At 38.1% G+C, this 288,358-nt stretch overlaps 1 long non-coding RNA gene across 1 annotated transcript; it reads left to right on the forward strand.

Moving 5' to 3' along the window:
• Nucleotides 1–16,941: 16,941 nt before the first annotated feature.
• Nucleotides 16,942–239,918, forward strand: LOC309809650. Its single transcript, XR_014294886.1, has 3 exons — nucleotides 16,942–17,037; nucleotides 182,883–182,941; nucleotides 239,733–239,918. It is a non-coding gene; the product is annotated as an uncharacterized lncRNA (long non-coding RNA).
• The last annotated feature ends 48,440 nt before the right edge of the window (nucleotides 239,919–288,358 follow it).

Below are 288,358 nucleotides of genomic sequence, written 5' to 3' on the forward strand. Positions count from 1 at the left end.
TGTTATTTCTGTGTTGAATAATTTATTAAAGTAATGAGTAACATGAATCACTGGGACAGTTTTCTATATTTTATCAAAATAAATTATTGGTTGAAAAATGGAGCAAGGTTTAGAGAGGAGGTATGAATATTAGTGAATGTTACTAAGAACAAACATTAGGTAGTGAGCAATAATCTTTGCTATGCTCCATCCCTCAAGTGTGATCGGTTCAAGCAAAACCCAGTTCGAGTATCATTAGATGACCAGTTGACATGATAGTAGAGATGGTAGCAAAAATACAAGAGAACAGGGTCCCACTGCATTAAACACGACTTTTAAAAATGTCACTAAAAGGAGTTAGAATCTTTGAGCAAATAGTAGCCGCACAAAGTACTAAATTATCTTAATTATTCCAGAATTGGGCCATGAAATTGTGAAAGTAAATCTTCAAGTCTGGATAGCAGATTTCCCCCTTTTTATATAAATGAAATGGTAGAAAACATAGTATTTGGAAAACGTAAATAAACAATTTGCATAGTAGTATCAAGGGTATTTTAGAAGTGAAATTCAATGCATTTGTTTTCTACTTCCTATGTATATCCATTGTGTTTTTTTTCTTTTTTTAATTAATTTTTATTGGAGTAGAGTTGCTTTACAATGTTGTGTTAGTTTCTACTGTACAGCAAAGTGAATCAGCTATACATATACATATGGCCCCTCTTTTTCGGATTTTCTTCCCATTTAGGTCACCACAGAGCAATAAGTAGAGTTCCCTGTGCTATACAGTAGGTTCTCGATAGTTATCTCTTTTATACATATTATAAATAGTGTATATAGGTCAATCACAATCTCCTAATTCATCCCACACCCCTTTCCCCCATGGTATCCATATATTTGTTCTCTACATTTGTGTCTCTGTTTCTGCTTTGCAAATAAGATCATCTATACCATTTTTCTAGATTCCGTATGTATGCGTTAATGTACAATATTTGTTTTTCTCTTTCTGACTTCACTCCGTATGACAGTCTGTAGGTCCATCCACATCTCTATCACCCTATATACATATACATATATATATATATATTTTTTAACATTTAACATCTTTATTGGAGTATAATTGCTTTAGAATGTTGTGTTAGTTTCTGCTGTATAAAAAAGTGACTCAGCTATACGTATACATATATCCCCATATCCCCTCCCTCTTGAGTCTCCCTCCCACCCTCCCTATCCCACTCCTCTAGGTGGTCACAAAGCACTGAGCTGAGCTCTCTGTGCTATGCGGCTGCTTCCCACTAGCTATCTATTTTACATTTGATAGTGTATATCTCTCCAGGCCACTATCTCACTTCGCCCCAGCTTACCCTTTCCCCTCCCCGTGTCCTCAAGTCCATTCTCTATGTCTGCGTTTTTATTCCTGTCCTGCCCCTAGGTTCTTCAGAACCATTTTTTTCTTTTAGATTCCATATATATGTGTTAGCATAGGGTATTTGTTTTTCTCTTTCTGACTTACTTCACTGTGTATGACAGACTCTAGGTCCATCCACCTCACTACAAATAACTCAGTTTCATTTCTTTTTATGGCTGAGTAATATTCCATTGTATATATGTGCCATATCTTCTTTATCCATTCATCTGTCGATGGACACTTAGGTTGCTTCCATGTCCTGGCTATTGTAAATAGTGCTGCAATGAACATTGTGGTACATGACTCTTTTTTTTTTTTTTTTTTTTTGCGGTACACGGGCCTCTCACTGCTGTGGCCTCTCCCGCTGCGGAGCACAGGCTCCGGAAGCGCAGGCCCAGCGGCCACGGCGCACGGACCCAGCCGCTCCGCGGCATGCGGGATCCTCCCAGACCGGAGAACGAACCCGCGTCCCCTGCATCGGCAGGCGGACTCTCACCCACTGCGCCACCAGGGAAGCCCTACATGACTCTTTTGAATTAAGGTTTTCTCAGGGTATATGCCCAGTAGTGGGATTGCTGTGTTGTATGGTAGTTCTATTTTTCGTTTTTTAAGGAATCTCCATACTGTTCTCCATAGTGGCTGTATTAATTTACATTCCCAACAGTGCAAGAGGGTTCCCTTTCCTCCACACCCTCTCCAGCATTTATTGTTTGTAGATTTTTTGATGATGGCCATTCTGACCGGTGTGAGGGCATACCTCATTGTAGTTTTGATTTGCATTTTTCTAATGATTAGTGATGTCAAGCATCCTTTCATGTGTTTGTTGGCAGTCTGTATATCTTCTCCGGAGAAATGTCCATTTAGATCTTCTGCCCATTTCTGGATTGGGTTGTTTGCTTTTTTGATATTGAGCTGCATAAGCTGCTTTTATATTTTGGAGATTAACCCTTGGTCAGTTGCTTCGTTTGCAAATATTTTCTCCCATTCTGAGGGTTGACTTTTCATCTTGTTATGGTTTCCTTTGCTGTGCAGAAGCTTTTAAGTTTCATTAGTTCCCATTTGTTAATTTTTCTTTTTATTTCCATTTCTCTAGGAGGTGGGTCAAAAAGGATCTTTCTGTGATTTATGTCATAGAGTGTTCTGCCTATGTTTTCCACTAAGAGTTTGATAGTGTCTGGCCTTACATTTAGGTCTTTAATCCATTTTGAGTTTATTTTTGTGTATGATGTTAGGGAGTGTTCTAATTTCATTCTTTTACATGTAGCTCTCTAGTTTCCCCAGCAACACTTATTGAAGAGGCTGGCTTTTCTCCATTGTATATTCCTGCCTGCATTATCAAAGATAAGGTGGCCATATGTGCATGGGTTTAACTCTGGGCTTTCTATCCTGTTCCATTGACCTATATTTCTGTTTTTGTGCCAGTACCATACTGTCTTGATTACAGTAGCTTTGTAGTATAGTCTGAAATCAGGGAGCCTGATTCTTCCAGCACCATTTTTCTTTCTCAAGACCGCTTCGGCTATTTGGGATCTTCTGTGTTTCCATGCAAATTGTGAAATTTTTGTTCTAGTTCTGTGAAAAATGCCATTGGTAGTTTGATAGGGATTGCATTGAATCTGTAGATGGCTTTGGGTAGTGTAGTCATTTTCACAATGTTGATTCTTCCAATCCAAGAACATGGTATATCTCTCCATCTGTTTATATCATCTTTAATTTCTTTCATCAGTGTCTTATAGTTTTCTGCATACAGGTCTTTTGTCTCCTTAGATAGGTTTATACCTAGGTATTTTATTCATTTTGTTGCAGTGGTAAATGGGAGTGTTTCCTTAATTACTCTTTCAGATTTTTCACCATTAGTATATAGGAATGCCAGAGATTTCTGTGCATTAATGTTGTATCCTGGTACTTTACCAAATTCATTGATTAGTTCTAGTAGTTTTCTGGTAGCATCTTTAGGATTCTCTATGTATAGTATCACGTCATCTGCAAACAAGGATAGTTTAACTTCCTCTTTTCCAATTTGGATTCCTTTTATTTCTTTTTCTTCTCTGACTGCTGTGGCTAGCACTTCCAAAACTATGTTGAATAATAGCTATGAGAGTGGGTAACCTTGTCTTGTTCCTGATGTTAGTGGAAATGGTTTCAGTTTTTCACCATTGAGAATGATGTTGGCTGTGGATTTTTCATATATGGCCTTTATTATGTTGAGGTAAGTTCCCTCTATGCCTACTTTCTGGAGGGTTTTTATCATAAATGGGTGTTGAATTTTGTCAAAAGCTTTTTCTGCATCTACTGAGATGATCATATGGTTTTTCTCCTTCAATTTGTTAATATGGTTTATCACATAGATTGGTTTGCATATACTGAAGAATCCTTGCATTCCTGGGCTAAACCCCACTAGATCATAGTGTATGATCCTTTTAATGTGCTGTTGGATTCTGTTTGCTAATATTATGTTGAGGATTTTTGCATCTATGTTCATCAGTGATATTCACCTGTAGTTTTTTTTCTTTGTGACATCTTCGTCTGGTTTTGGTATCAGGGTGATGGTGGCCTCATAGAGTGAGTTTGGGAGTGTTCCTCCCTCTGCTATATTTTGGAAGAGTTTGAGAAGGATAGGTGTTGGCTCTTCTCTAAATGTTTGATAGAATTCGCCTGTGAAGCCATCTGGTCCTGGGCGTGCGTTTGTTGGAAGATTTTTTTTTTTTTTTTTTTTGCGGTGTGCGGGCCTATCACTGTTGTGGCCTCTCCCATTGCAGAGCACAGGCTCCGGATGCACAGGCTGAGCAGCCCTGGCTCACGGGCCTACCTGCTCCATGGCATGTGGGATCCTCCTGGACCGGGGCATGAACCCGTGTCTCCTGCATTGGCAGGTGGACTCTCAACCAATGCGCCACCAGAGAAGCCCTGTTGGAAGATTTTTAATCACAGTTTCCATTTCAGTGCTTGTGATTGGTCTGTTTATACTTTCTATTTCTTCCTGATTCAGTCTCAGAAGGTTGTGCTTTTCCAAGAGCTTGTCCATTTCTTCCAGGTTGTCCATTTTATTGGCATATAGTTGCTTGTAGTAATATCTCATGATCCTCTGTATTTCTGCAGTGTCAGTTGTTACTTGTCCTTTTTCATTTTTAATTCTGTTGGTTTGAGTATTCTCCCTTTTTTTCTTGATGAGTCTGGCTAATGGTTTATCAATTTTGTTTATCTTCTCAAAGAACCAGCTTTTAGTTTTATTGATCTTTGATATTATTTTCCTTCATTTATTTTTCATTTATTTCTGATCTGACTTTTATTATTTCTTTCCTTCTGCTAACTTTTGGTTTCTTTGTTTTTCTTTCTCTAATTTCTTTAGGTGTAAGTTTAGGTTGTTTATTTGAGTTGTTTCTTGTTTCTTGAGGTAGGATTGTATTGCTATAAACTTCCCTCTTAGAACTGCTTTTGCTGCATCCCATAGGTTTTGGGTCATTGTGTTTTCATTGTCATTTGTTTCTAGGTATTTTTTGATATCCTCTTTTATTTATTCAGTCATCTCTTGGTTATTTAGTAGCATATTGTTTAGCCTCCACATATTTGTATTTTTTACAGTTTTTTTCCTGTAATTGATATCTAGTCTCATAGTGTTGTGGTCGGAAAAGATACTTGATACAGTTTCAATTCTCTTAAATTTACTAAGGCTTGATTTGTGACCCAAGATATGACGTATCCTGGAAAATGTTCCATGAGCGCTTAAGAAGGAAGTGTATTCTGTAATTTTTGGATGGAATATCCTATAAATATCAGTTAAGTCCATCTTGTTTAATATGTCATCTAAAGCTTGTGTTTCTTTATTTATTGTCATTTTGGATGCTTTGTGCATTGGTGAAAGTGGGGTGTTAAAGTCCCCTACTATTATTGTGTTACTGTCAATTTCCCCTTTTATGGTTGTTTGCATTTGCCTTATGTATTGAGGTGGTCCTATGTTGGGTGCATAAATGTTTACAATTATTATATCTTCTTCTTGGATTGAATCCTTGATCATTATGTAGTGTCCTTTGTCTCTTGTAACAGTCTTTATTTTAAAGCCTATTTTGTCTGATATGAGTATTGCTACTCCAGCTTTCTTTTGATTTCCATTGGCATGGAATATCTTTTTTCATCCCCTCACTTTCAGTCTTATGTGTCCCTAGGTGTGAGGTGGGTCTGTTGTAGACAGCATATATACGGGTGTTGTTTTTGTATCCATTCAGCTAGTCTATGTCTTTTGGTTGGAGCATTTAATCCATTTACATTTAAAGGTAATTATCGATATGTATGTTCCTAATTCCATTTTCCTAAGAGTTTTGGGTTTATTTTTGTAAGTCTTTTCCCTCTCTTGTGTTTCCTTCCTAGAGAAGTTCCTTTAGCATCTGTTGTAAAGCTGGCTTGGTGGTGCTGAATTTTCCTAGCTTTTGCTTGTCTGTAAAGGTTTTAATTTCTTTGTCGAATCTGAATAAGATCCTTGCTCTGTAGAGTAATCTTGGTTGTAGGTTTTTCCCTTTCATCACTTTAAATATGTCCTGCCAGTCCTTTCTGGCTTGCAGAGTTTCAGCTGAAAGATCAGCTGTTAAACTCATGGGGATTCCCTTGTATGTTATTTGTTGCTTTTCCCTTGCTGCTTTTGATACTTTTTTCTTTGTATTTAATTTTTTTTTTTTTTTTGCAGTACGTGGTCCTCTCACTGTTGTGGCCTCTCCCATTGCGGACCACAGGCTCCAGACGCGCAGGCTCAGTGACAATGGCTCACGGGCCTAGCCACTCCGTGGCATGTGGGATCTTCCCAAACCAGGGCTCGAACCTGTGTCTCCTGCATTGGCAGGCAGATTCTTAACCACTGCCCCACCAGGGAAACCCGGAATCAAACTTTTTTAAAAAATTATTATAGTGTCCCACATCTAATAGGATTTTGTTTATTTTATTATTATTTTTTTATAAGGGCATAACATTTTGCCATAAAATGGAATTGTTTGGACTGGTTCTTTTTTTTTTTTTTTTTTTTGCGGTATGCGGGCCTCTCACTGTTGTGGCCTCTCCTGTTGTGGAGCACAGGCTCCGGATGCGCAGGCTCAGCGGCCATGGCTCACGGGCCCAGCCGCTCCGTGGCATGTGGGATCCTCCTGGACTGGGGCATGAACCTGTGTCCCCTGCATCGGCAGGCGGACTCTCAACCACCGCGCCACCAGAGAAGCCCCTGGAGTGGTTCTTTGGTTTAGAATGATAGGTAATACTATTTCTCTCTCTCTCTCTTTTTTTTTTCTCTCTTTACTGTGAGAAGCTGTATCTGATGTTTTATCTGTTTTATCTTTATCTGTTTTATCTTGCTATAAAAAGATTCAGTCTTTCCAATTAGTTAATTTTTTGAAGCTGGTATTATGGCAGCCCATTCATTTGAGTCTCACCCTGTAGCTTAAGCAATCAATTCAGTTTGCATGGAAAGGGCATAAGGACAGAGAAGTTTGTGAAAATTCTCACTGAAGGAAGAATAGTGAAGCTGGAATCATCATTTGTCCTGATTTATCTCAGTTTCCTTTAATATGGGAATATTAATGCTCTCTTTCTGTGTTCACTCCAAAATTATGTTTTAAGTTTAAATCCAAATCTAGATTTAGGATTATTTTTTAGTTTTGAAGAGCAGGTCAGCATTTTCCATCTCAGACATCATGTTTATTAGAAATCTAGGCTGTGCCACTTGAGTAGAGGAATTTCTTAACTCCAAAATTTATGAGACTTCTGTCTATTAGGAGAAAAATATGGGATTTTCTTTCCTTAAAGCATGTTTTTATTGGGACAGCCTGTTTGCCGTTGCAGCTTAAAACTGATCCCCAAAGAGTAAAACCTCAATGAATCATTGGGTTGCTTGCCTTGGAGCAAGGCCAGGAGCAGTACGTTTTCAAGATAAACAGTGCTGGGGCTGAAAGAATGGCACAGATTTCTCAGGTGGAGTGTTCTCACTCCCCTTCCGACATGTACTATATTACAGTGTCTTACAGATAAGCCTTGAGGGAAAGCCAGCCTGAAATAACTTTATTTCATGATAGTTATTTCCTGGATGTTTTAGCCAAATGTTTCTTGAATAGTCCAGAGAACATGGCTTTGAATTCATTGACACTCACTGGTTGACGCCTGTTTTTATGTTCATCTCCACATTTTAATAAAGCAGGGGCCCTGATACCTGTTTTATTCATTGCTGTGTCCTGACTCCTAGCACAGAGCCTTGCCCAGACCAGGTGCTCAGTACACATTGACTGAATGCATGTTGAATGAATGAATTCAGGTTCACATCAATTGAAATTTGATTATAAACATAAGTCTAGGCTGCTGTAAATGCAGCCAAATTATACCAGACTGGAACTTTTGGTCTTTATAATTGACCATGTTTATGCCTTCTGAATAACTATACTATGGTAGTTATGAGTCAACTCATTCTTGTTTATTTGTCCCTTCATTCATCCAAAAGATATTTATTTATTACTTTGTCCATGGTTGGGCATTTTGCTAGAAGTTAAGATATAGCAATGAGATATATCAGGCCTCTCGGATATATCAGGATACATGAGGCATTTGCCTGCTCTCCTTGGTCTTGCCATTCTGTATTTGGTTTGTTTAAGGTAAGCACAAAAATATTTACAAAATAAGGTCAATAAGGTGGAGACTGAAATGGTCAGAGTAGGGGGAAATCATGCATTGCTAAGGGATAGAAGAGGTTTACTGAAGAAGCTAGGACTCAAGGATACATAGGATTTCAGAAGGTAAAATTGGTGACAGAGAGCTTCCCAGTGCTGCATGAGTAGTGTGCATGAGTGTGTGTGTGTGTGTGTGTACATATGAACATTTCACTGGAGAGAAGAGGAATGGGGCAGAAAAAGAGGAATATGTTCCAAGACAAATTAATTATTTTACCTATGTTAGTACGCTCTCTTACTCTATTCCTGTATCTGAGGAGATTGGAGACCCCTGGGGTTAGTGCTTTCGTCTTTGCATTCTCCATGATCCTTTGTCAGTACGTGCTCATGGTCAGGTTTCTGGAACTTACAGTGGCTTGTTTGGATTGAGAGTGCCGCTGACTGGTATAATAATGCATTGTTTGGGAGACCAAGATTAGAGACATTTAGTTGTTTCTGCTTGCTCATCTCACCAAAATCAACTATTAATCACAACCTAGTTCAGTTTTTCTAAGTAAGAATGTTACACCTGGGGATTATTTGTGGACATTTTCTTAGAGTAAAGTATCTCTTTAAAGCATTGAGCAGATTTTAACAGAAGATAATGCTTGTGATACAGCATTATCAGTACAGTAACAAGCAAACCTCATACATTCCCTGAACTTTCATATGAATAAAGTTTAATTTATTTGCTCATTTTATTTTTTCAAATCAATTTTACTAATGTGTATTCATGGAATCTTGTTGACATTTTCTTTATTATCCAAAACTATACCTTGTTTTCATGCTAAAGTCCCATATTCAGGGACCGATATGTACAGTGAGTTGTTCTAGATCAGGCATTTATAAAAAGATGATGTGTGTACTTGGTGCAGTCCTATATCCTGTGGAATTATATGAAATCCTACATGCACACAGTCAATCCTCATTATTCATGGATTCTGTATATGAAAATTTGCCTACTTAATAAAAATTTTTGTAACCTCCAAATCAATACTCATAGTGCTTCTGCAGTCATTAGCAGACATGCACAGAGCAGCAAAAATTTGAAGTTGCCCAGCATACACTCCCAGCTGACGTCCATCAAGGCAACCCTTACCTTCCTGTTTCAGTGCTCAGACTGTAAACGTGTCTTTTTCATAGTCTGTTTGGTGCCATGTTTTTCATAATTTTGTGCTTTCTATGGGTGATTTTCCTGTTTGAAATGACCCCCAAGCATACTGCTAAAGTGTTGTCTCATGTTTCTAAGAGCAAGAAGGCTATGCTGTGCCTTATGGAGAAAATATATGTGCCAGATAAGCTTCATTCTGGCATGAGTTATGGTGCTCTAACTGTGGGTTCAATGTTAATGAATCAACAGTATATATTAAGTAAGGTGTCTTTAAACAGAAACACACATAAAACAAAGTTATGTATTGATTGGTTGATGAAAATGTTGTGTCCAGACGCTCATAGGAACCTAACCCTGCGTTTCCCCTAGTGATGGTTTAGTATTCGCTAATTCAGTGTTCCTGGTGACTGTATAGGACATAACTCCAGTGAATAACAAGAACTGAGGTGCACATGTCTTTCTGAGGCGAGAGACCGTAATACTCATCAGATTCTCCACGGGGACTGTGACTCCCTCGAAGCCTAAGAACCTTTGTTTCTCTTTGGGAGTTTTTCCCATTCTGGTATTCTCGGACTACTAGGCCTGCTATGTAGAAACTGGAGCTAGTGTGCTGGTACTGAAGTGTTAAAGAAAGAGAGCAACACAGAGATCCGGAAACTATAGATCCACATCTCCACGTCTCCACTGACTGAGTAATCTCACCATTACTGACTTTTGCAGTCAGATGGAGCTGGTTTGAATCCTAATTTTTCAGCTTACTAGCTTTGTGATCCTTGGCAAAAATGTTTAACCACTTTGAGTTTTCTTCTATGTCAAGTAGACACAATAATACCTACCTTGGAAGGTTATTTTAAAGATTAAATTAGAGGATGAGTTTAAAGAACCATGTAAAGTCCCTGGGAACAGTCAAAACCATTATTATAAATGTCATTATGGTACAGTATACACTTAATAGATCATTGTTAGTATCTCTCTTTTTCTCCTTCCCACTTGGGAATAGCATGAGATCCATTTTCTAATAACCCGGATGAATTAAATTAACTCTGGAATTGCCTCTTTCCCGCAATAACTAGTGGAGAAAGCAGGATGTGCTCTCAGGGATCTGGTTTTCTTCCTGCTGATTTCTCTGGTCCGGAGAGCCACTGCAGTGATGATGGATGACTGGAGCTCTGAGTGGCACTGATGGGGAGCACTGTTTTGGTTACAAGGGGGATAACCATCCCCAACTCCTGACCAAGAATGGAGGGCTCATGCTTCAGTGCTCTCCCAGGTGCCTGTCTCCCAAAGGGAAGATGGGGTGACTGTAGCAGTTCAGAGGCCTGTGAATGACGCTCAGATGCCCTCTTCACATCCACCTGAAGGGGACTCTTAGGATTTCACTTTCCTAATTTGAGAACCTGAAACCCCATTTCTCCTTAAGAATGTCTTAGGCTAATTATTTCCCGTAGCATTTCAGAATTCCTCTGCCATCTTAAATATGTAAGACAACGTAAGTATGATGACACATCATTGAAGAATGAGGTTTTCTACATTAATGGATTTTCCAGGTGAAACTGGTCCCTTGCTGTGTTTTGCTTTAATAATTTCATAGAACTGGTCATAAGTTGTATTACACACTTTTTTGACATCTTATATGTGATTAATTAAAGTGGATAATTTAAACTTTTCTTGATTACTTATGAGTGAACTGCTGTACTATGTTATAGAACATAGCAACTCCCTCAGAGCCTGCTAAAGCTAGTAGATGAATTGTCCACATATATTAATAACCTTAGTTTGCTTACTTTGAGTTTTTTTTTAAATGTTGTTGGATTTTTGTTACTAGGTGACATAAGTAGGTGAGGAATGCCAATGTAGTTCACATTCTTGAATGAGTTATGGTAAAAATGATAAAGTAAGTTCTGATTATTTGCATATCAACACAATCCCAACCATTTGCATCCATATTTGTTTACTAAATATATTGACATCATATTTATGAATATAAAGTACTGTAGCATTATAGTAATACATTTGATATTTATATTTAATATATTAATATAACATATTTGAATGGATTAAAATATACACAGGACTTTAATATATATTTTTCCCTCATTCCTATGAATTCTTGCTCCACATAAGCCAATGAAATAGGCCTAGGATATTTTGTGGCCCGGGATGAAGCTGGTTACTGAGGAGTTTGAAACCTCAAGATAGCCCCACAATATTACTATGAATTGGATGCGTTAGTCATAAATATGTTTCCTCAGAGTGCAGTGTTTATATACCAATTCCTGTCTAGTTCTAGGCCTCTGAAGTTGACCCTTAGGCACCACCATTTTCTGTCTAGAGGTGACATTATACCCAAGGGCTCATAGAATGACCTCACTCCTTTTAGGTCTGGCAAAATTAACCTTTTGTCTGCAATATAATCTCACTCAATTAAAAAAAACAACAATGGCCAGAATATAAATAAAACCAACAGCAGGCTTTACTCTCCGGTATGTCTCTTTTGCCCTGGATGGAAATGACCCAACTCAAAGCCCCTGTGCCGATTTACTTACTTTGGTGCTAGCTGAGTGATGCTGGACCTGGCAGGCAAACTTTCAGTTTCTCTCTGTCCACAACAGCCAAAATGGCCGTCTCTGCATAATTTGAAAACTACATAGTCAGTGAAATACAGACAAAGAAATGTGGTTGCTGTGAAATAAAATGCCTATCACAAAGGGAGAGATCAAATGTGAGAGAAGGTGCATTTAATGTAAAAAACACAACTGGGTGTCATTCTATTTCAAAGCAACCTAAGTGGAGAGTACAAATATAATGCATGATAATGAGGGTGCCCAATTTTGGAAAGTGGTTTTTAAAATGCTGCCGCAGAATGCTATCTAGAGTCTCTTAGGAAAAAGCAAAATCTCATCAGGGACCTTTTCAAGCATCATTTTCTCCTGTTTTAAATGATCTCACGTGAACTGGCTATTAGTCGACTTGGCATAACACTCTATTATTCATTATTTTGACCACTTGCAAAAGGAACAAAAGGCCTGTTATTAGTAATTTGCCAATTGTTGGGAGACTTAATCTAGGTACTTACAGAGCTCTTTGCCTCATGCTTATTTTGTTGTATGAAGTTGTATGATCTGAGGGTATTCACGGCCCCCTTGTGCTCAGCTCATATAATCTCTTCTCAAGTGATTAGTGTGGAAGAAATGATTGACTCTGGATACCAGGCCTCTGAGCATATTGAAGAAGCCTTTTCTCCTAATACAGGAGATTCTGGCTTTGGGGGTAAAGAAGGCTTTTCCCTTTATTTGTGTACAGATTTCTTTCTTCTTCTAAGGGTACAATGAAGATGATTGCATTATTAACAAGGTCATTTGTGACCCACTGAGCACCTCACTGCTTGCTGAATGTGCTGTGTCATATATGGTCCATGCTATGGTATTACTTTTCAGAAGTCCTCAAATTTCCCTCTAAGGGATTGTAGTCCTATAGGGCAAGTACAGTGCAAGTGACACAAGAGATAAGTTGCTACATGGGTGCAGAGGAGGAAGAAATCTCTTTCACAAGGCAACAGGACAGGTTCCATGAAAGAAATGCCATGTGCAAAGATGATGAGTATAATTTCAATATGCGGAAATTGTAAGGGACTTTAGGATGGGGTTTATAGATAACATAAAGAATGTGAGTAAAGTAGCAGAAGAATAGAACATATTTCTCCAGAAGCCTAGCTATCAGAAGCAACCTAATACAGAGTGTTCTAAAAGGATTTTAATTGCTCCTTTTTATGATAATGCATATTGCTGTGGTTCGTGTGATGGTGGGGCTTGCGGTCTGGGAACTGTTTGATAGCATCATGTTGACTGATGAATTCTTATAGGTCTTATGCAATGGCTTTGATCTTAATGTACTACCACAGTAATGTCACAGCTGTATTTCATGGTACGTGCTAGCTGTGATTGTGCTTGGCCATTTGTCTGATACGTAACAACCCTTTTGAAGCTCTGAATCATGATTATGCATATACTTATTTACATACAGTTTATAATGAAAATAAAAAATTGATAGACTACATACAGAATATTTGGGTCTGAATCAAATCTTTTATTTTAATTCATGTTATTTTGGAGTTAAGATTTCTATATTCTAGAAGTAGCATTATTTTTGAACAGATTGGAGATAAAAAAAAGTATTCCACTGTAAAAAAGCACAGGCTGAGTTGAAAAAGAAAACAACACAAGAAAAACCAGAAAGTTATCCTTTTGGACTGTATTAGAGAATATTTGTAGGGAAATACAGTAGGTATTTGGGTATCAGGATCAGATTAAATTTGCAATGAAAAATAAAACACATAAAAATTAACTTCAGAAAGGGAAGTTTATACAGACTATATAAGAAACAGCATGTATTGTCTTTCAGCTATCTTTCCTCTGGGCTTGAATGTTTTCAAGACTAGCTTGTAGGATGAAATGAGTTTTATGAAGAATTTGAACAACTCAACATTTTTAAGGATACAAATTTGAGTTTAAGTGATCTGCTTTTCTCTTTTTTGGAGAGAGGGCGTGTGGGAGTAGGAGAGGAAGAGGGGGATGGGTGGAGGGACTGAGGACCTGGTTTTTTACTATCTAATATGGAGCTTCCATTTTGGGCAGTTTCATGCCAATCCCCATCTCTCTTTCCAGCTCTCTGGCTTTGGGCAAGTTTCTTAAATTCCCTACAACTCTATTTCCTCATCTGCAAAATGGAGATAAAATGCCTGTGTGATAGGGTTGTTGTGACATATTATTACAAACGTAATAATGTACATAAAGTATGTAACTCTGTGTCCAGTATATATTACCCACTCACTCTAGGTATTTATCACATACCCTTTTTGAGCAAGACACTTTGATTTATACCTCTTACTTAATCCTCATAACAGTCCTGTGAATATTATTGACTCTCAATTTACAGATAAAAATCTTGAAACTTAAGGGACTAAAGTGGTTTTTACAAGTTTAAACAAACCTAAGGGTAATAGCCAGGAGTTCAATTTAGATTTGACAGTTTAAAGCCTGCAAAAGCACCATTGTATTAAATTCAATCATTCCCTCCCCATCTCTCTCTCCTCTCCTCTCCATTCCCTTTTCTTCTCTCTGTAGTTCTGATTTCTCCAAGTAGAGTCTTTTTAAAAAATTGTTCCTCATGATAACACGCAAATCATATGGAATGAAACAATATTTTCATTCCAGTAAGTTGAAATAAATATGATGACATCATTATATCTCCAAACACCATTAATTCCCTTCAAAAATATATCCCATTCTTTATTTTTTATACTCAAGTAATGCATATTAATTGTAGAGACATTAGGAAATATAAATGAAAAATAAATACTCAATATCCAAAGACAATCATAGATAACATTTTAGTGCATATCTTCAATTCATACCTATCCCTATACTACTTTTCCCTCTTATAGCAGTATCATATTAGAGTTTGGTTTATAATGGGCTGTTTTTACTTAATGATCATTCAAAACTATCTTTCCAAATTGGTAAATGTATGTCTACGTAATCATGTCTATCAGCTACATAGCATTCCATCGTATAAAGGTACCTGTTTAAATAATCCCTGTTATTGGATACTCTTTTTTTCCCGGTTTTCTACTTTTATAAGCTGTAGACTCTTGCATATACATTTTTGTGCCATTGGCCAATTATATCCTTAGGATAATTCCCTAGAAGTGGGACATATGGGTTGGTGTTTATACGCTTCTCTGGCTCTTAATGTATATTGCCAAATTCCTTCCCTTAAAGAAAGGATCAAATTATACTCCTCCTAGCAATGTATGAGAATGACCATTTTACATGCCCACACTAATGGTTATCAGGCCTTTTAATCTTTGAGAACTCCATTAGGCAAAAAAATAATGTGACTTTATTGCTTTTCTTTGCATTCCAGTGTCTATCCATTCTATAACAATCACATTTCTAAGACTACTATCTAAACAAAACGTAAATTCATTAGGTCAAAGACAAAATCTCTATATACTTAAATATTTATATCTGACATCCTTCTAAAGTAGAATAAATCCCTAAAGAAGTATTTGAGACACTACTTGGCAGAAAACCATGGATTAACAGTATACAACCTTATTAAGAACATCCTTGAATTTTATTTTAAACCTCAAGCTCATTGTTCTTAGAGCTCATTTGCTAAAGTAATCTCCTCCTCAAAATGACAAACCCTCCCCTAGGAAGAATCTCAAATGAGAGGAAAGGAGAAGGTTATAGAAGCTAAGCCTTGGCATCACCTGACTTTTGTGACCAGGTGGGACTTCAGTCTCCTTCAGTCTTTGTCCCTCTGTGGTCAGTGCCAGAGTGGCCAGGGGTATAATGCCGATGTCTCCTCAGGCCTCAGTGGGAAAAAGGGAAACCTATGCAAAATATGCTTGATAGGTTTGTTTCGGGGAATATTGAACAGAACTGATAGTCTGACCCTCCATGAATGTGTGTCCCCATTCAAAAAAAGAAAGAAAAAACTTACTAAACAATACATACCTACTGCTTTGTTTTAAACAAAATTCTTATATTGCCCCACAAAGAAAACACTGGAGTAGTATTGTCTTTCCATATACTCTACATCAGTTTGACAAATGATTATTTATGCTGTGCAGTTGGGTTACACCATTTAAACACACACACACACACTCACACACATCTTACTAGGTGCCGAAAAATAACGGCCAGCTACCACTAAGAAGATAATGTCTTTAGGGTCCTTAAACAATTAACCTCAATTTGAAAACTGAGCAAGTCTAAGCTATGTTTTGCTAAACATGATTTTTCCACTTAATTTTACCCTTCCTCCATATTATTTAAACCATCATGTAATTTCAAATTTCATACCAAAAATTAATTTATATTTGAATCAGCAGCACTTTATTTATTAAGAGGCACATATCGTTTAAAGAGACTTCCTTAGAATAGGAAGTTTCATTTAGCTAAATCTAAGGAAACAAAGATAGTCAACTCTTTGTTTGATTATAGCCTGGGATCTCATATTATCCATGCGCATTCCTTGACCAGACACATTTAATGATTGGTCAAACCAGGTTCAAGAGAAAAGTACTGCTCTGTTATTAAAAGGAAACTTAATGATTGCATCTCCATTGGGAACATCATAAAATCCATAATAAAGTTTACTTTGTGCACTGACCACAGGGTACTTGATCTTGGCATTCCATGGTGCTTCTCACACTTCAAAGGTTGAAAGCACAGTGAAATTTCAGTCAGCAAACATTTCCTGGGAATGAGATAGCTTAAGTCTGTGAATTACTCAAAAAGAATCAAAATGTGAGTGCAATGATAGATGTTGGTGTTTTTTTTTTTCCAATGTATATAAAAAGGCACCTTTTCCAAATGCCCCCTGTTTGTGTTCAAAATGAGCTAGAGGAACTCTACAGTATATTCACTATGAAGGAATCAAGAATTATAAAACAGAGAATTTATGAAGGAACAAAATATCACAAAACTGTGGAGTGATACCCCAGATTCACTGAATAATCTGAGAAAGGAATGGAAGGAATAATATGAGCTAACACTTATGTGGTGCTTATTATGTGCTAGATACTGTTTTTAGTGCTTAGTAGGTATTAATTCTTTCAACCCTCCAGACAGCCCTGTGAGGTATTTTATTTGTCCAAGAGATGAGTAAGACACAGAGAGGTTAAATATCTTGCCAAAGATCACAGAGCTGGTAAATGGCAGTACTGTAATATGAATTTTCTTCTGATTTAAGATGGTACGTCTAGATGGCCAGGTGAAAACCGAGCACTGCTGAGCAAGCCCCAAGGAAAAGTGCAGCCTCCACACGAAGTTTTATTATTGGCTTCTGAGGAAGTGGTAAGTTTGCAAATATCATCACACATTTAAATGCTTTAAGAACGAATGTGACAGCTTGACATTTGGGGAAGAAACTCTGCTGGTTTCTAAGGTCTGAGTCTACCACTAAATATCTGGGGAATCTGGGTTAAAACATGTCATTTTCTGGGACTCAGTTTCTTCTGTGTAAAACAAAAGGGATGGATGATGTGCAAAAAGAGATTCTACAGTTCTTTTATGAGACAGGCACTTAAGCACATTGTGGTCTGGTGGGGAAACCTTTCTGTCTACAGAGACCTCACAGAGGACACAACAGTAGTGTTCTCTGCCATGAAGTGGATTCAGTGAAAGGACTTGATCGTATTCTGAGATACTTCTCGGTCTTTGCCTTCTCTATAAATTCTTCACCTATGAAACAGGTTAAAGCAGAAAGGATAGTGGCAATTGTAGGTTCAGGACATAGTGGAGCAAACCCTTCTTGTTTCTCTCTTGGGGATAAGCTTCAGTGATGGGGTATTGATACTGGCAACAGACACATATTCTTATCTGAAATTCAGATCAAATGATTCCACCCTTGAGAGCATTCCCTGACAATGGCCTTTCCAGCAGCATGAATCTGCCAACAGAGGCCAGTAGTTAATTTTAATCAGCCGGCTTTGCTGGTATTGCTGCTCCCATTTTAGATTTACAAAGCCATTCTTGATGAAGACAAAAAAGCCCCCTTTTCCTCTTGTGCTGTGTTATGCTCTGACACTTTATCAAAGCACACAGACAGAGGGTTGTTCTTAACCATATATAAAACAGAGCAAGCTCACAAATCATGCTTTGATATTGCACTGTGGAAACACCAAGGTTAAAAGGTAAATCTGTGGTGAAACAGTATTGATTAATTGATGTAAGAAAGGTCAGGCTCATCTTTATCTTGCTTGAAAGACTAGTTCTACATGGCAGGTCTGTTGAAATGGTTCCTATGTAAAAAGATTAAAAAAAAGGAAACCTAATGCAAAGACAATGGGGAAATCTCATCAAACAATCACTCAGGAAGTTAAAGCACTAAAACAGGAACTGGAAGGTGGATGTTATTTAGATTTCTGTGTATTTTGAATAGGCTTTCTTGGAAATACCTTCACCAGTGAAGCAGTTGTAGGAGAAGTAAAGGCAGTGATGTAAAGCCTTAGCCCTGCCCCAAGAAGACCGGAAAAGGGGGCTTCATACTCCTCTTTCCAACAAGGCTGAAATCTGTTGAAGCAGAAGACCTAACTTGTCTGACCTTCAGGTCCTGCCCAGGTTAAAGACTGTTGCATAGTGTTTCTCACAAGAAGGCTTCCGTATCGTATCGTATCACCAGGGTCTGGTGGGAAGAGGAAGAGGAAGAGGGAGTTATCCCCTCCATACCTTGAGATGCACAGGCAACTAAGAACAGCTTGCCCAACCCACTTCTGGCCCAAGAGAGAGAGAATGAGGTTTCAGAGGTAAAATTTAGGATTCGGAGAAAACAAAGAAACAAAGGAGGAAGGACTAGTGGCTGGGGGAGAAAGAAAAATATAGGGACCACGAGGACAGGATGCCAATCCTGAATTACAACACTGTTGAATGAAAAGAAGGGCCAGGGGATGGTAGTGGGCGGGGTTGGAAATGGGAATGAATGCTGGAAGTTTTGTCTCATTATGCTCGAATCTGAAAAGACCTTCAGTAAGTGTCTGAACCTGAATAGGCTAGCCTATGATGTAATCTTAAGCAAACCCAGAAACCTCAGAGGCTCACTATAAGTTTATTTTTGGCCCTGGGTGATACTCCTGCCTCTTACAGCTATGGCATTTGGAACATGTAGCCTTACCACAGCAATGAGGAGATGCCTGAGATTTTTTTCCCAGTGTTATTGAAAAATAATTGACATACATCACTATATAAGTTTAAGGCATACAGCATGATGATTTGATTTACATATATTGTGAAATGATGACCACAGTAGGTTCAGCTAACATCCATCTTCACATGAAATGTTTTGGAGGACAGATCTGGAAGTAGATTACATCATCTTTCTTGCATCCTACTGTCCTGGATACAGTCACAAAACCTTCAGCTAACTGCAAGGGAGAATGGGAAATATGCCATAAAATGTTACTTGTCTAGGTTTACCTTAGAACACCAGGGATTTAGGTTTTCATAAAGAAAAGTTTCCAAAGACTGCATTGTTAAATTTTGGAAGGAGCTACCATGGGATGTTTAGAGAACTTTGTTGCTGTTCTCTCAGATACTCAAGGTAGGAGATTGGACTCATTTTTCTATAAGTTCTATTCTTTATACAATTTTATGCTCCTATAACTATATAGGCTTTTTGTTTGCAAGGGAAAACATGAGAAGTAAGCTAGATATTTGGAATTATTTTCTTATCAAACTGATTTAATTATCCATGGCTACTTCCTACAAGTAAGTAGGGAAATTTTATGTTAAGAAAGCAGAGACACACACACACAAAAATGGAATCAGAAATTATATGTGTTTTATTCACAGATTTACCCATTTTGTGGCTTAAGGCCAGCATCTTTAATAATAAACACTTAAAGACATAAATCATAATTTGGTACAAATCCATATGTAAAATATAAGATCTAACCTTAGCATCATAGTCACTGGAATTCTGATAGTCTGTATGTGACACATTTTGCATTTTTGTGTTATTTGCTTCAATATATGTTAATAGATGGTAATTATATGCTTTTCATTTGGACAGCCCTTATCCAAAAACGATTTATTATTCGTTCATCTAATGGGTCGTGCACAGCTATTGATCATTTGGATCAGAGTTCAGTTTGAACTGCTGCTGGTTAGATTAGAAATTGTAATCATGGTAAAAGGTAAATTACAAGGTCTCTGAAGATCAGTTCTGTTTTCAGGTTAGATGTACTTTTAGATATGAAACATCAAATAGGGGAGGTTAGAGAAGGTCTGTGATGGTGTCATTTTGTGGGTTTTCTAAGGAATATATCCAGAGATCCTTGCTACCCTTTCCCCCACTGTATCAGGAATGTGAAATTTATAGGGAATGACACTTTATTACAATAAAGATGATGAAAAAATACATAAATTATTTGTGAATTAGAAAAGGATGCTTATTTATATTTTGTAAATATAAATTTTGGTATAATAAATCAAATGCTCTACAATTAAAGTTATGCAATTTTTAATATATAGAGATTTGGTTTGGATTAGAGGAATCTAAATGAAGATTAATTTAGATGAAGCAAACCTCTGGTGACTTCAATATTAAAAGGATTTTATCTTTGCTTTAAAATATTATTTTTGTCTAATTATAAAAAAAAATACATTCTCGTTGTAGAAAATTTGGAAAATTCAGAAAAATCTATTCCAGAAAACAAAGAACATTCACATTCAAAAACCCAAATGTGTTGCAATTAACATCTTGAAACATCTCGTTCCAATCCTTTTCTTTGAAATTTTTAATGAAATATTTCAAACATATACAAATATAGAAAATGATATAACAAAGCCAGACACACATCTACCTCCTAGATTTAAATATGTTACCTTTTTGCTATATTTACTTCAGATATCTCTTACTGATAAATACATATATTATAGATATAGATAGAGATACTCCACTTCTTTCTCCTCCCTCCTTTTTCCAGACTTAACTATTATTGTGACATTTCCATTTTGTAATTTTGCTATTATCATCCATAAGCAACATATGAAATTGTTTTTACACTTAGAAAGTATATGTCTTAGCAGCAGCAGCAACATCATAGTGAACACTTATGAAGTACTTATTGTCTTTCAGGCACTGTCCTGAGGCATAGTACACGAACTAACTATAGAAGGTGGGTGCTATTATTATCATCCTCATTTTATAAACAAGGAAACTGAGTTACAGAGAGGTTAATTAACTTGCTCAAGATCATACCCCTACTCTTTTCTAACTTGCTTTTTTATGCAACACTGTGTTTTTAGATCTATCCAGGTTGATACATATGACCCTAGTTCATTTATTGTAACTGCTGTATAGTATTCTATTATATGAATGTCACAGTTGATTCCCCTACGGATAGAACTTTGAAAATCCTTTATGTATCCCTTATGCATATCTGTGAGAGTTTCTTTAGGGGAGTTATATAGAAATTGAATTACTAGGTTATAAATAATGTACTTTTTAGATTCTACATAATTATAGAAAAATTTATATATTGATCTTATAGCCATCTCATTGCTTTGCTAAACTTTGTTATTAATTCTAGTTATCTGTTTTTTCTATGCTGACAGTTATATTTTCTGTGAATAGTGACAGTTTTTTCCTTCTGTTTCAATTTTACATATTTTCTTCTTTCCTTCTTCCTCCCTCCCTCCCCTGCCCTCCCCTCCCCTCCCTCCCTCCCTCCCTTCCTTCCTTCCTTCCTCTCTGTCTCTGTCTCTCTTTTCTTTCTTCTCTTACTAGACCAAGGCACCTAGTTCAATGTGGAGGAGGGGTGGTGACAGAGATAATAGTTGTCTGTTTCCTAATTGTAAAGAGAATGCCTTATTAAGAGTGTGTTTGTTGCTGGTTTGCAGTAAGTACTCCTTAGATCGAGGAAGCTTCCTCTGTTTTTAGCTTGTTAAGAGATTGGTTAGATTTTATTGAATGCTTCTCTGTGCCTTTTGAGAGGATTATATGGTTTTTCTCCTTTAATCTCTTAGTGTGGAAATTATATTAGTACAATTTCTAAATTTTAATAATCTATGTGTTCCTAGAACAATATTTAGTCATGATATATTACTTGTCATGACATTGTTGATATCATTTTCTAACATTCCATTTAGGGTTTTTACATCTGTATTAAAAATGAGATTTGTCTATGATTTACCTTTTATGAATTATCTTATACATTGTTGATATCAAGGTTTTTAGCTTTATAAAATGAGTTGGAACTTTGTTATTTTTAAAAAATTTCTTCGGAACAGTGTGCGTAATGTTAAAATTATATGTCCCTTTAAGTTGTGGTAGAACTTGCCTATAAAACTGTTAGGGTAAGGTTTTGAGGGAGATAATAGTGGAGATTTTTAATTACTGATTCTATTTGTTAAATGGTTATAAAGTTATTAAGTTTTTCTATTTATTTTTGAGTTCACCATGGTAAGTTATATAGTTTTCTAGTTAATTTGCTATTTTGTCTGAGTTTTCCAATTTATTGGCAGGAAATTTTTCATAGCATCCCCTTTGTGATTTGAAAAAGCTTTACCATCCTTTTCCTCCCTTTTTATTCCTAACGTTGATATGTCTTTTTTCTTTTATTCTTAATTAATTTTGCCAAAGGATTGTCTGTTTTTTTTATTCTTAGATATGGCAATCCTCTAAGAACCTCTTTGTAGGATTAAAAAACCTCTTTAGATATGGTGAACAGAAGCTTGACTTAAGCTTCCAAAAGAGTCATAGCTGCTGTCCATTCACATTACTGAGGAAGTTCACAAACCTAGAGCCCTTAGAGTGAAGGAGGGGCTTCATACTACAAACATCTCAGGGTGGCAGATCTCCCAATCCGCATACCCTCTGCAATGTGGCCTCCCCCATCTAAGGGACACTCCCTCATCAAGAAATGTAGTTTATTTCTTGGTTCCCTTGAACCAGGGTGGGCTCTGTGAATGCTTTAACCAATAGAATATGCTAGAAGTGTCCTTGTGCCAGTTCTGGGTATACCTTTTAACTAGCCTAGCAGCTTCTTTCTGGCTTCTTGGAAGCTAGTGAAGGGGTGAGAAATGTGACTATCCTAAGACCACTATACTATGAAAACTAAAAAACAGAAAGAGAGAGGAAGACCAGGGAGTACCACGGAGCCATGCCTGTGAATGAAAAGCCATCGTGGATGTCCAACCCAGTCAAGCTTTTAGATGACTCCAGCCCTAGCTCTATCTGACTACAAAGCATGGTAGACTCTAAGCAAGAACTACCCATTGGAGCCCATTCAGTTATAGAAATGTGAGCGATAATAATTATGTGTTCTTTTAAACTTCTTAATTTAGGGGTTGTTTGTTACATAGCCATAGATACCTGGAAAAAGTATCAATTGTGAGAATCTTCTCTCTCAGCCTTCCATCAAAAAATCTCCCATCTTTAACAGGATAAATATGCATATAATAAATAGAGATACACAAATCGTTAAGAGATTATTGTATATCAGCTCCGAGGTAATACTGTTCTCCAAAGGGCCCAGAATGCCACTGTGGTACCCTTCTCAAAGTTGGACCATATGGACATTGGGTGATAAATGGAGTGTCCACCTCACAGTGGGCCCAGTGAGTCTGAAATTATCCCATACATATTTTCTGAGTTTCTTTTGTATCTGAAGTCAATATGTATTGTTTAAAGCTGATAAATCAACTAATAGATGTAAATATATTACCTAGTGCTATAAAAGTGTCTTATTTAAATGTGTAAAGAATGTAGTAACTAAGATCAAAGGGAAAAGAGGGCGGCTGCAAGGAAATAGAATGATAGGAATTTCTTCATCATTTACAACAGGAAGTAAATAATAATTAAAGAAAGAGAAGATTAAGCTAGTTATATGTTGTTAGATTAAGAATAAGAGCTAATATTCTCATAGTGCTTACCTGGCTCTGTTATAACTGCCTTGTGAAAATTAACTCATTTAATCTTTACAACAATCCTTTGATGTAGGTATTATTACTTGTCCTCATTTTATAGATGAGGAAACAGTCAGAGAAAGGTTAAATATAATTAGCCCAAAGTCACATAGAAAGGATACAAATAGTTGTAATGGTAGCCACTAAAAGAAGCCAAAACAGACTACAAATCTCAAATCAGGTTGTTGGTTTCTGGGTGCAGTAATTCTGGCAGTCAGACAGTTTCGTCTGGAGACTCTTGAGTCTGCATAGTCTCCAGCCTTACTCTTCCTTTCCTGATAATTTGAAGCCAACATCTGAGACGTAACGCACAGATTACTGTTCATTTCTTATGGGAGAGGACATGTGTCTCTCTCTGCATTTTCAGACTGCTCCATGTTGTAGGATGGACAATTTGTTAGGGCTGAAGAGCGGGAGTCCTGATGTCCATTCTGGAAGAGGAGACTGGAGAAATAACTCCTTTGGTGTGTGGGGCAGCAAAATAAAGCAATGGTGATATCAAACTGTGTTGAATTTGTAGCCACAGATTCATCACCACCCTGTGGGGAATTTTTCTCTTTCCTCCTAGAGTTTAAAAAAAAAAACTTTATAGTTATAGTGAAGTAAATTCTTTGATCCCTGTCCCTGACATTAAAACAGTAAAAAATAATATGCTCAGGTGCTAATCCATGAGTTGATCTTTTAAATGTCTCTCTAATTGAAGTAAGAAGGATATTAACCCTGGGAAAAGTGTCATGGGCAGCAAAACATTCTTGGCTTTGCAGTTCACAGGATGAGTTGTACCAATCGTAGCTTTTTTTTTTTTCTCAATATTGTTTAATGTAACGGAAACCAAAGGAACCTACCAACTCAGTGTGCTTTTTCAACACATTAACTCAGCCAGTAGAATTAATTTCAAGTTCATTTCTGCATGGATCATTTACAGTGTTAATTTGTGAGTTTGCACGGTGACTGCTTTTTTTTTTCCTTTTTTTGCATAACAGGTGTTGGTCACAAAGTGAGTTAATTAATTTTGCCAATTAGTTGTTGCTATACTTCTCTTTCTCTCTTTTTTTTTTTTTCTAAAGCAGTGGCTGTTTTTTGTCATCACTTGTTGGACTAGATCAGGTGCTCCTCTGTGGTTTTTTAAACACCTCTGTGCACACAGCTACTTTGGCAAGTCAGGAATCAAACTGACAGCCTGTTGGAAAGGCATATCCTATCAAAAGTCTAAAGAGACACAGAGTGACAGTTCCCAGGCTCAACTGCAAGGCGTGCCTCTCAGTCTTCTTTGGCTGGCTAGGAGCTTGGCTGATGCAGGGCTCCAGTGCCAGATAGCAGAGGGCCTGAAGTAACAAAAACAAGGCCCAGAGAGGTAATTGGGACTGACAGCACATTTACTTATCCCACAGGCATCTCTGCAAGCTGCAGCCACATTTAATACAGCCTATGAGAGTCTGAGCACACACACACTTTTTGCTCTCTCCCTGCTACTTTCATTATTCTTATTTTGTATTTTTGTCATAGGTTTCTTAATCCACTCTTTCTCTAGATTATCTAATGTAATCTGAAGAGTGGTATAGAAATTTTTTTCCCTCTTGTGTTATAACTCATCATGAACCATCAAGGCAGGAAACACACCTAGAAATCCAAATTCAGTTAGATCTGAAGAAGTGAAAGTCCTACTGTGTATCTTTGGGGATCATTCACAATCCATGTTTTCAGCTGCTGTTACTGGTGTACCTGCTGCTAAATGAGAAGGGCAGACTTGAAACTTTGGTTCAGGTTCTTCAAACTTTGGAGTTAACTGAGGACTTATAATCTCCTCAAAGGTGAAGATATCAGATCTCAAAAATAAAGGGTAAGAATGATCTTTCAGAGGGAGTGGTCTGGATAAAGAACAGTGTTATTTATACCAGTAGTAGCAAGTAGGTCACACAGGATTGACTCTCCATATACTCCCCCTAAACCCTTCTCTGTGGAGGTAGTTTAGAATTCAGTAAATTTCCAGAAAGACAGATGTATTAGTCCATTCTTGCTGCTATAACAAAATACCACAGGCTGGGTAACTTATAAACAACAGAAATGTATTTCTCACTTTGCTGGTGGCTGGGAAGTCCAAGATCAAGGCTTTGGCAGATTCAGTGTCTGGTGAGAGCCTGCTTCTTTAGACAGCTGCCTTCTCTTTTTTAAATTTATTTTTATTTATTTATTTTTGGCTGTGTTGGGTCTTCGTTTCTGTGCGAGGGCCTTCTCTAGATGCAGCGAGCGGGGGCCATTCCTCATCGCAGTGGGCGGGCCTCTCACTGTCGCGGCCTCTCTTGTTGCGGAGCACAGGCTCTGGACGTGCAGGCTGAGTAGTTGTGGCTCACGGGCCCAGTTGCCCCGCGGCATGTGAGATCTTCCCGGACCAGGGCTCGAACCCGTGTCCCCTGCATTGGCAGGCGGATTCCCAACCACTGCGCCACCAGGGAAGCCCCAGACAGCTGCCTTTTTAATGTAACCTCACATGGGAGAGAGGGGAAGGATCTCTCTGGGGTTTCTTTTATAAGGATACTAATTTCATCCATTAAGGCTCTGCCTAATTCCTAATACCATCACTTTGTGGGTTAGGATTTCAGCATATGAATTATGGGGTGACGTAAACATTCAGTCCATTGCAACAGGTTTCCTGGATCACCCAGATTTGTTTTGGTAAGTTAAGGCTTATTTTTACCCATCAAAATATATGATGAGTCAGAATCCAGGACTGGGTCTTAAACAGAAATATGGAGCCCCAGGAATGTTGGAATCTGATTTTTTTAAAAGGAGAGTAGCCTAGAGTAGTGGGAATCACAGATTCCTAGTTCTGTTGAGGACAAAATTAATGCCAGAAAAAAGAAGCTATCTGCCACAAACATGGCTGCCGACCTTTAGAATGGTGAAGGAAAATTTGGGGAATCTACTTGGCATTTAGATGCCTATGCCAAAAGAGGGCCATCTAGACTTTTTCTTGCCTGAATCTGGAACTCTTGTAGCAATTTATTCAACAGCCATTTCCTTTACTTCTTCCTTGCCACAGTAAGTTTATTTGGCCTAGTAACCAGATGACTGTGGCCAGTAGGAGAGTCTGAGCCCTTTCCAGTTCTCAGGGAGTGAATCTTGATAAGTCTAATTTTTGTCATGGTAAGTCCAGCCACCTTGATGGTGATTAGCTTCAGAATGAGACATGCAATGTAATTCTGGCCACTGAGGGTACTTCAGTTGATAGCGCTTGAGAGAAAGATTTTTTTGATCCTTAGAATAGATGCAAAAGAAAGTTCAGTTGCTTATTGTCTCTGGTTGAAGCTGGGTGAGGAGGTGACACTGGATCTTCTGAATCTATCCTATAAGTATGAGAGGAGCTAGCCAAAGGACCGGGCAGCATGTTGAAGATGGCATAGGGCACAAGCAGAAAGAAGCCATTACCTTGAGAATTTCACTGAAGAGCCAAATAACCAGCTCCTTAACCGCTCTGCCTCCCAGCCTACTGTGACAGCAGATAAAAAATTTTTTGACTTTTACTGGGATTTTCTTTATCTTTTGATCAAAACTGATACAGTATCATTGTAGATAAATTTTATGTTCCATTGTTAGAATCAAATCAGAAACCTACACATGTAATCACTGGTCTGTTGTCTTGCTAATTAATCCTCTGGATACTGGTCTAGAGATAATTCACTCATTTATGGATTCATTTAGTAAATGGTTATTGAGCCTTTGCCCTGGACCAAGCACTGGGGATGAAGCCACGGACCAAATCAATATTGTTCCTACTTTCATGGAATTTATAATAGAGCAGGAAGTAGAGATGCTGAATGCATATAGTTAGAACAAAATTGTAGATTCAATGATGCCTTTACCTGAAGATCAGCATCTACCTTTGCAAGATGTATGTATGCTTAGTCACATCTGGAGGCCATGACAACCTGGTCTCCCTGTGATCAAACTGCAGTGGTTACGGGGCTTCACAGACAGAGCTGCAGGATTATAAGGGGAGACTGGCCAGTAGGCACTCTGGGCTGTACACTTTTTCCTAGATATTTTAGTAAGTCACATCATGTTCCATCTTTGCCCTTTAGATTGGTTCATTGGTAGTAAAAAATGAAAATTAGAATATATTAATATAAGCATATAAATGTAGTTCCCAGTAAATAGTATGTAAGTATGGGAATATTTACCTCTCATTATTCCTATTTAGTATTTGGGAGAGATGGTGAGCCAGATTTTAAGGAGGTGGTATCCTTCACGAGTCAGACTTTTCTTTGTGAGATTTTCCCACTCATGGTCTCTTTTCTTCTATTCTGCAAATATTTATTCTTTACTTTGCCCTGGGGATGCAGTGAATAAACCAATGAATAAACATTGGTTTCATTTCATCCTTGAAGAGCTTTGTTGTAAGTTAAGAGTACAGGCTTGGGAGACAAACAGCAGGTCTTGAATACTGGCTGTGCCACTTATTAATTGTGAGGCCTTCAGTAAGTTGTGAGATCTGTTTGACTTCAGACCCTTTGTATACAAAATTGTCAATAATTATAGTACCCATCACATAGGCATTTACGGGGATTAAATGAGATAATGCAGGTAAATCATCTGGTTGAATGTCTGACACAGGGTATTATTCAGTAAATCATAACCACACTCAGAGATTAGGCATATGCATAAGCAACTCTAACACAAGCTGGAAAGCAGTAAGGCCATAAGAGCTAGAGGGAAAATGCTGCATGAACTCAGAGGAAGGAGTCTCTGGGAAGAGGAAAGGGAGCCACTTCAAGGAGGAGGTGCCATTTGACCTGGGTTATCTCAGTGCTGCCTTAAAATTTGGCCTGAAATTTCCCTCTCTGTTTTAATTAACCTTCAGTTAGAGTGCACTCTAGCTTTTCCAGGGGCAGACTCCATCTCATTGAGGGCTGGATAACTTTCCTTTATTCTCTGATAGTATGACTGACTCCAAGCAGTTACTCCCTGAAAGCAGGAGCAGAGACAGGAATAAGACAGGGCAGTCCATTCCCACTGCTAGAAAAATATCACTTATTTGTCTCAGAGATTGCTTTACCAATAGTGCCAGAACAAAATCCTGTGATTTCAAAGAGCTGTATGACATTAAATAGATATTTTTGTTTTCCTGACCTTAATTCACTGATATTTAAAAAGAGACAGTTGGATTACACAATCTGCAGAGGAGATCCAGTGGTGAGGGCTGAATTGGACACGGTTCATAATGTACTCAGCACAGTGCTTTGAATAGAGGGGACACTCAAAAGGCATCATTTAAATATTTATAATCATAGATCCTGTAAGTCTTACTTATTAGTTTGCTGTTGCTGCTATAACAAATTACCATAAACTTAGTGGCCTTAAACAACTCAAATTTAACATCCTGCATTTCTGAAGATCAGAAGTCCTACATGGGTCTCACCAGGCTGAAATCACTGTGTTGACAGGCTCCTGTGTTCATTTCTGGAGATTCTAGAGGTAGATCTGTTTTCTCCTCATTCAAGTTATTGGCAGGATTCAGTCCCTTGTGGTTGTGGGAGTGAAATCCCCTTGTCCTGTTGGCTGTCAGTTGAGGGCTGTTCACAGCTTCCAGAGGCCACCCGTATTCCTTGGCTCTTGGCTCCCCTCCTATGTCTTCAAAGCCAGCAGTGGTGGGTTGAGTCCTTCCCCTGCTTGGAATCTCTCTTCCTTCTGTCTCGTCTTCAACTCAGCCTAGAAAAGTTCTCTGTTTGTGAGTACTGATGAGATTATATTGGAGCCACCCGGATAATCCAGGATATTCTCTCTATCTCAAGGTGTGTACTCTTAATGATACTTACAAGGTCCCTTGGTCACAAAGGTAACATTCACAGGTTTTGAGTGATTAGGGAGTGGATATCTTTGTGGGGGGGCATTATTCTGGCTCCCACACTTATCTTTCACATTCAGGAAAATACATTATAATCAGGCCTTTTAATTTTTTATCTTAGAGTTCTTATTCTCTGATTCATTTTCTATCCCCAACTCATCCAACATTTCAACAGATCTCTGTTTCCATGAAGCAATCTTGAGAGCCACTCCTCTTTTCATGCATGAATACTTTCTTTATTGTAATTTTTTTCTCTCCTCTCCCTTCAAACCAATGATTTTCACACTTACCCAATCTGTTATTACAACCATCATTTTCATATGTTATGTTTAGTTTTTGTCCCTACTTTTCTATCAATTGACTTTGTTACCATCCAAATTTTCTCTCTTTTCGTCAGTGTATGGCTTCTGCATCCTGGGTTCTTAGAGACAATGATAACTTTAAGGCTTTAGAGAAGTGGATTGAAAGGAAGAAGAGAAATGCAATAATTTGGGAAAATTTCTGTTTTCCAGCAATATATTTTATTACTGAAGTTTTCATTTTAATTTTTATTAGATTTTTAATTATAAAATTAATACCTGGGACTTCCCTGGTGGCGCAGTGGTTAAGAATCCGCCTGCCAACGCAGGGGACACGGGTTTGAGCCCTGGTCCAGAAAGATCCCACATGCCACGGAGGAACTAAGCCCACGTGCCACAACTACTGAAGCCCACACACTCCCAGAGCCTGTGCTCCTCAACAAGAGAAGCCACCGCAATGAGAAGCTCGCACACCGCAACGAAGAGTAGCCCCCGTTCTCTGCAACTAGAGGAAGCCTGCGTGCAGCAACAAAGACCCAACACAGCCAAAAATAAATTTAAATTTTTTAAAAAATAAATACCTATTCATTCTAACAGTTGATACAATATTAAATGTATAATAAGATAGGTAATAACTAGTCCTTAACCCCAGTAATCCCATGCCTGGTTAATGAAAGTTAAGTTTGTGTATCCCATGTATCTTTCCATCCCTTTCTCTATGCTTATATTACATGTACAAATAAATAGAAACTTTTCATTTTCATTTGCTGTAATGGGTTGAATTGTATCCCTTCAAAATCCATATGTTGAAGTCCTAACCCATAGTACCTCAGAATGTGACCTTATTTGGAAATAGAGTCATTGCAGATGTAATTAGTTAAGATGAGGTCATTAGAGAGGGCCCTAATCCAATATGGCTGGTGTCCTTATAAAAAGGGGAAATTTGAACACAGAAACATGCATACAGAGAGAATGCCACATGAAGTTCAAGGCAGAGAGTAGGGTGATGCTTCTACAAGCCAAGGAACACCAAAGATTGCCAGGAAAGAACCAGAAGCTAGGGAAGAGGCCTAGAATAGATTTTCTCTCACACAGTTCACAGAAGGAACCAACCCTGCCAATACGCTGCTCTTGGACTTGCAGTCTCCAGAGCAATGAGACAATACATTTCTGTTGTTTAAGCTACTCTGTTTGTGATACTTGGTTACAGCAGCCCTAGCAAACTAATACATCTGCTTCATGAATGTGGGATCATATTTTACAAGTAATTTTGTGATGTGCTTTGTTCACTTAACAACACATCATGAACATCTCTTTAGGTGGCATATTTTAAAACAAGGATATTTTCATGCTCTGGACAGGAATGTCGAATGGGCCTGGAGCTGCTCAAGGCTCCTTTTCTCAATCAGGATTGGATCTGGTAAGCAGTATAAGTCATGGAATAGTTTCATTTGTGGGAAATGGACCAACCTGGGTGCTGGCATAGCAGGCGGGGACTCAGAGTAGCCCCTTAAAATCTAACTCCTGCAGTCCCCTCATGCACCAGCACAGAACTGGACTCAAAAAGGAAAAAAAAAATTTCCCTCATACTCGTTGTGCATATGTGATACCACAACATAAGCACTGGCTGAACCGATAGGTCCCTGTTAAATTTTTAGGGAAAACAATATCAAACAAATAATGAAACACATGTGACGACTTTAGTAGCTTTGATACTCTAGGAATTCCTCTGACTTTTTGCTACTTCAAGTAAAACCAACCCACCATGATGAGAATGCAGGACTCCAATGGTTAAGATGCAGTAGTCTCTTTAGCTGAGGGATTCTTAACCTGGGGGAATTAAAACCTCATGTAAGTAAGTGGCTGAGGAATTTATCCTTATGTATGTTTTTAAGATGAGTGCGGGTGTGCAGGGAGTGTAGTGAGGATGGTTTGTATTCCCAGGGGAAACGGTAATGTCTATAGCCAGTTTCTACTAACCATAATTTCCATGGTGTCTAAATAATGATCAAATTTTGAGTGAATTCTAGGCCACAGCAAATAGAACACTGCTCTCAGGGCATTTTATATGCCTTCTAGGGCCAGCCTTCCAGAAATTTTAAAAGTGTGTATGGCAAGTAGCATGCCAGGAATTCTCTACATATTCATGCCATTCTTGGAGTGATTTATCCATGAAATGAAGCAGCAATGGAAAGCTAGGCAGATATTGCTTCCTTTTAAGGTCACTGGTTCGTAGCAAAGCACACTGTGTATGGAGATTGAAATAGGAGGGTTTATTTAGGGAGAAGACATTATGCTTATTTTGCTAATCTATCAGGTAATATTTTGTTTTGCCCAAAAATGGTAGGAATTTTGTCCTACTGAGTTGTCAGCAAAATATGAGAATATCTAAGAATATTCTCACCTTGAGTTATATTTCTTAAGTTGATGTTTAATTATTTTGACATTTCTGTTTACATTTCAGCTTTAAATTTATTTTATCTTTCAGACTTTTCTAAATCCCAAGTATAGCTTTAGGCCATAATAATCACTTCATTAACAGAATGGGCTCATTACTGGTCAATGTTTTGTTTAAGATATTAAAGGATATCTTTTAAATAGTAGCATACAGCTCCTGTGATAATACATACTTGGCCACATGAGCAGAATAAAATGAAATTAGATGATTGTATTTCATTAAATCAAGCTGTAGGCCCAAACCAAACAAACAAAAAGTGATAACTTTATTTCTCTATTTTAATTTCCTTGGGGTCTTGTATGTGGGAGATACTTTATTATATGGGGCCTTCAGACTGATGCTTGTGGCTTCTGAACCATAGTTCTGGTTTCCTATAGGGAAAGGGAGAAGGGTGATTACCTTATAAGGAGAATAGTGCCAAGGGGCTAAGAGAACACAGGTGCATCTATGCCTGAGCCAAACTGAATCTTTTTCAGCCTGAAGATTTTCAAAACCTGGGTTTATGTTGATTTTCTTTCTTATATCATCAACCTATAATGATGGGAAAACAAAAGATACATAATAATTTGTGCAGTGGTAGTCCTTATTTGTCTCCAAAATTATATAACTGTATAATTTTTACTTCTTAGCTCACTTAGCCTATGGAGATATTATTTCACGAACAGTGCTAAGAAAATTTAAGAGAAATTTTGGCATAAGGACAATTACAAGGAACCAGTTCAACTATTTTGCATGGTGCTTAGAATTCGAGAGTGGCACATGAGCCACAAATGCAACTTTGGGTTGATTAAAAATTTGCCAAACCCTGAAAGAAAAGAAAATTCTTTCCATAGATAACTATAGATATGAAGGCATGTATATGAATGCAGTGGTATGAAAGAAACTTTTAAGGAAAGGAATTCTATTTTGCCTTAGAAGATAATGAGAGAACCCTGTGGTATAAATCTGTAGTCAGAAAATTTGAGACTGTCGCATTATTCATCTTTCCATTTCCCAGAATATTTTATTCCCTTTACTTATTCCTTAAAAGTAGAATGAGGACGAAATAGGGGCAAGTGCCAAGGAAGAGAGATACTTGGATTTCGTCTTTTCCAAGATTACTTATAATATTCTCTGCTTTCTGCTTTATACTAAAATAATTAATTTTAAAAAATAATATTTGGGAGAATGTAACATCCCAGTAAATAATAACTTTCTCTTCCTAATCCATGAATATTAGTTAATATAAGCTAATGGCTATACAATATATATAAAATATATAATAGAAGTTTATTTTTCTCTTGTTTCATAGTCTGGTATGGTTCAACGTGGGGCTCTGCTCCATGTGGTCACTCAGGAAACCAGGCTCATTCCCTTGTGTGGCTCCACTATCTTCTAGGACCTTGTTGTCCTCTGCATTCAGCTACACATGTGGGGAAAGGAAGAGAATGTGGAGAAAGCATATCCACTCTCAACTGCATTGCCCCAGTGGTGATGCATGTCACTTCTACCTACATTTCATTGTCTGGAATCAGTCCAGTGATGCTGTCTAATTACAGGGGGGCTGGGAAATATAGTCTGGTGGTGGAGCCAGAAGAAGAAGAAGAGAACTCTCTGCCACAATATGCAATAATTTTCAAATAAATATAAGGAAATAAGATAGGTTTGATGCTAAAAGCAGTATAAAACATATTAATATTTACATTTGTACAGTGCTTATTATCATGCATACCTAGTTTCTTTGTACCATAGATTCATTTATTTATTTATGCAACAAATGTTTATTGAGTGCCTACTATGTGCCACTTTGCTAGACACTCGTAATATGGTGGTGAGCCAGATAGCCATAGTCCCTGAATTTATCAAGTTATCATTTTAGTGGTAGAGACATATATGCTAATTAATGTTTCATTTCAAAATATCCAGAGGCAATTTTGCAGTACTTCTGGGTAGTACAATGCCACATAAAGAATGTTTATTGTTTCCCTTCAAGTCTGTCTTCGTCATGTCTCATAATGATTTCTTAGTTATTTAATTAACATGCCTTTATCTGTCAGGTATAATAATTTTCAGAGTATCTAGTGAATCCTAGTATCTATTCCCTAGAGATGGTTAGTGGAAATGGAGGGATGTCTTTATTCAGGTTTGGGTTTGAGCCAATTCTATCATTTTATAACCCTTGATAAATGTTTTTAAATGAAACTCCTTTTATTCCATTCCTTTTGTACTTTTACCATGAAGATATTTTTTTAAAATTCCTATTTTGCAACTTGGGCCTCTCCTCCAACAGAACTACCTCGAGAGGTGAGTAACTTGAATTGCTGGAACAGCCCAGTAGAAGTTCTGACAGAGAGGTGGTGAGAACAGAGTCTGTCTGGGAATGGGCTGACTAGCCTCTCACCCCAGGACAGGCTCTCAGAAACCTCACGTTGCTGACTCTGCCCCGGACACAACCAGCCATAACGCCCTTAGGTAAGATCTTCTCAAGGAATGCCCCAGCATGAGAAGGGATTCAGTGCATTTTTCCACAGCCTTTGATTATTCTACATTTCACTGATTACACTATCAGAACAGGGAAGGCTATATTAGGCCAGTTAGAAACACAAGTTCGGGAATGTCCTAGTGGTTCAAGTATCTGGTGCCTTTTATTTTTGGAGGCACACAGATACGAAAAGGCATCCTTATGTAACTATGCCATATGAGAAAGATTGCAGTTTCTCACAGACTCTTCCTGAATGTGTCCTGGCTCCCCAGGGCTGAGAGGCTTGGGGATGGCAGTGGGGGCAGCTGTAATCTTGAGTTCAAGATTAATTGAAGAGCCACTGGTCTCATTTGAGGCTATTTGATCTCCCTGGAGGCCCCAGCAAGGGGGTGAAATTGAAATCTATGGAGATTGCTAGAGAATGTTCTCTCCAGGACCAAAAAGGAATCTAAATTTACAGTAATTCTTTCAGAAGAAAAATAATCCCAAGGGCCTTTGATCTTTCCCTGTGTACAATTGTAACCCCCATGAAATTAAAAAAAATCTTGATTATTAAGAATTCAGTGACCCCAGACTTTGCTGATGTTCACAGCTGACACTGAGTTCAAGCAAAATAACCAAACCTTAGAAAAAAGAAGGGACAAATGACCTCAGCATGGAGCTGACCCCCCTTTTTCCAGAAAAGAAGCCAGAAATGATTGAAACTCTAGTCTAACTATTAACATTTCATTATGAGCTTTCCTCTCTGACATATGGGAAATATCATTTATGAGTAGATGCCAGTCCATAAGGAATGAAACAGACTGTCTGTGGAATATTAAAGGGATAAGACTATGTCTGGTATTAATTGACATATTTTTGAGATACATCTCAGCTCCAGAGAAATAATTTCTTTCTGTAGCTTCTAGAGTTGCAGTCACTTTTATTATACTATGGGTATATGGGTATACACACACACACACACACACACACACACACACACACACACACACACACTACAATTTATTTAAATTATGGAAATGGAAAATTCAGTATTTGGGTGTTTAAAAGGTGCTTCTGGTGAAAAAGTTAAATTTCTTAGATATTTCTTAGGTATTTTGGGGAAAATCAATCACATGATAAATTGTTTCATACAGCTTGCCAACTTGCAACTACTTCTGTCAGAAATTAAACGATAACACTTTTCAATTGGAATTTTTGTCTTGCTGAAAAGGATTCCCCATTTTCTATTTGTGAACAGCAGCCCTTTTTCAAATCTAAAGTAAAATTCAGAATAAAGCCCTCTGAGAGTGAAGAGACTAAATATTATTTGGCATAAATATAGTTGCTGTTCTTGTTCAAATATAGAATATTAAAACAAATATTTGTCCAATATTTCTGGGCCCCTAAAGTTGTGAGTTTTTCTCAGGCTATAGATTATCACAATCATCAGCAGCAATTGGGGCATAAAGGAGAAAAAATAGAGGGGGCAAACAGATGGTTTGTTATTTTTTGTGTTCTTAACTTTAGCAGAATTGACTATTCTTTGACTTCTTGAGTGATTTCTCTTTTTTGGAGGCACACATTACATGATTCTAATCTTAGTTAGAAATTTTATTACTTAAGATAGTTTTTAGGAATTTGTTTGCTGTAACCATTCTTCTTAGTAGATGAGTACTATACATAGTTCTTTAGAAGATACTTCATAGAAAAATAATTCTGATATGTTCTATGGTGTGTGATGTATGTATGTGAAGTGTGTGTGTGTATTGCATGTGTGTGCAGTTTCCATGGGCTGAAACCCAGAAGTGGAACATATAATTTTTATTTACTGATGTTTAATGTCTGCCAGGGGGATGACCAAATCTTCTAAATTATGAACTCTTGTCTGTAAGTTAAAAACATTTGTCAAAGATTGTAGAGCTTTTTATCAAATGCTCCAATGTGTAGGCTTTTTGCTTAGCTGATTAGTCATCTGAAAATCTAGTCAGGAAGGTCATCTATCATAATCTCTGCTGGTGGGCCTGAATATGAAACTTGTCCCTCCATCTGGCACTCTCTTGCCCCCAGATTCAGGTAGGGTTATCCATTTTCAACAAGCTTCTTGAAGGAGGCAGTAGAGTAGGGTCTGGATTTAGAGCTGAAGACTTGGTTTTGAGAATTGCAACAACATTTTTATTATTTGTATATTTTAAAAAGCATATTTACTTTTTGTCATTTAACAGCTTCTAATCTTTTTATAAATCATGGATAATGATAACCTACTATATACAATTTTATCAGGAGTAAATAAAAAAAGGGGCAAACTACTTTCTTATAAAGTTCTCAAGAGATGCTAGGTGTTATTTTTTGTTTCAGAATTTAAAATCACATGTTCCACTTGCCCTGTTCTTCAGTTCCTATTTATCCAGTGAACAGAGATATATTGAATCTCTACTAAGTGTCAGATCCTGGGCAGGTACTAGGGTGGGGTGATCACACCTGGAGGTCCTACCTGGAGCTAATAGCTCAATGGGAAATCTGACTTTAAAGAAATACATTAACAACTGTGTAATCATGCCTGGTGATAAAAGCTGAGGTGGAAGAGTACTCATTTCTAGAATAAAGTATAATGGAGATTGAATTTGGACTATAGGTCAGGCAGGGCCTGCTTGAAGAATTGACAGCCACTTGATGTTGGATTTTAAGGAAAAGCTGTGTAGGTGAAGAGGGGGTCAATATGTCTTCTCAGCAGGGAGTAGCTGTAGGGCTGGAGTAGAGCTGTTACTCTGGGGTGGCAAACAAGGCAAGTGTGCTGAAGGAGTGGAGTGATGGCCAGTGTGACTGGAGGGTAGAGAACTGGGGATGGGGGTGGGATGAATGATGGAGGATAAGGCTGGAAAGGCAGGCATGGGCTACACCTTATAAAGATTTGTGTTTTATTGTGAATTTGGTTGGATGCCATTACAGTGTTTGGAGCAGGTGAGTGGCATGAGTTGATTTATGTTTTAAAGAGTGTAAACCCAAAGTAATAAGCCATATCATCAGCCATGCCTTTAATAACTCTTGATGACTTATAAAAATATACTCATCGGTGGTGGCGCAGTGGTTGAGAGTCCGCCTGCCGATGCAGGGGACATGGGTTCGTGCCCTGGTCCGGGAAGATCCCACATGCCACAGAGCGGCTGGGCCCGTGAGCCATGGCCGCTGAGCCTGCACGTCCGGAGCCTGTGCTCCGCAACGGGAGAGGCCACGGCAGTGAGAGGCCTGCGTACCGCAAAAAAGAAAAATACTCATCATAAACATTCAAACAATTTACAAAAGTACATAAAGGAAGGCAAAATTCATTGTAGTCAGTTACACTAATTGGCTCAATCAGTTCCCTATTATGACTTTTAGCTGTTTCTGATTTTTTACTAACATACTGATGTGGTGGGCGCCCTTGTACATAGATATATTTCATATATGTGATTATCTCATTAAAGCAAATGTTGAAAAGGGAAAATGCTGGATTAAAGAATTTGCACATTTTATATTTTCATGCATATTGCCAGTCATTTGGAATTCACTTTAGAGAATCATGTGAAGAAGAATCAGATTTTTTTTTTTTCTAAATGAATAGCCAGTTGTCTTATTCACTGCAAAAATAGGCTGGGATTTTAAAGCAGCACAAACACTAATTTTACTCTTTGCAAACTTAAGGCTGGTTTCTCTCATTCCTTTGTTTTATTTGTGTACATGTCAGTTTCTCTTACTGGACCATAAACTCCTTTTAGTGATAGAAATGGTTGTATTGGGCCACACGAAGCTTCTGTTCCAGCTGGGCTGTTTACTAGCTGCAGGACCAAAGACAATGGGCTATTACAGTGGCTGTAACTTAGCTTTAAAATACTCTAGCATGGATGATAATATGTGTGAGCGAGTGAGTGTAAATTAGTTTTAATTCATGCCTAGTTAATATTTGAAGTAACTTAATCCAGAGTACACATCAGAAGGCTGCTTAGTTAGCATTTGAAAGACTGTAATCAGGACTTCACTTTCTGAAGGCCATAGGTATAAACCTTCAACTACTGCTATCTCAATCTACATTAGAGGGTTTTCAATGAACATAAGAACTGCTGGAGATTTTATTTCATTGGTGAAGCATGTAGTATGCCAGATATGTGGGTTAGTTAGAAAACTTGTGTAGACGCTTGGCATCTCCACCCTTGCTGCACAATTAGAGGCACCGTGGCTCCAAATATCTTCTGTTCTGTTCAAACCTGGTGCACCTGATCCAAACAGAAACTCAGCTGAATTCTGCTTCTGTGTGATTGTGTCACCACTTGCTCCACGTGGCTGTTTATTTGGTGGGTGTAAGTTGCATGGAGCTGGGACAGGACCAAGCTTCCAAGGATAGGTTTACATTGCTGAATTCGGTCTGAGATTTGCTTTCTTTGTACCATACAGTAACCTGGAACAAGACTATGGGGGGAGAAGCCCTGCTGTCTTCCAGATATCCACCGAAGGGAATTTGCTAGATGTGCGGGCCAGTTCACATCACTAGGAATGCCTCAGAAGTCACTTTTTTCCCCTCTTTTTACAAAAATGTTCAGCCAAGGGACTTTCAGTGATTCCTCCTAACTGCTGGGTCCCCTTGAGCAGCCTCTGGGCTGAATTGAGGTTGGTCACAAACTTTCCCCGTGCTCATACCTTTCTCAAGATAAAAAGCTCATACCCAAAATAGTGGCAGATAGTGCAAATATTACTACAGTTTTTCATGGGGAGATGAGGAGACTGTCAAATTACAGGCAAAGCTTAAGAAAACCTCCCTTTAGATTTCTTTGTTCTCTCTCCCCAGTCTCATCTCTCCTCCCCCACCTTCCAGTTTTCCATGTACTGTTTCTTTTCTTTCCATTTCCCCACTTTTATAAAGCCTCTAGAATCTCATTTGTTTATAGTCCACGCCCTTGCAGCAAAACAAAATTGTTGTTCATCTATGCTCTTGGCACTACTGAGGTCTCCGAGTTATACACAAGGAGGGCTGGATCCATTCCCTTTATAAACCCTCCATCAAGAAGTCTCCAGCAAGAAGGATGGTGCATTCCTCAATCAGGGCATGTTTTCCCCAGAATTCTGCTTCATGACTGCTTGGCCCTCCACGATGCACTCATGTTGCCTCTATCCATCTTAGGGTAGCTAATGCCTTTTAAACAATGTTGAAACAGAATAAGACAAATACTGCAGGGGTGTGTCCCGGGGAAAGGAAGCGTTCCCCAGAGCACATTCAGTCTGCATTCCATTTCCTTCAGAGTGGTGTCAGCAAACGATACCGAGTGTGAAAAAGACATTTTGGACCATGTTTACAGGGCCCTTGGATGCACTTCTTGTTTTAGAGGTATGAGCTTAAGTGTTGTTAAAATCTTACGATTAGCACATGGAGGACATGGTGCTTCAGGCCTGCCCTAGTGTAGGTCTGTAGGGGAATGACCCAGCTCTGAATCTTCTCTCCTTGAAAACTGTGTGATGTGCTTTCAACACTTTAACCCCCCAAGCCTCAGACACTCACTATTCACAGAAAGATCTTATGCTTCTCATGAAGTGCTTTAAGGTTTGCACTTTGATTATAGGTGCTACCTTTCTTGACCACTTCGGTTACTTTTGATCCTCTTAACCCTGTAAGGTGGATAGTATGTAATATGGAAAGGGAATATGGTCTAGTGGTTAAGGGAAAAGGGTTATAGTCCTTATTCTGTTACTAGCCAGCTCTGTACCTTTTGGTAATTATAAACTTCTCTAGATCTTAGTTGCTCATCTGGTAAATGGGTATAATAACAACACTTACCTTATAGCATGTTAGTGAAATACAAATGAGATAACATACATAAACTGTCTGGTATATAGTTTAATAAATATTAGTTATCATCCTCCCCATCATCCAAGATTATAGAGTTTGAAAGTGGGGCGGCTGGGATTCAAACCCAGACTTAACCTTCCAAGCTCCTGAATGATCATGTTTTATAACAAAGATAACAGGTAACCAGAGTTAACATTCTATATTGACCTCTAAAAGTACTTGCTAGAGGGACTTCCCTGTCCGTCCAGTGGTTAAAGACTTTGCCTTCCAATGCGGGGGGTGCAGGTTCGATCGCCGGTTGGGGAGATGAGATCCCACATGCCGCATGGCCAAAAACAAAACATAGAACAGAAGCAATATTGTAACAAGTTCAATAAAGACTTTAAAAATGGTCCACATCAAAAAAAAATCTTAAAAAAAATACTTGCTAGGAACTATTCTAAGCACTATACGTATTAACCTCTTTTATAGTCATGCTTAACCCTATGGGATTGGTACAGTTATTACCATTATCCACATTTGAAGATGGAGAAACTGAGAGGTTAAGTGACTTGCTCAAGATTCCTGGTGACAGTAGTGAGCCTGCCATCTGACCCAAGAGTGCAGGCTCTTAACCACTATGCAGTGCTCTCAATCACTGTGTGCATATGACCTGACACTATTTTTCAGAAGTCCTTCCTAAGTATTTATGGCCTCAATCAGTGTATTGAGGGTTCCAGTGCCTGAGCCAAGTAAGCACACCTGCAAAGCTGGCTGACAGGGTGCACCAGAGTTCTGTTAGCAAACAGAATGAATTTATCCTCCTATTGAAAGAAGGAATGCTGGGAAATTAATAGAACATAAGTTCAGTCCAGAGGTGGTGACTGTCAGGGAAGGACAATTTTGAGTAAAGTTACTGAGTCAAGTAACCAGATTGCTCCCTGACTCAGCTGCTTCATGGCTGATGCCTGACTGGAGGCCATAAAAAACAATGATATTAATAGTTTTTATTTATCACAGCTCCATATGAATTATCTATCATGACAGTCATTTGAAGTAGGTATTATGTGAATATCCATTTTTCAGATGAGAAATCTGAGGTACAAAAAAGCTTAAAAATGTGCCTATGACCATCACAATGCTGGTAATGATGAAGTGATGGTATAAATCTCAGCACACAGACTCCAGGGCCTACCCCACTTCTGTGGATGTGACTTTGTCACAGTGAAGCCACACGGACTGGCAGGAGGCATCGGAGAAGCCACGCCACAAGGGATGCTGCTTTTCCTAGCAGGGGCCCCAGGGAATTTTCTGAGAGAACCAGGATTTGACATGGAGGTTGGGAAGATTTGTATACTCTGAGGTCTTATCAGTAAGAGAAGTAACTAAATAGGGCTGAATAAAGTGATCCCGTTGGTCCTCTTCTGTCCCAAGAAGGTGTGGCTTGAGGAAACTCTCAGAGAACAATTGAGTCAGAGGCTCTGCAAGAAAGGTTACTGTTGTCTTCCTGGAGAAGACCATGCCATTTGTAAATGAAACGCTTTAAAGAAGTGTTTTGTAATTGGTTTTGTAATTTGCTCTAGTTTGAGTGAAAACAGTTTTCTGAGAATAGAAGAGTCATAATGGAGGTTCTGATATCTTTTGTAAGTGGGAAATGGTAATAATTGAGTGATGTGGCTGGATGGTTATGTTTCTTTTCTCTGGGTCTTCATTCTGACTTAAGCGAGGGTTGTTTTCAATTATTAAGATAATGCCAGACCAAGTGGGCTAGCCCTAGCATGGTCATTAATAATTCTATCAGAAAAACTTGGAATCATTTGCTCCTTGTGATTTCATGTCAAATAAACCTTTACCCACAGGTGTTTTAAATAATATAGTTTAGCTCCAAGACCTACATATAGTGTTTTCTTTATGCTAAATTAGTTTGCTTAAGAAAGGCCTCTAAGATAGGTAAAGTGAAAAGCATTGCTCCCAAGAATCAAACCAACACAGCCATTTAAAACCTAATAAAAGTGTATTTGGCTAAAAGAATGAACAGGATCTCATTATTCCAGCGAAAATATAGTTTGTGTTTTATTTCACTTAGCTCTGCCTTTCTATGAGTCATAAATAAGAAATGCCAAGTAATAAATACAGTGTACAAAATGCGTTTTAATAATCCTAAAGTGTTTCATTACTGTGGCTATAATCTGGAAATGTAAATTATAGCTGATACTCTAGCCCTCATTTATCGACTTCAGAGGTTCTGGTTTTGCTGCTAAAATACTATAGGATCATGCTAACTGTTTACAGAATAAATTAACTTAGTATGCCTAAATGGAATTTCCTTTTTGAATATCTAAAAGATAATATTGAAATCTTCAAGGAATATATCATGATATCTAATGTTGTGTGGTTTTGAATTTTCTTTTTTTTTGGAAAATGAAAACAATCTGTACTTCAAGGTATTAAATTGGAAATTTACCCAAGAGAAACCAAACAGCTGTTTTCAATAATGCAGGTAAATTCCAGTCATGGGAAAATCTCTGTGACTGCCTGAGCTGTTGGAAAAGTCTTGTGCATTCAACAGGCCTTGGGACTAACAGAAAAACCTCTTATACAACCTGTACCCAACCCATTGTTCTTATTTTGTTTTGTTTTCTGTTCTGCATATTTACCTTCAATTCCAATGAGCCTGGAATTTAGGATATTTAGTGCTCTGGGAATAAACTATATTGCCCTGTGTGTTTGTACTACTGCCTTGCTGTTGATCTGCAATGCCCTTTCTAAAACTCCACGCAGCCATCCCCTCCTTCAAGTCCTAGACCAAAGGCCACCTTTTCCATGAAGTACTTTAGCTCAGTGGTTGACCCCTTCTCTGAAAGTCCTTTCTAAGTGGTTTACTTATATTTACATGTAACAGACATTACATCAATCTTTATTTTTGATTTATGAAATTTTATTTTTGATTTATGATTTATTTTTGATTTATCACACAATTCTGATCTTTCAAACTAGACTGTAATTTCTGTGAAGACAAGGATCTTAAACTTATATACGTGTCCCAAATTGCTTAGCAAGTGCTTTATGTGCACTTGGGATTCAATGAATATTTGAATAAATTAACATTGAATATATAAATGAGTGGGTTTCTAACAAACTGGTCTAGTCCAGTAGATCATTTGTTCACACCTGAGCAGCTTCTTGTTTTGCTGCTATAAATGACCTAGGTTTCTGCCAGCTGTTAATGGAATTAAATTAACATGAGAAATGGATTGTTTTACTTTTGAAAGGACATCATATAATTTTCTTGGAATTTGCTTAATAATGTTTGTGCCTTATGTTTTCAGTATATGTTTCACTCCTATCATTAAAAAGGTTATGAATGTATATGTATGTGTATTTTTTTTTCCAGGGCAGATTAGTAACTTTTATTATTCCTCATCCTCATCCCACAGTACTCTGCTTTAACTCAAGAGGACTAGAGCCTCATTTTCCCTCTTACTGGGAAAAAAGTGGGGATAACTGTAAATCCATAGCTACATCCTTGGATCATGGTGGCCAATGCTTTTTCTAATAATACTGCTCTTCTCTCCTAGAATCATGATCCACATTGATCCAAGTCTACCATTTTATCTATGAACCAGCTCAAAAGTTACCTCTACCTAAATGCCTTTCCTGACCAGTTCAACTCCAACCTGTTTACCTGTTTACACAAAGTTCCTTCGCTACTTATGTGTGATGTGTACTATGTTATTTCAACATTCAGAAATTTACTTATTCATTCAGCAAATATTTACTACATTCAAGCCCAGTGTTATGCAATGTGAAGTTGCAAAGATGCCTCAGACACATCATGTCTTCAAGAAATGTATAGTATTCAGAAGGAAAGCATACACATATCTGGTAGTATTAGTGAGTACCACAGGTAGTAGTAGTAAGTACCACAAAAAAGGTACAGACAGAATAATACAGGAGCTCAGAGGAAAGAGAACCTATTTTAAGCTGAGGCTTCTTGGATTAGGTTGCCGTTTGATTGGGGCCTTAATGGGCAGATAGAATTTGAACACCTGTTAACTTATTGCTTTGTGATATTTCCATTGTAGACTACATAGCATATCTGCACGAATAGCATCGGCTTTTTCCTCACTGAAGACTTCAGTGAGGAATCAGCAAGGCTTTGCAGTGCCCTCAAAGAAAATATACTCCACAGAGCATGTCTGAGAAATAAAGATTATACCTGCAGTCACATAGGGAAGAAGAAGGTGGGTTTTACATCACACATTCAAAGAGCATCTTTTAACCCCTCCACTCCCCCACTCCATTTATCTGTTTCCCCTGTCTCCCTCCTCAGCCTGGAGATGGGAGGTCCCTTCTCTGAAAGTGCTCCCCTCTGATGTGAGAGCTTTGCCCGCTCTAGCCTCCCACCCCTGCATCTGCTGGGTGGTTTTCCCCGCTGCTTTCCCGTCTCCCCTTCTCATGAAGCACTGTTGATCTCCTTTGAATGCTCCCACCCACTACTTAATGCTAATAAACAAAGGCCATTATTATAAGGACAGGATTTTACTGCTCTCAGTGTTTATCAACATACACCCTCCTTCAAGTTCAATGAGACATTATAAATGACAAAATTTTTGGTCATACTATAATTACTTTATGTGCCTGTTCCATCTCTCGGTTGCATTCTAACTCCCTCAGGGGTGGGCCACATCTTCTGATTCTTTGACTGCCCTCTCTTCCTTCTTTCCTGCACCTGGTATGGTGCTGTCTGCACCGTAGGCTAAGCAGGAGAAGCAAAGTTTCTTCCCTCACCGGGCAGGGCCCTGGGCTCAGCCACCACCCTGCCAAGTGAAGCAGAAGCTGCAACTAAGTGGTGTTTCTGCCACTGACATAATAGCTGAGGCCTCAGTCCCCAGGAGTAGGGTTTGCTTCTGTTGACACAAGAGACCATTGGAAGCAGAAGCTTTTTCTGGCACCTCAGAGAGTGGAACAAGGCTTGAGTGTGATGTGACCCTCTGCATCCCCTGGGAATTATCATGAAAGGACTAAAGACTAAGGAAGGTGAGATAAGGACACATTCTTCTCTGTCCCTACGGTGTCATCCAGTGTTAGCCACAGCTAACATTTATTATGGCAATTTGACCCTGCCAGATCCAAAAAGAAAGCATTGTGACAAATCTTATTCATTAATTCCAGTGGTACACGCTGACACGTGACATGCAAATGGTTCCACCATCACTGTCAAAATTTATTTCTATATGTTATATTTTATGGACATAATAAATGTACATATGGTTTGTTTCCCTCTTTATGGTCTAATTGCTATAAATAGCCTGGAGCTCTTTTAACTGTATTGAACCATCATGTATTACAAGATTGTTTATTCCTGTCTTCTGAAGAAACACATGGAATTAAAAAAATTCTGGACATGAGAGTCCAGCGTTTGATGAAATGAATACTGTAAATATATCCTAGGCACAACATTAGCAACATATAAAAAACATATATCTTGGACTCTAGCCACATAGGGAAAAGAAAATGTTTACCAGTTGATGATTACTCCTGGATTAAAACGTATTTGAATGTTAAGGACGAAATTAAAACCATTGAAACTAGTTTTACCATGCAGCGTTAGAGAAAACTATAGGAAATACTCTTTAAAAACTATTTATTTTTACACTTTTTTAAGAATACAGATATGGGAGGGCCAAGGGCAGCTCTAGACCTTTAGCTCCCATCAACAAACAAACAAACAAACAAAAGAAAAGTGAGCAAGGGGACAGTGGTTTGAGGGTAGAAGTATTTAGGAGTCTAGTTTTTCACAAAACAAGCAAAAACAAAATGAAAAATCCTACTCCTGGGGACTGAGGCCTCAGCTATTATGTCAGTTAGTTAAAAGTCTGACTGAGCTGTGTGTCAGGCGCATCTTAGATGCACAGCAATGCAATACAGAGCCAAAGGGTTCTCAGTGGTCATAGAGCATAAGGGCCACCAAACACTAGACATGATATGATTCACAAAGCTAATTCTTGGCAAAGTGACAGCTAATATTTATGCCTTCCAGCTATTAACCTGGTGCTCTGTTGGTCCTTGTTCTCTAACATCCATTTGAGCATTTCTGTTATTCAGAAGCCATTTTTAGAATGATAATTTTTGGAATAAAAGTTGTGCCTTTTGGAAAGTTTTGCTTCATTGTTAGTAAATTTTACCTGCCTATGAGAACTCAAATATTGTTTTTCTGCCTGTAAAAGAATTATACTGTGTTTTCTCCCTCTTTTATACAATTAGCATTCAGATATTTGTGTTGAAAGCAATGACAGGATTGAGGTATCATTAGGTAGACTTTGGCTTGGGGATTCAGAAATACCCAGATTCAGTCAGCGCTCCTCCTGTGTGTGGAGTCTCTGAGGAGATAAACATACAGGAAGAGAGAGCAGAGAACTACTTTATTATTAGCTTTTGGCTTTTTGCCAAAACGCCATTGCAAGCCCTAATAATTTGGTCCAAAGGCCTAATAGGAACTTCATTGTCTCTCAAGCCCTAAATCCAAATTCTACAACTGGTGAACAAGAGATGGAGGAGATGAGGGCACCAGAGTGTAAAAAGGAAGGAGAATTGGCGTGGGGCAGTGCTGGGGAGCAAGATGGCGCTGTTTTTTCTTACCACTCAGACTGCTCTGGAAATACCGTGTTGCTAAGTTGTGTTATGTCGCTGTCTTTACTCCTTCTCTTTCCTCTTCCTGGAATGCACTCCTCACCTCTCTTTACCTGCCCAATATGGGCATGTTCTTTAAGACCATGCTCAGGCATCATCTCTACTGAGAATTCTCCCCTGAACCCTCGGACTGAAGTAACCGTTCTGTCTCCATCTCCAGTATTAGCCTTTTTGTACTAAAAGTTCAGAAATTTGTACATTATATGAAATTTATCTACTTTTATGTTTGTAGATATACTTTCAGTTTCTTGAAAGCAGGGACCATATTTTATGCATCTGTATCTAGCATGGTATTTGGCACCCAGGAAGACTTTAATAAATATTTAAAGGACCTAGTTGGTAAGTGAGATAAGCAATGAAAATACTCAAATTTGCAGTTTCTCATACCTTTTCCACATACTATTGTCAAGTTGGCTCCCATAAATTTATGGACTCTAAATGTAGATTTTTTTTTTTTTTTTTTTTTTTTTTTTTTTTTTTTTTTTTGCTGTACGCGGGCCTCTCACTGCTGTGGCCTCTCCCGTTGCGGAGCACAGGCTCCGGACACACAGGCTCCGCGGCCATGGCTCGCGGGCCCAGCCGCTCCGCGGCATGTGGGATCTTCCGGGATCGGGGCACGAACCCGTGTCCCCTGCATCGGCAGGCGGACTCTCAACCACTGCGCCACCAGGGAAGCCCCTCTAAATGTAGATTTTTATATTTACTCTCCTCTTATTTTATCATTCAAGATTTTTAAAAAGAATTCTGTCATTATTCCTCCAGTTATGATCTAAGCAAGTTGAGAAGGCATGCCTTCTTGACTTGATATAAGCTGTTGCTGTAGAAATATTGATTAGTACAGGGTCAGGAAAAGATAGAGGCTAGTTATTTCTATGGGGGGGGGGCTTTCCTTATGTTAGTGTGACTCTATTTATGAACACTCTCTGCATCCACCTTTCTGTACTATCTCCTCATTCACATTTACAACTTCATTTATAAGGATTCCATTCATTCTTTTATTAATTCATTCAATAACCATTTATTAAACACCTACTAAGTGCCAGGCGCTATTCTAGGACCTATGGCTACAGCGAGGAGCAAAAACAAGTCACTGCTTTCATGGGGTTATATTCTAGGAGCAGGGAGATAATAATGTGTTTATTAAATAAGAAAAATTAAGCAAGATAATTAGAATAAGAAAGGAGGGAGAGGTGGAAAACTGCTCTTTTATATGACAGTCAGGGAAAACTTCTTTTAAGTAAAGATGTGAAGGAGATGAGGAACCAGCCATCTGAATCTCTCCAGGAAGCATTTTCTGCATAAGGGCCCTGGGAAGGTAGTGTGTTGGTATATTCAGGGACTCACAAAGAGGCTTGAAAGTTTGTAAAAATCCAGACAAACCATATCTAGGATCTTCTTCATTTTTCACTTAGCAACTTTATCAAAGAAGAAATACAATGAGTGGTTGGTGTGTGCTTATGGAGCTGATACTGGCTCTCTCGGTTTTCTCTGGGGCTCTCCTTGTAGCTGGTGTCTCTGCCATCTATCACCTAGTCCCCAGGCTGAAAGATTCAGCCTCAGTCCATCCCTTCTCTTGATCTCTTCCATCCAATAGTTGCAAAACTGACCATGAAGCCTTCCATCTGTCCCCGGTTATGACTGTTGTAGCAGCAGCTTTTATCATTTCTCACGTGGGGCACCACAGTGATTTCCTAACCAGTCCTCTGCTTCATGATAGAGTGGCTCATCTAAAAGGAAGTCTGAGTGTTTCACTTTTCTGCTGGAAACCCCTCAGTTGTTCCCCACTGTGGACAGGACACAGTCCAGGTTCCTTTTGCATTTCCTTCCAGGATGTCATCCAGCCTCGCGGCTGATCCCACCTGTATTGGGCTTGTCACATTCAGAACACTGAACAGCTTGTCACTCCCAGTACCTGCTACCTTTTTTTGTCCCCCACCTCCATGTCTTTCCTTAATGTTGTCCTTTGACTGGAATGTCATCTCAGCTGCCGTGAGAATTAAATGAGATAATACATATAGAGCACGTGGGAGAGAGCTGGCGCATCATCCATGCTCAGCAGTTGTTGGCTCTGAGGGAATATTGCTCAGTGGTTAAAGGGGCAGATCCTGAAGCCAAAACTACCTGCATTTAGAATGTTATAGAAGCCACAACATCCTTGTCTTAGTTTCCTCTTCTGTCAAAAGGAGATAATCGTAGTGCCTATCTCATAGATTGTTATGAAGATTAAATGCAAAATGCTTAGAGTCATGCTCGAGAACAGTAAGTTCTCAATAGTATGCATTAGTTATTATTATGGTTAATCTTTGAGATTTGCATCAGGTATTGACTGCTCTACTTATCTCTTTTTAAGCTGAATTATTTTAAGCTGAATTATTGTTGGCTGTTCTTCTTTGCTTACATAGCACCAACTTCTTTCATGCATTTATTCCTTCACTCACCCTATAAACCTTTTCAGAGCTCCTATCAGAAGTCATGGCTCCTCAGAGAAGTGGAGACGCAAATAAGACTAACTTCAAGGAAATCCCAGTCTAGTGGAGAAGACTAACCTACTGATGTGATACAAGCAATGTGACAAGTACAGTGATGGAATGCATGCCCAGAAATGTAAACAATAACAAGACCTGATCATTACACATGGGCACCAAAATTCCCACCCCTACTTTATTTTGCTTGTCTTCTAGTCTGACAGTGGGAATTAAGAAAAGGTCCTTCATTTTCTGTTTGGCTGTACTTTTCCAAACAACCCTTTTAGATTTTGACTCTCCTTTTAGTTTTACCATACCTTCACCTTTCCTTTTCTCATCACGTTCATGCTATGTACTGAGGGGTCACAAACTCAACTATGTATGGGGGCCAGTAGTGTACTGTAAATGAGGGAAGCAGGTGTGGTGGGGACAGAGGGGCATGTTTATGCCAGGTGTACGAGGACAAGCAGTTGAACCCCTTTCAGCTAGCTGTTATCATGAGGAAAGGCAGAAAAATTATCCAATATTTTAAAATAACCCGGAAGTCCAGATTTTAGGTGAAAGCTCCTAGTTCTTAAAATGAATTTCATTCATTAAAACAAAACCAAAAACACTATATGGGTCAAACAAAACAAGTTTATGAGCTGGGAATTGTCTTTAGGGTTTCAAGTTGGTAAGTTCAGATGAATATTTTCTTTTTCCTCCCAATTTTTATTATGAAAAATTTCAAACCTACAAAAACAGTTGAAAGACTTGTATAATGAATGTGCATTATACAAGTACCTATTGATATATCTATATTCAACAACTGTCCACATTTAAGTCTTTTTCTCTCTTCCTCCAAGACCTTTCTTGGGTATCAGTTTTTAATGAACCATCTGAAATGCTTTGCAGACATTCTGACACTTCACACCTAAGTAGTTCAGAATACATCTCTCAAGAATAAGACGTTCTTTTACTTAATGACAGTATATTAACATTAACATTAATTTGATTATACACTTAGTATGTAATTCTTATAGTGAATGCTTACTTAACATGCACAGTGGTCTTTCTCCTTCTCAACTGACGTGTTTCCTTGAACCAGGTGTACCCTTCTATTGCCACTAAGGTAAAATCCTCATTCCTCCTAATTTATGGGGAAGTAATATCTATTTGAGTCTTGATGTCATGATCTACCTCTATTTTTTTTTCCTCTTCCCAATTGTTTCCTCCAGAGAATCACTAGCTTCCTTGTCCATTATTAGTTTTTCTTTTAGTGACCTTTCTTTTCTTCCATAGTACTTGGTTTTACCATTTTATTTGAACTTTTTTTCTCCGTGTTCTTTTCAGATTTCACTGTAAAGCTTCTTGAACAGGTCCATTAAAATATTTTGCTTGTTTATGTGCTTGGTTTTTCTTTGTTTAAATGTCAACATCTTAAGGAAAGAAATACAACTTAGATGAATGTTTCAAAGGATGCATGTAAAGAGAAAACTCTTGGCTAATTTCATTGTGTCAGTACTGATTAGAGTGAGAATACTTGAGAAGGTCTAAATGGCCATAAAAACGTTACTATCAGTGAACAAATAGAAATGTATCCATTTCAGAAGAGGAGGCTTGTTGACTCATTACTTGCACATCCCCACATGTATTAGATGAAGTGCCTAAATAATGTCTTTCCCCGAACTGTTATAATTATATGTCTATTGGTGCTTGAATAACAGGCTCTTCAGTTAGATTATAGAAGAATGCCGATGTTACCAGAAAGGGCCTTGCTCATTGGGTTGTTATGCTGTGGACCACATGTAGAGAGAGCTGAACGAAAAAGAATTAGAAGTTGACTGGTATCAGATAATGCTTATGAAAGCACTGGTACTATATCTAACACATGGCAAGCATTCCATAACTGTTAGTTTCTTCAGCTCCCAAAAGAAGTTTTTTTTATTGCTTTGACAATGCAATAATAATTAATATTCATAATGAAGACTGAGGAGCTGCCTGATTCTTCTGAATCATTAAAAAAGCTTTAGTTATATTTTGTTATGTGTATTATATTGTAATTTTTGAAGACTAGAAATACTTGTTTAGGGAATTTTCTAATGTGTATTACTTTCACTATGTGATTCGTAAAAATGTGCTTTTCCCTGTCCTGTATGGTCAATATCCTCATTATTATCATCATCATCATTGTTATCATCATCATTATAATAGCTTTTATGATGTGGTATTTTACAGTTCTCAAAGACCTGTCCTGTATAAATATCTCATTTAATATTCATACTATCCTTTCAAGGTAAACAGGAGGAGTAAATTCTCTGAGACTTCATTTTCTTTCTTGTAAAATGGAAACATGCATACTTATGTGCATGTTAAGGTAAACTGCAAGTGGCACCTGCCAGCCCTTTGATGGTCAGTTCTTATAGTACTAGTTGCATTAGTTTCCTGTAATTACTGTAACAAATTGCCATAGACCAGGTGACTCAAAATAACAGAAATGTATTCTCTCGTAGTTCTGGAGGCCAGAAGTCTGAAATCATGGTGTTGGCAGGTGTGCTTCTTCCAGAAGCTCTAAGGGAGATTCTGTTCCTTGCCTCTTCCAGTGTCTGGTGGTTTTCAGCATTCCTTGATTTATGGCTGCATCACTCCAATCTCTGCCTCTGTGGTCGCACTGCTTCCTTCTCTTCTATCTGCATCCTCTGTGTGTCTCTTATAAGAAAAATTGCCATTGGATTTGGCCCATCCAAATAATCCAGGATGGTCTCCTCATCTGGAGGTCCTTAACTTAGTTATATCTACAAAAACCTTTTTTCCAAATAAGATTACATTCACAGCTTCCAGGGATTAGAACGTGGACATATATATTGGGGAGCCATTTTTCAGCCCATCATACAGACCTTAGAGAATTAGCATTGAGATTATGTGCTTAACAGACCTCTGACTCATAATCTGCTCTCAGCAAATTTTGGGTTCTTCTCTTTAGCAATCCCTCTCCGCTTCACAACTGTGCCCTTAATTTTTCTGACTTTATGTCTGTTCAGCTTTCTTGGTATGTGTAAATGATTTTCCAAGGTCACAAGTCAATGGAATGAGATCCTTGTTTTAATTTTTAGTCTAGTGTTCTTTCTAATGACCATACTATTTTTTAAAATCTTTTAAAAAAATTTATTTATTTTATTTTTGGCTGTGTTGGGTCTTCATTGCTGCGTGTGGGCTTTCTCTAGTTGCAGTGGGCAGGGGCTATTCTTCATTGTGGTGTGTGGGCTTCTCATTGTGGTGGCTTCTCTTGTTGCGAAGCACGGGCTCTAGGTACGTGGGCTTCAGTAGTTGTGGCATGCAGGCTCAGTAGTTGTGGCACATGGGCTTAGTTTCTCCGTGGCATGTGGGATCTTCCCAGACCCGGGATTGAACCTGTGTCCCCTGCCTTAGCAGGCAGATTCTTTTTTTTATAAATTTATTTATTTATTTATTTTTGGCTGTGTTAGGTCTTTGTTGCTGCACATGGGCTTTTTCTAGTTGTGGCAAATGGGGGCTGCTCTTTGGTGAGGTGTGCGGGCTTCTCATTGCAGTGGCTTCTCTTGTTGCAGAGCATAGGCTCTAGGCATGTGGGCTTCAATAGTTGTGGCACGTGGGCTCAGTAGTTGTGGCTCACAGGCTCTAGAGCACAGGCTCAGTAGTTGTGGTGCACGGGCTTAGTTGCTCCAAGGCATGTGGAATCTTCCCGGACCAGGGCTCGAACCCGTGTCCCCTGCATTGGCAGACAGATTCTTAACCACTGTGCCATCAGGGAAGGCCCTCTAATAACCATACTGTTAACACAATTTACTCTAAAAGACAAAATGGGACTCAACAATAAGAAAACAATAAACCTGTTCAAAAAACGGGCCAGAGACCTTAACAAACACCTCACCAAAGAAAATATACAGATGGCAAATGAGCATATGAAGAGATCTTCCACATCATATGTCATCAGAGAAATGCCAATTTAAACAAGAATGAGCTGTCACTGCATACCAATCAGAATGGCCAAAATCGGGAATACTGACAGCATCAAATGCTGATGAGGACGTGGAGCAATAGAAACTCTCACACATTGCTGGTGGGAGTGCAAAATGATACAACCACTTTGGGAGACAGTTTGGTGGTTTCTTACAAAATTAAACATATATATATATTTTTTCCTGCGTTACGCGGGCCTCTCACTGTTGTGGCCCCTCCCGCCGTGGAGCACAGGCTCCGGACGCGCAGGCCCAGCAGCCATGGCCCACGGGCCCAGCCGCTCCGCGGCATGTGGGATCCTCCCGGACCAGGGCACGAACCTGTGTCCCCTGCATCGGCAGGCAGACTCCCAACCACTGCGCCACCAGGGAGGCCCTAAACATATTTTTGCCATACGATCCAGCAATTATGTTCCTTGGTATTTACCAAAAGGAGTTGAAAACTTGTGTCCACACAGAAACCTGCACACAGATATTTATAGCAGCTTTACTCATAACTGACCAAACTCTGAAGCAACCCAGATGTCCTTCAGTAGGTGAATGTATAAATAGACTGTGGTACATCCAGATAATGGAATATTATTCAGCATTAAAAAGAATTGAACTATCAAGTCATGAAAAGATGTGAAAGAACCTTAAATGCATATTATTACATAAAAGAGGCCAATCTGAAAAGGCTACATACTGTATGATTCAAACTATATGATATTCTGGAAAAGCAAAACAGTGGAGACAATAAAAAAGATCAGTGGTTGCCAGGGGTTGGGGGAGGAGGGAGATGAAGAGGTAGATCATAGAGGATTTTTAGGGCAGTGAAAATACTCTACATAATATTATAATAGTGGATACATGTCTTTATACATTTGCCCAAACCTACAGAATGTACAACACCAAGGGTAAACCATAATGTAAACTAGGGACTGTGGGTGATTATGTTATGTCAATGTAGGTTCAGCCTTGGTAAAAATTGTACCACTCTGGTGAGTGAGGTTGGTAAGTGGGGGAGGCTATGCATGTGTGGATGCGGGGGGTATATGTAAAATCTCTGCACCTTCCTCCCAATTTTGTTATAAACCTAAAACTTCTCTAAAAAAATAAAGTCTTTTTTAAAAAGGGACATTGTATATACATAGAAAGTAATATTTCTCATCGGGATTGTGTATGTAGCTATCCATGTGTGCCTATGGAAACAGTGAACAACTGGATGGGTGCAAGGTTATTGGCTAAGAGTAGCCAGGATGCTTGGGTTCAAGTCTCAGTTTTCTCACTTACTAGAATGGGACCTTGGACCATTTTTTTTTACCTCTCCATATCTTGGTTTCCTCATCCATAAAATGGGAATAATAATAATAATAATAGCAACAGACTTCTGATTATTAAATGAGGTATATGCAAAAGTGGTTAGAATAGTGTCTGGTTTGGGGAAACATAAGTGCTAACTTCTATTATTATTTTATTATCATTACTATTATTATTATTATTATTATTGTTCTTGTTATATAACTATGTAATAGGAAATAAGCTGGTCTTTGAAAGTAAGGTTTTCTATGACTTGGTGCGGACCTTGCAAGGTAGCCTTTTAAGGGAGGATGATTCACTTTAGGAAAAATTAAGAAGCTGAAGAAACAAAGCCAGTGAGGGCTAAAAAAGGAATTCTGGGAATAAAAAATGGTACTTCATGTTTCTTTAAAGAGCTTAGTAACTGAGCTTGTTTTTACTGCTAAATAATATACTGTCAAATTTAGCAACTGGCTGCTTGCCTTGATAAAGGATTTGGAAAAATGGGGGAAAGACAGCTGGTTGTTAAATAAAACTATTAACAAATGGTTTATTTTTCTCTTACATACACACATATGTGCTTATTACCTGACAGAAGCTCTGAGGTGATCCCCCTTCTTTTGATTCAGTGTAGAAATCAAACCAAAATGCTAGTATAATGGAGAGAGAAAGGATATCTGTTCCCCAATGGTGCTAAAATGGAAGGAGTAATAAGGCCACAGAATTCAAAGAATCTGAAGCATTTAGCAGACCTAGGAGGACCTGATGAGAGGCTAATTCAGGATTTCCTTGCAGGGGGACCTTGCATAACAGGAGTTATTTCATTGGCAAGATTCATATTCATCTGAAGCCTGTTCAGAGGGCAGCTTGGAAACATGGGCAGCCAGGCTGTAAGGAAGCTTCCAGGGCATGGAAGGGACTCACATTGCTCTGTGTGCTCTTGGAAAGTTTTGTGACTCCAGACTCTTGGCTGGGTTAGACAACTTGCCCACAGACCCACAGACAGCCAGGCCCATACTCTGTTCTCTTCTGAAAGCCAAAACTCTGAAAACAGGAAGTTTTTTCATAATTCATTTGGGAGTAGAACCTGACCTTAACTGACATGAGGTTATTGACCGTCTTTACTTAGTGAGTGCATTAGTTTGCAAGGGCTGCCATAACAAGGTACCACAGGCTTTAACAACAGAAAAAATTTTCCTCACAATTCTAGAGGTTGGAAGTCCAAGATCAAGGTGTTGGAAGGGTTGGTTTCTTCTGAGGCCTCTCTTCTTGGCTAGTGGATGGCTGTATTTTCCCTGTCTTCACATGGTCTTCCCTCTGTGCCTTTTTGTGTCCTAATTTCCTCTTCTTATAAGGACACTAGTCATATGGGATTAGGACCCACCCTAATGACCACATTTTAGCTTAATTATCTCTCTAAAGACTCATCTCCAAATAGTCATATTCTGAAGTACTGGGGGTTAGAACTTCAAGACATGAATTTTGATGGGACACAAACATTCAGCCCATAATAGTATGAATATTAATGTGTCTCCTGAAGAGATATTACTATGTTTGATTATGGGGTGCTGACCCCACTGGGGGTGTGATGTTTTATGTTATATGTGCTCTATCACCTTCTAACATGCCCTGGATTCGGAACTTCAAAACACAATTCGCCACAAAGGTTTCAGAAGAGGGGTTGTGGACCTATAATAGTTGTAGCGGAGGTTCCAAACAAGGCCGGGTTTCTGCTCTTTGCCACAGGGCTAGGCCATAAAATGAGGGGATGAAGTCACAGGTCTCCAAGGTCCTCCCAACTTCTATAATTTCATTGAATTTATGACAATAAGAAGAGGTGGTTTGTTTTTTGTTTGTTTGTTTGTTGTTGTTGTTGTTGTTTTTTTTGCCGTATGCGGGCCTCCCACTGTTGTGGCCTCTCCCGTTGCGGAGCACAGGCTCCGGACGCGCAGGCTCAGCGGCCATGGCTCACGGGCCCAGCCGCTCCGCGGCATGTGGGATCCTCCCGGACTGGGGCACGAACCCGTGTCCCCTGCATCGGCAGGCGGACTCTCAACCACTGCGCCACCAGGGAAGCCCCAGAAGAGGTGGTTTTTAAATAAATCTTCTCTCCGAAAAATTCCTAGCATGTTTCAAGACTGCTTCTAATTGTGCCTGTCCCACTGGGTGATTCTTAAGGCAGGGCTGTTTCATGTGGCCATAGAAACAGGCTTGGCTGTTTAGGCAGGGACTATTCTGGAGTCCTGAATGTCTGGGACATCTTCTAGAAGTATGGGGCTGCTAAGAGGTGGCCTTTCTTGCTTTGTGAGGAGGGGTGTGACTGGAGGAGGGCCAGAATGTGGTCTCCTTGAACATAGAACAAATGTAGACAGCTGGACAGGGCTTCATTTTAGGAGTTGAATGAGGAAGACAAAAGCTAAGAAGTCTCACTGGACAAGAAATAGGTTCATTTGTAAAGTTTATGGGGTGTGGAGTCCTGGTTTCCCCCTTTTCGTTCTTGCTGATGGAGAGCTCCTTGCTCTTGAGCAGCAGTCCTCAGGAGATATGAGGGGCAAAAATTCCTTGCTGTTTCCAAGTCAACAGAGAATTCAAAATAATACATAAAAAGCTCTTAGCATTCATTTTAGCAAACTTGGAAAAGCTGGTTAATGCCATGTGAGGTCTGAAGTTTTTAGATTTTTGAGTGAAAAAGCTTTGCCTTTTAAAATAGTAATTGCTGATAACAGGGTATTAGACTTTTAAAGTATGTTTTGATACCAAATATTTCATTAAAAATAAAATCCAAGAAGGAATACCTCAGAGAATGGTGCTGACTTGTGTTTGATGTCTTATAGCAAACTAAGATAAAAGACATGTTTCCCCCAGTTTTTAAAGGATTTCTGTTTTGCAAGAGTTCTGCTGGCTTTGTTATGTTAGGAATTTTTAGGTACTCCCCAAACACATGGTCAGATAGCTTACAGGAGGGTCACATGTGAAGGACTTTGAGTCTTGGAATAAAATTTGGTGCTATCCAGACTGATGTCTTGCCTTCTCTGGGTTTGAGTTTCCCTAGTTGTTGGGCAGCACCTAGCAATTGAAAACAAGATGGCCAGATCTCCAGAATCAAGGCTGAAGTCCATGGAGGGTCAGAGGAAGTAAATTATCTGGTTTCAAGAGTAACCATGTCCACTTGAGCTGGATGAAAACCATGAATACAGCGTCATAGTTTGTTTTAGATGATTTGTTGTGGATGATGACCAGAGCTTGATTGGGGTTAGTTTGCTTGGAACCAGCCCACAAGCAATGTAAAGAGAGTGTGTGTGATTGAGGACATAAGTGAGTGGATAGTCCCCTTAGTTGCTCCTGAAGATTCTTTTAGGAAATGGTCAGTTCAGAGGAATCTGCCATGTGAGCAAAGCCCAGAACCAAGAGTTAGCTGCAGCATATACTACGTTAGCTCTCAAGAATCTACCCTGCTTCTAGTAAGGAAACTCTTGCTGGGCCACACTTCTGTACTCTATTTCACGGAGCCATCAATCCAGCAATGGGCCTAGTCACCACACCTTTGTGGTCAGGCCAGTTCTCCATGCTTCTTCTTTGATATGGCAGCACCGTGACAGTGAGGCCAAGATGAAGCAAACCTTTGGCAAGTGTGAATCATGTTCAAAGATGACCTCAGGTATCCTCAGGCCTCCATGTCTGACCTCATGGATGCCTCCAGCAAATACCTGCCCTTCCAAGTCCTGCTGTGTTTAGAGCTGAGTTTGATTCATTCCTCTAGAGTAACCAAATTCAAACATTTACAGAAGGGCAGTGGCTCATGGAGCTTCTTTCCTGCTTTTCTGCTGTCCCTTTTCACACCACACTGTGTCTGATGTTGGATTGATTCACCCATGTACCAAGGAGGGCACTTATTGGACTGTGGGCCTTTATACCAGTCTGCCTCTTAACCCAGGGGAGTTTAAATTCTCTACTCAGTGACTCCAGAGGTAGCATTTGGCATCCCTGTGGGTGGAGCCAAAGTCTGTGATACTGAACAGCCACAATGCAATTAAGCAAACAAGATATACATATGAAAACTAACATTAGAGTGCCTTGTGGAATAAATATGAGACACATGAGTGGCAGACAATAAATGACAGGAGGTTTCAGAGGGGAAGAGAGAGTGGAGAGCTGGAGTTGCCAAGGGAGACACTTTGGAAGTGCCAGGTTCCGAAGTGAGTATTGAAAATGAGTGGGAAGGAAGCCCAAGTCAGGGAAGGAGCTCCTTTTGATGGACAGAACAGCATGGACCAAGGTGGGAAGTTGAACTGAATAGTGCTTCCTGGAGACCTGTCATTGATCAGTCAGACTGTGAAAGTCTATTCTGTAGTTAGTCCCCCTTCAGACACAGTGAGATGCTATTGGTTTACCTTCTGAAGTATTTTCAAGCAGTTCTCCTTCTCCAAAATTCTTATAATCAGAAACATACCATCAGCAGGTGTGGGCCATAACTACCTCCTCTGGTCTCTGGGTCACTCAAAATTCTTGCCTGCAAAGCAGAATGGACCCCACTGACTCTTGTGTTGTTTGCACAACTTCTGCTATAGCCTCTGATCCACGCTGTGCCCTGAGAGGTGCCTTTGGAAAGCAGCCATCCTGGGGGGAGGGGTGCCTGACCCCCACCTCAGATAGCCCTGAGGGAAGGAGTGGGGGAGAGGGAAATTTGCTCTAATTTCATTCTTTCATACAGCATTCTTCACATGCAATAACTTTTTCTATGACATAGCTTATTTGCCCTAAAAAGCACATTTTTTTTAGTTATCTAAGTGGGTAATGGATTTATTTGAAGGAATTGGTAGTTGAGAGTGATAAATACGGTAACACTTTTTCTGATCCCCAGCGTCTAATTGTGTGGGGGCACCGATGTCTATTTGTGAAGAATAACTTTGTAGTTTCCCTTGGGAAGAAATGCATCCCCAAAGGGGCCAATTCAACTAAGCTATATTATCATTTTAAAGTTAGAGTAAACATCTTTGGCTTCTGTGTCCTAAAAAGCTTCTTTCAAGTGCACCATACATCTAAATAGCCTCTTTTTTATTTCTTATTTATTTATTTTTTTTGTGGTACATGGGCCTCTCACTATCGTGGCCTCTCCCGTTGCGGAGCACAGGCTCCGGACGTGCAGGCTCATCGGCCATGGCTCACGGGCCCAGCCGCTCCGTGGCATGTGGGATCCTCCCGGACCGGGGCACGAACCCTTGTCCCCTGCATCAGCAGGTGGACTCTTAACCACTGTGCCACCAGGGAAGTCCTAAATAGCCTCTTGAATTTACTGTTTATTCAGCTGAAAATCAAAATGTTATTGGCAGCTGAATAAACTCAAAATTAATGAAACATGATATTTCTTTATTGGTGGAAGCTTTATCTAATTGGAGTATGTACCGCGGCCCTCATACTTAAAGGGATATTATAGAAAATGCTCCAGATCACATGTACAGAGAACATGGAAAGTTTCCTGTATGGTCAAAAATCCTGGTCACAGTGTATATCTAGACACTTTAAAAGAGTTACTCACTATGTTTTCAGTTGTTTCCCAGTGTCCTCTGGAGCTTCGCCTCTGAAGTAACTAAGCAGTTAGTGTTCGTGCCTGAGCTGTCTTGGTGAAGCAAAGGTCGGTGTTTAGTGTGGGAGCTTCTGCTGGGGCACTTCAGCAGCCAACTGGGTATATCCTTCTGAGCTATACTAGAGGAGGGATGGGACAATGTTCCCTTGGATTAGTTTGGATACCAAGAGCTGGTCTACCTCAAGGACCAGCTCTTGGTATCCAAAGGAATGAGGAATTTTCCCACGCCCATTACCCATATTTCTAAGGAGGTTGAAGTACAGACTTGACCCTGTGTGCACTTACATCCCCCAGTATCATGTGTTCAGAGCAGTGTCTGGTCACCAGCTTTTGTGCTTTGGACCTCAGTAGCCTCCCTATCCAGAGTGGACCTCAATGCTAAGAATTCCAGCAACACTCTTGCTGTCAGCCTTGATCTCTGTGACCCACAGACCCTCTGCCATTCCCACCACCTACAAAGAACAGTGGGAAACAGCAGCACACACATCTAATAGTCCTGCCTTCTCACTTTGGGTTTTTGCCCTTCTTGTTCACAGGCTGCTGGTAAGCCACAGAGTAAGTCACAAAACTGACCTCAGAGCTTTAAATGAAATATATGTAGCTCTTCTGCCATGGAGCCTTCCACACTGCTTGACAGTGCCTTTGCCCTCTCTCTTTAGTTCCCTCATATGCTGCTGAGTCCTGATTCTAAACTGTCTCAACTTTCTGCATGTTCTCTGAGCCTGGCCTTCATCCTCTGACTCTAGAGGTATCTCAAGCCTACTTTACTGTTGTGAGTGAGGCAAGCATCTCTTTAGTATTTCTCTGCATCTTCACCCACATTCCACTGTTGTCTTCTAATCTCAGGGAAAGAGGCATCCTTCTGCTTTGTCACTGGTCTCCTTGATCTCCTGGCCTCCTGCTTCCCCTGGGATCTTGCCTTGCTGGTTATTCCCTTTATATTTTACTTCAGTATGTTCTTCAGAGATATCTCTGGACATTTCCCTCCATCTGACAAACATGCTCAAGTTGCCATCAACTAAAAACAAACAAACACACAAACTGAAAAAACAAGTAGTCAAAATAACAAACAACCCCCCACCCCCACCCAGGACCCCTTGACCCTGATACCACCTCTTCACTTTTCTTTGCTGACAAACATCTTAATTTGCACCTGCCACCTTCACCTCCTTGGAACTCACACACTTCTTGGTATCTGGCTTCCCACCTCAATATTAGGCTCAAACTGTTCTCTTCTTGGTCACCAACATCTCATAGTCTGTAACTCAAAAGGCTTCATCTTAGTTCTTAACCTCTTGACTCTTTCTGCAGTATGAGGCATCTTGGCCATTCACACGGAGATGGGCTGAATGTTTGTGTCCTTCCAAAATCCAAATGTTGAAGCCCTAATCTCCAGTATTATAGTATTTAGACACAGAGCCTTTGGGAGATAATTAGGTCATGAAGGTGGAGCCCTCATGAGTGGGATTAGCGCCCTCATAAGAAAAGACATGAGAAAGATGATCTCTCCTTCCACCATGTGAGAATACAGCAAGAGGGCAGCCATCTGCAAACTAGGAAGAGAGCCCTCCCCAAGAAACCAACCGTACCAGCACCCTGATCTTAGACTTCCAGCCTCTAGAAATGGGAGAAAGACTGTTTGTTGTTTAAGCCACCTAGTCTATAGCATTTTGTTATAGCAACCCAAACAGACTAGGACACACACCTCAAAACTTCAGTTGAACTTTGTGATGCTGAGTGCTTCTATGCTCCTCTGATTCTTTATTACTGCTTTTAAGACTTGCCCTTTGGTCCTCTTCCTTCTTTCTAAATAAAGATGCTCCTTTTTCTTAGTTCTCATTTCTCTCCCTAGCTATAGTCTTTCTCTAAGTGATTGTATCTGCTCACGTGAATTAAAATAGCACTTCTTAGAAAATACCTCCAGACCCTAAATCACAGCAGTGACCTGTCTTAGACTTGCATTTTCAGTTGTTTGCTGCATATTTTCACCTGAAAGATGACCCATTGATTCATACTCAAACTCAAGGTGATCAAAACTGAACTGACTTTTTTCTCCTTATTACTACTTTATTATTTTTTATTTTTAAATAAATTTATATATTTATCTTATTTATGTATTTTTGGCTGCATTGAGCCTTTGTTGCTGCACGTGGGCTTTCTCTAGTTTCGGTGAGCGGGGGTGACTCTTGGTTGCGGTGAGCGGGCTTCTCATTGTGGTGGCTTCTCTTGCTATGGAGCACGGACTCTAGGTGTGCGGGCTTCAGTAGTTGCGGTGCTTGGGCTCAGCAGTTGTGGCTCTCGGGCTCTAGAGCACAGGCTCAGTAGTTGTGGCACACAGGCTTAGTTGCTCCATGGCATGTGGGATCTTCCCGGACCAGGGATCGAACCCATGTCCCCTGAGTTGGCAGGTGGATTCTTAACCACTTTGCTACCAGGAAGCCCGTTATTACTACTTTAGTTCATTCTTGCTTCACCAATTATTAAGAATACAATACCTTCCTAACTGGTTGCTCTAATTTTCAGTTCTCCTTTTCATAATTTATACATGTGTGGATAAATTTAGTAATGACAGATTATTTTTCAAACTTTGGCCCTGTTTAAAAACTTTCAGTAGCAGCTGTTGCCTACTGAATTAAACCTAGCCAGAACCTTGCCTTTAAGACACTCTACAGTGTGGATACACAACACCTTTTCAGACTTATTCTTCTAAAACACTCTACAGATTCCCCATGCTGCAGATAAAACTAACTCATGGTTTCATGAATATGCTTTATGCATTCTTGTCTCCATTTCAATAAACTGACATGCAAAATGGTAAATAATAGATTACTTTAAAAATGGATACTAGTGAATTCACCCTAATGAGTTGAACTCATGAACCCAGAGACGACATCTATCCCTAAACTGTCTCTGAATATAGCTAAGAAAAAAGTTGAGTGGGGAGGTATATATCTGTTATTATAAGTTCTTTGTCTTTGATCATTACCATTTTTAAAAAATATATGTCTTCTCTCCCAAAGAAGACTGTAAGTTCCTTGTGGACATCACATGACTTATTCTTCTTTACATCTTCTAAAATATGAAGAACACATAATAAATATTACACATGTATTTGTTGAAGGGATATATGGATGGTTAAAAAATCGATACCATGCATACTATCCTTTAGGATAACATAACTATTATTTATCATGCAAGCCTGGTTTCCCATTCCCAAATGAAAGCTTTTTGGTAAACATCTGAAATCCTAGACAAATGGAAATTAAGTTGCTCCCAAATTTATCTGGAGATTACAAGGCACTTTGTGATGCTTTTCCCATTTTATCTCCCAGCTTAATTTTCATCTGGAAAGCAATGCTCCATGAATGACTCTAGCAAGTTGCAGATGCCAGCTGGGGGAATTTTGCCATTTATAGCATAAGCCATTAAGTTTTTTCACAAATTTTCCAGGGTTTTTTGAGGCTGGTGATAACTGCAGGGGTAATACACATTCTCTATGCCAAAAGGTGTGAATTAATGAGGTAGAGGAAATGTTTATCTCTTGCAAATGACCAGGGAAGTTTTGCCAAATCTCTTCAGGTTGTCTCTTTTCTCTTGGCATTTTCTTGGAAAGAGTACATCCTGGTAATGAGAATCGCATGTGATTAAAGAGACCTTTATGAACTGATGCAAACGTTACATGGCCATAATTAGGGGTTTGGGGGATACTGGAAGTTGACATAGTCTTTGAGACACATCCAGAATATATAGGAAAATGTGATTAATGAACAATGTACAACCTCTAAACTAGGTCTACACATCCAATGCAAAGTCATATGGTATGTGTGTGCATGTGTGGTTATCTATATGTGAAATGGTAATTAAAATGCTGAAAATTAGGAAACATTCTAGAGAAAAGTCTATCCTAGTAAAAACTGACAAAGGTTGATATCTTTAAAGTAAAATTCCTGGGTAACTGAGGATGTGAACATCACTCTGGGTGCTTTTTACCTAGTTATCCACATAACTAGATAATAGATAATCTGCTTGGGGTCCACATAAAGATTTCCTTATGCTTACTCTGTCTTCAGCACATTTATGGCAAAGTGGAAATACTTTTTGCCCTTATTTCCTAGGCTGAATAGTCCCTTATTCAGTTCAGCAAATTGACCTCTGGCCTAAAAGGCAAGTGGAACTCTTTAGGTAGTTTTGTTTTGTGGTCTGTATGGTCCCACTACTCCCAGGTAGCTAGAACACACTCTTTTATCCACTTTGGAACTTGATTTTGCTTTTATCTGCTTTTTTTTGCCCAGTGTCAGATCTTCCCTTATCCCACCCTTTACTGTTCCTGTTCTTTCTTCTGCTTCCTTTGTTTTCAACTGTACAATTCTAGATGCCTGGAAGTTAATGTGGCTTGTTAAATATTCTCTGCACAGAGCCTGGAGAAAAGTGCTATATATGTCAGGCAAATAATGATAAGGAATCAAATTCCGCTCTGTGCTTTTGCCTCTTTCTGATAATAAGTTATGTTATAATGTACTAAATGATCAACTGGCAGCCTGGTGGGGTGAATGCGCTTCTCTGAGTGCCTCATGAACACCCTGGGAGTGACTTAGGTATGGGGAAGAATAAAAACCAATAATACATGTCAGCTCTTATCCACTTGAGAATTCATGTCCTGAGAAATTTCAGTGGAAAAATCTAATTTCTCATCCACAATAGTGTTTGATTTGCATCCAGAGAGGGATACTTTTCGGTCTGGCTGCTTAGGGAAGGAGTTCAGAGCTCAGAGCTTAAGTTTTCTTCATTTCTCATTTATAGTGAATGCTCACCAACTTCATGACACTGTCTGGAAGGAGAGTTGAATCAAAAGTAAAACCAGTCTGGCTGGTGCCTCTGAGAGCTTCTATAGCCCCAAATAACCAAAAGTGTCCCTTAACTGGAACCCAGCTAAGGAGTCCCCTCAAATAGCTAATATCCTGATCTTCCAACCTATGTATATAAAAAAGCCCATTACCTGTCATTAGAGAATGATAGCTATAAATGATAGCATTGATAATCCCAAAGAGATCTAAAGTACACTTTCTTCCCATAAATTGTTTACAAATTTTGTTGAAAAATATTGTGCTCATTTAAAAACAGTGTCACAGTCTATAATAAATTTCAGGGATTAAACACAGAGAAAGACTAGGGAAAGTAAGATCTGCATGGGCTGCAACTATCAGAGGGAAACCCCATGGGGGTGGTAGACTTGAGCTTGGCCTTGAAATAAGAGCTGCAGCTATCCTAGGCCCGTGGGGTGTAGTGGAAAGAGGAGAGATTTTGGGAAGAATTTGGCCTGGTTTGAATTCTGCTTGGCTACTTACTGGCTATGTGACCTCAGACTAGTTGCTAAACCTGTCTGCATCTCAGTTTTCTCCTGAGAAAATTGCGCAGAGTTGCCTAACAGGTGCTGTGTAAGTTGTAGATGTAATTGGGTGGAAGAGCGTGGAAGAGAGCCCGTTAGGCAACTGAAAGAGTGGAGCAAAGCTGTGCGGCACAGGGAAGTGAGGCTACTGATTGGCTAGTGTAAAAGGTAACCTGGAGAGGAGTACAAAATAAGGTTAGATTATGGAAGAAAATGGAGAATGTAGGTCACACGTTCTTGAGTTTTTGTAGTTAAGCAGAATTCAGGTAACCGGAGCACGCAGTTCTCTTGGTGTGAGGGCATTTTTTTTTTTTTTTTTTTTTTGCGGTACGCGGGCCTCTCACTGTTGTGGCCTCTCCCGTTGCGGAGCACAGGCTCTGGACACGCAGGCTCAGCGGCTATGGCTCACGGGCACAGCCGCTCCGCGGCATGTGGGATCCTCCCGGACCAGGGCATGAACCCGTGTCCCCTGCATCGGCAGGCGGACTCTCAACCACTGCGCCACCAGGGAAGCCCGGTGTGAAGGAATTTATCGTATGAATTGGCATGCTCCTGATTGTGCTTCAGGCCTCAACTTTGATGGTCTTCTGAGTCCTGTGTGTGCTCCTGTTATGCTGCATTGTAACTGCTTTTCCCACGACTGTCTCCCACTCTAGATCCATGTGTTTCTTGAGGAGGGCTCAGGCTGTGCCTGTTTTATACACTGTTGTATTTGAGCACTTAGCATAGGACCTGGTTATTTATTAAGCACAGAGTAGGTGCTTAATGAATATGGATGGATGAGAAGAAGGAAGGCAAGAAGAAAGAAAAAGGGAAGGGAGAGAAATAGGGAGACAAAGAAGAGATAACTAATCAAGAAGCTGGAAGTGAGGAGATTCTGGTGGATGAGGACAATTACTTTGAAAGTTGGTTGGTAAACAGGGAGTGAGAACTGACCTTTTGCAGATTCCCGACTTTGGGTTTTATTTTGAATGGTCCAGGAATTTAACTTTCAAATGCCTAATTGATTCAGAGTCACTCTGCAACTACAGACAGAAATGCATTTTCCTTAAAAGCCCCGCTCCTCTCTTTTCTGCAGCTATTTTCAGTTGCTTAAGTGCAACTGCAAAAAGAAGGGAAGTCAACAGTTCAAATAGTCATTTCTTGAAAAAAGCAAGCAACCAGGGAGGACCTCTTTCAGAAATAACTGTTTGACTACACCCCCACCCATCAATTATACTATTTATTAATGATTCTAAAATGTACTTTTTTTTCGTATTTTAACATCTCTGAAATCAGGATGCATTTTATAACCCATGATATATTATAGTTATAAATGGCTGTGGTTTTCTTTTCTTGGTCGTAAATAGAATAGTCATGCATCTTTTAATCAGTATCTAAGATAAAATGAAGAAACTGAGACCTCAGCTAATTTAGGAGTTTTTCGAATGTTGCCCTGTAATTTGATAACAGAGTTAGGATGCGAACCCCAATCTTCCTTCTCCCAATATGTGGTGGCTCTGTGCTCCTGATTATGCTCCCTTATCTCTCTTAATAATCTCACATGTCAAAATTACATATATCAATACATCATGGTAAAATCACTTTTCTCTCTCAGCTACAATAAGCCAACTCCATTCCAGGATTGGGAAATGATCACTTAGGAAACCCTAAGAGTAAGAGTTTCTAATGATCAGTGTGGGATGCAGGAGCATTCACTGTTGATCTGAGTTCTGTGAAAGGTAAGCAGAAGATGTTTGCCACCAAATTGATTCAAAGAGACTCAGTTCCACCCCTGTGAATGGAGGGGATGCAGCAGGGACACCATGGCAACGAGCATTTCCATCATTGTTCTCCTGCCTCTTCTCAGCCCTGCGGGCCTGTATAATGAGACCTTGACTCGCCTGGACTGGATCCAATTGTAATGTATTTTATTGTTCAGTACTGTTTGGATTTTAATGCCATTGTGTCCTGGATGGCCTTGCCTGACAATCTGGAAGCCTGAGGGAAGTCAGTCTCTTTGTATTATGCATGATTTGAGGGTCCCACAGTCAGTCATCCCTGCTCCAAATAATGAATGGGCAGATACACGTCTCTGTAGGGGAGGAAGATTTGGAACCCTGAGGTTTTGGTCATGCTGTTCACCGAGAGTATCTTGCTGCAGAACACTCACTCAGTTACATTTAGCTGTTTCCTGCATGTATATGTTGTCTTGGTCTCACAAAGAATAGTTTATTTCTCATTCTAGAATTTTCCACACTCAAAGAACACTGGATCTCGTGTACTTGTCATTTTCTCTCTGTGTCACTTTGTGGAATTTACTATGTTAAATATGTTGGATGAGGTTAAAAAGAAAATCCTAGAATTTGCCTGGAATTGGTCATTAGGTTGTTGGGATATTTCCATGGAGCTCTATACAACCCTTGGCCCATGGGGCTTTGAAAATATCACAACAGTTGTTTCTATATGTTACACTATGAGAGAAACCTATGAATCTTTCTCTCTGACTGTATTTTCACCACTGGAATTCTTTAATTTTCTGGAGAATTTAGTAATTCTCCCAGGATTAGACTTTATGGTTCTATAAGAATTAAAGAGGCCTCAGAGTGAAACCTACCTTATTAGTACCTGGATCTTGGACTTCCCAACCTCCAGAACTGTGAGAAATAAATTTCTGTTTTTTAGCCAAAAAAAAAAAGAATTTAATTATCCATTAAGCAATCAACTAATTTCAAAAGGAAAAAAAAAGGCAAATTGAATTAGGAGTAGGATTTAGAGACATTTAAATAAATAAATAACATAAAATGTTGAGACAGAAAATAAAAGAATAAAATATTGAGACCTAAGCCAATGATAAAAAACTTCTGATCATTTGTTATGGCTGTCATCACCTGCACGTGTTTATTGAGTATTTACTTCTCCTAAATAATTATAATAGCTAACATTTGAACATATGCTAGAGGTAAGTTTTGTGAATTAATTCTCTGAGTCAGAATTTAGAGAACCTGGGTAACTGAGTATATGGGCATTGAAATGATAGTAAATTCCCATTGATTATTTTTTCTTTCTAGGTTTGATTCCCACCTCCCTCCTCCTCCCACCATCCCACCTAGAAATCTCTCATCAAATTCTCTCCTCATTAGAATGGAAGGAATGAAGTTTTGACAGGATTCTGTTTCTCTGACCATGGTCCAGAGATTGATAGAAGACTCAAGTTGGGTCTATCAGAGTCCCTTCCTTAGGAAATTTGGAATTGGGATTTAAAAATTCAGTCTTTTTTGGGTGGCTGCACCTGCAACATGTAAACTAGGTGCCTGCTGGCCACCTTGTTTTCCCTTGTGGTTATCTGAAGGAGAGAGAGAGAGAGAGAGAGCTGGAGATGAATAAAAGGTATGTGTTAATGGGAGCAGAGATGAGGGGTGGAAGGCCTTTCTGATGAGGCCCTGTCCTGAAGCACAGCTTACTTCCTGTCCTTGTAGCCTCACAGTGACTTCCATCTTGTTTTCTCTTATTCATTTATGAGTGGGTTTCTGTTATCAGTAACCAGAAAGTCCAAAGTATCATAAGGATAGATGTTTAATGTGAATTGATATCATAAGACTGTTTGATACAATAACCCGAGTCCGAACTCAGTTTTGAATTTTGCTCTAAGCATTATAGTTTAGAAAAGCTTTGAGGAGTAGGTGGGCTGCTTCATTAAATGAAGAAAAAGGACTTCTAAACGTACTTTCTGTATTTATCCTACTTTTCATATTTTGGGTTCTCCACTTTAAAACTTTTACTGAGCACCCACTGCTTGAAAACCATTGGAGGGAGCAGTAAAAAAAAATGATCCTTTGTGCTCATACACTCCTTGTCCTTGAGGATCACGTAATCTAGCTGAGAGAGAAAAAGGCATAGAGGAAAAATTCTTAAGTATACTACCAAAGCATCAACTGTATAAATACAAATTAAACCGAGTAAACGAATTACATAAATGCCGAGGGGTGACAGAGTAATGAGCAGGTTCAAGGAAATGATCTCTAAGGTCTGTTTCAGCTACAAAATGCCATGAGGTTGCATATGACTGATAATTAGATAAGGCAGCACTTAGCAGTAACCCTCAGCCTTGGGGAGCTTGAAGAAATCAGGCCAAAGACAAGCCAAGATCTGAATAAAACTTGAATATTGGGAGTGCACGCTCTTCTGGGTTCCAGCAGACAAGGGGACTCCTGATAGGGATTTGGAACTTCCTGTCTCTGCCTGAGAGAGAAGAAGGCAAGAGAGGAAAGACAGCATGTCCTTTTCACGAAGCTTTGACTGGGAGAGAAAGGGGAGGCCTTTCACATCACACTCTCTTTATGATTTTATGACTGTTTCCTAGGTTTGCCAAGATGGGGTTCATCTGCTGGCCTTCTAGATATTTCAGTTTGAGTTTTAAGTCAGCATATATACATATTTTAATTATCTTATTTCCTGTCCTTCATTTAGAATATTCCTTCTGAAGATCCTTGTTTTAAACAAATACTATATAGAGAGATTCCTTGACACTGTGTATTAAGAGATTTTGATGTGAGCTATAGCAGCATAAACAACTACATTTTGGGCATTATCAGACTCAATGATTATGAAATGCTTATTTACCACTTTTGCTCCCTTGTGAGCTCCTTGGCCACAAGGAACATAGCCATTAAAAGTAAAACCTTGTTCTTCCCTGTTTTTAGCACAGTGGCTGACACCACATGAGCACTTTATAGAAGCAGAATAGCTGAGTAGTTAGGAGTGTGGACTCTGAAGTCAGAGATTTGGTTTTAAGTATTGACTCTATGAACTTGGATATGGACCTTTGAGCAGGTGGATGTCACTGTCCGTTAAATGGGGTAATAATAGTATGTACCTTATGTGCTTATTAGGTGTAAAAATGATAAAGTAAAGCACTTAGCACAGTGCCTGGCATGTAGTAAGCTCTTGATAAATGGTTGCTGTTTATTTTATATAGTAATGTCTGCTTATTTAATAAACAGATGAATACATGAATGGTTTGATAGCATTCCATGAGAGAGAGGTCTTACAATAAGTACTTTGACCCAGAAGAAGATATTGAAATAATCAGAAAATTATAAAAACCTCACTGTAATGAAAGGCTATAAGGTTGATTTCATCCTCTATCCCACAGAAGATCACATTTTCACCAGTGTTATTAGAAAGGATGGGAAGAGGGCTCCACATCATGAATTCACTTAGATTTGTATGTAGCTGGGAACACGGGCATGCCTACGGGCATATGGGTTACAATGTGGAGCTGAATCTTATAGCTGCTGGAAGCATCCCTGAAGCCTAGAGATATCCCCAGTTCTCCTCTGGATGTAGTGACAAGCAGATCTGCGGATACAAGATGGTATTGGCAGAGGCTGAGCTGTCAAGTAAATAATGATAAGTCTCTTGTCATTTAAACTCTCATTCATTTGGAGGGTGGGGGAGGGAGAATTGCCTTTTGTGCTAAAGCTGCAATGCCGAGGCAGTATATGAGGCAGAATCTGTGGATCTTATCACTAAACTTCCTTAGCTCTTGCAACATAAAGTGAGGACCTTCTTTGATAGTGGAACTCTCTTTTTTTACAGCTTCATTTGCAGCAGCAATGGAACTAAGATTAAATTCCATCTCTGAGGCCAAGAAAAGATAATTTAATAAAAGAGAATATCAGAACAGCTATTTAGCTGCAGCTAGTCAAACTCACCATAATAGTAGGGAGAAAAGGAAACCAGAAAGAAGTTTGGTTAATCTGTTAGTTTGCTAGGGCTGCCTTAACAAAGTAACACAAAGCAGGCGGCTTAAAGCAACAGAGACTTACTGTTTCACAGTTCTGAAAGCTCGGAGCCTAAAATCAAGGTGTCTGAGAACAAGGAGAAACGAGGTGGCTCATGCCCAAAAGACGTGAATTCCCTGACGGGTTTCAAGGAAGCTTTGTCACAGGTGTTAACATTACCAATCCTCAGGCTCCAGTAGGTCTGGGGGCTACTTGCTCGTGGTCATCAAGTAGTTAACTTCTTCCATTTGGTGGGAGTTTCAGCTTCTGTAAAACAACTCAGGAATTGTGCATCAGATTCTGTTATCTAGGTACTTGTTGTGGGGGGGGGGAACGGAGTACTAACATAGAACTAAGATTCTGTGACTGCCATATGACTGATTTGCTGTTTAAATTCTTACCAGTTCTCTGGGCTCAACTGCTAGATTTGTCACTATATGTTCACATCTTTTCAGTCATTAATTCTTGAGCCAGGCTTTTGTGACTCTGGGAAGGCCTGGGAGACTACAGCTTTTCTACAAAGAAGAGGTAAGCAGAGGACATAGGAGGGGGGAGGGGTCTGTCCCAGGAAGGCCCCATAGGGTCCTGCTCAGTTATGCTCTCTGTGTCCAAATTTCCCCTTTTTATAAGGATACTAATCATATTGGATCAGGACCCACCCTCATGCCCTCATGTTAAATTGGTTACCTCTGTAAAGACCCTCTTTCTAAATAAAGTCACATTCCGTGGTACTTTCTATGGTTAGTACATTCTGTGGTTAGGACTTCAACATATCTTTTGGGGGGACATAATTCAACCCATAACAGTTAATAAAACAAAGCTTAAGTCTTCACATGTTTTGAAGGGGTCAGGCTAACTGTGTTAAGTACATTTTATTTAAGCTCAGGAATTTTTCTAAGTGTTGCAGAATGACCAACTATAAAAGAGGTCAGCTTGAACTCTGGAATACTAGGATGTGAAGGAAAGAAATGTCCTCAGCAAAGAAACACAAGTGTTTGCCTTAACAGCAGGGAGGACAGGAAGGATATTGCTAACAAGTGAGTTAGCCTTTCTTCGGGGCCCTGGTGCCAGCACCAAGGGACCATTTGCGAGCTCCACAGCTGCTCTGACCACACAGACCGCCTTCCAGAATCAGGCTGTGGGGAGCGGCTGGGCTTCTCTGTGAGGGCAGCTGGGCCCTGCTGGACTCTGCCCCAGGATCGCCCACCACTTCACATTTCATTCTTTTCCAGGATGGTGGATGCTGAGGGTCTTCTGTCCCTGTCCGAGTATCATTTTATATGCAAATATAGCACTCTCATAGGATGGTTGGGAGAGTAGCATGAGCTACTGCATGTAAAGCCATTAGTGCAGGCTCTCCCAAATAGAAATGCTCAACAACAATTTGAGGTGAATTTTAAAATATAATCAACTATGAGAATAATCAAATTAGATTGAATTTCAAAAATCAAAGAATTGTTTTTAGTCAACACTTAGGAAAAATGATCAAAACAATGGTGTTTAAGAATGGCTGTTTAGGGTAGGCTAAGGGATCTTATATCCCAAGTAGATTCATATCTTTTGAAAACTAGAAATCATTGCATAACTATGACTCATTGCCTGTGTTGCAAATATGAAAACTTGCAAAAATGAATGTAAGGAGGGGGTTTAAGGAAACAGGTGTTGATTGATATTCATTGAATTTTAAAACTGAAAGTCACCATTATTGATTTCATTAAGTGCAGTAAATTTAATGAGGAGGAAAATAGTACTTTCCATTTTATAAAGAAATGTGGAAAGTGAAAGTTTCTCAGAAACAAAAGTTAAAATCAGAATGATTTATTCTTAGCTACTATGTTAAAATTGTTTTTCATACCATGCTTTCTGTATTTTGGTTTATTAAGGCTTTATGGATTAAGGGTTTTTTTTGTTTGTTTTGTTTTCAGGTAGAAAGTGTTGAATCTTTAGCACTATTTAGAGACAAATATAATTTTGTAATATTTGAACTAATATATATGTATTTAATTTATTTAAAATGCTGACTTACCTCCATATAGATTGATTGTTAAAAAAATGTCAGTAAGATAACAGGAAATGAGAAATGAAGACACAAAAATGAGAACAAGAAAGATAAATATAGGGAGTGGGCTCAGGGAAATTCTCTCATTTTAAGCTTCCTGGATAAATGCTCTACAATTTCCTGGCCCCAGGGAATGTGCTTTTATCTCTGCAGTTCTATGTTTTCTGTAATTTGACTTATCATTTGTTCAGTAGATTATAAAGCATTGTTTCCTTGGTCTACAGCACTGAGGCTCTTGCCTTCCCCCCACCCTAGGAATTCTGCCTATAAATCACTGCATACAGTCCCTCTGAGATGGAGGCTAACTTCATGTCTATAGTTGCCTGATCTTTTATCAGAGGATGGAAACTTCAGTAACATGTCCTCCTGCTCTTCAAAGAACCAAGTTGAGATAAAAATTTTAACTCCTCAGACCATAACTAAAGAAAGAGTTCTTTGCTCTCTCTAGCTACTGTCAGTGTCAGTGCTGCTTACAACAAAAGTGTGCTTGGCAGTGGAAGGACAGAGGTTTGGATTATGCACCGAGGGCTATTGCAAGGCAGTGTAAATGTGGGGCCTCTTGGTAGTTGAGGTCTTTAAAGCCAATTGTAACATCCTTTGTCTTTGCCCCTTCTCCTGGAATCCCTGTCCTAACCTCACTTTCAATTCTTCCTCCTGTTACACTTTAAGTTCCAGTCAACATAGCAGACCACGATTCCTCTGTCATGCCTTTGCTTACAGTGTTGACCATTACAGTGGGCTTCTCAAGCCTAAGGCTTTGTCGTGTCAGCTTTGCCCTTAAGGTGTGCACCTGCAGCTTGGGGGACAGCCTAGTACCAGTGTCTCAGTGAGAGGAAGAACTGAGGTTGCTCAACTAGTTACATAAACTTTATTTTTGCCTCTTGTTGACTCTAATTTTTTTTGAGGCAGCCCTGCCCCTGGGTGAAAACTTGGCAGTCCCTTGATTTTTCTGGTCACTCTTGGTGACCAGGCATAAAAAACATACTCAGATAAGTAAGTATAATATCCAATCCCATATAATTATCAAAACTCCCAACTTGATTTTAAGTTGAGGTGACTCTTTTTTCTCCAGTTTGGGATTGTGCAGGTTGTAGGTGGAAAGTCTATGATTGAGGAAGCATGGAGTGTTCAGCTGGTTTTCTAAACTCTCCTCTTCTTCCCCCTCTGTATTCCTGTGTAGTTTGGGAGGTGCGGGAGGTGAGAAGGAAGAGGGAGCACTGTTTACCAGTGCGCACTTCTGTGCAGGGTGTCCGTGTTCCATGGGCTTGGCAGGTGTTGAAAGTGGACTCTGATTCTTAGGGGTCCCCTGAAGGCTCTTCACAACCCCTCCCCCACCAGCCACTAAGCATCTCTTGCCTGCGGCTCTGAGGGAGGCTCGATGGATCTCTTCTCAGGCTGGACTCTAGCTCCTTCATCAGGCACTTAGTGGTAGCGCCAGAATTCTTCTGTTACATTCTTCCCTTATGTTCTTTCATACCTTTCTTCCTTTTATTTACATATTATATAAATGGAATTAGAAAAAAATATTCAGCATAAACTATAGGAAAGTCAGATAGATCTTGGGCACTGTCCAGAAAGTTTCTCAGTACGTTTATTTCTCTTGAGTTCTCATAGAAACAGATGGTGTCATTGCCCTAAAGACTCTAGACTCAAGTATGTGGAAAGTACATACCTTATCACCAGCGACTCTTGCAGCGCTTTTGATTCTATTAAGTTAATGTGGATTAAAGCACAGGCATCTCAATGAATTGTGCCATTTAAGGCAGTTGAAATCTTTAACTGCAAAAAACAAGCAAACAAGCAAACAAACATGAACCAGTGTCCATATGAACATAGTCTTTAGTAACTCTTAGTGATAATCAGCCTGTGAGTGAGGTGTCATCAATTCCATCTGATAGACAATGAAATCAGATTCAGAAAAGCTAATGACTTGGGTGAGGTCACCAAGCAATATTGTGGGACAGAACCAGAATGCACAATCAGATCTTTCAGATGTGAAATTCCATAGCATTTATACTATACCCCCGCAGTGTCCTGAAATATACTAAAATAATAGAAGCCTTTAAGATTGTCAAATCTGGTCAATAATTCCAAACATTCAGGTAAATATACAGAGGGAGGAGGCTAAGGAAACACCTTTGAGTGGGAGGCGGATGTGATTGTGGCGGTATGAAGGTCACCAATTCATTGCACTTGGCTGAGTAGCTATAGGAGGAACATTCTTTGGTCAAAGAGCTGGGATACCTGCTTAAACCTCTAATGAAGCTCTCATTAACCTTCTGCAGGCAAAAGTAGAGAACAGGGTATGTGAACTGGCATTGTCATTGGGAAGCTTTAAGAAAGTAATGTCAGTAATGTGTTGGGTGTAGAAGGAGATAGATTTAGCAAGTAAGAACGTCCTTTTAGGGAATTTTCAAAATAAAACAGGAAAAAATGTTCAAAGAGAGGTTGGTCTCTCTCTCTATATATATATATATTTTGTATTTTAGATTTTTACAAGACTTAACTATGTTTATAGGCAGGGGAAGAAGGCACCTAATTTTTTTTTTTTTTTTTTTTTTTGCTGTGCTGCGTGGCTTCTGGGATCCTAGTTCCCCAACAAGAGATTGAACCCAGGCCCAAGACAGTGAAAGCGCCAAGTCCTAACCACTGGACCACCAGGGAATTCCCACCTATGATGTATTTAGCTAGGAAAGAAGATCATGACATGAACTTGTCATAGCCTAGAGGCTGTTGGATACAGATGACAGGGCTGGCCATGAATATAAAAGACAAATTTTTTTTTTTGAATCATGAGTAGAAAGGCAAACAAGGGAGAGAAATAGGGTGAGATGGAGACGTTGAAAATTTAAAGTTTTCTGTATAATTAAGGTGACCACAAAATTTATCATCTAAACTGTCACTTTGAGAGTGACAGGGGTGCCCTCTGGAAGAGATGTCACGGTAACAAGCACAAGCCAAGGCTAAAGGAGATGTATGGTCATCCTCTGAGGGCTTCAGTCTTGTTATTAAAATTAATGCATCTCCCTTTCTTTTTGTTCCCCAAACATCCCTTACTCTATGACGTTTACCTCCTGCCTGTTTGGTGTTTATTCTTCTATTTATTCGTTAAAAATATTTTTCAAAAACTTTTTATATACCACACAATATTCATAGCACCCAGCAAAAACATTTTTTGATCACATACCCTATTAGACTTTTTGAACATGGATCTTCAATAAAAATAAATTTATTTGTTCATAAATTACATATACATGCCACTGAATTAATATATCATGTCCATTTACTCCAAAAGAGAAGAGTTTAAAGTGAGATAATGATGTAACACACAATATTTAAAAACTGTATATTCATTAATGACAAAATCATTTTGTTCCACATGAAGTACTAAATTATTAGTACTAAACTTTATTAATACAAATATTTTATACTAAATATTACAAATATTACAACCTATTATAAATAGTCTGTTATTTTTGAAATTATTTATTTAAAATTTGAAACAGTGATTCACAAATTGGCTGCTAAGTAGACATACCTGGTTTTAATAATATGCATAACTAGAAAAAACACCCTCAAAAGCACAGTATATGCAAAAATGTAACACACTCGGGCCTCCCTGGTGGCGCAGTGGTTGAGAGTCCGCCTGCCGATGCAGGGGATACGGGTTCGTGCCCCGGTCTGGGAGGATCCCATATGCCGCGGAGCGGCTGGGCCCGTGAGCCATGGCCGCTGGGCCTGCGCATCCGGAGCCTGTGCTCCGCAACGGGAGAGGCCACAACAGTGAGAGGCCCGCATACCGCAAAAAGAAAAAAAAAAAAAAAAAAAAAAAAAAAGTAACACACTCTAAGGCAGTATTTATAATGTTAGATTCAATCCATACCTCAAATAGGCTTGATAATTTTTTTTTTTGCCTGACTTTGAGTCAGAACCTATTGTGTCATCACAATGTAAGTGACTTATCCAGACCCTATAAAGGATAGCACATTATAATACAGTAAAAGCTAATGAATGAGTGAGGAGGCCACAGTCATCCCCACTGTCATCTTCCACAGCCCCTCTTCCCTCGGATACTTTGTGAACGGTGTATGGTATGTCGCTACTTGATCTGGACTAAAGTGGTCCTACTGACAAGCATAAGTGCAAAAGAAATAGGAATAGGAATTTTAATGTCTTTCCTAGCAGGGTGACTTGCTCATACTTGGGGGTGCAGGCATGGACTTGGATGTCATATTGACCTTGATTCAAATTTTTGCACTAACACTTAGAAGTTATGTGATCTTGGACAAGTTACTTTTATCCCTCTGCAACTATTTGCTGTAAAATGGTGATAGTAATACTTGACTTGGGTTTGTTTGTTTGTTTGTTTGTTTGAGAATCAACTAAAACAGTGGCCATGAAAGAAATCCAGCCAAGAGCCTAATACAAGGCAGGTGCTCATTGACCCCTAGGCTGCCTCTCTCCCTCTCTGCTTTTCTTCTCCCATCTTGCTTTCTGGCCCGAAATGATCACTCCACCTCCCATGCTTTGCTCTTATGTTTGAAAAATGAAAGAAAACAAGAAATTTAGTATATATATGTATATATATATATATATTTTTTTTAACATCTTTATTGGAGTATAAGTGCTTTACAATGGTGTGTTAGTTTCTGCTTCAGAACAAAGTGAATCAGCTATACATATATTCCCACATCTCCTCCCTCTTGAGTCTCCCTCTCACCCTCCCTATCCCACCGCTCTAGGTGGTCACAAAGCACCGAGCTGATCTCCTGTGCTATGCGGCTGCTTCCCACTAGCTATCTATATTACATTTGGTAATGTTTTTATGTCCATGCCACTCTCTCACTTCATCCCAGCTTACCCTTCCCCCTCCCCGTGTCCTCAAGTCCATTCTCTACGTCTATGTATTTATTCCTGTCCTGACCCTAGCTTTTCCAGAACCTTTTTTTTTTTTTAGATTCCATATATATGTGTTAGCATACAGTAATTGTTTTCTCTTTCTGACTTACTTCACTCTGTATGACAGACACTAGGTCCACCCACCTCACTACAAATAACTCAATTTCTTTTCTTTTTATGGCTGAGTAATATTCCATTGTATATGTGTGCCACATCTTCTTTATCTCTTCATCTGTTGATGAACACTTAGGTTGCATCCATGTCCTGGCTATTGTAAATAGTGCTGCAATGAACATTGTGTTACATGACTCTTTTTTGAATTATGGTTTTCTCAGGGTATATGCCCACTAGTGGGATTGCTGCACTGTATGGTAGTTCTATTTTTAGTTTTTTAAGGAAACTCCATACTGTTCTCCATAGTGGCTGTATCAATTTACATTCCCACCAACAGTGCAAGAGGGTTCCCTTTTCTCTACACCCTCTCCAACATTTATTGTTTATAGATTTTTGGATGATGGCCATTCTGACCAGTGTAGGGTGATACCTCATTATGTTTTTGATTTGAGTTTCTCTAATGATTAGTGATGTTGAGCATTCTTTCATGCATTTGCTGGCAATCTGTATATTTTCTTTGGAGGAATGTTTATTTAGGTCTTCTGCCCATTTCTGGATTAGGCTGCTTGTTTTTTTTGATATTGAGCTGCATGAGCTGCTTGTAAATTTTGGAGATTAACCCTTTGTTAGTTGCTTCATTTGCAAATATTTTCTCCCATTCTGAGGGTTGTCTTTTCATCTTGTTTATGGTTTCCTTTGCTGTGCAAAAGCTTTTAAGTTTCATTAGGTCCCATTTGTTTATTTTTCTTTTTATTTCCATTCCTCTAGGAAGTGGGTCAAAAAGGATCTTGCTGTGATTTATGTCATAGAGTGTTCTGCCTGTATTTTCCTCTAAGAGTTTTACAGTGTCTGGCCTTACATTTAGGTCGTTAATCCATTTTGAGTTTATTTTTGTGTATGGTGTTAGGAGGTATTCTAATTTCATTCTCTTACATGTAGCTGTCCAGTTTTCCCAGCACCACTTATTGAAGAGGCTGTCTTTTCTCCATTGTATATTCTTGCCTCCTTTATCAAAAATAAGGTGACCATATGTGCCTGAGCTTATCTCTGGGCTTTCTATCCTGTTCCATTGATCTATATTTCTGTTTTTGTGCTAGTACCAAACTGTCTTGATTCCTGTAGCTTTGTAGTGTAGCCTGAAGTCTGGGAGCCTGATTTCTCCAGCTCCACTTTTCTTTCTCAAGATTGCTTTGGCTGTTTGGGGTCTTTTGTGTTTCCATACAAATTGTGAAATTTTTTGTTCTAGTTCTGCGAAAAATGCCATTGGTAGTTTGATAGGGATTGCATTGAACCTGTGGATTGCTTTGAGCAGTGTAGTCATTTTCATAATGTTGATTCTTCCAATCCAAGAACATGACATGGCATGTCTCTCCATCTGTTTGTATCATCTTTAATTTCTTTCATCAGTGTCTTATAGTTTTCTGCATACAGGTCTTTTGTCTCCTTAGGTAGGTTTATTCCTAGGTATTTTATTCTTTTCGTTGCAGAATGGTACATGGGTGTGTTTCCTTAATTTCTCTTTCAGATTTTTCGTCATTAGTGTATAGCAATGCAAGAGATTTCTGTGCATTAATTTTGTATCCTGCTGCTGTACCAGATTCATTGATTAGGTCTTGTAGTTTTCTGGTAGCATCGTTAGGATTCTCTATGTATAGTATCGTGTCATCTGCATGTCAAAGCAAGTGACAGCTTTATTTCTTTTCTGATTTGTATTCCTTTTATTTCTTTTTCTTCTCTGACTGCTGTGGCTAGGATTTCCAAAACTATGTTGAATAATAGTGGTGAGAGTGGACAACCTTGTCTTGTTCCTGATCTTAGAGGAAATGGTGAGTACAATGTTGGCTGTGGGTTTGTCATATATGGCCTTTATTATGTTGAGGTAGGTTCTCTCTGTGCCTATTTTCTGGACGGTTTTTATCATATATGGGTGTTGAATTTTGTCGAAAGCTTTTTCTGCATCTATTGAGATGATCATATGGTTTTTATTCCTTAATTTGTTAATGTGGTGTATCACATTGATTGATTTGCATATATTGAAGAATCCTTGCATTCCTGGGATAAAGCCCACTTCATCATGGTGTATGATCCTTTTAATGTGCTGTTGGATTCTGTTTGGTGGTATTTTGTTGAGGATTTTTGCATCTGTGTTCATCAGTGATATTGGCCCGTAGTTTTCTTTCTTTGTGACATCTTTGTCTGGTTTTGGTATCAGGGTGATGGTGGCCTTGTAGAATGAATTTGGGAGTGTTCCTCCCTCTGCTATATTTTGGAAGAGTCTGAGAAGGATAGGTGTTAGCTCTTTTCTAAATGATTGATAGAATTTTCCTGTGAAGCCATCTGGTCCTGGACTTTTGTTTGTTGGAAGATTTTTAATCACAGTCTCAATTTCAGTGCTTGTGATTGGTCTGTTTATACTTTCTATTTCTTCCTGGTTCAGTCTCAGAAGGTTGTGCTTTTCTAAGAATTTGTCCATTTCTTCCAGGTTGTCCTTTTTTTTTCTTTTTTTTCTTTTTGTGGTACGCGGGCCTCTCACTGTTGTGGCCTCTCCCGTTGCGGAGCACAGGCTCTGGACGCACAGGCTCTGGACACACAGGCTCAGCGGCCATGGCTCATGGGCCCAGCTGCTCTGCGGCATGTGGGATCTTCCCGGACCAGGGCACGAACCCGTGTCCCCTGCATTGGCAGCCGGACTCTCAACCACTGTGCCACCAGGGAAGCCCCACAACAGATGTATTATACAATTTAGTAGAAATAATTATTTTAATTAGCAATTATAGATCCATCTCGCCTTCTTGGGCTTATATATTTATGTCCAGGAGGCTAGGTCAGGAACGAGTTGGAAATGTGTTTACCACAATGTACCCAGTATCCCTACTACATTCTGTTACCTAAGCCTTTGTAATAGGATCAGCTCACGTTCACTTTTTCCCTTAGTGTAAGCTTCCTACAAGTAGACTTTTCAGCCTCCATCCAGAAAACCTTTGGGCCATCAGATTATCTTGCTATACCCAGATGTGCCTGAACCCTAGAAGGGAGTGTGGCTTGAGTTCTGGTTCCAAGGGATTTCTTGATGTCCTGGTGAGAAACTTTGGTGAATACTGTCCCTCCATGTCACCAGAAAGCAACAGCATCAACTTCATTCTCATTCTGAGCTTCATCCTTGTCATAATTATAACCATCATCAGCCTAACAGCTACTGTTTAAGTGCTTCTGACCAGCTGGATGCTGTACACAGCACTATTTAACTAGGTGGAGCATGATTTACTGTCTAACATAAGACTTGCTTGGGCAGACCTGAAGCGCAGCAGGTGAACAGAGCCCAAGTCCAGGATGAGTTTCTACCATGTCAGGTTCTCTTCGTAGCCTCAGACTTTACTAAAACCTACCATACTAGTGAGAGGAGGTATGAAGTGAGGAATGAGAGGCATAGACCGTAGGGGTCTAGACTGGAGAAGCTGTAACATAACTTGTATACATTTGAACCACCAAAAGCATTTAAGAGAGGAGACTAAAAATGTAGTTTTGGCGCCGAATGATGAAGCCTTCAGTTTCACTATTATTTTCACAAATTTATTCTACATGATTCATTTAAAGGGCAAAAGTAACTTATTTTTGCTGCATTGTACATGTTAATGAAATGCCCTGGAAGCATCAGCAGCTCCTTATCTTTCCCTCCCTTGGAAAAAGCAATATAAAATGAATACTCTGACATTGCAATGAGTAATTAATATGCAGCTTATTTAGTCAAGTATGACTCAGCATTTTGATGATGTCTTGTGAGGATAGGATTATAATTGGCAGGATTTCTGCCTTAAAGTTGATAATTCTGAATTCTAGAAAGAACAAATGCATTACCTAGTACTGTGAACTTGTCTTATAAAGCATACAGCCTTCCAAGGGACAAATAAAACTTATAAAAGAGACTAATAAGAACTAATTAAATATATACTAGCTTTGAAATATTTAGGTCATTATAAATTTGTGGCAACTCTTGAATTATTCAAAACAATAATTTTAAAAAGCCAACTTAGGAATTCTCTTCTGTGATATGCTATAAGATTAGTAGATTCTTCAGGATTCACCCACCATTTTCTCATTGACCTCACAATAATTATAATTCAAAGTGCTGGTTGACTTTTCTAGTTTCCTGATTTGTTAGGACTTCTGCAGTTCTTAGAGAAAGCTCATTCAACCACACCTAGTTTGGAATCCATGTCTCTTTCATGAACATAGCTTGTTCTCACCCTTGGAAGCAAATTTAATTTTTGAGCCATTTATGGTCCCTCATTCTAACATGCCTTCCTCTCATTTCCCCATCAAATCATTTACCTCTTTGTTTAGAAACTCTGCTCCAACTTCCGCAAAGTTCTTCCTGATTAATCCTCTGTGACCCTAATGTCTGCTAGGAAGGATTTAGCAAGTGTGTTTTTTGGAACACAATGCTTCTGTGATGCTCTGGGTAAAAGGTTTCATAAATAAAGAACTGAGGGAAACGTCGCTTCTGTTATCCCTCTCTGGGAGACTTGCAGCATGTTTTTTTTTTTTTTTTTTTTTTTTTTTTCTTTTTGCGGTATGCGGGCCTCTCACTGCTGTGGCCTCTCCCGTTGCGGAGCACAGGCTCCGGATGCGCAGGCCCAGCGGCCATGGCTCACGGGCCCAGCCGCTCCGCGGCATATGGGATCCTCCCAGACCGGGGCACGAACCCGTATCCCCTGCATCGGCAGGCGGACTCTCAACCACTGCGCCACCAGGGAGGCCCAGCATGTTTTAAAAGTTCTGCTGTAAGAAGCTTATCTTGATTAACTTATTTGATCACACATTTATATCCCTAGGAGCTGTTGTTCTGTAGAATGGACTCTAGGATACATCTGGTAATAAATTGGTATTAGGATTAAGTTTGCTGATATCATTTTCAGAGTATTTAGACATTTCTCCCTAACTTGATATAAAGTGCTTCAGTTTTGTTGTCCCATCTCCCCAAGCACCCGCGTGTACACTGCTGCAAGTGGGCTTTTAATTCACATGGACTGAATGAAAAATAGAAAGTTCTTGTGACAGATCTGAAAATTGCCATTCCTATCTGGATTTGAAAAGACTCCTCCTATCTTTATTAATATGACCTGGTGACTGCATCTTATGCTGACCCTGTCTGTCCCTTCTTTAATTCTCTAGTCGCCACCTTACTTACAAATGCTGCTAAGCATACTCAACTTCAAAGCCTTGTCACGGGCCTTTTATTTTTGCTCTTCTTGCTACAGCCTGGCGTTTCCCGGGTGTGCGAGTCACAGCTGGTAGTGATAGGGACCAGACGATACCCCAGCAACACATGAAAGGTTTTTACCAGGATGTGGTTTGATGGTTTTGCTTGGGTATTTTGTTGTTGTTATTTTTTTCCTTTGGAATGTGAGTTGTGGCTAAGAATTATTTCCCTGATTACATTTTTGCTATCTCTCTACATTTGGAGAGTTGAAAAATATACAGAGACATAAATAACATGCTTGTGAACTACTTCTCAAGCTAACTAATAGGCTCTTGTAGGGTGACTTTTAGCTGTGAGCTTTTGTCTATTCAATAAATATGCTTTTATTAGGTCCAAAGTATCATGCTGACATCTTGGTCATACCACTTTTACCAAGGCGTCATTATTCTAGATCTTTAAAAAATGTAAATGTTTATAGACATAATTCAGTGAACATTACAGGAAAAATGCCCACCCTCACACTGGTGTTCACATCATAATGTGGTAGAGTGTGCATGAGTTTATGGTCACTAGCTGCAGTGCACTGTGCACCATTCATAGGCTGTTAATATTTAAAATATTTATTGTATTTTCCTCATTGTAGAATTGTTGAATGGTCATCGTAGAGAATTTGAACAATATAGAAAAGGACAAGGAAGAAACTAAAAATCATCCATAATCTCACCATCATATACATCTCACTCTTCGTTTCACAGCTGTGGAAAAGCAATGGTATATCTAAAACTGACACTCAAGTTGTTAATTTCAGCATCATAACTAGACAGTCTGCCTGTTAGAAATATTTGCCAGACTCAGAACCTGGTAATGATTTCATACTCAGTGGTTCTAAACCTTGCAGCTATCTAGTCCTGAGATGTCTATTTTTTTTTTTTTCTTCCTGTATTTGTACTTTCTTTAGGTTATCTTCACCAGTCCCCGGACTTAGAACTATGTATCTCTCCAACCCTGGCCACTCTCTGGAATCTTAACTCATGGACCAAACTGCCATCTTAGCATCTCCATTTAGATGTCTAACAGGCTCTCAAACTTAACAAGGCCAAAGCTGAAACCCTGATATTCCTCTCTCCAGATTTTTTCCCAGGCAGTTTTCCACATCTTAATAAGGAGCATCACATCCACCCAGGGACTCAGGTCAGAGTCTGAGAAGTTGTTCCTGATTGCTCTCCTTCCCTCTCCCTTTCCCCTCATCTAGAAAGAGAAAGATGTGGGGTAATGCCAGATTTCTCTGGGCCAGGCCATTATAGAAGAATGTAATTTATAGGGGTCAGTTCTCCCCCTGCTAGAAGGAAATGGAATCCTGTCAACTCCCATGCTGGGGGTAGGCATGACTTTGGCAGAACAAATGTATTCCATATTGGAAGAAAGGCAGAACCCTTATGGACGACCCAGCAATATGTTAGCAGACTTCAACTACTGCTGTTTTTGGCAGCAAAAATCAACCCCATGGGCTGAAATTTTCAAGTGGGAGCCTTGGGAGTAGCTGCCAATAAAGAGGGTTCAGCAAGCTGAGCAAAAAGCAAAGTTCCCCGTGAGCCAAGAAACTAGAGAACCTGGGTCAAAAGAGGTCAGAACCCAGACAGTGGGTTGTCTTCTCGGGGTGATAGGTTAATCCATTTCCCTTCTTCTTCCACAGGAAACTTGCTGGAATAAGCTGTTGGGTGGGGGCGGCAGGGGAGGGGGCTGAGAAAAAAGTGGGAAGAAGGAAAGGTAGGGAGACACTGGCGCAGTGCTCTTCCGGGGGACAGTTGCTCTGGGAGGGACACTTTGTGTTGTGCAGACTGCCCTGCACACTGGGGGACGTGAACATCTCTGATCTTGAATGCTGGAAGTAAATGAGAGTAAAGGCCAGAAGTGTCTATTAGTCATTGTGATAACTGAAAATGTCTCTACATAGTTCTGTGGATCTGGAGCAGTCCCAGCTTCCTTGGAGTCTCTTGAGAGTCTCTTGGAGTCTCTTTTCTTAGGAAGGAAAGAAATCTTAAGAGAGATTTGAAGGAAAGATATGTGTGTGTGTTTGTGCATTTGTGTGTATGTGTATGAGAGAGAGAGATTGATTGATTGGTTGATTGATTGATTGATTGGTGAGAGCGATTTTTCCCATCTGGGGTGGTCGGACTTAGGATGTGGAGACTCTTGGGATCAAGAGCAACCTCTGCTTCAGGATCCTCAAGGATCCTAAGACAGGGCAGAGTGTCCATCACCAGGGTCCTAGGGGAGAACTCCTCCATCCTCAGCTGTCAGGGAGTTCTGGGGCCCAGCCAAGATTAGATTTGTTTTGCCATATGCATCTAAAATCCTGTTGGAGTAGGATTCCGTTACAAACATTTAAATAGCCAGAGTGTGTGACACACAGGAACATCTGTGATGTCATTTTCTTTGTGATACATTCCACCGGCCTGAGTAATGCTACCTAAATAACATATGTTCTAGCTCTCTGCAGCCTGTACTTGGGACTAGGAATCACTTTGCTGATCACACTCATATGGAGAGATGGGTACAAGGGATAATCTTAGACAGCTTAGACTCAAACCTGTCGTGAATATTTAATTTTATAAATACACCAACATGCAGCATCCCCTTAGGCTGGTTATTTCACTTCTCTGAACCTCAGTTTTCCTATCTGTAAAACAGGGCTATTGATACTTACTTTAAAATGCTGTAGGAAAGAATGGATAAAATAATTATGTAAATTATCTAATACAGATTTTGTGACTCTATAAACCTTAATTCCCCAACTAGCCAGATAGTCCTGGAGTAAGGAAACTACTTTTGACCTTATATAGTTTTATAAAACTTTATCTTCTTCAGGTACTTTCCAGCCTTCCTCTTGACCTTCCCATGATTTTGCACAGCCACCACTAGACAACTCAGAAGAATGACTCTTACCCTTATCCAGGTAGATTACACATCACACTACAATTTAACCTGGAGCATCAGACAATATGGGGACGTGAGCAGGAGAAGGGGTTCTGTAATTTTTATAGAGCCGAAGAAAGGAGGTAGTATACATGTTAATCTGGGCATCAGATGCCAATTTTGATCTAACAAATTGGTGGAAACAAAGAGGAAGGGAAAAAAATTGCACTCTGAACTGATTTGAGCAGCACCAGCCTCTATACTCCTCATTACATGATTAAGCATTTGTTTGCTGTCCTGTAACCTAGCCTTGCTGCCAGATACCTTTAAATATCTGTGAAAAACTCAAATAATTGGAGAGATTCCTTAAGAGGCATGCAGAAGTTACAGAAGTCAAGGATGTCAGTAACAATATAAACATTAAATGATAAAAATGAGGTTGGGATACACGTAGTCAGATGTCAAAATGGAACGGGCTGTTAATGGTGCTTCCTTTTGCTGCTCTTCTCTCTTTCCTGTGTCCTTTCTTATTTAGACAGTCTCATCCCTTTTCCCCAACCCCTGTCTCTTTGGTTTCTTTATCTTCTTCCAGAAACACAGCCCCTATACTCCCCCTACCCCCAGATATATCTTGAACACCACTAATATCCCCATATCACAGGATGGGTATTAAAAAGTATCTTTATAATAAATTTCATATAGAACATGAAGCTAAAAAAATAATTACAAGAATTACTGAAGCAAAAAATGTACTAAGTTCCCAATGTTCTCACTTACTAATTAACCCAGACAAAGGTACACTTTCCAAAACTGCCTTCATTTCATGTAAAAGTGCCAAAATTAATGAACTATTAACTAATCTACCTCAGCTGGAGTCTCAAAAATATGGTACCTAGTTCTTAGCAGAAGTACTTTTTCTTTTTAATAAAGCAGAAAAACTGGGAAATGAGCCAATGGCTTCTGCCTCTCCTCCGATATCTTCTGTCTTGGCCCCGAGGTTAAATATACTCATTGCAGACACAGGCACAGACATAGATGACCTCATAGGGGCTGAAAAAGAAATTAGAAACAGCAAGGGAGGCCAAAAAATAAACAATGGATCATTACTGAGATTTGTGTCATATTTGAGCAAAGTAATAATAGCTGAGCATTAACTGGATACTCATCATATATGTGTGAGCCCCTGTGCTGAGTGCTTTTCAGGCATTATTTATCTATTTCTCATGCAGCTCTAAGAGGTAGGTAATGATGATAATAGCAAACATCAAAGTGGCATGTATTATGTGTTGGGTATAGTTCTAAGCACTTTGTAAATGTCAACTCATGAGATCTTTGTAACAATCATGTGAGATAAGTACTATTAGTATTCCTGTTTTACATAAAAGGAAATTGAGGCACAGAGAATTTCAGCAACTTGTCCAAGATCATAGTTAATAAGTAGTGGACCTAGAATTTTAACCTAGGAAGAGTTGGTATCAAATAGTGCAGGGACCACTAAGTGATAGTATTTTTAGCCTAATTTCTCTGAGGTTAAAAGGCCGATTGGCATTTTATACCCAAAGTTTTTTATAGTTGGTACCCAAAATTTATGTCTTCTGAGTTGCCAAGATTAATATTGTTGAAGAGAGAGGAAAGACCAAGGTGACCCCAACTAGGGCAGGAATGGGGGGTAATATGTGGAGAAGATGGGTGAAGATGTGCCTTGTGAAGGCAAAGAAAGTGACAGAAAACCAGGAAACATGCACCCTATTTAAGGACGCACACTCTAGCTGATTTTAGGTGGGAAATGCACTTTGTATGACTTGACAGTGTCTTCAGCCTTGGTCCCTGAGAGATTGATTCTGAGTTGCTTGGTAGCTGCACTGTATCCAAATAGCCTCATCTTTTATCTAGACTGGATACCTAAGTGCTGCTCTTGTCCTTCTAGCATTCTTTCTCCACCTAACAGCCAAGAGAGAGCTTTTAAAAGTGTAAATCAAATTATGAGGCTCCCCTGTTGGAAATCATCCAAAACCTTCCATCCCACTTGGAATAAAATGCAGACTCCTCATCTTGGGGTTCAGGGCCCTATATGACCCACCCCTTGCCTAGCTAGGTGGGACATTTTAGTCTTGAAAAGGATGTTACAAAATGGGTATACATTACTTGGCTAAAATGTTTCCTTAATATAGTATTATGCACTATCCAACATGATGGGGAAATTTGCATTCATATGCTTAGTAGTTTTCAAAGATTTAACTGAAAAAAAAATCGCAGTTTTTTTTCTCAAATAGTTATTTAATTCCAATGTTTGCCCCATGTACTGCCCCATAACTAGAAAGCTCATAGTTGTAAAATCATAACTTGGTTTCAATGTACTAAGCCAAAAATACATTTCATGTCCTTCCTTGAAAAGCAGTGATGCACCCTGCATATTAAATATCTTTCAGAGTAGCCTCTGAAGAAATTATAGGTTGAATGTGAAAGGAATCAGAATATGCCACCCCCAAATTTGCCACTTTGGCATAAGAATTCTTTTGAGCCAAAGGCAATTGAGAATCAACAGATCAGGAAGAGTTCTCTGCTTTCCTTTTATTTACCTAAAATGAAGGCATAAATTTCCCTTTGAGGAAGGAACTCCCCTTCCCTCCCTCCCCCACCCAAGTACCAGCGAGAGAAGAGCAGACTCATCCCGGAAGATGGGGAATTAACACCAAGAGAAGTTTGCAGAAACAGACCTTACTAGTATAGAGCTTCTCTTCCATTAGTTCCCCCATATATTTCCTAGTTACTTCCTCACAATGTATTGACCCCTGAAGCCCAAATAAGGGTCTAAGCTGTGAGTCTAACTGCTTCTTTGATTTTCATTTCTTTTCTGTGAGCTTCATGCATGTAAATATTAATGAAAGTTGTGTACCTTTTCTCCTGTTAATTTGAGGGGCCCCAATCACTACCTAAGAAGGTAAAGGAAAAGTTTTTCTTTCCCAGCAAATGCATTTATAATTGTAACATCCAAACATTCATTTTTAAATGAAACCAAGAGACATGTGATATCACACTACAAAGGAAGTGCTGGACTATAGTCAGAGCTAACAAAGGGGCGTCAGAAAAACTTAACCTTTCATCCACATCCACGGCATAACTGGAGGATTTTTCAGAGAAGTAGTTAGAGCTGTTGATGAACTTCGGATCCTTTCCCATTCCTCTAAAAAGAGGTAAGGAGTGGGAGTACATGAGTACTTCCTTCTTTCTCTCCATTCAAGAGAGATTTAAAGGTGTCAAATAAAAGCGAATTCAGACTTAAGTAGGGAGAGACCTTATTTGGAAATTTTTGCAATAGGGAGAATGTTCTGACCTCAGGATGTGCGAGGTTCTCAAAATTCAATAGAAAAAGGATTTTCTTTTATAGGGGATAGTAAACAGGACTAGCAGGAACTCTGTGGGGAGCAGGGCAAGTGGTGAGGGTAAGCAGATAGCATGATCAGGGAAGTTTAACAGGAAATGTTTCTCTATGTGATTAGCTGATTCTCAGAATGATGCTGTTAAGGGGAGTGTTTTGCTTTAGTGCTTGCTCAGACTTGGGGGCAAGCCAGAGTTTAGGGGCATATAGGGAAGAGAGAAGTCTGACCAAAGTCTGGTCAAGCCACAGGTTAGTGGGTAAGTGATGGGCAATTGCAAGCCCTTGGTCAAAAGGAATCATTGGAAGAGCTTAATGCATTTTGGCAGAGAGACTGTGGACTGGGCTCTGCTTTCTGTGAGAAATAGGTAAAGTGAGAGGCTGGCTTCATTGTCCTACCCTTTGGAAAATAACCGCACTTACAGACTTAGCTGGGAGAAATGTGTGAGTTTTCCCTGGGCTTATTGCAAAAGAAGTCTTAACTCAGAGGACCACCAGGAAGAACAAATGGACTTCGGTTGAGAGAAGCTGATGGTATTGCTGGATTCTTAAAGTTTGAAACAGAAGGGTAGAAATGTGTTAGTCTTTAGCAAAGGAATAGCAGGTTGGAGATCCTCAGAGATTGGGGTCTACAAAGAACTCATAAAGGAACTTCATAGAGAACAAATTAGTTTTCAACACTTACCAAGTTCAGAAAGCTCCGATGCCAGATCAATACAACAATACCAATTAGATGTGAACTTCGCTGTGCCCCTTTGCATTCCTTCTACTCCTCTGCTTCTCTAGGTGTCATAAATCAGTGAGCATAATGTATAAGGGAGAGGAGAAACCTGGCTACTGAAAGGTTTTAAATTAAAAGTAAAATTGACTCCAAAGAACCAAACAGGGAAGGCAATGCCTTGGAGCAAGAAAGGCATATATTCCAAATTTTGGGAATATTCAACCCACAACGTAGATTACCCAACTGTGTAAATGTTACTTATATAAAAGTGCTATCAAACTAAAGGATAAATTTCAACATGTGCGCAGCATTTTTATTTAATAAAAGTTTGTAATTTATTTTTAAAAGTTTATTAGCAGTGAGGTGGATGGACCTTGAGTCTGTCATACAGAGTGAAGTAAGTCAGAAAGAGAAAAACAAATACTGTATACTAACACATATGTATGGAATCTTAAAAAAAAAAAAAGGTACTGATGCACCTAGTGGCACGGCAGGAGTAAAGATGTACACATAGAGAATGGACTTGAGGACCTGGGGGCGGGGAGGGGGAAGCTGGGGCGAAGTGAGAGTGGTGTGGACATATATACACTACCGAATGTAAAATAGATAGCTAGTGGGAAGCAGCTGCATAGCACAGGGAGATCAGCTCCGTGCTTTGTGTCCACCTAGAGGGGTGGGATAGGGAGGATGGGAGGGAGGCTCAAGAAGGAGGGGATTTGCAGACATGTGTATGCATATGGCTGATTCACTTTGGTGTACAACAGAAACTAACACAGCATTGTGAAGCAATTATACTCCAATGAAGATGTATTTTTTTAAAAAAGTCATTGTCAAATATATTGTGTCCTTTAATCCCTTCTAAGGCCTTGCCACCTGTTTATCTCCCTATACTATAATGGAGACAATGATTTCCCTTTTGTTTGGAGAATATTTTTGTTAACAGTTGGTTAATAAATAGTTCAGACTGTTTAGAAAACTGTTGAGAAGCGTGGAAGCCAAAGCAATCAAATGGCTGAGTCATCTGTTAGGATCCTCAAACCTTTTTGAATGCCTTTGGCTGGAGTCCCAATTAACAGAGTATGATGACTAATCGCATCAATTCTCTTTCCGCCACACCAAGCACTCCTAGGACTGCATCTCATAGAAGCTTCCTGTAGCTCCTGTCTACAGTATTTTGAAGTCTCAATATTGATTTCTTCCTGAGGGGTTCCCTTGAGATATCGTGTTTACCTCATCCAATGCCAACACCCAGCTCACTTGAGGACAATCGATGATCTATTCTGCCTGATCAAATCGCTTGGTGTTTCTGTGATTATGCAGCCTCCCGCACTGGGAGCAATCAGGCAGAGAATTATCAGGACATTGAAAGATTAGCCTCATCAGTTACCTGCTGTGACCACCAGCATTCTGTATGTTAATAAGGAAAAAATAGCCTGCTGATTGTCATTTAAATTACATGAGGATATATTTGTCTTTTGGAACTCCAAGGCATTTAAATGTGATATAAGATCAAAATTCATTTAAGAAAAAGAAGCGATGTTCCAGCAAACATTGCCCAAGAGGCTGACTGTAACACTTGCACAGTGGAGAAGACAAATACATTTTGTGCTTAATCATTTTCAATATGGAACACAATTTAATCCAATCAGTATTTATTGAGCACTTACTATGGGCAAAACACTGTGTTAGGCCCTGCAGAAAAGACAAAAAGAGATATGGGGACCACAAATCTCAAGAGTCAATCATTGAAACCAACATGAAAATAAACATAGTCCAAGGCAGACTATAACATATGATGCAAAAAAAAGAACCACAGAACGTCCAACCTGAAAAGACCACCTTATGCTGGAGCAATTAGGAAAGTTCTTGTGGAGAGGGAAGGTATCTGAGTAAGCTTTTTAGAAGATAAAAATTGGAAGAAAGGAATTACAAGTAGAAATACATGCAACACAAAGGCATGAGAATGGGTGTGGCAGATGCTTGAAGGTGCTCCTATCACATCCTACCGGAACGTACTTTTCCAGCACACACTGTGGCTTCCCACTGCCAGTTCTGAAAGTCTCCTGAGAGCTTTCTTTGGCCATGGAGCATGCTTGCTGAGCGTGCAGGGCAGGCCAGAAGGACCTGGCTGGGGGTGGGAATGTCCTAAAGAAAAGGGAGATGCAACTTTGAGCTTGGTGTGTAAGATGGTTGCAGTTTAGGTGAAAGTTGCAGATGACATTTGTGAAGCAAAGAGCAACATGACCAAAGGTGGAAGAAAGAATAAGAAAGATTTGTGTAGGTGACAGTGCGCATATTGGGTTGGCAGGAGCAGGGATCATTGAAAGTAGATTTGGAAAAGGTAAAGGGACTCAGATCTGGCAGGACTTTGGCTGACAGGGGGAGGCAATGTCCTCCAAACATTGTTCCAAGCTACCTACCATCTTCTCACTTATACGATGCAGCGGAATCCCAACCAGTCTCCTGGAATCCATTTGTACTGCTTACAACAGGGGAAGTGATATTATTAAAAAATTACTGAACTAAGCATGTCACTTCCCTGCTAAAACCCCTTCCTAGCTTTGCTTTGCTATTAGGAGAAAGACAAAACCTTTAAGATGGCCTATGAGGCTCCTGGGATCAGGTTTCTGCCGACCTCCACAGCTCCATCTCACCCCTTCACACTCTATTCAGCTCTCCCCCTTTCACACTCTCCCCTCATGCTCTTTGTTCAGCCACACTGGCATTGATTCAGTTCCTCGCATCAACCAGAAGCCTTGGCTTGTGTTATTTCCTCTGCCCAGAAGGCTCTTCCTCTTCACTTCTCTGACCTAATTAACCAATCTCTATCTTACATACTGCAGCTCACATAAGACCTTCTAGGGGAAGCTTTCGCTTACTTCCTACACGAAATCTCCTGTTATATGCTCACAAAAACCCCTGTGCCTTTCTCTCATAAGTCAGAATCTCAGTCTGTGGTTACCTGTTTATTTGACTATTTAAATTCCATCCTCTCCTACCGGACTGTGAGCACCCAGAGGGAAAAAAACACATCTCTGCTCACCATTATATCTTCTGAACTTAGCACCGTACCTGCCAGAGTTAACAAAGATCTCTTGGATGAATGCATGGTTGAATGAATGGGTTGGTGAATGAATAATAAGAAATCTATTAAAATTTTTGACCATTTGATATCTACTTTCTCATTATTATAAAGCTTGAGAAATGTTAGTTGCTTGTTTTATTTAAGAGCTTCCTATGTCTTTCTTCAGCCAGTTAGCTTATTTTTAGAACTACTATTCATGAGTTGGAAAACTAATTGTACAGCTACCCTTATCTTTTATTCCTGAGTCTTGCTTGTTTTAAAAATGAAGAGAGAAAAGTAAATACTCCAATTTTGTGGTTCAGTTCACATTTCAGTTTTTCTCTTCTCTGTTTTATTCTGAACATTGTAAATGGTTTGAAAAACCAAGCTTTTGCATTTATATTGCTCTTTTCATCTACAGATCTATAAGAGCTTTAAAAACGTGTATTAATACTTACAATAGCATTCCAAACTACAAAAATTTAGCCACATTAAAGCTGCTTTAAGATATAGATGCTGTTAACAGGTTCACAATACAGCAGCAACAATTTCAAGTACAAATTGGGGGTTTTGATTAAATCCTCTAAATTGACTAATGGTGAATTCCTCCTAGAGGCACCCAGCATTCTAAATCCAACAATAATGATGTCTCTTCAAAGAATACATGGATTTAGAAAGCTCTAGTTTGAAAACTCAAGGATTTGAAACATTTGCAAATATAAAAGGGCAGGATAACATTTACTCTTCTATTTCTAACTTCTTGAGAAGTGTTATTGCATTTTTAGCCCTACATTTTTTCCTAATATATACAAATAAAACTATAAATTTTCCTTCAAGCACAAGTTTTTGCTATACCTTGTGAATTTTGATATGCCATATTTCAGTTATTTTTCACTTCAAAACATTTTCTAATTTCCATTGGAACTTCCTTCTTTGACCCATGGGTTCTTTACAAATGTATTGCTTACTTTCCAAACATTTGGCCATTTTCTAGTTACCTTTTTATGTTATTATTGATTTCAGTTTTAATTTTACTGTGATAAGAGAACATCCTCTGTATGATTTCAGTCCTTTGCAGTTTAAGACTAGCTGCATGGTCTATATGTACATTTTTGTAAATGTTCTATGGGCATTAAAATGAATGTTCTTAAAAGTGTGTATTATTATACATATGTCAATTAGATAAAGTTTATTAGTTGTGTTATTCAGATCTTTTATATCCTTCCTAATTTATTTTAGTCTATTTTAACAATTACTGAGAAATGCTTACTAAAATCTCCAACCATACTTGTGAATTTTCCAAATTTTATTAATTCTGCCAGTTTTTACTTAACATATTTTGTTACGCTATTGGTGCATACATGTTAAGAATTATATCTTCTGGGAAGGTTGGCACTTTCAACATCATATATTCTCTCTATCACCTTTCTTTAGCCTCTCTTTTCTTGTAATTTTAACATAGCTACATTAGGGTTTCTTTTTTGGTGGGAAAGTAATTTTATGTGGTTTTTTATTTCCATCCTTTTACTTTCAACTTGTATCCTTATATTAAATGTGTTTCTTCTAAGCAACATAGTTTTTTGTTATCTGTTCTTATAGTCTTTGCCTTTTAATTAGAATATGTGCTTCATTTACATTTAATGTATTTGTTGATATATTTGAGTTTTCTGTTTTTCATACCTAATATTCATTCCTGGTTTCTCCTTTCTAGTTATCTTTTGGGTCAATGTAGTATTTTCTTTTATTTTCCCATTTCTTTATTTCTGTTGCCTTGTTAACACATTCTTTCATTATTCATTTAGTGGTGACATTAGAGATTATAATATACATCCTTAACTTTTGTTAGCATCATCTGTAATTTAGTCATTTTAAACTTCCTGACAGTGTAAAAAATATTAAAACACTTGAACTCCATTTAAGTCCTTCCTTCTTTTTATGCTATTCTAATTTGCATTTCAATTGTATATATATAGTTTAGGTGTAACATGTCATTTTTACTGTATTATAAAATTAATATTTACTTAGACTTTCCTCATGTATTTACCCTTTTCAGTGTCTTTGTTTCCTTCTATTCCATGTCTCCAACTGAGATATCTTTTTTCCTACTTAAAGGACCTTCCTTAGTATTTCTTTTACTGTAGGTCTTCTGGTGGTAGAAAATATTTTTTGATAGAAAATATATTTATTTTGCCTTTACTTTTTATCTGTGCATTTTAAAAGATTTTTATTTTGAAATAATTATAAATTCATGAGAAGTTACCAAAATAGCATAGAGAGGTGCTGTGTATTCTTTTTCCAGTTTCCTCCAATGGTTACATTTTGCATAATTGTGATAGACAGAATTTTAGTGATGTCTCCTCAAGATTCCCATCTCCTGATTATTCAAACACTAATCCAGGTACTGCTGTGAAGGAAATATGCAGATGTCATAAAGTTTATGGATCTTAAAAAAGGGACATTAATCCTGGATTGTCAAGGTGGGCATAATCTAATCACTTGAGCCCTTGAAAGCAGAGGAATTTCTCCAATTGGAATCAGAGAGATGTGGTGGAAGAGGAAAACAGAGGATAAATGAAGCAGAGGGAGAAGTCAGTGAGATTCAGAGAGTGAGAAGCACGTGACCTGTCACTGCTGGCTTTGAAGATGAAGAAAGGAATCCATGAGCCAAGAAATGAAGGCAACCTCTGGAAATTAAGAATGACCCCAGCCAGCAGGGAAGCAGAGGTTTTTGTCTTGCATCCACAAAGAACTGAATTCTTCCAATAACCTGATTGAGCTTGGAAGTGGATTTAACCCAGAACCTCTCGAAGGAGTGCAACCCTGCCAACACCTTGATTTTGGCTCCATGAAACCAGGAACAAAGAATCAGCTGAGCCACACTGTGCCCAGACTTGTGACCCAGAACTGTGAGATAATAAATTTTCATTGCTTAAGGCTACTACATTTAGGGAATTTGTTACTGAAACAATAAACAAGTACAATATCTATTGTACAGAATTAAATCTAGGAAATTGATATTTCTGTGTGTGTAGTTCTGTGAGATTTTATCACATATGTAGATTCATGGAACCACCAGTGCAATAAAGATACAGAACTATTCCATCACTACAAAGATCTTCCTCATGTTACTCCTTTATAGTCACATCACACCCCCTTCCCTCATCCATTCCTAATCCTTGGCAATTACGAATATGTTCCTCACCTCTATAGTTTTTTAAGTTTTGATCATTTGCCATTGTTGTTGTTTTCTCCAGTCTATTTCTCTTTGTTGTTCAGATTGGGGAACTTCTATCGTCTTATTTTCAAGTTCACTGGTTGTTTCTCTGTCATTTCCATTCTGCTATTGAGTTCATCTAGTACATTTTTCAGTTTGGTTTTGATTCTTCTTAACATCTTCTATTTCTTTGCAGAGGCTTTCTATTTCTTTGCCAAGGTGTTATATTTTTTCATTTGTTTCAAGCATGTTTGTAATTGCTTACTGAAGCATTTTTATGGTGGCTGCTTTGGGAAGAGGGGGTGGGATGAATTAGGAAATTGGGATTGACATATATACACTACTATGTATAAAACAGATAACTAATGAGAACCTACTGTATAACATAGGGAACTCTACTCAATGCTCTGTGATGACCTAAATGGGAAGGAAATCTGAAAAACGGCATATATGTATATGTATAACTGATTCACTTTGCTATACAGCAGAAACTAATACAACATTGTAAAACAACTATACTCCAATAAAAATTAATTTTAAAAAATCCTGGTCAGATAATTCCAGCATCTGTGTCCTCTTGGTGTTGGTGTCTGTTGATTGCAGTTTCTCATTCAAATTGAGATTTTTCAGGTTCTTGTTATGCCAAATGATTTTAAAGTATACCTGTACCTTTTGGGTATTGTGTTGTGAGACTCTGGATCTTAGTTAAATCTTCTGTATTTTAGCTGGCCTCCTTTAACACTGGGCTGGTGGGGAGAGGAGAATGCCACCTTGTTTCTATCAGGTGGGAGTGGAAGTCCAGTTCCCCATTCAACCTCTTTTGACCCTCTGGCAGGGGAAGGATTCCTTGTTATTGCAGGGCAGGGTTGGAAGTTCTGACTCTTCACTAGGCTTTCATGATACCAGGCTGGCTGGGAAGGGCAGAGATACTTTACTAGTGCTTACCATTGGCTTCCACTGACACTGACACTGACACTATGGAGGGGTGGGGGATACCAGAGGGAGGGTTGGCCTCATTACAAGTGGGCGGTAGTAGAATTCCTGATTCTCTACTAGGCTTCCTTTGACACCAGCCCATTGGGAAGAGTACCTCATGAGTGATTGGTGTGGGCGAAGTGCAGATCCTACACCCCACCCATGGTTTCTGTTGACACCACAATTGGAAGGGAACTTGTTACCAGTTGGTGGGAATGAAAGGCCCTGCTTACTACTTGACCTTCTCAGACATCAGTGATGGCAGTTGGAGTCACTCCTAGTTACAGCCATATGAGGTGAAAGTCTAGGCTCCCCACTTAGCCTGTGTTGGTGGGATGGGTTTGGGATTCAGGTTTTCTTGTGGTCTTTGATTTGAGTAGGGTGATTATTATATAAAAGTTTTCTGGATCAACCAGAGGGCAGACAGCAGAAGGAAGAACTACAATTCTGCAGCCGGTGGAATGACAACCACATTCACAGAAAGATAGACAAAATGAAAAGGCAGAAGACTATGTACCAGATGAAGGAACAAGATAAAACCCCAGAAAAACAACTAACTGAAGTGGAGATAGGCAACCTTCCAGAAAAAGAATTCAAATAATGATAGTGAAGTTGATCCAGGACCTTGGAAAAAGAATGGAGGCAAAGATTGAGAAGATGCAAGAAATGTTTAACAAAGATATAGAAGAATTAAAGAACAAACACCTAGGGAGAGGACCTTCAAGATGGCAGAGGAGTAAGATATGGAGACCACCGTCCTCCCCACAAATACATCAAAAATACATCTACATGTGGAACAACTCCTACAGAATACCTACTGAACGCTGGCAGAAGACCTCAGACTTCCCAAAAGGTAAGAAACTCCCCACGTACCTGAGTAGGGTAAAATAAAGAAGAAAAAACAAACAAAAGAATAGAGATGGGACCCACATCTCGGGGAGGGAGCTGTGAAGAAGGAAGTTTCCACACACTAGAAAGCCCCTTCACTGGCAGAGATGGGGAGAGGGCGGGGGGGAAGCTTTGGAGCCACGGAGGAGAGCGCAGCAACAGGGGTGCAGAGAGCAAAGTGGAGAGATTCCCACACAGAGGATCTGTGCCGACCAGCACTCACCACCCTGAGAGGCTTGTCTGCTTACCCACTGGGGTGGGTGGGGGCTGGGAGCTGAGTCTTGGGCTTTGGAGGTCAGATCCCAGGGAGATGACTGGGGTTGGCTGCGTGATCACAGCCTGAAGGGGGCTAGTGCACCACAGCTAGCTGGAAGGGAGTTGGGGAAAAAGTCTGGAACTGCCTAAGAGCCAAGAGACCATTGTTTCGGGATGCACGAGGAGAGGAGATTCAGAACCCCCCCAAATGAGCTCCAGAGATGGGCACGAGCTGCAGTTATCAGCGCAGAAGCCAGAGATGGGCATGAAACACTAAGGCTGCTGCTGCAGCTGCCAAGAATCCTGTGTGCAAGCACAGGTCACTATCCACACCTCCCCTCCTGGGAGCCTGTGCAGCCTGCCATGGCCAGGGTCCCATGATCCAGAGACAGCTTCCCTGGGAGAACACACAGCATGCCTCAGGCTGTTGCAACATCACACTGGCCTCTGCTGCCACAGGCTTGTCCTGCATTCCCTGCTCCTCCCTCTCCCCAGCCTGAGTGAGCCAGAGCCCCCAAAGCAGCTGCTCCTTTAACTCCCTCCTGTCTGGGCGAACAATAGATACCAGAGGGTGACCTACATGCAGAGGCAGGGCCAAATCCAAAGCTGAACCCCAGGAGCTGTATGAACAAAGAAAAGAAAGGGAAGTTTCTCCCAGCAACCTCAGGAACAGCAGATTAAATCTCCACAGTCAACGTGATATACCCGGCATCTGCGGAATACCTGAATAGACAACGAATCATCCCAAAATTGAGGTGGTGGACTTTGGGAACAACTGTAGACTTGGGGTTTGCTGTCGGCAACTGACAAGTTTCTGATTTTTATGTTTATCTTAGTTTAGTTTTTAGCACTTGTTATCACTGGTGGATTTGATTATACTGGTTTGGTTGCTCTCTTCTTTTTCTTTATTTCTTATTTTAATCACTTTAAAATTTTTTCTATTTTAATAATTAAAAATTTTTTTATTTTAATAGCTTTATTTTATTTTTCTTTCTTTCTTTTTTTCCCCTCCCTTTTCTTGTGAGCCGTGTGGCTGACAGTGTCTTGGTGCTCTGACCGGGTATCATGCCTGAGCCTCTGAGGTGGGAGAGCCGAATTCAGGACATTGGACCACCAGAAACCTCCTGGCCCCATGTAATATCAATTGGCGAGAGTGCTCCCAGAGAGCTCTGTCTCAATGCTAAGACCCAGCTCCACTCAACGACCAGCAAGCTCCAGTGCTGGACACCCCATGCCAAACAACCAGCAAGACAGGAACACCACCCCACCCATTAGCAGAGAGGCTGTCTAAAATCATAATAAGTTCACTGACAGCCCAGAACACACCACTGGATGTGGTCCAGCCCAACAGAAAGACAAGATCCAGCCTCATCCACCAGAACACAGGCACCAGACCCCTCCACCAGGAAGCCTACACAACCCACTGAACTAACCTTAGCCACTGGGGGCAGACACCAAACATAATGGGAACTACAAACCTGCAGCCTGCAAAAATGAGACCCCAAACACGGTAAGTTAAGCAAAATGAGAAGACAGAGAAATATGCAGCAGATGAAGGATCAAGGTAAAAACCCACCAGACCAAACAAATGAAGAGGAAATAGGCAGTCTTCCTGAAAAAGAGTTCAGAGTAATGATAGTAAAGGTGATGCAAAATCTTGGAAATAGAATGGAGATACAAACAGATGTAGAGATGTACCATGTTCTTGGATTGGAAGAATCATTATTGTGAAAATGATTATACTACCCAAAGCAATCTTCAGATTCAGTGCAATCCCTATCAAATTACCAGTGACATTTTTTACAGAACTAGGACAAAAACCTTAACATTTGTATGGAGACACAAAAGACCCCGAATAGCCAAAGCAATCTTGAGAGAAAAAAATGGAGCTGGAGGAATCAGACTCCCTGACTTCAGACTATACTACAAAGCTACAGTAATCAAGACAATATGGTACTGGCACAAAAACAGAAATATAGATCAGTGGAACAGGATAGAAAGCCCAGAGATAAACCCATGCACCTATGGTCAACTAATCTATGACAAAGGCGGCAAGGGTATACATTGGAGAAAAGATAGTCTCTTCAATAAGTGATGTTGGGAAAACTGGAGAGCTACATGGAAAAGAATGAAATTAGAACACTCCCTAACACCATACACAAAAATAAACTCAAAATGGATTAAAGACCTAAATGTAAGACCGGACGCTATAAAACTTTTAGACGAAAACATAGGAAGAACACTCTTTGACATAAATCACAGCAAGATCTTTTTTTACCCACCTCTTAGAGTAAAGGAAATAAAAACAAAAATAAACTAATGGGACCTAATGAAACTTAAAAGCCTTTGCAAAGCAAAGGAAACTATAAACAAAAGGAAAAGACAACCCTCAGAATGGGAGAAAATATTTGCAAATGAATCAACGGACAAAGGATTAATCTCCAAAATACATAAACAGCTCATGCAGCTCAATGTTAACAAAATAAACAACCCAATCAAGAAATGGGCAGAAGACCTAAATAGACATCTCTCCAAAGAAGGCATACAGATGGCCAAGAGGCACATGATGCAAATCAAAAGTACATTGAGGTATCACCTCACACTGGTTAGAATGGGCATCATCAGAAAATCTACAAACAGCAAATGCTGGAGAGGATGTAGAGAAAAGGGAACCATCTTGCACTGTTGTTAGGAATGTAAATTGATACAGCCACTGTTGGTGGGAATGAAAATTGATACAGCCACTATGGAGAACAGTATGGAGTTTCCTTAAAAAACTAAAAATAGAACTACCATATGACCCAGCAATCCCACTACTGGGCATATACCCAGAGAAAACCATAATTCAAAAAGACACATGCAGCCCAATGTTCATTGCAACACTATTTACAATAGCCAGGTCATGGAAGCAACCTAAATGTCCATCAACAGATGAATGGATAAAGATGTGGTACATATATGCAATGGAATATTACTCAGACATGAAAAGTAATGAAATTGGGTCATTTGCAGAGACGTGGATAGATCTACAGACTGTCATACAGAATGAAGTAAGTCAGAAAGAGAAAAACAAATATTGTATATTAACGCATATGTGTGGAATCTAGAAAAATGGTACAGATGAACTGGTTTGCAGGGCAGAAATAGAGACACAGATGTAGAGAACAAATGTATGGACACCAAGGGGGGAAAACATGGGTGGTGGTGGTGGTGGGATGAATTGGGAGATTGGGATTGACATATATACAGTAATATGTATAAAATAGATAACTAAGAAGAACATGCTGTATAAAAAATAAATAAAATTTTATTTTATTTTATTTTATTTATTTATTTTTTTTTTTTTTCGGTACGCGGGCCTCTCACTGTCGTGGCCTCTCCCATTGCGGAGCACAGGCTCCGGACGCGCAGGCTCAGCGCCCATGGCTCACGGGCCCAGCTGCTCCGCAGCATGTGGGATCCTCCCGGACCGGGGCACGAACCCGTGTCCCCTGCATCAGCAGGTGGACTCTCAACCACTGCGCCACCAGGGAAGCCCCTAAAATTAAATTTTAAAAACTTCTGTATTGCTAGTCATTTCCTGGTCATTTTGCCAGAAAGAACAGGATTTTCTTGAGACTTTGTTTCCTATGCCCGTTGGTGTTCTAGGTTGCCTCTTTAGATTGTTCATTTATTTTTTTTCCCCTGAAATAGTTACTGATTCAGATCTTGAATGTTTGTAACAGAGATTGCCAGAAATGGAAGATAAAAAGCTTTTTACCATTTCCTTATGGAAAGCTAGGACAAAGATTTTCAAAGTTAGAACTATCTTAGTTATCTCAAAGCCGAAGTTTTACTAGGATCAAATGCTTCTATTTTACAGTCATAGTGGATAAAATCTTTCTCTTTGAAAGCCACAGGTCATTAAGATGTGTTCATGTTAAATATTTGTTCACTTAACACTTTCTATTATTTAAACATGTAATACTATATAAAGTAAAATCGCAGTTTTCTTGATATATATCGGAAATCATGAGGGGAATAAAGCAATTTGGCAACAAAAACCTTCTTAGTCAGTATTTAGAGGCAAATGAAATTCTATTCTTTTTTCATTTAATGTTCATAAAAGTATTCTAGTATCCTATAAGTGACAATGGAGAACATATGAGGGCAGAATATGGCATATCTTTCTGCATAAAAATCCTTTGGGCTAAATATTCTCAAGTATGGATTGCATGTTTTTCAGGTATTTGTTTGTAGTTGCTTTTCAGGTAGGGAAAGTTCTGGAATAGGTATATAATCTCAGCATCTTCCAAATAACCAGGTAATCCAGGATTTGTTCAAACAAGAGACAGCTCATAATTACCTCAGAGACTGTTACTCTTTGAAGTAGGAAAAAAGGCAGTAGATGCCAGATTCAGCCATTAAGAGCCCTTCTCCTCTTAACATTCTCCTAGTGTTATCCCCATATAGGGTCACAGTTGTCTGTAAAGTGAATTACCTTATGTTGTTAAATTTTTACAGATTCGTGATTAGATGCATGGGCTTTGGAATCAGAACTTGCTTTAAAACTGAGCTCTGCCACTTAGTAGATACTTGACTTGAACAACTTCTTTAGCCTTTCAAAACTTATTTCTTCATCTAAAATAGGCAATACATGTTGTAATAATTAGAGTATGAAAGTGTTACACTTAGCACACCATGTGATCTGTACACTTTAACTTTTAATTTATCATTATAAGGAAAGAAAGAGAAACAACTATCTCATTTAGAATATATCTTTCTTTGAAACCTCATAAATATCAGGTTAAAGAAAATGGCCCCTTCAGACTGGTGTCTGGGGATTTTTACTGATAGTGAGCCTTCTGCCCTGGGAGACTCATATGTTAGCACTATGCCTCTGAGTACCATGCACTTTGAGGTGGTGTGGCACATGATTCTGCAAAGATAAAAAAAAAAGACAGATGGCGAGAATGTAGACACCCTTGAATGGCAGATAGGAGCCTTATCCATTTGACAAATTTTAATGCAGTGCATAATGTGGTGGTTAAAAATATGGAAGCGGGAGACAGACTACCTGAGTTTGAATCCCCCATCAATAGCCAGCTGTAAAACTTCAGATAAGTTATTTTACTTCACCTCTTTGTATCCCACTTTCAAGTTATACAAAATAGTGACTGTAATAGAATCTCTTACAGTTGTGATATAAAAAATATTAGTGGATATAAAGTATGTAGAACATTGACTGGTATTTAGTAAGCATTCAATTAATATTAGTTACTCTTTAACCACAAGGAATAGCACAGTACAGCAAGGCTTACTCTGTTCTATTCCTGCCAGGTAATTTATTTAAGTTTTAACTAGGGGAGAGATGAAAGAATGATATTTACTACAGTCTTTATATTTTGTGCTATGTAAAGATAGTTTTTTCATGCTTGCTACTTGGTAGTATCTTTGATAGAGAACAGGAGAAACGTGCCTTCCTGTGTCCCAATGGTAAAGAAAAGTTTTATACTTGGATGTCATCCCTGTCAATTATTTTGGTTTTCTTAACCAAAGAAGCTATAACCTCATGGGGAGAGTGGGATGAATGTCCATGGAGTTGACTGTGGATGCACCTGTTTCGTTCACCCCTTTAAGATGGGACGTGGGGCTGGTGTTCAGTGCTGACTAGTATTTTTAATAGTTTGAGGAAAGAGGCCTTCCTAGAAGAAGGCTGAGAAACTAATGTGTGAACATCTGATTATTACTTAATATCTTTGGTGAAAAATGAATGACCATTTCTAACTGTAACTGCATCTTTGCATTCTGGATCTTTTATTCCTTGCCTTTTGAAAGAACTGTTCGTCCATGTGGAGTCTGACAAGGAGAAGATATTTCTCCCTTACTTTTGGATAAAAAAATCTACCTAAAACAACATCCTAGTAGCTTTACACAACAAATATTTTCACTACATCTGTATTTTTACCTATTCTTATTGGTATGTGAATAGACTCTAAAGAGAACACTCAAGTTTTAGACTTGTTTTTTCCCAAGTTGAATATAATTGCATTAAAAAACCAACTTTACTGAGGTGTACTTTTCATACAAATAAATATACCTTTTGAAATGTGAAGTTCAATGGGTTTTAACAAATGTATACACTTTTATAACTACCACCACAATCTATCTATCTGTCTATCTAAAACGTCTCTGTCAACCCTCCCCAAATTTCCTATTTTGCAATTAATAGGCACCCTGTCCTCCCAACACCTAGTCCCAGGCAGCCATTGATCTCTTTCTCTCAATACAGATCTGGGTTTTTTCTTTCCTAAAATTTTATGTAAATGATAGCTCATTTGTACTCTTTTGTGTCTGGCTTATTTCACTCAGTATACCAATTTTAAGATTCATACATATAATGGTACACATCAGTAGTTTATGCTCCCCCTCCCTCTCTGTGTTTTGTTTTGTTTTGTTTGCTACATAGTATTCCATTATGTGAATGTACTATAATGTGTTTATCCATTTACCTGTTGAAGTATGGGTTGTTTTCAGTTTGGAGATATTATGAATAAAGCCACTATGAACATTTGTATATGAGTCCTTTTGCTCTTGCATTTTTCCCCACTGACATTTACATAAATTTTATTATATGGATGAAACACTTCAAAGAAATGCAAGAGGAGATATACATGATATAGTTACAACTTCCTTGCTTTCATTATTTAAAACGTTTTTCTCTGTTTCTGAAGATGGTGTAATGTTATCCTTTAGGTATCAGTAATGTGGCAGTATGAAGTTTGTTGGGTAGTTACTGTGTTATCAGTTACCCAGGACACATGGGAGTGGCTAAGTATTTTGGGGTTGTTTCTGCTTCTTTTTTACACTTCTCTCTCCTCTGTGACCTAGTTGGTAATGTCATGCCTGAGAGGAGATGGGTGTGTGGAGGGTATTCAGTACTTCCTTGAAGATTTTAATATTTTTCACCGGGAGATTTTCTCCTCCTCTTCTGTTCTGTATTCAGCTTTAGTTTCTTTTACAAGCTCTTATTCCCTGACCCGCCCCCCACCGCCCCCCTGCCAAGAAGAACCAGCTTTAACACAGTAGAGTCACACATTTCAAGCCTTCCTTGATTTTACCTGCACCTGTGAAATACGTGAGGTCAGCCTATAGTCCACATAAGAAATGACTTAATTCCAAGAATCAGGATGAATGATTTACTTGCTCTCCAGATTATGGTAAAATTCCAATCTTTCTCACACCCGCGGTTTCCATTCATTTAATTCCTTTGTGCTTTTACAATCACTTGAATTCTTTATTTTAGGTTCTGACTATCATGAATATCACCCTGGAATGCCTTCCTACTAAGTAATCCAGACCTCAGATACAGCAATGTTCTTAGAAACTGCCCAAAGCTCCAATAATATAAAGCCTAAGTATCTAAGACCAGTAGATTCTGCAGCATCCAGACCTTCAACCCTGCTTGTTGTGAAAGATTCAGTGTTCAAAGGAGAAGTGTATCCCAGTGAGGTAGTAATTACTGAGCTCAACAGCCTATTGTTAAGATATTAAAATAAGGCCAAATAAGATATCTATCTAAGCAAACTGCCTCTTAAAAATAGTGACTCATAGGCTAATTGATGTGAGAATCAAATAAATATTATGGAACTCCTTTAGGGGGAAGGAATTCTTTTGGATTTAAGTTTCGTTTAATGGAATTCATTGAACCTCTTCAGAAATTTCCATAAATTGTCCAATAAAAAGCATGAAGTCTTGAAAGAGTTTAAATCACCTTTTAAAAGGGGATGATGCAATTCTTTCTCTTTCTCTCCCACCACATGAGAGGAGGAATATAGTGCTGTAAACTCCCCTGTAATTTTAGTTATGGGGACCTGGGTTTGGAGGAGAATGTCTAGTTAAAGAGCACAAGCTGGCGCAGAGCTGCCCAAAGCGTACAAGGAGGTGGGCTTTTAAGAGATCTTACCAGGGAACAGTTGAATGGAGGGACTCTGGTGCATTAAACAAATCAGTCCCAGAGTAAATGTTTATTCAGTCAGCCTGTGGTTTTGTTTTCCTCACGACATGGTATTGGTCTGGTGAGTTCTTTTTTTCTAATATGCCCTCCAGGTTTTATTTTTAAGCAACTTTTATAGGTTGCTGTCTGCTATATATTGGCATATTAGAAGGGTTTCTACCTCACAATCAGGCAATCCTGATGACTTTTGTCACTGCAACTAGATTCCTCCCAATCAGGTTGAGAGAGGATTAGTGGAAGCCTTACTTAACGTGAGGCAGAACATACAGAGTATTTGACATCACAGAACAGAATTTGAATTTCTTCTCTGCTGCATCTGGAGGTATAGAGGTGTATTTTTGATTAAATTGTTAGCATTTTGATTCTCTGCTTTCTCTTTACTTAGAGGAATGTTGTGTCATTAAAAGAAATAATGTATGCAAAGAGTCAGGTACATAGTAAGTGCTCAAAAAAGTTTACTTCTGCCACTCTATTTTTTAAAAGGCTATTTTCTAGCTTTCTCCTCCTTGAAAATTGTTGCTTTCTAGATTGAATGTGCCTCTAGGTAATTGCCAGAGGCAAATTCTTTTTGTAAAAAGATAATATTATTATAGGTCTATTATTTTTACAATTTCTATATGCAATGCACAACCTTTAATTAAAACAAGTCTTTTGAAGTGATAAGACAATAAGAAATAAATATAGAAAAAAATAGACAATAGGAAAAGACCCTCAAGGCCTCAAATATTGGAGCAATCAGACATAGCAATTAAAACAATTATGCTTGGGACTTCCCTGGTGGTCCAGTGATTAAGAGTCCGCCTTCCAGTGCAGGGGAGGTGGGTTCTATCTCTGGTCAGGGAACTAAGATCCCACATGCCAGGGGGCAGCTAAGCCTGCGCTCTGCAACTACTGAGCCTGTGCTCGACAACTAGAGAGAAGCCCGTACACCACAACAAAAAGATCCCGTGTGCTGCAACTGAGGCCCGATGCAGCCAAAAATAAATAAATAAACAAACAAACAAATAAATAAATATATTTTTTAAAAACATCCTTAATGTATTCAAGGAGAGAGAAGACCAGATTGGGGATTTTGGAAGAGTCTAGTAACTCTTAAAATTCCAAGAGGTTATAAAATTGAAAGATAAAAATATTTGAAATTGAGAGCTCAACATGTGAGAGTAAAAGCAGATTAGATACAGCTGAAGAAAAAAAAATAGTAACTGGAGGATAGACCAGAATAAAATATCTAGAATGAAACCCAGAGAAGCGAAAGAATGTGGGAAATAGAAGAGAGGGGAAAAGACATAGAGTAGACAGTAAGAAGGTCTCACATGCATGTAACTGGCACCCTAGAAAAAGAAAGGGAATAATGCAGAAGCAATATGTGAAGTAATGCCTGAGAATTTTCTAAAACAAATTAAAGACATCAATCCTTAGTTTGAAGTTCTACATATTATATCCCTAGGCAGTATCTGGTTTCCCAAATGGCCATCAAGGCGTCAGATAACTAGTGCTGGAGAATTAGCTGCTCATGAGTAGAACTTAGAACAGTAAGAAGTGGAAAGTATCTAGCAAGGTAAATCCCCCCTCTGTTCTTTCTTCCCTTGAATACTTCTAGGTGTGGTTCGTTCTGGCAACCCCTATCCAGAAGTTATAATGCCAGAAAGTTAACTCAGCTACTGAGCAGCCTATCATGTCTCTTGGTAGCTTGATGAAATATGGTAACATATTTCATTGCATTCCTTGTATATTTTCTTGCCTCATTTCCCCTTTTCCACATTCATACCACCCTGGGGTTGCACTTCTCAAAGTAAAGCATACGTTTCTTACACACAGTGTTCATAGAAAAATACCAGTTATAAAGGAATATATATTGTATGGTTCCATTTATGTAACACTCAGATACAGGTAAAACTAAATTATAATGTTAGAATTCAGGATAGTGATTACTTTTGAGGAGGAAGAAAGTATAAAGACAAGAGGTATGGGCCATTAGGGGAACTTTCTGTGGTGCCTACGAATTCCTGTTTCTTTGGCCAGAATAGTACGTGCATTAGTGTTTACTTCATGAAAATTTATTGAGCTGTACATTTATCTTTGTGTTCCTTTCTATATATGTATTATAATTCACAATAAAAAATTTAAATGCCACACTGAAAATAGTTTTAGGTGTCTTTCAAAATACACAGATGATCATTTTTGTTTCTTTGTAGTCTCCATATTTTACTTTCTTTTTGCTTGTAATTTTAATGTAAAAGCAAAGGAAGCAACAACAGACATCTTTGTTAAGGCTACTGATCAATGATTTATATAGATTATTTCTAATTCTCACAGTTTTCCTTCAGATTAGTGTTATCACCATTTCATAAGTGAAGACAGTGAGGCTCAGAAAAAGTTAAGTGATTTCCTCAGAGCATTCTACAATACAAGGTGGGATCTTGAGAAGGTTATGGAAAAGTGAAAATGCAAATATACACCTAAGTGAGCCAGAAAGCAACAGTAATATGTTCCTCTAGTTCACTATTTATGCCCTGTTGCCTAAATGTACAATATTTTAAAAATAAAGTATGTGTATTTTTTATCTCTAGAAGTTCACTTTGGATCTGTTTTAAAAAAATGTTTTCCGTGTCTCCATAATCTCAAGCTTTCCTCTGCCTTCTTGAACATATGGAATGCAGTTATAATAAATGTTTTACCCCTAACTACTAATTCTGTGTTTTGTGTCGTTGCTTTGTCAGTTTCAATTGATTGGTCTTGCTCCTCATTGTGTGTGCTGTTTTCCTGCTTCTTTTCATGCCTGCTAGTTTCTTTTACTGGACGTCACACATTGTGTTTTCTTTTGGGAACTAGATCTTTTTGTATTCCTACAAATAACCTTGAACTTTGTTCTGCAACACAGATAAGTTATTGGGAAACATTTGATCCTCTCAAGACATTTGATCCTTGCTTTTAAACTTTGTTAGGCAGGACCAAAGTAGCCTTTAATTGAAGTCTAATTTGTGCAACAATTAAAGCAAAACTCTTCTGAGTCTTCTACCATGGATTATGAGGTTTTCCTACTCTGTTGGGAATACAAGCTAGAATGCAAACAAATCTCATCCCTGCATGTACTTCAGTGATTTACCCCCTTCTGATTCTGAGTGGTTCTTTCCCTGGCCATGGATACTTTTCTCACATACATGCACTGATCAATACTTAATTCAAGATTTAAGAGGGACCCTCTCCAGATATCTGGAGCTATCTCTCTGTGTAGCGTTTTCTTTTCCAGTACTCTTCTCTGTACTGTAAGTCATAGTGTCTTAGTCTCTCTGGACTCCCAACTCTGTCTTCTCAACTAAGGGAGACTGTTTGGGTCTCCTCTACCTCCACTGCAGCCTAGAAAATCTTTCCAGGCAGTAAGTTAGAGTAGTTGTAGGGCTCACTTCTTATGTCTCCCCTTTCTCGGGGATAATGGTTTTGTGCAGCCTGAGGTCCAGTGTCTGAAAACCGTTGTTTATATAGTTTGTTGTTTCTTTTGTTGTTTGCTTTTTTAAATTTGTTTCAGGCTGGCACATAAAGCCAGTCCCTGTTATTCCATTTTGACTAAAAGCAGATATCAAATGTGTTTATTTTGATTTTACCTTTTTCTGTGTTCTACAAGTGAAATAAATGTGTCTTGTTACACTAATTGGGAATTATCGCTCCACCTATTAACTAATGGCAAGTATTCTAAGTGAAGTTGTAGTACTTTGTAGGTATGGAAGTCTTCAGGCAATTGATCCGTAACACACATTTTGTATATTAAAAGCAGATATTCCTATTTTATTTCCTCCTCATCAGCCCCTCCATAATATTCATGTATTGCTGTTGGGCAAATACACAAAACTTGAGCCTCATTTGATTCTTAATGAACCCTATGATCCCTCTAAGCTATTACACAAGTCCAGACTCTAGCCATAAAATAAGCAAAATTTACAAAATGTTTTATAAAGAAAGCTAATGTTTATTCAACACCTATTATCTGTAGGGACTGCACCAGGAGCTCTTACATATATTATCTATTGAAATTTCATGACAAACCTACTAGGCAGCATTATCCTTATTTTATTATCACTGATATTCATGCCAGACCCCCAAATAGATAATAAATACTCCAAATGCAGCAGTTCTTGGTGTCTAGTTAGTTCTAAATAAACGTATTATGAGTAAGCCTTCCCATACCTTGATTTTTGATATTTAGTGATATCAAAATTACCTCAAGGAGAATCTGAGATAAAAATCATAAGGTTAAATTTTAGTGTGCATTCATGCTATGCTATTTGGATCCTATTTACATGACTCCCTGCTGCTGCTTGACAGGAAAGCTAGTTCCAGGAAAGAGTTAATCCTTCAAGACAGAGTTTATTCTCTCAACCTTTTTTTTTTTTTCCTTTTCACTGCAGAAACAGGCCTATTAATCATCATTTTGAATCAAGGCTATGCAAGGTTAAGGAGTTCCAACTTGCAAACTGATGAAGTTTGGCAAACTCAGTCCAAATTTCCAGGACAGCATTTAAGCACAGCACACCTGCCCGTACCTTCACCTGAACTCATACTTTGCCAAGTGCACTTTCTCAAACTTTGCAGGGCTGAGGGCCAAGGCTGTGATGCCTTCAAACCGAAAACAGGCCTCCTTGTGTGTGGAATTCCCTGCATGCAGACTTACAGGCATTACAACACAGACACAGGTTGTCCTTGAGTGAGGCTGATAAATGAGCCCATATTTCCTTTTTTGTTTCTCTTCCCCTGGCTTCACTTGCTTTCCACCCCGTCCTTCTGTGTGCAGTGCTTTTTCCTGCTTTTTGCCTACCACAGCTCTTAGTTCAGCTGGGTTATAGCAAGTGGAGGTGGATTCATTATGGAGAAAAACCTAGCCTCTGTTTGTTTGTTACCTAGTTAATAAATCACCTTTACCAGAGGCCGCATTGACTGAGTCAAAATAAAGAGAACATTACTTAAGGAGGCCAAGAGGCAGGATAAAATCTTTCCCACGTCCCACTTTACCAAAGTAGCTGCCAACTCTACTCTTTCTACATGGAAGGCCAGTGTTAGTCTTATTTGCAGCCTCTGAAGTGTGATCTAATATCTCACAGGCATTTCCTTTCTGGATCATATTTTTAAATTAATTAGCATTAATTGTGGGCTTATTGTGTACTTGGCATTGAGTAAGAAGTTTCACAAGTTTCTTTATATCTCACTAGGCCTCGAAGGCAACTTCGTGAAGTATTTTAATCCTCACTTTATATATAAGAAAACTGACAGTCAAAGAGGTTAAGTGACTGTTGAAGTCCTCCCGGTAAGCTGCAGAGCTAAGGCTCTAACCTCCATCTGGTTCTTTCCACTACACACAGTTTGGGAGCAAAAGTAATTAATATGAAGATTCATAGGCCATGTGCATTAAGCTGCCCACTTATTCTCAGCAGGTTTATTATAAGATCATTATATTTATAAAGCACAGGATTATACATGCAATTTGCAATCAGATACCTACAGGGGTCAAACTACTTAGTTCATAGTGCTTTGATCTTAGCCAAGGAAAGGTCTTTGCTGAATCCATGGAGCAGATTGTGAGACACTGGAGGGAAATAAGGAGACAGAGGTGATACTAATAACCTTTAAAAACTAAATAGTTGGAGAGAATATTTGGGGATGCAGCACAAAGCTTTATTACAGTAAAAGTGTAGTTTGACTTAGGTAAAAATACTACAACAGGATGACTTCATGGTTGTTCATGAATGCTTTCAGCTTCCTTGTTTTTGCTGCCTGAAGAAATCTTGGTGCCATTTTAACCTTCTCAAGTTCCACTTGCCTTTTTATATTCATTGTTTTGGGAGTTGATGTTTGATAGTGATAAATATAAGATAAAGAGAAGAGGGAAACGTTGTATATATTTGCAAGGGTTTTAGTGATTTAATCTGTATAGTAGTGTATCACTCAAGGAAATTCCTGTCGCGATACCTGTAAGCAAAATGTTAGATTTACTGAGGAGGCCATGTTATATTTTTCTTAAGTTGAGTTAGGAAGGTAGAGAGACCAACAAGTATTTTTCCCTTCTTTATCTTGTCCAGAAACTTATAGAAGTAATATGTTATAAAATAATTCAAATAAATCAAAGGTATATCTTACGAAGAGGATGTCACCCCACCTTCCTATCCCTTCCTCTTCTGTCAGCCTCACTCTCTTCCCCAGAGTTCACCTTTGTTAACAGTGCATGACATTCCAGGCACCATTTTTCCTAGCAACTCACAAACAACACCCCCCCCCCACCGCCGCCGACACACAGACACCTGGCACGGTATATGTCATTCAGTCAGACCTCATTATTCATTAGCAAGGCATCAACACAGTGTTGATTCATTCATATCTTTTGCTGTAAAATCTAATTAACCATCTCCCTCTCAGAGAACACTGGTGAGTCTTGACGATAAAGACTCCTGAGAGGCTCAGATAATTCAGGCCAGGAGTATTTGGTCCACTTGCCTTTCTGGTTCATCAGATGCGTTAACAGGTCACTGTATCTTATTCAGTTGCGTCACTTGTTCTGTCCCTACATTTTTGGTTTTAGCGATTTCAAGCCCCTTGTTGCTGCTGCCTGTTGTTGATTGGGGGAACTGAAAATGTAGTTGTACATATTGTGGCTTATTGTGTTTGTTTTTGTAGAGAGAAGGATCCAAAAGGTAAATCTGTCTTCTGGGTATTTTCCACCAGTGTGGACCATTTCTAGAAAGTGGCTGTGATGAAAGTTACCAGCTCAGGCTCTGTTGTCAGCCCATCCACTCTCTAGCTTCATGACCCAATTTCTTCCTTTGTTTATGCCGCAAACCTTACAGTCATCCCCGTCTTCTCTCTTCTCACACTCCACACCCTATACATCTGGAAATCCTTTTGTCTCTACTTTTCAGATGTAAACCTACAGTTTGACCACTTCTTACCACCACCATGGTTGCCACTCTAATCAGAAGCTCCATCATCTTTTGCCTGAGTTTCTAACTAGTTTCCCTGCTTCTCCCTTAACTCTCCTACTGCCTATTCTCAACCCAGCCCTAGAGTGACCCTGAATCTCCTACTCCTTGGGCTAGACGCATCAGCAGAACCTGAGAGCTTATTAGGAATACAGAATTTCAGACCCTGCTCCAGACCTTCTGAATAAGAATTTGCATCTTAACAGAGTCCTCAGGTGTCACAAGACTATCTGTGGTGGAAGATGATTTTAAAAAGCAAGCAAGCAACCAACCAACAAAAACAAAACAAAAAAATCTTTGTATCCATCATGGACCAAAACTTTGTAAACTGTGAAAAAAAAATTACCAAAAAGTAAAATTTAAAAACATGAAAAAAAGATATAAAAACGTAAGCCCTAATTTTGCATTATTTGACTCAGTAGACCTAAAATTCCTCTGTCAAACTGCTACAAAAGTTTCTAATACTTCCCCCCAATGTCTGCACTAAGGTTTTTGCAGACCAGTTCATGGACCGGCACCTGCCAAAGGTCCACTCTTCCCTCTCAGCTCCAGCCACTCTGCTCTCCTTGACGTTCCCAGACATCACCTGAGTGCTCGGGGCCTGAGCTCTGGCTGTTTCCTCTGCTGGAGCCCTTTTTCCTAATTACCCACCCAGCTAAATCCATCACCTCTTCAAGTCTTTGTTCAATTGCCATCTTCTCATGGCCTTTTAACCTGCTCTACTTACCGCTGGAAATGTTCTTACGCTTCTCCTATCTCTTTGTCCTTAGTCTCTGTATAAATGTCAGTGACTCAATTTCTTCATCTATTAAGGAAGAATAACAATAAAACCAACAATGTAGGGTTGTTGAGAGGATTACATAAAAGTACATTTGCAAATAACTTAGAGCAGTACCTGATACATATTAGTATTATAAAGTGTTAAGTATTGTTAATAATTAGTATAACTTAAATATATAGACAAAGGACTGCTAGCTATGGTTACCTCTGGGAAGGGGAGGAGGATTGATGGTGGGATGTAAAAGATTTTCTATTTTTCACTCAATACATTTCTACCTAATTTAAAATTTTTACAATGGATATTTGTTACTTTAACAATTAATGAAACACAATACAAAGGATGAAAGGAAAGCTTTTTCTTATTGGTCTACTTCTATCCTATTTCCCAAAGGGACATCCATTTGAAATTAAATTGTCATAACCAGCAGAACAGCATTAATAATAATAAGAGTTTATGCAGTATTTACACTATGATGCTTGGCCTTGTGCCAGGTGCTTTACATTCATTATCTCATTTACTGTTTTTTCATGCTAGATTTCATTTAATTTTATGATAAATATTTTGCCAGTTATCAATTTATTGCCTATCAGCTCCAAATTCACTCTTCAATACCTGCTCTTTAATGATGGGTGGAGCTCCTTTAAGCATTTCTGCTTTAGAGCGAGCATGAGGTTAAGGGTTCTTAGCAGAGGGTGACAGAGGGACATTGCAGGAGAAAGGGGCACCCCTGTGTTTCTAGCTGTAGCACAGTGGGTCACTGGTGTGGGTGTGAGGACATCTGGTGGTGGTCTGTCTAGCCATGTGTTCAGAATGCACTGTTCCTGGTGGTCTCGCAGTGCAGCCCTGGTGTGGCCAGTGGTCACCTTCACATGGTCTTTTCAATACGGACATCCTGCTCTGCAGTCCTCTTGCCCACCCCAGTGCCCCGATTCTCTTGGCTCACGCACCACCCTCAAGGTTGTCTCTTGCCGCTTTCCCAACAGGGACACCTCATGCTCAGGCCACCTCCCCCACAGGTGTACCACTCTTAACTTGTGCCCACATGCTGGCCACCAGCTGTGGCTCACGTACCTGCTTGGGCTCCAGAGGGCTGCTTCCTGCTTGCTCAGGAGTGTAGACTAGCTCTGGCCTCGCAAACCAGTCCACTTCTTTGCCATCCAGTGGGTTCAGCTATACCTTCTCTAATGATGTCATCAAAACCCAGCCTTGGGGAGAACCTCAACCTTGGGGAGAGGGTCCTCTTCCAAGATTGTCTTTCCTTGCATAGTGTCCCTCAGATCTAGGGTACCATATAAAGTTTTATTATATTTTATAGTGACTCTTTTATATAGTGTAATCATCCTTCCTATTAAACTTTCCTGTTTAAATCACTGTGTGGCTTCTATCTCTTGATTAGATATAAACTGTGGCAAGTATATTATTTTTTTAATTTTTAAATCTTTAAAATTTTTAATCTTTTTCACTCTATTACACCCTACATGAAGTAAAGTGGATGAGTCTTAAGTCTATACCTCAATGAATTTACACACACACACAACTGTACCCAGATCAAATTATAGAACATTCTGCTTACCCAGGAAGGCTTTCTCTTAGCCCTTTCTAGTCCATACAGTGCTCTCCCCACAAAGGTAACCAATACTCTGATTGCTATCACAATAGCTTAGTTTTTCCTATTCTTGACAATAAGAAAATACCTTAAATATGTATACTTTGTGATTCATTCATGACTGAATCATATTGTATACATAGTTTTATGTTTGCCCTCTTTCTCTCAACATGTCTTTGTTTTCTGTTTGTTTCTTCTGTCTCTTATTCCTCTGTTTCCCTTTTATTGCCTTCCTAGAAGCTTCATAAACGTTTTGGGAGCTTCATTTACACTGGTTTTAAGTATATCATGTTGTATAGATTTCTTAGTAGTTTATCTAGGTATTATAGTATACATACGTAACTTAAAGCAGTCAACGGGTATCGGTGTTTTATCACTTCAAATGAAATGTAGAAATGTTACTTCCATTTAATTCCCTTTGTTTCTCTAATCTTTAAAGAATTTTTAAAAAGTTTTTCTCTATATGTCAAGCACCCCATCGAATGGTGTTATAATTTTTACTTCAATCATCAAATATAATTTACTAAATTCATGAGGATACTCTATTATATTTGTTATTATATTTATACCTCTATGTTTACCTGTTCCAAAGTTCTTCTTTCTTTTCTGAAGTGCCAAGCCTTCTTTAATCATTTAGTTTGTGTTTAGAGAACTTCCATTAACAATTCTTCAAGGGTAGATTTACTAGTGATAAATTCTCTTAGTTTTTCTTCACATAAGAATGTCTTCAGTTCTCTTTAATCCCTGAAGGGTATTTTTACCAGATACAAAATTCATGATTGACAATTCTTGAAAAAAAATGTGCCACTTTCTTCTGGCTTAATGGTTTCCAATGAGAAATCATTCATTCAAATTGCTGTTCTTTTACAAGTCATGTGTCACTTAAAAATTTCTTTGTCTTTAGTTTTCAGAAGTTTAATTATGATATGTCTTAGAATGAATCCCTTTGGGTTTCTCCTACCTGAGGTTTTCTCAGCCTTTTAAAATCTATAAGTTTATGTCTTTTCCAAATTTGGGGAGTTTTCTGTCATTATTTTATTTGAATACTATTTTTCAATTCCATTCTCTCTCTTTTCTCTTTCTGGGACTCCGATGATATGAATGTTAGGGTTTTTGTTATTGACCTGTAAGTCCCCGATACATTGTTATTTTACTTTCAGTTTATTTTCTCACTGTTGTTCAGGTTGGGTAAATTTTATTGATCTGTTCTCAAGTTCACTGATTCTATCATCTGTTATCTGTACTCTACTATTGAGTGCATCCAGCAAGTTAAAAAAAAATCAGTGACTATATTTTATAGTTCTATAATTTTCATTTGGTTCTTTTTTATAACTGCTTTTTGAGGTATTTTTGTGTTGGTGGCTTTAAAAGCCTTATCAGATAATCCCAACATCTGATTCATTTCATCTTGGCATCTGCTGGTTGTCTTTTCTCATTCTGGTTGTGATTTTTCTGGTTTTTGGGGTAATGAGTGATATTCGAGTATCCTGGATATTTTGGATATTATACTATAAAACTCTGGATTCTGTTTCATCTTTTTTAGCATACATTCTCCTGTTGAGGTGTAGCACAAGGGCTGGGTGAGTATGTATATTCAGCTTAGCACTGTGCAAATGTGGGGCACTGATTCACACTGCTTTGTGCCAAATGGGTGGGGTGGAAGTTCAATTCCTCCCTTGGGTCCCCTGACACCTTACCTGAGCATGTGGGGCATTGGCTCAGACTGAGTTTTTCTCCTGAGAGGACCCCACTGACAGTGGAGTGGGGATATGAAGCAGAGTGATGATGAGACTCACTTCTCATTAAATCTAGACTCCACTGATGCTACCTGGGCAGGGCAATCAAAGCATCCTCTGCTTTTGTTGGGCAGGAGATGAAGATCAACTCCCCATAGAGCTATGCAGACACTAACCTGGCAGGGGAATCAGAATTTTGCCTGCTTTAGACAGGTGGGAGGTGGAAGAATCCCTCCCTGATTGACCCTGCTGGCACCACTGGGTGGGGAGATTGAAGTACCATTGTCTGATGTCCCTGTGCAGGGGGTGAGAGAGGTAAAGTGGTGGAGGACATGGGGGTTAAAGATCAGCTCCCTTCTTGGTCCAACTGAAATTGTGGAAGTGTGTGTGGAGGGGTGGATTTTCTTTTGGTGTTTGGTTTGAGTAGGGTAGATATTACCAAAAATGTTTTCTGTTCTGTTAGGCCATCCTTTTCCTGGTATTTTGGCTAGGAGGAATAGGCTTTTCCTGGGAATTTTCTGTGTGTGGTGGGGGTCTATACTTGTTAGCAGTTCTGGGTTAGAGGCTTCAGGGAACCTACCTCAAGTCCCAGGATCCCTACACAGTCTGCTTTCTTCTTCCCACCTTCAGAGCCCGTGTACAGTTGTCTTTTGTGTTATGTGGATGGTAAGAGATTGTATCATAGAGTGAAGAGGCTAATTTATCTTGGGCCGAACTGGAAGTCACCAACTGTATCTTTTGAAGAGCCTACCTTTTAAAAATTTATGAGATCCAAGTTACCATTTCCTTTTTCTTTCATGGGTCATGATCTTAAACTAAATAAAATGTTAGCTGTTGATTTTTCATAAATGCTCTATGTCAGGTTTAGGAAGTTCATTTCTATTCCTCGTTTGTTGGGAGCTTTTTATTAGTCATGTGTGTTGAATTTTGTCAAGTGTTTTTCTACATCTGTTGAGATGATGATATGGTTTTTTTTTTCTTAGTTTGTTAATCTGCTGAAGTACTTTGATTAATTTTTGCATTTTAAACTAACTTTGTATTTCTAGCCCAAACCCCACTTAGTCATGATGTATTATACTTTTTAGATTTGTTGGATTAAATTTGCTAAAATTTTTTTAAAGGGCTTCAAATGCTTGGCTTTTTATTTATTTATTTATTTATCTATCTATCTGTTTGTTTGTTTATTTATTTATTTATTTATGGCTGTGTTGGGTCTTCATTTCTGTGCGAGGGCTTTCTCTAGTTGTGGCAAGCGGGGCCCATTCTTCATCGCGGTGCACGGGCCTCTCACTATCGCAACCTCTCTTGTTGCGGAGCACAGGCTCCAGACGCGCAGGCTCAGTAGTTGTGGCTTACGGGCCTAGTTGCTCCACGGCATGTGGGATCTTCCCAGACCAGGGCTCGAACCTGTGTCCCCTGCATTAGCAGGCAGATTCTCAGCCACTGCACCACCAGGGAAGCCCTAAATTTGCTAAAATTTTATTTAGAATTTTTGCATGCATTTTCATTAGGGATATTGGTTCTACAGTTTATTTTTTCTTATTATTTCTTTGTCAGGTTTTGATATTAGGGTTTTAGTATTACTTAGTTACTTAGTATTACTTAGTATTACTTGGTTATATATTTGCCAACTTTTCTAGACTTTCTTAATGCCCACAAACCTCATTTCTGTTTCTTGTTTCAGCAGGTCTTCTTTTGGTACATTCCCACCTTGCCAACAATAATTAAAGCCTCTGATGGTTAGTAATTAACTTCAAGGTCAAGAATAAATTAGTATACATTTGAATTACAATCTTTTGATTTACGGTGGCCCCAAAATGAAGGTAATTAAATGTTACAGCATTAAACTGTGATCATATCTTTAAGGATGAATATTCAACTAGTTCACTTAAATAAAAAACTTGAAATAAAAAAACTAAAAATTTTTTTACTGAAGTATAGTTGATTTACAATGTTGTGTTAGTTTCAGGAATACAGCAAAGTGGTTCAGTTATATGTATGTATATATATATATTTTTTTTTCAGATTCTTTTCCTTTATTGGTTATTACAAAATATTGAGTATAAAAAATAAAAATTTTATAGGAAATCTTCTACCTATCATTTCTACACCAATTTTTTAAAAGTTTTTTTCCCCTAGTGGAGCACTTTAGTGATCATGAAGAATGCAAACATGGTACATACTTAAACTTGTTCCTATTTTTTCCCCAGCTGGTTGAACTTTCCTAAATGATTGTAAACCAGTTATGGAAAGTAGTGGTAATTAATCTGCATCTTTAGACAAGTGAAAGCTTTTTATAAAGGATGGTTGTTAAATGTTTAGTTTCTCTAAGGAGGATGGAAAAAGAGAAAATAAGTCCTTATTATTAGAAGAAATATGGGGTTTGAAGAACAAAAGAATGCAAATAATGAGTCTTTGACCCTGGCTCTGGCACCACAAGGAGATTCTGCTATCTCCTTCTCTTGGACTATTTTCACATAATGCAATTCCTTAAATGCAGTAACGCCTTAAATTTGGTATTTAAATCAGGCGATCGCTAGAAACTAATTTTTATTAAAAAAAAACTAGGTGTAAGATTATCTGATAAATAGAACATGAATCTTCCATATGTTTCAAATTTTTAACTTGTTTTCCTTGGCTCATAAAAAGATTAACGTGAATTTTAAAATTTTTAGGTAATTTTAATAGTATTAATGTTTTCAGGGCTACTCTTTTCTGATATAACTTTATTTGAAATGTTTCCATCTTTCAAGAGCTGTGTTTTCCATCTCCATTCTATGCCTTGAAATGTGTCAGATATTTAGTAGGATCTCAAATGCAAGGTTAAGTGACAGTAAAATATAACCTGAATGAGAGCATTATCACAAAATAAGCTACAATTGAAACTTTGCACTCTGTGGACTTTCTCAAGTATTTTAATAGTAAGGCTGAGAGGAGGAACTTTTCCTCAGGACCTTCCCTGTTTCTTCCATCTGCTAACTCTTGGTGTTCCCTCAGACTGGATTTTCAAGATAACTGAGCCTTGAGAGCTTTCTGTTTTTCAAGAGTTGTTCAAAATTTTGGGCTTACCAATTAAACTCTTTGTTTTCAAATTATTTTTGGATCTTTAGAAAGTGTATTTGCTGTCTTTTTGTGGTATTTGAGCAGAGGATAAGGTGTTATATGTGCTATCTTTATCACATATACAGTTTAATCTTTGCAATAACTCTGCATGTTATCCATACATAACTTTTTTTTTTTAATAGAGGATGAAGTTCCAGCTTGGAGGGATTAAGTGTTATATTGAAGATCACACAGCTAATCGATAGAGAGTGTGTACTAAATTCTAGGTATACTTGAACTCACAGCCCATGATCTTGTCTTGAACTACAGTCAGGATGGCCTAGTGTCCATTTAGAAGAATGTTCAGCAGAGGTGGACATCATGCTCTGAGCAGTGCAGATTCATACAACATTTAAGACACTGTGAGGGTGTATTCAGAAACCCTTTACAGCATTATCTAAAGTGATAAATGTTCAACCATTGGAAGATAAATAAGTGACTATGAAATGAATGAGTGTCATTTTTCTGCTTCTGTGAGTTACCACATCTGCTTATCAGAACTTCAGTGATATAAGTAAAATCTCAGCTTTCTTTTTGCACCAAATTAAAATACCATAAATTCGATTAACCTTAAAATTCCATAAAAACCAATATTCTCATTTTTCTACATGAAAAGATAGTAAAATTAGAATGGAATTAGAATATTCTGAAATCTTTGGAAAAGAGTAAAAGCTACCCCAAATATCATCTACCACTTAAACATCCCTTTTTTGGCTGAAAGTATAGCTGTATGCCTAACATTAATGGATAGAATTTTGTATTTCTTATACTTAAAGAAGACTGTATTTTATATTCTTTATTAAAAGAAAACCCTACTGTTATTACTTAATTATTAGAAAGATTGATTTTTGTCATTCATCATCTTATAGAAAAATGGGATTGTGGAGATGATTGACGGAATCGTCAAGATAATTACAATTTATCTTCTATCTCTATGCGTATTATAGGGGAGGGAAAAATTTTTCTCTACCCTTCTTTGCTCTCTGGCTGTTGTAATAATCAAATTAACATAGGACAGATTAACAGGAGAAAAACAAATTTAGTTACATGTAAGTCAAGCAGTTGAGGCTTACATGTGGTTCTGAGCTCAGGAAAATGGGCAGGAGTCTGAGACTTCAAAGAGGAGAAAGGCAATTCACAGGAAGCTGGGAAGAGCAAATGTTTGGTGAGCAAAGGGTAGCCATTTTGTGCAGAGACAGTGGACACAGAGAGGAATTTGACCTCCAGGCCCAGCTGAGCTCCCCCCAGCTTACCACACCTACCCCTAGTCTTTGTAGTTATCTCTGGTGATAGCTCTCTTCCTGGACCAGGCCATCTATCTAAATTCTTTTAGGCAGTTAAGGGAGAGGCAAAAGTTTTTCTTGAATCTGCTGGGTCTTGATTGCCTTCAGCTCAAAATAGTCCACATGCCAAAGTGACACATTTTGGGGAGACTTGTTCTGACTCCCTTCATGGTCTTCATTCCCTAAAGGGTCTCATTAGCCTTTATGTTTACCAGGCAGTCAGAAAACTGTTTAATATGAGAATGAGCACTGGTTCTCAATAAATGCCGTAAAAGCATCACATAGTGTAGCAGACTCTGTGGATGTCTCTCTCAGCACCTGGGGGAGCCCTTTGAAGGCTGCTCTGGTTGCTGATGATAATGACTTATCCTGAAATCCTTTGGGAACCTGGAGTCACCTCATCCAGAGGGGACCTGAGTTCCATGGTCATTTCTTGAATGGTAGGGGTACCAAATACCCACTGCCTTGCTTCCAGGTGGGAGATAGCAGCCTGGTATGATCTTACCAAGTCAGAGTAAGGCTAGGTGCACCAGAAATCAATTCCTTGCTTAGTTTCTCTGCTTTCTCATCTTGCTTCTGTCTCTTCTACTGGTCTCTCCTGAGAGCACTCCCTTAAAAAATAACTCACAGAAAAATCCTAGTCAGAATCAGTTGTTTAGGGAACTAGACCTAAGACATGTGGCAATTTAACCCACAGGATTATCTCCCTTGCCTATATTTCAAGAGTTGCCTGGGTTCAGTTTTGAAATAGATGCCTGTATAGCCATTAAGATTGCTACTTGTGTTATTTGATTCTATTTTTCCCTTTTTCTTTGCTCTTCTTTCACTGGTGGAAGAATACTGGGGTTATGTATTATAAATTTGATAAAGAATTTCATAAGCTGTTGAATTTGTAAAGAAAATGTTCATATTATTGGTATTTTTGAGGAAATTCCTAAAAAAGCATGTCATATAGCCAAGTCACAATTAATGGTGATCACCTTCTTTCTTCCTGTATGTGAAGAAACTGTTTTGCTTTTCCTTAAAAAAAAAAACAACAAAAAAAGGCAGCTGGTTTGATGGAAAATCTGCCCTAATCTCCAGAGAACAGTGAGTTCAGATGTGATATAAATTGACAGAGGGTGAAAAAATAATCTTCAGGAAAATAACTTAGTGCAGCTAGGATGGGCAGGACAGGATGGCATTTGCCAGACAGAGGAGAACACAGTGTATGTGGTCACACAGTCACTTGGAAAAGGTGACATTGGGAAATGATAATAATCAGCTTACCAGTGTTTACAGTACTGAAAGAGTGCTAAAAAAAATGTAGAAATGAAGTTTTATTAAACACGTGACATGTAAAGGAGGTTCCTCTGCTTAGAATCCTTTTAAGATCATTGTTCTGTCTCAGTTGATATTTTCCTAAACACCAGTAGAGGCCTCCAGACACTTCACTAAGTAAACAAATATACCATCCACACACAGGGGAGCCCATGATACCCATTGTGTCCACTGATATGGAGAGAAATCAAATGGAATCTTCGAGGAAGATGATTTCAGTGAGAATCAGCTGTAATTAGAGGAGCTGCTGACCTTTGTTGTATAACTTGCCCAAAGGTCCGTTACAAAAGAAAACTATTCTGTCTAGAATAGAAGGAGGTCATGGTGTGTGTTATTATTGTTCTTTTAGACTGCGTTTAACTAATTGTCACAGTGTGGGCATTTCTCTGTTAATAATCTATTATGTTGTCAGTAAGGCAATTCTCTCAAGCCACCTAATTCACCCAGTATTCTTGGAATCAAAACACTATAGTTGGAGAGGAATGGAAACAAGGTAATTCTCAGACCCCCAACCTGAGTTATTTGGCAAGTACCACTCTTCTGTCTCAAGTTTTCAACTGAGCATAGTCCTAAAAGAGGAAAAAGGAAAAGTTTGTTAAAGAGTCACTACCCATGAAAGCTTCACAGTAAATATAACTAACTCATAAAGAGCCTACTAATGACAGTCTGAAGCACCTCTTTTATTTGGAAGTATATGTGCATTTATATGTGTGGTTGCAAATAACCACCAAGGTCTACATGACCATTGTTGATTAACTGCATGCCCCCCCCAATTTTAATGAATAATCACAATTAGAAGTACTCTAACGCCCTAGGATATCTGCTTCTGAGGTAAATCTCCATCAGATTCTCCATGTCACTGATAAAATCCACTCAGCCCCAAACCTTTATTAACGGCTTTAAGCAACTCCAGTAGCTTCTTTATATATTAGACGCTTCTCTGACTGTACCTTTAGCTGACAGTATAAATACATTCATTTTGCTGTCACATCAATTGATTTTAGCTAATTAGGAGCATTTGGGGGCCTTGATCTGATAAGGAAGTGTGAATGCGTTTTCTCCCCCACAGCAGGTGTGTTATTTGCTGGGGTATTAGGGGAGTGTGAATCAGGCACATTTCTTCTGTCAGGCTGATGGTTTTTAAACAACATTCACCGCATGGAAACTAAAACAGTCGGAGCAGAAGCTGGGTGTTGGCCATTGGTGTGATTTGTCAGATTAGGTTAGTTACCTCTGGAATGGGAATCTGACAGAGGTGAACATGTGTATGCCCAAGAAGCACCAAATCTGACCTTTCCTTTGGCAAATGTTCCTCACAGTAGAGATCTCCCTTTCCTCATTTCAGAACCTCTCCGGAGGAGAGATATGTTCACTCACTGTCATTCTCTCCCAGTCCTACAGCATCCAGTTTGGTGTTCATCCTGGCCCTTCTTAATTTTAAAGCCAAAGGCACAGGTTTTGAAAATTCACTGGCCCTGAAGTATTTGCAGAAAATCTTTTGAACAGTTTGGGTTCTGGGATTTCTTTGTTTAGTCTCTTTTGCTGAAGGCAAAGCCGGGCTGGCTGTCTGCAGGTCAGCCAGGAGCAGTGAAGCAAAGGGAAACAAACAACAGAACAGCTGAGATTCCTGCTAGGAGCTTGTTTATAGATGGAGCTCATACAGTGTCTTTTGTTTATTTGTGAGGCTTTACTAGGGAACGCATAAAAAGGAACTTGAAATAAGTAACCATTTAAGAAAGGAGGAAAAGGGATGTCTGACAACAATATTTTCAATTCTGAGGCTGGAAGAAATGCTCAATTATGTAATGTGAATTTTTCTGCAAAGATACAGTTGCTCTCTAAGGCATGTGCTTTGTGTTCCCTTTGTTTGTTTCTCTTGTAGCTTTATGCTAATCATTTACACAGTTGTCTCCCATCCTGCTTGTGATCAATTCATAAATAATAGGAGCAAATAAAATAATCTCTGAATGTCCTCCAGTAATAACCATTTGATTCTGCAGATCAAACCTTGAATGTTAGTCTCATCACCAAAAGACCAGTTGAATTGTTAAAACCTTCATTGGAAATACCTGGCGTTGTCTGCTGTTCATAACTATCTTTGAGTCATAGACTATATGTGTCTAAAATAGGATGGAGGGATGAACCCCCTAACAGAGTGCCTGACTCTCTGAAAGAAGTCTTGGTAAAGTGGAAAAAATACGGTATTTGGAAACTCCATCCATCTGTTGGTTATAAACTTGTTCACTTGGTCTTTGTGACTTAGTTGTCTTTTTTGTAAAATGCAGATAATAATGCCTATCTTCTAGCATATTTATAGTATTAAACGTTTTTTTTTCTTCTGTCATCCTAGTGTTTATCCTGATCCTTTTTACTTTTAAAACAAAAGTCACAACCATTTAACAATAGTTGGCATATAATAAGTATGTTTTTGTTTTTGTGACTATTATCTGCTGTCCCCCATTAATATAAGCTCCATGAGGATGTGGTATGTGTGTCATTCACCACTGTGTCCCCAGCTCCTGGCATGTGGCAGACATTCAATAAACATTTGTTGTACAGCTCAGTGAAATATCAGCTATTGTGTCACCTAATGTTAATATTATTCTATTTTTGTAGTTAAAATTTACTAGCTAAAATCCAAGATAAACACAAATTATATAAAAAGCAGTATTTATATTTGTATTTGAAGTAAGACTGAAAATGAATTATGTAAGCTTTCATCTCAAGAACACAGGAAAAGAACAAATCAAAACCAAAGAAAGGAAAAGAAGGAACTTCTAAAAATAAGACTAGAAATCAATGAAAAAGGAAACAAACATAAAATAGAGAAAATCAACAAACCAAATTTGATTTCTTGAAAATACTAATAAAAGTGATAAACCTTTAATGAAACTGACCCAGAGAAAAGAGGGAACAAAAATACGACCAGTGTCAGAGATTAGAAAGGTGGTTGATAATATAGATAATAAAAACATTTAGAAAGGCAATATTGAGAAGACTTTAGGCATCTACCTTGTAGAAGAAATGGGAAAATCTTATGAAAAATAACTTACTAAAAGTGATACAGTCTAAATGATCATATATGTTTTGAGGACATTGAGTATATTGTTACTAAAACTTCCCACAAGAAAACTCCAAGACCAAATGGCTTCCTCATAAATGCTTCTTAATATTTATAATAAGAGTGAACTTACAAAAACTGTTCCAGAGTATAGAGGAAGAGGAACATTTCTTAACATACTTTATGAAGCCACCACAACCTTGATACCAAAATCTGATCAGGACACTACAAAAAAGAAAAATTAGTGACCAAACATAGATGTGAATGTCCCTAAAAATTAGGGAAAATAATACAGATTACATATCTGTATTATCTATAAATCCATGGCACACACTACCTATCTATCTATCATCTATCTATCTATCTATCTATCCCATTTTTAAGGGGGCTTATTGTAGTGATTTAAGAGTGGGTTAACATTGAGATATCAGTCAGTGTGACAATTACATTCATAGCAGCACTATTTTTAAAAGTTATGTACTAGAAACAACTCACAAGTCCATTAATAAGAGAGTGGGTATATAAACTGTGGTATGTTTATAAAATGAAACATTATACAGCTATGAGAATAAATGAACTATAGCTAAGTGCAAAAACATAGATGAATATCACAAAAAATAGTATTGAGCCAAAGAAGCAAGACAAAGTATTCTAAGTCAGATAGTGGTTAAGCTTGGGTGGAAGTAGTAGCGGAGGCGGGAATGAGGTTGGAAGTTTTTTCTTGATGTGGGTGATAGTTACTGAGATATGTTCAGCAGTGAAAATTCGTCACCATATTCAGGTATGATGCGTGCACCTTTCTGTATGAATATTTGTACTTCAAAAAGGAGTTCAGATGAAACACAAAAGTAACAGTGTAATAATATAGCCCAGCACTTGACCTACAAGCTCAGCGTTATGTTTGTGTATGTGGCTGCAAACTCCCACCGTGACCACTGTAGTGTCAAACAAATATTGTTTAGTAGAAAGTAAGGGGAAAGATTAGATAAGTAAATGCAATAAGAACTAAGTTGTTTAGTATGGACAGCAGGTGCTCATATAAATATATACATAGATGAGTTTGTGATTTGCATATGGGTTTTTTTAAACTTATTTTTTTCTCTTAAGGATTTACATTGTAATCATTCTTCAGTGCTACTAAGTAAAAATATATATCATTTTTGATGTCCAAAGAGCATTTTATTACATAGCTATATTAAAATTCATTTTAAAAAACACCTTCACCTGAACATTTTAGGTGGCTTTCAAATTACTGTCATTCTAAACAGTGCCTACATGGAGTCCCTTTGCAATGACTGGAGTGCTCAGCTTCTGGCAACTGTCATATACTTTCCATTCTACCATCACTCACTGCCAAGTCCACACAATTAACATGGCAGTGAGAAATGCCCTCCCAATGCATCGAAGGGTCTTAATCATTCCACTCTTCTTTCCCAAAATGGCATCTCATAAGCTTGTTTTAAAATGATGTTCCTAGAGACCATTCCTGTTTAGAGATCTTAGGTCTAGGTAAAGAAACAATTCAAGATTCGTTTCTTAAACTCTGCTGTATTCACAGAGGAGGCTGGGACATTATGGAACAATTGTTCTAAAACTTTCCAGTAATTAATATTTTGCACATTTTTTAACCTAAAAATGAGGTGCTCATTTTGTGAGCCTGTTTTAAATTCCTAGTGATGCCTCAACTTTCCAGGTTTTATTCTCGTAGGACCAAATTCCGGTTAAAAGAAAAAGAAAGAAATAACAAGAAATAGAAGAAAAGCTCTGATAACATTGTGGTTCCTCATTTTTCTTGACACTGTATTTCCACCCAAGTGAATGCACATTATACTTCCAAGGTCGTAAATAGATGTTCATAATTTATTAATCTATAGTTCAAAAGCAAGGGTAAAACGTGTTTCTGTGCCACTGTTTATTTAAATTACAGTAAAAGAGTGTGATTCTGATTTCACTGCAGTGAGATTATTGACAAAGGAAAACAAAATAGCCCTTCTTCACATGAGATGCAGCATCTACATTGTTGAAACCAGCTGACTCTTTGCAATAGCTAAGACAGAGAGAGAAGAGATAAATCCATTGAGAGAGTTGCATAAAGCAAACCTGGCCAGAGACTCAAACCCTGTAAAACTTGATTTGAGTCAAGCAAGGAAGGAAATTTACTCCTCAGAATACAAGGTAGATGGCATATCTTTCCTTTAAAATGTTTAGGTCAGATAAGCCAATTCATAACACTGGGCAGTGTCACTTTCTTAGGAAAATAAGTCTTGGGGAATGACTGATTTTGTTGTATTTTGATAAACTTACAGGGGTCTTGCATCCATTTCTTTCTCTTTAATCTGTCGTTTTTACTGTGGTTTATAACGAATCCAGTCTGCTTGGAGGCCTAAGTAAAAATTCATAAAAACAAAATGAGTAGAGTGAAGAAGTATGCCATCATGTATTTTAATTTTTCCGTGCCTTTGAGAAAAGCTCTTAATGACTTTGTTCTCTAATACCAAGGTAGCTTTGAGTAGCCATCATTTGGGGATAATTTGCTCTGATATCCTTGTTCACTGACCCAAGACATTTGCTAAAGAGTGTTTTTTGGGGTTTTTTTTCCCTCCCTTTAAAATTTTTGATCACATTAGGCTTTCCACAAGAGACATAGAGCTGCTTCAAAATCCAAATCCAAAGAAAGGTGACAACATAGTAGGGTAAATGCACTAATTGTTCTTCCAATAAAATCTGTAAAAAAAAATTTAAATGAACATCTGTTTGAAGAATAGAGCTATTAAAAGGAATGTTCTGCACAAACAGTATGCCACGAAGAATCCTTGTACCATAATGCTGTGAAATTGTTTAATTAACTCATAAAAGAGGGAATCTAGTAAAGGAAATGTATGCAGTGTACTCTGGAGATATTTGACAGTCTTCAAGAACAGATGTGATTATGATTATAATTATTTTAGTAAATTGAGCCATAATTTCTCTTTCTGTTGTAAAATAAGGTAAAGTATATTATGAATCTTAAGTAGAAAAAACCTTAAGCATAAATAATTCATTCAAATTCTGACTTCTGTTGTAGCTGCAGCACTGCTATCGTTTCCTTTTTTTCAGTGAGGTGTGCGTTTGTTAAGTACAACTGAGAAGATTAAGTATTCAGCATGGAATTAGGGTAGATTTTATGTGTACTTTGTGGAAATTGGCTTAAATATTTTGTAGACATGACTTTCACCATATATTTATATGTCCATAAAAATATGTTTTTATCTCTAGGAAGTGTCAGTTACTTGTAAGATCATGGTGTGTAGTGGGTATGGAGTAATTCTATTTTATTACCAGACAAACTCAATCAGAGACCCTAACGTATTGAACATGAAGGCTACAACAGTATTTTGTATGTGTGAGGTCAAGCAGTTTGACTTGAAGTGGATTCACTCACCAGACATTATACATCAGGTTTGTTAAATATTACTATGCAAATGTATTAGATCTATTCTCCTCTATTATTTTTCATCCTTCTCTATTTTGGAAATTGCATATTTTTATATTCATAACATTAGTTAGTAATTACAGGAATGTTACATTTTCTGTGTATTGCCTTTATCACTCTTATTAACTAAAATTACTGCTAGATGGAAATTAATCAGACAAATTAGCATGCTTATTCATGAAACCTAGATTATAGTAAACCCCAAGATTAAGACTAATGAAACAATTACTTATTTAATCATTATTAAAAATGGGAACATTGCTCAGATATCTGACAGTAACTGCAGTAAACTTTGGAAGTAGACATATGAATGTGTTTTTCTTGACTGCTCTTTCATGAAAGCAAGATTATTATCACCTGCTGGGAGTTTTGCTTTCATATTCAACATTTTCCCAAGGGAAAGAAAAAGTCTCTTCTTACTAGGAAAAGAGAAAATCTAATTTCTCCAATAGACTTCTTTCTTTGAAACTTAAGCTATTCTGGCTCTGACTTTTCAAAATTTAAAAAGTGTGTGAAAGTGTTCATAAGTCAAGACTGTATATATTTATTATAAGCATAATACTTTTACTACTTTATAATAATAAACACCATATTAGAAGTATACATATTCACTTAAGGTATTTCTTAAAATGAATTAAGAATATTTAATTTAAGTAAAACATGTATTAGAAAGCAAAACGTACTACAAGGCTAATATTGAAAATCCATAATCTTCTCCACATGTCATTGCAACGAGCTTCCCCGAGCCTCGGGACGACCATATTCAGTCATTCCTGCTTTTAGGTCTTTTGGTGATTGCCTTAATGTTGGACGGCTTTTCTTATTTCCCAACTTTAGACATGAGCAGTTTTCTGCTATAATAGCTGAAGATTTTATTCACACTACTTCTCACAACCTATTCCCTCTCCAACTAAAAAAGTTTTGGATTAATAACTTTATTAGCTACTTTTGAAAATCTAAATATTATATTAAAAATATCAATTTCCTGTTCTATCAAATTCAGATACCATCTCTCTCTTTTTTTAAAAATAGATCTTTATTGGAGTATAATTGCTTCACAATACCGTGTTAGTTTCTGTTGTACAACAAAGCAAATCAGCCATATGCATACACATGTCCTCATATCCCCTCCCTCTTGAGCCTCCCTCCCATCCTCCCTATCCCACCCCTCTAGGTCATCGCAAAGCAGCGAGTCGATCTCCCTGTACTATGCTGCTGCTTCCCACCAGCCACTATTTTACATTCGGTAATGTACATATGTCGATGCTACTCTCACTTCGCCCCAGCTTCGCCCTCCCACCCCATGTCATCAAGTTCATTCTCTATGTCTACCTCTTTGTTCCTGCCCTGCAACTAGGTGCATCAGTACCATTTTTTTTTTTTTTTTAGATTCCATGTAAATGTGTTAGCGTACGATATTTGCTTTTCTCTTTCTGACTTGCTTCACTCTGTATGACAGACTCTAGGTCCATGCACCTCTCTACAAATAACTCAATTTCGTTTCTTTTTATGGCTCAGTAATATGCCATTGTATATATGTGCCACAACTTCTTTATCCATTCATCTGTCGATGGAAATTTAGGTTGGTTCCATGTCCTCTCTATTGTAAAAATAGTGCTGCAATGAACATTGTGGTACATGTCTCTTTTTGAATTATGGTTTTTTCAGGGTATATGCCCAGTAGTGAGATTGCTGTGTCATATGGTAGTTCTATTTTTAGTTTTTTAAGGAACCTCCATACTGTTTTCCATAGTGGTTGTATCAATTTACATTCCCACCAACAGTGCAGGAGGGTTCCCTTTTCACCACACCCTTTCCAGCATTTATTGTTTCTAGCTTTTTTGATAATGGCCATTCTGACCAGCATGAGGTGATGGCTCATTGTAGTTTTGATTTGCATTTCTCTAATAATTAGTGATGTTGAGCATCTTTTCATGTGCCTCTAGGCCATCTGTGTATCTTCCTTGGTAAAATGTCTGTTTAGGTTTTCTGGCCATTTTTTAACTGGATTTCTTTTTTTAATATTGAGCTCCAAGAGCTGTTTGTATATTTTAGAGATTAATACTTTGTCTGTTGTTTCATTTGCAAATACTTTCTCCCATTCTGAGGGTTGTCTTTTTGTCTTGTTTTTGGTTTCCTTTGCTGTGCAAAAGCTTTTAAGTTTAATTAAGTCCCATTTGTTTATTTTTGTTTTATTTTTATTTCTGTTACTCTAGGAGATGGGTCAAAAAAGATCTTGCTGTGGTTTATGTCAAAGAGTGTTTTTCCTATGTTTTCCTCTAAAAGTTTTATAGCGTCTCATCTTACATTTAGGTCTTTAATCCATTTTGAGTTTATTTTTGTGTATGTTGCTAGGGAGTGTTCTAATTTCATTCTTCTACATGTCCAGTTTTCCCAGCACCACTTATTGAAGAGGCTGTCTTTTCTCCATTGTATGTTCTTGCCTCCTTTGTTATAAATTAGCTGCCCATATGTGCGTGGGTTTATCTCTGGGCATTCTATCCTGTACTATTGATCTATATTTCTGTTTTTGTACCAGTACCATACTGTCTTGATTGCTGTAGCTTTGTGGTATAGTTTGAAGTCGGGGAGCCTGATTCATCCAACTCCATTTTTCTTTCTCAAGATTGCTTTGGCTATTCGGGGGTCTTTTGTGTTTCCATACGAATTGTAAGATTTTTTTTGTTCTAATTCTGTGAAGAATGCCATTGGTAGTTTGATAGGGATTGCATTGAATCTGTAGATTGCTTTGGGTAGTATAGTCATTTTCACAATATTGATTCTTCCAATACAAGAACAGGTATGTTTCTCCATCTACTTATGTCATCTTTGATTTCTTTCGTCAGTGTTTTATAGTTTTCTGGGTACAAGTCTTTTGTCTCCATAGGCAGATTCATTCCTAAGTATTTTATTCTTTTTGTTGAAATGGTAAATAGGAGTGTTTCCTTAATTTCTCCTTCTGAATTTTCATTGTTGATTTATAGGAATGCCAAAGTTTTCTGTGTATTAATTTTGTATACTGCAACCTTACCAAATTCACTGATTAGTTCTAGTAGTTTTCTGGTGGCATCTTTAGGATTTTCTATGTATAGTATCATGTCATTGGCAAACAGTGGCAGTTTTACTTCTTCTTTTCCAGTTTGTATTCCTTTTATTTCTCTTTCTTCTCTGATTGCTGTGGCTAGGACTTCTAAAACTATGTTGTATAAGAGTGGCAAGAGTGACATCCTTGTCTTGTTCCTGATCTTAGTGGAAATGCTTTCAGTTTTTCACCATTGAGTATGATACTTGTTGTGGGTTTGTCATATACGGCCTTTATTATTTTGAGGTAGATTCCCTCTATGCCCATTTTCTGGAGAGTTTTTATCATAAATGGGTGTTGAATTTTGTAAAAAGCTTTTTCTGCATCTATTGAGATGATCATATGGTTTTTGTTCCTTAATTTGTTAATGTGCTGTATCACATTGATTGACTTGCATATATTGAAGAATCCTTGCATCCCTGGGATAAATCCCACTTGGTCATGGTGTATGATCCTTTTAATGTGCTTTTGGATTCTGTTTGCTAGTATTTTGTTCAGAATTTTTGCATCTATGTTCATCAGTGTTATTGGTCTATAATTTTTTGTGTGTGATATCTTTTTCTGGTTTTGGTATCAGGGTGATGGTCGCTTCATAGAATGAATTTGGTAGTGTTTCTCCCTCTGCAATTTTTTGGAAGAGGTTGAGAAGGATCAGTGTTAACTCTTCTCTAAATGTTTGATAGAATTCGCCTGTGAAGCCCTCTGGTCCTGGACTTTTGTTTGTTTGAAGATTTTTAATTATGGTTTCAATTTCATTAGTTGTGATAGCTCTGTTTATATTTTCTAATTCTTCCTGGTTCTATCCTGGAAAATTGTACCTTTCTAAGAATTTGTCCATTTCTTTGTGGTTGTCCATTTTATTGGCATATAGTTGTTTGTAGTACTCTCTTGTAATCCTTTGAATTTCTGCAGTGTCAGTTGTGATTTCTCCTTTTTCATTTCTAATTTTATTGATTTGTGTCCTCTCCATTTTTTTCTTGATGAGTCTGGCTAAGGGTTTATCAATTTTGTTTATCTTCTCAAAGAACCAGCTTTTAGCTTTATTGATCTTTGCTATTGTTTTCTTCATTTCTATTTCATTTATTTCTGCTCTGATCTTTATGATTTCTTTCCTTCTACTGACTTTGGGTTTTCTTTGTTCTTCTTTCTCTAGTTGTTTTAAGTGTAGGGTTAGGTTTTTTATTTGAGATTTTTCTTGTTTCTTGAGGTGAGATTGAATTGCTATAAACTTCCCTCTTAGAACTGATTTTGCTGTGTCCCATATGTTTTGGGTCGTCACGTTTTCATTGTCATTTGTTTCTATGTATTTTTAAATTTCTTCTTTGATATCTTCAGTGATCTCTTGGTTACTTAGTAGCTCACTGTTTGCCTCCATGTATTTGTGTTTTTTACAGTTTTTTGCCTGTAATTGATTTCCAGTCTCATAGCGTTGTGGTCAGAAAAGATGCTTGATATGATTTCAATTTTCTTAAATTTTCCGAGGCTTGATTTGTGACCCAAGATGTGGTCTTGGTGCTGAGATGAGGACCTCTGTGAGACCTCACTCCAATGAATATTCCCTGAGGTCTGAGGTTCTCTGTTAATCCAGTGGTTTGGACTCGGAGCTCCCACTGCAGGAGCTCCCACCTGACCCCGGGCTCATGAACCAAGATCCCGCAAGCGGTTCACTCTGGGGTTCCTCCCATCTCCTTGGACGTCAGAGTCCCCCACCAGCATCCAGCAGGGGCCCTAGTTGTGGGGAGATGCTAACTCCATGTCTTATCACACCTCCATCTTGATTCCTCCTCAGATACCATCTATTGATTCTCCATCTTGTACAGTGAGAATTTCAGCACTCCTAACACTTCCATACTCTGCCTTTCACCATGCTTGGGTACTCGATAAAATATAGGATACCCAGTTAAATTTGAATTTTAGATAAACAACTAATTTTTTAGTGTAAATATGTCCAACTCTGTATGAAACATACTTATACGAAAAAAAAGGATATATATTCACTTAGAAAATGGAAATCTAGGTAAGTATATTGTTAACTAGACTTGAGAAGGAGGAATTTATTGAGGAGATACAAAAACAAGACAGTCAATTTACCTACATAATACCAAAGTGTTAGGAGTTTGGTGTACCAGATACTTCTACATTGGGCTTAGGAGGTGAGGCCAAAATTGGGAAGACTGGTGGAAAGCTCTATCTAAGGAGCATCTAGACTCCCTGATCACCTTCCCAAATCTTCATAACCAGGCTAAAATCCCAAGTCCCACCCAGTAGAGGAAATGAAGTTTTCATTTCTGGCAAAGTTGATCTAGGGAGACTCTTAACTCAGGGAGAGCAAGGAAAATCTAAGCACAGGGTGTGGCCCTGAATTGGAAACAAGAAGACAAGTGAAAGTCTATATTATGTACTGGGAGACTTTTCCCTTTTGGCTCTCAGAATGCTGATGGCAGCACAATTTAGAAGTAACCTAGGGAGTTCCTTTTCTGGACTCAAAAGACTGGCTCAAAACAAAAGGTTTACAAAACTCTCATTAGGGCTTCTCAAGTGAAATAGCATGGTCTCCATTTTATCACTCATGGTAAGAACCATCAATCCACAGCTTTTTCTTTTCTTTTTTTTTTCCCCAGACAGAGTTTTAGGATCTCACTCTTAAATATAAATTGCTGGCCAGGGAAAACCACACATTGAAAATCCCTGATATAGTAGGCAAAGACCAAAATGAACAAGTAGACAGGGGAGAGTCAGAGAAAGCAAATCTGATAAAGGAAAGAGAATTAAACTTAATAAACAAAAAAGCTACGAGTAAAATTCTCAGTAAGATAAGGCATTGCATTTGAAACAAGAACAGGGTACATTCACAAGGGAGCATCCCTTGAACAAGAAAGAATGGTTTTAAACTACAAAGAGAATACTAGGAACTTTAAAGTCAGAATGATGTTTGGAATACATATTTTAGGCAGTCTTCCCAGAAGTAACATCAAAAGACAAAAAGGTGAAAAATTGGAGGAAAAGTTAGGAAAATAATTTTTTTTTGAAAAGGTACTACAACTGTATGAGTTCCAAAAAAGAGAACAGAACAAAAAGTGGGGAAAAATATGAATAAAGTAATGCATTTCCTAAAGTGATGGACATAAGTTTTCAGACTGAAAAAATTCATAGGGAGCCCAGAAAAAATAATCCATTAGAATAATACCAATACTGGAGAAATAAATCATGAAATTTCACAACACCATAGATGAAGAAAATTAATCCATAAAGATCTGAGAAAGTGAGGGAGAGAGGGAGGGGGGAGCAGGAGAAGAGGCATAGAAGGAGAGGGGAGAGGAGAGAATCATATCACATAGTTCAAGTATTAGCAGCTTTTCAACAGAAACATTGAAACCTAGAGAACAGTAGAGCACTGTGTAAAAATCCTGAGGGAAAATAATTTCCAACCTAGAATATTGTACTCAGCTAAGCTATCAAGTGTGAAGGCAGAAATAAAAATGTTTTCAGATATGCAGTATCTCAAAAATTTACTTTGCATGCAACTGTTTTTCAGGAAGCCACTGAAAATGTGCTAGTAACAAGGTGGAGGAAACTAAGGAAGGGTAAAACATGAGATCTGAGACACAGGGGCCAAACAGAAGGGAGATGAAAAGAATTTCAAAATAATTGTGAAGGAATATCTTAGAAAAATCGTTTCTCAGCAAGTCCAAATTGAGGAGAGAGTGTTCTAGTGGATATTGAAAGCTTAACTGATGTGTTTGAAGATGCTTAAGTGTACTTTTAAAGTTCTGTTTTAAAATTTGCAAATGAGCTAGTATTAATTACTTATAAAGGAAAGCAAGCATTAAAAAAAGATGCAATTATTAACTCCAAGAAAAACAGAATGTTTACAATGAAGGGAACATAATTATAGTATACTATCTGGCTGAACTCTAATAATTATTTATAGTCATAATGATGTATACATTAAATATTAATTAGATAAAAGTGATATAACTAGAGTGAGAAGGTGGTGAGAAGGTAAGAGAGGGAGAGAGAGACAAGTGGGGGTTTGCATAGAGTCAAATCCGCCTCTTCCACTATTGGAAGGCATTAGATAATATATAATATAACTGAAAAATCAAGATCTAGGCATATAATATTTTATTTATAAGTAAGAGGTAAATACCAGAAGAAACAATTTAAAAAGAGATGAAAATGATTACTTGTGCTGATCAGGACTTTGGCATAGAGATAAATGGAGCAGAGGCAGCTTTTTTCTTTTGCTACCTAGAAAGGTATTTGATGTTTAAAATTATGTATATGTATTACTTTGATATAAGTGAACAAATGACAATATAATAAACAAATAAGCAGATGTGTTACATGTTCATTTCCTTATGGAAAGGAAGAAGATAAATAAATAAAGCCATATGAACCCAGTAAAGGAAAGTATCAGAGTAGCTACAAGCATGCAGACATTTAATAACTTAGAGGAAAGGTGATATGTTTTTCTGGAGCAATTCACATAGTGTAATTTGTAAGCTAATAAGAAACAGGAAGTGAACAATGAACGTGGCAGGTTTCTTCTTTGTGCTCACAGCCCTAAGGCCTTTGTGGGGAGCAGCAGTAGGTTTGTGTGAAGGATTCTTGTTGGTAGTGGAAAGGCAGAGATACCACCAGGTTTCCTCTAGTTATAGGAGCCATAGACACTGATGACTCAGAGACTTGATGCACAGCATCCTTTTTCAACTTGGTTTTAAAAAGCCTAGAAAATGTGTCACCACTGATATGAAAACAGTTGCTGCCTTTTGCAGACCATGGCAATTCTTTAGGACCTGACCATTTGGAGTGATCATCAAGCATCACAGAAAGACCTGGATTTCTTTGGTAGAGTCTTGAGGCAAATGAAAATAACCAGAAGGAAAGGAAAAAGAAACTATATATTTTTTGTGCTTGTTATGGGATAGGCCTTAAGATACTTCCACATACTCTATGTCATATAATCTTACCCAAGGCAATGGAAGTTTAATACAATACGGACACATGTGGCAAAGAAAAGTAACTCTTAGATTTACTAAGAAATATCGCACTTTTATTAAGCCAGTGCTGAGCTCAGTAGAATTCACTTTTTTTTTATATGGTTAGGAGGATACCACTAGCAATGCACAATTAAACTACACTAATAAAATTATTGAGTCCAGATCAAGGAAGACAATGGTTTCATTGTACTTTGCCTGGGTCGTACCACACTTGGAGTGTTGTGGGTTCTGGTCAAATCGGGGCACAGGCTGAGTAAGAGAAAAATGACTGTGAGGAGAATCAAAACCAGATAGTATGAGGGATATTTAGAAGAACCAATGATTTAAGCCTGGAGGAAGGAAGACTGATTGGAGCACATTATTGCTATTTTGCCACATTTTAAGTACTTCTGTGTAGAAGAAGGAATGCTTTTTATTCTGGATTACTTCTGAGACTGGAACTGACACACACAAGATTTAGGAAGCACTTGAGGAGTGACTTCTAATAAGTAGTGAATGGTAGAATACCATGTCTCACAAATCACTTATTGACCTTCACTGGAATTGTTTAAGGAGCCACCAGATGATCATCAATTATGCACTTTGAGAGAGGATTCCCACCTTGCAATAGAGGTTGGACCAGCTGCAATTTAAAGACTGATCAGATCTAATATTCTAGGTTCTTCTATATGTCAGTCTTGATATTGTCGCCAAAACTGATTATTCAGTAAATAAATATTGGTCATCTCATGTATGTCAGGGGACAAAATAGACATTGTCCTACCTCCTGGAATGTTAAATCCAGCAGAAGGGCTAGTAATTAAGCAGATAATTGCATAAATAATTTTAATTGTAATGAACATTATGAAGAAGTAAAGAATATCATGGCAACATATAACACAAGATCTAATCTAGTTTGGAGGGAGAGGGAAGATTTCATTAAAGAAGTTATGTTTAAGCTGAGACCCAAAGGCTGAGTTAACCACCAGGAAACTACTGCAGATCCAGGGTCGAAGTCCAGAAAAGTGTCTTGGATTAGAATACTGCTATATTGAAACAAAAAATTCTACTTGAGCACTCAAGCAATCTTAAAAATGTCCCTTAGCACCTCCCTTATTTATTTATTTATTTGTTTGTTTGTTTCTTTGTTTGCGGTACACTGGCCTCTCACTGTTGTGGCCTCTCCCGTTGTGGAGCACAGGCTCCGGACGCACAGGCTCAGCGGCCATGGCTCACAGGCCCAGCCGCTCCATGGCATGTGGGATCCTCCCGGACCAGGGCACAAACCCGTGTCCCCTGCATCGGCAGGTGAACTCTCAACCACTGCGCCACCAGGGAAGCCCCCTCCCTTATTTATTGATGTGTTATTGATGTTGGCTGAATTTTGCTTTTTCTGCTTTATGGGAAGTCCTCTTTGCTCACAGCCTAGTTGATTTGCTTTGGGTTCATACTTTGAGCACTTTTAGTGTGATTGAGTGATTTTGTTGTTGTTGTTAGCTCTGACTGATCCTAGGATCCACTACTCTGTATTTGTAGGTACTCAGATGAGTCAGATTCTGAATTATAGCCACAGAGACAAGAGAGATTTCTTTCTTGCCCTTGACTTTAGAGCTAAAAATACGGTTTAAGTACTGCCTGAAAAACAAAGAAGTGAGTGAGGAATGGCTCTAGGAGTAAGTGAACCCATCCTTCTCCTGAGTGTATTTCAGAAACCTACAGAGTAAAATCTTTCATCTAAATTAAAATGGACCCTCACAAAACTTCAAAGAGTCTGATGATATGAAAGAGTAGCCAGAGCCTATGAAGTGCTGGTGAGTAATTACAATCTGAGATTTATTGGTGACCACCCTTGTGTCAGTATAAGGTTGACTGATCAGAAAAAAAAACAGACATTGGCTAGAGGGAGGACTCTTGAGCCACCCAATCTTTTGAAATTTCTAAAGAGTTTTCCAAGGGGAAATCTGGCATTTGGACTTTCATGTGACATTGGTAGGTTAATTAGGACTGGGAGCTATGATCCATTATCTTAATTGCCTGTATCTTCTCGTTCATATTTGACCTGTATACCAGGTGGCTGGCGACTTGTAACAGGTAAGTAAAGAATTTAGGGGGAAAAATCATGAGCATACTTTTTAGGAACAATTAAGTAATCAAGGCTAGGATTTTTACGATGGAGCCTCCCTTTTCAACAGTCTCTTCTCTGAAATATGTCATTCTTCAAGGTCTTATAGCTTCCAGGAACATGGTATAATTTATTTTCAAAGATATGCTTGCTATGTTGTATGAGATCAAGAGCCTTGAGAGTGAAGATGACAGCCATGGAGAGAGAGACAAGAGAATCTGGCAGGAGAAATTAGCCCCAGCAAAAGCAAAGTGGGAATTGGAGGAATAATGTAATGTTTGGCCAAATTGCATAAATTATTCAAGTTCTTCATTTTCTGCATGGATTTTTCTTTTCCATGGAATGATTTTACAGTTTTAACTTTTAATATATTTTTATCCAAGTGGCTTTGATTGGAAGTTTACCTATACAAGTCTAACGTTGAGTATTTGCATTCTTCTGCATTTTTAAAGTTTGGCTACCCATTGATCAAATCTTCAGACTTAAATTAATGGTTGAAAGAATAAGGCACAGTTATTGTTTTTCCCCCTTACACTCTTATCATTGTGGTAATATGCAGTATGTAATGTCCTTGGGCAAGGAAGCAATTTGCCTTGATATTTCATCAGAGCAAAATTATTTTTGATTAGGCATTAGTTACTTCTCAATTCTTCAAGGAATTTAAATCTCACTCTTGAATACAAAATGTGTATCTTGAATACAAAAATATTTTGACATTCTTATATGAATGAAGTTTCTGATTCAAAGACTAGGTTCATGCAAGGGTCATTATTTTGTTAATTTTTCATTACAGTGTCCAAATTGATGGGTGTGTATCAATGTAGCACAGGATCCAAAGGCAAAAATAAAAGTCTATATGCTCAATTCTAGCTACAACACATTTCAGTAGTGCAGTGTGCAGTGCAGTGTGGCAAGACTGAGAAAATTTCTTAATCAAATTTTCTATAAATCTTTGATGTCTGCTTATTTATTTTCTGCAGAACAGCAGTCTCTTCATGTTTGATGTCCCAGTAGCCAGAGCCTGTTTCTGTTAGTTTGATTGTAGAAAGAGAGGTGTCCTCACGGGGAGCCCAGCTGGATGTTTCCTGCTTTCTGCCTTAGTTTCTTACATGGTTGGAGAGAAAGGAGGAAGAAGAGCACATGATAGAATTGGTAATTGTTTGCACTACTGGCAGAGCCTCAAATGATATTTATTCTATCACAGTCACTTGCAACCAGAGAATTCATTTCTTGCAGCAGATGGAAGGTGGACAGCATGCAAATGCTTGGATTAAACACGTTCTAGTGCTTTGAAACCCTGTCCATGTAACAGTGTTGTTTGTAGACCTATTTTGCTGCCGTTACAGTGGTGCTTAATTAAAATAATTAGTGAGAAAAACTAAAGTGATTTTTTTTTGGCTGTAGTTCCCTGCCAAATATTTGTATAGAAGTCAGGTGACTATTAGGATGGAAGGAAAAAGTGCAAAAGTTTAAGATTTGGCCTTGTTTTAAGAACTGTTACATTTTAACGATTCTGGTAATGTATTCATTCAGTCTCTTAAAGGTTATGGGACTGATATTTCTCTACTTTTTTATGGAAGAGAATTAGATTAATTGTTAGGGGATGCCACTTGGGAACTTTTGCTTAAGAGTTACTTTTGAGTTTATTCCTGGAAAGGAATGGAACTGGCAGGAACAAGGTCAGTTTTTTATTATATCTGATGACCGTTTCCAGGAAAGTTTGGTTAGCCAAGCACATGGATTCTTGGTCTCTATTGTAAACTGCCAAAAGGGATGCCCCTCCCATGGAAATTGTTACACTTGTTTTTATAATATTGGCATCTGTAAGCTCTTCATGGTACAAGAAATAAAATCTTGAGAAGGAGACTGAAAAGATATATATCCTGAGATCCAGCAAATGGAAAACACTCTCATCCACAATTGGAAGGTCTAACTGTCCCCATTATGTATACTGGATGGTGGGAAAAATCATTCCACACAACACTGCAAATCAACTATATTTCAATAAAAAGTTTTTAAAAAAACTTAGGGAGTGGAGACACACAGTACTGTTAAATGAGAAATCAAGTTGTTAAACAATTTGAATTGCAAGATCCCAAATAAAAATTTATTTAGGTATATGTGCAAAGAAAAGACTAGAAGTAAACATATCAACTATAAAAAGTAAAAAAAAAAAAATCATTCCACAGGTCAGAGAGGTGTTTTGTGTTCAACCTTCTTCATGATCTCTGATGAGACTGGACTTGATTTTAATTCATGTATTCTAATGCAGAATGATCAAAATCAGTAATTTATCATAATCATTAAACACCCGAGACATTCAAATTAGAATAAGAATGGTATTCATTCATTCATTTATTCATTCATTCAACAGATATTTATTGAGCACCTTGTAAGGGCCAGATACAGGTATTTGTGAGAAGAAGTGAGCAAAATAAACATATTTCTACTTTCATGGAACTTTCACTTTAATGAAGTAATACAAATAATGGGAACATGTTTTTAAATGCTGTACTTTATGTTACAAAAGGAAAACTTTGGGGTAACTCTCAGCAGGTCATGCAGTAAGATATTTTGGGGATTTGGGGGGGATGTGCTTGTGTTGATCCACGCACCACGTCTGTTTCTGATTTACTTGTGATAACATTAAGCATTTTTTAGACAGGTGACAGATTTTGTTTAATATTGGGCCCTACAGTAATATTAATTTACTTACAAAAGATTTAACTTGTGCCAGTGACTTTATTTGTTTGAATACCTAAGCTGATCAGTTGAAGTATTAACTGAATTCCTTTCCTGGTCTTGTAGAATTTAGAATTTACTAGAGACTCATAATCATGAGCCATGCAAAGGTATATCAGCTTGCTTTTTTAAAATTTATGCTCTTTAAGAAGATACAATCAGTGACTTTGCATCCATTCATTGTAGATGCTCTTACAAATAAATATGGAACTTATTAGTCATATAGTTAATATAATTAATTTGTTTCAGGTCTCAAATGAGAGATGAAGTTTTGATAGCTTGAGAGCATGGCAACCTTATTTTTATTCCATTTCCAGATGTTATTACTATTTAGAGTACATGTGACCGTGATCATTGGTATATAATATATTGTCCATTTTTGTTTATTTTTATGATAATGTTTAAAAAGCATATATATTATGCCTGTGTATGCAAAGTGAGGTAACAACTCTGACAATTATATGGTTCCTGCAATTATTTTAAGCCAGAAATACTCCATATGTTATATTATAATAGTAAGCCTTTGATTAGTTGTTAACTCTGCTGCAACTAACTATTTTACTAAAATAAAATATCAAAGGTTGTGAATGATTTAATTTTTAAAACAAATTAGAAAGGATTCGTGTTTATCTTTATAATAATCCTGTTAATGATTATGCATTATATATTATTATAAACTTTCTTGAGAGGAAGAGAAAGAAATGGAATTGCTCATAAACCTGAGTGTGCCTCATGGAGGGGGTTGAATATGTGACTTCTATTTGTCCAGTGTACGTGATGGAAGCACGAGTGATAGACTTTGGCCCAGGTAGACTAGAACACCAGCAGTAAAAGACCTGCTCCTCTGACTCCCCAAAGCCCCAAAGCTCCACCAATATACTCTCATTTTACATTGTTCTGAAATTTTTATTTAAATAGTTTGCAGGAAATAGTCACTATACAGACTCAGAGAGCAAATGGCTGGGAGAAAATTTCTCATTGCATACAGAAAACATTTAATTTACAAATTTCAAACCCTCTCTTTCTTTATTCTTTAACCACCATATTTACCTCTTGATTTAGATAAATTTCAATGTCTTTTGGTCCAATGGTCTTGTGCCTTTATTGTAAGCTGTCTCAAATCCTTTTTGGGAACAAGTTACTTATTGTTTGTAACTGTCAAAGACTAGTCGGGAAATCAGAAAACACTGTTTCAAATAGACGGCTTTTACTACAGATAATTAGTAACATAGGTGAGAGAAGAGCTAAAAAGGCCAAATAGGGAAAAGTGGAAACCCCCAAATTAGCAGCAGCAGGAAAGAGCTACCATGCCTGGGTTTAAAAGGACTGGATGCATGGAGGAGGTGGTTTACTGGACCTTAGGTGCCAAGGCCATCTGGTATACCTGTCTGGTAGAAGCTGCAGCAATGCATGCCACCAGAATTACTGCTTGGGAAGAAAGAGGGAGAAATTCCCTATTTCTTCATTCTTTCTACCATGCCCTCACCCCTAATCTGTTGCCAGTACCTTTTTTTTTTTTTTTGGTCGGGGGGTACGCGGGCCTCTCACTGTTGTGGCCTCTCCCGTTGCGAAGCGCAGGCTCCGGACGCCCAGGCTCAGCAGCCATGGCTCACGGGCCCAGCCGCTCCACGGCATGTGGGATCCTCCCAGACCAGGGCACGAACCTGTGTCCCCTGCATTGGCAGGCGGACTCTCAACCACTGTGCCACCAGGGAAGCCCCAGTACCTTATTTTGACCAAACTCTGCCAGAAACCAACACACAGAGAACTGGGTAACACAGTTTGCAGAGGTCAGTCTCCCTGTGACACAGAACAGAAGGACGGTGAAGAATGGATCTGTAAGCAGACAGACCAGAGAAGAAGATATGGGTCAGTCAATCAATACAAATAATCTTTTATTCGTATTCAGATTTTCCTTCAGAGAAAATAAACTGACAACTGCTAATAAAAGCATTAGTGCAGTATCTCTTGATTAGCTTTCAGTAATCTTCAGGGCTCAAATTATCAAGAGGTAAATGTCAGCTTTATTTACCTATTCTTTAACATAGCATTTTGTTAGCTGAATGTAAAACCCAGAAAATGGGTTACTGCGAGGACTTGTGTTAACTTTCCTTTTTTTCCTGCAAATGTTTAGAGAAAAGTTGCATGGGTATTTGGTTAAGTTAATCTAAATTCTACTTAGAATCTGTTTTTTTTTTTAACAGATAATCATTACAGCACTATAAATTTATATCTACTAAGTTCACAACTCTAAGATTATTAGATATTTATTTTCAGATAGAAATCAATTAGTTGGAGTTAGAACGTAATCTGGAAAAGAAAGAGAAGTACGTATAAAACCTGTCTGGATTTGCAAACTTCTTAATATGGTGTATGTAACAGGGCATTAAGTAGCTGTTCATGTCTAGAGGCTTCCAGAATGGAAAGCAGGGGTGTTAGAATGATGTTAAGAGCTTATTTATAGGGGAAAAAATACTTCTTACTGCATTAACAAGAAAAGATACATCCTACAAAATATTTGTGATATGTAGAGTTTTGGTAAAATTTGAATGATTAACATTGAACCTTGGGTAAATGTCATGAAATTCAGTGCAAAGCTTTGGAGACCCATGCAACAGTTTTCTTTAGATAATTAACTTGCTTAGGAATTTGGTTCTATTCAGATAGAATCCCCAGATCTTTTTCACTTACTAAGAAAAGACTGTGCTCTCATGCCTTTAAAAATGGAATAAAGCATTAATACATTCTCCAGGAAGATGGATTTTTTTATTAGAATCAAGCTAGTTTACTAATATTATATTAAAGTAAAATTCCAACCACAGTTAATAGAATAAAATAGTTTTAGGCCCCCATGGTGAGCTACAGCCACCCCCTGCCTCTGCAGGAGACCTTCCAACACTAGCAGGGCGCATCTTTAAACACCATCCTGCTGAGGGTTAGAATTTCAACACAAGAAGTTTTGGGGAAGCTCCACATAATATCAAACGGCGAAAATCTTCCAGAGATCTCCATCTCAACACCAGCACCCAGCTTCACTCAACGACCAGCAGGCTACAGTGCTGGACACCCTAAGCCAAACAACTAGCAAGACAGGAACACAACGCCACCCATTAGCAGAGAGGTGGCCTAAAATCATAAAAAGTCCACAGACACCCCAAAACACACCACCAGACGTGGACCTGCCCACCAGAAAGACAAGATCCAGCCTCATCCACCAGAACACAGGCACTAGTCCCCTCCACCAGGAAGCCTACACAACCCACTAAACCAACCTTAGCCACTGGGGACAGACACCAAAAACAACAGGAACTACGAACCTGCAGCCTGAAAAAAGGAGACCCCAAACACAGTAACATAAGCAAAATGAGAAGACAGAAAAACACACAGCAGGAGAAGGAGCAAGATAAAAACCCACCAGACCTAACAAATGAAGAGGTAATAGGCAGTCTACCTGAAAAAGAATTCAGAATAATGATGGTAAAGATGATCCAAGATTCTATTTCCCAGATCCAAAATCTTGGAAATAGAATAGACAAAATGCAAGAAACAGTTAACAAGGACCTAGAAGAACTAAAGATGAATCAAGCATCGATTAAAAACACAATACATGAAATAAAAAATACTCTAGATGGGATCAATAGCAGAATAACTGAGGCAGAAGAATGGATAAGTGAGGTGGAAGATAAAATAGTGGAAATAACTGCTGCAGAGCAAAATAAAGAAAAAAGAATGAAAAGAACAGAGGACAGTCTCAGAGACCTCTGGGACAACATTAAACGCACCAACATTCGAATTATAGGGGTTCCAGAAGAAGAAGAGAAAAAGAAAGGGACTGAGAAAATATTTGAAGAGATTATAGTTGAAAACTTCCCTAATATGGGAAAGGAAATAGTTAATCAAGTCCAGGAGGCACAGAGAGTCCCATACAGAATAAATCCAAGGAGAAATACGCCAAGACACATATTAATCAAACTGTCAAAAATTAAACACAAAGAAATCATATTAAAAGCAGCAAGGCAAAAACAACAAATAACACACAAGGGAATCCCCATCAGGATAACAGCTGATCTCTCAGCAGAAACTCTACAAGCCAGAAGGGAGTGGCAGGACATACTTAAAGTGATGAAGGCGAAAAACCTGCAACCAAGATTACTCTACCCAGCAAGGATCTCATTCAGATTTGATGGAGAAATTAAAACCTTTACAGACAAGCAAAAGCTGAGAGAGTTCAGCACCACCAAACCAGCTTTACAACAAATGCTAAAGGAACTTCTCTAGGCAAGAAACACAACAGAAGGAAAAGACCTACAATAACGAACCCAAAACAATTAAGAAAATGGGAATAGGAACATACATATCGATAATTACCTTAAATGTAAATGGACTAAATGCTCCCACCAAAAGACACAGAGTGGCTGAATGGATACAAAAACAAGACCCATCTATATGCTGTCTACAAGAGACCCACTTCAGACCTAGAGACACATACAGACTGAAAGTAAGGGGATGGAAAAAGATATTCCATGCAAATGGAAACCAAAAGAAAGCTGGAGTAGCAATTCTCATATCAGACAAAATAGACTTTAAAATAAGGACTACTAGAAGAGACAAAGAAGGACACTACACAATGATCAAGGGATCGATCCAAGAAGAAGATATAACAATTGTAAATATTTATGCACCCAACATAGGAGCACCTCAATACATAAGGCAAATACTAACAGCCATAAAAGGAGAAATCGACAGTAACACACTCATAGTAGGGGACTTTAACACCCCACTTTCACCAATGGACAGATCATCCAAAATGAAAATAAATAAGGAAACACAAGCTTTAAATGATACATTAAACAAGATGGACTTAATTGATATTTATAGGACATTCCATCCAAAAACAACAGAATACACATTTTTCTCAAGTGCTCATGGAACATTCTCCAGGATAGATCATATCTTGGGTCACAAATCAAGCCTTGGTAAATTTAAGAAAATTGAAATTGTATCAAGTATCTTTTCCGACCACAATGCTATGAGACTAGATATCAATTACAGGAAAAGAGCTGTAAAAAATACAAACACATGGAGGCTAAACAATACACTACTTAATAACGAAGTGATCACTGAAGAAATCAAAGAGGAAATTAAAAAATACCTAGAAACAAATGACAATGGAGACACGACGACCCAAAACCTATGGGATGCAGCAAAAGCAGTTCTAAGAGGGAAGTTTATAGCAATACAATCCCACCTTAAGAAACAGGAAACATCTCGAACAAACAACCTAACCTTGCACCTAAAGCAATTAGAGAAAGAAGAACAAAAACATCCCAAAGTTAGCAGAAGGAAAGAAATCATAAAAATCAGATCAGAAATAAAGGAAAAAGAAATGAAGGAAACGATAGCAAAGATCAATAAAACTAAAAGCTGGTTCTTTGAGAAGATAAACAAAATTGATAAACCATTAGCCAGACTCATCAAGAAAAAAAGGGAGAAGACTCAACTCAATAGAATTAGAAATGAAAAAGGAGAAGTAACAACTGACACTACAGAAATACAAAAGATCATGAGAGATTACTATAAGCAACTCTATGCCAATAAAATGGACAACCTGGAAGAAATGGACAAATTCTTAGAAATGCACAACCTGCCAAGACTGAATCAGGAAGAAATAGAAAATATGAACAGACCAATCACAAGCACTGAAATTGAAACTGTGATAAAAAATCTTCCAACAAACAAAAGCCCAGGACCAGATGGCTTCACAGGCGAATTCTATCAAGCATTTAGAGAAGAGCTAACACCTATCCTTCTGAAACTCTTCCAAAATATAGCAGAGGGAGGAACACTCCCAAACTCATTCTACGAGGCCACCATCACCTTGATACCAAAACCAGACAAGGATGTCACAAAGAAAGAAAACTACAGGCCAATATCACTGATGAACATAGATGCAAAAATCCTCAACAAAATACTAGCAAACAGAATCCAACAGCACATTAAAAGGATCATACACCATGATCAAGTGGGGTTTATTCCAGGAATGCAAGGATTCTTCAATATACGCAAATCAATCAACGTGATACACCATATTAACAAATTGAAGGAGAAAAACCATATGATCATCTCAATAGATGCAGAGAAAGCTTTCGACAAAATTCAACACCCATTTATGATAAAAACCCTGCAGAAAGTAGGCATAGAGGGAACTTTCCTCAACATAATAAAGGCCATATATGACAAACCCACAGCCAGCATCGTCCTCAATGGTGAAAAACTGAAACCATTTCCACTAAGATCAGGAACTAGACAAGGTTGCCCACTTTCACCACTCTTATTCAACCTAGTTTTGGAAGTTTTAGCCACAGCAATCAGAGAAGAAAAGGAAATAAAAGGAATCCAAATTGGAAAAGAAGAAGTAAAGCTGTCACTGTTTGCAGATGACATGATACTATACATAGAGAATCCTAAAGATGCTACCAGAAAACTACTAGAGTTAATCAATGAATTTGGTCAAGTTGCAGGATACAAAATTAATGCACAGAAATCTCTGGCATTCCTATATACTGATGATGAAAAATCTGAAAGTGAAATCAAGGAAACACTCCCATTTACCATTGCAACAAAAAGAATAAAATATCTAGGAATAAACCTACCTAAGGAGACAAAAGACCTGTATGCAGAAAATTATAAGACACTGATGAAAGAAATTAAAGATGATACAAATAGATGGAGAGATGTACCATGTTCTTGGATTGGAAGAATCAACATTGTGAAAATGACTCTACTACCCAAAGCAATCTACAGGTTCAATGCAATCCCTATCAAACTACCACTGGCATTTTTCACAGAACTAGAACAAAAAATTTCACAATTTGTATGGAAACACAAAAGACCCCGAATAGCCAAAGCAATCTTGAGAACGAAAAATGGAGCTGGAGGAATCAGGCTCCCTGACTTCAGACTATACTACAAAGCTACAGTAATCAAGACAGTATGGTACTGGCACAAAAACAGAAAGATAGATCAGTGGAACAGGATAGAAAGCCCAGAGTTAAACCCACGGACATATGGTCACCTTATCTTTGATAAAGGAGGCAGGAATGTACAGTGGAGAAAGGACAGTCTCTTCAATAAGTGGTGCTGGGAAAACTGGATAGGGACATGTAAAAGTATGAGATTAGATCACTCCCTAACACCATACACAAAAATAAGCTCAAAATGGATTAAAGACCTAAATGTAAGGCCAGACACTATCAAACTCTTAGAGGAACACATAGGCAGAACACTCTATGACATAAATCACAGCAAGATCCTTTTGGACCCACCTCCTAGAGAAATGGAAATAAAGACAAAAATAAACAAATGGGACCTAATGAAACTTAAAAGCTTTTGCACAGCAAAGGAAACCATAAACAAGACCAAAAGACAACCCTCAGAATGGGAGAAAATATTTGCAAATGAAGCAACTGACAAAGGATTAATCTCCAAAATTTATAAGCAGCTCTTGCAGCTCAATAACAGAAAAACAAACAACCCAATCCAAAAATGGGCAGAAGACCTAAATAGACATTTCTCCACAGAAGATATACAGACTGCCAACAAACACATGAAAGGATGCTCAACATCTTTACTCATTAGAGAAATGCAAATCAAAACTACAATGAGATATCATCTCACACCAGGCAGAATGGCCATCATCAAAAAATCTAGAAACAATAAATGCTGGAGAGGGTGTGGAAAAAAGGGAACACTCTTGCACTGCTGGTGGGAATGTGAATTGGTACAGCCGCTATGGAGAACGGTATGGAGGTTCCTTAAAAAACTACAAATAGAACTACCATATGACCCAGCAATCCCACTACTGGGCATATACCCTGAGAAAACCATAATTCAAAAAGAGACATGTACCAAAATGTTCATAGCAGCCCTATTTACAATAGCCCGGAGATGGAAACAACCTAAGTGTCCATCATCGGATGAATGGATAAAGAAGATGTGGCACATATATACAATGGAATATTACTCAGCCATAAAAAGAAATGAAATTGAGCTATTTGTAATGAGGTGGATAGACCTAGAGTCTGTCATACAGAGTGAAGTAAGTCAGAAAGAGAAAGACAAATACTGTATGCTAACACATATATATGGAATTTAAGAAAAAAAAATGTCATGAAGAACATAGGGGTAAGACAGGAATAAAGACACAGACCTACTAGAGAATGGACTTGAGGATATGGGGAGGGGGAAGGGTAAGCTGTGACAAAGTGAAAGAGCGGCATGGACATATATACACTACCAAACGTGAGGTAGATAGCTAGTGGGAAGCAGCCGCATAGCACAGGGAGATCAGCTCGGTACTTTGTGACCGCCTGGAGGGGTGGGATAGGGAGGGTGGGAGGGAGACGCAAAAGGGAGGGGATATGGAAACATATGTATATGTATAACTGATTAAATTTGTTATAAAGCAAAAAAAAAAAAAAAGAATATAAATATTAATTAAAAAAAATAGTTTTATTCTCTTTCCTTCTTACCTTTTTTCCATCTTCCTTTTTGCAACCCATATACACCCAAGAAAAAAGTTAATGTCTAATTTAAAGGTAGTGGACAGCAACTTTGATAACCATAGGTTTCTTTGCAAAGAAAAGTTTTTCTTGACATTTAGACTTTTTCTATTGAATACTAACACCATGCAAGATCATTCACTAGAGAGTATTGGAATTCTTCCATTCTGGTCAGCTTGTACTATGAAATGAGAATGATGTTGGTGTCTATCTCATAATGTTGCTATGGCAGTTAATATTTGTAAAGAACTCAGACTAACACTCGGCACAGAGTAAATACTAAAGAAGTTCTTGCTAAATCAATCAATCAATCAGTCTCTGTTCTTTCCATGCTATATTAATTCCCATCTCCATTCTAGAGTATATAACATTCTCTCTGCTTGGATTCCCACCCCTCTTTCTATTCATCCAAATCCTTTGATTCTTTAAGAACTTGTTCAGACCCCACCTTTTTTAGCCTTTTGTGACAACTCCAATCTCTACTGACCTCACTGAGGGTAACTCAGTGTTAATCCTTAACATTGATTCTTAACCAGGGGAGGGCATTCGGATTCCCTGGAGAGCTTTTCCAAAATATATATCCCTGGGCCCACACCCCAAGAGTTTTTAGATTCAGGGAGTCTTGCCTGGCACCAAAACATGCACATTTTGATAAAGGTGTCCAACAAAACTGATATAAGCCTAGTCAGTATACACTGATAATAATTATCTCTTTTTGTGGGTATGTGAATTATCTTTCTCAACGAGATTGTAAACTTCTTGAAGACATGGACCATGGTTTGTTCTTCTTGTGTATCTCGGTTTGTTCTTCTTGTGTATCTCCCCATAAAGCTGGGAAGATGGCCACTGCTGAATAACATTCCTTTTTCTTGTTTGACTACAAGATCTCTGAGAGTGGGGCCCAGGATATGCATTGTCAAAGGATGTGGAGGGACAAAGAGATCCACAGTGGATCATGCAACTATTGTCACAATTAATGCTGTGTAATAAATAACCACAAAGTGACATACAAAAATAAGCATTTGTTGTTTGTTTTTAGAGTCAGCAGGGATAGGCTAGGCATCTCTACTGATCTTACCTGTGCTTACATGTTTGGGGGTTGGGCTGGGCCCACTTAATTGTCTGCACTTCAGCAGCTCAGTCATGTATTGGTGAACTGGCTCTGTTTCATAAGACTTTGATGTTCCTTCTGGGACCATCAGGCTAGTCAAAGTGAGTTTTCTTATGAAAATAGTAGAGGACAGAAGGACAAGGCCAGATGCAAGAAGTCCATTCCAAGCCTCTACGTGCAATGGATTGGCCAAAGGAGAAGGAGAGTACAGCACAGTTTCATGGCAAAACTGTGGACACCGAAAGATGGGAAGAAGTGGTGTCATTTTCCCAAACTACCATAGTGGAGCTTTGGTTCATGTCTCTTCTGTACAGAGCCCATTCTAATGCTTTACTGAAGGTCAATTCTTGTATATAATCCCGATCAGGATGTCTTTAAAACAGCCTTACCACCCCTTGAGTAAGCAAGCCAGTAATCTTGTTTGGAGGAAAAAAAGTTGCAAATAAACAATCACACTAATGCCACTTCTTTTGCCATTAAATAGAAAAATATCACCTTATATTTCACAGACTTGACATCACCCAGATAATACGTCACACTTCATTAAACTAGAACATCAAATGCAGAAAACAAAATATCTGTTATTCAATAAGATTATCTACTACTTGAACAAGGTTCGTGGAACTGTCAACATGATGTGTTTGAATTCAGGAAATTAAACCAAGAACTGTGACTGGAAAAATGTTAAAAACATCACAGATTTGCTTTGAAATCATACAGCAGCTTTTCGTCACTTGTGATTTGACCACTGGTTCCATCTTTATTACCTGTGGTGTTGCTTAGTGAACTGTTGCAAAGCAACCCGTGCAGTCTATCATGGAAGTTCAATTTAGTGTTGCCAGAGAATCATCTTGGGGCTGAAAGAGAGTTTGTGCTAAGTTCCTCGGCTTCCAGCAAGGCCATCTCTTTGTCTAAGGGATCTTATCTCCTAAAGAGCCAGGGAATTATAACATGGTGTAGCAATCATATAATTTATGCTTTTATCTATCTATCTACCTACCTACCTGTCTATCTATGTGTGTGTTCATCACCAAAATAATAGCTAAATTACTGTGACCATTTTTTCTGAATTAATGTGCTCATTTTCCATATTCAATTCTTTATTTTTTCTCAAGGTAGGTACTTGATTAACTCCTGGTGAGAGAGATTGATCAGCAAAACAAATATTACATAAACTATAAGAAGGAAAATTGCTTTCCAGTCCTGCTTTGTTCTTACTCTGTCATGGGATTTTAGGCAAATCACTTAACTAATCGATATTCTTATCAATAAAAGCAGACAATCTGGATATATCAGTAGCAAGAGTTCTTGCCTGTATAACCAAATAATAGATAAAGGGTCTAAGGTAAACTCTGGGTCAGTCAGATTCAGATATATCTATATCTATGTCTATATATCTATATATATATATATTTGTTTGTATAGGAGAAGGCAATGTAGAATCAAGTTTATCTTTTATTAAAGGTGTTATGCTAAGCTTTGCTTGGTTTTCCTTTCTAAGAGGAAGGACATTTACTTGTAGGATAAAGAAAAGAAAAGGCAGCACAGAGACACAAAAATGTGGGCTTATGCAGTATACCTAGTAGAGTTCAGTTTCATCACCTTGCAATGATGGAAAAAAATAAATGATGCAAATTGGGATTTCGATACAACCAAAAAGTTTCTTTTGAGACTTTCTAATTGCTAGAGAAGAGAAACGCTGAGAGAGGCATAATAAGCTCATTCTCTGACAAGGGAAGACATTTGAGATTTTTACATGAGTGTGATTTTGATGGAGCCGAGAACATGACCATTTTCCTGGAAAGTCAGGAGTGCTAGCATTTCACAGCATTAAGGACCATCTCCCTCTTGCACACATGCAAACATATATGACTAATTCGTCTCTAGGCAACACAGGACCAATAGGAGCAGGCTGGTTACAAAGCTAGGCCCTCAGGTGAGTGGAGGTTAAAAGCTCAATGTCACTTTCTCAAATGGAAAATTCTGTATAACTAACACTGTAGTCTCTTGTTTAGTCACAAAGAAGGAATAATTGCTTTGGAATTTGGAAAAAAGATTTCATTTTGGTTGCCGTATGTACTTTTTGGTATAGCTTTGTAGCTAGCACCACTTGCAGCAAAGAAAATTTAGCAAGCACTTGGACAGGCTAAGCTGGGCCTAGAATGACGTGTAATTAAGAGAAGTTGGCTGGATGGTTCTATAGGAGGATGAGAGGAACAACAGCTATCCTTGCACATGGGACCAGCCCATATTAACCTTCGGAGAAGGGGAGGTTATGATGGGAATAAAGCCAGTGGCAGAAAATTAATTATTTCAAAATGTTTGTTTTCAACAGAGTTTGAATCTTGGTGTCTTGTGTGTGGATACATAGGCAGTGCTTAGAAAAACACAATACTGTGAATGTTTAATAGCCAAATGAAATCTTGATGTCAAAGCTGCTCATATGTACATGCATTTTTAACTTGATTTGACTGCTACAGTGAGACAAACCAAAATTGAAGCACAGTTGTTTTCAGGACTTAGAAGTTCAAAAATTCAAGCTGCGTGGTATCGTCTTAGGATGAAGTCATTCCTGTAATGGCAAAAAGGAGAAAGCATAGAAAAATAGATCATTATTGCCTAAATTTATAATTTGATGTTCATGTATTGCAAAGATCACCCAATATATTCAACAAGAAAAGGGAATAACGTATTTTTCAGGAGACACCCTGTGTAAGAGGAATAGTGTTGTATTTAATTTGCATATAGAAAAATTGGGGTCCTTGTTTCCATAACAAGAGAAATTGTGCCTAAATTCGGCTAATTGGTGATGCTTAGTGAGAACATTTGATTGTGTGACTCATGCTTTGAACAAACACCATTTCCCTATCAGAAAACTAGCCCGAGACCCTCTTATTGCTGGGAATGTGTTTAATTAGATGACAGGTTTTAATTAGATAGAACTATTCGGCCTGCTTACTCTTGGTCTTATCTCTCCATGAACCATTTCCCCACAGAAGGATGCAGTAGCCATAATTATTCCAGTCATCCTAAAGAGAATGTTTTAAAGTACTCTAGTTTGCTGTCAAAAAGAGAAGGCTAATTTCCAGTTATGAGAGTATTTTCCCAGTGGAAATCTTCCTTTCATTCTGGGTAGACATATTTATGTCTGATTCTAGCTTTATTAGGCTCCATTTTCTCTTTCTTGGACAGCTAATTTCTCTTGTAACTGTTCAGAATTAAAGGAATTCCTCAATTCCAGAAATGTTTCCAGCTGTTTTTAGCTCTAGCCAGACTGTCTACATTATCTAAACAAGTACCTAAGGACATGGCACATGTAATAAAAATTGCCCAGCAAAAGCATAATGGAACCAAATAATTTGGAAGAATTTCCCATAATATATGGAATTTTAATAGATGTAAAGTAAAAAAATCAGTGGTCAAATATTTGAACAATTATGTGCTAAATGAACAAACTTCTTTACTTAGGATCTATCAGGTTATTTACTCTACTGATAGGTATAATCTGTTTGGCACCAGACTTCCAGATCTGTCTACCTCTATGGTATCTTCATGGGAAGAGGAGGCATGGGGGTGATAGGTTTTCATGTGAGTAACTGGTAATATCACACTTTTGTTTTGTTTTCTTTGAAACCAACACATGACAATATCCTCCCTCTGTGTCCCCTAGTAAAATGTTTTAAAGTCTCTGTGGTTCCCACTGTAAAGGAGAAAGGAGGCTTGGGTACATATGATTCCCAGCATATGCTGGGCCTTAGTTACTTGTCAAAATATATCGGGCACATGGGGATGCACAATCTCTAAGTTTTGCCCCTCATCCTTTATTTTTTAGATTGAAATAGTCATAGCCCAGTGGGCTAAGAACTGTTTGGTAAAATTTTAATATAAAAAAAATTGTACATAAAAATATAGTGCTTATTTGTCATTGTGTTAAAATTCTAGTGTATATTATTGAACTATCTGATTATTTCATAGGTGTATACTAAAAAGTATAATCCATATAATTTTTTTTTTTTTTGCTGTATGTGGGCCTCTCACTGTTGTGGCCTCTCCCGTTGTGGAGCACAGGCTCCGGACGTGCAGGCTCAGTGGCCATGGCTCATGGGCCCAGCCGCTCCGTGGCATGTGGTATCTTCCCAGACCGGGGCATGAACCCGTGTCCCTTGCCTCGGCAGGCAGACTCTCAGCCACTGCGCCACCAGGGGAGCGCCCCATATAATATTTGACTTTAACTCATGTTATCATCTCATTTGCTAACCCCTAGCTCAAGGTCCTATCATCTCTTTCCTGGACAATTGTAATCACCGGCTGCTACTCTCCCTTCTTACACCCATGTCTGACTACAGACTATTCCTTACTCAGCAGCCAGAGTGATGCATTTAAAACATAAGCCAGATCGTATCCTTCTGCTGCTTCAAATCATCAAATGGTTCCCAGGGGTAGGGAGAATTCAGAGCTGGCCCCCAAGATTCCTGCCTCCTGATGTGCACAGTCCGTGCGATTATTTGGAAGAAGAATCCCTTGAACGTGATCAGGACTTGTAAATATGATGAGATTTCGCTCTCAGGATTATTACGTTATAAGACAAAATGAATTTTGCAGGTGTAATTAAGCTCCCAAATCAGTTGACTTGAGTTAAATAAAAGGGAGATTATAAAAGGGAGAGTGGGCTTGACCTAATTGGGTGAGCCCTTTAAAAGGGTCCAGGTCTTCCCAGAAATTAGAGAAATTTGATGTCAGTGAGATGCCCTTATGCTGTGCTGGAAGAAAGGAGCCATGTTGTGAGGGGGATGGACATTGGCAAAGATTTGTGGGCAGCCTCTAGGAGCTATCAGCAATCTCTGGCTGATGTCCAGCAAGAGAGTAGGGACCTCAGTCCTACAATCACAAGGAAATGAATTCTGCCAACAACCTGAATGAGATGGGAAGAGGATCCCAAGCCTTAGATGAGATCATAGCCCATGCTGACATCTTGATTTCAGTCTGGTGAGACTCTGAGCAGAGAACCCAGCTGTGCCACGCCCAGACTCCTGGCCCACAAGAACTGTAAGATAATAAATATGTGTAGTTTTAAGCTCTTCAGTTTGTGGTAATTTGTTACAGGGAGAACTAATATGCTTCTCTTCTCTCGCAGATGGAAATGTAAAAATAACTTTAGTAAGGATTTTGGATTTTATTCTGGTATCCAGCCCTGACTCTCTCTATTACCATCTTCTATTCTGTCCCTTCTTCACTCTGCTGCAGCCACACTGTTCTCACTGTTCCAGAACACTCCAGCGTGCTCCTGACTCGGCACCTCAATTCTTATTGTTTCCCTTCCTGGAGCCCCCTGCCCTGGATATGCACAGGACCTCCTATCACCCGTCATTCAGGTTCCTGTCAGAGAACTCCTCCTTGACCACCCAGACCAGTCAGGCTAGGCTATGTTTTGTTGTGCCAACAAACAATCCCCAAAGCTCAATGATTTAAAATAACAAAAGTTCACTTTTTATTTTCCCTATATGTTTAATTTGGATTAGCAAGAGGGCTCTGCTCATCATGGGCTTGAGAGACCCAGGCTGATAAAGGCACCACTATCTTGTAATGCCACTATTTCAAATTTCTTTTGATTAGTGTTAGCATGGTATGAACTTCTCCATCTCTTTACCTTTTTTTCCCCAATCCCTTTACTTGTATCTATTTGTGTCTTTATATTTAAAGTGGGTTTCTTATTTCTTGTAGATAACATATAGTCAGGTCTTGTGTGTGTGTGTTTTGTGTTTTATCCGCTCTGTCAGTCTTTATCTCTTAACTGGTATATTTAGGTCACTGATGTTTGAAGTGATTATTAATGTAGTTGGATCAATATCTATCATATTTGTTACTATTTTTTATTCATTGCTTTTCTTCCTTGTTTGTTTCTTTTGGGGTCTTCCATCTCTTTCTGCCTTCTCTGATTTTAATATATGACATTCTCTTAGCATGTCAATTATATTATTTTTAACTTTTTTAGTGATTTTCCTTTAGTATGCAATATACAATTACAACTAATATAAGTCCACTTTCAAATAACAGTATATACCACTTTGTGAGTAGTACAAATACATTATAGTATTCTCTGTTTCTCCCTCCCATATCTTATGATATTTGTCATTAATTTTAGTTATCCATAAGCTATATTACCAAATACATTGTTGATATTCTCATTTTGAACAAACTGTTATCTGTTAGATCAATTAAAAATAAGAAAAATAATCATCAGAGAAATGCAAATCAAAACCACAATGAGGGGCCTCCCTGGTGGCGCAGTGGTTAAGAGTCCGCCTGCCGATGCAGGGGATACGGGTTCGTGCCCCGGTCTGGGAGGATCCCATATGCCGCGGAGCGGCTGGGCCCGTGAGCCATGGCCGCTGAGCCTGTGCGTCCGGAGCCTGTGCTCCACAACCGGAGAGGCCACAACAGTGAGAGGCCCGCGTACAGCAAAAAAAAAAAAAAAAAAAAAACCACAATGAGATATCACCTCACACCTATCAGAATGGCTATTATCAAAAAGTCTACAAATAACAAAGGTTGGTGAGGATGTAGAGAAATGGGAGCCCTAGTACACTGTTGGTGGGATTGTGAATGGGTGCAGCTGCTATGGAAAAAAGTATGGAGGTTCCTCAAAAAACTAAAAAAATCAAGCTACCATATGACCCATTAATTCCACTCTTGGGTATATATCTGAAAATAAATGAAAACACTAATTCTAAAAGGTGCTTGCTCTCCAATGTTCATAGCAGCACTGTTTACAACAGCCAAGACATGGAAGCAGCCCAAGTGTCCATCAACAGGTGAATGAATAAAGAAGATGTGGTATATATACAATGGAATATTACTCAGTCATAAAAAGAATGAAATTTTGCCATTTGCAGCAATGTGGATGGACCTAGAGAATATTATGCTTAGTGAAATAAGTCAGACAGAGAAAGACAAATATTGTATGCTATCACTTCTATGTGGAATCTAAAAAAACAAAACAAATGAATGTTTATATAGCAAAGCAGAAATAGACTCACAGATTTAGAAAGCAACCTAGTGGCTACCAGTGGGGAGAGGGAAGGAGGGAGGGGCATGTTGGGGGTATGGGATTAAGAGATCTATAAAATAGATAAGCAACAAGGATATACTGTATAGCACAGAGAATTATAGCGATTATCTTGTAATAACTTTTAGTGGGGTATAAACTGTAAAAATACCGAATCACTAGGCTGTATTCCTGAAACTAATATAATATTGTATATCAACTATACTTCAATAAAAAATTTTAAATAAGAAAAATAATAGATTTTATTTTACCCTTGTTTATTCCTTTTCTAATGCTCTTCCTTTCTTTATGTAGATCTGAGTTTTTGGCATATCATTTTCCTTCTTTTTGAAGAATTTCTATTTTACGTTTCTTGGAAAGCAGGTTTACTTGTGTCAGATTTTTTCAATTTTTGTTTGTCTAAGAAAGTGTTATTTCTTCACTTTTGAAATGTAAATTTTTCTGGATACAGAATTCTAGGTTGGTGGATTTTGTAAAAAACATTTTAAATATTTCACTCCACTCTCTTATTGTTTGCACAGTTTCTAGAGAAATCTGATGTAATTCTTCCCCTTGCTACTCTATAGGTGAGGTGTTTTTTCTTTGGCTTCTTTCAAGATTTTTTCTTTGTCTTTGATTTTTCTGTATTTTGAATATAATATTCCTAGGTATATTTTTATACCTATATATTTATCCTACTTGGTGTCCTCTAAGCTTTCTTGATCTTTGGTTTGGTGCTTATGATTAATTTTGGAAAATTCTCAGTCATTATTGCTTGAATTATCTCTTCTGTTCCTTCCTTTTTTTCCTTCTCTTTATGGTATTCTCATTATGCATATGTTATACCTTTTATAATTGTCCCACAGTTTTGGGGTATTCTGTTCTATCTTTTAAGTTTTTTTTTTCTCTTTGTGTTTCAGTTTTGGAAGTTTTTACTGAATTTCTTCATGTTCACTGACTCTTTCCATGGCTATATCCAGTCCATTGATGAGCTCTTCAAAAACATTTTTCATTTCTATTATAGTGTTTTGATTTCTAGTATTTCCTTTTGGTTCTTAGAATTTCCATCTCTCTGCTTACATTACCCATCTGTTTACAGTTTTCTGTTGTAAACCAGACATGAATGTACTAGGTAAAATGTACTGAGGTAAATAGACTGTTAGTGTGAGGTTTTGTGTTTATCTGATTAAGAGCTAGGCTGTCTTTATTGTTTGCTCTAGCTGTAGGTGTCAGAAGCTAAAATTTCCTCTGGTACCCTTGTTTTTGTCTCTTCTGTTGTCTTTGGGTTTCTCTGGAGACTTTTTCTTAAGTAGGTTCTGAGGCATGCAGTTCTTCCCGTAGTATCTACCTATTATACAGGAGCCCTATTGATATTGTGGTAAGGTGTAGGGGGAGAGAAGCACTCTATAGTTCTATGCTTTGACTTTCAGGTTTTAGTGAGCCTTTGCCTGTGCCCTTGGACTGTGACCTTCACTAGTGCTTTTCAGTCCCCATCACCCTTAGTTTAGGCAGGAAGGCTAGAGGGAGCTGGAGTTGGGTATTTCCTTTATTCTACATCAGTTAGGTTCTGGTAAAACTCAAGTTGATTAAGCTCTAGTAAAATAGTTTCTCTTGAGGGCATGCCTTGGTAATAAAAACAGAGTGCTCTGGGTGTATTTCAAAATGGTTCCTTTTCCCTCCTTCCCTTCTGGAAGCACCAGGGAATTTTTCTATGATCTTCATGGTGAGAACCTGGTAGGGCTCCTAGAGGTAAACCTCACTAAATTGTAGGTTATCCTCCTAAGACTGAGCTCCCTGGAATTTTTAACTCTCAAATTTGTCCATATTGAGCCACCAGCAATTCCATCAATTACCATTTAGATTTTCTTATCCTGATATTGGTTCCCATGGACGTTTCTACTTTCAGGTTTTCATTCCAATAAGTTGTAATTCTCTGTATCCACCTGTCTGTCTCTCCAACTTGGGGGGGGCAATTTTTTGCCCTGTAGCCTCAATTCTCTGTTGGATCTAAGAAGAGTTATTGATTTTCAGTTTTTTCAACTTTTTTCTTCCTGTGTGGAAAGCAGTGGTGACTTCCAGGATTCTTACATGCCAGACTAGAAACTAGAAGTTGTAATGCCACTATTTCAACATGAGGCTTAAAGCTCTGCCACAGCAGGGGGAAACACCTCAGAGAGTTGCACACTGGCTCCCAAATTCTTCAGCCTTACAGTAACATGTCATTTCTATTCATATTTCATAGGCTGACTATATTTCATAGAGTCGTGCCAAGTTTTTTGAAATGTGAGCAAATGTAACCCTGCAGTGTTCCTGGAAAAAGAGGACAACCAGCAGTACTGCAGAGCATTATTAACGTTGACCAGAGCACTATATGTAAGATAGTATTTCCAGCTCCAGCTACCACTCTGCTCTCTTATTACATCATATTTTCACCCTAGCACTTTATAATACCATATTATACTGTACATTATACTGTACATATTATATTTCATTATAATGAAACCTATTGTGCTAGATGCTCTGTTTACTGTTTGTCTTTCTTCTTCTATCCCCACAAATGTGAGAATCATGGGAACAGGGACTTTGTCTAGTCTATTCTATTTGTCTATTTTTATCCCCAGAATCCAGAATATTCCAGTGTTCAATACATATTTGGTGAAAGCATTAGTGAGTGGATTTTGTTTCAAACTTGGGAACCCAGAAAAATGAACCCTTTACATCAGCCAAATCTGGCTCAGAAATTCTTTCCAACAGGGATGAGGCTGTATAACCCTTGTGCAGAGCCTTTGTCAGACTAGCTGGGTATATCCTTTGCTATCAGATAGCAAGGAGAGAATTAAAAAGCCTCAGAAGTTCCCAGGAATGTGGTGCTATTTTAAGGCAAGGGTATACACAGCTTGAGGGAAAATGAATTTGAAAATGAGCTTAGGCATTTCAATAACACAGGTAAAAGGTATAAATAATTTGAAAAATAGGTGAATTTAAGAATCTTCCCATCTCAAGTTTATGTTTATAATCAAGGATATTCAGCTTTCATTCCTCACTTTTTGAAAAGCAAAAAGCGAAATCACCGGGGCCTCCCTGGTGGCGCAGTGGTTGAGAGTCCGCCTGCCGATGCAGGGGGTGCGGGTTCGTGCCCCGGTCTGGGAGGATCCCGTGTGCCGCGGAGCGGCTGGGCCCGTGGGCCGTGGCCGCTGGGCCTGCGCGTCCGGAGCCTGTGCTCCGCAACGGGAGAGGCCACAACAGTGAGAGGCCCGCATACCGCAAAAAGAAAAAAAAAAAAAGCGAAATCACCTCTTGAATATGAAATGTAGGTGCAATGCTTGGAACATGCTCTTTCTTGGGGAATAGACCTGTCAGATCCTGGGGTGGTTGAAATGTGGACTTCCTGCTGGTTCAGGTGCATGTTGAAATGTGGACTTCCTGCTGGTTCAGGTGCACTGTCTTTGTGCTTTTTAGGCTTATTTGTTCACTCTGAGCTTAATGAGTGCATTCAGGCATGTAATGAAGAACAATACCATCACACAAACTATTCATTGAAGTCCAAAGATAAGGTGATTTTATCAATTATATTATTCAGTAAAGTACATTTGCAATTTATTAAATAATACATAGATTGAGTGGCATCTGGAACACTGTTGTGTTGACACTCATGATATTAGCATCCGTGCTATAAAAAGAAATCTTGAATTGATGGCATTTGTTACAGTGGGTATAAAGCTTTTGTTTCTCTTGCTAGAGGAAAGAGGTGAGAGCAGTGCAGTTGTGGGCCACAGGTCCCTCTGGTATGAAATTTGTCCTGACTAAGCTTAAAACATTTGATGGCCAAAAGCATGGGTTCCTATAGCAAATTATTTTTATTTTCACCTCCATTAACCTTGGCTAATGGGATGAACACAGGGCTGGAAGGCAGGTGAATACCCCCAGTTATCCAAGAGTTACTTGATCTAAGCAAATTACTTTCCTTTCTTCTCTTTCTTTTCTTCTTCTTTTTATAAAGTGTATTATGGCATTTTCAGAGCATGTTCATATATATCTCATTTGACCTTACAACAAACATCCCAGTGAGGTTAGCTGGTCAAGGGTTCTTATTTCTGTTTCTAGATAAGGGGTACTGTTGCTTGGAGAGTTGAATGGGAAGAAGATCAGGGATTTTGACTCTAACCACAGTGCTTTTTAAAAACTTATACAGCAGTGATGCTCTGGGCCTCAGTTTCCTCATTTCAAACCAAACATAAATATACGTTATTTGCCAACTTAAGTTGTGGGTATGACAAGAGATAATTAAATTTTTAAATATTCTGACTAGTCAGAGCCTTATGCAATTATAAATTAATCATCTTGCTTTTGTTTTAAGTCCAAGGGCTCTGTCCTTAGACGATAAAGCCTTCTTCTCCACATTCTTCTACAGAAAAAATGTCCAGTATGAGTACATATGTAGAGCCCTGGAATTTTCCACCTGAAAACATTTAGGAATGAGTCCTCTTAAAGGAAGAGTTGAGAGTCATTAGAAAGAAGCCAATGGTAACTCTGATTTGGCTGTCTCTAGGACTGTTATCAAATTAAATTTTTTAAAGTGATGACTTGCTGATTTGCTTCAATGTTGTTCTATTTTCTAACTCATTGATAAAAATGGTCCTCTTACTTTTGACTAGGCTTTTCCACATAGGGCTATGATATTCAAGGACAGAAGTATAATAATGAATAACTGTTTTATATTCCAAAATATATTCTGACTGACTCTTTTTTCAAGTATATAGAGCAGGGGTTAACAACTTCTGCTGTAAAGGATCAGCATTTGCAGGACATATGGTCTCTGTCATGAGAGACTCAACTCTACTGTTGTATAGTGCCAAAATAGCCATAGATAACATATAAATGGTTGAGCATGTTCCAATACAACTTTATTTTTAAAGTTTATTTCATATAATTTATTCCATATAATTTTCCCACATCGTGACATATTCTTCTTTTTTTTCAACTATTCAGAAATGGAAAAACATTTTTAGCTCATGGGCCAAGCAAAAACTGATGGGCTGGATTGGTCCATGGGCCAATCCCTAGAACACAAGAGAAACATTCATTGCTACTGTAGACAATACTCCGTTCAAATAATTCTTTGAGTTGGAAAATGTTTCTAGGAAGTCTGTTCTCATAACACAAACTTTCAACACTGTCAGCAAAGGCAATATCAAACAGCAGGGTTCAAGTTAAGTGGTCATCATTGCATAGGAAAAGTACAAGTATTTCATCATCAGAAAGAGACCCCTGCTTTATATTCAAAGGAGGGAAATTAACTAGCACAATTTGGCATACAGCTTGCAAAATCTTGGGGCAAAGATATCTCACAGGACTAAGTACATTACCAGTCTCAATTTGGTGCTCCATAAATATCTGTTGAGTTAACTGAAATTCCCACAAGGTTCCTAAGTTCTTGCTTATTATGTAGAATGAAATGAACATAGACTATAATTGTCTATTTAGAAGACAAGGGGTTAATGCAATGAATCTTTAAGTAGCACTCTTCACTGCTATTTATGAAGGGTGACTACAAAAGACTTAAATGACAGATTTTACAAAAGTGCTAGGCAGTAGGGCAAGGTGTGCACAATATCTAAATAATTAGCCATTATGAGCTTGATAATACCCATGACTAAGCTAATCTATAACTGGATATCTATGGAACCTGCAAAATTCTTTCAGATCTCCAGCATGTAATTTAATCATAATGAAGCCACTAATTACTGCTGTGTCCCATTATCTTGGAAGTTCACACATATTCTAAACTCCTTTGCCTCATAGTCAATGCCAAAATATGTTAGTACCTAACTAATCTTTAGTTTTTTTCATTTGTGCAACTTTTATTTCTTCAACTAAATCATAAGTTTCTTTTGGGCAGGATCATATCACATAAATAAGAGCAGCATAATGATTAACAGCAAGATTGTGGATTCATACTATTGGGATACAAATTCTGCTTTGACATTTACTAGCAATGCAACTTGGGACATATTACATATCTCTTTGCTCTCAGTTTATTAATTTGTAAATAATGATAATAAAAGTATTTACCTGATTGGATTGAACTTCTGTTAGAGTTAAATGAATCAATGCATGCAAGGCACTCAGAACAGTTGCTGGCACACAGTAAGGATTCAAGAAATGCCAGTTAAAAATAGACCTTTGGGTCCCAGTCTGATGCTATAAAATCCTATTTATAAGCTGATGACTTCTCCAGTCCTACTCCCTCCATGGAACCCCACTTAAGTTATCCACTTGGAATACTTAACACACCTCCGCTTTGAAATAGAATACTCATCTCAAAATGATCATGCCCACAAAACACGCTTGTCTTCTTTCCCATTCCAAGTGTGTTCTCCCTTAGTCTTTCTCTCCAATATGCAGGACAATTTTCACTCTTCTAGTTTTTCAGGCTAAAAAACAAATACAATCCTGAAGTCATGTTTGACTTTTTTTTTTGCCACGCAGCATGGCTCGTGGGATCTTAGTTCTCCGACCAGAGATCAAACCCGTGCCCCAGCAGTGGAAGTGGGGAATCCTAACCACTGTACCACCAGGAAATTCCCTTCTTTCTTTTTCTCACATTCCACATCCTGTCTATTAGCATATTCTGTGAGTTCTGACAAAATATATCTAAATCCCAGCTAACCCACTACCTTACCTTATCTTCCTAGTCCATGTTAGTTACCGTTTGCATAAGCTGTTGTTGCAATAGCCTCCAAACTGGTGTCCCTGCTTCTATCCATGATCCCCTGCCATCTAATCTCCAGGCTCCAGCCAGGCTTCTACATCCACAGCATGTACATGGGTCCTTGCACATGGTCACGTGTCAATAAATAAACTAAAGGAATGCTTGATTGAAATATTTGAAAGCTAATTGACTTATCACCTTACTGTAGGCACTGAAAGGATTTTATTCAAAGTGATGTAAAATTCTCAATAGTCTCTGCAAGTTAAAATTGTCATAGTAAATAATTCCTTTAAAAGTAAGCATAGGGACTTCCCTGGTGGCACAGTGATTAAGAATCCGCCTGCCAATGCAGGGGTACAGGTTCGAGCCCTGGTCCGGGAATATCCCACATGCCGTGGGGCAACTAAGTCCGTGCGCCACAACTACTGAGCCTGAGTGCCTAGAGCCAGTGCTCCGCAACAAGAGAAGCCACTGCAATGAGAAGCCCGTGCACTGCAATGAAGAGTAGCCCCCGCTCGCCGCACTGGAGAGAAAGCCCGCGCGCAGCAATGAGGACCCAACACAGCCATAAATGAATGAATGAATGAATGAATGAATGAATGTAAGCATAGACTGAGAAGGTAGGATTGCATAATTTTGACTAAAATTCTGTGAATCTGTGACTTGGTACAAGCCATAAGGTCAAGAATAAGGCAGACAAATCAACCTAGATGAACCCTTTAGAATATTTTTGAAAAGTATATCAGATTTGGAACCTTGGTTTTATGAGCCCTGAATTTGTACAGAAAGGTTGATTTTTGAGCCCTACATTTCCACCAGGTATGTATATTTTATTTTCACACCCAGTTAGTCAGAACCTACCATCGTAGGGGGGAAAAATCACCCCCTTTAATTAGACCTTTAGGTAGTTAAAGTAGAAAGCCATTTTCTGTCAAATTATGAATCCCAAATATTTTGCCTCTTTGGCAGTACTACTCTAGTCTATGAATCTTTTATTCAAGGATCTTAAAACAAGTTAAAGTGTCTGATGTAATTTCTTCAAACAGCAAAGTTTTTTTTTAAGGTTATGTTTAATTGTTGGGAGACATAGGTCCAAGATGTTTTTGAAATTAAGCCTGAGTCCCTCTCACTTCTCTGTAGTGATAATGTCCAGGCCAAGGGATGCTGCAAAGGACAATTGCCAGGAACAACATTCCTCATTCTTTTGGTAGAGAACAAGGGGCTTGGAGGGCCACCAGCATGCTCTCTTTCTGGGACATTTCCAGTCTGCAGCATCTCTCCTATCTATCTGCATTCTTTCTTGAATAAATGTGAGATATACATGATTTCTGTGCCTGGAAAACTCAAAGACTCATTTCTCTTGACTATAAGCAAGGAGACTGTGAATAAACATGGGAAAAGAAAGAAAGAAGTAAAATAAAGACTGAAAGATAGAGAATGGTAGCCAGACAAGAAAAGGGAAAAAGGAAAGGAGAAAGGAAACAAAATGAAGGAGAATTAACTCTCAGTTTTTGAATGAGGTAAAGAAACTAACTGTGTGAGTGTGTGTACACCTCTGTCTGCTGAGAAGCCTTGAAACAAAGCCACACTTATAGCCAAGAGCACACCTAATGCCCAGATGACCTTGACATCTAATTCCCTTTCTCCACTAAAAGGAAGGAGGATCATGGCTTCTTGGAGAAATTGCTGATTCTATAACTGGAGCAGGAAAGAACAAGATGAGACTGGAACATCTTGTTGTGGCAGAAAATAAGAAAGTGCCCAAAGAACGACCGACAGAGGCATGTCAAAAGGACATGGGAGCCAGCTTGAAGGGGCTTCCACTGGGCAGATATGGGAACAATCTAAGCATCAAAATATAATAACAACAATAACAATAGTTATACTTACAGTCCATTTTATAAAATTAAAATTCATAAGTCCTTTCTTATTTAAATTAAAATAACGGAAGAGCTGTTCTTCTTTACTGTAGAATGACAACCAATAAATGTAGAAGAAATGACAGAGTTAGAAAATCATCATTGGATGCTGGTGGGTAAAACTTGTGTGTAAAATTTTGATGAACCAGGACATTTACATAGGCTTCACTTATCTCTAAACAAATCATTTATTAATTGTAGAGTGACAAAAAGCATCTTCCAGTCTAGAAACCTGGCACATACCAAAGTAAACATCATCAATACTGGGACCACCTACATCATATACCTTCAGATATGATGCAAAGTAGGACAACCAATCACTTCCATGAGAGTCCTGCTAAAGCAAATGATTTGAACATAATCATGAGGAAACAACAGACAAACTCAAACCAAGGGGCATTCTATGAAGTGACTGACCTGTACACTTCAAAAATGTCAAGGTCATGAAAGACAAAGAAAGAGGAAATTTCAAGGTCATGGAAGACAAAGTTAGGGGAAAGTTTCCAGATCAAAGGAGATTAAAGCAACATGACAACTACTTATAACATATGAGCCTAAGTTGGACCCTGAACTGAGGAAGGAAGAGAAAGCAGCTATAAAAGACATTATTGGAACAGTTGATAAAATTTGAATATAGACTGTGGATTAGTGTCTTAGTCTGCTTGAGCTTACATAACAAAATGCCATAAACTGGGTGGCTTAAATAACAGCCATTTATTTTCTCACAGTCCTGGAGGCTAGAAGTCCAATATCAGCATGCCACTACAGTCAGTTTCTGGTGAGAACTCTCCCCTTGGGTTCAAATGGCATGAAGGGAGAGGAAGAGGGAAAGGAGAAGGAAGTGACAAAGAGAGAGAGAGAGGTGGGGAGGTGGAGAGAGGAGGCTGCCTGGTGTTTCTTCTTTCTTTTTTTTTTTTTTTTTGCGGTACGCAGGCCTCTCACTGTTGTGGCCTCTCCCATTGCGGGGCACAGGCTCCGGATGCACAGGCTCAGCAGCCATGGCTCACGGGCCCAGCCACTCGGTGGCATGTGGGATCTTCCCGGACTGGGGCACGAACCCGTGTCCCCTGCATCGGCAGGTGGACTCAAAACCACTGTGCCACCAGGGAAGCCCTGGTGTTTCTTCTTAAAGGGCATTTACCCAGTTGGGCCTGAGCCCCATCCCCATGATCTCATTGACCTCCCAAAGACCCCAACTCTAAATATCATCATATTGGGGGTTAAGGCTTCAATATATGAATTTGGTGGAGAACACAAACATTCAGTCCGTAACATTCAGATATCAATGTTAAGTTTCCTGATTGTAGTAATTATACAGGGATTATGTAAGGAAATGTCCTTGCTCCTTGGAAATATAACCTAAAATTTTTAGGGGTAAAGAAATGCATTGTCTCCAACTTATTGTCAAATGGTTCAGAAAAAATGTATACATACATGCACAAATAGACGACAGAAATCAGTCACATGGAGCAAAATGTAAACAATTGTGGAATCTGGGTAATGGGTATAATGGGAGTTCCTTGTACATCACAATAAAAGATACAAAAAATTTTATGCAAAAGAATCCTTGGAGGGGCTTCCCTGGTGGCGCAGTGGTTGAGAGTCTGCCTGCCGGTGCAGGGGACACAGGTTTGTGCCCCAGTCCGGGAAGATCCCCCATGCTGCAGAGCGGCTAGGCCCAAGAGCCATGGCCGCTGAGCCTGCGCGTCCGGAGCCTGTGCCCCGCAATGGGAGAGGCCACAACAGTGAGAGGCCCGCGTACCACAAAAAAAAAAAAAAAAAAAAAATCCTTGGAGTTATAAGGTAGACCCTTATTATTCTTCATCAATCAACCTATTACTACTCATCCAGGGTATTAGCAAGCTTTCTCCATTGTACTTATTCTTCTTTCCTGAACTGTTGGTTAGTCTTCTGACTTTCAGAGAAGAAATAAAAATCTGAGAGTTATCTTAGCATTTGTAACATCGGTTAACATGAATAATGTGGCATTTTCATAAAATGTAATTTAATAGGGAAAATACAAATCCCACACTTGAATTTAAAGAATCAATTGTTTGGAACAAAATTAAAGAGATGTGATATAATAATTGCTTACATGAAAATCAGAGCTGATAAGTAAGTACAATATAAGCCTAAAATATAATTAACAAAGCTTAAAAATATATAATTTTTGGCTTTTCTTTTAAAGATGTCAGTATGTAACCAATTTTTCATTATGGCAACTATTTTTAGCCTTAACTTTATATGATTATTCACTAATAATCTATTCCTCATTGAAAACATAATTTTTTGTTCATTTGTTTTATTTTGGAAGCATATATTAAAAATCAGAGCAAGTTTTTTCTTCACCTTTTCTTTAATAAATAGAAAATCAGGTTACAATGTGTGTGATCTAGACTGTAGATGGGCAGCAGAGGAGATATTTGATGCTCTGCTATTTCTTATTCAATTTTTTTTTTTTTGCTATACAATATGGTCAGTTCATTACTCACTCATTTAATTACAGCAGCTCTTTTTTATAGACTTTAGTCTTATGGCATAAGTATTATATTTTTATTGAGCTATAGTTGATGTACAGAATTATATAAGTTTCAGGTGTACAACAAAATGATTCAAAATTTTTAAAGGTTATATTACATTTATAGCTATTATAAAATATTGGCTATATTCCCTGTGTTGTACTATATATTTTTGTAGCCTATTTATTTTATACATAGTAGTTTGTACCTCTTAATCCCCTATCCTTATCTTGCCCCTCCCCACTTACCCCTCTCCACTGGTAACCACTAGTTTGTTCTCTATATCTATAGGTCTGTTTCTTTCTTTTTTGTTATATTCACTAGTTTTATTTTTTTAGATTCCACATATTGATGTAAATGATATCATAAAGTATTTGCCTTTCTCTGTCTGACTTATTTCACTTAGCATAATAACCTCCAAGTCCATCCATGTTGTTGCATATGGCAAGATTTCATTCTTTTTTATGACTGAGTAATATTCCATTGTATATATATATATACCACATCTTTATCCATTCACCTGTTGATGGACACATACTCTTTTGATTACTGTAGCTTTGTAGTATAGTCTGAAATCAGGGAGTGTGGTTCCTCCAGTTCTGTTCTTCTTTCTCTAGATTGTTTTGGCTATTCGGGATCTTTTGTATTAATATGAAAATTCAAAAATTACTTGTTCTAGCTCTGTGAAAAATGTCTCAGATATTTTGATAGGGATTGCAAAATAAATAAATAAATAACCCTTAATGAAGCACTTTTCTTCCAAGATGTCATAAACATTTTTTCTCTTTCTGCAGAAAGCAATAATTTACAAAAATAAGAACTTATATTCATCTTTTTCAAAATCATAACTTCCTTTTTTTATCATTTAGAGTTTATTTTCTCTGCCTTTTCAAAATACATGGGTTTGAAATAGCAAGAATATATCCTTTCTCACTTTCCATTTAAGAGAAATGTGTCTTTAAAAGTTGCAATATATATATTAAACAACAAAAAAAATGTGTTACAGGTATCACTTTTAGGCCCACATACAGCGTGGACAACTTGAAAAATTGTATTCCTATCTAGATGGAGGAAGGAGCTATGGTTCTAGATTCTTCCTTAAGTCAGTAATTTCCAAGTAGAGTTCTCCCAAATATTGTCCTAAGACCCTGAATGCTGTGTACTCAATGCAGGGTTAGTAATTTGAGCAGATTTGTTAAATAGTGAACTATTTTGTGAACTGAATGGTAAAAATGACCACAATTACTCCAAATATAGGCCTATGGTTACACAGCTCTCACCATCACCTTGCAAAGAAGAAAGTTGTATTCCATGAGGTTGAGATCTTGGAGAGTTAAACATGGAATAGAGGCAGTAAAGATTAGAAATCTGGGGGTCTATCCAGGAATGGCATGATGGGTGGTTCTGACAATGGTGTGAGGCGTGTGGACAACAGAAGGGCAGTAAGTGCCTCCAGTCTGTCCAGGCTGGCAAAGTGGAACCCAATGAAGAGAAAGTGTTGGACATACACTTTGTACAGGACCAGCCCCAGTGAAGGGTTTATAGAACAGAGAGAAGCCCCACATCCAGCATCCTTGGTGCTTTAAGGAATCACATGGTTAGATGCTACCACTGATGATGCATTGGCACCTCATCGTTGTAAGTGTATTGCCCACTTTGCCTGATTCTTTACTAAAACACCACATGCCTCACAGAAGTAATACTTATCTTTGTAATAACTGTCATGACAACTTCATTTCTTTCTCAAAGCTTCCTCTCACTTTATAAACCATTTTGCTTCACTTTTTGCAGAGTCCTCTCCCCTAGACCTGTGCTGAGGATCTGTGTGAAGCTGAACTTTGCATGATCTCCCTGGCACCATGCAAGGTTTGTCCTGTGTGTAGGTAGCCAACAGTATCCTCTGCTTTCCTTTCTGGGCACCTAGAGTGAACTGCAGTTAATCAATGTGTCAGCTTGTTCCCGAGTCTACAATCTACATTCCCTCCAGTACACAGACTCATATTTTCTCAGAGAGCCAAGTAGGGACATAGGCACTTTCCTTCTCAAGAATCTGCCAGATATTTCCAAGAAATCTAAAAGTGTTAAGGGCTATATGCAGAAAGCATGTTGATCTAGAATGCAGAACCTTGTACCTCAACTCACTGGCATTTCCTTGCTGCTGCTCCTCCCACCAGCTTCCCCTTGCACACACCACTGGACATCACTACATCTGTGCACTTCTTCCTGACGGTTGGCTTAAGTCCTTCCTACATTTTCAGGGTAATGGCCAGAAAGTTTTCCTCGGGAGCATTGTATGGAAGCTGGCAGGGGACAGTTATATAGGGAGAATGATGTTCTATTATACTTGGGTTTCTGTGACCACAGGGAGTCAAAGCCAGAGAGAAATATAAAAAAATAAGCCACAGTAACATGGCAGTGTACAAAGGTATGTCCTGCTGGTTTGAGGTGATCCAGAAAATGTTCAGGATGTTTCCCTTTCTTCTTCAGCATTGACAACAGAATCTACTGTTTTGTTTTGAGATTTTTGGGAAAGACGTGGCAGGTGAGGAGGTTAGGGTATAGATGTATGCAAACTTCAACTGTTACCCTTAAAGCTTAATTGACTCATCACTATTGGTCTAAAAATAAAATAAGAATGATCCACATGTAGCTGAATATAGGCTACAGTCTGGTTTTCCTCTTTTATTACAGTCTTTGGCTACCAGTGATCCTTTTACCTTTCCCTTCGGGAATGGGAAAGACAGAGAAGGACAAGACTCAGTATAACATTTAAACAACAGTGCTATCGTGCCTGTGATAGCCTTCTCCACGTGATGTCATGAGTAGCTGCTGTTGCCTTAGCAACACTACAGTGGTAAACAAAGATGTTTTCTGGATAGCTAGAGGAAATGTGGCTTTTATGCCATCTCACACCCTCCTTCCACCAACCCGCTACTATGGGTAGAAAAGATTTTCTTTCCTTTTGCTGTGAATTTTCCACCTTGAGACAGAATAAGTGAGGTGAGCCACAATTTTTTTCATCTGTTTATTTTTATGCTCCACAATTTTACAATGCTGGAAATTTTGTTGAAACACCCACTTGATTTAGAGACTATGATAGTGCATATCGCATTCTAAAAATCCCCTGTTGTGTGGCATTGCTAAGAATGCACAAGGGGAAATTTGGTGGTGTGAAATCTCAGGGTTATGACAAATTCGACAAGATGAGCTTGAATGACCTTACCTCATGCGGCCACACAGCCCAGTCTACTGGTGAGGTTCTCAGACACAGATAAGGCAGCTGAGGAATGGCTCTCTTGAGACAAATGCTGAGCCGCTGTAACCGGAGTAGAAAAAATAAATCTAGGACATTTTAAAGCATTGTTTAACAAGTAAAATAATGCGATGCAAAGAATGATGGAGGACAGACGAACATGGGTTTTTATAATTTCTCTATAAGCTCCACAACAAAGATGACAAATCATTATTGTTTTGTAAAAACAAACATATCTTTTAAAATTTAACTGGGAAAGGAGGATGGAAGGAAATAATGTGCCAAAAAAAAGCATTCATTGAAGTGTTTATTGGTGAACGTGGCTGTTTTTCATGAGACAATGACACCTACTCTAATATACAGAGAGGCAGAAGATTTTCAAAGGCACTGTTGCTTGAGATCTCTGCAATATTTTTCATGTAAGAAGGACTAACTCCTGTGAAAGGAAGGTTTTTAAAAAATATATATAAATGTAGATAACAGGATGTGAATGTATGTCCTCATCAGGCACATCAGCATGGATAGCTTATTTTCTATTCCCTGGGAGGAAATTAGATGCTTGGTTGGGATGCAGAAGCAGCTGGGCACATTTTGATTGGGGTCAAGATTGGGAAACAGTGGTTGGGACCTAGGATTTGGGTGAAGATGAGCCTGAATGATCCTTGGCTGATAAGCCTGGGTCAAAGCCTGTGATCTGGAGAGAAAACGTCTGAAGGGGAAGGAACTGGGGACCAGTGTTGTTACAGAAACATTTCTGTCCAGGATAAAGCCAGTTTCTCTGTTTGCTGAACCATAGCCTAAAAAAGCAATGTTCAGTATTTATGAGTTCTATTTCTTGATCAGACCACTGAGAGCAAGTTCCATGATTGTGAAGAGAGGAAGAGAGAAAAAGATTGACTTCTGGCATCTGAAAACATATTTCCCTCACTAACTCAACTGTGACTGTCTGCCAGAAAGCAGAGCTCTCTGTCTATGGCAACTGAAAGGTTATAGGAAAAATCGTGTAATGGTGGGCAGTAATAATGGCAGAAGGGAGGGGAGAGGACCGTGGAGATGAGAAGAGACAAGGGGAAAGATAGACAAGAAATTAATGGTTTCTAAGTTTCTTGTGTGTTTCTTCCTTTGTTTCCTCTCTACCTACCACTTCATGATTGCTGTAGGTTTGTACATGGAGTACCTTAATTTGTGAGCATCTGTTCATCTGATTTGAATTTTGTATTCTCTAGGGGAAATTCTGTAATGCAATGAGCATAAAATGAGTTGCAGAACCATTAGTTGCAGCAGAGGTGGGGAGGGGGTCTCTTACCTGAGGTGCTGCTTTGAAAATGTCCTCTGGTATTCCTGGTTTTCCTAACTAAATGCTATCAACCCTACACATGGTAAAATGATGTATATATTTTGCCGAGTTCCCTAAACAAGGAAGCTTTCAATGGAGGAGTATAAAAAGAATATTCTTTGAAAAAAAAATAGAGTCCCACTGGAATTCTGTAAACTTAAACCAAAGTAAATAAAACCTGGAAATTATTTTTAAAAGACTATATGAATCTTTGATTTATGCTAAAAGATTTAAAATCACAAAAAGGAAACATGTTGTTTAGGAGATTTTAAAAGTTTTCCAGTCCAACTCCCAACTCCCAATCTTTCCCCTAATCAGTGAATTTAGCGAAAGCCAGACATGTATGTAATTCCTAACGATTTTCAGGGAAAAAATTAAAACCCATACTACAGTTATTATATAATTTATCACCTAAAATGGAACATTCTACAAAGTGTAAGGAGGCATTTTAAAAATAATTATATTAAGACAGCTTGCATAACCTAGGACTGTCCTAAGCAAACTAGGCAACTGAAGTATGGCCACCCTACCTAAACCTTTGTCCTATAGAAGTGCACACTTAGTTCTGGAACCACTGCTGCAAACTTTTCTACAGATTGAAGGAGAGGTCACCATGTCATTATTCATCTTCTAATTGGGTTCCCCACATTTTCAGGACAGAAAGTTGAGACCCAGGAAAGTTTAACTTTCTCATGGTCTCGTAGCAACCTCTGCACCATTTTTCTCTTGTCTCTTAGGAGTATCCTTTCTATAGTTTCTAGATACTCAATATCTTATCACCTCCCTGAGACTAATTACAACCATAGCAGTAACTCCCCCGGGGACACAGTTTCAACAGTGTGATTGTTTCCCTAGCACTCTGCACTTATAAATTATACTAATTTTTCTAGGCCTCAAGGAATGGTTGTCTAGGTACTGTCATATTCAGAGTGATATTCAACTATGAAGTTATAATATTTCTTTCTTGATAATAGGAGAGAAACTAAATGTATCTTTCAGTATATCCATGGAGTATTTGAACAAGTTTAGGGATTGTAGTTGTCAACTCACCATTGTTTCTGGATGGTGGCTTCTTTTTCTACTTCCTCTTCTTGAGAGGAGTTCAATTTTGTTAGGGTAGAGAGAGAGGAAGACATGTCTAACCCTTATGTCTCTTTGCGCTGCTTCCTCCCTTTAGAAGCAAATACCAGGAATGAATTCTGGAGGAAAGAGGGCCCAACTAGCAGTAAAAGCACAAGAGCTGATGTTTCAGCTGAATCTTGAGGGACAGATTTATATCAACAAGGCCTTTAGGACACTATATACAGAGGTTTCAAAGTATTCAGGAGATTATATAATGTGCTTTGACTTTATTCTGTGTCCAGTGAGGAATAACTGAAGGGCTTTAAGTAGGAGAGAATATATAGTATGCACCTTTTAAGAAGAAACTCAGGTGGTTTTGAAAAAACTAGGTAGTAAGGGGATGCAATACAGTGTGACATAATGGCTGAAGACCAGCTAGAAGACTCTTGCCAGAGTTTGAATAAGAGGGGACAGATCTGAGCTAAGGATTTGACTGAGAAGGTTGATAAAAATGGATAGTTCAACAAGAGATTTAGGTATTAAACTTACAGGACTGAGTTTTCACAAAATAAAAATATGTGGCAAAACGATACTGAAAAACTTAAGGGGAGACTGTATTATGAAAAAATAGAATAGGAGAGGATGGCTGACAGGTTTCTAGCTATGGAAACAGGGTAATTGGTCCATTCTAAATTGAAGAATTACTGGAGAAAGAGGGAGTATTAGTTGGGCATTGGTAGCAATAATGAGTTACATCTAAGTATATTATTTCTATGTGTTCATGAGACATCAGTCACAGATGCCTAGAAACAATAAGTATCATCAAGTCCAACCCCCCCCCTTTCTTTTAATCAGGATACCAAGATTCAGAGGAATGAAGTAAGTTTAGGAAGATTACCCATAGTCTTACTGAAGAGTTAAAGCACCAAGCCTCTGACATTCAGTCCAGAGTTTTACTGTGAGTCTCTTTCTCTGGGGCAAAGTTTACCATGTCTTGCCATTGTTTATTTGGTTGGTTAAAAGAAAAATTGTTGAGTTAATAACAACATTTTAGGGACTTCCTTGGTGGCACAGTGGTTAAGAATCCACCTGCCAGTGCAGGGGACACAGGTTCGATCCCTGGTCCAGGAAGATCCCACATGCGGTGGAACAACTAAGCCCATGCACCACAACTACTGAGTCTGCACTCTAGAGCCTGCAAGCCACAGCTACTGAGTCCGTGAGCCACAACTACTGAAGCCCATGCGCCTAGAGCCCATGCTCTGCAACAAGAGAAGCCACCACAATGAGAAGCCCGCACACCACAACGAAGAGTAGCCCCCCACTCACCGCAGCTAGAGAAAGCCTGTTAGCAGCAACGAAGGCCCAACGCAGCCAAAAATAAATTAATTAAAAAACAACAACAACAACATTTTAATTCCTGGAAAGACTTTGCCTAAGTGTTGCCTTTTCCTTAAGTTATTGCCTTGTATGCTAACTGTATTTCATCAATTGTCTGCATTAAGAAATTGCATAAATGCTGCTTTTGGAGCAAAGTTCTATATGGAAGATGACACATCTCTGTGATGTCACAGGTTCCTGAGAGGGTTTTCTAAAGGCTTTTGCTGAAGGCAATAATATTCAGTCTGGGTGTCCCCATTTCCTCTTTTTGTTTTTTCTATGCAGCTGTGTTGGAAGCAAGCAGAGGAAGTAACCAAAAGTGGATCTGGATTCGAACGATTCTTGAACTTCCCTTTCCAGCATCTGTCTTACTATGGGGCAATTCAAACAGGAGGCAACCTCACAAACAGCCCTTTGTCAAAGCTAACAGCATGTTTTTCTTGTGAGAAATGCCCTTTTGCCTAATGTGAGTTTTGAAAAATGTTGCTCATCAAAAGTAGAAGTTTGACCTTCATTGGAGTACACTAGTGGTGGTAATGTCACCAAGTTCCTCAAAGTGAAGGCAGATGTTTGCAATAAGAGGTTGACCCTGCAAGAAAATATTTTAGGTTCACATTAAAATATCATTAATAAAAGATTAGTTTTTTAAGGAAGAAACAAAAAGCCTATGGCCTGTTTTTTCAGCTTCAAGACATTTCTCACAGGCTTTTCCATCTCTCTGATTCCAACATGATAATTATTTAAACTTATGGTGACTCAATGAAGTTTCCTTGGTTGTTTTGGTGTTTGAAGTTTATTAGAAGATGGCAACATCTTGAGATATTAGGTTAAATTTTAGTCCATCATCTACATTTTCACAATCTTGGTTTTTGTAACTCAGCATTTTTTTTTGATATTTAGGTTGATTTCTTATTGTGACTTTGTTCAACTTGGATTAGTCAGACAAGACTCCCACATTTTAAGATGCTAGTTGTGACTTTTACCTTGTAAGTCTCATGACTTCTGTCTTCTTACTTACTTCTGACTCCTAATTCAGAAATTACTGCTTTGCCGAAAAACTATGTTTTCTTTTTTGGTTGTTGTTTGGTCTTGCTTTGTTTTGGTGGCTATAGTTAAGGCAAAGATAGATGTTTGTTTATTTATTCCATGGCTTTGTGGTCTTTGGGCAAATTCTATAGCTGAACCACTCCCCACCAAATACACATACAAGTAGATGCCCATCCTGAGGCATGTCTCTACTTCAGGGGGATACAGTCTTAACCTGTAACAAGACTTCCAACTTGAAACACTCAGTTTATTAATCCTGCAATCACTTTAGTCAATGAAGTTTCCCACGATCTGTTTCAGAGCCTAGTGGTTAGGATTGTATCTGTGTATTAGCTGTGCTGTGAGTGACATACTTGCTGAAATGTGCACCAGTGGCTTTGACCCCCCTGATCGCATGAAGTAAGGGAAGGAGAGAGATGGGGGAAGCTCCATGACCACCTGATTCCCATGGAAGTTTTCCTTGTTTTGTTGCTGGAGCATTATAAGGCAAATGCTACTCACTTCTTTTAAGAAATCCCAGCTGCAGATGGAGTTGCTGACCACAACAGAGGCTGTTGCCAAAGCGCTCTGTTGGAATACGGCTGTGGCCCAGAAATAGTTGCAAATAAGCAGAAGTTCTCTAAAAAGAAAAAAAAAAAAAGGAAAATTAAAGCTCATGAAAAAGTTTTAATATAAAAGGAATTTTATCTATGGTTTTGTCTATATAAACACAGTTTGTGGGTTTACGGACCAAGTCTGCACTACTGTTCATATTGTTCAGGCTCTTTTGTTCTAGCTGGGTTGGGGAAACAGTTCCCTTGGCTTAGATGACATCAGGTCTCATTGGTGGCTGTGTAATATTTTATTTAAAAAACCCCACATAGTGTAAAAAAGTAAACTATAGTTAATAATTTGGTTACTTTGTTCAGAGAAGGTAACCTTTGATATTATAGCTATGGGCAGAACACACAGGTTGCCAGTTTCTTTTGTTCCATTTTATGATGCTATGTGTTGTGTCTTTGGGGAAATACCTTCACATTTGTTATTTTCAGTTTGCTGTGACTCTAAACATGTCATTAATCTCATACTGTGAACAGAATATGGCAATGGGGAAAAAAAAGCATATGGCTGGATGTATCAGTACTATTGCTTCAAACTGCAGGCATGACCCTGGGGTGATGACACACACTGCTGAAGATTAGGATGAAGATCTTCCACCGTACGATGAGTTATAAGAGAGATTTTTGGTGAATAGCCATTTGGAGGCTTTTTAGGGAATCAATAAATAACACTCCTTTTTTTTTTTCCTCCTGAGCTTGGAACTTATTGAAAAAGAAGACAGAAGCCAAACATAAAGAAACCAAAATAGTAGTTTTGTATGTATAAAATTTGCATCAGAGAATACAATTTACTATGTGGCCAAATGGACATTTAATATTTTCTTTATTCTCCCTTATGGATTTAATCTAGCACTCAAATCTGCTGGAATTCCTTTTGCAGGGATGGGGACAGCCCACATGGTTGAGAGCAAAATACAATGCCCTCTCTGTATAGGCAACCAGCTTGGTAAGGGAGCACAGCCCACAAGAGGCTTCTCCCAAACTCACATCACACTGACTCACTCATCCTCCCAGAGGGAAGTGTGGGAAAGGAATGAGGAGAGAGAGGCCAAGGGAAAAGGAGTAGGAAGTTCCTCATAGGAATATGAGGCAAGAGAAGTTGAGACACCCCCCACCCCTTAGCATCCATCCGCAGCATAGAGAGGAGAGTGTGAATGATAATTGGTGCAGAGGGAGGGGTCAGCACCTTAGAAGTTCTAGAAGTGAAGTAGACAATGAGCCTACTGGGTAAAGCAGTTAAAAATAGGTGAGAACAAGAATGTATGGAGAATAGAAACCAGTGTTTATGGCCATTTTTGATGGTTCAGATGGACAGGTAAGAGGCTGAACAGCACATTTGACAGGTTTAAAGGGCTAAAAGTACAAAGAATCCAAGTTCTGTCGAGGGGTAAACCCTGATGGATCTTACTTTACCTATGTTTGGAGCCCCAAAGTGTTGCATCCTAGGAGAAAGGGTAAATTAAAAGCAAACATGTTCTCAAAGGAACTGCAGCTCATTTTAGGATCCCTTTTAACCCCTATAATTGAACTGAGGTGATCCCAGAATTATGATGCCAACAGGCAACTGACAGAAATGAATACAAATATTTTCTGATAGAAGATAACACCATCCTAGTCCTCAATTTATTTATACAAACAATATTACAAATAAAATATCTGGCACATAGTTAAAAAATACCCATGCACATGCAGAGACAAGATAACAAACAGGAATAGGAATGAATGGAAATACAAGACAATAGAAATAGATCTTCAGTGTTCCAGATATTGGTGTTATCATAGACCATTAAAATAACTATCATTTTTATTGTTCAAGGAAAAAAGAGACAAGACTGAGAATTCTGACAGGAAAAAATAGAAACTTTAAAAAGTAATCATATTGAAGTTCTAAGTTTCAAAGTACAGTAACCCAAATTAAGAGCTCAATGGTTGGGTTTAGTTGCAGATTAGATGCAACTAAAGGAAGAATTGATGAGATGGAATATAGGTCAGAATAAATTATACAGAATGAGTCATGGAGTGACTAAAGGAATGGAATATGCAGAAAAGAGCATAAGAGAAGACACAATAAGAAAGTGAAAAATATGTAATTGAAATCTCAAAAGAAGAGGAGAGAGAAAACAGGGCAAGAGCAGTATTTTAAAAGAGAATAGCTGAGAACTTTTGAACACTGATGAAAGACACATCACAAAGCCCTGAAAATCCTGGGCAGCATAAATAAAAAGAAGGAATATCTAGATACATGGTGGTAAAATTGTTGAATTGTTGAATAAAGAAGGCAAACAAAATTTAAGTCAAGTGAAGGCAGGATTCTTGTTGTCAGTGGTAAGAAGGCAAAGTAAATGTAAAGATCAACAATAATGCTGAGAGCTGACAACAGAATCTTCAAAATCTTGATACCTGATTGAAAAAAAAATAACTATCAACCAATAAATCAATCCCTTGTGGAAAATATGCTTACAAAATGAAAGTGGGACTTCCCTGGTGGCACAGTGGTTGAGAGTCCGCCTGCTGATTCAGAGGACACAGGTTTGTACCCTGGTCCGGGAAGATCCCACATGCCGCGGAGTGGCTGGGCCCATGAGCCATGGCCTCTGAGCCTGCGCATCCGGAGCCTGTGCTCCACAACGGGAGGCCACAACAGTGAGAGGCCCGCGTACTGCAAAAAAAAAAAAAGAAAATGAAAGTGAAGTAAAAACATTTTCAGTTAAACAAAAGTAAGATACTTTTTCACCAACAGACCCACAATGGAAGTAATAAAAGTGAATATTCTTCTTTAGGTGGAAGAAAAATGACTCCATGTGGAAGCTCAGAGATGTTCCCAAGAGAAACAAAAATGGTAAGTATATCATTCAATAAATTAGTATTATCTGTTTAAAATAATCATAAATTTTTATGTCATTTAATATATATAAAGAGAATTAAAATAAATTATAACAATGTTATCTAAATTGGAAGAATGAAATAAAGTGTTTTAAGATTCTTCCATTGTCTAGGAAGAGGGTAAAGTACCAATTAATTTATTTTATAAGTCTCTAGGGTAAGCGCTGAAAAAATAATAAAAAAGCATATAAATTCCAAGCTAATGGAGAGAGGTGGTAAAGTAATAGAAAATAATCCAACAAGAAGAAAAGAAAGAAGCAAATAAATAACTTCATAAAACAAAACAAAGACACAGAACAGGTGGGATAAATAGAAAGAAGCAAGTAATACAGTAGATTTAAACTTTACATGGATAGGTAAAGCTGAATAGCTAAAACAGTTCTGAAAAAGAATAAAGTGAGAGAAATTAGTCTACCTGATTTCAAGACTTTTACTATATAGCTAGAATAATCAAGGCTGTGTGGTATTGGCAGAGGGTAGACATTTAGATCAATGAAACAGAATAGAGAACCCAGAACCCACATAAACATAGCCAATTGATGTTCAACAAAGGTGCAAAAGCAATTCAATAGGCAAAGGCTAATTTTTTTTTTTTTTTTTTTTTTTTTTTGCGGTACGCGGGCCTCTCACTGTTGTGGCCTCTCCGGTTGTGGAGCACAGGCTCTGGATGCGCAGGCTCAGCGGCCATGGCTCACGGGCCCAGCCGCTCCGCGGCATGTGGGATCTTCCCGGACTGGGGCACGAACCCGTATCCCCTGCATTGGCAGGCGGACTCTCAACCACTGCACCACCAGGGAAGCCCCAAAGGCTAATTTTTTTAACAAATGGTGCTAAATCAATTGAATATACATCCACTGCCTCCCCAATAAAAAAGAACCTAAACCTCATGCAAAAATTAACCAAAAATGGATTACAGATTTAAATGTAAACATAAAATCATAAAGCTGATAGAAGAAATCATAGGATATAATATTTAGGACCTAAAGTTTGGGGAAAGAGTTCTTAGACATGACACCAAAAGCAAGACCCATAAAAGAAAAATACTGGGCTTCCCTGGTGTCGCAGTGGTTGGGGGTCCACCTGCTGATGCAGGGGACGCGGATTCGTGCCCTGGTCCGGGACGATCCCACATGCCACGGAGCCATGACCACTGAGCCATGGCTGCTGAGCCTGCGCATCCAGAGCCTGTGCTCCACGGCAGGAGAGGCCGCAGCGGTGAGAGGCCTGCATACCGAAAAAAAAAAGAAAGAAAGAAAAATACTGATAAGCTGCATCACAATTAAAAACTTTTGCTGTACAAAATATCATATGAAGAGGATGAAAAGACAAGCTACTGACTGGGACGAAATATTTGCAAACCATATGTCTTACAAAGAACTCATATCTAGAATATAGAAGAACTCTGAAAACTCAACAGTAAAACAATCCAATTAGAAAATGGGCAAAAGATATGAAGAGGCCTTTCACCAAAGAGGATACATGAATGGGAAATAAGCACATGAAAAGGTGTTCAACATGACTGGACATTAGGGTAATGAAAATAAAGACCAAGATGAGACATCACTACATACGTATTAGAATTGCAAAAATAAAAAAATAGTGACAGTATCAAATGCTGGCAAGTATGTAGAGAAAAGATCTCATACATTGGAAAGTAATATGGTACAGCCACTTTGAAAATCTGTTTGGCAGTTTTTTAAACAATTAAACACACGTTTACCATACATGTTGTCAATTGCATTGCTGGGCATTCCTCCCAGAGAAATGAAAGTGTATTTTCACACAAAAATCTACACGATTGTTCATAGCAGTTTTGTTTGTAACAGTCAAAAACTGGATAAAACCAAAATATCCCTCAATAGGTGAATAGTTAAACAAACTTGATACATCCATACCATGGAGTCCTACTAAGCAATAAAAAAGAAGAGGGACTTCCCTGGTGGCACAGTGGTTAAGAATCTGCCTGCCAATGCAGGGGACACCGGTTTGATCCCTGGTCTGGGAAGATCCCACAGGCAGCGGAGCAACTAAGCCCATGGGCCACAACTATTGAGCCTGCGCTCTAGAGCCTGCGAGCCACAACTACTGAGCCCACGTGCCAGAATTACTGAAGCCCACGTGCCTAGAGCCTGTGATCCGCAACAAGAGAAGCCACCGCAATGAGAAGCCTGAGCACCGCAATGAAGTGTAGCCCCTGCTTGCTGCAACTAGAGAAAGCCTGCATGCAGCAACGAAGACCCAATGCAGCCAAAAGTTTTTTTTAATTCTTTTTAATAAATTAATTAAAGAAAGAAGAAACTATTTGATACATGTAATAATTTGCATGAATCAAGGGCATTATGCTTGTTGAAAAAAGATCTCAGAAGGGTTACACACTGTATGATTCCACTTATATAACGTTCTCAAAATGAAAAATTTGTAAAGATGGAAAGTAGATTAGTGTTTACCATGGTTTAGGGCTGGTGAGCCTAGGGGGTGGCTGTGACTATAAAGGAGTAGCAAAAGGGAAACCTTTGTGGTGATGGAATAGTTCTGTTTTGTTTGCGACTGTGGTTACACAAACTTATACAGGTGATAAAACTGCATTCTATGTACACACATTGTACCAATGTCAAATTCCTGGTTTGGATATTATACTATAATTATATAAGATGTAAAGTAAATGAAGTGTACAAGAATCCTTTCTGTACTATCTTTGCAACTTCCTATGAATCTATAATTATTTCAAAGTGTAAACTTAAAAAAAAACTGCACAAATTTATCAGTAATTATATTAAATATAGGATTAAATGCTCCAATTATAAGACAAAAATTACCTGACTAGATTTTTGTTTTTTTAAGCTAAATTCTGTTTACAAGGGGTATTTTAAAAACACTGAGATACGGAAAGTTTGACTGTAACAGGATGGAATTGGTAACTAAAGAAACGTGGTATAAATTATCAGACAAGGTCAGTTGAAGCAAATACTGCTTGTGAACAATCATGTGGTTTTAGAGATCTGTTCTTTTATTTGCCTAGTGTTTTACAATTAGCCAGACCATAATATTACTACGACTGACATAAAAAACAAAACAAAAATTCATGCCTCACTAATGATGGAATAGAACCATTTCACACACACACATGCCATGTTGTAGTAGTTAAACATTAACTTAATTTTTAAGTAACTTAAAAAATTGGTAGTGTGTTGTTGTAGTTCATCTCATGACTGTTTCCTAACACTCTAACCAAGTTTATTCTATACACATGATTTTGTTTTGTTTTTCTTTTATTGTCTGGTTCTGTTTCTACCTGCCCTATGAACTAAATGTTCAAGGACCTTTGGCAAATAGTATATATCCTATTGTTTTAAGCTTGCTTGTTTATTCTCCTATTTTATTAGTAGCCATGTCTGGATTTCATAAATAACTTCTATTGATTTTGTACTTAACACTCTCAGTATTATACAACTGTTCAGAAAACAGCAGCGTTATTAAAATGCAGAAAGTAAATGGACTTCTGGGAAGAGGAATATTCAGTGAACATCTAGAGAAGGAACTAAAGAGTTTTTATAAACATACATAAAAACAGCCATTTTGCATGTTAAAATCAGTTTATTCCATTGCAGTCTCTCCCATGGATAATCTTTTTCTTTCCACTGAGAAACTCTAATAATGAATGATCCATCATGAAGAGACCCTATTTGAAAATGAAAGCATAAAAATTTCCTGTGAGATTTAGATAGCATTTAAATTTATCTTTATACGTATACTGCTTGAATACTAATTGCTGCTTGCCCAACTCCGGAACAATACTGTTATTATTATTAATAACTTTAAGATAATGATTAATTAGACCATTTTATATAGTCTTGTAAAGTTTTATATTTCATAAGGCAGTTTTCATAAGCATGTTTATATTTGGCCTTCACAATGTGCTAAGGGTTATTTATGGCCATCGTTCTTATTCCCACTTGCAGAAAAGGAAACTAAAGCTCAGGGATGTTGCCTGCCTTACTCCAAACCACGAAAGTATTCAATGGCAGAGCTTGGTCTCACACCTAGTCTTCATAACTTCTAGCCCAGTACTGTGTTTACCTTGTCACACTGCCTTCCTTCCTTTAGTGACAGAAGTGCAGTGGCTCCTGCTCTTTTAAAAGGATTATCTCAGGAAGAAGGTACATACGCCTCTCTGACACCTTCCTCATTCTATGCTCGGGCTTCAGGCTTCACTTTTCCTGAAGCCTATAGTGCATGGGGACCATGCTGTAATCTGCCTGCTGTGAATTTGTGTTTCCTCAGCACATTTATATATTTGTTTCTGCAGCAGCATGTGGTCCCATGGCAAATTCATGGCAGGCTGATTGCTGGTTTTCTTTGCCTCCCAATGTCAGTTGAAGCCAAAGTGATCAAATAAAATCCAAATCAGGCAGAGTGCAGTGCCAAGCACAGCCCATATGAAAAACCCCAACTTTGAAAATAAGATTGGCAACGTTATCGGTATTGAATACTCTGATAAAATTTCCCTGAGAAATGCAATTAAAGACTGCTGAAGAATAGAAATGAAAACAAAGTGTTGGTTTTCTTCTCAATTTTAAAAAGAAGACAACTTTAGTTGGATTCACATCCTAGTCTAATTATTGATTTCATCACCACAAATGAAAAACAGAAGAACTATAAGGAGGTTAAGATCCAACAAAAACATAACAAAATAGTGGGGAGGGAGTGGAAGGAATGTGGAGAAATTGTATGCAAGGGGTATAAAGAACAGCCATTTTCAGAAGAGCTTTTTGTAACTAGGAAAGATAGATCTTGCAGTCACTTGCATTTCAAAAGTTTCTATGCATTCAAAGCCTAGTGCCTGTCTTAAAGTGAGCCTGAGGGTTTCACAGTGACTGGGATGCAACTAAGCTATTTCTGGATGATGGGATTCATCTGGCATGGCAGGGTGGCCTTGTGCACACAAAAAACACTTACAGTCATTTTTTCTCTGACTAATTTATACATTAAAAATAAACTGCCTTAGAAGCGTTTGCTTTTTTGGATGACTTTTGGAGGGTCTGCTGTTTTAACCATTCCATAGCAGAATCTGCTCTGTTGTATACAGAGTCAGCCTTTGATGTATGTAGAACTTAGACAAGGTCAATCTGAGAACTCCAAAGAAGATAATCAGGAAAGAAACTTATGAAAGTAAGGCAACAAGCATTAATAAAAGAAGTTGAGATTTTTTTTAAGGGAAATTTGGGAAGAAGGGAGAGTTGGTCATGGGAGTATGATCAAGAGTGGGTTAGACTAACCACTGAGCTGGCCATTGCCCAGATTCCTTCAACTGGGCTGTTTCCCAAACTTCAGTCATTCTCAAAACATGTTCTTGATTGTTTCCATATCACCTTTCAAACTGCTCAATCTTTTATTTGATATTTTTATTTGAATTATGCTTCTTTAAAGCAATTTTATGTGACATATCATAAATGGAAAACCATTAACACCTAATATAGACAGAAGTATAGAAGAAAATATAATAACAATTTCATTAAATTCTAGCAGTATATATTATTGTTTGCCCTAAATCCTAAGCTTGAGGCCTCACCTTTTCATTCTTGCTAGAAAAGGAGATTAAGATGTGGTAGAGGAGTTTTAAACTTACATCATCATTAAACTGATTCTTCTTCTTTGATGTAGTCTGACAGTTTAAAGGAAAATTATAAATTGCATAGTATCCTTAATTTGTAACTAAGTACTGGTGTTACTGTTTGGTGGTTTGTTTTTTATTTCAAGCACCACAAACCATTATTAGGAAAACATGAAGTAAATCACTGTAAATATTCATGTAAATAACATGAACTGATCACTGTAAAGTCATTTCCAAATATCGTTACTTGGGTGAATCAGCCCCACTCTCCACTGCTCCCTGTATACAATTTGCATCCTACTGACCAAGATTGAAAGATTCGAAGTAGGAAGCCTAATTGGCTTAGAGAATGCTTCCATTTCTTGAATGGTGAAGGCAGGGTGTTTGAGCGACAGTTCCACAAGAATGTGTGCAATAAGGGTATGGTAGTTAATTTTGTGTATCAACTTGACTGGGCTGTGGGATGCCCAGATATCTAGTTAAACATTATTTCTGGGTGTGTCTATGAGGGTGTTTCTGAAAGAGATTAGCATTTGAATTGGTGGATTGAGTAAAACAGGTGACCTTCCCCAATGTGGGTGAGCATCATCCAAATTGGTGAAGGCCTTAGGACAAAAAACTGAGGAAGCTTGAACTTGCTGTCTGTAAATTGTGTGATAATAATTTACATTAGGACATTCAATATTTTGTAATATTTTTTGCAGTAATAATCTATCAAATATAACTCCATTGCAGTACTTGAAGATTATATATATATATGTATATATATATATAAAATTCTTGGTTAAATTTGACAATTGACAATCCAGTTGCCTTAGACTCAGTAGAGTAAAATTTCTCCAAATTGAAATTAATTTAAAACTATCTAAGAACTATAATATTTCAATAAAAAGTTTAAATTTGTCATTAGAAAATTACATAAAATTCTTAATTTTATCAATATAATTAATGATTGTGCTGAAAAGAAGTAAAAAATAATTTTTCTGGAAAATATATGATAATTATGATTTAGGCATGATTTTATTTTTTATCTATTCAAACACTCTCATTCCAAAACAGAATGCCCAGACATGTGCAATGATAATTAAATTTAGGCATCTTTTTATTTTACTAAATTTCAGTCATATAAAAACCATGGATTTACAAATATTCTAAAATATTATTATTTAAAAAATATACTTTTTCTAGGTAGTATATTTCAATCAACAGCTATTTGTGACATGCAAGTTTTAAATATGTAGCACTCTCAAATGTTTGGAGCAAGACTATAGAAATAGAACAGCAAATTTAATCCAATGAAAGCAAAATGAAGAGGAAAATAGATAAAAGAAGAAATTAACAAAATAGAAAACAAGCCTACAGTTGAGAGAACTGACAAATTTCTTTTAAAAGCTTATAAAATTGTAAATTCCTCATGAGATTGATGAAGACAAATGAGAGAAGGCAAAAATGAACAATAGCAGATATAAAAAAGGGGGTACATCACTACAAATCCTCCAAACATTAAAGCCACCATGAGAGAATATTATGAGCAAACAGCAGATGAAATGTAGGAATTTCTAGGAAAAAAAAACTTAACCAAAATTCAATCGGGAAGAAATAACCAATTGAATTGTGTTGTTAACCATTAAATCTATTGATTTTATAATTAAAATTATTCCCCCAAAGGAAATTCTAGGCTTAGATGGTGTCACTTGTGAGTTCTACCAAATATTTAAGAAACAAATAATATCAATCTTACACAAACTTTTTCATAGAAAAGGAATGACTTCCCAACTTACACTGTGAAGTAACATAACCCTGTTTCCAAAACCTAACAAGGACGGTAAAGAAAAGAACAATAATAAGGTAGTCAGACTCATGAACCAAATCCTGCAACATACAAAACGCATAATATATCACAACCAATTTAGACTTATTCCAGTAATGCAAGGGTGATTTAATATTCAAGAGTCAATCAGTGTTATCCACCAAATTAACAAAATAGAGGAGAAAAATAATATATTCATTTCAATAGATACCCAAAAATAGTATTTGATAAAATTTAGCATCCATTTATGGTTAAAAATTAATAATCCTTACCATACCAAGGACACATAGGTTGATGGGAAAAGATAGACTTTTCAAAAAGTGGTATTAGTTTAACTACATATTTTTTCCAAACAAATACACAAATAGAAAGGAAAAAGAAAGTTAACCCCTATCTCACACTGTACACAAAAATTAATTTCAGGTTCACTGTAGATCTAAATATGAAACACAAACGAATGCAGCTTGTATAGGATAATAAATTAACACATTTTAATGTTCTTGGGATATGGAAAGATTTTTTTTTAACAGGATACAAAATATATCAACCAAAAGGGAAATAATCAATACTTTTGACTACAATAAAAATGATCATTTCCATTCATCAAAAGATACCATTAAGAAATGAAAAAGCAAGGCAATCAAAATAATAACAAAGATCTTATATCCCTTCAAATGAATAAGAAAGTCTACCTATAGAATAATGGGCAGGAATGTTGGACAAGCACTTAGAAGATAGATAAATGGCTAGTAAACAACCCTGTCAGTAATAAGGAAAATGCAAATTAAAATTACAGCGAATAATGTCCAAGAACTGCTCAAGGGATAAACAGATTACAAATATGTTCCTACAATGAAATGCAACTTGGCGATAAAAAGGAGCAAACTACCAACACACATTACAACATGGATGAATTTCAAAAGCATTATGCTAGGTGAAATAAGGCAGACACAAAAGACTACATACTCTATGATTTTATTTATGTAAAATTCTAGAAAAGGCAAAATTATAATGACAACAGATTAATGGTTGCCCAGGTCTGTGGGTGGGGAAGGGAATTGGCTGTAAAGGGACAGGAGAAAGCTTTTTGGGGTGTTGGAAATGTTCTATATCTTGTGTGTGGTGGTGGATACATGACTATTTGTTTTGTTAAGAATCACTGAACTTATTCATACCCTGAAAAAATATAAGCAATAAAAATAAATGAATCACTGTACCAATATGAATGCATTTTTAAAATACAGTGTTGAGAAATAATAATAATAAGGGTATTCATATGATCAACTTATAAAAACTCTAAACTACAGTATTCTAAGCCATGATAGTAGTCACCTTTGGGCAGAGGGAAGGGAGTAACGGTTGGGAAAGGGCATGAATTGGGAGAGGGTCTCGTGGGAGCTGGCAGTGTTTAGTTCTTCAGCCAGGTAGTGAGTTCATGGGTGTTCATTTTGTGATGAGTTCCTGAATTATGCATTTATGTTTTCAGTACTTTTCTGTTGATTATGACAAATGTCTTGCTGTTGGAAAATGGGGACATGATTAAATGTGTGGTTTTGTTTTTCATTTTTTTTGAGGTGGGAGATACTTGAGAAATATTACTTTTTCGTGAGACTGATTCATAGAGAAAAATGGAAGGAAAATGTTTTGAAGGGACAATTAATAGTGCAAAATTTCTGAGGAGAGAGGATTTAGAGTTTAGCTGAAAGAAAATTGGCCTTTTATTAATCAGAGGGAGAAGGAGAAATGTGCACATGTAGGTTTGTGGATGGAGAGCACAGGGAGTTCCTGTCTCGTGGCTTCTATTCTCAGTAAATTGGAAATGAGGTGACTTTGGGGGAGGAAGTAGAAAGATGAGCAGGTTTGCAGTTTGAGAAGTGTAAAGGAGTTTGAAAAAGTAATTGCAGAGGGGAATGTGAGATTGACCTCGAATTCACTTGTTAGTGTTATGGGCCCAAAATGGCTTGGTGAGTTGCATATGTTGTGGGAGTCCTATGAGAAGAGCTTCTGTTCTGGACTTAGACTATAGCAATGTGTAGTTTGGCCTCTTTAACATGCTTACTGTGGCTAATTTCCAGATCTCAAGGGGGCACATGGATTATACATGAAATCGCTGTAGCTCTAAGTAAGTAACCACAACTAGTTCTGGGAGTAGCACACAGAGATAGAGTCACGAATGAGATCTGCATCTGGTGTAGGGAAGGTGACTAAAAAAGAGGAACATTTGCCAACAGTCACAGATATCTTGACAATGGGGTATTCTTCGAATACAACCTGTGTATAAAATTAGAGGAAACATTCTCATACCTGAGTTATTTGTCTAAGTCATAGAATTCAAAACCAAAGAAACATCAAAGTATGTGCTTATCAGAAATGGCTAGATGTGGATCTTATTTTGCCTAATGCTAATTTCAAATTCAGAGGGAAAATTAGCAAGAAAGTGTTAATGAATCAACAAGAATGGGTTTACTATTTATGTCTACTCTTTGAAAGTAATTCAAAGCAGTTGTCATAGAGAGGATTAGCCAGTAGTATTATTCTTGTGTGTGTAATCATGTAATCTTGTTTTTAATAAGATTTATACTAATCTTGTATATTGGAAGGGATATAATTCCTTTGAGGGTAATTATAGTTACTTTATCAAAGTAAAGTGACACCCAGCTCAAACTATTAGGCATCAGTAAAAGAGATGAAAGTTTATTTTACTCCATTAAAAATATATAAAAGCAAGCAAAAAATTTTAAATAACATTCTGGCATTGAAACCTTATTATATTTTGTTTTAGATTTTAAAATCATCTACACATTTTCCTGGGGAACTATCAAGAGAAACAAAGATAAAAATAGGTAGTCAGAGAATGACAGGCAAAAATATAAACACATTTTTCTTTTTCCTGTTGGCTCCTTCTTGTGCAAGTTGAGAAATAGAGATATAGGAGAAAAAGAGGCTTTGGAGAAATTTAAAGCAAAAGATTTACCTTCAGGCTCAGATAGGAAGCAAAGATTGGTAGACCCACTTGAAAGTAGATCTTTAGATTTAGGATTAATTATTAAAAAGAAAGGGCCTCCCTGGTGGCGCAGTGGTTGAGAGTCCGCCTGCCGATGCAGGGGATGCGGGTTCGTGCCCCGGTCTGGGAGGATCCCATATGCCGCGGAGCGGCTGGGCCCGTGAGCCATGGCCGCTGGGCCTGCGCGTCCGGAGCCTGTGCTCCGCAACGGGAGAGGCCACAACAGTGAGAGGCCCGCATACCGCAAAAAGAAAAAAAAATAATAAATAAATAAATAAATAAATAAATAAAAAGAAAGATTATAATCAAAGATTGTGTATATAATTAGTGATCAACTATTCAGTTAGAGGATCTTAGATGCCCAATGTGGTCTTTGAGTTCATTTTGTTAACTGAATTTGTTTTATTTTATGAGAATAATACTTGATTATTTTTAAGGTTAAACAATAAAAATACATAAATGAAAAGTTAATATTCTCAACTCTCTTTGTTCCACATTGAGCTAACTAATGTTAACTGCTTGCATCTTTATTTCTAGATATTTCTGTGTTTATTCAATCATACGCAAAGAGGTGTATTTTCTGTGTGTGTGTGTGTGTGTGTGTGTTTAAAAACAAACATGGGGGGCTTCCCTGGTGGCACGGTGGTTGGGAGTCCGCCTGCCGATGCAGGGGACGCAGGTTCGTGACCCAGTCCGGGAGGATCCGACGTGCCACGGAGCGGCTGGGCCCGTGAGCCATGGCCGCTGGGCCTGCGCGTCCAGAGCCTGTGCTCTGCGACGGGAGAGGCCACAACAGTGAGAGGCCCATGTACCGCAAAAAAAAACCCCAAAAAAACATGGGATCTACCTCAACAGATTACTCTGAAATTTGATCTTATCACTAAAAATGTATCATGGCCATCTAGTCCAACAAGTAGATATAGTATAATTTTACTCATTCTTATTAATACCTTCAGAATATTATATAATATGTATATGCACCATCAACTACTACTACATTCTACTACTAATATACATTCAAGTTATTTTAAGGAATTGGCTTATGTGATTGTTGAATCTGCCAAGTCTGAAATCTGCAGGACAGGGTATCAGGTTGGACACCCAGGGAAGAGTTTGTGTTGCAGCTCAAGTCCAAAGTCAGTTTGGAGGCAGAATTCCTTCTTCACTGGGGAACCTTAGGCTTTTCTTATAAGGCCTCCAACTGACTGAATGAGGCCCACCCACATTATGGGCTTTACTCAAAGTCTACCAACTTAAATATTAATCCCATCTAAGTATTAATTCATGGCAATGTCTAGACTGGTGTTTGACCAAACACTGGGTACTGTGATCTAGCTAAGTTAAATTAACCCTCACACTATGTATATTCCTCTGAGATTTGCTTTTTTCATTCAACATTTTGTTTTTGAGATTCTTCCAGACTGTAGTCTTAATTCATTCAGTTCTTCTGCTACATAGTATGCCATTGCATTAATGTATCACAATTTATTTATCCATTTGTTCCTATTGATGAACATCTGAGATAGTTCCCTTTTTTTTTTTTTTTTTTTGGTTACAAATAGTGTTGCATTGAACATTTTGGATTATGACTCAGTGTTCAAGTACAAGAGTTTCTTTAGATAATATACCCAGAAGTAAACTTGCTGGATGTTAGGATATGCACATATTTAGTTTACATGATAATGCCAAATTGTTGTTCAAAGTGATGTGCCAGTTCACACTCCCACCATCAGTGAGACTTGTGCCTGTTGGCCCCATCTTGGTCTTGTGAAGCTTTTAGATGTTTGCCAGTGTTTTAATCAAAAATAGGACTTCTGGATTCTCTCATGGAGTCTGCTAAATACTAGCTGTGTGGCTATTGTCACAAAGGGTCCTTCCAGCCTTCAATTCTACTGGTTCCAAACTCTCACCTCAAACTACTCAGGTAGATAATGTCAGAAAACAAATCAACATCACACCAACTTACTGTGCACCAGCACTGAAGACATTTAATTTAACTCAGCTCAGGATGTTCACTGGGTTAATGAGCTAGAATATAAATCAAGCCATTGGGTGTCAGTTTCTGAGTAAGGAATCTATATGGTTGTTTTTACACAGGACAGTTGAGTAGGAATGGAATTACAGTTTGCCTACGGCAAAAAATAAAATAGTTGCAACTGAATTTTTCATGTTAAACAGATGTTACAAAGTCATTTAAAACAGCACAGTTCACTATGGGTTTCGTACTATTTAACATATTTTCTATTAGAGGGCTGTGAATTTAGGGGAACCAGGGACAGTTGAATGAAGCCTGAAAATTTGAGAGCTTTGTTTTATCAAGTGTTGGTTTAAAGAAGCCTTTTTTGAGCTTTTAAAAAGCAATTTTCTCCTCAACTTACTATTTCAAAACGGGCTTATTTCATAAGCTATCTTTTAAAATGAAAGCCTGTGCTATTCAAACACACAGAAATACTTACTGTAAGAACAACATTTTTGGACTTCAGGAAGAATCAGTGATTCCATTTCCTTCTCTTACTAGTGCCAAATGGAATTTGGATGAAAAGTTTCCCATATGAGTGGTAACCATATGTGTGAACATCAAGAACTTGGTATAAAAGTTGTCTAAAAGAAGGCTACTACTCTCTTAAACAAGTGCTGTTTAGAGATAGACCAGGGTCAGCATACTTCTCTCTAAAGGGCCAGATGGTAACTGTTTTTCGGCTTTGTTGGCCATACAGTCTGTTGCATCTACTTATCTCTGATGTTATAGCTTGAAAACAGCCAGAAAAAAAACCCCATAAATAAATGGGTGTGGCTGTGTTCCAATCAAACTTTACTCAAAAAACAGGTGGTGGACTGGACTTAGCTTGCAGGTTGTAGTTTCCCAACCCAATTTAGGCCATTAAGTAAATGATATTAAGTATTAAGCATAATGCACAGAATATTTGTTACAAAAAAGACTCTGATGTCCCTCTAATGTGAGATAATCCTTGCCATTCCTCCTTATTATCACTTTTTCAGAGGATAATTGCACCGGACTTTATGTTGAGCTATTGGTACTGCATTTAAAAAGGTTAATGCAATCCAAGCACATGGTATATCTCTCCATCTGTTTGTATCAGTTTTAATTTCTTTCATCAGTGCCTTATAGTTTCCTGCATATAAGTCTTTTGTCTCCTTAGATAGGTTTATTACTAGGTATTTTATTCTTTTTGCTGCAATGGTAAATGGAAGTGTTTCCTTAATTTCTCTTTCAGATTTTTCATCATTAGTGTATAGGAATGCAAGAGATTTCTGTGCATTAATTTTGTATTCTGCAGCTTTACCAAATTCATTGATTAGCCCTAGTAGTTTTCTGCTAGCATCCTTATGATTCTCTATGTATAGTATTATGTCATCTGCAAACAGTGACAGCTTTACTTCTTCTTTTCCGATTTGTATTCCTTTTATTTCTTTTTCTTCTCTGATTGCTGTGGCTAAAACTTCCAAAACTATGTTGAATAATAGTGGTGAGAGTGGACAACCTTGTCTTGTTCCTGGTCTTAGAGGAAAGGAAAACATAAACAAGATGAAAAGACAACCCTCAGAATGGGAGAAAATATTTGCAAATGAAGCAACTGACAAAGGATTCATCTCCAAAATTTACAAGCAGCTCATGAAGCTCAATATCAAAAAAACAAACAACCCAATCCAAAAATGGGCAGAAGACCTAAATAGACATTTTTCCAAAGAAGATATACAGATTGCCAACAAACACATGAAAGGATGCTCAACATCACTAATCATTAGAGAAATGCAAATCAAAACTACAATGAGGTATCACCTCACACCAGTCAGAATGGCCATCATCAAAATATCTAGAAACAATAAATGCTGAAGAGGGTGTGGAGAAAAGGGAACCCTCTTGCACTGTTGGTGGGAGTGTAAATTGATGCAGCCACTATGGAGGACAGAATGGAGGTTCCTTAAAAAACTAAAAATAGAACTACCATATGACCCAGCAATCCCACTACTGGGCAGATACCCTGAGAAAACCATAATTCAAAAAGAGTCATGTACCATAATGTTCATTGCAGCACTATTTACAATAGCCAGGACATGGAAACAACCTAAGTGTCCATCATCAGATGAATGGATAAAGAAGATGTGGCACATATATACAATGGAATATTACTCAGCCATAAAAAGAAATGAAATTGAGTTATTTGTAGTGAGGTGGATGGACCTAGAGTCTGTCATACAGAGTGAAGTAAGTCAGAAAGAGAAAAACAAATGCCATATGCTAACACATATATATGGAATCTAAAAAAAAAAAACAGGTTCTGAAGAACTTAGGGGCAGGACAGGAATAAAGACACAGATGTAGAGAATGGACTCAAGGACACAGGGAGTGGGAAGGGTTAGCTGGGAAGAAGTGAGAGAGTGGCATGGACATATATACACTACCAAATGTAAAATAGATAGCTAGTGGGAAGCAGCCTCATAGCACAGGGAGATCAGCTAGGTGCTTTGTGACCACCTAGAGGGGTGGGATAGGGAGGGTGGGAGGGAGATGCAAGAGGGAGGAGATATGGGGATATATGTATATGTATAGCTGATTCACTTTGTTATAAAGCAGAAACTAACACACCATTGTAAAGCAATTATACTCCAATAAAGATGTTACAAAAAAAGTTTAATGGGTTCCTTCTAAGGACATTAATGCATTTCATGGGATTGTTTATAAACAAGTTTTGACTGATTGAATCTGTTTATATATTGATTGTAACAGTGCTTCCATGAGGTGGGAGAAGGGCTGCTCAGCTAGGCTGGTTAAGGCCGCAGATTTGGCACGTGTTTAAGCTTTTAAACCAATGACCCACAGGGAGTGGGTGAGCCTTTCCCCTTGCACCTGTATCCTGTTGGCAGTCAACATTCCTCCCACTGCCTACCACGTGCCAGCTTTAGGAGGCAAAGTGCACACATTGTGGCTTATCACAAGCTGTTTTGCCTCTTTCAAAATCAGCTGAGCACTGCATGAAATACAGGGTGTGAACCTGCACTGGCAAATCCTGCTTAGAGCTAATAATCATTAACAATGATCCCAGACTTTCATGGGTATCACATACCAGCCAGTGGCTGTATTTAGATGGACCATGGTGTGTGTGTGTCTGGGATGTGGTCTGGAAGGAAGGTAATGTCCCCTTTTATTTCTCAGGAGCCCATTTTCTTCTCTCCATTTTCATACCACTCCTCTAGTGAGAGTCACCATCTATCTTTCTCTTAGACCTCTAGAATCCTTTCTCTGAGTCTTCTCACTTCACTCTAATCCATTCTCTACACAGCAGCCAGAGTGACCTTTTAAAAATGAAGTTCTCATCATGCCACTGCTTGACTTAAATTTCTTTTTTGGCGTCACACTGCCATTAGGAGGAAGCCACAATTATCATGACTTTCTCTCAAGACTATTCATGCTCTGACCCCAGCTCACCTCTGCACCTCATCCAACTCCACTCCCTCCCATGCTCCTGTGTTTCAGTTGCTCTCGCATTGTTCAGTTCCTTGAACTAACTCTCTATGCTGGCTCCCACCTAGGAGCCTTTACTCCTTTACACATGCTATTGTCCTATTGATCATCTGTTTATAGTTTTGATTTCTTAAATAGAGAAGAGAGTACAATCCACTATAATCTGTGCTCTCCAACTCACATTGTATAGGGTCTCAACTTGTTCTACCAATTACTGCAAGTCTTATATGTTGCTAATTAAATTAATTATTATTTAGTAATTGTTGTTTTTGGCAGTGGTCTAGAAATGTAAAGAAGAAATTCAGTGATTTTTTTTTTTTTTTTTTTTTTTTTTTTTTTTGTGGTACGCGGGCCTCTCACTGTTGTGGCCTCTCCCGTTGCGGAGCACAGGCTCCGGACGCGCAGGCTCAGCGGCCATGGCTCACGGGCCCAGCCGCTCCGCGGCATGTGGGATCTTCCCGGACTGGGGCACGAACCCGTGTCCCCTGCATCGGCAGGCGGACTGTCAACCACTGTGCCACCAGGGAAGCCCAAATTCAGTGATTTTAATCAACAAGATACATGTACCTCACCTTATGAAATACCAGTTAAAGAGTCCTTGAAGCAGTGTTGCCAAAGGCAATGACTTTAAAAATTTGGCAAATCTGGAAATTTCCCTGATAAATTGAGTTGAAAAAAAGTTAACTTCCATGTAAAATGTATAGAAATTTGAGTCAAATATAGGTTTATGTTGGTTATAATCTGTCTTGTGCATGGCTTAATTCCCTTATCCAAGAAACAGTGTGACTTAAGCTCCCCCAGCCCCTAAATATGGGGTTCATGTTGCCTTTTAGTAGCTCTTTAAGTTCTCCATAGGCTTTTATGAAAGCACAGAGATTTCAGCCAACATAGTTTCCAGGATTTCCATCCACAAACAAAAGTACCTTTGTGAGAGCTATGGGATCCAGGTACGAGATTGTTAAACCCAGATTTAGTCCAAGGGGACTAAATTTCAAGAAGGGGAGCCATTTCAAGAAGGCAATCTCACACTCAGGTGACTGACTCACCAACAGTGGTCCCACTACAGACCTGGAGACAGCTCTGTACCCTGAGGATTCGCCTACAGCTCCATTTGGCCTTGGTCATGTCACCACCACTATATGCCTGGGGACCTGGGAAGAGTCAAGACCACCAATGTATCATGTAACAGGCATACAGACCTAAGTCCTAGCTGTGGACCCTAAAGTGGTCTGTGAACCTGCTCCAGCACCTTTCAGTTGCAGTACAGGTGTCCCTGGAAGTAAGCCCACCAGACTTGGTCAGACTGTAGATTATGAAAGGGCCCTTAACTTGGCTCCAGTCCATGCTGGTCACAGTCAGCCAGCAATCTTGCTGGCAGAGAGAGCTGCCAGGAGACACTCCCAACTAAGACCCAGGAGATCCTTAAAGTATCCTACACTCAGCTTCAGCCTCTTGAGTTGCAATCAAGGAGCAGTACAGCCAGCCCAGGGACCTGCAGGGAGACATGCCTCTCTGTGCCTCCAGAGCCAAGTTTGCAGACCTCAGTTTTGGCTGTGGAACCTGAAACAGTCCTGAGGCTTAGTTCCAGCCCCTCTCAGCCATAGACCAGGGCCAGTCCTGCCCACCCCATCCAGTGATCAGCCAGGAACCTTCCCTGGGACCTGGATGGAGACACACCCATCTATGTATCTGGTAATAGGCCCACTGTCTGAGGACCCAACTTTGGACACTGATGTAGACCCTTCTTCCAGCATCACCCTACCAAACAAAGTACTGGAGGCAGCTTCATCTACCCAGGGATGAGATAGAATCCATGCCCAGCTGAATTCCTGGTAACAAGCCCACCAACAGCAGACCTCACTGCAGACCCAGAGACAGCCTCACAACCAGCTCCAACCCAGTATGACTGCAATTCCAGAGATAATCCCATCAGCCTAGAGAACTGACAGAAGAAGGTCTTCACATGATGAAAGCAGTCTACAAAGATGGAAAGATGTGTTTGCTCCTTCAAATGCACCGACACCAATGCAAGGCTACATGGATCACAAAGAATCAGGCAAATATGACACTATGACACCACCAAAGGAAACTAATAAAATTCCAGTAACTGACCCCAAAGAAATGGAGACCTATGATTTGCAAGACAAAGATTTCAAAATAATTATTCTAAAGAAATTAAATGAAATGCAAGAGAATGTGGATAGACAACAGAATGAAGTCAGGAAAACGCACATGAACAAAATGAGAAGTTTAATGAAGAAATAGAAAGCATAAAAAAAGAACCAAACAGAAATCCTGGAGCTGAAGAATACAATGAAAAAACTTAAAAAGTCAATAGAGAGCTTTAACAACAGACTTCATCATGCAGTAGAAAGAATCATCAAACTCAAGGATCATTTAAAATTAGCCAGTTAGAGGAACAAAAAGAAAAAAGAATGAAAAAGAGTGAAGAGAGCCAAAAGCCTATATGAACTTTGGGATGCCATCAAGTCAATGAAAGCTTATTTAAAGAAATAATAACTTAAACTTTTCCAAATCTTGGGAGAGATACAGACATCCATGCACAGGAAGCTCAGAGGACCCCAAGCAATATCAACTCAAAGAACATTACTCCAAGACACAACATAATCAAAGTGTTAAAAGTCAAAAACAAAGAGAGAATATTGAAAGCAGCAAAAGAATTCCCTCATCACAAATAAGGGAAAACTATAAGGCTATCAGTGGATTTCTCTGCAGAAATCTTGCAGACCAGGAGGGAATGGGATGATGTATTCAAAGTCCAACAAATTGGATAACCTAGAAGAAAGGAATACATTACTAGAAACATACCACTTACCAAGACTAAATCATAAAGAAATAGAAAATCTGGACAGACCAACAACAATTCAGGAGATTGAAGCAGTAATCAAAAATCTCCCAACAAAGAAATGCCCAGGACCAAATGGTTTCACTGGTGGAGTATACCAGATATTTAAAGAAGAATTAATGCTAATCCTTCTCAAACTCTTCCAAAAAATTGAACAGACAAGAATACTCCCAAAGTCATTTTATGTGGCCAGAATTACTCAGATACCAAAACCAGATAAAGACACTACAAGAAGAGAGAACTACAGACCAATATTCCTAGTGAATATAGATGTAAAAATTCTCAACAAAATACTAGCAAATTGAATTCAACAGCATATTAAAAGAATCATACCCCATGATCAAGTAAGATTTACCCCTAGGATGCAAAGACGGTTCAACATATGCAAATCAACAAACATGATATACCACATTAAAAGAATGAAGCATAAAATCCATATGATCCTTTCAACAGATTCAGGAAAAGCATTTGACAGAATTCAAAATCCTCTCATGATAAAAGCTCTCAATTAATTGGGTTATAGAGGGAATGTACCTCAACTTAATAAAGTCATATAGGACAAGCCCACAACTAACCTACTCAGTGGTGAGAAGCTGAAAAGCTTTTCTTCTGAATTCAAGAACATGACAAGGGTGCTCACTCTCACCGCCCCTATTTAACATAGCTCTGGAAGTCCTAGCCAGAAATATTAGATTAAAAAAAAAAAATTTAAAGACATCCAAATAGGAAAGGAAATAAAACTGTCTCTGTTTACAGATGATATTATCTTATATATAGAAAACCCTAAAGACTCCACCAAAAAACTGTTAGAACTAATCAACAAATTGAGTAAAGTTGCAGGATACAAAATCAACATACAAAAATCAGTTGCATTTCTACACACTAACAATAAAGTATATGAAAGAGAAATAAAACATTCCTATTCATGATAACATCAAAAACAATAAAATACTTAGGAATAACTTAACAAGGAAATGAAAGATCTGTACACTGAACCATAAGACATTGATGAAAAAAAAATGAAGACACAAATAAATGGAAAGATATCCTGTGTTCATAGATCAGAGCAATCAATATTGTTAAAATGTCCATACTACCCAAAGCCATCTATAGATTCAGTGCAATCTCTATCAAACTTTTAATAGCATTTTTTACAGAAATAGAAAGATCAATCCTGAAATTTATATATAACTACAAAAGACTCACAGAAGTGAACACAATCTTCAAAAAGAACAAAGAGGGAGGCATCACATGTTCTGATTTCAGGCTATACTATAAAGCTATAGTAATCAAAACAATATAGTACTTACATAAAAGCAGACACATAGACCAATGGAATAGGATCAATAGCCCAGAAATAAACCCATGCATATATGCTCAATTAATGTTGGACAAGGGACTCAAGAATACTCAAATGGGGAAAGGATATTCTTTTCAATGAATGGTGTTGGGAAAATTGGCTATTCACATGCAAAAGAATGAAATTGGACCCCTGTCTTACACCACTCACAGAAATTAACACCAAAAGGATTAAAGGTTTAAATGTAAGACCTGATGCCATAAAACTCCTAGAAGAAAACAGGGAAATGGCAATGATTTGGTCTTGGCAATGTTTTTTTTGGATTTGACACCAAAAGTACAAGCAACAAAAGCAAAATCAAAAAGACTACATCAGGGCCTCCCTGGTGGCGCAGTGGTTGAGAGTCCGCCTGCCGATGCAGGGGATACGGGTTCGTGCCCCGGTCTGGGAGGATCCCATATGCCGCGGAGCGGCTGGGCCCGTGAGCCATGGCCGCTGGGCTTGCGCATCCGGAGCCTGTGCTCCGCAACGGGAGAGGCCACAACAGTGAGAGGCCCGCATACCGCAAAAAGAAAAAAAAAAAAAAAAGACTACATCAAACTAAAAAGCTTCTGCACAGCAAAGCAAATAATCAACAAAATGAAGAAGCAACCTACAGAATGGGAGAAAATATTTGGAAGCCATATATCAGATAAGGGGTTAGTGTCCAAAATATGTAAGGTGCTCATACAACTCAGTAGCATCCCCCCTCCCAAACAAAAAAACAAAACAAAACCTAAAGACCTAATAACCCAATTTAAAAATGGGCTGAAGACTTGAATAGACATTTCTCCAAAGGAAGACACAAATGGCCAACAGGTACATGAAAAGATGCTCAATGTCACTAATCATCAGGCAAATGCAATCAAAACCATAACAAGATACCACGTCACACTGTTGGGAAGGCTATTATCAAAAAGACAAGAAATAACAAGTGTTGGTAGGATGTGGAGAAATTGGAATCCTTTTACTCTGTTGGTGGGAATGAATATTATTCAGACATAAAAAGGAGGTAATTTTGCCATTTGTGACAACATGGATGGACCTTGTTGTCACAACATGGAGGGCATTATGCTAAGTGAAATAATTCAGACAAATAATTCAGAGAAAGACAAATACTGTATGCTCTCACTTATATGTGCAATCTTAAAAAAGCTGAACTCATAGAAACTGAGAGTAGAATGATGGTTGCCAGGGACTGGAGGAGTTGGGGAACTGGGGACATAGGTTGGTCAAAGGGTACAAATTTACAGTTATAAAATAAGTTCTGGGGAAGTAACATACAGCATGTTCAATAAGTATATATAAAATCCCCCAACTTCATTAGTCATTGGGGACGCACATATTTAAACCTCCATGGTTTTATAACTGAATAGCCATCAGAATGTCTAAAAGTTAAACAGACTGACCTCACCAGGTGTTGGTGAAGAGGTGGAGCAATGGGAACTCTCATTTATTGCTGCTGGGAATGTAATTTGTTACACCTACTTGAGAAGACTATTTGTCATCACTTACTAAATGTTAAATATGTTCATACCCCATGATCCAGCACTTTTCCTTTTGAATGTCTTCTACAGAAATGCTTGCACATGTGCATCAAAAACATGTGCAAGAATATCCATTGCAAAATTATTTGTGTAACATCCCCAAACAATCCAAATGCCCTTTAATAGTAGAGTGATTAATATCCTTGTACATTTATAAAGTTGATTACTTTTCAGCAATGAAAACAAACTACCGACATAAATAAAATGGGTGCTTTTCATACTCTGTACTGTTGAACCATAGCAGCAATCGCACATATGTATAATTCAGTTTACATGAAGTTTACAGAGTGGCAAAATTAACCTGTGGTGTTAGAAACAAACCACTCTCACCTTTGAAGAAGGAGGAGGAATTACTGACTAAAAGGGGCTTATAGGAGGCTTCTGCGGTGGGGGGGGTCAATAATATTCTATTTCTCATGTATCCATTTTGTAGTTTCACTCTGAGAATTCTTCCAGCTGCTCACTAATAATATGTCCTCTTTTTAAAAATTCAGATTAATTTAACGTTCAAATTAAAAAGGAAACCAGTATCTGAATCCTAGATTTTCGTGCTTTCCATAATGCATGCCTAATTGTGTCCTAAGTAGACAGAAGTAATTGATTGACCTTGAATATTCAGTAAAGTGATGGCACATTCCCTGACATTTGTGTTTGAAGGTTAAATTTGAGTTGAGATCTGTATCATAAGCTCAAAACACAGAGTGTGTGCAAGTTTTCAGTGTTTCTATTATTTATGCCATTTCACTCCTTTTCTGTTTCTCTTAATCAATAATTTTATGAAATGATTGACGCAAGGACCTAGAAAATCTGCGTGTAAACTGAATTGATGATTCTTACCTTGCTGTAATAGAGGACATCATTCTTCTTTTATAATACTAAATGCTAGTCAAAGACGGGAATATTTATACTTTTGAGCACAGCAGTCAGTGCTGTTACAGGTTCAGATTATTCCTCTCATCTCTTAAAGGTTATGGTCTGGACATGGGGCTCCTTTTCAAGACATACATCTTAGTTGACTGTCTGAAGCAATTGCTGAATCAAATAATCATTTTCCAGCAAATGCTTTGAAGCCTTAAAAAAAGCATTCCTATCACTGTTAAGACAGTTAAAATTTTAATTATAAATCTAGACCTGAATTAAAAAAAAAAAAACACTTCTACACATCTGAATTTTCCAGGGTTAAATTATCCTTTATAGTAATTTGTTCCTGGTGGAGTATGTTATCTGGATTGAATTGAATTAAGTTTTTTCTGTTACAATGCATCTTTGTCAAATTATATCTAATGTAATAAGTATCATGTACCCTGTGAACAACTAATAAAATATTCATGGACTGATTAACAGCTGACATATTAGAACTGTTTTTCCTGCATTATTTCATTATCTCTGGTAGTCTTCAGATTTCTCAAGAAATAAATATACTTAACAATTTTTTCATATATGATCATTTGGAATTTTTGGACTTGTAAACAGTGGTAGTGTGTAGGTAAAAGAAGCAATGGCCTACTTAAAATGTAGTGTGATTTCAGTGTTGGAAGAGGTTCTTTACCAGTATAAACCCAAACGTTGACAAGTTGTTTTTACTTTAAGTTAAAACAAAGGGTACACAAAGAAGGTAACCATTAAAAGAAAAATATTTTTATCTCTTAGAGGGTAACAGTTATTTGTTTTCCTTTTAATATAAATCTAGTTTACAGATTAGAATAAGACTGAAATTAGTCTAAGGTGAGGACTTGTGTTCTGCTCTTGAGTTGGATGTCTTCCTTGTCAGTCACTCCACCATGATTTCCTAAACTCATACCTCTCACCTGCTGTCACACAGGAGATGCGGTTATCCAGGGTGGGTGCAGGATTTGTGGATACTTTATTTGTTCTCTGCTTCTTTGCACTTGTTAGAATCTTGACCAGTGACAGAAATGAAAATATATAAATAGGGAACATCAGAATATGGGAAATTGAGTCTGAATAATGACAACATCCTGTGACTTTAACCCAGATGACTTTGTTGTTGGGTTATTTTAGCACATTTCATTAGCACAATGTCTTTGCCATTGTCTCAGTCAATACTTGTCTTCTACCCTCATCCCGAATTATTATTATAATAGCAGCTGGCATTTGTTGGGTGTTTCTGATATACCAAAGACAGTGCTAGCTCTTTATTTTGTCCTGTTTAGTTCTTTTAAAAAATTTGGGAACATTATCCCCATTTAACAGATTAGGATCCAAACAGTTAAGGAACTTGACAAAGGTTCTAAAGCATATAAATGGTTAAGCAGCAAATTGAACCCAGGTCAACCTCATCCAGAGCCCCAATCCCTAAACCTCACATACTGCTGTCTCTCCAGTTCTTTTCCAGACTGAAAATACAGGTTCTGTGCTTCCTTGTTCTTTATATACCTTGCACCTGTCTCAGTGGCTGAAGCAGCTCATGTTCAGCAAGGGATTAATGAAATGGAATCCTACAGAGAGCTGTGAGCTCGCCATGAGAAACTGTTATGGTTTATCAGTCATATACTGTGTTTGCTGAGGCTGCCCTAATCCAAGAAACACTTGGTTTCTGAAATCTCCCTCTGGTGAAGGCTTGGCAAATGGCTTACCATCACCAGCCAAATGTTGCCCCATTTCCCATTCATCACCAAGGAGTAGCGTGGAGGTCTCCAAGGTGGTAGGGATCCAGGAGGCTTCCTTCTCATGTACTTAGAGTGAGGACAGAGGAGAAAGAGAGGTGAAAGAGTGGAGTGGATGGTGACATTCAGAGTGCTGGTTGACCTTTGCACTTCAGGCTGGGGGAAAAGAGGGCATTTTATAGGGCCAGAGAGCACCGCTGTCTCCTGGAAACAGTTGGATTGACAGGGCTGAAGTAGCAGTTACTTTAAAAAGTCAGTAGTTACTTAAGTTCCTGGTGATCTGGTTGCCGCCCATTGATGGCTTTTCCACTTGCATGCCTTCTCAAGCAGTGACTCTTGAGAAGAGAACTCAAGAGTAATGTGTGAGAAATACCTGGCTTCAGAGTGGGGTATGATCAAACCTGCGAACTCCACCTTAATCCTTTTAACCTCCTTTTTCTCTTGGTTGCATGAAACCATGCTCACTGGGAGAGTGTTTTAAGCCATTCCCTTTTATCCCCTCACCTTTCTATCCTCAAACTCTAGTAATCCTCCTTTCAGTCTCCTTCCCCTTTGAACCGTGCCTCTCACTACCTCCAAAGGAAATATTTACTCCACACTCAGCCTTTCAGAATTACTCTTGGGCAAATACTACAAGTTTAGACTCTATAGGCACGCCTATAATGGGATATTAGTGATAAAGGTTTAATGAGATTCAGTAGAGAAATCCACTGAAATACACACTGGAGGTATTTTAGCCTATATAGTTTAACTCTGTCTTTGAATCTTTCCATATAACAATCCCTTATGTACTGAGTCCAGCTAACTTCCAACTCCAGTAAACCAAGTGGTGATTTGTTACCAAGCACAGCTGGTGGGCTTATTGTCCTAGGTGTGATTTTAAAAGTCTTCATGGCTGTTCCTTAAAAGAAGGAAGGAAGGAAGCACACTCACACCTGTAGAAGCCTGAGTCTAAGGTTAACTCCTGGGGTAACTTTAGGTTGAGGACACAACAAAGCCTTATAGAAAAATGTGATGATAGGGAAGAGGCTTCATAATCTGTGTGCTAGTATTCTTCTCACAAGCACAATTCTTATCCCTTCGGTAAATGATGTGTCCTCCAGAACCTCTGATGGAATATAAGCAGCTGATTGGTATTCAGGCCTTACACTTGCTATGCCCATTTCCCTGAGCCAGTTGGCTCCATTTGTTCTACCACCCACAGCAGTAGTTCTGAAAATTCCTCCTTTACTTCCTGTGAGCCATCACTTTCTCCAGGTTTCTAAGAGCTACTGTAGCAGCATGCTATTCTGATTTTCTGGGGTTCTTGCTAGGATGTTAAAACCCATAGTACAAGAGAGTGTTCCCTTAACAATAAACCCTCCTTTGTCCAACTTTATGTTCCACAACCCTCCCCCACACTGACCTAACACCTTCAAGATCCAGTCTCAAACAGACTCTCCCAGCTCCTACTAGCATGTATTAACTAGATCCTGTGGCTCCTTCCACCTCTCATCCCCTTTCTCCCTTTGCAGACCCAACATGTCTCCAGGTTTGTTAATATAGTGACATGACCCAAGTTATTGGTCTGGTGACAGGGAGAGGAAGGAGGGTAAATCCTAATTTGGGGGAGGGGCATCATGTGTTGTCTTGCTAGGCAGAGGCCTTGGTGTTGTCTTCAGTCAAAGGGGAAGACTAGCCTTGTAAAGGGAGACACAAACCCCTTCTGTAGGTCTGGAGGGTTCAGGAGACTTTAGGGTTTCAAGTTTCTTAAGGGCATGGATTCAGATATTCCTACTGTGGTCTCAGAGCCCCATCCTTTCCTAACCATTGCCCTGACCTTGGTTTAGCACTGACTAGGAATGAGAATTCAACTTTCCCTAGTGCTCCACTCCCCTTCTAATTAAGTCCTGGACCAAAGGCTTAGCTTATTCTGCCCTCTTAGAGATCAGAATCTTTATATGTTGCCAGCAGGCTCTTTGATTTTCACACTTGGCCTTAAATTGGTGATTAATCATGCTCAGACTTTCTTTGTCTCTTTCCAGTGCATAGGTGGCATTCAGCAGGGTGTTAAATATTTCATTGTCCTTATAATGACTACTTTCCTTAAACTTTTTAACATCTGCTGTATTGCACCCAGGTAGCACTCCCCTTCCAAAGGTGCTGCCGCCTCCCAGCTGGCCACCAGGGAGAGCTGTAACAATTGTAATGCTATAGCATGCCGTGGAATAACTTTAATATTCCACGTGTAGAGTGATGGGGTCTGCCTCCAGAATCCAATTTTAGGTTTTGCTTCCTTGAACCACTCCTGGCACCAACCTTCTTAGGTTGGGTTCCCAGGGAAACAGACTCTGTAAGGGAGACGTGCACTCGTGAGGTTCCTTGTTGTGTAGCAGCAACACCTATGAGGAAGTGAAGACAGCAGAATTTGGCAGAAGTACAATTGCGAGGGAGGCCTCAGCTCATCCCACTACAAGCTTTGGAGCTGGGCAGCCCTTTAGGGTTGTCCTTAATTGATGTGAGCTCAGACTTTATACCTCAGCACGGGCCAGTCATTAGAATTAGGATGCCCCAGGGAGAGGCACTTTTCTTTGGCAGAGGACCATTCTTGGGTGGGGTTTAGTTGGCAACATTCCCTGCAGCTGGGGGAATGAGTTAAGTCAGTTTAAAGGAGGGAGATCCAGTGCTCCTTGACCATGGTTTGGGCTGTTAATAGACTGATCAAGTAGTAAGGGACTTTTGGGCCAAAAGAAACCTTAGAAACACCTAATGTTATCTTCTTTTCTTTGTAGCTTCATAACCATGGGCACACCCAGGGCAAATGTAGGATTCTTGATTTACAGTCCAGGACTCTGCTACTTTTACCTCATTTTGCTTACATTATACGCAGACTATGTTGTATACCATAAATACAGGGAAGTAGGTGGGAAATAACAATCATTATTCAGTGTTACATTGAAATAATTTTGTAAAAATATTTTAGCTTTTGCCACTGCTAGGCAAAAGATGTACTTTAATTTAGGCAATGGACATGCTTCTAAAATATCTAAACAAGAATCACACTCTGAAACAACGGTCTCTATTGTCCAAATGGTTGCTGCCTCCCCTTCGGGGACCAAAATAAAACAAACAAGCAGAACACTGGATGCTTTTAATCCATATCAACTTCGCCCCAGGGACAAAATGCCAGGCATTCATGACTCATTCATTTTCTCTATTCTACTCTCCTCTTCCTCCCGTTTCTGGAAAATATTTCCTTCTACGCTCTTGAAATTTTTTTAATTTGTGCACTAACTTGGAATTCCACCACATCAAAACCTGTTTGAAATTATTTAAATATTATTTTTAAAAGGAAAATACTCATTGAAAGGATGACAATATTAGAAATTGTTCCTTACTGCCAACTAACTAATTCAGATAGCTGTTCTTGCCACTGAGCTGAGGCTGTATGCACTGAGAGAATGGGGTTTTGAATGAAGAAAGGAATCATTCATGAGCACAGTTCTGGTGAGGTAAAGGCTGGGTGGGTGCCGTGGAGAAGGACATGGGTGGGAGCTGCCTATAAGGAGAGAGCTGGAAGGGATGGAAGAAGAGTACAGATAAAATATTAGCGACTAGAAATGACTGTAACTGTCTAGGGTCGTGAGTGTAAGTGAACTAATTTTTCTCTTTCCTCTCTTTCCTATACCATGGAGTCTCCTACTCCCAGCACCCCAAATTCAGGCCAGTGTAACTGCTACCATTTTTCAGCCACAGTGGGGGTTAAATAGGCCTTTGTGGGATAATCTGAGCTCTAACTACTATTTATTTGATAAAAATATAGCCTGACCTCCAAACCACCAATTTACAGACTTTCGTCATGGGCATCAACAGAGGAATGACTTGCAGAATCTTGTTCTTTGCATTGAATTACAAGCAGGAAGTTTCTATCCTCCTCCCAGATTGACATCCCAGTGCAGGGTATCCCTTTTCTTCAAGCCTCAGGTGGTCTATAAGCAGCTAAAGACAGTAGAAATATTACTTATTAAATAAATCCTGTGATGAAAAACATTATTCCTATAATTTGAATACTACCTCCTCAAAGTAGCTGTGTGAGAGACAAAACTGATTATTTTTAGAGATGGCTGTATTTTAAGGCAGTTACTTCCAAAAGATGGAATTCTTAGGAGGGGAATAAATTCTTCTGATGGAGAAAATTTCCAGTGGTTTTGAGATAAGCACTCTCCTCCACCACCATGCCTAGTGAGGTTTGCACATCGTGTGGAACAGGGAACAAAGAGAGAGCCAGCTTTCTTCTTAGTATGAGGTAACAAGAACTTGGGTGTTGAATGTGGGCCACTTGGATGTGGGGTCCCAGGAAAGTGATAAGAGACAGGAGAAGGGTCTCTGTAGAGAATAGAAGCCTTGCACTTTGGAAGAAGTTAGAACTCAGGGAGACAAATGGTGTAGGAGAAACTTCAGATTGTGGTGGCTGTGGAATATTAGGACCATGATGTCGAAAATTTAAAGTTTCCTACCTTTCCCCTCCCTAATACTCCTCCCTTGGTAAAAGGTGACTATGTATAGTAGGCTTGTGTAGAGGTTCTTTAGGAAAGGTCAGCATAAGGACAAGGGAAACAGAGTGAAACAAGGACAGCAGCTGGGGGGGATGAGTCAGGAGGGGAAATTTGGAAAATTTGGAATAATCAGAACACAAGTTCCTCAGAAATCCTTAAACAATGTAGAGGCCCTTCTACAGCATGTGGGATAAGGGCTTGAATCATTTTCTTTGGGGGCATTAAAGGAAATTTACCCCCAGGAGGCTGGAAGTCTTGGAAAAACAAGTTACACTTATAAATTTTATTTTCATATACAGAGTTTTCAGCATTAAAAAGTTACATTTTGATTATAAACCCTACATTTCTCCATTCACTTATTTCGGCACCTCTTCTCTAGAAGACATGTACTCTCTGGCTTCCAAAATGCAGGCTGAATGGATGATTTCTCTGCAGTCAGCAGGGAGGCCTGCTTGCCATTTGTGCTCTGCCCCCTCCACCCCAATACGGTGAAGCCCTGTATGTCTGTGTACTGAATTCTATATCCAGTACTTTATTCTGTGCAGGTACAGTGTGCTGAGAGCCAACCCAGGCTAGTGGCAAACAGCACAGGCTCTGGAACCAGACAACCTGAGTCCCTTTCATCTCTCCACTTATAAACTGACAAAGGATTAATCTCCAAAATTTAAAAGCAGCTCATGCAGCTCAATATCAAAAAAAACAAACAACCCAATTCAAAAATGGGCAGAAGACCTAAATAGACATTTCTCCAAAGAAGATATACAGATTGCCAACAAACACATGAAAGGATGCTCAACATCACTAATCATTAGAGAACTGCAAATCAAAACTACAATGAGGTATCACCTCACACCAGTCAGAATGGTCATCATCAAAATATCTACAATCAATAAATGCTGGAGAGGGTGTGGAGAAAAGGGAACCCTCTTGAACTGTTGGTGGGAATGTAAATTGATACAGCCACTATGCAGAACAGTATGGAGGTTCCTCAAAAAACTAAAAATAGAACTACCATACGACCCAGCAATCCCACTCCTGGGCATATACCCTGAGAAAACCATAATTCAAAAGAGTCATGTACCACAATGTTCATTGCAGCACTATTTACAATAGCCAGGACATGGAAGCAACCTAAGGGTCCACCGACAGATGAATGGATAAAGAAGATGTGGCACATGTATACAATGGAGTATTACTCAGCCATAAAAAGAAACGAAATTGAGTTATTTGTAGTGAGGTGGATGGACCTAGAGTCTGTCATACAGAGTGAAGTAAGTCAGAAAGAGAAAAACAAATACCGTATGCTAACACATATATATGGAATCTAAAAAAAAAAAAAATAAGAAAAAAGAAAAAAGGTTCTGAAGAACCTAGGGGCAGGACAGGAATAAATACACAGATGTAGAGAATGGACTTGAGGACATGGGGAGGGGGAAGGATAAGCTGGGACGAAGTGAGAGAGTGGCATGGACATATATACACTACCAAACATAAAATAGATAGCTAGTGGGAAGCAGCCGCATAGCACAGGGAGATCAGCTCGGTGCTTTGTGACCACCTAGAGGGGTGGGTTGGGGAGGGTGGGAGGGAGACGCAAGAGGGAGGAGATATGGGGATATATGTATATGTATAGCTGATTCACTTTGTTATATAGCAGAAGCTAACACACCATTGGAAAGCAATCATACTCTAATAAAGATGTTAAAAAAATAGGAGAACAATAAAAACAAACAAAGAAACAACACAACAACAAATAAACTGTACAGTCTTGGGCAAATTACTTAACCTTTCCAAATGTCCCCATTTAAAAGAAGATCATAATAGCACCTACAGCATAGAGTCGTTGTGAGGATTCGATGAGTAACAAACATCAAGCTCAGAAGAATGTCTGACATTCGGTAAATATTAACTTACTATCATCACAAAATAGAAGTTTTATGGAAATATCTTTTGACTGGATAAGAACAGGAGCAGTTGCTGAATTCCAAGGGTTGTTTTCTGTCTCTGTGAAATCTCAGGCCATGCATATAGGTAGATCCACAAATGTGTTAATTGGATTGAGAGATCCCTGAAGTTGGGAACCGTTTCTCCCCATGGATGTTATTATAGGACTCAGCACTGCTGTGCACAGAAAGGACAGTGCCTGCTGCTGCATGGTGATGAAAGTAGCTAGCTTCAGCCAGTGTGGTTTTGATCTTGTGGAGTGTACAGGGAAATTACATTACTTATCATGATCCAGAACTCCAGAGAAGTATGGAAGAGAATGATACACTGTTCTTAGATAGTAAGACAGCCCATTTTCAAATATTGTTTTCTGTATTTGTAGGTAATATGTACTAATAGGCCAATTCAAGACAATCAGAACTTGAGGAATACAAAGCCTAAAGGTATGGACATTGCAAAAAGATAGACCTGGATTCAAGATAGACCTGTTCTGCTGTTTACTAATTCTGAATCTTTGTGTATTTCCACTCATCTATCTATCACCTGATTCAGAAATGATTTAGAAGCAGGTTACAAAATAGTATTTAAGAGAAGTCAAGGTCAAAGACAAAGGACAAACGGGAAAAAACATTTGTGACCTACATGACACACAAAAAGCTCATATCATTGACAATTAACACTCTGACAAAGTAATGAGAGAATGAACTACCCAAAGGGAATAGGCAAAGGACATGAATAATCAATAAAAGAAGAAATAGATATGAAATGATATCCAATCTCAATAATAACCAAAGAAATACAAGTTAAGGAAAAAATGAACTTTGAATTTTCTTTATTAAATTGGTACTGATTTTTTAAAATGAGGAAAACTAACTACATTCCTGGCTAACAAGAGGAAACAGAAAATAAGCACTCCTGCTGATGTGAATAAAAATGATTGCAACTTTTCTGAAAGACAATTTGGCAACATTTATCAAAAGTCTTGAAAGTGTGCATACCATTTGACCCAAGAATTCCACTCCTAGGAATTTCTTTTAGAGAAATAACAGGACTAATATGCAAAGCAAATCACACCAAAATGTTCATTGCAGCATTGTTTAATTAAAAATTAGAAATAATAAATACATATCACTGGGAGATTGAATAAATTATGGTATGTTCATACAAATTTTGAAACCATTATATATATTTATTATATATTACATATAATTCAACATATTAATATTAGTAATGTGTAAGCTTAATTATTAATAATATTAAGTTAATAATATGTAAATGACTAATTATGTTGATATATTAATAATTATCTATAATATATGCTATACATATTATAGAAGGGCCATACTGTGTTACTAGGTTAATGAAAAATTATTGGATTACAAAGCTGTATGCACAGTCCTGTCCTATTTTCTCTTTCTAAATATGTGTGCCAATGCACACACAAAAAAAAGAAATAGTGCTTCTGTTATTAATGTCTATTTTTTGGTATTGAGATTATAGGTAATTTTTTTATGCAATATTTTCAGGAAGCATGGATTACTTTAATAATCAGAAAAATAAAACTATTTTTATTTTGATAAATAAAGCAAAAAAAGGGAGCTAACAACACAACACTAGTTGATATAGCTTCACATTACTACCTTGCTTAAAATCCACAGCACCATCCACAATAGCCACCAGTTAAGTCTCTCTTTTGAATATCTCACCTTGGTCAGGATGCTCCAGTCTAGAAGGAAGCACCACCTTTCCTCTGAGGTCAACTCTGCACATCCCCATGAAGAAACTGCTACTCAGTGAGGCAGAATTGATCTCATTAACAGCATTATCATCCTTCTCTTCGGTTGTATTTTTTTACTCTGCCCTTCCTAACCGTTGGGAACAATCCACCAAAATATAATTTCATGTCTGTGACGGGCTCCTGGGTAACTCAGCTCATTCCAATAAAACAGGGTAGGGGAGGGAAGATCTTTAAAACTAAAATGAATACAGCCTTCTTCCTGTGGAATTTCAGTGCTCTCTGAAGACCCATTAGTACACAGACTTGCTAGAGTCTAGTGGCATTTGACCTAATTGGGCGAGAGTACTGAGCTCAGGGACCCTCAATTACCCTGCACAGGTCTATGTGTCTTATTTATAGAAGCTACAAATGGGCAAGCAGAATCCTCTGCTTAGATTCTGCATAGATTCAGAAACTGTGTAATGAAAAGTTTTAAATGCTTAGACAAGGTGATTATCATTTTATTTATTTGGAAAAGTAAGAAAGACTCAGCATTTTACAACTCAGAAGTCCTCAGTACACTAGATTTATAGCTGAATAGTTTGTGGAGAAGGAAAAGCTGACACTGAAGGAATAAATTCAGTAGTTTTCAGGCAACTTGTTTAGTGCAGACAGTATTATTGATGATTTAATTTTTCAAGGTGATGCCTTAACTGTGCCATGAAAGAATTTAATAAAGAGAGGCCTTAAAATAACGACTTTAAAATATGTAGTTTCAGTTTTATTCATGTTTCTAGGATATTGATTATTAGATATGCACAAAAAGGAATTTCCTCCTGCTTCATGAAAAAAATGAATTTTATATGCAACTCATCTTTGCCAGCATTTATGTAACAACGTTCTGTAGCTTAGGGTAAATTCTTTATATCTATGAGAATTTGCATTAATTTTTAAGTACAAGTAGTTAAAGACTTAGCTTTATTCCAATTATTCTTAATCTAGCCAGGCTTTCCTAATGCACAAATTTCTGTAAAAAAAATCAAAGCCTTTTCATGAAATCCTCTAGGATAGAAAACATTTGCCAATTTAAATGTGAATAACAACATCTGTAGTTATTTGGAACGTAAGGGAGATGCTGAACAGTGCTTCCAGGAAAACCCAGAGTAGAACTGCTACTCAGACACAAAACTATTTTTTAAGTAAACTCTATGCCAGTTGGTGCAGCAGATTTGGAATGCAAAGTATTTTTGCATTTAACTTAAAAATGTGTTTGAGCCAATATATATTATTCCCATCTTAAAATCAATATTTACTCTTAAGGGTTTTTTTTTCCACATATTTCTTGAATTGAAATGTCATTGGAAGAAAATTTCTTAATTCTGTAAGTTTTTTTTAAACTTCACCTTTTGTTCTACATCATGGATTAACTGTGGTTACAAAGCTTTAATTTAAAACAAAAGTGTAAAAATTTTACTAGTTCTGTGAAATGTAGAAGTTTAAAGGAACTTTCCTCCTGTGCTTAAAATGAACAGTAACCTTGTGTAACTTTTCTGAATTCTGCACTGACCTCTAATCTTCTGGGATTTGTTTGTTTATTTGTTGCAAATGCAGCTTCCTTGTTTGGAAGACAAAAGTTCATAATGATTTATGAGAAACACATTTAGATTTCTAGATTATGTCATGGGGCTATCTTAATGGATATAGATAAACAGAAGTTTTCGTAAAGACCAATAGAAAGAGAAAAAGGAAGGAAAGAATAGCCAAGAGAGAATATTTTGAATTTTCCTGACACATACGATTCTTAACAAATGATTATTAGTGTCTGATATGTTCCAAACGTAGAGCGACTTGTTTATTCCCTGATTGTACATGTTTCCATTAGCTATGCAACCAACAGGATGTTTTTCTTTTGACTTTTCCTCATTTGTGCATTACTGTCAGAATTTTTGTTAAAATAGCTTTAAGATGAGGTTAACAGTGGAGTGTCTTCTCTGAGTGAACTGGCTTGTCTTAACAGGACACCTGCATTTTAAAATTGTATACATCAGGGTTATGGTTTTGCAAACTAGGCAAATGTCTATCCTGTTCTTTGCACTAACTTTTAGAAACCTCATCTCTTAAAGTGAGATTACTCTGGGTGAATCCAATTGGTTGGACAAAGTGGGAAAAACTTGAAGTGAGCCTAGAGGGAGAGCAGGGCCATTTATTTTCAAAATGTATTAGCTCCCTGGAAGATGGGTGCACTTCCAAACCACCAGGCAGAAATTATTGGACAGGGATTTTTATGGGTTGGTGTCCCCCTGACTGGTAACTTCTTTTGTGGGGCCATCATGGGGTGAGGCAGAAGCTTAGTTTACTGCTGCTTTTTCTCTTCTACTCCTGGGAAAATGTACTCTGCATACAAAGCCAAGGCAAAGTTTGTTGTTGTTCTTTTTTTGAATAATTACAAGGCAGTAATGATTTAATAGTTTCCTCTATGGTTCGCAGCTTCTCTAGATTTAACTTTTCTTTCTAACTAAGGGCCTGATAAAATTCTCTAGTTTGTATCTCTCTAGGTCCTTTATCTCAAACAATAAACATCTATTAGATATCTGCCATGTATAAGACACCATGGGCCGATTTAAGCTATGACAGTTAAGCTATGATCTCTGTCCTAGAAAGAATTCATAATCTAGACAGGGTGATAAGACAGACACTGTCTCAGGGGTTTCTAAACCACTCCCAGGTTCGGTGATTTGCTAGAGGACTCACAGGACCAGTATATATCTATATCTATATCTATATCTATCTATCTATCTATATATATATATAGATAGATAGATAGATAGATATATCTATATCTATCTATATATATCTATATATATCTATATCTATATCTATATATATATATATAGATAGATAGATATAGATATATATATATATACAGGAATGGATTATTATTACAGCAAAGAGAGACGGTAAAATTAGCAAAGGGAAAAGGCACATGGGGCAAAATGAAGAGGAAACCAGGCATAAGCCTCCAAGAGTCCTTTCCTGAGATGTCACCCAGGACATGCTTAATTCCTCCAGTAATGACTTGTGGCAACATGTGTGCACTGTCTACCAGGAAAACTCATTAGAGAGTGCCCAAGATTTCCACTGGGGATTGGTCAGGTAGACACTGACTACCTAGCACATACTGGAATTCCAGACTTCCAAAAGGAAATCGGGTGTACAGCAGAACTGTACTGTTTGTACATCTTAGGTGTAGTGAATCTCTCTTACGAGTCAGGAATGGTGGGAACACTCCTGAAATCCAAGCTCCCAGATGCCACCCAAGAGCTAAGCTTGCAAGCAGGTTTTTCTAAGGAGGGCAGTGTCAGGCCTTCTATATTACCTCTTCTGCACAAAAATGTAGTAAAAAGCAAAAAACAAAAAATAGTTCAAGTATTAAATAAAAGGTAAACATGAGAGGAAATAGTGGCATAAGGATAAAAATATAGATCAATGTAACAGAATAATTAATCCAGAAATACAGAAGGCATGTGTGGTCAACTGATTGGGGACAGAGGTTCCAGTTTAATTCAGTTGGGAAAAGAATAGTCTTTCTAATAAATGGTACTGGAATAATAGCACATTCATATGCAAAATAATAAATCCCTCCTCTTATCTAGTACCATACATGAAAATAAACTCAAAAGGTATCATTGACCTCAATATAAGAACTAAAATTGTAAAACTTTCTGAAGAAAACACAGGAGAAAATCATTGTGACCTCGGGTTAGGCAAACATTTCTTAGGATCAAAAGCGTGAACTGCAAAGATGAAAGATAAGTTGGACTTTGTCAAAATTAAAATTCTGCTCTTTGAAAGTCATTGTAAGGGAAGCTGAGCATGCAAGTCACTAGACTGGCATAAAGTATTTGCAGATACATATTTAATAATATGTGCATGTTGTACAGGGAAAGTTTTTTAAATTCAGAACTCAATAATAAGAAGCTGATGCAATATAAAATATGGAAAAGATTTAGCTTCACAGAAGAATATCAATTGCCACATGAAAAGTTCTTAATGTTATTAACCATTAAGGATATACAAGTTAAAACTAAATTGAGTTACTACTTCACATTAATTCACTAGATTGGCTAAATTTAGCAGATTGACATTGCCAGGTGCTGACAGGATGTAGAATAACTGGAACTTTCATACATTGCTGGTGAAATTATAAAATGGTACAACCACTTGGAAAACAGTTGGGCAATTTCTTAAAAAGTTAAATATATGCTTACCATACAGTCCAGGAATCCCAATCCTAGGTATTTATCCAAAAGAAATGAAAACATATGTCCACACACAAAGATTGTATGCAAATGTTCGAGGCAGGGAAGAACCCAGATGTCCATCAGTTGGACAGAGAGGCAAAGCAGGAGAGAGAAGTTCATTCTGCCTCATCTCTCTCCAAATGTTCTCCACACTTCTAGAGAACTCTTTCTCCCTCTGAGAGTCAGACCTATCACTTTCCTGCTGACAGATCTTCAGCTGTTTCCTATCACCTGAAAGATCTGATCCAGGCTCCTCAGCATGACATGCACAATGCTGATGACCTGGCTCCTGTCCATCTTGATTCCCATTTCCTTCAGTGCTTCCTTTGCTTTCTGAGTTATCAGTAAGTGAATGTTCCCAGCCAGCAGCTCTTCCTGGGCCCTGGTCAGAGCAGCAGTGTGCCAGGATTCAGGCTGAGGATTTTGGGAAGGCAGACAGAAAAAGGAAAAAAAAAAAAAAAGCCAAGTCAGACTTCTTGCTGGGAAGTGAGACAGACTTGCTAGGAAAGAATTCAGAAGGGCAATCAAAAGAGACAATGGGGGCTTCCCTGGTCGAGCAGTGGTTGAGAGTCCACCTGCCAATGCAGGGGACGCGGGTTTGTGCCCCAGTCCGGGAAGATCCCACATGCCGCGGAGCAGCTGGGCCCGTGAGCCATGGCCGCTGAGCCTGTGCATCCGGAGCCTGTGCTCCACAATGGGAGAGGCCACAACAGTGAGAAGCCCTCATACCGCAAAAAAAAAAAAAAAAAAAAAAGAGAGACAATGAATCCTATGTTGAACCTCTAGAGGAGATTCTAGCTCAGAAGCTTGTTGGCAGGAATCTCTTTAATAAAACAAGGATACTGGAGGAGGGTGGAGCTGTGAACTCAGAGGTGAGTGCTGAAGCTTCTAGTCCAGGTCAGCATAGCAGAAGGAGGCAGCATAGCACAGTAGCTAAGAGCATAATCCCCAAGTCTCTGAACTCTGCTCTTCCACCTTAATAGCTATGCTACTTTGGGCAGATAACCAACCCTCAATGCCTCAGTTTTCATATCTGTATGGAGATTAAGTGTGGTAATGCATATAAAAGTATTAACACAATGACTGGCACATAGCAAGCTCTGACTAAATAGAATCCGTTAAGTGTTAAGAAGAGGAGTGAAGCAACTCAAGCCCTTCTTTACTTCAGCAGGAACATTGGGAAGGTGAGGAGCCCTAAATCTACCTATGAAGAGTAGCAGAGTGTAGCCTTCAGATGAATTAAAGGTTACATCTAGGCCTTGTAAAACTAAAAGCAATGGATAAGGAACAATGGCTACAAAAACTTGAATGAATCACTTTACCTCCTTGGACCTCAGTTTCCTTACCTGTAAATCTGGATTTGATGATGTATTATAAACCTTCCAGCTCTAACATGTTATGACTCTATAAAATGGGATGGATTGTTGAATTATGACAAAAGTACTCTTTCATTTTATATGACCTTAGAAAAGAACAATGCCCTCAGATGATGTGACATTTTCCAGCTCTAACTTGCCTCATTAATTCAGGATTGAAGCAATAATAGATGGGATTGACAGTGAAATTGAAATTGAAATTAGCACATAAATTACATAGAAAACTATTAATTTGGTATAACAAACCCATGGTTGTTCACAAAGTTTGGGATAATAGTTTTGTTGGGGAAAGTTTCTTCATTGGTTAAAGTACATGAATCCGTTTGGCTTAAACTAATTCCTCTTAATGAAATTCAAACTAATCGAGAAGTTTTCTATAATTATTAAAGACTTCAAGCCTAACACAGAGAGTAGGAACTCAGTAAATGTGAGTCCCTGTGCTTCCCTTTTTTCTTTCTTGTCCCATCGTAGCTCCCAGCCTAATGGCAGTGAAGTCTACAGACCACATTTGGTTTACATGACCTGCTGCTTTGCTGAGCTTTTCTGTAAAAAAAAAAAAAAAAAGAAGTCTCAGGAATGAGCTGAAGTGACCAAAAGCCCCTTCCCAGGAATCATCTGGGATCTGCAACCCAACAGAACTCCCCAGAGTGGGGGCTGTGAACTAACACGTGGTGAATTCCAGTTTCTCTAACTTTGTGAAGGATAGTCTGCCGAGACCTCAGATTCAGAGTTATACTTTTACTGCTTAGGGAATCAGTCAGTTGCCTTTATATGCTTTTCATAAATAATAGATATCAGTGTAGTTCTCTAACAGCCAATGGAATTTATGAAAGTTTGGAACATAGAAAAGAATGCTTAATATGAAGAATTTTCCAAATCCATGATTTTTCTGTTTCAGGAATATCTGTTACAATTACAGACTCAAAATCTGAAAAAAAAAAAAAAAAAAAAGTCATGACCTTCCTTTTAGCTGAGTTTTTTGTCGTTGTGTTCACAGAAAGTTGGCTAAGGGAAAACCTTTTATAGGTATGTGGTTATGTGTAGCAAAACAATATTGGATATAATTACATAGTAGCATGAGTGTGCTATTAATTAGCTAGTAGGGTATAATGATGCTTCTTAATGATACATAGTGGCACAGAGCAAGCTTGACCTCAAGAAAGGAAAGAAAGGGATTCCAAATACCTCTTCCATCAGCTGCACAGAGGATAAGAGAATGCAGCTGGTAGAGAGAAGGAAAATTTAAGGAAGATAAATGTCTGCTGGACCAAGTAAAATGACCAAAACTTTCCCAAAGATCAACCAAAAAATCCAGGAAGTCCATGTTTTGTAAAAGCACGATGGAAAGAAATGAAGCCTTCCAAAAGACAGTACTTACAGTGAGTTTTGAGCACTTGCAGATGCAAAGATTGAGGATTATGTAAATATTATCTACAGGGGCCTGAAATGTGAAAACAACAACCCATCACAAAATGAAAAACTGCAGACCTATAGGTCTCACAGAAGAGAATCAGCAACAAAGGAAACAAGGTAACATGGGGTGTGGATATTGTCACACAATCTAGTCCCCTCACCCACCGAGGAATGAGTGGAGTTCAGCACCAATGCATTGAATGGTATTTTCAGTCATAGTGATTGTGATTAAGTTATTGCATGATAAGATGTAATGCTGGTCAGAGATCTCACAAGGAAAGGAGATCAGGTACTTGTACGTGAGCAAGATTTCTAGAAATGTCACTCAACTCTAGAGAAACTTCTGTAATTAGTAACAGGAATTTTTGAATAAGCCCCTTGGAGCTTTTGTGTGTAGGTGAGACACCCCAACGAGCGTACCCCAGTAATAATAAATACTCTAAAAATGTTCTTTGCTAGTTTTGAGAAATGAGATATGTAAATTTAGAGCCAAAGATCAATTGCCGAGATAACAGAGAAGTTGCCACCAGTGGTTTTCCTTCTTGCTCTTCCCTCATGCTTTGACTCTGAATAAAATATTGAACGAACACTTTAAAAATATCTGCTTGAAGTTGAAGCAAAATGTTAGTCTGTCTGAGGTGCCCATGTGTCCCTGTCTAGCCAATGTAAAATGCAAGCAGCTCTTAGTTCAAAGCCTGGCAGGAGTCACAGTCAGCAAACACGTGACCATTTTCATGAAGATCCCGATATTAAGGATTCCCTAGAGGTGCTGTTGTAGAGCCCTTCCAGTTTGGCCAGCGTGCAAGCTCCCTGATCAGTGGAGACAAGATTCTAGCACCCCCCAAAACCCAACTCAGATAAAAAACAGTTTTACAGCCTATTTCCATCTGGATAAACTACAGTTTCCATTTGTGTTTCATTAACTCTTTTCTGCTTATCTTACTCTCAAAACATCAAACATGCTATAACTGGTCTTATCTACCCAAGTCCCTTTAAAAAAGTGGTTTATAAATATCTCGATAATATCTCACCTAGAAGAGGCAAATATCTGGTGGCCAATGAATCCCATCTGTTTACAACATCTAGTTGAAAAAGGAAGTCAGTAATAAATAATTTGTTCCTACAAACACAGAGGTTTTAGTAAATTTATTTCTATGGACCTAAATGGTATGCGTATGTGTGCATGTGTGTAGCACTACACATTATCAGAGAATATGAGCTTGTATACAGGATTATATGTTATAGAACAATGTCCTGAACAATGAAAAACACAGTAATTTTATTACATGTAACTTGATAGTGTATTTCAAATTATTTAAATCTTCCTAGGCCATCCTTTTATATAAGACCAGCAATGCACCCACTTACTCTCAGGTATGCTTAGCACCCCACCTTGAAGGGTTCCTGCTCTCTCGGAGCCAGGCATCCAAGATGACCAGTATGTGGCCACCTGTATGATCAAGCTGTTCAGATCAGTAGAGGTTCCTGCTAGGCATATGTATGAGACTGTCCCGAAAGCTGGAAGGGTAAATCCGGTGTTCACACTGAAATGTGACTGGTGTGAACACTGAGCTGCTCCAAGGAGTCAAGACCAAGGAAAATAGAAGTGCGAGCCCCCTTCTCCACAAGTGATCAGTGGGAGGCTTACTTCTTTCCCTGGTCTCATGCTTATGATCAACAAATGCAATTTTAGAAAGACACTAGCTTTCCCCACCTCTAGCCCACATCGCCTGTGTGTCAAATTGTCTCTAAGTTACTCTCCTTGGTGGGAGACACGTAGTTCAATATCATTCATTTGATGGGTTTCTGAAAATGAGAAAAATAATTCCAGTCTCTTTAATATAATTTAAAAATGAACTTAGAAACCCCCCACAAAAGAAAAAACAGTCCACACCCATGTGATGAGAAGAAGCAGGAAAGTAGCTAAGTTCTGTTCTTTTTTACTTTGCTCAGCTCTGCTGCACTAGGCCTCAGATGAGTATTTCTGTTAAGGGAGTTTCAAGTCTTAGGTTTGACTAGGAAATTTATAATCCTGTGAGAGGAAGCAAACGGGAGTGGTGTAAGTGAATGCTCCGAAACTAGACTGACCAGATTCAAATCCAAGTCCTACCTCTTCCTACTTATGTGACCTTGAACATTCACTTAACCTCATTTTCCTCACCTCTAAAATATGGATACTGTTAACGTCTGCCTCTTGAAGTTACTATGAGGATTAAATAAAGTAGTCCATATAAGATGTTTAACATAGTACTGGGCACGTAGGAAAAATCAATATGTATTAGCTGCTGTTATTATTTTCAACTTGGCAATGGGTTTTTTGTTTTATGCTCAGCTTCCATCTGGTGATTAAAATATCTCACCTCCTCTCCCTCCAAGTCACTCTCCTTAATTTTGAATGTGGAAAGTCAGAGTCATGGAATGGTATCACAGAGAATAGTGCTATGGGGACTTGGAGTTTGAGCTCCAATAAGGTGCAGAAGAAAAGGAAGCCAAGGAATAGAAATAGGAGCATCTCTCCACCGGTCAGAAGTAGGCCACAGGACCTGTTAGTCCTGTTAGTCTATGAAGCCCTTTGTTCCTTTCATTCTTCTTTCTTGTCTAATCTCAAGTTAAAGGTGCTTCCCTCTTCTTCAAGAATGAAGGACAAGTGTCATAATGTCTGTGAATTTTCAGACTTTGAGGGGCTGGTTTTGAGGAAAGTAATGGCAAGAAGCACACAGTCTCTTTGGAGAGTGATATTTTGTTATAATTAAGGGAAATGACCAGCTTTGCTTCTCTTGTAGAAAAAGACATTGCCAATGAAGTGATAATGTACATAGGAATAAGGCAATACAGCAGATTCTTATTTGTGTTGGTTATGTTCTGTAAAGTCACTGCAAACACTGAATCAGTGAATACTGAGCCATTGCTCCTAGGGGAAATACAGGGTTAGGTTCCTGTGAGCCTCTGGTCACATTTTCATCAGCCAATCAATACATAACCCTAATTTATGTGTTTCTGTTTAAAGACACCTTATTTAATATATAATGTTGGTTCATTAATAGTTAACTCATGGCCAACAGCAAGCTTGTCTAACACACACATTTTCTTCATAAGACCTGTCACAGCCTGTTAATACTTAGGAACAGTAGACAGCACCTCAGCATTATCTTTAAGGGCCATGTTAAACAACAAAATCACCAAAAAGAGGCACAAAAATGTGAAAAACATGGCACTAACTAGACTTCAAAAGGACAGTTGTTTACAGTGAGTGGAGCTGAAACAAGAAGACAGAGTGTTACCTTGTTTGACGTCAGCTGGGAACGTGTGCATTGGACAACTCACAGTTTTCACTGTTTTGTGCATGCCCACACATAACAGCAAAAGCACTGTGAGTATTGACTTGGGGGCTACAAATAAATTTTAGTGAATAGGCAAATTCACAAACAGAGTATGTGAATAAGGAGGATGGACTGCTCTACACTTTTTGCCAGTGTACATCTCTTCTAGCAGTGTATGTAAATTCCTCTGTTCCACATTCTCACAGCACATGGTGTTTTCAGACTTCCATTTTTACCATTTGGTGAATGTGTTTACCTCATTATAGCCCTGAATGCCTTGAACATATGTGGCACAAAGTAGGCACTTGATATGTGTTCAATGAATTAATACATGGCTGGTCCCCAGAATCAGATTAACTCATGAATTAAGATAGGTTCCATAAAAGTTCATTTTTTTCAGACTCTATCAGAACACCGTGATACCTTTTTTAAATGTCATAGGTGAATAGGTGTAAAAGATGTTTTCACAGATGTTTAAGAACTCAGAAAAATGTGGGGCTTCCTGCCTTACGAAGGCAGGTTAGTCACGTCTGTCAAATTCACAAAGAATAAAAAGCACTATAAATATGTTTACATTATTGTTTTGTAAATTTTTTTTCTCTTTACTCATTTAGAAACAAAGTGATTTCTACTTATTGCACTCAAAAAAGAAAATGCCATGGTACAGAAATATTATTGCCTGTATTTCCTCCATCCAGTACCTTTTGGGGATTGAAAACAAAGCCCCTAAATTTTAATTTTTTTTTCTGGCTGCACTGTGCAGCTTGTGGGAGCTTAGTTCCTCAACCAGGGATTGAACCCGGGTCCTGGCAGTGAAAGTGCCGAGTCCTAACCATTGGACCACCAGGGAATTCCCAACTCCTAAATTTTAAATCAACTTTGAGACTGCACCAGTCTTTACCGGGAGGAATGAAGTCCAATACATAGCACATGCTTGTTTTATACCCTCTCGTTTAATGTAGATCTTTGACCTTTTTGAGGACAAGAAATGATTAATTAGTTTTTATTCATGAATGTTTACTTTCTTTCTAAATGTACTTTCAATCTTTATGTCCTCAGTGTAGTTTGGATGTTTCTTCCAAGAACGTAGTATTCACTTTCCAAGTCTCATGTGAGACACCGGTCTTATTTGTTTTTAACTGCTTGGAATATTTTATCAGCATATAATATTTAACTTGACAATTCCATATAGGAGCATAGAAAGGAAAGTGCTTTAAGTTTCACTATAATGTGCAAAGGCAGTCATGGCATCTCCAACTTTTCATAGCCATCACTAAAATGGCTTGTTTACATTACTCTCTTCTATGAGACAAAGCAGGAAGTTATCCAGACTTTTTTTTAAAAGTTACTTTTGTTTCTAAGAAAGTGAATTAATTAACTATTTGTGATATTAATTAATTAACTTAATTTGAATACACTTTTGACAAAGAAAAAAACATAGTAATGTTGCAAAAGGCAGGATTTAAGAAGTGTCAAGGCTCAAGGGCGCTTTCCTCTAGGACCCCTCTCTCAGTGAGAGGGTTCTACACTGTTGCCCATAGAAGATGCTGGAGAAGTGATTATTGTTATTCTTATGTATTGGCTAACCTAGTATCTTAGTCTGTTCAGGCTGCTATAACAAATTATAGACTGAGTGGCTTTAAGGAAAAATATTTATTTCTCACAGTTCTGGAAGCTGGAAGTCCAAGATCAAGGTGCTGGCAGATTCAGGGTCTGGTGAGGCCCTGCTTCCTGTTCTCCTGTATTTGGAGCAGGAGCTCTTCACTATCTTAGACCAAATCCACCTCATTCACTTCTGATCTTGATAGTGATGCCGTTTTCCAATTTGTTGGTTGCCCAAGTCCCTTTGTCTCTGTCATTCAGCTTATTCTGCATGCTCTTCTTCTTACACCCATTGTTTTAAACATTCCACAAAGTTTGTATTCAAGATCCTTAAGAGGTTCTCCTGTGTTCCCCCCAACTCCCATCACACACACATTCCTTCATACCTTTTCTGTTTGTTTGTTTACAATTCTGGCACCTATTCCCACTAACTTAATTCCATGACTTGGAATATGACCCCTCTATATAAAGGAATATTGCCCCATCCCCATTCCCACCACTGAAATGTACTTTATGTTTCCTAGACTTTTAAACATTACTAGATTCAAATAGGCTGACAATCTCTAACTCCACCTAAAACTTTTTAAAATGTTGGAGGTAAGAAAGTTTGTTTTCATCACAAAATATGAATAATGATTATCTTCCCTATATGAACTTCTAAAAGTTGCTGAATGTTTTCTATAGTACTATAAACTCCATTAACAACTTATTATAATTATGAATATATGTTACCCTCATTTGAGCAAAATTTCATGCTGACTATATATATATATATATCTCATGCATATGATGTGCTGTATTCCCTGTTGTAGAGCAGTGCGTAGGAATATAGTAGGCATTCAGTACATATGTCTTCAATAAATGAAAGAACATTTACAAGATTTTCCAACTCAGAGTATCCTGGACAATGCAGATTAAAGTAACATGAACTATGCTTTGCATCTATTAGACTGGTAATAATTTTAAAAAGAGTTAAGATGACTATTGTTATGTAGGATGTTAAGAGAAGGTATTTTTATGCCTTGCTTATGACAGTGTGGATTGTTAAAGCCAATTTGGAAGGAACCTGGCCCCATCTATTAAAATATAATACACATACCCTTTAATTCAGCAACCCAGTTCTGAGACTCCATCTCCTAGGAAGAGAGAAACCATCACAAGAACAAATATTCTTATAGGTAGATATATATGAATATATGTTATATGTATGTACATGCAATAAATATATTTGTATGTTCAGTTGAGGGGAGGTAAAAATAAAACAACTGAGTAATTTTTCAACAATGGAAAGATTAGATAAATTATTATATATCCACTTTTTGGAATATTGTATAGCCATTAGAAAAATATAGTAGAGCTGTATCAGTTGACTTGGAATGTTTCCTATGAAATATTACTAAGTGAGAAAAGCAATAGAGAAGAGACCGCATAATATAACCTCTATTCGTAAAACAAGCCTTAACAAAAATTTCTCTTACATATGTATACATTATTATGTAAGCAAGGGAAAAGTAGGGAAAGATACACATCAGGTTCTTACCATGAGTTCCTTGGTGGCAGTGAAGGGATACTGATACTGATGAAAAGGACAGATGCATATGTCCACACAGATTATGCACTGTGTAATTCGAGGGATATCATTTATATAAACTGTGGTGGACATAGTTTTAAGTGCCCTCCATGTTTCTTGCTTTCTAGTGTTCATGTCCTTCTTCAATTTCCTCTTCTTATGTGTAGGAGGAATCTGTGATTTGCAAAGGTGATTAAATGTATGTGATTATGTTACTTAAGGTTGTAGTTCCCATCTTTCTGGAATCTCTTTTACCCTCATTGACTGTGAGGAAGCAAGTAGCCATGTTGCAGAACCCCACGTGACAAATACCACAGGTGAGTTGCTGAAGATGGTCTCTGGCCAACAGCCACAAAAAAAAAACTGAAGCTCTCAGACCTACAGCCCTAAGGAATTGAATGCTGCCAACACCTATGCAATCAGGGAAGCAGATAATTCCCCAGTTGAGCCTCCAGATGATGCTGCAGCCCTGGATGACACCTAGATTGCAGGCTTGTGAGACCCTAAGCAGAGGGTCCAACTAAGTCACACCATGACTCCTGACCCACAGGAACTGTGAGATGATAAACTTGGATTGTTTTAAGTTGCCAAGTTTGTGGTAATATTGTTATGTAGCAATAGGTAACTAATGTATAGATCTCAGTGTGATCTGATGTTTTCAGTTAGCAATTTGTACCACCATGTATGGCAGCCCAGGGTGGAGAAGAAGAGGAGGAGAGAAAAAGGGACATGGGTAAAAAAGAGAAGACTGCTTAGACCAAAAAATAAAATACTTTATACAGTATTTATACATGTATTTGTGTTAAAATTACATGAATATGCTTTAATAATTAGAAAAAATTTAAGTGAAAAGAAACTGCATAGTAATGAATATATAAAATTATTTATTTTCATTAAAAATTAAATAAAAAAAGAAGCATAGCACAATTTTATATATGGGTAAATACACATATAGATTACTGTGAGCCCTTTGCCTCCATGATGTTTAGCTCTTTACAGCACAGGTTTTCTGCTTTTACAAGAAAAATGTTAGTTCCATGTATGATGAGGATTTTCTGAGAAGTACTTTCTTCATACCTGGAAAAGTCAGTGGTATTTCAGGGTTTGAGTGTCACGTATTATGGATCAACTATTCTCAATTTTCTTTGATAAAATGTGTTCCATTAAATATTATACTTCTCTTGGTTGCTCAAGTCGGTCCTTTACTGATTACCCTCATGATTTTCCTGATGATGTTTGCAATCTGAGACAGATGCCACTCAAATAGGCTGTCTGTTGCCTTTATTTTTCAAAGTGCGATGGTGGAAATTGTGGATTTTTTGTTAAACTTGAATTTCCTGGATTTGGAGAAGTTAATGATTCATCCTGACAACTTGTATTCTTTATTTCTTACTTATCACCCTTGAAGACACTTCATGAATAGATTGTTCACTTAATTCTTATTTTACAAATGAATTAACATTCTTTACTCTTCTTTTTTAAATGATCTTGAAATGACATTTGTATCAAAGCAATTTTAGAAAAATCATGGTAGAAAAAAATTAAGAAAGGGTCTCAAAAACATGGAAATATTTTCTGTTATGGATATGTTTCTAGCTTTGAGTTCACAGATCATTAGGTTTGCAATCATGATTTTTCTCTGGAAAAGGAAAAAGTTTATATGTTTTTTTTAACAAACATGGGAAAAATAATTGTATAATTTTTCAGTAACATCAAAATGATATTTGTGCTACTCACAATATAACCTCATATCATTCATTAGCTCATCTACCCACTAGATTTACCACACCTTTACAATCATATATGCACAAAATATAATAAATTTGTATATGACTTGCAACCAAGGCATATGGGAATTTAAGATGTTTACTGGTTTTAGGTTTGTAGTTGTCATTGATTAATTCACTCGTTCATTCAACAACTGTTAGGCAGCACTGCATTAGTTGAAAACTATGCAATACTAAATAAGAAAAGTGACATATTCCTTAATCCCATGGGGCTCACAATGAGAAGAAGAGAGTTTTATGAAAGACTCATACAAATAATTAAGCTGTAACCAATGTCTTAAGTGCTGTTAAGGAGATATATCATTTGTTCTAAGTCTCTAAGACATATGAGAGAGACTTAGGAAGATGGGAAAGGGGTACCCTGAGCAAGTGAGGCATGAGCTAGATCTGAAGGCAGAGCAGGAGTGACCCTGGTGAAAGGGTATGGGAGTGTCCCAGTATGGAGGCACAGCCTGTGCAAAGCCTGGAGCAAGGAGGAGCATGATATGTTCAAGGCACAGAAGGAGAGCTGTGCAGCAGGAGCACTGAAGGGGCACAAGGAAGGGGTGGGGCTGGAGAGGCCACGAGGGCGAGATCAGGGTTTCTGAACTGTCTGCCTTCAGAGTCACGTGGGGAGCTGGGGGCAGCCCCAGGCCCTTCAAGGAGAACTAGGTAAGCAGGGCCCATGCAGTGGTACAAACCTCCCTGGGGATTCTCATATCAGGCAGCATTCAGAGGTGCTTGACTATACCAGACAGTGCCTTAAGCCATGTTGGGATTTTAGATGTTTTCCCCAAGGTGATGAATTTTAATTAGAAGGTAACAGCTCTAATTGAGGATTGAGAATACCATTTAAACTACCATGTAAGGCATACATTAATGGGTTATGACATAATGCATGCAGTAGGTAGGCTATTGCAATAGTTCCCAAGTGGAAGGAGTGGTGGAGATGGCTGGAGTACTGAAAAAATAAAATAAAATGAAAAAGTAAGTTAAATAATTTCATTTGGACTTATCAGAAAGATAAGTCCATAGATTACTCCATAATTAGAAAGATTACTCCATAGTCTTCATGTGTCCAGCGTTGCTGTTAAAAAGTCTAACATTAGTCAGATTCGTGTTCATTTTTAGGTGATTCTCTTTTTCTCTCCAGAAACTTTCAGCATGTTCTCTTAGTTTTATGTTTCAAATCTCACTATAATATACTTAGTTGAGGTTTTAAATTTTTTTACTTTAAATTATTTTTTTTCTTATTTACCCTTTTGGCGCACTTTTTTGCATTTATTCAGCCAGAGGTCTGATATATCTTTCTTTAATTCTGGGAAATTCTGGCTCATCATTTTTTCAAGTTTTTGAATTCATAATTTATATATACATATATATCATTATTTTATTCCTCGTTGATACATTCTGGGAGAGTTCTTCAACTTATCTGCCCAGCTTATAACTGATTTTCCAGTGTTTTATATTCTTTTATTCAACCCATCCATTGAGGTCTCTATTTCACTAATGATACATTTATTTCATCCTAATATCTCCAATAAGATCCTGTCCAGAACTGCTTGTTCTTATGCTGTGTTTCCAATATCCCATTTTGAATATCTGTTCTGTTCATTCCATTAGTTAATTTCCCTGTGTAAGTCATTCTATTTATAATGTGGCTTCCCGCCCCCCTGCATTGTTCTCTGGCTTCACTAGTATATTGGGTGGTAATATTGCTTTGGGGAAGGAGGGAAAAAAGAGCAAAAGTCCAAGTCTTGCTTTGTGTTCTTTTTATAAAGCTGTTTTTTTATCTTTTAATTTTTAAAAATAATTTAATTTTATTTATTTATTTTTGTGTTCTTAAAAAACATTCTGGATGTGTATGGGGGTGACCACCTCAAGATCATTCCTTGCTCCTCCATCCACCTCCACTCTCCAGGTCTCTCCCAATCCCCAGGCTTGTCACCAGAAGTCTTACACTTCAGTCCTACTCTTATTAGGGCAGCTGCGTCTAATAGCCAAGGGGTGGGGCTGTCCAGAGGCCAGCCAGGCAATCAGGATTCCTTACTTATGGCTCCCCACTTAGGCTCAGTTATGCCACTGTCCCGATGTTACTTATCACTCTTGGCTGCTGCTGTTGCTTTCCTATCCAGAATCAAATAGATGGATAATAATCTGGGAGTTGGTTATTTGCTGAGTAAGGTTTTGAGACCTACCAGCCTTCTTCCTCTTTCCGCTCTAGAATCTCCTAGTTAGATGAGTTGAAACAACAGCCATCCCAGTTTACATTTCCTTCTTTATTAAACCACTTCTAGTAATTTAGAATCTATCCTTGTCTTTTAACAAGGCCTTCTATAAACATATAAGAGCACTTTGCCCATAAACTCCTCCAGTAATTAGTTTTCAAGCCTCAGAAAAAAACTCTTGTTCTTTCTCTGGATTTTTTTGAAATACCTTCTCCAAAACTGCTTTACTTTTAACAGAATGTAAATCCCCATGATAGTTTTCCCAGGCATAAGAGACATTATTTCTTATAAACATATGCTGCTATCAATTTTTCTTATAGTTCTAGTTTTTCCTTCATATATTTAGATCTTTTGACATGTTTTGTGTAAATGTTTATGACTTTATGGGTTATTTTTTTATGTTATCGTTTTATATGATACATATAAAAGTATTCACCTCAAAAAGAAAAAAAAATGTATTCACCTTGAACATAATATTGTGACTGTATTTATAGTAATATGTCTAATAAATCTTCTCCCATTTGCTTTTATGTTCAAAATTTCTGTCTAATTTTTCAGATATATCCCAGCTATGGATTAAATATTTTTAAAGCAATTAGAAAATCTTTCATTTTTATGGAGGAGTGTAAACATCCATGTTTACTAACATGTGACATGCTTAGTTTTACTTTTGCCATCTGTTTTCTTGTGTTTTGTTTATATTTGATTGTCATTTTGTTTTCTGATTTTTGCTATATGGATTTTTTTCTTTGCTAGTTATCCAGTAACTTTAAAAAATATAATGTTTTTAATTGATTATGAATTTTAAAATAAATATTTCTCTATCAAATAAAGGAGAAATCCACAAGATGAGGAACCTAACATATCGTTATTCCTCTACACTTTATTTTCCCAGTATTTTTAATATACCCTATAGACTTTTGGATTCAGAACATTATGACATCTTCTCCTTGAGTAGCAGGTTTTAGCATTGATGTTACATTTGGGCCCCAAAGTTACAATTATTATTTGATAAGTCACCTTTAAGCCATTGTCAATGCTGTTTAACAATTATTTTATGCCATGACTTTTCCATTATTAATGTTCTTATTAAATTAGGATTTAATTTTAATTTTCAGGAATGTTTTAAGCCTTAGATTCTGTATGTAAAGTACAAGCATAGTACTTGGCACAGAAGTAATTGTTTAATAAAAATAATGTTATTTATTTTCTTATTTTGAGGGAACATGAAGGGACATTTTAAATTGGTAAAATTGTAGTCTTTAAAAAATAGTAGCATTTTAAAACTATTAATGGCATTATTTGTAATTTATCACCTCTAAAGTACATCTTCAGTAAATTTCCCCCCTCTCAGATGGAAAGTATAATTCCTATATCCTTGTACATGTAAACTATTTTTCTGTCATCTGAATATACAAACTTGGTTGCGTATAATAGTTCTGTAACATATGTTTTCTTCTAACTTTGCACATTTTATCTTGAATTTGTTTCTGCATTTAGTTTTTCAGAAGAGAAATAGAAGGCCATCTAATTTTATGACTATTATAGCATATTTTCTCCTCTCCACTCTTCTCATTCCTTCTCCTCTTCTTTCTTCATGCTCATCCTCTTCTACCATCTGGTTCCTTATAGAATATTTTTCTTTACATAGTTTATGCTTTCATCTAGGTGTAAATATATTTCTATTCATTGCGCTTGGTCTATGTGGTACAACCTATATCAGTGGGCTGCATTAACAAACCACTCTGTTGTTTAGAGACTTAAAACAATAAACATTTAATTATTCCTTGGACATCTATGGGTCAGGTGGGTAGTTCTGATGATAGGAGTTAGGCTTGGCTGTTCTTCTTTAGAATTACTCAGATGATGGAGGTCACCTAGCAGGTTCACTGAGAGTTGGCCTCAGGTAGGATGATTTTGCTCTGATGTACATTCTTCAGTAGGCTAGCTTGGGCTTTTTCACATGGTGATGATGGTGTATCAGGAAATAGAATAGAAGCATACAAGGCCTCTTGAGGCCTGGCATATTGTCAGTTATATCACATTCTGTTGGTCAAAGTAAGTTACAGGGACATCTCAGATTTAGGGATGGAGAAATGGAATCCACCTATTGATGAGAGGAGTGGTAAAGTGTGTATATTTGAAGTGGATGGATATTTGGTGACATTTTTAGAAAATAATCTAACATGATACCTAAGTGATTTGTCAAATTGGAAATTGTCTTCAGTTTTGTCTTTGATTATAATTTCTTTTCAGTTATCTTTTTTGTTGTTGTTCCAAATTCAGAGATCATAACTGTTAGTTTAAATCTTTAATCTTTATTCTGCATATCGATCATCTTTTTTACTAGTCATGTTCTTCACTTTTCTTTTTATTCTGCATGCCAGGAGAAATTTTCAAAATCATTTTGGTCACTACTTAGGTTTTCTGGATGACATTACTGTTCTTTACTATATCCAAATAGTTATTCAAATTTTTGAATTGCATTTTTTATGTCTTTGCAATTCTTTCTTGACTAATTTATTTTTATCTCATCATATTTTATATATTTCATCCCACTTTTCTCATCAATTTTCTTTTTTCTCCCCTTGAGTCATAGGTCTTAAGTTTTAATTCAGTTGCCAACATGTAAAAATTAAGAGGTTTATTAGAATCCCTGAATTCCAGCTTCTTTTAAAGTGAGAGATCTGGCAACAATACATCTCAGATCCTGCTGCAACAATAGGCTGTGACTTCCCCCTTTAGATGGAACATATTGAGTCTACTTTGCTACAAACTCCACACCTCCCTGACACTAAGTTTCAGTTGTACTTTTTCATTATATTCATGGTTTTTTCTTAATCTAGTGTTAAATAGGAAATAAAATTTCTTGATGCCTATTCTAGATACATATTTCCATCAAAAAGTGAGGGGGATGAAAGAGTGAGAGAACTGCTCATTTAAGAAAAATATTATAGTGTATATTTTTTTCTGTGGATGTGAAGAATGTTCCTTCATGCATCATATGCAAACAAAACCTATCTGTGCTGAAAGAGTATAATTTAAATCATCTTTATAAAACAAACCATAAAGAGAACTAGGTAGAAAACCAAGAACAAGGCAAAGTATAACTTTAAAAAGTAAAGAAATATTTTAACTTAAAAATGGTATTAACATGTCAAAATGTCAGAGGTTTATTTCTGAAATGTTTTGGATCATAAAATTGCCCCCAGATTAAAAGCTTTTCACAATAGCATGTTTTTGTTTAAAAGTCTATTGGATACAGTAAGAACTATGTTTTCCAACAGGAATAAGCATTCACATTTGTAATTATAATTCAAACATTATTGCTTAGAATGTTTAAGCTATAGTTTAGACATTATAGGAGAAATTAACAAAGAAAATAATTATTTTGGGCTTTTTGTACTGTAGCTGATGAAAACAGAGATTAAAAAATACCACTCAGGGGCTTCCCTGGTGGCGCAGTGGTTGAGAGTCCGCCTGCCGATGCGGGGGACACGGGTTCGTGCCCCGATCCCGGAGGATCCCACATGCCGCGGAGCGGCTGGGCCCGCGAGCCATGGCCGCGGAGCCTGTGTGTCCGGAGCCTGTGCTCCGCAACGGGAGAGGCCACAGCAGTGAGAGGCCCGCGTACAGCAAAAAAAAAAAAAAAAAAAAAATACCACTCAGTTAACTACATCAAAAGTTTTGATGAAAATTTTGATAGGACCAAGAAATTTGGACATTAGGCTATAAGTAGAATTTCACAATTTCATTAGGCTCTGATAAGTAGAATTTCACAAAGTACAACTTTTTCGTACTTTGAAAAAGTTTAATGTTGTCTTAGAAAAAACAGTAAGCTTATCTGCAAAGAATATTTGTGAGATGGCTGAAGTTGACCTCAGACTTCTTAGAAAACTTATATTCTAAGTTGCAAACTTGGTAGAAACAAGAAACTTCAATTTCAAAATTGCATTATTTATTGGCATAGGTTTGTGCTAAAAAGTTGAAAATAGGATACATAATGGACATAGTTGTTAACATAAACTGAATTCATTCCATGTCTTGATCCATCCTTGAAGTGGATGCACAATAAGGTATATTGCTATACTACATCAAAGCTAGGTCAATGAGGTGGTGAAGGCATTTTTTTAAGCCACTGAAAAAAATTAATTTGTTCATGTCTTCCAAAGAAAAATTTTGCCTCTTCTTCTCAACAGAAGAATAAAACAAAATTTTATTTTTAGGTTTAAATAATAACCCAACAAAATGTATTTGAATATTTCTATGCAAGGGAATTCCTATTAATTATGAATGTTTATGATTTGATTTTCTCATTCATTTCTAGTGAAAGCATGTTATATGAGTTTCCCGTGGCTGTTGTAACAAATTACCACAAACTTGGACTCTTAAAGAGATTTATTCTGTCATAGTTCTGGAGATCAGAATTCCAAAATCAGTTTTGCTGGCTTAAATCAAGGTGTTAGGAGGGCCGTGTTCCCTCAGGAAGCTCTAGGGAAGATATCTCTTCCAGCTTCTGGTGTCTCCCCGCAGTCTTCAGTTTGTGGCTGCATCACTCTAGTCTCTGCTTCCATGGTCACATTGCCCCCTCCACTTCTGTATGTTTAATCTCCTTCTGTCTCTCTCTTATAAGGACACTTGTGATGGCATTTAGGGTCTACCCAGTTATTTCAAAATAATGTCACCATCTCAAGATCCTTAACACTTTTCCCAAAAAGGGTAATATTTACAGTTTCCAGGGATTAGGACACAGTATCTTTGGAGCCATCATTTAGCCCAGTACACTTGTCTTTGGGAAATTCATTTGGCAGGAAAAAATCTTGCCCATTTTCCTATGCTGAAATCAGTTTCAGGAAATGAAAACAATTTGCTGAATTACAATTCTGACATTGTGAAGATGAAAATTGAATATCAAAAAAGGCTATATAGTTGCAGAACTCATGAAAATGAAGTAAAATTGATTAATTTCCTTTCTTAATCAACACTGATAGTATGAATGAAGAATACAACTGGAAATTGCTGGACTGAAAGGCAAAACGGTACTAAAAAGTAATTCTGAAACTGTTGGAATACCAAGTTTTTGAAACATCTCGGGAGTAATTATCCAAAAAGTATAAAGGACCATTCATGGATTCTTTCCATGTTCAAAAGTATGTATCTTTGTGTACAGCTGCTTTACGTTATGAAGCAGAATAAAAATAAATATCATTCTCAGTTAACATTTTCAAGAATGAATTATTTACTGCCTATCATAACTCGAATATTAGATCTAAATGATCTTGATGCAGAAGAAAATGAGTAAGGTTTCCAGTTAAAAATCAATGTAATGACATGAAGAAAGAAACATTTAATGATAAGAAATCGTTTTCAATTTCTATTTAAAAAAATTAATTTGAAATATAATCTAATAAAGTCCATGGTTGAATTGTCTTTCATTGTTATATAGGATAGTTTAATTAAAATGTACAACTCTTTATTATGTGTGTAGTAATTGATATTTTCACATTTTTTGCCTTTTCTTACTCTGTTATATTATCTACCAAGGCTCTGTGTGCTTTTGAGTTTGCAATACCTGGCTTGCGTCTTGTTTCTCACAGATGAAACAGATTATTTAAAACTACCTCTTCTGTTCTTAAGAATAACTTGGAGGGTTTTTCCTTCCTTACTTTCACTCTAGTCCTGTGTTGTTAAGGTAATTCTAGCTGCTCCATAAATCCTCATGCCTCAGTGGTTTAACAAAATGAAATGTACTTCAGAGTCACATAGTGGATAGGGGATAGTCCTGATCCATGGGGAAGCTTCCCTACAAGGAGTAATGCAGGGACTCAGTCTCCTTCCATCTTTCAGCTCCCCTGTCTTCAAAATGCAGCTTCCACATTGCTGCATAATAGCAAAGGGGATGGAGAATGATGTGTAGGAGGTTTCCTAGTCCAGTTCTGGAAGTGGTGACCCCACTTTCTCTTACATCTTACTGTCTAGAACTCAGTTACATGACCACACTTAAATGCAAGGGAATGTGAGAAATGTCATCTAGCTCTCCTCCCAGGAAGAAGAAATTGATGGGTGAATAACCAGCAGTCCCTCCACAAGTCCTCTCCCTCACTTAAGAACAACTAGAAAAGGAACAAAAAAATAAAAACCATAATTCAGTCTTCACTGAAACAAGAAAATGGCCAAACTCTAAATCATAATATTTTTTACCCTCTCTGGTCAGTGACACTACAGGAACCAAAACTAATAAGGATGCTAAGAACTGATACATACTTTTAAGGTCTTGGGTTGGACTACATGTTTTCCTGAAAGAAAGAGTCATAATAACCAAGAGGATAGCATAGAATGAGAAAATTTTAGGTCAAGAATAAGTGTTGAAGAACAAGGAGACATCTCAGAGAAACCTAGTTCATGCTGCATGAGAGGAAGGGAGGGGTAGCTGCAGGAGAAACTTTCTTCATAAGCCTTTTTTTTCTTTTTTTTTTTTTGCCAATTCTTCCTAGCTTAAAGAAACCACAGGAAATGAAGCAAATATTTTTTTAGAAAAGGAAAAACATAAATGAAAGGTAATGCAAATACACATTACAAAAAGAATAGAGGAGTTTCCCAAAGAAAAAGAAGGGTTCAAAGAAATAGTTCTCACTATTCTCAAACAAATTATAGACAATGTGATTGCTTTTTTGGTTTGTTTTTAGGAATTAAAGATTATATTTTGGAGAACAAAGTAACAATCTCTGTGGAACATTTGCCTTAAAATATGTGTTTATTGAACACCAACCTGAACAGGATTATCCATTTCCATATAAGTCTTTACATTTAAAAGGTGAGTAAAGTTGATTCTTTTGTTAATGTTCTCAATTCATGACTTTATCCAAACTAGTTCCTTTCTTTCATTCAGTTTTTTTTTTTTTTTTTTTTTTTTTTTTTTTGCGGTATGCGGGCCTCTCACTGTTGTGGCCTCCCCCGTTGCGGAGCACAGGCTCCGGATGCGCAGGCCCAGCGGCCATGGCTCACGGGCCCAGCCGCTCCGCGGCATATGGGATCCTCCCAGACCGGGGCACGAACCCGTATCCCCTGCATCGGCAGGCGGACTCTCAACCACTGCGCCACCAGGGAGGCCCTTTCATTCAGTTTTATTGAGATATGATTGACTGTATAAGTTTAAGGTGTACAGCGTAATGACTTGACTTCTGTATATTGTGAAATGATTACCACACAAGTTTAGTTAACATTCATCATCTCATATAGATTAAAAAATGTTTTTTCCCTTGTAAAGAGAAGTCTTAGGATTTATTCTCTTAGCAATTTTCAAATATACCATACAGCAGTGTTAGCTATCATGTTAATGTCATCGTGTTGTACGTGACATCCCCAGCACGTATTTATCTTATAACTGGAAGTTGGTATCTTTTCACCACTTTAACTCAATTGCCCCACCCCCACATCTGGTAACCATAAATCTGATCTCTCTTTTTACAATATTGTTTTGTTGTTTCTGTTTTTAGATTCCACCTGTAAGTGAGATCATACAGGATATGTCTTTGTCTGACTTATTTCACTTACCATAATGCCCTCATGGTCTGTCTATATTGTTGCAAATGGCAGGATTTCCTTCTTTTTTACTGCTTAATAGTATTCTAGTGTGTGTGTGTGTGTGTGTGATTGCTTTTTTAAAAAGAGCTTAAAGACCAGGTGAAAAGGTTCTGGGAGGAGATTATACAACAATAGAAAATACGTAAAATGAACAGGTAGAACTCAGAAGAAAATAAAAATTCAGTGGAAACATATAAGATAAAAATAACCCAGATATGAAAGTCACACTTAAAATAACAAAAATAGAATAACAACTGAAGACACTGTAGGCATGGTAACAGGTAACAGATAAATAAAAGAGAATAAAATAAAAGTGATTATTACTAACATGATAGATATGTAATAAGGACAGAAGGAATATTATAATGGGATCCTGAAGATGAAAACAAAACTAGTGGAAAAGAAAAAAATAGTCCAAGTTATAGTATAAGAAAACTCATGAAATAAAGATTGAGAGGAATTTTCAAATCTTAAAAGCCAAGTCTGCCATCCAAAAGCAATTCACAACATTGTAAATTACTGAACAAAATGGTTAAAAAAGTGTTGTATAGGAATCCAAGCAGAAAAAGAAAATAATGCACAAGGAAGAAATGAAGGTTGTCTTCTGACTTCTTACATGTTCTCACACTCAACCAGAAGACAGGTATCAATCTCTAAAAAGGATGGGAGAAAGCTTGACCCAGTAACTACATACTCAACCAAGTTTATAAAGGCAACAGAAGCATGGCTGGTTGTTGGCTGATGTTCTCAAGCATGGCTGATGTTGCAATAAGATGACTGTCAAGATCTCTTGAAAAAAAAGATGATAAACTTCAGCCTATCAAGTGATACATTAAAATTAAAAATAGGAGAAGATGTAGATTAAAGGTTAGTGTTATATTAATCAAGATAAGCTGGGTTATGCTGTAATAAAAAATCTGAATGCCAGGGGCTTACACAAGCAACACAAAACGTCATAAGGAATATATATATATATATATATATTTTTTTTTTTTCATTCATTTGTATATTCATTCATTTGTTGATGGACACTTAGTTTGCTTCCATATTTTGGCTATTATAAATTATGCTGCTATGAACATTGAGGTGTGTGTATCTTTTTGAATTAGAGTTTTTGTTTTCTTCAGATATATATCCAGAAGTGGAATTGCTGGATCATTGGTAGTTTTTAGTTTTTTGAGGAACCTTCATACTGTATTCCATAGTGGATGTACCAATTGACATTCCCACCAACAGCATACTAGGGTTGCCTTTTCCCCACAACCTTGCCAACATTTGCCGTTTGTAGACTTATTGATGATGGCCATTCTGATAGGTGTGAGATGATACCTCATTGTGGTTTTGATTTTCATTTCTCTGATGATTACCGATGTTGAGAATTTTTTTATGTGTTTGTTGGTCATAGGTATATCTTCTTTGGAAAAATGTCTATTCAGGTCTTCTGCCAATTTTTAAAATTGGGTTGTTCTTTTTTTATATATATTGAGTTGTATGAGCTGTTTATAAATTTTGAATATTAACAGCTTATAGGACATATCATTTGCAAATATTTTCTTCCATTTAGTAAGTTGTCTTTTCATTTTGTCGATGGTTTTCTTTGCTGTGCAAAAGATTTTAAGTTTAATTAGGTCTCAATTGTTCATCTTTTGTTATATTTCTTTTGCCTTAGGAGACAGATCCAAAAAATATTGCTACAATTTATGTTAAAGAGTGTTCTGCCTATATTCCCTCCTAAGAATTTTATGGTTTCAGGTCTTACATTTTGATCTTCAATCCATTTTGAATTAATTTTTGTGTATGATGTGAGAAAAAGTTCTGATTTCATTCTTTTCCATGTGGCTGTCCAGTTTTCACACCACTTATTGAAGAACCTGTCTTTTCTCCATTGTATATTCTGCCTGCTTTGTCATAGATTAATTTACCTTAAGTTTGTGGGTTTATTTCTGGGCTCTCTATTCTGTTCCATTGATCAATGTGTCTGTTTTTGTGCCAGCACCATGCTGTTTTGATTACTATAGCTTTGTAGTATAGTCTGAAGTCAGGGACCATGATACTTCCAGCTTTGTTCTCTTTTTCTCAAGATTGGTTTGGCAATTCAGGGTCTTTTATGGGCCCATATAAATTTTAGAATTATTTGTTCCAGTTCTGTGAAAAATGTCATGGGTATTTTGATAGAAATTGCATTAACCCTGTAGATTGCTTTGAGTTGTATGGACATCTTAACAATATTAATTCTTCCAATCCAAGAACATGTGAATCTTTCCTTTTTTGTATCATTTTCAAATTTCTTCATCAGTTTTTTATAGTTTTCAGAGTATAGGTCTTTCACCTCCTTAGTTAAGTTTAATTCCTAGGCATTTTATTCTTTTTGATGCAATTTTAAATGGAATTTTTTTTTTTTGCTTTCTCTTTCTGTTAGGTCATTTTTAGTGTATAGAAAAGCAACTGATTTGTGTGTATTAATCTTGTATCCTGCAACTTTACTGTATTCATTTATTAGTTGTACTGGTTTTTTGGTGAAGATTTTAGGGGTTTTTTTTTTTGTTTTTTTTTTTTGCGTTACACTGGCCTCTCACTGTTGTGGCCTCTCCCGTTGTGGAGCAGAGGCTCAGTACGCGCAGGCTCAGCGGCCATGGCTCATGGGCCCAGCTGCTCCGCGGCATGTGGGTTCCTCCCGGACCGGGGCATGAACCCGTGTCCCCTGCATCGGCAGGCAGACTCTCAACCACTGCGCCACCAGGGAAGCCCCGATTTTAGGGGTTTTTATTCATAGAAGCATATCATCTACAAATAGTGATAGTTTTATTTCTCACCTTCAAATTTGGATGCCTCTTCTTTCTTTATCTTGTCTGATTGTGATGGCTAGGACTTACCAATACTATGTTAAATAGAAGTGGTGAGAATGGGCATCTTTGTCTTATTCCTTATTTTAGAGGAAAGACTTTCAGCTTTTCACTGTTGAGTATGATGTTAACTGTTGGTTTGTCATAAATGGTCTTTATTATGTTGTGATATGTTCCCTCTGTACCAACTTTGATGAGAATTTTTATTACAAATGAATGTTGAATCTTGTCAGATGCTTTTTCGGCATCTATTGAGATTATCATATGATTTTTAGCCTTCCGTTTGTTAATGTAGTATATCACATTGATTGATTTGCAAATATTGAACCATCCTTGCATCCCTGGAATAAATCCCACTTGATCATGCTGTATGATCCTTTTTACATATTGTTGAATTTGGATTGCTATTACTTTGTTAAGAATTTTTGCATCTGTATTCATCAGAGATAATGGCCTGTTACTGATATTGGTATCAGGGTAATAGTGGCCTCAGAATGAATTTCAGAGTGTTGCATCCTCTTTATTTTTTTGGAATAGTTTGAGAAGGACAGGTATTAGGTCTTCATTATATGTTTGGTAGACTTCCCCTGAGAAGTCATCTGGTTCTGGTCTTTTGTTTACTGGGAGTTTTTGTATTACAAATTCAACCTCACTACTTGTGATCAGTCTGATCAGATTGTCTATTTTTTCCTGATTTTTGTCTTTGGAGGTTGTATGTGTCTAGAAATTTATCCATTTCTTCTAGGTTGTCTAATTTTTCAACATAAAACTGTTTGTAGTCTTCTCTTAAGATATTTTGTACCTCTGTGATATCTGTTGTTATTTCTCCTCTTTCATTTCTTATTTTGTTTATTTGGGTCCTTTCATTTTTTTCTTGATGAGCCTGGCTAAACATTTATCAATTTTGTTTATCTTGTCAAAAAGCCATCTCTTGGTTTTATTGATCTTTTCTATTGATTTTGGGGGTCTCTATTTTATTTATTCTCTCTCTGATCTTTATTATTTCCTTCCTACTGCTGACTTTGGGCTTTGTTTGTTCTTTTTCTAATTCCTTTAGATAGTAAGTTAGGGTTTTTTTTTAATTTTTTTAAAATTTATTTATTTATTTATTTATTTATTTTTGGCTGCATTGGGTCTCCTGTGCTATGCGTGGGCTTTCTCTAGTTGTGGCAAGCGGGGACTACTCTTCATTGTGGTGCATAGGCTTCTCATTGTGGTGGCTTCTCTTGTTGCAGAGCACAGGCTCTAGGCACGTGGGCTTCAGTAGCTGTGGCTTGCGGGCTCTAGAGTGAAGGCTCAGTAGTTGTGGCTCACGGGCTTAGTTGCTCCACGGCATGTTGGATCTTCCTGGACCAGGGATCAAACCTGTGTCCCCTGCTTTGGCAGGCAGATTCTTATCCACTGCACCACCAGGGAAGCCTGGTTAGGTTTATTTGAGATTTTTCTTGTTTCTTGAAGTAGGCCTGTATTGCTATAAACTTCCTTCTTAGAGCTGCTTTTGCTACATCCCATAGATTTTGGAAAGTTGTGTTTACATTTTCATATTTGTCTTGAGGTATTTTCTGTTTTCATCTTTTATTTCTTCAATGACCCATTGTTTTTTTAGTCTCCACGTGTTTGTGCTTTTCCATTTTTCTTCTTGTAATTGATTTCTACATTCATACCGTTGTGGTCAGAGAAAGTGCTTGATATAATTTCTGTCTTCTTAAATTTGTTGAGACTTGTTTTGTGGCCTAGCATGTGATGTCTCCTGGAGAAAGTTCCATGTGCACTTGAAAAGAATGTGTATTCTGCTGTTTTTGGATGGAATGTACTGTAGATATCTATCAAGTCCAACTGGTCTATTGTGTCATTTAAGACCACTGTTCCCTTATTTATTTTCTCTATGGATGAACTGTTCTTTGATATAATGGGTGTTAAAATCCCCTATTATTATAGTATTATTGTCTGTTAATATTTGCTTTATATATTTAGGTGCTCCTGTATTGGGTGCATATTTGTTAATGAGTATAATATCCTCTTCTTGTGTTGATCCCTTTATCATTTTGTAATGCATCTTCTTTTCTTTTTTGTTATAAACTTTGTTTTAAAGTTTATTTTGTGTGATATGAGTGTTACTACCCCCACTTTTTTGTCATTTCCATTTGCATGAAATTTCTTTTTTCATCCCCTCACTTTCAGTCTGTGTGTCTTTAGCTCTGAAGTGAGTCTCTTGTAAGCAGCTAATAGATAGGTCTTGTGTTTTTATCCCATCAGGCACCGTATGTCCTTTGACTGGAGTTTTTGGTCCATTGACATTTAAAGTGATTATCGATAGGTATTTACATATTGTCATTTTGTTACTTCTTTTCCAATTGCTTTTGTAGTTCTTTGTTATTTTCTTCTTTCAGTTTCTTCCCTTGTGGTTTGATTTTCTTTAGTGGTATGCTTGTGTCCCATTCCTTCCAGTTTTTGTGCATTTAATATAGGTTTTTGATTTGTGGTTACCATGGGATTTATATATGTTGACCTATAACTATATTTACTTGTTTTAAACAGTAGTCATTTGAGTGCAAACACATTGTAAAAGAATCTACATTTTTTACTCCTCTTCCCCACTTTTTGTGTTTTGATGTCATATTTTACATCTTCATGTTTATGCCTTTACTGATTATTACAGTTATAGTTGATTTTATAATTTTTTTTGTCCTTTAATCTTCATACTGGCTTATTTAAGTGGTTGATCCTCAGCCTTTACTAAATATTTGCCTTTACTACTGGATTTTTTCTTTCCTATAGGTTCTTCTTGTTACAGCCTTTTCTTTTCCACTTAGGCAAGACGCTTTAACATTCCTTTTAGGGTAGGTTTAGTATTGATGAACTCTTTTAGTTTTGCTTGTTTGTGAAGGTTTTTTATCTCTCTTTCTATTCTAAATGACAATCTTGCTGAGTAGAGTATCTTAGGTTGCAGATTTACCCCTTTCAGCAATTTGAATGTATCGTGCCACTCCCTTATGGCCTGCAAAGTTTCTTCAGAGAAATTAGCTGATAGCCTTCTGGGGGTTCCCTTGTATGTAACTCTTTGTTTTTCTCTTGCTGCCTTTAGAATTCTCTCCATATCTTTAACTTTTGCCATTTTAATTTTAATATGTCTTAGTGTGGGTCTGTTTGGTTTCATCTTGTTTGGGACCTTCTGTTCTTCCTGAACCTGGATATCTGTTTCCTTCTTCAGGTTTGGGAAGTTTTCAGCCAAAATGTTATCAGATACATCTTTGACCCTCTTCTTTGTCTCTTCTTCTTCTGGGACTTCTGTAATGTGAATGTTGGTATGCTTGATGTTGTCCCAGAGATCCCTTAAGATGTTCTCATGTTTTAAAATATGTTTTTCTTTTTGCTGTTCTGATTGGGTGATTTCCATTATTCTATCTTCCAGATCACTTATGCATTCTGTATCACCTACTCTGCTGTTATAAATTTTAGAGATATTTTAGGAACTAGTACCTACTGCAGTGGAAAAGTATTTTTCAAAAGTGTCAACATTTCCTTCAGGGTCACCTGCTCTTTTTTTTGCTTTTAAATTCTAGGAAAATTAAGGAAAATACATTTATTTAAAATAATATTTATTTTATTACCTTACTTGTAAAGTTGCTTCTGTATATACATTTATCCAACTATTCTTCTATTTGAATATATTCCTAAAAAATATTTGGTTTGATTTTCCAAAGTTAATAATGGTTATTTTCAGGTCATGGGATTAATCTTTTTTTTCTTTAGTCCTTTTCAATTTTGCTTGGAAAGAATTTTTTTAATGAGAATGAATCATTTTTATTTCAAAAACAAGGTCACTGTTTTTTATTCAGAAATGTTAGTGTAGATTTCTAGTTTTTAACTTATAAATTTGAAAATAGTATACACACATATGTAGGTGTATGTTTTTGTGTATATGTGTATACGTTGTATACATATACATAGTATATACACATAGCAAACCTGATACAGATACAGAAGGTTGTACTGTATCTGTACTGTATGGATAGAGAAGGTTGTTGTTTACTGATACAAAAGGATTTTTGGAGCATATAGGCAAAGTATAGAACAGAAGCTGTAATGTGATCTATTTTGAGATTTCCATGTATATATGTGTGTGTGTGTTGTGTATGTGTGTGTGTGTGCGTGCACATGTATAGGCATTAAGGCTGTTTGGAAGACTATCAAATGTCGAGTGATTCTCTCTGGGTGTTAAGGTTATAGGCAAATAGTATTTTTTTTCTCATGTGTTTTTCCCAATTTTCCAAATTAACAAACTAATTGTGCAACTAAAATAGTTCTTGAAAGAACAAATGTATTAATTTACATTCCTGGATAGATTGAGAAAAATATCTGTGGCTTTTAAGAAGTGCTAAATTTCCTACTTATTTTGTACATAAAAACTTACAAAGGTAAATTTGGTAAATTTACCTGGTTCCCTGGTGTCCTGAAATAATTAATGCTTTTATGCCAGGTGAAGCAAAAAATTTGCTATAACAAATAAACCTATTTGAACTCTCTACAGAAAGTTTCCATTTTCTCCATGCTTTTCTTAATAGCAAATGTTTTAGCTGATATGAATGATATGAATAGGCAAGGAAATTTTCCCAGCTGTTCAGTGCCAAAAGTTTTATGAAATCTCATCAGGCCAACCTATTTCTTCTCCTTTTCACTTCCATTGCAGTGTGGTTTGCATTATTATTTACTAACTAGATTACAGTCTGCTGCTCTCTCCAACTATTTCCCAGCTTTTTTCACATGAAGATTTCATTTTTTGTTAAGTGCTAGTAATTCATTCATTTGATTTCTGTGTGGAGGATGAATAGCTACATAGCAATCTCAAAGCCACAGGAGAATGTCAAAGGTGTCTTACAAATGATTATAACAGCTGAGAAATAAGTCAAGGACAGGAAATCACCTTCTCCATCTAGGAATTTATTGTCCATTGAGGTCTAAGAAAAATATTTAACCCAGTGGGGATGATTACATTTTCTTTATTTTAAATTTAGAAGACTTAGAAGCACACACAAAAGAGAAGTATTTAGAGTATTGTATGAAAATTTACAGTTTAGAGAACTGGAATTTTCAATGGAATACTGCTGTAAGAAGACCCATAAAAATATAGGCATGGAAATAGTTGGCTAGATTCTATTCAGAATTTAATTTTTTTCCTTGAAATGCTTTATTTTCCTTGAAAAGCTAAAGTTTTTATTATTTAATTATTTATTTAAGATGGTATTATGTAGAGTAAGATAGGACCTTACTTTCCTCATATGTGACAAGGAGCAATAACACAGAAAATGCCTCCATGAGAGATGCGAAAAAAACATTTTATTTCATTATGATTACTTTTCACGAATGAAAAATATTCTTGGAATATGATATATATTTAAATATAAATACCTATGCACATTGCCTGCCTTTTAATATTCCAAAATTAGTGATTTTATGAACTCTAGGCTAAGTATTTTTTTCACAATGGAAAATGGAGTGTGTGTGTTTCTCTTCAAATCCTCTCAACCTTACTTTGACTTCAGCCATTGTTGCTCCAAGCTGTTCTGCACTTGCTTGGACCAGCTTTGCACAGGCATAACCTGACAAAACCTCTCTTGGACCTACACAGTGTACTTACCTATCACTTTCCACCCCAGAGCTTCTCTAACATAGTGATGTGGCATACCTTTGGGGATTCACCTGGCACTCAAGCATGTGCAATGAGATGTTAATGCCCAGACATCACCCTTGATCAGTGGAAGATGGAATCCACAGTGTAAATATGTTCCCCTTTCTTCTCTCAAAAGGTAATTCAGAGATTTATCTAATTATGCTTCCCAAGGGTGTGATTGGCCCCTTGCAATGCTGTCCAATACAGTTGGCTTACTGTCCTTTCCTTTCACTATCCTTTTCTCATACTCTTGCCCTCTAAGATCATTTTCTACCTTAAGGACCTACATACAAGACTTTGGCTCAGCCTCTGTATTTAGAGAAACACAGGTTAAAAGAGGCACCAAAAGTAGCCCCAGAAAGCTATCAGGATGGGATTTTGGAACTAGTAATAAGGACTTATTGCTGGTTGTGAGTAAGGTAGGCACAGCCTCAAGAGTTTTTCACATATTTGACAACAACTGTAAAAAATAACATATTACTAATAAATCATATAACCAAGATACATTTTTAATCTATCAATAATAAAAATGTTATCAACTGTGCTAGAGAAACCATTGAATTAGCTTTCTATATTCTCTGTAGAAAATATTACAGAATTGTCATATTGGAAAAGCAATCAAAGAGTATGCATCCATAAAGAGTAATATTAATATTAATAATTAATATTATAGATGTGTGGTTGGGCATAAATATTATGTTTTTTATTTTCTAGTGTTTTGTGATGCTATTTCAGGGATTGGAAGTGACCTGAGCTGGTCTAATTTGAATATCAGATCTTATGATGGGGAATGGTCATTTTTGCTGGATTCAAACCTGGAAGAACACTACCTCAAGGGCTATAAGCTACTATCTTGTAATCATGTGGGCTTAGATAATGGAGCCAATACTGAACAAGCAATGCCTAAAAATTGAGAGAGAGAAAAATTATTTGAACCCTAGAATAAGCAATATCTGAAACCACTGTTCCATTATATGAGGCAATAAATTCCTGTTTTTCTTAAACAGTTTTGAGTTGGGTTTTCCATCACTCACTGCAGAAAGCCAAGATACACAGGGATCACTGTCCTCTTGAACACAATGGAAGACAGAGCCTTTGGCTTTCTGGTATAAAACCTATATCTAATTATTTCCAATGTTATTTCAAACATGGCCCGTGAGATCCTGGATAAATTTTACTTATTTGTCATTTCTTAGCTTTCTTGTGATTGCTTCAGGGAAAATTACTATTTTGGTTTTGGGTAGTTTATTTTCCCTGATTTGCATTCTCATAGCACCCTGTATTTCATTTTCACATTATACATAGATAGATAATAGATTGATAGGTAGATAGTCAGATGATAGATGATAAATTTGGCTTTCAATTTAAGTTTTTCAAGACTTTAAGCTCCAAGAAAGAGGCTTACTGTCTTCATTTATTTTCAAAGTTATATGCCCAGCATAAAGCCCAATGTCTGTATGGAAAGAATATTACTTAACTGAGAAAATAGCACCTGATGGAATTATGGAATGAATGAATGATTTAACTCATATAAACGTGAAAACCCAGAATCTTAGAATTGTTATCTAAATAAGTACATGACTACATATATACACATATACAATTATGTATTTATATGTTTTATATGTATTTTTGTATATATGTGTGTACATATGTATACATTCATATATGTGTGAACACATATATGTACAAACACACAGGAACACACACACATGTTCAAGATGTGGAGGGCAGGTTTATATAGGCCTGAATCCCATGTAGTACTTAAGATCCCTTCTAAACCCATTTGATCTTAGAGGGGAGTAGTTAGTGGAGCAGATGACAGAAAAAGAGGAATGTATGCTCTGGATGCAATCAGCAAATACCTATTTTATTTTATGTGGAAATATTTTATTTCTACACAATTTATGTAAGAAAATGCTTATACTAGCTTGGTATAATATGTATGATGAGGCTAGCTAAACATTTTCAATAAGAATAAGTCATTAAATATCCTGGGGTAAAAGGATTCAGAATGAAATACAAATGGTCTCCTTGGTGATTGTGGATGTCATGGGACAGAATGCCACCAAAAAAAAAAAAGAAAAAATGAGAGAGAGATTAACTGCCTATAAGGAAACTGATTGCAACCCAGGGAAATGGTGACCCACCCCATCTTTACTGTAGCTGAATAAAATTCTCATGATTCTCCAGAACTGCCTCCCTCCCAAAAAGATTCTATTCTGATGTATCCATTGGAATTAAGAAAAATTATCCTAATCTTAGAAATAGGACGAAAAAGAGAATAGTATATTTTTTTCAGTGGCATACTGGGACATTTTGTCAACAGGCCCACCCTTGGATTATTTACTTTTTCTGGAGAATATAACTCTGAAGCTACATGTTGCTTGGAGATTTTTTTCCCATAAAAAAGATCACCCTGAAAGTTGTTGTCTTATTGTCCCTGTTGGACCTGAACAAGCTTTGTGTCTTACCTAGACAATTAATGTTCATGTTTTTAAATGCCTATATAACTAGTTTCTCAAGTGTTCTCTGAACTAACTTTGTCATCCTACTGGTCACATAGGTAATGAATTAACACTCAGTGATACATCTGTAATGTAAAAGACTAACCTTTAATTTTTTTTTTGAAAATTACCCTCTGACAGAATCTATGCTTCTTCTTGTATACTTAGCACAACGGTTTTGAGGAATATTTAAGCCATTAATAAATACATTTTGAAATTATCTTTTCTTCCATTGACTTCCATTGAGAAAAACTGTGTTTTTGTTTTGTTTTTTGAGTCACTAGAACTACTTTTTTTCTTTCGGGTGAGTGTACTTTATAAACTGGTCCTCAGAGCTGCTCTCTTCTCATTGAGACTGGTTAAATTTAATAAGCAGTGCCTACACATTCCACCCTTACATAATGGAGTTTGACACATCATATGATTATAATGGCCCTCGGGCACTTGCTGTGGATGTTGGCAACTTCAAGTGTTTGGATACTCTCAGCCTTTTTTTCCCCTACTTTAGTATTCTTTTTCAACTTTTGTAAGATCAGAAACCAGTAGGCAGCTCAAGGAAGTGACATAGTAATTGTTTGGGACCACTTATTTCTAGAAATTATGAAAGCACTGTGAGGTATGACAGGAGCACCAACACAGGTGAGTTGTAACTGAGGCAGGGGACTCAGGGGGGTGGTATTAACAATGTCTTCTAAAGCCATCCTTTTGGCACCTCCATCCCTGTGAAGCCAGTACACCATCTGGCAGTTAGGCATGGTGCCATTTTAACAGATGGGACCCAGTATAGGAGGCTCTGAGACCATTTATTACTATCAACCATAGTGTTGGACAGGGTTTTCAGTAGAAATACTCCACCAACTCTTTTTCACCTCACCTTTTAGTTCCTCAGTAAAAGCAGATATTTCTTCCCTTAAGAGAGGAAAAGACAAGAAGTGGTTTTCTTTTAGGAGTGTGGTGCTATCAGAGTATGAGTTGATGCCAAATCTTGCACATGCTGCACAACTTTAGCAAACTGACTCTTTTATAATATTTCCCTTTCAAAACAGTTTATAACAGCCTAGTTTTTAGCCTCATCATTTGGTATGTGTATGGAATCTTTTGGATGTGATTTAGAAACAAAACAGATTGAGTCACATTTTTTTCCCTTTTGATGTCCTAGAAAGAACTGAAATTAAGACGGAAAAAGCTGTCAGTCACTGGCCACTTGGAAAATTTTTAGTGAACACTTAATTTAGGCATGATGGTACTTTATGATTCAAAGGAGTAAATCACACAATTCTTGCCCTCAAGAAACTTAGTTTGTTGGGAAGATAAAACACATACCAACATTTCTTCTTTCATTAAGGAAGTAATTAATAATTGGAATAGAGCATATGGAAAGTACATCCAAGTAGAAGAAAAATTAAAATTATCCATAACCTCCTCACATAAAACCAATTCCTACTACAATTTGAGGTATTCATCCCCAATCCCCAATCCCCAGTGTTGTTTTTTTTTTTTTTTTTCAATGCATACTCTCTATTTGGTTCATGTATTTATGGTCATATTATATATCCAGCTTTTGATACTGATATTTCTTAATATGTCATAGCATAATAATAAGTTAAAATTATAGTATTATAATAAGTACTTTGTAAAGTTTTTTTTTGGTAAAGATCATTTTTAAAGATTATATAATATATCAACTGAAGTTTATAATTTCTCTCTTTTGGGGTCTTGTGGTTGTTTCCAGTTTTTTTGTTAACAGAAGTATGTCTTCAATAAACATATTTGCAAGTAAACTTTTTTCTTCTTTTAGGATTATGTTCTTAGAAAATACCCCCAGAAGCAGACTTTCTAGGTCAAAAGGAATACCTGTTTATTAAAGAGTCTTCATACATGATCAGTATATATTTTTTAATAGTTACTGGGTACACGTTTTGTTTTAGGCATTATATAAGGCATTTGTATTCACAGAATTTTCCTTAATATTCATAGCTACCATCGTGGATAGATATTTTAATTCCAGTTTAACTGACAAAGCAACTAAGATACACGTCATAGAGCCAGTCATGAGTACTAATTAAATGAACAAAATGATTGTCTTTTGCCTCCTAATCCAGTTCTTATTCCACCAAATTACCCCTATTCCTTTAGATTGGAGATGTTCAAGGAAGAGTGAGCTGATTATTTACCTACTCCAAAAAGTCAGTAGCATAGTTTAACTCTAAGACAAATATTGACTCCCAGCAGATTTTAATGGCCTTCCTACTTCTATGTGCGAAACCTGAGGTCTTCTACCTCCCTAAAGGTATTCTTCTCTAGGTTTTCCAAATCTTATCCTCTGACCAGGAATAGTCCTGATAGAGGAAAGGAAGAATTATATTTATCTCTGGCAATAAGTAATCTGTATACTGTTTGGGGAGCTTTCTCTGAAAATCTGTCTTTCTACCTGGTGTTTTTGAAACATAAACCGTTATAAGGATGTGAAATCTACAATGATGAGAATTTTGAATATTTCAATTCAAGTCCGAGTTTATTTTCTGTATTTCAGGTTTTTAAAGAAATCACTTCAGAGGGATATATTTGATCTATTAGGTTCATTATTTGTTATATTTTAATGTGTTTTATGTGTACATGAATCATTTTCCCACCTCGTTTTAAGTTCCTTGAAATTAAGAATTAGATCTCATACACAATTCCCTATATATAATAATTACTAAAATATGCCCATAAGATGGCATGAATTATGTATGTTATAAATTACCTTTCTCTGGACAGAAAGGCAGATAAAGTGTTGTTCCACTAGAGTCTTCAATAGACTGTTAAGATAGCAAAGACAATTATTCTTGTCATGTTTGTACTCCTAAAATAATCAGTATGCATAAATATTGACATATCTTTTTGTAAAGAAGTATTACAGATAACATATATATTTTTTAATATTTATTTATGTGACTGCGTCGGGTCTTAGTTGTGGCACACAGGATCTTTCGTTGCAGCGCGAGTTCTCAAGTTGTAGCACACGGGCTCTAGAGCATGCAGGCTCAGTAGTTGTGGTGTGCAGGCTTAGTTGTCCCACGGCATGTGGGATCTTAGTTCCCCGACCAGGGATTGAACCCACGTCCCCTGCATTGGAAGGTGGATTCTTAACCACTGGACCACCAGGGAAGCCCCTAGATAACATATATTTGTAGTAATTCATAATTTTTCTACTTCATGGGATTTTTACTGCCTTTGGACATCTCATAGCATACATTTGGGATTTTGATAGCATCCAGACGGCCAGCTGTCATGAGTTTGCTGCATTATTTTGTTTGGGACCATTGTATGTGTGTTTATGATTTATTTCACAGACCAATCTGTTGAAAAGTGCTCTTGATACTAGAACATTACAGTACAAAAACCCACCATGGTAAAAGATAATTCTGCAAACAGAATATACATTTGGATCTTTTTCTTTCAATTATAGAAATTATGTGAACCAAGAAACATGTAAGTATGTATTGATGGACCAGAGATTCCATTGTAAATAAAATGAAATTTGAAAATTATTCATTTCTCAAGTGGAATGAGTTTATACTGGTCATTACTCTTCCATGACAGAAATAGCCACAAGCTTCAATTTTTAATGGCCTTGGCAGAATAGTTCCCTATTCATTCCATTTTTTAAAAATTAACCAAAAATATACATTTGTTAGTGGGAAAGAAGTTTGCTCACATTTTTGTTATTAAAAGTAAAATTTGGAATGTAGGTTTTATTTTCAGTGATTTCAGGATACTGGAAAAATTACAAGAAATCACAGAAGGGCCTTCTTCACGAAGAAAAGATGAAGAAGCATAAGCACTAGTAAAAAAAGACTTGCACACATGCATTAATGTATACACACTATGTCTATATTACTGTCACATTCATTGTTAGTTGTTATTGTCAGTTATCACTGATGAGTGCAGAAAAGTCAAATGAAATATTTGTTCAAACAGTAATGCTGCTTCCTCTCATCTAGTTCCTGTTCATATATACCTAATATAAGGATTCATGTAGTCACATTCATAAATGCTGGTGTTATTTTCTATGACTTTATAAGAACTCTGAGCATATTCTCCAAATGTCACTCTAGAAATTTTAGAGAAACTCTTATATGTGTGCACCCCACCACATGGATAAGAATCTTCACAGTTCATAGTAGAAAAACAAGCAATCAAACAGATAATTATTTTAAAATCCCAAACCAGAAACAACTGAGTATACATTTACAGTAAAAAAATATAAACACAAAATATGGTATTTCAAAGAAAACTATATAGCAGTGAAAAGGAATAAGCCACAGTTATTAACATGGGTAAATCTCAAAAGCTTACACTTACATAAAAAGCACCTTATAGAAGAATACAGTATGAATATATTCATATAAACTTGGAAAATAGTAACATTAAACAAATGGTAAAATATAATTTAAAAATAAGAATTATTAACTCAAAGTCAGGATATTGGTTAGGGGACATTAAAGGAATGCAATAGAAGAGTATATATAATCTTATTTTTCTAAAGTTCTGTTATGAGGACATATGAGTTTATTTTATTATTATTTATATGCATAAGTTTTACAGAATTTCTATAAGCATAACGCTTCCACAATAAGTAAAATTTAAAATTCTTGATTAAAATAAATTATAACAAATGTTTTAGTGTAATATTGTTACTTAGAATAAATAATGTAAAGGCACATGAATCATGAGAAATTCTCCAGAAAGCTAGACATAGATGCAGAGCACGCAGGTTGAAATTCCACTTCTGCCACTAACTATAAGAGCTTTGGGCAAATCATTCAAACTTACTAATATCAATTTTCTCATTTTTAACCAAGGAATAATTCATAGCTATTGCTTTGTGGTAGAGTTGTAGGCTCAAATGAGTTGTTGAATGTAATGGACCCATGTATAGTTCAAATTTTTGTTGTTGTTGTTGTTGTTTTTTGTTTTTTTGTTTTTCAAATTTAGAATTAAAAAAATTAAATATATAAAGTTTAAGTTGTAGTTATGAATTATAGAGTTAACTTCTATAATATTGGAAACAATAACTATTTGCAATATGCTATGAACTTTTAGCAGTTGCATTTATTTCTAAAATTCCCAAGTGCCAAATGCAAGTTCATTAATAGGAAATGGCATTTCACCATGAGACTTCCACAATATTTATTATAAAACTAAGGGCAAAGCAAATATCCAGAATTGTAGCTAATCAGTATACTTAATGGCTGTTTTGCTAAGTATCAATTTTCTTGTAAACTACTTCACCAAGGGATCAATGTTCAAAATTCACTGAATTAACTAAATATTCCAATTTGTTAATGACTTGTTTTGATAAACATTAATATTTTCCCTATATGATTATATACATTAATATTATAGCATTATTTTAAATAATGTTCAACTTACTGAAGATTAATTAAGTGCTTTAATTCCCTTGAATTCTGGCATATTCTTTTTCATAATAAATATATTTTAAATTATATAGACTATTCTTGACTATTCGAGAGGTGAAAATAATATTCAATACAGTAAATAAAAATAATATTTTAAAATGTTTTGAAAATAAAGTGAATTAGATAAATTTGGTAAATTTGACAAATTGGTTACTTACTAAATTAATATTATGGAGATTCATCTTTTGGTGAATTAGCCTTCTTTATGGCAGGACAGGAACAAATTTATTATGTTTTATAGTAGGACAGAAACACCTGGAAAGGAAATCAGTATATGGGAGAGGGGAGTTATAGTCAAAGAATATTTGGAAGCTTTAAGTGGATGTATATTGAGCTAACACACAGGATTGGATTTTCAATCAAACTCACACAAATCAGAGATTTCAGTTAGTATCAAGCTTTACTAACAATTTTAAGGATATGGGTAATCATGGTTCCCTGGGTCCTTCCTTTTGACATTGGGCACACACATCTGGCCCAGAATAATAGATGGAGTCTCTAAGTGAGGTCTGTGGGCTTATTCACATAGCAGAGAATGTTTAAGTTATGAAACATCTTCATTCTATTCTCCAGAGAGTTGATTCATTTATATGGCATGTTTCAAAATCTTTAGATCCTCTGTGTATTTGCTACAGGTAATACTTTGGCCAGAGATATCTTACAAAGGGCATTCTATAGATTAGGTATTTTCCTCCTAGGAAATCTCATTATTCTACTTACATATAGGTCCAGTGGACAGGCCTCAGGCCAGAGCATTGGCTTTCTTTCCTTCAAGTAGGCATATTCCACTGGAAAGGGAGGAAATGTTTTAGGCTAGCTGCTCAACTCCTTCCTCTCAGAAATTTGGTTGAATTTAAAGACACACTTATTGCAAATTATGCAAAAGAAAAAGCAGAACACAAAAAAGGAAAAACAAAATGGATAGTCAAGGCAATTAGAAACTCAAGAAAGGTACAAGAAAGGCAATGAAATCATAGTGATTCACAGCTCTTCAGAGAACAGTATTTATGTAGTCATAAAAATGTAAACAGATTTATAAATTTAAAATTTAGCCATGATTATAGAATGTAAGTGTGTAAATACATATAATTTTGGAATTGAAACAGTAGGTGAACTGAAAGGAAGAGTGTGGGTAATAAAATTTTTATCTTATAAAGTCAAAAGCTACTCTCCAGAGGCTTCCCTGGTGGCGCAGTGGTTGAGAGTCCGCATGCCGATAGAGGGGACATGGGTTCATGCCCCGCTCGGTGAAGATCCCACATGCCGTGGAGAGGCTGGGCCTGTGAGCCATGGCAGCTGAGCCTGTGCGTCCGGAGCCTGTGTTCCGCAATGGGAGAGGCCACAACAGTGAGAGGCCCATGTACCACAAAAAAAAAAAAAAAAAAAAAAAAACTACTCTCCATATTGATAGGACAAAGAATAAAGGAACTAGTATACTATTTTAAGTTATAAGGTTAACGAATTTTGAACTAAAAGTAGTGATAAAAGTCAATTGGGAGGGTTGGTGGGGTAGGAGAGAGAAGGAAAGGTGGTGTCAGTCAGTCAAGTCCTCATAAGTTGTAATAGTAGGTCAGAAGACAAATGTTACACTAAGGAAAATAGTTGGTTTTTTTATATGTAACAAATAGAATAATCTCCTTGATATACAAGGGGTATCCACAAACCAAGAAGAAATAAGAAAATACCAACTAGATAGAGAAATGGGCTAAGAAAATGGATAGGCAGTTTATCAAAAAAAAATTAAAAATAAATAACTAAAAATGACCGAAAAATACATGATGCTCAATTTTATTCATACTTAAAGGCTTAAAAAGTAAGTCAATAAAATAACATTTTTTAACCTATCAAGTTGGCAAAGACAAAAAATAATGACAGTAAATATTGCAGAAGACCTGGGGAAATAGAAACTTCCCTAAATGTTGGCAGCATTATAAATTTCTGTATATTTTAAAATAAGCTTTTTATTTTAGAACAGTTTTAGATTTACAGTAAAGTTGTGATGATAGTGCAGAGTTCCTATATACCCACACACCCAGTTTCCCCAACTTATGATATTATGGTATATTTGTTACAATTAATGAACTAATATTAGTACTTAAGGTCCAAACTTCTTTCAGATTTCCTTAGATTTTACCTCATGTCATTTTTCTGTTCCAGCATCCCATCCAGGAGATCACATTACATTTAGTCATCATGTCTCTTTAGGCTTCTCTTGGATATGACAGTTTCTCAGGCTTTCCTTGTTTTTGGTGGCTTTAAGAATTATGAAGAGTACCAGTCAGGTATTTTGTAGAATGTCCCTCAAAGGGAATTTGTCTGATGTTTCTCTTACGATCAGACTGGTATTGGGAGGAAGACCACAGAGATAAAGTGCCATTTTCAGCACATCATATCAAGGGTATATACTAGGAACATAGCTTGTCACTATCAATGTTGACTGTCAACATTGCTCCACTGTAAAATCACTCTTTTTCATTCCATTTCCATACTGTCCTCTTTGGAAAGAAGTCACTGTGGGCAGCTCACACTTAAAATGTTGGGAGTTCCACCTCCTTGATAGAAAGTCTACATAAATTATTTGTAATTCTTTTGTATCCTTCGTATTTTTATATTCTTTAGAAGTTTTGCCTTTTCCAGAATGTCATGTACTTGGAATCATACAGTATGTATGATTTCAGATTGGCCCCTTTCACTTAGAAATATGCATTTAAGAGTTATCCATGTCTTTTTGTGGCTTGTTAACTCATTTATTTTTATCTTTTGTACCACATTTTATTCATTTACCTATTAAGAGATGTCTTGGTTGCTTCTGGTTGTGGCCAATTAAAAATCAAAGATGCTATAAACAGTCACATGGGGGTTTTTGTCCAGAGATAAATTTGTAAGTTTTCAAACTACTTTGGTAAATACCTAGGAACACAATTGTATCACATGGTAAGACTATGTTTAGTTTTGTAAGAAACTGCCAAATTGTCTTCCAAAATGGCTGTACCATTTTGCATTCCCTCCAGAAATGAATTAGAATTTCTGTGGCTCTACATCCTAACCAGCCAAGTTTTTTTTTGGATTTTAACCATTCTAATAGGTGTGTAGTGCTCTATAGAGGACAATTTGGTACTGGTTCCCAAAATTTTAAATGTGAATCTCATTTGACACATCTAGGGATTTAGCCAGTAAATAAGGTTGCAAGCATATATAAATACATTTATAAGTGTGCTTATAAAGCAAGTCATAGCACTCTATACTGAGTAGGATTCCGTTTGCAAAGCAAATATATGTGCATAGGACTTATCTGATGTGGCATAATAGAAATCATTACCAGTGATTTCCTCTGGAGCAGGAAATTGAGATGATTTAAGTTGGAATTGTGGTGAGAAAGGCAACAAGAAAAAGAGACAAGTTATTTATTATTTTATACCTTTCTGCAGTGTTGCCATTCAACAATAATATATTATCTTTTTTATAAAAAGATTTAAATGCTTTACATTGGCTCAAATGTACATTGGCTTAATTTTATATTGGCTTAGCTTCTAAAAATAGAAAGCTCTTACTATGATCTGAAAAATATGAATTGAGATTATTTCAAACAAAATAATTCACTTTTACATTTACAAATTAAGTTCAGTTGTGCTCAGAATTCAAATTATGATTTTAATAAAATTCATGTTAAAATAATATATGGACAATATCCTTAAAACTTATAGCATCTTTCTAGCATCTGAGACTCTCCTACCTTTTTCCAGAACCTCCTTCCAATATGTGTCGCAATCCCCTGATTAGACCCATGATTTTTAGAGTTTGGAAAGCATTCTAAGATTGTTGCATGAATGGCTTAATCTACAGATGAGCTTAGATAAACCTGACCTAATATTTGTACAAAGAATTCAGTAAAAAGTACTTTATAGGCAACTAGATTTGGGAAATCTCTTTACAGAAACATAACAGAGTGTAACCCATTAAGCAAACTGTAGACCATGTCAATCAGTCATCTATTTGGCAAATTGATTTGTTCATGTATTTTTAACGAAGCTTAAATGTACAAGGATTCACTGATATCCGTTTTCAGATGAGCTCAACACATTTCATCTCCGTTTCCTGAGCTGACTCTTCTACTGAGGCCAATTATAAGAGAAACCAGCCAGAGATGAGAGGCTAGGTCTCAGAGGGAGTTAATGAGTTTCTTTTTAAAAACCTCAGCATTTCAGAAGTAAACACTAAAATAGAATAAGCATCTCAAAGTCCTGCCAGTTGCAACCAGCAGCCCTTACTGAGTTCTGGAAGTAGTTGAAACAGGTAGGGGAATCCAAATGACTCCAGGTAGAACCCACACACTGATTCCAATACAGCCTGCTCTGTATATGCTGCAGTGCTCATAAAAAGTGGGACTTTCTAACTGAAAGCAATGTTAACTTTTTTTAAAATAATGAATAAATAAATACACTTACATATATAACAGGGCTCAGAATGAAAGCAGCCCTTTGGCACCTTGATTTAGACTTCCAGCCTCCAGAACTATGAGTAAATATATTCCTATTGTTTAAGTCCCCCAGTCTGTGGTATTTTGTTATGGCAACCCTGGCAAACTAATACATTCACACAATGTTCAGGGTCCTTAGGAAGAATTCTAGCTGAGGGTCAGAGGGCAGAATGTATTTACTTGTAAATGCCTAAGAATAAAATGTATTTTAGAAGAGGATTTTCAAGACAGTACAAGTAATAAGAAAGCAAGCCTGACTTGTTACCCTGGACCCTCTTGAAGGATAAAGGAAGCAACTCATTGTGTGGGGTGGGGCATGAGGGCAGAGGCACCTCAGAGTGCAGACCCTTGTGTGCTGGGCATGCACCCTCATGCTAATGATAGCCATACAAAAAGAAGGCTAAACCCAGTCCCCATCGACAAAGAATGCCAGAGCCAATAATGGTTAGTTCCAAAAAACACAAGTGTATAAATCACTCAGCCAAGGCCCCTTATCATGATACTTTCTAATTTCCAACATGAAAGCTCCACATAATTTCAATGTCTAAGGTTTGAAACTCACAGAAAGTATCTGAGAAATAAGTAGCATGTTTTTTCATCCAGCCTTTTCCTAAGCAGCTTATAGTTTTGGTATCTGATATTTTCTAGCTCAAAGCTAAAACCAGATCAAAATTTTCATTGTACGAAATGACCTCAGTCATCACATAATCCTGGTTGATTTTAAGTATTTCAATCCCCTTTGAATTTTTTTTCTTCCAAATACTAGAATTGTCTATCAAATTAAACTGAGAGGGGAACAAATTACTTAGAAATGACACTACAGGTAGAGAGGTTAAAGTAGAAGCCATACACGGATTAACCCATGAAGGAGGAGTACATAGCAGGATCCAGCCAACTGCCAGAGAATGTAGGCATTAAAGACTACTTGCCAATTTATGTCAGTCCATTTCCAATGGAGGCCATGTCCTCCAGCTGCAACACAAAATGCCTACAAATGTTGGCCAGTTTTAAAGATCTTGATTGAGTTCAAAGTAGGGAATAAGTGACAGAACCAGAGATACATAGCTGTAAATTACTTTTGGAATAATAAAATGTTTTACCTTAGCTAAGGCACTTCTGTACTACCATAAGGAATGTGAGTTAATTCTGGCATATCCAGTGCCAGAGTAACCACAGATTAGAACCAGTAAGCATCATTAGCTACTTGTGTGACATCGGGAAAGTTGTGGTTGTGGTTGTGGCGTGAATGGGGAAATGACTTAGGAATCTTTGCCTGGGTGATACATGCCTGACTTTTCAGGAAATCTAAATTTACTGAGCACTTACTACACTAAGGCCTGTATTAAGCACTTTACTTATATTTTCTGACTTATTCATTGGATAGGAAAATGTAGTTTTCCCAAGTTGCTCAGAAAATTAGATAATTTGCCCAGAGTGACCCATCTGGAAAGGAGTGGACCCAGGCAAGGCACCCAGGTCCATCTGTTCCAAATCGTTCTGTCTTCACTATTTTGCTCTATATAGCTTTGTCTTTCTACTGTGATCATTCAACTTTTCAAAAAATACTCTACATTCCAGCATTTTTAAGAGCACACATTCTGAATTACATACATTCTGACCAGCATCTCCTAAGTAGATGTGGCATACCTAGATTCAAGCACATTTATTTATTCTAATTCACTTATTTTTATGGTTAGGTTTCAGTCACTTATTTGGGGGACAAATAACTTAGATAATGAAAAGGAGTAGTTACCTCCCCCAACAATGAAAAGTTTCTTCATTCAAGTAATATATGACTTTGTATAATCTAAATATTAATGGGAAAATGGCTTAGTCTGGATTCATCTGGAGTAAGACCTGAGATGAGGATTCAAGCGCAAATCAGATTTAGAGAACCAACTTATGGTTTCCAGGGGGGAGGGGTGGGGGGGTGTAGATTGGGAATTTGGGATTGACATATACACACTGCTATATTTAAAATAGATAACCAACAAGGACCTACTGCATAGCACAGGGAACTCTAATCAATACTCTGTAATAACCTAAATGGGAAAAATTTTTGAAAAAGAATACATACATGTATAGGTATATCTGAATCACTTTGCTGTACACCTGAAACTAACACAACATTGTTAATCAACTATACTCCAATATAAAATTAAAATTTTTTTTAATGTTCACTTATCAGCAAAAAAAAAAAAAAAGAAAAGAAAAATTCAAGTAATTTTTCAAGGGCAAGTAATTTGGAAGTTATGGGAAATACCATAAGGGAGTGAGGAATTGATACCTGGAAAGGAAGAGGCCAATAACGGGTAAGGTATTAACCAACGCATCTACGTTGGTGAGTGAGTGGAGTTTAATCCTGCAAGGAATTGCTGTAAAACCCACACCTCAATTAATCTCCACTGAGGGGCAATGGAGCTGAAGTATTTATACACCAATTCCTGAGAGTCGTGGGTGGGGGGGCTTCTTCTGGGGAATGAATTCCCTGATAACTCCTGCCTGCCCTGTGTCTGCATGTGAGTGAGTGCCTTCTGCATTTCCTGGAGAGGGTGCCCTCAGGCACAGAGATGCAGATATTGGCAGTTGGAAGTTAGCTGGATGTTCTGGAGGATATGGGCAGGGCAAGGAAAACTTCTGCTACCAAAGGAAATTATTTTTTTTTTATGTGCTAATTTCAGAAGCTTATGTTTGACTGTCAGATCATAACTGTGAAAATAGTAATCAGCTGAAATTTAGAAGGTTAAATAAAAAAGAAACTTTGCATTTCTGAGGTGGGCGAAGTTAGACAGAGGGATTGGGTACTTGAATTCTGGAGAAGTCCCATGGCTTTGTCAAGAAGAGACAAGTTTTCTTGTTTGGTAGAGCCCCTCTCCCTACATCTCACTACTTTCTGGAAGAAGAAAAGAAAGAAAAAAGAAAGAAATCACTGATATGTAAGGAGGAGGAGGGCTGTTAGCAAAGAAAAACCAGGGAAAATTAATCTCTTTTTGACAAAGCCAAGGGCATGCTACAAAATTTAAATTCTGAATCCTTACACAAATACAAAAAGTCAGATGATTGAGTCTTAAGAGTTACCAGAAAGAGAGAGAGAGAAGAGAGAGAGAAAAATCAATGATAAAATTCTTGGAATTTTTTGTATGTGGGCTGTCAGAACGCCAGGCACACTGGTCAAGATGTCCACTGGCTAGTGGAACCGGGGCAGAAAAAATAAAAATAAAAGGTACATGAGAAAAAGTAAAATATTAACTGTATTGCCAGCAGATAGACAGGGTAGCTTAGAAGAGTGGAAGTTTATTTACCTTAACTGAAGAGAGAAGTGGTGAAAGAGAACGGAGTCGAGCACAGGTGCAGGGCAGCCGAAAAGGAAACTGATTGCCTTGCTCATCACTTTGCCTGCAGCTCTTTCTCATCTCCAACCACTTGGCCTTCCTTGTTCTGGATCAAATATATTAACCAGCTTCTATCTCAGGGCCTTTGCCCTTGCTGTTCCCACTGCCTGGATCTCTCTTCCCCTAGATATCCCCAGTGCTGGTTTCCTCACCTCCTGCAGATCTTTGCTCAAATGGTAGCTTCTCTGAGGGCCTTCCTTGACTACCTTATTTGACACTGTATCCTTCTGGCATCCCCTGTCCCTCATCCCTGCCTTATTTCCTCCACAGCACTTTGTACCTTCTAATATATAATATAATATAATATAATATAATATAATATAATATAATATAATATAACATAACATAATATAATATAACATAACATAATATAATATAATAATAACTTATTTTTAAGCATCTGTCCCTCCCCACGATTGAAGGCTCCAGGAATGTTTGGCCCTGTGTCCCCAACACCAAGCACATTGGCTGACATAGAGCAGGCCCTTGGTAAATATTTGCTAAATGAATGTTCTCATCAGCAAGTATTTGATTGTGAGCTTCTGAGCAGTAGGGTGTTCTTAGTGGGGAGGAACTTGGACCTAAATAAGATTCAGTACATAAAATGCATGCAACAGATTTTAGGTCTTGGAGCAGACAAACTTGGATTTCAATCATACATGGCCTAAGGCAAAACAACCAGTCTCTGAGCCTCTGTTTCCTCTTGTGTGAAATGTTTAATCACCCTCACTTTATAAGTTACTATTAGGATTAATGAGGTAACAAATGCAGTATCAATAGTGGTCTGTTTCAAATTCAAAAATTAGAGGTCATTAGTACAATTAATATTAATAATGAATCTGGCTAAGAATCATGTGTTGATGTCATTATTTTGGTTCTTCCCAAACAATCCCTTTTGTTGGTTTTTGAAGTCCTGAGTTATAGACTTTGTTGATTCTGGAATCAGCAGCCAGCCGGAGACTCTTATATAATAAGCACCATGATAAAGTCTTTAGACAAAGGATCCCTGAGTGGGGCCTGTCTCCTGTGCACGTTTTTGAATGTTCACAAGGTGTGGTGCTGGGAAAGCTTACAATTTCAGATCAGTTTTGATCTGCTTTGCCATGTAACCACTCTACTCCTTACCCTGCACTGAGTAAGGGTGGCTTGTCCTCTCTGACCTGGAGGATTGCAGATCTATCCACCAGATGAAAGCTGTCTTCCTGCAAGCTAGCAGACAGCTTTCTCGTGCTCTCTGAAGTGGAGGTCACTCACAGCTGCCAAATCCTTGGACTGCAGAGTCCCTGTTTTGGTTTCCAAGTCCTGCCTGACTACTGTGAACAAATACCTGGCTTATTATCAAGAACATCCTTAGTTAGGCAAATAGTTGACAATGTCAGTAGAAATTTAAAAAATATGTTTGCTGGTTTAAAAAAAAAGGAAAAGAAAATCCTGCCTTTGGAAACAAAATGACAGTTTCACTGGTCCTGTGTTACTTAGGCAGCCTAGGACCCTGTGTGCCACTGTACTGAAATTGCCCTTCTGCAAAATTGGCACTGGCAGCCAGCAGTCAAATTTGAAATGTCTCGGGCAATAGAGGTGCTTTGGAATCTCTCCCACATACCAGTACATCTCTTGATCTTGAGAAAACATTTCCCGATATTCAGGAACTTTTCCATTGTTTCTGGCAACGACCCCCAAAGGACACATAAGGCTTTCCTCAACCTCTTGACGCCAACAGAACCTTCCCATACTAACTGCTGGCTGGTCAGAAGTAAGCTGGTCAGAATTCACTGGGGACTAAGATTTGAACACTTGTTCCATAGACTTTTTTGCGTTTTTAAAATTTTAGAGGTGAAGAAAGGACCTGAGAATTTTGCTGCATTGAGTGAAAGTTTTGTGCAGGGAGTTCTTTTCTGCTCTGTCATCATAGCGATGTCGTGAACGATATTGTCTCTAATGCATTCTGAGAGAGGCGCTGCTACTAAAAAAGTTAAATTATATGTGAATCCAGAGTAATTTGTGTAACCTGTGGTACCTTTCTCCTGTCAGCCAACTTATTCTTCTTAAAGTTAAGCATTCTTGAAGTCACACAAGTGGTGTGATCTGATACACTGTTATCCGACTTGGCAGCTCTGAACAAGTCATTTTTCCCACAGTATGTTCTTGAACATTAACTCTATGAGATGCCCCATGGAAAGGAAGGTTTTCTAAGACCAAGTGACTTTAGAAATTCTGTATCATCTAACCCTTTTTTGTAGACTTGCCATATATATCAGCACATTAAATGACCTGAAAAGGGCTACTAAAAAGAAATCTGTTTCACTTGGCTTATTCTAGCATTTGTCAAATTTTTTTGACCACAATTCTCTTTTTCTTTTGTTAAATCTAGTAACATGCTACTAGCAAGTATTTCAGGAAACTCAGCTTGGGTGACACTGTCCTAAATACAGTAAATATAACTAAATGTTGTTCTGAGGTTAGAGTTCTCAAAACTGCAGCTTTTGAGGTTTTGGTAACCCCCCAAATGGAATTGTTTTAAACAGGGATCTGCAAACCTTTTCTGTAAAGGGACATTCAGGAAATATTTTAGACTTTGTGTGACTTATAACGTCTGTCAAAACTGTTCAACTCTGGTTGAGTGTGAAGTTAGCTGCAGACAATTTCTAAACAAGTGGGCATAGCTGTACTCTAATAAAACTTTATTTACAAAAGCAGGTGGCAGCCTCAATCTGGGCCAGTTTGGGCTGCAGTTTGCAAACCCCTGTTTTAGAGTGTGGCAACCACCTCTCATTCACAATTCAGTTATCTGATACTGATACCTTGACAGTACATGTAAGATAGAAAAGTTTATGGTGATTTTGTTCTACAGCCAAGCTTGGTCTACTTTTACATTCAGGAGACTGGAAAGTGATCTTAGTTTACTCAGATCAGTATCTAAAATCCTTCTCATGGTCCAGAAAAAGTCCAGAATTTGTCTGCTCTTTGCAACTGAGAGAACGAGGTATAAGTACTCTGCTGCCTTTAAAGCCATTTGATATTTTGCTTTAATTCTCTTCAAATGGCTAACCAGCAATTTCCTGGTAAAAAGGGAGGCGATTTACCAGTAGGACTCTAAGCTTCCTTTTGGAGCTTAAGTAAAACAGGGAGGTGTTTAGGAAAGGAAATCTGCAATAAGTACTAGAAAATACCAAACCTGTGGTTATTTTAAGTCAAGCCCTACTGCAGAATCAACAGTGTCCATTATGCACAAGGGACCACCCACCCAAGGAGCATCCAAAGATAATAATCTATGAGCAAGGAGACCACAAAAATGCGGATGCTGAATTTCTGGCAGGACCTTGTTGTTCATGTTTAAAGAAGTGATTGTCCCTTAGATACCAACTACTTTACTAGCTTTATGCTTGGCAAGGTTTCTGTTTATTAATGCTTTACCTTTGTGTGACTCTGTTTTTAACCCTTTCCAGTGAAAGCATTTTGATCCTCTGCAGAAAAGTGTTGAAAGGTGGGTAGAGCTTTATAAAAAGCCTCTAGACTAACAAAATGATCGCATTTTAGTACTGGGAGCAACCTAAAAACACCTAATCTACTGACATTAAAAAGATCGACTCTTGGGCTTCCCTGGTGGCGCAGTGGTTGAGAGTCCGCCTGCTGATGCAGGGGACACGGGTTCGTGCCCCGGTCCGGGAAGATCCCACATGCTGCAGAGTGGCTGGGCCCGTGAGCCATGGCCGCTGAGCCTGTGCGTCCGGAGCCTGTGCTCCGCAGCGGGAGAGGCCACAACAGTGAGAGGCCCGCGTACTGCAAAAAAAAAAAAAATTGACTCTTTAGGCATATTGCCCAGGATTCCAAACAAGCAGTGACTAGGTGTGAGGACTGGGTTTCCTGAGTCATTCTCAAGGCTGTTCAGAGGACAGAGCTCTCAAACTGCTGTCGTAGACCTTGTGAAGTTTCTGTCATTGGGTCCCTGGATGGGCTTCTGTTCTCAGCATAGATGACGTGCACATATCCCAGGGTGGGGGATATCGTGGGCTGCAAGCACATTTGTTTCTACTCTGTTGTAAATTGTGTGCATACCTTGAAAATAGTTAAGGCTTAGATACTAAGATACATGCATTCTCAAGTAGCAAGGGCATTTTGGCTAAACCTAAGCTGGGAAAGAAAGTCTGGCTATGCCTGCAAAACTGATGATCTGTAAACCTCCAGTATGAACTGATGTACACAGGGGGGAATGGTGCCCTTGGGAGTAAGTTTTGAGTGCAGGTCCCTGGGGTAGAAACAGGAAACGGAGAGGTTTGTATTTGTCTCCTATTTGGATCACAGAGACTAATGTTTGAGCTTTCCACAGGCAGAGGCCAAGAGGAACCTTTTCACCAAAGACTTTATGAAGCTTGAACCTTCAAACAGTCCTAACTGGGGGTCCAGAACTGGGGAGAATGGCTTTCTTTCATTTTACTTTCAGCACTATGAAAGTTAAAGGGAAACCAGTGCAATTTGGCATCCTGATGGTTTTATAGGCCTCAGTGGCCCAAGGAGATGGCATGCAGGCAGGAAAAATGTTTTTCATGGAGTTGTTGGCACGTTTGAAATGGCCACTCAAGTAAGCTTGAGGCGGCAAGCATCTACGGTGTGTGGATTTGTCCCTGTGACCTTGTGGGAGATAACCTGGTGACAGAGCATGAGGAGATTGGGAGGGGGAGGGCTCTAAGGCCAGCCCCAGTTATACACATGGGGTGATGAGCCAGCAACACTGAACATTCATATCAGTGGGTCCCCATTTTTAGCCATAGGCTGTAGAAGTCTGGGAAAGTTTTGGTTATACTTGGCAATATGATTTAAATTCCCCATAGGAATTTTAAAGCACTTTTCCCAAATAAAAGAGAAACTTCAACTTTCTGCAAGTCATGATTCATATACTGTCGTTAAGCAACCACCAAAAAACCCACAGAACTAAAACTTAAATACCTTCATGTGATCAGTCTCAGGGAGGTATGTTTTGTCTGTTCTTGTGTGTTTAAGTATAGCAAATATCCTGTGGTTAATGTTCCCCTCCTTATTTACATTCTTATTACATTCTTTTTTTCTCCCCCAAAAGACTTTGTTTTAAAAGCAACACTGTCTGTATGTGAGAAATCTATTAAAATATGGAGAAATATTGTCTTGTTCCACCAATGCAAGAATGGAAAGTTCCCCAACTTCAGCAGTTCAGAACAACATTCACTCTAACTAGTTTATGCAAATAAAGGGTATTGTGTTTTTTCCTTCTAATCGCAAATGACATTACATTGTTCTTAATTCATCAGGTTTTTACAATTGCATGTATGTAAGTGCTATTTGTTCACACATGTAATAGATGCATATTCAAAATTTTAAGCAAAAATGTTACCACTAAAGAGATTTTTATAATTGTGTACACATGTAGAAGCTATGTGTGTAACAATATATTAGTTTAATGTTAATGGGAAAATTTAATCAAATATGTTGTTGGTATAAATTAAAGAATAATTAAAAATGAAAAAAATTGCAAACGGCAGAGTCTTTTTGTAAGGTTAAACTTTGAAATGGGCCTTCTGTTAAATGCTCAGGAGAATTTATTTCTAAAGTGAATAATCAGGCTTCGTCCAGGTGGGCCTCTGCTCCCACGAGGTGTTTTGTGCATCCCTGCTTTTCCCCTCCAGCTCAGCCGCCCCCCACCTACTTGGAATATGGTTCTTCCTCCAAGTCTTCATGACACCCCTTGATCCACTTACAGGTTATTATACCATCCTTGGCCTGCCCTCCCAGATGGAGTATCTTTCCACGTAACTCTCTTTCCATTTTTACCTCTACTACTTATGCTTGTGACAAGTGCACATCCTGCCCTCAGTGACATGCCAGGCTCCTGGAGCTGCATGTGATCAGGAGGCTGATTGCGTGTCTGTCACAGGTCTGGGTGATCCAGCCCTGATGGCAGCCTTCCAGCAGCTGGGATGCACTTTCACATTTGAAGATCAGTTTTTCAGGTGGAAGGCCTGGGTGTGCCTGCCATGCTGTCCCAGTTCTCATGCTCACAGAAACCTGGGCTTGCCTGGGCCATCAACCCTGACAGTCATGAAAATGCCACACATTCCAAGGCCTGTCATCTCTCCCTGGCTTTGGATTATGCAGTTGCTGCTCAAGACTGTCCTCAGCCCTTCACTCAAGCCAGCTCAGTGCTACTCAAGGTCCTTTGAACAGCTGCATGGATCTCTGGCTCCCCGCTTTCGGTCACAGTGTCACTCCAGCTGAAATGTTCTCCCAGTCTTCTACAGACTCACCCACATTCCATCCTTCCTTCAAACCCCAGTTCCAGTTTTACTTCCTTTGTAAGTCCTTTCCCATGCATGCCACCCACAGAGGTCTCACCTTCCTGGAACCTCACAGAACTTGCTGTCTGTCTCATGTGGAATTCTCTACATTCTCATTTTATTTGATAATTTATTTTCCACTCTTGCACTTTCATTTGGCTTTTCTGGTGGTTATGGTTTATTTTCACAGCTAAGTTGTAAAAGAGTTGGGTTTGTAATTTACCGTTTTGGGTTTAGAAAGTGCCTTAAGATCTCATTCTGTTGCTCAGAGCATTCAGTTATGATTTGGGACACAGAGTAGGTGGTCAGTGAATATAAGTTGCTGGCAGCCACCGTGTTTCACACCACTCAGCTGGAAGAGAAAAATTTTCTCCAGATGTTTCATTTGTACAATTTTCCTGATGTCTTAGAATTAACTGCTACTTAAATATCAAGTGATACAAACGAACAAAGTCATCTGATCATAATCCAATAATGAATTCTTCTAGCAAACAGTGTGCCAAGTACTGTGTTGTTACTGACCTGCAGAGTGTTGGTGAAGGGTCCTAATAGATTTGACTTCTCAGTTTTCACTTTTTTTTTTAAGTTTTTTTTTTTTTTTTTTTTTGGCTATGCTGCACAGCATGTGGGATCTCAGTTCCCCAACCAGGGATCAAACCCATGCCCCCTGCAGTGGAAGCGCAGAGTCCTAACCACTGGACCACCAGGGAATTCCCCAGTTTTCACTTCTTTTAATCATGGGCCAGTTGCTTAACTTTGTTAAACCTCAGCTTCTCTCTCTCTTTCAATTTGTGTTTGTGTGTATGTGTATACATAAATTATGTATAACGGTATATGTAGATATCATTCCCTTCAACTGGGCTTCTAAGTATAATCGTTCTTGACAACATAGCCAGAACTCTATCAATACTTTTTTCTTCCCTTCCTATTAAAACAGATTGGGCTGAGCAACATAATACGATATTTAGATGAATCTTATTATTTTGTTTAAACAGTTCTACAAAAAGGATGTTTTGTGTTTGTGTTTCAGAAATCCTCTTTGTATGATTCTTGTTGGAAGGCTAGGCTAGACCTCTCCCGGAGGTAGCCGGGAAAATCAGATGTTTCTTCTCCCAGAACTCCAGAAGCTGGCCTAAGGCGTGTGATCTAAAGTGTGATCAATCAGAGGCCTCTGGCAGGAATTTGGCTTCTACACCAAACAAGCAGGGACAGGTGGACGGTTACTGCAGTGGCAGCATCTAGCGACCGGTGCTCAGGGGTCTAGCCTAGACAGGGCTCTAACTAGGCAATCCCCTTGGCTTGGTGTGTGTCCTCACACACCCAGTCTCCCTTGCTTTCTTTTGGTTCCCAAACATGGGACTCCAGACCCTCAGCTGATTCTGTTAGCTACCTTCTTTCCATTAAATCAACTTCTGGCCCACTTCCTGAATTTGGTGTGTGTTGTTTGTTTGACAGTCCCAGTAGATATTAATACTTCAATAAAGGATCTGATGTTCACAGATGTAAATTCCTCAACATCCTATTATCAGGTATATGTCCAAGCTAGAATTTAAATTGCAATTTACTGGCTTCAAAACCATTTTTTTTAACTTATAATACAACGTATTTTAAAAACATGTTTTTATTTTATTAATGTTGTCAAATTTGTGAGCCACTCATTAATATGCTGAGTGGAAGGAGAACAGCATCTGTGTTCTACAGCCAAAATCCAACCACCACATTCTTTGTTACCTCTCTGTAAACTGAATTGACTGTTTTTGGGCATATGTCAATGTGATTTCTTTCTTGCTGGTAGAAAAAAAAATCATTCTCTTAGCTTTTCCCCCAGATGACCTTGGAGATGTTGCACGTTATTCTCTAGCAGCCACAAATCTTTCTGCAAGACAATAATGATGTTTCACAGTGGAGATCCTCTGTTGGGCAGGCCTACCTTGACATTTTGACACTAACCTTTGTCAGATGGCTTTTTTTCCCCATTCAGAAAATGTCATTAGTATCAGAAAAAAAGGAAATTGCCTTAAAATGTATTTGATCAAAATACTGTGCTGTGTTTTTCCTTTTGTGTAAGAGTTTATGTAGGTGTTTCTGGCCTAAACATTTTTGACATTCTGATAACCTGCAGGATTGGAAACGCTGCTTCTGAAAGAAATGCATTGTGGAATGCAAAGAATGCCCTATTCAGGTCTTAAGTAGCACCATCTGTGTGTCTCGTAAAAATGTGGGCGCCTTGAAAAGCTTTGTCCCTGAGAGAAAACTTGGCTTCCCACACGCTGCCTAACAGCGGTGATGCTGCATGAGACGTTTTCCCTCGTGCCTTCCGATGTGAACCTTTGAGGGAGAAGGCAAGTTCCTTCTCGTAGCTGAAATCTTGGGAATGAGAACTTACTGCCTGATAAGGCAAAATCCCAGCTGTCAAAGCAAGATTTCCAAATTAAAGTGGACAGGGCCCTTCTTCGTTTGCATATAAATAGGTCCAAATAATCACCAACAGGCAGGAAGACTGCCTACATGGCCACTGCTGAGATTTTTTTTTTTTAATCTATCTCTCATCTTCTTTAGTCCTTTAGAATATGATGAGGGTCAGAGGAGTCTAGAGGGAAACGTTGAATGTTATTCTAGGAATTGTCCCAGATCTTCCAAGGATGCTGCTACTACTGCATTACTCAAAATAGTTTTCATTTGTAATTTAAGACTTTTCAAAAATAAATATATATTTCAACCAATCATGTGTCAGACCCAAATCTCCCAAAGGAATAAATTTAAAATTTCTTTTAAAATAACGTATGCATAAATATGAATAAAATTTAATTATAATTAATGCTCCTTTTTCTATTTCTGCCTTGAAAATACAATTCCTTATTAAAATAGTTTACCAGCCCCTAAAACCTAAAGATCACAGATAATGTATGATATTTATTGTACTGATTCCTGCTTTTTAATTTGAAAATTTGTAGGTATTCCCAGAGCATATTTAATACCACCAACTTTCCTGAATGTAAATTCAGTAAACAGAATCTAACCATCCTGAATGAAGAAAGCAAGTCAGTTCCAACTTCTGACAATAAGATCCTTGGTAGAATCTACAAGATTATAAATCTTGGTTTTGTTATTAAGACATAATAAATTCTCTCCTTTTGTCTGTGTTTTGGATTAGAAACACTTGTGATTCTTCCTTGATTAATCCCAAGAGCTTCAGGTCTCTCTGTTTGCACACTGGGTTGGAACCCCTCAGTGAGGCCTGTTCTCTCAGAGCTGGCCTGCCCTCCCAATTAGAGCCCCACGCTTCCCCAGGCACATGGTGTCTGTATTGTTCATGTCTTTTGAAGCATTGCACAGAATTTAGGGGGGTACTTAGCACACAGCAGGCGTGCTATGTTGCCAATGACCAGCATTTACACACTTCCCACACTGACTGGCAAATGGAGAGTTGTCATATAGCCTCATTTGCTCTTCTTGCTGAGTCTGGACATTTGTTTGACCTATCAACCTTGAATTTTCACTCCTTACATCTCTATCAACAGATTTCCTAGATTATATGCTTTGTCCTTTGGGGCAAGGTGCTAAGAATTACTCTAGACCTCAGTCTTCTTGCCTAGAAAATGAGGGATTTTACAGAATGATTTCTCAGCATTCTCTCAGGTGAAAATTCTAGGATTTCATGATATTCTATGGCCTACCAGGTATCTATCTCAACCCGGATGTCCTGGCATATTTAATTGATCAAGTCCAAATGCCTTTTCCCTTCAACATCTCATTCTTGTCCTTATTTCCTTTGATGGAATTGAAAGCTTTTCCTTCTTCAAAGCCCTCTTCTCTCTGTGTTCATATCCAGTCAGATGTGTGGCCCTCCAGCTTCTAACTGCACTCTTTCCAGTTATATACACTTCCTTTCTGCTAACACTGAGACTGTCTGATTCAAGACATTAGGACTTCTTTTAATAGATTATTAATTTTTCTCTTTACAGTTTCTTTCCCATGGAAACCTACCATACACATTGCTGCTGGACCACATCTCCAAGTGATTGCATCATTTCCTTCTGTGGGATTCTATTATCTACCTAATTAAGTTGATAAATATTTGTATGTACTTTGTAACAACATCCCAAACTACCTTTCCATGTATTTGCCTCCTCTTCCCAATATGTTTCCTATGCGCCAGGCAAATAATACCTCACCAAATTTCCTTAGTCCAGGCCTTAACTTATGCCATTTACTCCAACTGAAGCTTTCTGTCATCTCTGCCTCTCAAATCTTGTCTATCCTATAACTGTATCTCAATTGACACCTTTTCTGTAAAAAATTTTGATTCTTCTAATCAAATGTGACCATGATTTCTATTAAATTGCCATGATATTTTATTCTACTGTTATCTTCATTGTGGGTATTGATGTACTTATCTCTCTTAAAAGCTTTTAAACACCCTAAGTCTTGTAATTGTGTTGTATTCATCTTGCTATTCTTTGGGAATTCTTTCTTAGAAGCGTGTTCATAGAAATTCAGGATGGATTTTTTGAAGGAAATTGAAGTTAAGTTTAATGGGTGGTCTGAATGATTATCTGGTTGCAAACTATAGAAACTCACTTAAAATATCTCAGGCAAAGAAGAACTTTCTGAAAAGGAAAGTGTCATAGTTCCCAAGGGCAGACAGATTTCTCTGATTGCAATAGTGTGTATGTTTCATTACTGCCTCTGTTTTTCTCTCTCTGTCTCTCTATCTCTGTCTCTTTCCAGACTATCAGCTTCTCTGTGCCCAGGATAACAGAGCCCGAGTGATGGCCTCCTTGCTCAAACCTCCAGCAGAGATTAGCTAGAGTGTCTGAGTCCTATACCAAATTCTCAGAAAGAAATGTGATTAGTTCCTCCGTTCAGGTGTATAACCCTGACCCACTAAACTTGGAGTAGGGGAGATAGTCTTAGCCAGCCACCCTCTCCTTAAGGGCACTTGAAGTAAACTCTGAAAAGGGGGCAAAGGCAGGGCAGTGGAGCAATGTCAGGTATCAGAGAAAGGGCCACAGACTGGCACACACCCTAAGAAGAAGCAGTCTAGTGTTGAGGAATCTAAATTTGACTCTGTACATATACAGGCTTTCATAATTATTCTAAATTTCCTGTGGACGTGCAAAAAGACTGCAGAGCCTTTATCTTCCATGTGACTGCCTGGACCTTTCTTTTTTATTCTGCATGGAACATTGCATCATTGTCCCTAGTCATTTGCTGTATTTAAGTCTTATGAGAAAGGTATGACTCCAAAAGAGTGATAGGTGTGGCTGTTTGTACATGGTACTGTCTGAAATCAAGCAGATAAACAGCCAATTAAGTTTTAGGGGGAATTGTTCTGCGGAAAGAGCCACCAACCTGGATTATAATAGACTGTGAAGTTAAAACCAGATTTGCTGTCCCAACCTTCTACAGAAGGAAGCCGGTTGAGAAAGTTACGCAGCCCCACAAAAGGCACATTTCCAACACTGTCTTCATATGTGGACCAGAATCATCTGAGAAAGAATGACCCTTTCAGAGAGTGGAGCCAAGACCCCATGGAGCAAATGGTCTAGGCAGCTCCTCCCAGGGAGCAGACCCAAGGCTTAATCAAGGAACATTCCCTGTGCCCAGGAAGATGACACTTGCAAAGTCTGACCAGCAATATTTCAGAATTGCTATAGTCCAGTGACTGCTGTGTGTCTCTCATCTTCCCCTTTCTTAATGAGGCTATTTTTTGTGGTTATCTCATCCCTTATTCAACTGTCGTGTATGTGTCACAGGGGATGCAGGGTACTTGTTTTAACTGCATAGTCTCTGGATCAAAAGGATCCCCACCTTGCCCTGATATAGATACTATCATAAAATTTCAGACAATGAGCCTGTTGCTATGATTGGATTGGAGTGGACATTATAGTCTCTTTCTTGGAGTGAGGGAGAGTATATTTTATTCAAGGAAGGGACAGAAACAAAAATTTGTGAGTAAAGGGTAGAGTAAGTCATGTAACTTAAGTCCTGTAAGAAAAATTATATTGTTCCTCGTTATTGGCTGCCACTCCACGTAAGAAGATAATTTCTCTCCATGTCTGGCTGTCAGCCTTGGCTATGTGATTTAAGTCAACAAAATGAATCGTTATTTATGATCAACATAATTCACTGCTGCACAGAAGCTTGAAGTGTTATCTCATGGGTCTACCATTGGTCCTTTTCCTCGGGCACCAAACTGTATGTCCTGGATAGGAGCTTCTCCTTCATTTTTTTTTTTTTTTTGCGGTACGTGGGCCTCTCACTGTTGTGGCCCCTCCCGTTGCGGAGCACAGGCTCCGGATGCGCAGGCTCAGCGGTCATGGCTCACGGGCCCAGCTGCTCCGTGGCACGTGGGATCCTCCTGGACCGGGACACGAACCCGTGTCCCCTGCATCTGCAGGCGGACTCTCAACCACTGCGCCACCAGGGAAGCCCCTCTCCTTCATTTTTGGGTCTTTAAAGGCATCATGGAGCATAACCATTGTCAATCTGTGTATGACTAGTAATATGAGTGAGAAGTAAACATTAGGTGCAGTAAGCTTGGAGATTTGGGAATTTTTGTTACTGCAGCATAAAAGTTTCGGAGTGCAACCTGGCTCATGAAGCAGTTTATAAAACAATTTTCAAATGTGAAATCTCTTCTAGATTTGCCACTTTGAGTGCTCAAGCTCTAAAAATCCTAAGAGGTGAAATTAAAAACGTCACTCGGTAGTTTTCAGTTTCTTTTATTCCTTCTTCTTTCCTTCTTTGTTGCTTCCTTTCTCCCCTCCTTCCATCCTTCTTTTTTCAAGCAGTGGTACCATTTAAAAAAAAAATCTCATTAAGAGGATCAATATATAAATATCTAAAGTTGAACTGTTCTGGAAGTAAAGGAAGAGAATGGGGGAAGTGAGGGCCGAACCTTTCTCCCTGGCTTCCTCACGGACCTCCCCACACTTGATGTGCTTGAGGAACACCCTATTAGGTCCCTTCAGGGTAGAGTGTAAAAGAGGTTTAAGGTCCAAAGAAGGAAAGTAATGCACACAGCCTCACAACCTTTTTGTGAGCCCCGTGGAAGGCCGTGAAGTGTAGTGGACTTAGGAAGGAGACAGACGTGGGTTTGAATCTTTGCTCTGCTACTGATTAAATGTGACCATGGGCCACCTCCTCAATCTTTCCAAGTCTCTTTTTTCATCTATAAAAAGGGGACACTCAAACCTGCTTCATACAGCTGTTGAGAGGCTTCAATGTAGCATTGTGCTTGCATAAAAGATATTATTATTTGCTCCCTGTTTTTTTTTGTTTTTGTTTTTGTTTTTGCGGTACATGGGCCTCTCACTGTTGTGACCTCTCCCGTTGTGGAGCACAGGCTCCAGACGCGCAGGCTCAATAGTTGTGGCTCACGGGCCTAGCCGCTCCGCGGCATGTGGGATCTTCCCAGACCGGGGCAGGAACCCGTGTCCCCCGCATCGGCAGGCGGACTCTCAACCACTGTGCCACCAAGGAAGCCCTTGCTCCCTGTTCTTGATCCACTTTTTTTTTTTTCCAACACACAATGCTTCACTAGAATCTTGGAAAATTTATCAAAAAATACATTTGAGGTAGCTAATTCCTCATTTTTATTTCATAAAGGTGGACCCTGGCTTGTCCACGGTCATGTTGCTAGAACTAGAACCTGGAGCTCCTGTTCTCCATATGTATCAAACTGCTGCGGAGTCTCTAAAGATCCCTGGGATTAGAGGTGCGTGAAACCTCATTGCAGTTACTGAAAGGTTCTCCTTATGTTGGAGTGAATGACAGGTAGTTTTCATTTTTCTTCACTCCTCTGACATTCCAGGACTGAAATATTTCCACTTAGCTCAGCAGAATCCAGCAAAGCATATCAGAAACAGAGAAAACTGTACTTTGGGGTTCAATCTGTAATTGATTTTGAAGTACCATAAAATGCTAGTGTGAAAGAGCCAGTTCCCCGTTTCCCTGAAGACTTTTACTGCCCAAATGACAGACAGTTGGCTCTATAAAATGAGGAGACTGAGACCAGCCACTTAAAGGATAGCCACCACATCTCTTCTCTGGGGTAAAAGAAATGGATGTGACTTTAACATCGAAGATTGCCCTGCCAGCAGCAAGAGGTCCTGAGAAAGAAACCTGTGAGCACTGCAGCTCTGTGTGTCAGTTTTCCTAGAAGAGCACATGGCTTGCATGACTTGGATCCCAGGTGTGTCCCTGAGCTGCAAGGCTTCTCAGTCATGTAACAGCAAGATTTCACTTCCAAGGTAGGAAGCGAAGGCATTTGGGTGTGACCAATTAGGCATTACCTTGGCAGGCCCCAACTTGTCATTTTACTAAAGCCCTTTGGGGCTGAGAAGTTTGCTCAGAATAAAACAAGTGAAATTTCAAATTCTTTAGAAGATGCACCCTCTGCCTGCTAGGTCTTGGGATTTTTCTCTCCGTGGGACTTAACACAATGCCCAGAATGCCATGAAGGCACTGGGTTAAATGCTCTCTTGAAGACCTTCCATGTCCAAGTTTGTTTGTTGCTGTAGACAGGGAGATATTTAGGTCTTTTCTTCCAGTTTCATTTCAGCTCATTGTAATGGGATTAAGAATCTGGAATGGAAATACATGCTTCCTTGATTCTTTTGTTCCATTTTGAAAGCTGTCTGGGGTCCTGATAACTCATCAGCCATTGATCTTCCCCTAGAACCGGAGACACTTCCCTGGCACATGTGGGCTGAAGTGATGTGTTTGCACCTCTGGCTCTTAGAGCAAAGGGATGACACTGGGAGTGGGGGTTAGGTGGTGCAGGGCGGGGCCCGTGCTAGTTCAGGTCATGTGAGCCAGCTGGGAGAGTGGCCTGACGTTCCTCTTTTCTGAGGCCTTGCTGGCATCTCCAGTGACAAACAACTTCCCTCAGGTTATCTGTCATCTCACCTTTGTCCTCTGTTGGTGAGGCGACTTTCTTTAGAGTTCCATGCTGTGGCAAAGTGATGTGAACGGACAGCCCCAAAGGAAATAAATGTTGCCAAGTTCTGCATTACAAACAGGTATCAGTGCTTCCAGAGAGAGCCTAAGAATAAGTTTGGACGGGTTCCAGTACGCTTTCGTTTAACTTTACTATTTAATTTATCTCAATAAGCCTTTGTCTTCTCTTTGGAAAAAATGGGAAAGTATTCATATCTCATTACTAGCTCTAACTGATAGAGAGTGGGCGTTTAATAACTTAGTTCCCTCCGCAATCCTGACGTCATTGAAATGATCGTGGAAGGCTCAGCTTAACAGATTTTGGAAGGCTCCCTATAACCACTTGTTTTAGATTGGCTTTCTTTTTTTATTGTCTTTGCCTTTTTTTTTTACTTCAGCACTATTTTATTTTATTTTATTTTTTTTTATTTAGTGTTTTGGGTTTTTTTTTGAAATTTTGTATTTTATTTTATTTATATTTTTATACAGCAAGTTCTTACTAGTCATCAACTTTATACACATCAGTGTATACATGTCAGTACCAATCGCCCAATTCAGCACACCACCATCCCCACTCCCCCGCCGCTTTCCCCCCTTGGTGTCCATACATTTGTTCTCTATATCTGCGTCTCAACTTCTGCCCTGCAAACAGTTTCATCTGTACCATTTTTCTAGGTTCCACATACATGCGTTAATATACAATATTTGTTTTTTTCTTTCTGACTTACTTCACTCTGTATGACAGTCTCTAGATCCATCCACGTCTCAACAAATGACTCAATTTTGTTCCTTTTTATGGCTGAGTAATATTCCATTGTATATATGTACCACATGTTCTTTATCCATTCGTCTGTCAATGGGCATTTAGGTTGCTTCCATGACCTGGCTATTGTAAATAGTGCTGCAATGAACATTGGGGTACATGTGTCTTTTTGAATTATGGTTTTCTCTGGGTATATGCCCAGTAGTGGGATTGCTGGATCATATGATAATTCTATTTTTAGTTTTTAAGGAACCTCCATACTGTTCTCCATAGTGGCTGTATCAATTTACGTTCTCACCAACAGTGCAAGAGAGTTCCCTTTTATCCACACCCTCTCCAGCATTTGTTGTTTGTAGATTTTCTGATAATGCCCATTCTAAATGGTGTGAGGTGATAACTCACTGTAGTTTTGATTTGCATTTCTCTAATGATTAATGGTGTTGAGCAGCTTTTCATGTGCTTCTTGGCCATCTGTATGTCTTCTTTGGATAAATGTCTATTTAGGTCTTCTGCCTGTTTTTGGATTGGGTTGTTTGTTTCTTTAATATTGAGCTGCATGAGCTGTTTATATATTTTGGAGATTAATCCTTTATCCATTGATTCATTTGCAGATATTTTCTCCCATTCTGACGGTTGTCTTTTCGTCTTGTTTATGGTTTCCTTTGCTGTGCAAAAGCTTTTAAGTTTCATTAAGTCCCATTTGTTTATTTTTGTTTTTATTTCCATTACTCTAGGAGGTGGATCAAAAAAGATCTTGCTGTGATTTATGTCAAACAATGTTCTGCCTATGTTTTCCTTTAAGAGTTTTATAGTGTCCTGTCTTACATTTAGGTCTCTAATCCATTTTGAGTTTATTTTTGTGTATGTATGGTGTTAGGGAGTGATCTAATTTCATTCTTTTCCATGTAGCTGTCCAGTTTTCCCAGCACCACTTATTGAAGGGACTGTCTTTTCTCCATTGTATATCCTTGCCTCCTTTGTCATAGATTAGTTGACCATAGGTTCAGCACTATTTTATAATATACTTATAATATACTTTTATATGCTTTAAAATATTCTTTCATACAGTGCAATTTGCTTTCATAATATACTACAGTTCCACTGTCAAGTAGCTCTAAGTCTGAGTGCATTAATACCTATAACCCAGAGGATGTGAAAATTCTGGCTCCTTTACCTGGGGGTCCATTTGTGTTGTACCTCATGTTGCAGGGGTATGGGACCTAGGCAGCTGCAGGCTTAGTGTGCTAGACCACGCAGTGGAAGATAATAGGAACAGTGGCCCATGTGGTGTTGTCCACAGTTTAGAGTTTCACTGAAACTGAGTATCTCAGTGTGGGGACTGCAGAACACCAACAGAATTACTTATGTTCATTTTTTTTTAATCTTAGTTCCATGGACACATTAAATTAAAATATTCTCCATGGATAAATCCTGGGAATCTGACTTTCTTTTTAACAACTAGTATGATTGTTGTGAATAAAGTTTAGGAAACAGTACTTACTTCCTATCAACATAAGAAATGAAAACCTAAATTAATGGGCTGCCTGCCTTTGGCTAATAAAATAAGATAGTACCAGAGTCTCCAAGTACAGTGGGGTTATACCAGACAAGAAACAGGAATTTACCTCGTAAATATAGTATGTTTTCTTGGCATTTTGAATTTATTCAAGAATTTTGGAGAAAAGTGACAAAATTTACAATAGTATTTTAAATTTTTCAAAATGAATATATTATAGAGCAGAATATATGATGCACATGACTTAAATGAAAATGACTTCAAAGAAATACAAAACTTGTGGCAAGCTTTTTTAGACTTCTCCCCAGACCCCCTGGTATGGCCACCCTCCTCCTTGTAGGGTCACTTTGCAGATAAAGAGTAGGATCCACTCTTGTGGGGGATTTGGATGACAGCATCAAGAGAAATAACAGCAAATGATCTTTTGAAATGTGCACTAAAACATTTATTAACAAAACACTCAAACAGTATTTCCATGCTCCTCTTTTATTAGAAGAGCAAATATTAAGTCCCTAATTCAATAACAGATTTTTAAAATTTAACTTTTCGACTATGCCTGAGAGGCAGTGAAATTCCATCCCGTATCATCTGTCTTCTGTACCTGTAGCACTTCCCAGAGGCACCTGGGCTCCTGCAGATGACTATGGAGCTGTGCAGAGTCCTCTTTTAAACTGGAAACCTCCCCCTCTCTTCAATTGGTAATCCTTCACCAAGTTTTTGGAGTCTCCTAAGTAACTTTAAATGCTCTCCCTCCATTTTGAAGACATCATTTAAAATGGAAATGTGATGTCTTTCCACTTTTAGTTTCTATCACCCACACGGTACAACTCAGACCACATACTATTGCTCGTGTGCTGTGACTCCACGCTTACCTTTTCAGTCTCACTTTTCATCAGTGTCCCATGTGTCCCCGTTCTGCTAAGCCACTTGCAGAGCCTCAAGTGTGTCCTTTTATGGCTCTTTACCATTTCATGTGCTGTTTCCCACCTGGCATACCTTTCTTACCAATAAACTCAAATTGCCTTCCCTCTGAAGTTTTTTGATGCCATTCTCCCACCCCTAGCTATTAGTGGTAGCTCCTGCTATCTTGTCCCCATAATACTGTGAAAACGACTATTTCACAGATATAAACACTCTGTATTCTGAATATTTATTACTAAGTAATGCCTATTCTGCTGAAAGTTTCTTGAAGGCATTACTACCTAGAATTCACTTTTCTATCTTTAATAGTAAGCTGAGAGATTACCATTTAATAGATGACAAAAATATTGATTTAAGAAATATCAAAATATGCTAATTATTTTAAATCTACACATACAAAGAAATAGAATTTCAACTTGTTAAAATACTAGGCAGATATGGTCTTTTGGAAGCAGACCAACGTAGGTTTTAACTTTATATTTCTGAACACTAGCTTTGTGATTTGAGCAACTTACTTAACCTTTCTAAGACTTTTTCCTCAAATGAGTTTTTTTTTTTTTTAAATAATACATACTTTGGGCTTCCCTGGTGGCGCAGTGGTTGAAAGTCCGCCTGCCGATGCAGGGGACACAGGTTCATGCCCCGGTCCGGGAAGATCCCACATGCCGCGGAGCGGCTGGGCCCGTGAGCCATGGCCTGATCCTGTGCGTCCGCAGCCTGTGCTCCACAACGGGAAAGGCCACAACAGTGAGAGGCCCGCGTACCGCAAAAAAAAACATACTTCATAGGCTTATAGTGAAGACACATAACAGACTTTTTAAGAGTTAGCATTATATTTGCCACAGTAGTCAATAAAGGTTATTTCTTTCCTTCCCCTTTCCAAAGGCTTGAGTAGAAAAAGTGTTTGTTTAATCCCAAGTCAACCAGAAAGTTAAATTAAATGGAAACCCAAACCCCCAATTCTCTAAACATTGTGGTTAATTGTTATTGCTGTGTATGTTCTGATAAACAACAAAGGCCTGGGGTCTGTATTTGTGCTGATGTGGAGTTGGAACTGTTAAGTCCCGGACCAGAGTTCTTTATGATACACAAGAGCATCCTTATCCACTGTCCAGAAAACTTCCCATATTTTCCATAGTCTGGCCCAGCTCCCAGAGCTCACAAGATAGGTCCAATAATTAAGCCTGTCAGAAATCTGTAAGATTTCAGCTGTATCTGTGTAAAAATGACCTTGCACAGCTGTTTTGGTAACTGTGATACACTGGGAAATTTCTCCATCCAACATGTTTCCAAACCTACTTCCACCCATGGGGACAGGAAGAGCCAGTCAGAATGGAATGACATTAATCTTGACCATGTGGGAAGAGCAAGTAGTTCAGAAGTTGGAAATTCTCCACGCACAGGCACTGAAATTATTTTGCTTATGGGTTAACATAGGCTGTTTTGGCTTGTTTCATTTTTAAACAGAGAGACTTTATTTTTCAAAAAGATATATGAATTTCCAAGGATTTTCTGACCACGTTAGTTTTCTTGATGTGGTTGGAAACTTGTGTGAGTACTTGAGACAAGTAGGACCCACTCGAAATAGGCGCTCTGGGCTCTGAGTCTTATCTGGAAAGCTACACACTAAGGTCCTTATGCATCCAGTGAGATGTAACTTGGTGAGATTGTTTGGAGATCATGGGCATTTATTTTAAAGAAAAGACTGGGAATATTTTTGCAAATGAGGATTGTGAGCAATCTAGACAAACTAAATTGTCAAAAACTTGCTAAGATTTAACTAAAGGTAGTGAAGGCAATGGGAATAGGAAGATGGTCCAAAAAGATATATTAACTTGTTATTTTAGCCCAAATATTCTGACCCTGACCTGTGGGCCTCATGGCAATTCTGGACCAAAGGAAATTGCTCACACTTTTCTATGGATTATTTAAGAAGTGGATGCCAACTGTCGCTGTTTTGCTTTAGGAACGTGTGCTACTAGTACAAGTTTCTAGGGAGCGACAGAGGCATGTGGTCCAAACGGCAGAATCTTCAGTGTGCACTGACACGTAACTTCTCATAATGCAGGGGAAGTTGGAACTGCATCTCAAAGACTTTTGTGTGTGTGTGTGGTACGCGGGCCTCCACTGTTGTGGCCTCTCCCGTTGCGGAGCACAGGCTCCGGACGCGCAGGCTCAGCGGCCGTGGCTCACGGGCCCAGCCGCTCCGCGGCATGTGGGATCTTCCTGGACCGGGGCACGAAACCGTATCCTCTGCATTGGCAGGCGGACTTTCAACCACTGTGCCACCAGGGAAGCCCCAAAGACCTTTTTTTATGGAGACTCATACAGAATATAAGGGAACTCCCCCAAATTGTGTACACTCAACCAGAAGTGAGAAAAGTGACACCAGTGTAAAACCAAAGTGACTTCTTAACCATATAACCTTGTCAGGCATCATATGTTTTATTTACTTACTGTTTTCTTACGATAATTTTTTCAACAAGGAACTGAGGAGTACTTCCTGTTGAGAAAGTTTCATGTTTGTCTTGCCAATAATTCTTTATGAGTTTAAATGTTATAATTAAAAGTTGGGGAGAAAAGGAAAAAAGGTTAAACCAGCCTGAAAACCCTTTGCTGCTTTGACAGCTGACTCTAAGAAAGGTTTTATGCTCACATGATTACTTAGGTATGGTGCCCCTGGTAACATATATACTGTTGATTCTATTTTATCAGATAGTAGCATTTATCTCTCTCTTCAATTTACATTTGTAGCTACTTTACATTCATAAAATCATTATAACTAAGCCTGGAGCTAAGGCTTGCATGCCTGCCTCTCACTGTACCGACTCCACTGACAGGAACATTTCCCTTATATTTATTATAAAATCATAATATGTGTGTAGAATAAAAATTAAATAGCCCAAAAATATTAAAATGAAAAAGTAAAAAACATCTCCTTCTTCCACTAACCATAGTCTTACTCACAAGAGGCAACAAATTTTTACTCTTTCTGATCTTGTTTTCTGTGGTTATAGTCACAACACTAAATTACATGTTTGAAACTTGATTTGTTAGTTTGTCAGTTTTAGACCTTGTCTACATACTCCTGAATATGAAAAATGAAGAATTTAGTCCTATCTCTGTCTCTTTCATTCTCGATCTGTTACTAATTTTTTCCCCTTTCTTCTAGGGATAAACTTTACAACTATTAAGCAATATACATAAATGTTTCTTGACCCATCACCTTAGACAGAATCCATTGACTTTACACTGTCGTAGATGTGGAGTAAATGCATGAGTGTCTTCTACTTCTCTCCCTACATTTCTCCCTCCCAACCTTTGTAGGTTGTACCTTTGCTTTTCCATTGCCAAAATTTATTTCATGTATTCTTCTCTATAACTGTAATGATGTTTTCTACTTTAAATTGATTAAAAACCAATAAGCAGTATTTACAATAATACTGGCAGTTTGCACTGCCAGAACCAAGTAGTGTGATTATGCTCAGAAAAAGAAATATAATCCTATGTTATTAAGCTTTTCACTTGAATGACAATGCTCAATGTTTCAAAGTCAAATGGAGTTTCTTTCTCTCCATAACTGGCATAAAAGTCAGGTCAAATTTTATTTAACTTCATATTTGGGCCATACTTTTTTTGCACAAGGTTTGGTTTTTCCATACAAGAGATGGGGAAGAACAGTTTGCCCAAGCTATTCCACAGACTCTCATTAGCAGCTGCCCTGATTACAACCCTTCCTCCTTTCTGGCTTCAGCATCATCCGGATCTGCTGGGCACTTCCCAGGGAAGGTAGCTGCCCCTCCCAGCATCACCGACTCCTGTGTATCTTCAGAATACAGTATTCTCTGTTGGGGTTTATTCATCAACATGATTCTGTCTACTTTCTTTCTTGTAGAAACTTACCAACATTTCTAATCTACTGATGAATCTTATATTAGTCTAGGTTCTCTAGAGAAACAGAACCAATATGATATCTACATCCATATCTGTATCTATATCCATACTTGTCTATTTATTTACTTATTTATTATGAGGAATTGGCTCACAGGATTTTGGAGGCTGAGAAGTCCCAAGATCTGTAGTCAGCAATCTGGAGACCCAGAAGAACCAATGATATAAGTTCCAGCTCGGGTCCAAAGGCCTGGAAACCAGGAGAACCAATAGTGTAAGTTTCAGTGCAAGTCCAATGGCAAGAGAAGACCAATGTCCCAGCTTGGAGACAGGAAAAGAGAGCGAATTCCCTCTTACTTAGTCTTTTGTTCTATTGAGGCCTTCAATGGATTGGATGAGGGCCACCCACATCAGGGAAAGCAATCTTCTTTACTTGGTCTACCAATTCACATGTTAATCTCCCCTCAAAACACACTCACAGACACACCCAGAATAATGTTTAACTAAATATCTGGGCACCTTGTGGCTCAGTCGAGTTGACACATAAAGTAAACATCACAGGTGCTTTTCTCATTTTCAGTTCCTTTATATCTTTTATGGCATTTCCATGGGATTTGGGGGAAGAGATAAACACAGTCCATCTTCTTGAACTAGAATTATTGCTTGCTTCCTGGTGCTAGAGTGGTAACTGACATGAATATTTATTCTTCTGGATAATGTCTGCTCATGCTCAGCCCGTTCACCTTCCCTTTTGGGCTCTCCCCTGTACTGAGGGGTCTGGATGCCTAGAAAATGTATTCCCCAAACTCTCTTTCTGACAGGTTTCTATTAAGTTTTCCCAGTAGGAAGCATTTCAGTTGGATTCCAAGGACAACCAAGGGGGTAGTCTTTCTGCTTCTGGTTCCAGCAGGAGCCACGGCCAAAAAATAGAGGTGACTGTGGGTGACTATGACCTCTGGCAGCGTCAGTGGATCTGGGACTAGCAGGCGGCAGAAGTGGGGATGACAGATGACCACGGGCTCCAGCAGCAT

This window comes from Mesoplodon mirus (assembly GCF_964341445.2).
Source record: "Mesoplodon mirus genome assembly, chromosome: 8".
NCBI lineage: Eukaryota > Metazoa > Chordata > Mammalia > Artiodactyla > Ziphiidae > Mesoplodon > Mesoplodon mirus.